Raw genomic sequence first — 288,358 nt, forward strand, 5'->3', positions numbered from 1 at the left:
ATTTTTCAGATGTGTTTTCAGAGAGTGGTGTCCAGGAGCTGCCCCTCACCGGGAGTACGATTGCCCTATTAATCTTATCCCAGGCGCCAAGCTGCCTAAATCTCATTTATACAATCTCTCCCAACCTGAAAGGGTCGCTATGCGTACGTATATCTCTGAGAGCCTGAGAAAGGGACACATCCGACCCTCGAAGTCCCCTGTTGCCGCTGTTTTTTTTTTTTGTTAAGAAAAAAGATGGTTCTTTAAGACCATGTCTGGATTTCAGGGAGCTGAACACTATCACAATTCATGACCCTTATCCGCTTCCTCTGATCCCGGACCTGTTTAACCAGATTGTTGGGGCTAAGTTTTTTCTAAGTTAGATTTGAGAGGGACATACAACCTGGTTAGGGTCATGGAAGGGGATGAATGGAAGACGGCCTTCAATACTCCTGAGGGCCATTTTGAGAATTTGGTTATGCCCTTTGGTTTGATGAATGCTCCAGCCGTCTTCCAACATTTTGTGAACAGCATTTTTTATCATGTAATGGGGAAATTTGTACTAGTGTATCTAGATGACATTTAGATTTTTTTCTCCTGATTTCAAAACTCATAAGGACCACCTACGTCAGGTCTTGCTCATTCTGCGGGAGAATAAATTGTACGCTAAACTGGAAAAACGTGTGTTTGCGGTTCCATAAAATTAAATTTCTTGGTTTTCTTCTCTCCGCTTCTGGTTTTCGCATGGACCCTGAGAAGGTCCGCGGTGTGCTTGATTGGGAGCTTCCTGAAAATCAGAAGGCGCTTTTTGGGTTTTGCCAATTATTACAGGAAGTTCATTTTGAATTATTCCTCTGTTGTTAAGCCACTCACTGATATGACTAAAAAGGGGGTAGATTTTTCCTCTTGATCGGTAGATGCGCGTAAGGCCTTTTCTAGTATCAAAGAGAGTTTTGTTTCTGCTCCCATGTTGGTACAACCTGATGTCTCTCTACCTTTCATTGTTGAGATGGACGCTTCTTAGGTGGGTGTGGGTGCGGGTGCGGTCTTGTCTCAGGGTCCCTCTCCTGCCAAATGGCGACCGTGTGCCTTTTTCTCAAAGAAACTCTCCTTCGCAGAGAGAAATTACGATGTGGGAGATAGGGAGTTGTTGGCCATCAAATTAGCTTTTGAGGAATGGCGCCATTGGCTAGAGACAGGCCAGATGGTCTTTATTCTTTTCTAGGTTTAATTTTGTTGTCACGTTCCGCACTGGGGTTAGAAATGTGAAGGCCGATGCCCTGTCACGTTGTTTTCCGGGAGGGGGGAACTTTGAAGACTCGGGTCTCATTTTGGCTGAAGGGGTGGTCGTCTCTGCTCTTTACCCTGATTTGGAGGCAGAGGTTCAGGCAGCCCAGGCAGAGGCTCCTGATCTTTGTCCTCCTGGGAGGTTGTTTGTGCCTCTTGCTTTACGACACAAGGTTTTTAAGGAGCATCACGATACTGTCCTTGCTGGGCACCCGGGAGCAGAGCCACTGTGGATCTCATTGCTCAGAGATTCTGGTGGCCGGCTCTTCGTAAGACGGTTGAGGGTTTTGTGGCAGCCTGCGAGACCTGCGCTCGTGCCAAGGTCCCTCATTCACGGCCATCGGGTCCTCTCCTCCCGCTACCCATTCCTTCCCGTCCTTGGACACATCTGTCCATGGACTTCATTACGGACCTGCCTCGTTCCTCGGGGAAGACTGTGATTTTGGTAGTAGTAGACCATTTTAGCAAAATGACACATTTTATTCCTTTTCCTGGGTTACCCAATGCTAAAACGCTGGCGCAGGCGTTTGTTGATCACATTGTCAAACTGCATGGCATTCCTTTAGACATAGTTTCGGATAGGGGCACACAGTTTTTTTTTCCAGATTCTGAAAGGCCTTCTATTCTCGCTTGGGGGTTCGGTTGTCGTTCTCTTCTGCTTTTCACCCGCAGTCGAATGGCCAGACATAGCGCGTCAATCAGAATCTGGAGACATATCTGCACTGTTTTGTGACTGAGAATCAGGAGGATTGGTGTTCTTTTTTGTCCCTTGCCGAGTTTGCTTTAAATAACCGTCGCCAGGAGTCCTCGGATAAGTCACCATATTTTGGTGCATATGGGTTTCATCCGCAGTTTGGGACATTCTCTGGAGAGGGGTCTTCTGATTTACCTGATGAGGAGAGATTTTCCTCGTCTTTGTCATTTATTTGGTAAAAGATTCAGGGTAATCTGAAGAGGATGAGTAAGAGATATAAGCGTGTAGCGGATAAGAGACGTGTGCCTGGTCCGGACCTGAATGTGGGTGATCTGGTGTGGTTGTCTACTAAGAATATCAAATTGAAGGTTCCCTCCTGGAAGTTGGGTCCTAAGTTTATTGGGCCTTACAAGATTCTGTCCGTCATCAATCCCGTTGCCTTTCGTCTTGATCTTCCTCAGACTTGGAAGATCCATAATGTTTTTCACAAATCCCTGTTAAAACCTTATGTCCAACCCACTGTACCCTCCTCTTTGCCTCTTCCTCCTATTGTGGTTGATGGTAATCTTGAATTTCAGGTCTCTAGGATTGTGGATTCTCGCATTATCCGCGGTTCTCTCCAGTACCTCGTTCATTGGGAGGGTTATGGTCCTGAGGAGAGGATGTGGGTCCCAGTGGCGGACATTAAGGACACTCGTCTCATCAGGGCTTTCCATAGGTCTCATCCTGAGAAGGTGGGCTCTGAGTGTCCGGAGTCCACTCGTAGAAGGAGGGGTACTGTCACCGCCAGATCTCTGAGAAGCTCTGACAGACGTTCTTCAGTACCTCTTGCTTGAGGTTCTTTTGTTTTGGTTTAGTTTTGTCATCTCGTTTCCCTCTCTCAGCTGTCATCTAGTTGCACTGATTGCATCCCTTTATATCCCCTCCCATACTGCATCACTTTGCGGTTTATACAACTTCCTGGATTGTGCTCACTGCTAGATGCTGCAACTGCTGGTTCCTCAGATAAGTCTGTTCCTTTATTTGTGTTTTCCTGTTGGCTTGATCCTAGGTGACCCTGACTCCCTCCGTATTAAGTGTAGGGAGCCGGTGGTCGTGTCCCCTCACTATTATAGGGTTTTCAGGTGTCACACAGCCTAGGTACGAGGGCATGCAATTATCTATCATAAAGATCTTTCCATGGGCTGAGCAGTCAGGGAGAGCTCTAGGGCTTTTATAGGGCTCACCCTTATGTTCCTTAGTTTGGGATCAAGTCAGTTGGATCTTTATTTGTGTCTTCTAGTTTTCTGCAACACCATCCATGACAGGTAGTCAGATTTCCGTGCCAAATTTTCTTGAAAGTCAATTTTTTATGTTTTAAGAAGGAAGGTTACAGCCTACCCACGAGGTCCACACTCTGGACTGTCGGCTGGGATGGACGGCTGTCTTTTTCAAGGACCATAAAGTTGCCCCTGACCTCTGAGAAGGCTCCTCTCAGTCTAAAACAGTATCGGCTAGGTTTCCATAGGCTTCTTGGTCACTAATATCACAGCATTTTCCACATGTGGGCCAACTATTTCACACAAACTTTCCACAGGAAAAACATCCCCATCTTCGTATTACAGACCATTCATGGTCTTCAAATGTCCTACGTTGAGCACCTGCAAATCAATGGACTCCAGTGCTCTGGAAATAGGAGTCATGACGGAGGAGAAGCCTGCTCTATGGGTGGTGGAGTCCAGGAGCGGACCGGGAAGTTAAAGTGGCCCTGGGAAAAAAAAAAAAAACTAAAAGTGACCACCCCATGTTATAGATGGGCCCAAAATAACAGTGCAACACAAGTAGGCAGGGACAACAGAGTTATGCCAAATTCACACGTCAGTGATTTCCGACCCAAAACCAGGAGGGGCTCTAAACACAGAACAAGGGCAGATCTTTCCCTTATACCTCATCTCTGTGGAGGCTCTAATCCTGGTTTTGGCTCACGAATCACTGACGTGTGAATAAGGCATTAGGACCCGCACCTACAAGGAGAACGGAGACGGGGAGAGCTGTGGCTGGGCGTCCACCACCGGACGCAGCTCCCCGCCTCTCCCATTGAAGTGAATAGGAGCGCACAGCGCATGCGCGCCCACCGCTACCATTCATTTCTATGGGGCTGGCGGAAATAGCAGAACCAGCGCTCGGCTATTTTCAGTGGCTCCATAGAAATGAATGGAGGGCGGCTGCGCATGCGCAGTGTACCCTCCTCCACTTTCTCCGCTCCGTTCTACTTGTTCTCCTAGCGATATGCCCCCATTGTCTAAGATGGGATAACCCCTTTAATGCTGAGCGCATCAGCTCTGTTATGTACCCATCCATTGGGTGACCCCCAAACATTTACAGTTCTACCATCATTCTTTAAAATCATCCCCCCTTAAAATGTAATCTATTGTAAAGTTTCTTATGGTGAAAGGGCATGACACGATGTGAGTGACTGTGGCCGGCCTGGACCACTTCACTGAACTTTCCCTCCTGGGATTCCTTCCACATTGTTCTCCTCATCCTCTAATCGTGTCATTTCCCCTCGCGCATGTCAGCGCTCCTCCGCCGTCTCACTCCGACTCCTTCCTCTTTCTCCACCCCTACTGGCCACACCCCCCGGGCTTGTCCCCGCCCCTCGTGCCCTGCCAGCCTAATCGTGGAATCCCTGTCAATCCGCACCGAGAACCTTCATGTAACGGCCCCTCCTATTGGCCGCCCGCTGGCCATGTAACCAATCAGGAGGCGGCTACCATGGTGGAAGGAATAAATACAAGATGGCTCCTCATATAAAGCCAGGCATCTGGCTTCTTCCCTGCCACGATAAAATAACGTCTTTAATTCGGTTTAACCGGCCGAGCCGCTTCCGCTGTGGCCCCGAGGGGTGACTAGCGCCCTAGTGACGAGGGTTAGGAGCATTAAAGACGGCTGGGTGTGGCCCGTTGAAGAGGTGGGCGGCCATGCACTAGAGGCATCGGCTGTCCCGGAGGCTGAGCCTGCACTCTAGGCCCCGGCTGTGTCCCGGCCCAGGTGCGGCCTAGTTCGGCTGGCGGCGCTGAGGAGCGGGTGTCTCTGTGCGGAGAAGCGTCTCTCCAGTTCGTCATGGCCGTGTCCAGGTTGGTATTCCCCCGGCCCGGGCAGGCCACGCTGGTCTCCACACAATGCCGTATACAGGGGGGTCTGCTGTATGTGGGGACCCCCTCATTACAGACCTCCGGGAAGGATCAGACCTTCACTTGTCCTTTCCTCTCAGGTTTATACAGAACATTCGATGGTGTCTATTACTTTTCTGTATCTGGGAAAGCTGGGTGATCGCCACCATAGCCCCCTACTACAGAGTGATGTCACCCAGCTTTCCTATAGTCCTGAAAGTACCAGTCACATCAGTAAGATCCAGGTTGTATAGCTGTCAGGTCTCTGGGAAAGCTGGGTGACCCCCATCACAGCCTCCCTCCTACAAAGTAATGTCACTGAAAGGAGCTGTCACATCAATAAGATCCTGGTTTCATTCATTTCCTGATCTCTGGGAAAGCTGGGTGACGGCCTCTAGACTAGATCAGTTTTGTCACTTGAGCAAATGGCATTTATCATGTAGAGGAAGTTAATGCCAGGCACTTACTAATGTATTGTGATTGTCCATATAGCTTCCTTTGGCTGGATAGATTTCTCCATCACATTATACACTGCTCGTGTCCATGGTTATGACCACCCTGTAATCCATCAGTGGTGGACGTGCTTGCACACTATAGGGAAAAAGAAAAACTCTGGCCTATGTGAACTCCCTGGATTCCGGCCGCCAGATCTTTTTCCTATAGTGTGCAGGCACGACCACTGGATTGCTAGGTGGTCTGTAACCATGGAAACGAGCAGTGTATAATGTGATGGGAAAAATTAATCCAGCCAGCAAAGGTGGCAATATGGACAATCGCAATATATTTGTAGGTGCCTTGTATTAAACTTTCTCTACATGGTAAATGCCATTTGCTGAAGCAAGACAACCCCTTTAAGGCGCCATGCATGTGGCTGCCTCCATGTTTTGGTTCTTCCTATCTGTTCTGCCTTTGTCTCACTCCAATCAATAGGAAGGACTTGCCATCCGCAATACAGACCAGGATAAGAAATGTTATATAATCTGCGGAACAGCCACACGGATCCGTCAAAAATACGCAATACCCAGTCCCCATAGCTCTGTGTGCTTTTATTTTGTATAAAAACCGATTTGATACATATGCAAATTAACCTGAGATGAGTCCTGTACGTGAGATGAGTCAGGGACAGGACTCGTCTCAGGTTAATTTGGATATGTATCAATTCATTTTTTTTTCCACAATGGAAGCACACAGAGCTATGGAGACTGGATATTGCGGATGTGCTAGCGGCCATCTAGCAACCCATGTCCTCAGCTCTATACACAAAATCTCGGTGACAGGTTCCCTTTAAGAACAAGTCAAGGACTTTGAGGCTAGGTCTACACGACGACATTTGTCGTCGTGCAACAATTTTTATCGTGATAGTCTATGGCAGGCATGGCCAACCTGTGGCTCTCCAGCTGTTGTAAAACTACAACTCCCACCATGCCCTGCTGTAGGCTGATGGCTATAGGCAGTCTGGGCATGCTGGGAGTTGTAGTTTTGCAACAGCTGGAGAGCATCAGGCTGGCCATCCCTGGTCTATGGTGTCACTGCGAGATGCTGTGACTGCGAAGTGACGCCATAGACCAGTGGTGGCGAACCTATGGCACTGGTGCCAGAGGCAGCAGTCAGAGCCCTCTCTGTGGGCACCCGCACCCTGGAAAAAGTCTATGGTGTTCCAATATGCCATTCATCAGCGCAGGGTGCACTATGAACAGTGCAGGCAGCGCACTGAATGCCGGCAGGCCATTATAGCTAAATGATTAAGTACATGGAAGATATACTATATTGGATAGTAGTATTCAGGTTAAATTGCCACGTTGGCACTTTGCGATAAAGTTGTGGGATTTTGGTTACACTTTTGGCACCGGTCTGTAAAAGGTTCACCGTCACTGCCATAGACTATCATTATGAAAATTGTCGTGTGACAAAATGTTGCGGTGTAGTTGTGCCCTATCTGTTGCGCAACTTATTGTCGTGGTGTAGCCCTAGCCTAAAGGGGATGTGTCACTTTAGTAAGTGGCATTTATAATGTAGAGAAAGTTAATACAAGGCACTTACTAATGTATTGTGATTGTCCATATTGCCTCCTTTGCTGGCTGGATTACATTTTTCATCACATTATACTCGTTACCATGGTTACAGACTGCCCTCAAATCAATAAGTGGTGGTCGTGCTTGCAGGGTGTATTTTTATAATGAGCAGTAAACTCTCAATGGGGAGGAGACGCAGTCTTCTGCTGTGGGCGTTATCCAATCAGAGCGGACCGCTCACAGCCAGGGAGGAGACGCCCACAGCAGAAGACTGCGTCTCCTCCCCATTGAGAGTTTACTGCTCATTATAATACAGAGGACGAACGGGGGGCTTTTGAAAAAATAAAATTGGTGGGGGCCGCCCTACAAGTAATACCTTAATTATCCTATGTCAAAACGGATGAAAGGTCCTCTTTAAGCCACGTTCTTATCAGTAAGATAAGGATGGACCTTTTAATGAGTGTTTATAAGGCTCAGAGATAAGGAGCCGGAAATGCTGCTTTTAGAGCATCTCGGCTCTGTATAGAAAAAAGACGCCATATTTTTAATAAAGACCAATTTAAAGTATTATTTTTAGCTTGAGAGGTACAATGTGATGGCAAAACAAATTGCCCCAAATTGCCCCCAAAGATGTACATAGCCTTTAAAGGGGTATTCCCATCTCTAGCATTGGTAGCATATCGCTTGGATATGCCACCAATGACCGGTGGGACCCGCAGTTATTTCTAGAAGGGGATCCCTAAAGTGAGCGAGGTTCCACCGTGCAAGAGCGGCCATCCTCCATTCATTTCTATGGAGTGCCAAATAGCCATATGAGTGTGGCCAGATTGGAAAGGGGGGTGCACTGGATCGGTGCACTCTCCGTTAACTTCTATCGTGGTATGCCACCAATGTGTGAGATGGACCAACCCCTTTAAGGGTATGTCCGAATATAAAAAAAACGCATCAAAGCCCTTTACATTACAGCTCAGTGACAAAGGCTGTGACCAAAATTGCATGAATTATATGCATCTTTATTCTGTGGATTTCACTCTCCATCGCCAAGGGTAGACCCTGCAGTGCAGATCTGCAGCCTAAATGGACATGTCACAAATTACAAGCCCACACCGCTGATTTTCTTTTTTCCCATAGCTCGTGGGCGAGATCTCGTCTACTTTGCTGACAATGTGGATTTGCTGCATGAAAACCCTTGACGGCAATTCCGCGCCGTTATCTGCCACGTGTGAACCCGCTCTTAGGGTGCCCGTTCATGGTGCAGCGGAGCCGCTATAACCATTTACCCCTATTTTCCACAAGTAAAAGTGACTCTCATAGTTTATATGTGCTGCACCTGCAAAACCCTGGCAGTTAGTGGCAATCCGCCTGTAAGTAGCGGATCAGCAGCGCTGTGGACAGGCGTCCTGACTCGTGATTTGGAGATGTCTTATAAAGGAGCGTTCTGGAAAAGAATACTTGATATAAAGTAAAAAAAGTGTGCCTAATCACCTGATAACACTGCAGCCGCTCTGGGGGTCCTAGGTGACTCTTCTTGATTCTGTAGCAGTCATGTGTCGTCCTCGTACCCTCACTTTGTCAGACCACAGAAGGCCCCTCTGGTGTCCATCTATGAGATGTTTATGCTGCGTCTTCTCCTCTGTTGAAATGCGTACAGAAGATCTGCAGGGGGGCTGCGATGAATGCTGCGGGAACTTGTCCTCCTCCAGGCCTGCGATGCTCCATCGATGTCATGATCGTCACCCTGTCTATGAGATCATCTAGGGCAGTGATGTCGAACCTTTTAGAGGCCGAGTGCCCAAACTGCAACCCAAAACCCACTTATTTATTGTAAAGTGCCAACACGGCAATTTTAACCTGACTACCATAGTTCTATATAGTATATATTCCATGTACTTTATCATTTAGCTATTAAAGCCTGCCTACATTCAGTGCGCTGCCTGCGCTGTTCATAGTGCGCCCTGCGCATATTGGCATATTGGTACACCATAGACATTTTTCACAGTGCAGGTGCCCACAGAGAGGGCTCTGAGTGCCGCCTCTGGCACCCGTGCCATAGGTTCGCCATCACTGATCTAAGGGATGTCTCTGCTGCTCGAGTCTCCTCTGCCCCTTAATTGACAGGACCAGAAATTTCACCCAGTTAACCCTGTGCCTTATGTCAGCGGTACACCCCAATGTGTAGCGGCAAACGCGCCGTACACATCTGTGCTGCTCGGGTAGCAGCAGAGCCTCTGGTCCTGCGGCGCTACTCGGTGCAGGCATGAGATCTCTGGCCCTGTAAGTCACTGGGAAAAACGGAGTCTCTCCAACAGCAGCACCTGCCCTTCGCTGCTCAAGCAGGCTGATTCGCTCCTATAAAACTGTTTAAACTGGCCGTAGACATGGCTTGTCCCAAAACGGCTCTCATCCTAGAGCCCTCCCCCAATGATATTTCCATTCGGCTGTGTGAGATGAGCATGTTTATATCTGTAAAGAATACGTTTCTGCAAGCTGTCTCGGGTCATTCTGATCTCCAGAAGAAGGCGAACCTGTGTGATCCAGTCCTCACTCCTGAGACACTGCTCTCGTGTCTGTGGCCAGGTCATCACTACATCTGAATGGTCTGGGATGGCTGCAGTGCATCATGTCTCACTGGGATATGAGGAGCTTATATGGTGGGATCTGCCCGCAGAGCTGGTGTGGCCGTTGTGTATCATATGGAGGAAGGACACTGGTGACAAGTGATCACTAGGTACCATAGGCAGGATCACAGACTCGTGCATCTCCTCCTCAGGGTTTTGCCTTTGAGCTATTTGCTCCTGCCTTCATCACTGACCTGCCATGTCCAGCATCACTTCATTGCTGCAGCAGATCATTGCAGTCTAGGTGATGCATTGTTCAGAATGATGTCCCCATCAGCTGGATGCAGTGTCATTGCAGAGAAATGACAGGAATGGACATGGGAACCTAAGGCCCCTTTCACACGAGCGAGTTTTCCGCGCGGGTGCAATGTGTGACGTGAACGCATAGCACCCGCACTCAATCCTAAGCCATTCATTTCAATAGGTCTGTGCAAATGAGCTTTTTTTTTTTTTTTCTTTTTTCTTTTTTCCATAATGTGTGCTCTATATTCTGTGGTTTTCACGCAGCCCTGAACAGCTGAATGCAATCGCAGACAAAACTGACTGAACTTGCGTGAGTTTCACTGAACTCATCCGGACCTAATTCATATCGTGAGGCCTTAGGGTAAATTCACACGTTGCTTGCTAGAAGATCCACCAGCAGAAATGAGGCTGGTCTTTGGGTTTCTTCTGCAGTGGTGCAGTCTGAAGGTCTACGGATCCACACGTGCATTAGCCCTCGTCATTAAGTAAGGCCTTATGCACATGACTGTAGGCGGCGTGTGCCCGTATTGAAGTTCGCAAACAGCAGGTCCGCAATATTCAGGCACCAACCGTGCGGACCCTTTCACTTGTGATAGAGGTGCACTACTTTTTTGCGGTACAGATCAGTCACAATTCAAGTGAATGGGTCCGCGTCTACAGATGACTTGCGCACGGGCAGGGCTGCCACACGGTTGTCTGCACGAGCCTTAATAAGGGTCGATTCACACGTCCGTAGTGTATTGCGGATCCGCAATACACCCGTCTGGCACCCACATAGAACTGCCTATTCTTGTCCCATGTTCTATAATTTTTTTTTTTTCCCCGGAAGATCGGGGCCATGCTCCGGAATTGCGGATGCGGACAGCATACTGTGTGCTGTCTGCATCCATTCCTGCCCCATGGAGACTGGATGGGTCTGCACCCGTTCCACAATTGGCGGAACGGATGCAGACCCATTCTACGGATGTGTGAATGGACCTTAGGCTGATCCTCAGCTTTTACTGTTGTGGTATTTGGATTGTATGATTTCTTGCAGTGGTTTTTCTGTTGGTGATCTTTGATTTCCGTTGATTAAGACGATTGTCTTCTTGGCAAATGCTGGTTGTATGTATGCCTTTATGGAGGCTGGAGGGAAATGGGTGACCTGTCAGAAGATGTGTTCAGTGAGGGTCTCTGATTTCTTTGGGTATAGTCTGTGCGTCTGCCTGGTCCTCTCTAGTGGAGGTAATGCCATGCTTCAGTATAATGGATGTCCTTGGCTGAGCGTGGTGCTGCAGTCTGCTGATTTCACTATTAGGACACTTCTATTACTGTCTGTCTTTTATACATAATTTATTGGTATGTAGAATTTTTCTTTTTTCCGGGTGCTGACGTTGGGTGTAATCCTCTGCTGGGCTGCCGCTGTGATAAACCTCAGAATTAGGCCAAGTGCTCAGTACAGTTACCTAATAAAAGCCCAATAGCAATGTCTTACTCTACCTTCCCACAACTTTCAATCCAAAAAGTATACTGTGTACTCGCCTGTGCCATCTATCCAAACACCCGGTCAGCCGCCATTTGTTAGGGAGTGCAGTTGAACGCATGGCCACTGCCTCCATTCTATGCATGGACACAGGGTTAGTAAACCACTATTCTCTAAAGGGTAATTCTAGTTGTTTGAAGCTATCCCCTATCCACAGGAGGAGATAACTTTGAGGTGGGGGTCCTACCTTTGCGATCCCCCACTGATCATGAGAATGGCTCTGTAGTTCCCATAGAAATAAATGGAGCAGCTGCATGCGTGCCTGACCGGCTTCTCTGGTCATTTCAGGGGAGGCTGCAAGGAGCACAGGGCCCCCGGTATTTGCTATCGGTGGGGTTCCTAGAGGTAGGACCCCCACCAATCTAATAGTTTTCCCCTATTCTGTGAATAGGGGTTAACTTCAAAGAAGCTGAATACCCCTTTTCTTTAATTCCTGGATGCCCAGCAGCCTCTGACTGCGGAGCACCCAATAATTGGTATACTGTGCATTGCAACTTCCTAGGAATGGCTATGCTTGGCAGATTTTCCAGAAGCAGCAAAATCTGCAGCAGTCTCCGCACACAGGGTGGGAATGCTGCAGGTTTATCTCCACAGATTTTGTTTGTGGCAAATTTGCTGCATTTTACAGTCTCAGAAATGTAGATGAGACGTCTTATCCACACATACAAAACTTGCAGCTTAAAATGTACATTTATGCAGCGACTATCACCTTTTGCACTGCAGAGGGTAAATCCAAGGCAAATCTGCACCCGTGTGGATGTACCCTAAGGGCGTATGTCACCTGTTTCTGAAGTTTAAGCAATCAGGGTTTTGAAGCAAGCCATCTCGGTTCAAGAGGAAAAATTCACCTTAAGGCATCTTGCACACGACCATGTGGCCTCTGAGACATAGTCTGTGAGCGGGCCATATGTCCTGGGGCTATTGTCCAGCACTATGAGTGAGGGACAATAGCCCCGTAGGCGGGCTGACGTGCACAGCATCATTGTAATCTATGATGCTGTGTACTCCTGTGCGCACAATCGATGCCGCCCCGGGACATATGGTCCGCTCAGGACCGTATGTCTGAGGGCATATGGTCGTGTGCAAGAGACCTAAGGCTTATTTCACATGAGCCATACGGAAGAAGTGCTCATGCAGATGGCCGTATGCTGTCTGCAAAAAATGTGGATCCGTGTATTTTGGGGATTAGCTGCTGACCCATTCACTTCTATGTGGCCCTTTTCTTCCATTCTACAGCTCAGCAAAACAAATGAAACATGTCCTATTATACTTGTCAGTGAAAATCAGGACATGGCCCCATTGAAGTCTATAGTTCCACAAAAAACGGAATACTGAACTAAAAGGAATCCCCATTTTTACGGACAGCATACGGCCATCTGAGCCCTAAGTCAGGGACTGTTCCTGAATGCAGCGATGATCCATGATAAACGACATCTGTACATACACATTGAAATTAATGGGCCAGAGTTCAGTCCAGATGCTGTCCTTTAGCAACACTCACTGTAGCCTGACGGAAAACTCGCTCGTGTGAAAGAGGCCTAACTGGGGAATGACCAGAACACTAAGGCTACTTTCACACTAGCGGCACGGACCTCCGGCAGTTTGTTCCGTCGGGTGAACAGCGTGTTGGATCCGTCCTGCCGCTAGTGAACGTGTGCCCCCGGACTGCTGCTCTGTCCCCATTGACTATAAGGGGCGGAGGCACTGCGAGAAGCTGCCGGAATAAATGTCGGACATGTCGTAGTTTTATTCCGGCAGCCACTCGCTGTGCCTGCACCGGAACTCCACCCCCTTTATAGTCAATGGGGAAGGAGCGGCAGTCCGGGGGCACACGGTCACTAGTGGCAGGACAGATCAGACAGGCTGCTCACCCGACGGAACAGCCTGCCGAAGGTCCATGCCGCTAGTGTGAAGGTAGCCTTAGGCTGCTTTCACACTAGCGTTCGGGTGTCCGCTCGTGAGCTCCGTTTGAAGGGGCTCACGAGCGGACCCGAACGCAGCCGTCCAGCCCTGATGCAGTCTGAATGGAGCGGATCCGCTCAGACTGCATCAGTCTGGCGGCGTTCAGCCTCCGCTCCGCTCGCCTCCGCACGGACAGGCGGACAGCTGAACGCTGCTTGCAGCGTTCGGGTGTCCGCCTGGCCGTGCGGAGGCGTGCGGATCCGTCCAGACTTACAATGTAAGTCAATGGGGACGGATCCGTTTGAAGATGCCACAATGTGGCTCAATCTTCAAGCGGATCCGTCCCCCATTGACTTTACATTGAAAGTCTGGACGGATCCGTCCCAGGCTATTTTCACACTTAGCTTTTTTTTGCTAATATAATGCAGACGGATCCGTTCTGAACGGAGCCTCCGTCTGCATTATTATGAGCGGATCCGTTCAGAACGGATCCGCCCGAACGCTAGTGTGAAAGTAGCCTTACCTGGTTCTCTCCATCTTTTTAGCTGCAGATCTGCTAAGTCCCAGTCTCCACTTCTGCCATCCAATATGGCTGCAGTAGCCCAAGACACTTCCTACTTCTCCAGCCCTGCTTTTGGATTGGCGAGCTCTGTTCATGTGATCAGTGCCGGCCAATCCAAAGGCAGCAGGAAGTGTTTTGGACTACTAAATGCACAGTAATCCTCACGCAGTCTGAGAAGCAGTGCAGCCATCTTGGATTTGGATTAACCCCCCCTTCCCCTTGAACCTCAGGGTTGCTTAAATGCCAAGTCACTATTTTTAGTAATTGGAGCAACTTTTAGCTGTGGTAGGACTATGAAAAGAACCTGCAGAAGGAATTGGTGATCAGCAAGGAGGGGTTGAGCCTTCCCTGGTTAGCACAGCGCTGGAGGGCACGGCTGCTATTCCTGATGCTTTACAGCAAACACGATTGTTGGTTGAACCAGTACATGCCTGTCTTCTGCGCACGGATCAAGTGCGACACAAACTAATGACCCTAAGGGTTTGTTTTCTCTTCTAAACACTGTTGATAAATGGCAGTGTTGACCATATTACTATAGGGTGGTGTCACAGCTGTTGATGAAAGTGAATCTGGCAGGAAGCAGAAGTCCTTCCTTTATTTCTCATTCGCTTCCAGCCCACATCTGGCTTTGGCTCAAAAAACGGCATCAGAATCTTGTGTGACACCAGCCTTATGAGTGGTTTCCAGATGAAGGCCTCATGCACACAGCAGTTTGTCTGAAAAATACAGTTAACATTTGTGAGCTTTCTGCATTTTTCTTCTATCAATAGAAAGGACTATTCTTGTACTGGGTGTCAGCCCCCCGCAGACCTGATATTGGCCACCTTTCCATAGGATAGGTTATCAATATCATAATCTTGGAAAATCTGTTTAAGGTGCTATTAAATATCAGTCATTGTATAGATCCTAAAAATGCTGCTAAATAAACCTGATCTGGTGAAGTTTGACATTTATTCTTTATAGTATGGCACCACCTGGTGTTCAAAGTTTATTGCAATGTTCATGTCCTCATAAGGACTGGTGGACACGAAGGATACCTTTGTACTGCATCTTCTATATGCAAATTTGCAGTGCTGTGTGTGTGTGTGTGTGTGTGTGTGTGGGCTCTTTCACACCTGCGTTCTTTTCTTCTGGCATAGAGTTCCGTCGTCGGGGCTCTATGCCGGAAGAATCCTGATCAGTTTTATCCTAATGCATTCTGAATGGAGAGAAATCCGATCAGGATGTCTTCAGTTCAGGACCGGAACGTTTTTTGGCCAGAGAAAATGCCGCAGCATGCTGCGCTTTTTGCTCCGGCCAAAAATCCTGAACACTTGCCGCAAGGCCGGATCCAGAAATTTCTGAATAGCGTCCTGGCAGCCATGGTAAAGTGTAGTGGGGAGTGGGGGAGCAGTATACTTACCGCCCGTGCGGCTCCCGGGGCGCTTCAGAGTGACGTCAGGGCGCCCCACGCGCATGGATGACGTGATCGCATGGACACGTCATCCATGCGCATGGGGCGCTCTGACATCATTCTGGAGCGCCCCGGGAGCCGCACGGATGGTAAGTATACTGCTCCCCCACTACTACTATGGCAACCAGGACTTTAATAGCGTCCTGGCTGCCATAGTAAAACTGAACGCATTTTGAAGATGGATCCGTCTTCAAATGCTTTCAGTTCACTTGTTATATATAGATATAGATAGATAGATATAGATATATATATATATTACACACCAAAAGTTTGGACACACCTTCTCATTTAAAGAGTTTTCTTTATTTGCATGACTATGAAAATTGTAAATTCACACTGAAGGCATCAAAACTATGAATTAACACATGTGGAATTATATACATAGCAAAAAAGTGTAAATCAACTGAAAATATGTCATATTCTAGGTTCTTCAAAGTAGCCACCTTTTGCTTTGATTACTGCTTTGCACACTCTTGGCATTCTCTTGATGAGCTTCAAGAGGTAGTCACCTGAAATGGTTTTCACTTCACAGGTGTGCCCTGTCAGGTTTAATAAGTGGGATTTCTTGCATTATAAATGGGGTTGGGACCATCAGTTACGTTGTGGAGAAGTCAGGTGGATACACAGCTGATAGTCCTACTGAATAGACTATTAGAATTTGTATTATGGCAAGAAAAAAAGAAGTTAAGAAAAACGAGTGGCCATCATTACTTTAAGAAATGAAGGTCAGTCAGTCCGAAAAATTGGAAAAAATTTGAGTGTCCCCAAGTGCAGTCTCAAAAACCATCAAGCGCTACAAAGAAACTGGCTCACATGCGGACCGCCCCAGGAAAGGAAGACCAAGAGTCACCTCTGCTGCGGAGGATAAGTTCATCCGAGTCACCAGCCTCAGAAATCACAGGTTAACAGCAGCTCAGATTAGAGACCAGGTCAATGCCACACAGAGTTCTAGCAGCAGACACATCTCTAGAACAACTGTTAAGAGGAGACTGTGTGAATCAGGCCTTCATGGTAGAATATCTGCTAGGAAACCACTGCCAAGGAGAGGCAACAAGCAGAAGAGACTTGTTTGGGCTAAAGAACACAAGGAATGGACATTAGACCAGTGGAAATCTGTGCTTTGGTCTGAGTCCAAATTTGAGATCTTTGGTTCCAACCACCGTGTCTTTGTGCGACGCAGAAAAGGTGAACGGATGGACTCTACATGCCTGGTTCCCACCGTGAAGCATGGAGGAGGAGTTGTGATGGTGTGGGGGTGCTTTTCTGGTGACACTGTTGGGGATTTATTCAAAATTGAAGGCATACTGAACCAGCATGGCTACCACAGCATCTTGCAGCGGCATGCTATTCCATCCGGTTTCGTTTAGTTGGACCATCATTTATTTTTCAACAGGACAATGACCCCAAACACACCTCCAGGCTATGTAAGGGCTATTTGACCATGAAAGAGAGTGATGGGGTGCTACGCCAGATTACCTGGCCTCCACAGTCACCAGACCTGAACCCAATCGAGATGGTTTGGGGTGACCAAGACCACAGAGGGAAGGCAAAAGGGCCAACAAGTGCTAAGCATCTCTGGGAACTCCTTCAAGACTGTTGGAAGACCATTTCAGGTGACTACCTCTTGAAGCTCATCAAGAGAATGCCAAGTGTGTGCAAAGCAGTAATCAAAGCAAAAGGTGGCTACTTTGAAGAACCTAGAATATGACATATTTTCAGTTGTTTCACACTTTTTTGTTATGTATATAATTCCATATGTGTTAATTCCTAGTTTTGATGCCTTCAGTGTGAATCTACAAGGCAAACAGAGAGATATATATATATATATATATATATATATATATATATATATATATATATATATATATATATAATTTTATCTCGACACAATTCTACCATTTTTGGCTCTATACACAACCACAATGGATTTGAAATGCAACTAACAAGATTTGCTTTACCTGCAGACTGTCAGCTTTAATTTAAGGGTATTTACATCCAAATCCGGTGAACGGTGTAGGAATTACAACAGTTTGCATATGTACCTCCCACTTGTTAAGGGACCAAAAGTAATGGGACAATTGGCTTCTCAGCTATTCCATGGCCAGGTGTGTGTTATTCCATCATTATCCCAATTACAATGAGCAGATAAAAGGTCCAGAGTTCATTTCAAGTGTGCTATTTGCATTTGGAATCTGTTGCTGTCAACTCTCAAGATGAGGTCCAAAGAGCTGTCACTATCAGTGAAGCGAGCCATCATTAGGCTGAAAAACACAACAAACCCATCAGAGAGATGGCAAAAACATTAGGCGTGGCGAAAACAACTGTTTGGAGCATTCTTAAAAAGAAGGAACGCATCGGTGAGCTCGGCAACACCAAAAGACCCGGAAGACCACGGAAAACAACTGTGGTGGATGACCAAAGAATTCTTTCCCTGGTGAGGAAAACGCACTTCACAACAGTTGGCCAGATCAAGAACACTCTCTCCAGGATGTAGGTGTATGTGTGTCAAAGTCAACACTCAAGAGAAGACTTCACCAGAGTAAATACAGAGGGTTCACCACAAGATGTTAACCATTGGTGAGCCTCAAAAACAGGAAGGCCAGATTAGGAGTTTGCCAAACGACATCTAAAAAAGCCTTCACAGTTCTGGAACAACATCCTATGGACAGATGAGACCAAGATCAACTTGTACCAGAGTGATGGGAAGAGAAGAGTATGGAGAAGGAAAGGAACTGCTCATGATCCTAAGCATACGACATCATCAGTGAAGCATGGTGGTAGGGTCATGGCGTGGGCATGTATGGCTGTCAATGGAACTGGTTCTCTTGTATTTATTGATGATGTGACTGCTGACAAAAGCAGCAGGATGAATTCTGAAGTGTTTCGGGCAATATTATCTGCTCATATTCAGAAAAATGCTTCAGAACTCATTGGACGGCGCTTCACAGTGCAGATGGACAATGACCCAAAGCATACTGCAAAAGCAACCAAAGAGTTTTTTTAAGGGAAAGCGGAATGTTATGCAATGGTTAAGTCAATTGCCGGACCTGAATCCGATTTGAGCATGCATTTCACTTGCTGAAGACAAAACTGAAGGGAAAATGCCCCAAGAACAAGCAGGAACTGAAGACAGTTGCAGTAGAGGCCTGGCAGAGCATCACCAGGGATGAAACCCAGCGTCTGGGGATGTCTATGCGTTCCAGACTTCAGGCTGTAATTGACTGCAAAGGATTTGCAACGAAGTATTAAAAAGTGAAAGTTTGATTTATGATTATTATTCTGTCCCATTACTTTTGGTCCCTTAACAAGTGGGAGGCACATATGCAAACTGTTGTAATTCCTACACCGTTCACCTGATTTGAATGTAAATACCCTCAAATTAAAGCTGACAGTCTGCAGTTACAACACATCTTGTTAGTTTCAAATCCATTGTAGTGGTGTATAGAGCCATAAATGTTAGAATTGTGACGATGTCCCAATATTTGTGTGTGTGTGTATATATGTATATATGTGTGTGTGTGTGTATGTATGTATGTATGTATGTATATATATATATATATATATATATATATATATATATATACACACTGCATCCCCTCAGTAATCGGCAGTGTACATTATGTAACACGAGGCTCAATACCATTGTCTTTACCTACTTCGGGTATTTGGTCGGGTGAAGTCGCGCCCGGAGCAGGTAAAATCCACAGCAGATTACAGCACCTGACAACTGAGGCTACTTTCACACTTGCGTTCGGGGCTCCGCTTGTGAGTTCCGTTTGAAGGCTCACGCAAGCGGCCCCGAACGGATCCGCACGGCCCCAATGCATTCTGAGTGGATGCGGATCCGCTCAGAATGCATCAGTCTGGCACCGTTTGTCCTCCGCTCAGCAGGCGGACACCTGAACGCTGCTTGCAGCGTTCGGGTGTCCGCCTGGCCGTGCGGAGGCAAACGGATCTGTCCAGACTTACAATGTAAGTCAATGGGGACGGATCCGTTTGAAGTTGGCACAGTATGGCTCAATTTTCAAACGGATCCGTCCCCCATTGACTTTCAATGTAAAGTCAAAACTGATCCGTTTGCACCATCATAAACAAAAAAAACGAGAATTTTATTTTATTTTTTTCATGGTAATGCAAACGGATCCGTTCTGAACTGATCTAAGCATTTGCATTATAAGTGCGGATCCGTCTGTGCAGATACCAGACGGATCCGCTCTGAACGCAAGTGTGAAAGTAGCCTGAGTGAGAATCTACAAATCCCATGCTGTGGACATGTAATGCATGAAGCAAGCATTGTGTGTTTTCACCATGGATTTCACCACTTTAAAGGGGTCATCTAACCCCTGAAATGCCCGGTCACCTTATAAAGTTTATACTTACTCCGCTCCCTGTCACCCACCTCGCTTCCCATGGCAGCCGCTTCATCCCTGCACGTTTTGATCCGTGCGACGGGGAGATGCAGCAGCGGTTGTGTGGGCATCAGAAATGATGTGGGTGCTGGGGAGTGAGGTCAGTATAACCTATATGAGGTGCCTGGATATTTTAGGGGTTGGAAAGCCCCTTTATTTGTAGCAAGGGAGAAATCTGTAGCTTGTAGACTAGTGGTGTGAACTTCCCCAAAACCACATAGCGTAATGGAAAAACTGCAGCGTAATACAGTGCTGGCATAGTGAAGGAGATAATTTTACAAATCTCATCTAGATGTAGTGGAAAATTTTAAATCCCATATGGTTTTTCACTGAGGTTTCACTCTTTTGTGCGAGAGGTGAAGTCCGTTGATTCTACCCTTAGAGGAAACATGACCAATGTGTTCTGGCTATGGTTGGGGGCTGATGATATTTTCATATCCTCCTCTACATTGCTTATCATTGGTGTGCGCTGACATCTAAGGGCTGTATTACACTTAATGATTTTGCAGGAGATTTGTCGGGAGGGAAGCGTTCTTTCCTGGCAATCGCCTGGAGGAGACTGCTGCTATTACATTCAGAGATCTCCTCCACAGTAGGGAAAGGAGCAATCACTAATGCCATCACTCTTCTCTATACTGACATGCTTAAAAATCTGAATTGCCTGTTAAATGAGCATTTGCTTGTTCATTTGGTAACCAGCGGCAGTATTACACTGCCAGATCATCGCTAATCTGTCTAACATTTGGCCAGTGTAATGCGTGAGAACTTGAGCTCCTTCTCCCTTGCTAAGGGCTGTTTCACACGAGCGAGTCCATTGCGGGAATCACACTCCGTGTGCGAGTGTGATCCTCCGCTCTGGACTTGCAGGAGCGCACGGCATTATCATGATTTATAATGCTATGTGTCTCTGCATGACCTTTTTTCCACAGAATCATAGTGACCTAAAGCTGTCAGTATGATTCTGTAGAAATAAAGTCAAGCAGGGGCACATAGCATTATAAATCGTGATAATGCCGTGCGCTCCTGCAAGTCCAGAGCGGAGGATTACACAGAGCGGGGCGCTCGCAGCCAGGGAGAAGATAACCGCGCCCAGGAGAGCTTCAAGTCCACGCCTAGTATAACCAAGTCACCTCTTTAGCATATGAGGCGCCAAAAGATACGGGGACCACAGCGGACGAACGGGGGTTCTTTTTAGAATTATTTTTTTATTTTTATTTGCCAAGACATCAGTGGGGGCTGCACTATAAGGTGGTGTAATAGATTATAGATATCTAAGTGAAAGGTCCTTTTTTAAATAAGAACCAAATCTCCACAGTGTGCTCTTAAAGGGGCCATCAGAATCCCAGCACACCTGCAGATCAGCTGTTCCAGGAATCCACCTTGCTCACCAAGCAAAGCGCCAGACATGTTATAGTGGCTGTGCTTGGTATTACACCTTCGCCTCATTCACTTGAGCTGCAAATAGGCCATGTGACCGATGTAGTGACATCACATGACCTAGGAACAGGGCTAAATGCTCACGGAGCACTGGCTTCTAACAGCTGATCAATGAGGGTCCCGTATGTCGGACCCCGCTGACCTATCCTGAGATCATCAATATTTCCAGGATACATCCCCTATAAGAAAGCTAGACCTTTTTCCAGCAGTATCCTGTATTACAGGTTGCAGTTTCACAGGCCAGTGTTACCGTGTTGCTTGAAGCAGTCGTTATGCACGATAGGATAAGTTCCCTTTTATGTTCCTGGGAGGACATTTTCCGTGGAACATGAGCGCTCACGTCATGCAGAACCGGATTCCTGGCTGCCGGGTGTTTGTTCATGCCTGATGGGTAAACGTGTGCACGGTTTATGCTCCCACCTCTCGCTTTTGAAGGGTTCTTTGCCCCCTGGGAATATCTGGTATTGTGTACATGAAAAGGAAAAATCATCCCGGGCCCTGTGCCATTGTATTGTCTGATTACTCGTGCTAGACAGTAGTTTATATGTCATCAATATCAGATTGATAGGCTGACCCCTGGCCCTCCCAGCAGGTGCCGAAAAAAAGTGGATGGATCCGGAAGCAGAAGGCTTTATCCACTGTGTAGTGTTTGTGCCAGGGTCCTGCACCTCGGCTCTTGGTGACGTGAACGGCAAACGAGCTGGAGTACGCTGGCATGGCCTCTGCACAACAGACGGAGTCTTCTGCTTCTGGCCCTGTCCACTGATATATTTCTGGGGCATGTTGGGTGTCTGTCACCCTCCCCAGCAATCTCCTGTATTGATGACCTGTAATCGAGTATTCTACCTTTTTTATATAATTTTTATTTTTTTAACGATCGAGTACTCTAATAATTCATTTTTTCTTAATAGACTGTTTTCCTTTACGAAAACTCCTCCTCCTCCCCCCCCCCCCCCCCGTGCCTCCAGCTTCACTCCCCCACTGCCATCAGATGCCATGTCCCCCCTGTAGTTTACCCCGCTGCTCTCCAGTAGTCACAGCAGTAATACCATAGTGTTGGCATTCAGGGGCCTTAGAGAGCCTAGTACTGCTGCCACCCAGCTTTCCCAGGCACAGATCTCTATGGGCAGCAGGCTTACTACCTGTGTCTATAGCGGAGTGTGTCCTGGCCAATATATAAAATATAGGAAAAAGATCTGGATCGCACATCCTCAATACTATGCTTTTATCTAACTGCTTCTCAGCATAATTTACATCGCTTCTCAGCGCAATATATCGTATACCTACCTCTATGCTGAACACTGTACATGAGGCATTAGTATACAATTTGATCAAAAAGCATAGGCCCACTCACCGCGACAAGGTTGCCTCCTTGAATGGGACCCTAAACTAAATTTGGCGCAGCACTGCACGGTGACCACCAACGCAGCAGCATCGCCCCAGCAGGCAAAAAGCATAGGCCCACTCACCGCGACAAGGTTGCCTCCTTGAATGGGACCCTAAACTAAATTTGGCGCAGCACTGCACGGTGACCACCAACGCAGCAGCATCGCCCCAGCAGGCAAAAAGCATAGGCCCACTCACCGCGACAAGGTTGCCTCCTTGAATGGGACCCTAAACTAAATTTGGCGCAGCACTGCACGGTGACCACCAACGCAGCAGCATCGCCCCAGCAGGCAGCAGGACCCAGAAGCCAAACGGCACCCCGCTGTCTGGCAAAGCCATCTTGGTACCGGGCCCCACCAACCCATCAGGACAACACAAAAGCAAAATATGGCCGCCGTGCAGTACTGCACCATGTGAACAGGTGTGGAACCAGCCCCATCACATCCTCTCAGGAACTCCAACTGAGAGGTAGGAATTTTTACCTTTTATGCAGACTCCTGCTAATTAAAAGCACCATGTCTCTGATCAAACTGTATACTAATGCCTCCTAATAGTGGATAGCATAAGGTTATATTTATTAATCATAGTGCTGTAAAGCCATGTTTTATCATGCTGGAAATTTAAACAGTTGTTATATCAAAAGCATAGTGATGAGGATGTGCAATTTAGATTCTCTCTCACATATTGAATACAATGTATCCTGGCCAATGCCTCCTGGTGCTCCCCGGCCTCCAGCAGCTCGGTGATAACCCGATGCTTCCAGCTCTTCCCGGGCACACACTGCCAGCTGCCTGAGCTGCACACAGGTTCGGCGGGCCAGCTGCTCCATTTGCCAGGGGGACATGGGGCGGCTGCCTCATGTCCCCCTGGCACAGCCAGCAGCAGTGTGCCCGCACAGCACAGTGACGGGGTCTGGCAGGAAGTTTGTATTATCTTTACCATTGCCAAAACTGATCAGTCTTGAACACCTTTGACAGTCAATGGGGGGCGGATCCGTTTTGCATTGTATCAGTAAAAACTGATCCGTCCCCATTGACTTACATTGTGTGTTAGGACAGATCCGTTTGCCTCCGCATCGTCAGTTGGACACAAACGCTGCAAGCAGCGTTTTGGTGTCCGCCTCCAGAGCGGAATGGATGCGGAAAGGAGGCAAACTGATGCATTCTGAGCGGATCCTTATCCATTCAGAATGCCCTAATGCATTCTGAATGGATAAGGATCTGCTCAGAATGCATCAGTTTGCCTCCTTTCCGCTCTAATGCAAAACTGATCAGTTTTGGACCGCTTGTGAGAGCCCTGAACGGATCTCGCAAACTGAAACCAAAACAGCAGTGTGAAAGTAGCCTAAATTGGGATCACTGGTGGCCATCCAGTAGCCAGCCATATGGACACCTTCCCCCCTCTCCTGAAATGACCTGTATTATTCTGTCCTGACCATAGCTTTCTTTTATTTACCATAGTGCCAGCATCACTGATGCCGTTTTTCCTTTTGTCTTTTAGATTAGACCGCCTCTTTATATTGCTGGACACAGGGACAACCCCAGTAACGAGAAAAGCGGCAGCGCAGCAGCTTGGAGAAGTGGTCAAACTGCATCCACATGAACTCAACAACCTGTTAAATAAGGTGGCAGTTTATTTTTCTGATTCTTGCTCGGTAACATGGTTGTAAGTGCACATTCCTGTCCTTTTATCTTATATCTACATTGCTCCATTTCAGGTCCTGATCTACCTGCGCAGTACTAACTGGGATACACGTATAGCAGCTGGTCAAGCTATTGAAGCTATTGTAAAAAATATTCCAGACTGGAGCCCAACAGCTCGAATAAAAAAAGGTAATGGTTAAGTTTTTCCTAAAGAGTTGTCCCATGAAAAATATTCCAGTTTTCAAACCAGCACCTGGATCTGAATACTTTTGTAATGGCATGTAATTAAAAATGTTGTATAGCCACTGAGTTATTCAATAAAATCTATTTGTATAGTGCCACTTAATTCCTTATTTTTTTGACCAGCTCATTATGAAGGCCGCACATGCTCAGTTTCATCCTTTAACTGCCCCCTGACCTGTGATAGGAAGAGCATGGACATGCCCCCTGAGCTGTGATGGGGAGAGCTGAGACACACCCCCTGAGCTGCAGTAGAAAAGACACTCCCCTTGAGCTGTCGGCTTGATATAAATCTTTTTTTGAATCAAATATTTTTATTGATTTTATAGCATTTTATAGTCAAACCCACCCTCCCCAACCCAATCTTGCAGCCATTGCAATAAACATTATAATATAGAGTTCAAGGGTCCTTTCTTCACGTCTTCCTGTCGATCACAAAACATCCATGAAAGCAGAAATAAGTCCTTCACTGGGCTCCCCCCACCTCACCATCACAACATACAATGCCCACACACACGCTCAATACATCCTTCCATAGTAGTACTATGCAGGATGCCATCACTCTAAAGTTCCCTATTTTCAAAAATTCTCAAAAATCTACTCTCCTACTATACTTAGGATATTAGACTAAGACCTCATAATGATCTATCCAGGCTTGATATAAATCTAGCAGAGCAATGACTGGGGAGATCTCTGGATCCATGTGAGGTACAGGGCTGGTTCTAGCTTTTAGAAAGAGATTGCCATGTACTATATGATGTCTGATCTCAGCCAGACCCTGATTTCTACTGAGTTTGTGCCATATGTGCAGTTTGCACGTCAGCGGATCTATACCAATGGGGCTTATTGCAAATCTAAATCCATAGCAAATAAATTACATGTCACTTATTTACTGTGAATTGAAAAATGCATGGGAAGTTTCCATTGCTGAGGACAAGGTTGCAAAAACCCCTTTCACATGCATTGTACGCTGATCATCATCAGATTTAACCTGAAATCCAGCTTAAAGGGGTTGTACAGGCAGTATATATCGATGGCCTATCCTCAGGATAGGTCATCAATATATAATCTGCGGGAGTCTGACACCTGGCACCCCAGCCAACCAGTTGTTAGAAGAGGAGGTGGAGCTTCATGTGAGCGCAGCTTCCTCTTCATTACATTACATGTCGTCTCCCTTGCAGCGCAGTGTAATCCCAAGTACTCTGTCCTGTCAAGGATATAAAGAAAAAGGCTTTATATAAGAGGGGATCAAAGAAAAAAAAATTCAAATGATTATTGATCCTTGAGGTGGACATATATAACACCTCAAAAAGAGTTTGATCGGTTATTTAATTATATTGTGCAATCGGTAAAACAAGGTACAAGCATATATGCAAAAATATAAATGATTTATTATACAATAATTTAAAATACAATCAAAGTTAATCAATGTGAAACTCACTAGATGGCACCAACACAAATACCAGCGTATACACAGTACCTCTCAGACAGAAGAATATAATACATTCCATCTCGACCACAATTTTTACATATAAAAACTTAATAACATTAATAAAAGATATGAATCCTTGCTCTGCACAAACTATGACAAATCTCGGATAATGGGGGTAGCAATATAAATTATCAAGCCTGGTATTGACTATGGAATGAAATTATCTCAATCAGAGTTACCTCCTGAAATCAATATTTAGGTCTTTTATTGAGTAATATGCATCTTGGGCTACTTTCACACTGCCGTTTGGTGAGGATCCGTCATGGATCTGCACAGACGGATCCGCACCGATAATACAAGCGTATGCATCAGTTCAGAACGGATCCATTTGTATTATCTTTAACATAGGCAAGACGGATCAGTCTTGAACACCATTGAAAGTCAATGGAGGACAGATCCGTTTTCTATTGTGCCATATTGTCAGTGACAGCCATATTGTCACTGAAAACGGATCCGTCCCCATTGACTTACATTGTGTGTCAAAACGGATTTGTTTAGCTCTGTTTCATCAGACTGACACCAAAGCGAAATGAAGGCGGAACGGAGCCAAACTGAGCCTGCTCACCCCTTTTTAAATCTGACCTGTTTGAGAGTTTTTTTTTGTCATGGATGTGCCTTATTTTAAGAAACAGCTGTTAACATGTAATACATCTTTTTATATAATTTTCTTTTTTTAATCCATTTTTAGAGGCCGGGTCTGAGTGTTCAAATGATGAGTCGTCTTCGTCGGACAGGCTGAGCTTTGAAAGATTTGATATATCAAAGTTGCTAAAACATGGCGCTTCACTCCTTGGCTCTGCTGGTGTTGAGTTTGAAGTGCAAGAAGACAAATCGGGTGTGTCTTTTGTATTGCAAGTTCATTGCTTTATTTCATGTAGTAGAAAAGATGATGGGTAAATGACGGGATAATTGAGTTACATCATGTTGCAAGGAACCGTAACACCACACTACAGCATGTATAAAAGGAGTAAACATAGGTGTAAGAGGATGTCCACGTTATAGTAGCATCTGGCAGGGGACTTTCACACAGTAGCATGATGAATGGTGTTCTGAGGTGTTTACCTGACATGATGAAATTCACATAAACACGTAGTAGCTGAATCCCTTTGGGAGGTGCAGCGAGCAGCTGTCTCTTCCCTATACCTTACCAGATAGCTGTAGCCTATCCCTTTCCCTGCGCTCTTTAGAAAATTGCACAAGATCGCTAGTAAATCAGGATAGCTGTTTAACGTTTTTACCCTTACATTACTGTAGTTGAGGAAATGAAATGTGATGCTTCACAGAAACCTTAAAGAGACTCCCATATTAAAGGGCATCTGTCAGCAGGTTTGTACCTATGACACCGGCTGACCTGTTACATGTGCACTTGGCAGCTGAAGACTTCTGTGTTGATCCCATGTTCATATGTGCACACATTGCTGAGAAAAATTATGCTCAAATGAGCCTCTGGTGCAACGGTGGTGTTGTAGTTACACCTAGAGGCTCGGCTCATTTGCCTTTCCCTCTGCAACTTGACAGGGCCAGGCATGATCACATTGACACTGCATGACCCTGTCAAAGTGGAGAGGGGGTAGCAGTTGCAGGAAGAACAGAGCCTGTAGGTTGCATCGTCCCCATGTCATAATGTGATGAATCGTGGTACTAAATATACAGTGCTTCTACGAGGAGTCATATTAGGGCAATTTACCCTAAGCCTGCATTCAAATGACCATAATGCGAAGGTTAGTTGACACTGATGCACCAAAGTCTTCTGTGCCCGACAAGATGATAAATTAGTAACCAGTACTTCTTTTCTTTTCTTTTAGGAGATGTGGACCCTAAGGAAAGGATAGCTCGGCAGAGGAAACTGTTACAGAGAAAACTGGGACTTGACATGGGAGCTGCTATTGGCATGAATACCGAAGAGCTATTTAATGATGAAGACTTGGACTACTTACCAACCAACACACTTGTAAATAAACCTGTAGGTGAAAGTTCTTGTCTCTGACACATTCATAGACCTTTTTCACTTTCTAAAATGTTTAATTTGGTTGATCACGGTATATTGTATTTTCTGTTATTCAGACTCTTCAAGCAGCAGAGTTTATTGACACAGAATTTCTTCCTGGAATGAGTAACAGGCAAAAAAACAAAGCAAAGCGAATGGCAAAGCTGATTGCTAAGCAGAGATCCCGGGATGTGAACGACACAAATGAAAAGAGGTGCTTGATATAGTCCTTTTACGCCATGTAGTAATTTTTCGAGTTCATCCCTCATGACAGCACAACAGAAAACTTTAACCTCCTTAGCGGTAATCCAGTGTGTGGCTCTGGGACACTTGACTCTGCAAGCAGCGGTAACCCCGAGCCACACTCGGGACCACCATGAGTTAATTTGAACGGCACAGGGATGGATGCAGACAGCACACAGTGTGCTATCCGCATTTCCGGAGCCCGGCGCTAACTTCCGGCCGCAGCTCCAGAAGTTTGTACCGCTCCGGGTACAAAATTAATGAAGATATTGTACCGCCAGGGAGGTTTAGTTAATGGTGCTGTCTAAATCTATTTTCCAGTTCTTCCCTTATGACAGCACCCTCACATTCTTCTGTAGTGCTGTCATAAGGGACTCCTTGGAAATCAAATCACCGGTAAGTCTAACTCCTAATTTCTCCCAGATTTGACTATTTTGTCCAGTTCAGTAAAATGTTAAAACATTCTTGGTAACAGGAGAATCTTTACATTTACCAATGTCTCCTGTTAACATCAGGTTCCTAACCATTTCAGTTTCTACAACACCTTTTATCATTTGCACTGTTTTAGCAGTGACAGTACAGATGGGGAGCCAGAGGAAAAACGAAGGAAAGTGACAAACGTGGTTATCCCTCAGCCAGCTACAGAGTGCAAGGTGTTGATTGATAACATCCCGGACAACTCCTCTTTGTTTGATGAGGTATGATGCTTTACTTGTTGTGTGAAAAGCTGTCCTGTATACTGTGTGTATCTTAATCTGGCACTGGTTTAGTTATCACAAGAAGACATGGTTTACAGTTATGCTCCAATAGGATGGTTATGCTGTGGATTTTCAGTCCATAAAATCCACAGCTTATTGCAGTACCTGGAAAGTGGGTTGAATTTTGCCAAACCTTATCCAAACGCTGCGTAAAAAAATAAAAATCTGTATGGATTTTAAATCTTCAGCATGTGAATTTGTTTTGGATTATCACCACAGATTCAGCCTTTGCAATGCATAGGTTAAAATCTGCAAAGAAAACATGCATATTTTGCAGCGGAATCCATAGTCTAATGCGCTACTGACTTTTTTTTTTTTTTTTTTTTTTTTTTTTCCCACATTCCCCACAGCAATTTGTCACATTTAGGCCTCATGCACACGACCGTTGTTGTTCCGTTCCGCAAAATGGGGTTCCGTTGATCCGTTTCCGTGTGTCTTCCTTTATTTTTGGAGGATCTCCAGACATGAAGGAAAGTAAAAAAAAAAAAAAAAAAGTCTAAGTCAAGTTTGCCATGCAAATGATAGGAAAAAAAACAGACGCGGATGACAATCTTGTAAGTCAATGGGTCCGCAGAAAATCCTGAAAAACGGAACAACGGACACGGAATAAAACGGTCGTCTGCATAAGGCCTTACATGTACATTTTTTTTTCTCATGGCTTTTTGATGCAGGTTTTGAAGCCTTACGATAAGAAAATGAAATATGCAGAAAACAAATAAAAAATCTTTATTTTGTAATCCTTTGTTTGAATATTTAAACTTTTTTTTTTTTTTTTTTTTTATGTAATGTGGGAAAGTTACATAAAAAATAGCACCAAAAATTGAACAAATGATGTTGTATTAATTTTAATTCCATGTATTTGTTTGGGTGGTGCCATCATTTTGTGACATTGCCTACCCCTGGTCTAACAACCTCCGGCACGCCAGCTGTTGTGAAACTACAACTCCCAGCATGCATACTTCCGCTACTCTTAGATCTCTCATAGAAATGAATGGAGCATGCTGGGAACTGTAGTTTCACAACAGCTTGCCGAAGGTTGCTGACCCCTGTGTTAGACTATTGCTAATACTTACATTATCCCCCTCCCCCTATAACTGTAAGTAAGTTGTTATAACAGGCCAGGTGACCATGGTAGCCTATGCTGAGCATGGAACTGGAACAAACCTGCATTATAATTTTCTGCAGTCTTCCTTTACATCCTTTTAATTTCCCCAAACTGACTCTTGTTTCGTGCAGTCAAAATGTATGGCTGTTTCGGGGCAGTGTTGCCATTTTTTTGCTTTTTAATGTGTTTCTTTTAAGCAACGGCAGTAGCTAAGTGAGTGCACTTCCTGTGTATATTCTATATGTGTATATTCTGTTTTCTTTCTTCTGCTCTCAGTAGGAAGCTTTACATTTGCGATTTTATTGCTATTTTCAAAGGGGTTTTATACTTCTGACCTGTCCTCAGGACAACGCCACTGAACAGCTGCTTGAAGAGGCTACGGTCTTGTCGCATTTTACCCTAGGCCAGTGGCGTCATGTTAATCGGTGGCCCTCAATCAACATTCAAGTGAATAGCTTTGCTTAGCATCGCAGCTCGGGACCACTCTCCAGTGGATGGTGCTGTGCTTGGGAAGCTGCAAGGAGGCAACAGCGCTCATCGGAACAACGCGGCCTCTTCAAACAGCTGATCTGTGGGGTTTCTTAGAGTTGTACTCCCACTGATTAGATACTGATGACCTGTCCTGATAGGATGGGTTCTCAGTATAAAACACTCGGAAACCTTTTTTAAAGGGAGATACTCCTTGCAGCCTGTGGACGGAGTTCCTATTTAAGGCCGAATGCACACGGCCGTGTTCTGCGGCCCGTGGTATGCCGGACTAGATTCCTGTTCAGAGCAGGAGCGCACGGCGTCATTGGTCGCTATGATGCTGTGCGCTTCATGCCGCCGCTGCTGTACAGTAATGCACTCGTATAGTGTATTACTGTACAGCAACGGCTCATGAAGCGCACGGCGTCATAGCAACCAATGACGCCGTGCGCTCCTGCTCTGAACAGGAATCCAGCCCGGCATACCGCGGAACATGGCAGAGTGCATTCGGCCCAAGCTTGTGACACTTCATTGAGAGTGGGAATGCTGCACCTCATGTCTGTATGTTATGATTTTTACTGTTCTCCTTTTCTTTCCTTAGACAAATGAGTGGCCTCTGGAGAGCTTTTGCGATGAGCTTTGTAATGAACTGTTTAATCCATCTTGGGAGGTGAGTCCAAGTTCATATGGGCATATTGGAAACCAATTTAGTAGTAGATTTTTATTTTTTTTAATGGATGGCTTTTACTGCTAGTTGAACACTTATTTATTTTTTTTCTCTTTAGGTCCGTCATGGGGCAGGCATTGGTCTCAGGGAAATACTCAAAGCCCATGTTAGAAATGGTGGCAAGATGGCGCACAGTACATGTGACGAGGTAAAGCTGCCTGTTAAATGGAGGATTAGAAATCTGTAATTGAAGGGGTTCTGCAGTTTGTTTAAACTGATGATCTATCCTCTGGATAGATCTTCAGCATTTGATCAGTGAGGGTCCGACCCCCGCTGATCAGCTGTTTGAGAAGCCAGCAGCGCCGCGGCCTTCTCACTGTTTACCGCTAGCTCAGTGACGTCACGACTAGTATCAACTTGCCAATAGAGCTTGGCCCCGCCCAGGCAAGTTGATACTAGTCGTGACGTCACTGGGCCAGTGGTAAACAGTGAGAAGGCCGCGGCACTGCTGGAGTGCCACTTCCTTCTCAAACAGCTGATTGGTGGGGGTCGGACCCCCACTGATCAGATGCTGATCAGTGGGGGTCCGATCACAGAGGATCATCAGTTTAAACAAACTGCACTACCCCCTTTAAAATTGCATACTGTAAAGCGTTATAGGAGTGTGTTGGCGTAAGACTTTTTGCTGTTTTCACCCTGTAAAAACCGAAGTGCTGAAATTTGCTTGTGGATGGGGCTTTGAAAACTCCATATATGAGCTATGCTGTTAGTAGTGTTAGATTTTTCACAAGGATATTACATAACGGGATCTTTATGGTGTATGACTTCTTGCTACCCCTACTAAACATGAGTGAGGTGTCCCTTCAGTTTATTCACAGCATAGCGGCACTTCTGTGAACTGCGACACCACACAGTTCAAGTAGATTTCTGTTTTGGACATGTGCTGAAATGCGCATTTACATTTGTTAATATGAATGCACCTAGGTTTTATGGTAAATTGCACCAAACTGTTGTGCGGTTTTGGCTCTTCTAGGTTTAGAAAAATTATCTTGGCCTAGTCTGATAAGGGGCCTGACTCTTGGAAAAAGGTTGTGGTCTATGATGCACAATTTTTGGCATAAAAGGAGATTTTTGTGAAACTCACCTGTAAAATCTTTTTCTCGTCTTTTCCATTGGGGGACACAGACCATGGGTATAGCTTAGAGGTATTAGTAGGAGGGACACTATGCAAATGAAAGAGCTCCTCCTCCTCGGGCTATACCCCCAGACTCCACCAGGAGGAACTCAGGCGTTGCACAAGCAGTAGGAGAAGGAGCAAGAAAAAATCATGGAAACCATCGGACCAAGCCATAAGGTCCAACCAGAAACAGAAAAACTGAACTAAAGACCCCTCCTGCAACAGGAATAATGGGTGGGAGCTGTGTCCCCCAATGGAAAAGACGAGAAAAAGATTTTACAGGTGAGTTTCACAAAAATCTCCTTTTCTCGTGCTTTTTTCCATTGGGGGACACAGACCATGGGACGTCCAAAAGCAGTCCATGGGGTGGGAAAAAATACCAGCACCGCCAGGAGGAACGCCCCAACGGTCAAACAGGAACCACAGCCTGCAAAACCCTGCGGCCAAAGCCGCATCAGCCGAAGCCAGTGAATGCAACTGACAAAAATTTGCAAAGGTATGCAAGGACGACCAGGTGGCCGCCGTACACAGCTGAGACGCAGAGGCACGACTGCGTCTTGCCCAGGAAGCCCCCTCCGCCCCAATGGAGAGAACGGCAATTCTAGCCGGGGGAACTCCACCACAAGCGTGACAAGCCGCGGAAATAGCCAAGCAGATCCAGAGCGCCAAGAACGGCGGACGGAAGCAGTAGCCGCGAGACACCTCCAGGACCCGTACAACATCCAGGGAATGCAGAGTGCATTCCTTGGGGTTAGCCGGAGAAGGACAAAAGGAAGGCAGGACAAGATCCTCATCAAGGCGGAAGGCAGAGACCACCCTGGGCAAAAAGAAGGGGACTGGACGGAGCACAACTTAATCCTGGTGGAAAACCAGAAAGGCTCCTGACAGGAAAGAGCGGCCAGCTCCGACACCAGTCTGACTTAAAAGCTCGTGATGGGACGTGAACTCACAGCCACTGCATAATAGCCCAGAACTTTAATCACTACGCTATGTAGCTGTATCAGAAGCTATGGTCACAAGGAAGTCCAGATGAGAACAGTCAGAGACCCTCCTCAAAGGCTCGAAGGGGGCCGACTGCAGAGCGCGCAGAACCAAATTGAGATCCCAAGGAGACAAAGGGGGAACATACGGGGAACCGAATGCGCCACCCCCGAAGAAAGGTCACCACCGGACCCTTAAGAGCAAGGGACCTCTGACGGCCCGCGCCGAAACCTGACCTTACAGGGAACTAAGCGACAGTCCCTGCACAAGCCCAGACTGAAGAAAAGACAGTACCATCAAGATGGAAAACCGAAGGGGAGGGAACCCCGAACCCTCAAAAAAGGATAGGAAAAATCCCTCATGGACCGGGAACATGGTAGTCTCCGACTGCCTGGACGGAAAAAGGGGGAACTCCTGACCAGTGGAAGGAGGAGAATCCCCTTGGAGAATAAAGGTGTCTCGGACAGTCACCACTAAGTCAGCCACCCTGGTGGAGAGCTTAGGCGAGGGGTCCCGCTCCATGACCTAATCAGAGCCGGAAATTCTCCTTCAGACTTGCGCTCCCTAAGGGAGGGGAGAGTCGCCCGAACGCGCCTCTAGACGAGGGGGGGGGGGAGAGAGCCAGAGCCATCCGAGGAGGGATGCTGCTGCTCACGCTCCCTGTTAGTAGTCGGGCGTCTTCTGTGGAAAACCACTTAGAGAGGTGGTTGGCGTCACAGGATTTGAAAATGCCCTATAGTCCAAAAAGGACCTGGCTCGTCCGAGCCGGATAATTCTCCTTCGGATTACTCTCCCTAGGGAGGGGGAAGAGCAGTCCGCAAGCGCCACCGGCGAGGTGAGGGGGGTGGAGAGACGGAGACATCCGAGGTGGGATGCTGCCGCTCACGCTGCCTCTTCGTAGTCAGTCACCCACTGTGGGGACCACTGAGAGAGATGGAGTCGTTAGCGCCACAGGATTAAAGGACATGGTTGCCTTGGCGACTAAGACCAATTTAGCGGCCGCGCTGGACATGGCAGATGCCCAAGCGGGGACCGCAGGCCCCCAGGGACGTGGAGGAGGGGTGGAGGAGGGGGGTAAGGCAGGGATGCAGGTAATACTTATCTGCTCCTGCAGAACTTCTCCTGCAGAACTTCTCCCTCGACTCCAGGACCAGCAGGGATGCACCTCATCAGGCTTCTGACTCCTTGTCCAGGAGTGCAGTGTTCTGGTGGAGGGTGGCAGCAGGAGACCCAGTAGCTGGTGGGATACCGGAGCTGCAGGTCGAGCCCGGATCCACTTGTCTTCTTTGGGGGGCAATGGAGGCAGCCAGGCAGCGTCCAAGGACGGCAGCGGGCATTCCACGGGGGACCAGGAAGGCGCCATGCCGACCTGTGTCCCCATCTAGAATAATATAAACAATTTTTGAAGGCTGAAAGGGGCTTTGAACTCAGAAAGCCTGGACATGGGGCAGCAGCAGCAGTACCACTGAGCTACCAGCTTGCCTGGCACAAAACGGAGTAGAGTGATGAGGAGCTGCACGGCCATGAGCAAACAGAGTCTCCGGTGTAAGGAGAGTCAGAGCGGCATGCCGAGGCTCCGCCTCCCCGAACGCGTCATTATGGCGCGAAAAATAAGCGCGCGCGCGAAAATATGCGCGAAAATAAGCGCACGCGCGAAAATAAGCGCACGCGCGAAAATAAGCGCACGCGCGCGGAAATAAGCGCGCGCGGGATTTAAACAAACACCACGTGGAGGAGCGGCCTGCCGGCGGGCGCTGAGGGAGCGCAGCAGCCAAGGCCCGACGAGAGAAGCGCTGAAGCCCACAGTTTAAGGGGGAAGAGATGCCAGTACTCCAGTGCCAAAATGAAGAAAGTGCCCCATCAGGATCCTTCTTCAAGTTCACCCAGGTAGCCACAGACAAATAGACACAGAGGGAGGGGGAGGGATTGGGCAACACTTATCTGCTCAGCATGCTCCCTCGATGTCCAGACCAGCAGGGATGCGCCTCTTCAGACTTCTGACTCCAATCCAGGAGAACAGTGCTCTGGAGGAGGGTAGGCAGCAGGCGTCCCAGCAGCTGGTGGCACTCCACGGGGGACCAGGAAGGCGCCATGCCGACCTGTGTCCCCATCTAGAATAAAAATAACAAAAAGGAGTAGAATCAGAGAGTGTCAACCTCCTTCACCAGACACTAAGCAAAGACTGAGTTCCTCCTGGTGGAGTCTGGGGGTATAGCCCGAGGAGGAGGAGCTCTTTCATTTGCATAGTGTCCCTCCTACTAATACCTCTAAGCTATACCCATGGTCGGTGTCCCCCAATGGAAAAAAGCACGAGAAAATATCGTATCAACCTAAGGCTACTTTCATACTCGCGTTTGGTGCGGATCCGTCTTGTATCTGCACAGACGGATTCACACCAATAATGCAAACGCTTGTATCCGTTCATAACGGATCCGTTTGCATTATTCATAAAAAAAAAACTAAAAAAAACTAAGTCCAAACGGATCCGTCTTGACTTACATTGAAAGTCAATGGGGGACGGATCAGTTTTCAGTTGCACCATATTGTCGGTGAAAAACGGATCCGTCCCCATTGACTTAAATTGTAAGTCTAGACGGATCAATTTAGCTCTGCATCGTCAGACGGTCACCAAAACGCTGCAAGCTGCGTGTTTAGTGACCGTCTAAAAAACGCAACTGAGACCAAACGCAGACAAATTGATGCATTCTGAACGGATCCTTATCCAGTCAGAATGTATTGGGGCTGAACTGATCCCTTTTGGGACTCTTGTGAGAGCCCTGAACGGATCTCCCAAGCGGACCCAGAAACGCCAGTGTGAAAATGGCCTAAGGGAACTAATGGTTTATATGAAGTTATGCACAAGTATCCAGCCTTGCTCCAAAAATGTATCCTCCAACCTGAGCCACTGTGATAAATTTGCTGCATGTCTAGAAAGCTTGTGTAATTGTACGCCATCTATGCAGTTAGTAATTCGGCGCATTGACTGCCATTATCCAAATGTGTACTAAAGCTTTAATTCTGATATACATGTTGGTGAGTTTAATGTTGTGACTTTTTTTTTTTTCCAAATGGTGAGTCACTGGTGGATGTTTGCAACTGTATACATTACAAACAAACCTCAACCTTGTACTGATTAAATGCAAACCACTCTTTTCCAGAATATTTAGTATTTCTTTCTGGTTCTCCTGTAGATGGAGCAGCAGCATCAAGAGTGGCTTGAAGATCTTGCTATTCGTCTTCTGTGTGTATTTGCTTTAGACAGATTTGGCGATTTTGTTTCTGATGAGGTAATCTGGTTACAAATAACTTGCTTGCAAACTGTTCTTAAATGAAATTGGTAGTGTGTGCGCTTAAAGGGGCTGTTTCACTTCAGCAAATAACATTTATCACGTAGGTAAAGTTAATACAAAACACTTCCTAATGTATTGTGATTGCTCAATCCAACAGCGGTGGTCGTGCTTGCACACTACAGGAAAAAGTGCCCACCTTGCTGGTAGCCGCCGCATCCTCCTTTTAAAAAAAACGCCCCCTCCTGTTGTTTTTATCAGGGCCAGCGAGCGCTCTCCTCCTCCGGCTGGCCCTGTCTGCAATTCAAATCCCGCGCCTGCACCTTACGGGTCTTCATTTGGCGCAGGCGCTCTGAGAGAAGGACACCCGCTTCCTCAGTGCGCCTGCGCCTATGACTTCTCTTTCGGGTTTAGAAATGACGTCATCGGCACAGGTGCACTGAGGGAATGCTGAAGAAGCGAGCGTCCGGCTCTCAGAGCGCCTGCGCCGAATGAAGACGCGTAAGGTGCAGGCGCGGGATTTGAATTGCAATCGGGGCCAGCCGGAGGAAGAGAGCGCTCGTGGGCCCTGTCAATCAACTGGAGGAGGGAGCGTTTTTTAAAAGGAGGATGTGGCTGCTACCAGCAAGTAGACTCCCTACTTGCTGGTAGTGGTCATTTGCATATTTTAAAAACTCTCTATTTTTAATAAAACAAAGCCACAGAACAAGGTAGAGCCCTATATAGGGAATAGTCGTACAATAAGGATTTTAATATGCCCAAAAATGAAAAATGAGTTTTGGGGGGTGACAGAAGCCCTTGAATCCTTACATTGGTGGCAGTGGATCCACTGTGCCGGCTGATGAGCACACGATGTGCGGCGAGAGTGGCGTGTGCCATGTTCTCTAAAAGATACTAAGCTGCACAGTAGCAAATCCCAATATCATATCGATTTGGGTATTGAAAGTTCGATACCTGGTGCAACCCTGTCTTGTACTATTTTTAACCAGTCTTCTTCTTCATACCTTAATGACCTTTTTTGTTAATCTGTGGGACAATCCGGGAATCTGTGAACAATGTCGCCTATGTAACTAATGTTAGAGGTATTCCCATCTCGGACAATGGGGTCATAGCTGGTAAACCCAGCTGAAAACAAAGCTGGCAAAGTGGTGGCTGGCAGGAGTCGGCAACGTCCAGCCCTCCAGCTGTTGTGAAACTACATCTCCCAGCATGCCCCTTTTGCTTCTATGGGAGTTCCAAGAACAGCCAAGCAAGTGTGCATGCTGGAAGTTGTAGTTTCACCACAGTTGGTGATCCCTGTTCTAAAGAGTCCAAGCCTGCCTCTTCAGAGAACCCAGTGCCTCCCCTGTGCACTTCTAACACCCTGCACCATTAAGACTCCCTCTGTTGGGGACGTTGCCTTTGTACTGTGGTGCGCAGGCCCAGGCAGTCAGCCTTACTGTATGGGGGGTGGCGGCATTGCTGAGGTCGCAGGGAGTTGAGAGCAATCCTTATCCCTTCTAAAATTTCAGTTTTTATCTTTTAGGTAGTTGCACCAGTACGGGAAACATGTGCTCAGACTCTGGGAGTAGTCCTGAAACACATGAATGAAAATGGAGTTCACAATACAGTCAAAATCCTCCTGCGCCTATTAACCCAGGAACAGTGGGAAGTTAGACATGGAGGACTGCTGGGAATAAAGTATGCCCTAGCTATTCGTCAGGTAATGTCCACCTGTTTGCAGTGATCTCCATCTCTGTGTCTTGTTAGAATGGGTATCTGGCTTTGTGCCTTGTGTTTTCACTCTACCTTTCAATAACCTGGTATATTTTATTATTTTTGTTCCTTTGCAGGATTTAATAAAAACTTTATTACCTAAAGCACTACCAGCAATAATTGAAGGTCTTCAAGACCTTGATGATGATGTGCGAGCTGTGGCTGCAGCATCTTTAGTGCCTGTTGTCGATAGTCTAGTGAAGATACAATTCAAGCAGGTAATGTGTGTGTTTGGTCGCCCCCCCCCATTTAACTTCTCCATCGTTACATTTAGCTGTAAAATATGTACCAGTATGTTGCCTGGATAAATTGGGTCATGGAATTTCAAATGTCAAAGTATGTTTAATGTGGTTTACTGGAGTTTAGAGGTCGCTGATGGGGCCGATCCAGTGCTCACGCCTTGTCGCTGGTACGAGAACACGAGAGCTAGACTAGATATGACCTGCCTATTGGTGCTCCAAATGGGTAATTTACATTGGTATAAAAATTAATGTATCTTGACAACTGTTAACCCAATATAGAAAAGAAATATATTGTTTTGCTCAGCATGTTTTACCGTACCAGGCAATATGCCTCGTTTAACCCCTTAGTGACTAATGACTTGATGTGTACGTCATGATGTGGTGTTAGTTACCGCATCATGACGTGCACAAAGTGCCACTGCAAGTACACTTGATGTGACACCGGCATCTAAACGGGTGCTACGGACCCAACGGCTATGAAAACTGGCCAAGAAAGCAGAAACAGTATCTGGGAAGTGCAGAAGTAGGGAGAAGTAGAAGAGGCTTCCCCTGTTCAGTAGAGAACTAGTGTAAGTGGTGACAACAAGGACAGAACGACTGCGGTACCCGGTGGGGGAAGCAGTGCAGATAACTCGGAGGCAAACTGGATAAGTGCATACCCAAACTTCCACAAGGAGGGAACGCTGATGCTGTCACCGTAGCAGATGGTAGAGGCAATGCATGACATGTGAAGGGAACCAGGCGCTAAACTAGCGCCACAGAAATCGGTAGGTTATACCAGGTACAGAAAACTGCACTAGTACCACATGGCTTGGTACGGGCTTTTGACCAGCACCGTAAGGAATAAGTGAACCTATCAGCCACCGCCTCAGGAACACCATACATGGCATGCCTGGTAAATGTTTTGCAGAAAACATTCGCACAAAATGCCAGTGTCGATACCCCACATGGAGGAAAGGGATGCGGCAAGCACCTCCGGTGCTGTGTCCTGTAAGCCAGAACCAGTGACTGTGGCATTTGAAAGAAGAGCCCAAAAACTCAACCTGGGAAGGGATCACACAGTAGTAGCCACGGAACAGGAGTAGCCCAAAAATCTACGGCCAGTGCGAAGACTGCCTCGTGGGGAGGGGGGCCATACCAGCACCCATGGCCTCTCCAGAGGGGAGACTCAACCTGAAAATGAGGTAGCAGTAGCCAACATGAACTATTGGTAGTGCAATACTCCACCGGGGAAGGAAGAAAACTGGCAACCCATGCACACGTTCCACCTACTGAAGGAGTGTGGACGCCGAGTGTGCTAAGGAAAAGCAACAAAATTAGAATGCTCCGCATGGAACGAGGGGTCTATAGAAAGAGGGGTGCCATGGCCAAATTTGAAAAGCTCTGGACACCTTGGATTGATGCCCCTGGGCTGGCGTCCAGGGAATTTCAGAGATGGCGTCTGGGATTAGTGTGAGGGCATTATCGATCATTGTACATATTTGGCTCGGTGATTGGCGATTTCTCACTGAAGACATGGAATGCTTCTACGATATGTGATGTAATGTGGGGAGGTTATGGCCAATAACAAATGTATATTCCAACTCCAATTATAAGATCACAAATTGTCTCAAGATTTTTTGGGATTGTTGTAGGGATGGGGCTTGTGCCTGTGTAATTTTCTCGCCCATTTTCCTTGGGGGACACAGACCTTGGGTATAGCTCGGCTCCCTAGGAGGCGTGACACTAAGTAAAACTGTTAAGCCCCTCCTCCATCAGCTATACCCTCAGCCTGGAGATAGAGGCTACCAGTTTTAGCTTAGTGTCCAAGGAGGCAAGACACTCCCTGCTACTGCAGGGCTGTTTTCTCCTTGTTATTTTTACTTTTTCTTCTAATTTTGTTATTTTATTTTTTCCTAGGGATACCAGAGACGCATTAGACCTCTCTGCTCTCCCGGGGTTGAGCTGCGCCAGTGCCAACTTATCTGCACTGCTGCCTCCCCCACAGAAGCAATAGGAGGATCTGGGCAGCAATGGCTCCCCTACATCCCGCCAGCTAGGGGGTCGCCCGCACGCCAAGCCCCTCTTCCAGCTTCCTGCCACTGCGGTGCCAGTGGCTGAAGGGGCGACCCTGCTGGAAAGGACTGAGGGTGAAGACGTCGGACGGTGAGATGGCTATTCCAGCCCATACCCCGTCCCTATCTGCAGCATCTACCCCTCTGGGTAAGGGGGGCACCCGTGGTCGCTCATTCTGAGCGCTCATCTGCAGGACAATGCAGCACAGCAGCATCCTCAGCACCCCCACGCCGTTCCCCCCCACGCTGCTATCTTTCTCCCCCCCTCCCCCTCATTCGGGGCTGACTCCATTTTTCTCTTCTCTCTCTCCCCCTTCCCGCCGAGAACGGGGGGCGGGGCTTAGCGGTCCCGGAAGGGGGCGGGGCTTACGCGCGCGTCATTTTGGGGGCGGAGCTACGTTCTCCTTCACAGGAGACATTTCAAGAGCTGGAGGGGGCGGAGCTTGTTCCCCGTGCTTTCTGCTGAGGTTTCCCGCGCTTCCTCACTCCTGACAGGAAGCTGGGACACGGTGGGGGACTCTAACCTCCTGTGTACATCGCTCGGCTTCTGTGGGCGCTCTCTGCTGCTCTCTGCTGCTCACTGCTGTTCACTGCTTCTCTGCTGCTGCTGATCTGGGCCATCTCCTGACGTTCTTCTGAGGCACTGGTAGGACAGTTAACCCTCTCCTAACCCTCCTGGTCATAGCTGCTATAACCCTTTGTGGTCTCTATATTAGAGTACAACCACACTTCAGCATGTCAGATCCCACAGGTGCCCCCAAACCCTGGTACCATGCCTGTACCGCCTGTAAGGAACTTTTTCCGCGTGGGCAATCTGAGCCGCATTGCCTTGCATGTCAGGCCCCGGTGCAGGGCCCGCTTCCCGCTGCGCCCCCCGGTGCCTCTGAACCCCCTGACTGGGCTAGGTCTCTGTCTCAGGCGGTGGAAAGCCTTACACACGTAGTGGGCCGTCTCGTGGATAGACCGCCTCTCCCGCAGGCTGCCACAATCCCTGTCGCACCCGCTGGGACTACCGTTTCTGCCGCCCCCACTGGTTCCCTGCCTCCCAGCGAATCTTCCAGGGCCCGGCATACTCAGAAACGTTCAAGGGTTGAGCGCACATCTTCTCCAGATGCTTCGCTCTCTCCGCCATGCGTGCGAGCTCAGTCAAGTCTATCCTCTCAAAGGGATACGCTTTCTGAGGGAGGACTGGCGGATTCGGACGTGGACATGGACTCAGAGCTTCCGTCCAAATTGGCGTCCGCGGTGGGGCATCTTGTCACTAGCATCCGTGATACCTTTCAGCTACACGATGACCCCCCCAGCTCTGAACAGGCCGGCGTGTCCTTTCTCCGCCCCAAACAGGCCTCCAAGGTTTTTCCCATACACGCTGATTTTTCTTCTGTGGTATCCAAGGCTTGGACTCTGCCTAACGTCCGCTTTATTACACCCAAAAAGCTGGACATTTGTTATCCCTTTCCAGCGGATTCTGTGACCACGTGGACATCCCCGCCTAAGGTTGATCCTCCCGTGGCTCGCCTGTCCAAAAGCACTACTATTCCTGTACAGGACGGATCTTCCCTCCAGTCTGTTGAGGACCGTCGTACGGAATCCCTCTCCAAGGCCATATTTACTGCCTCTGGTTCGGCCCTTAGACCGGTCTTTGCCTCCGCCTGGGTTGGCAAAGCGGTCTCTGAATGGGGTTTGCAACTGGAACGGGAGTTAGGGTCGGACGTCCCTGTTCAGGACCTCCGTTCCTTAGCCCAACTAATTGTTCAGGCCGGAAAATTCGTCTGTGAGGCCTCCCTTGATGCGGGTGCCCTCATTGCCCGTTCCTCTGCCCTGGCAGTTTCTGTCAGGAGGGAACTCTGGCTGAAGGTTTGGGTGGCGGACGCCGCTTCCAAACGCTCTTTGGCCGGCCTACCATTCACGGGTTCCCGCCTGTTCGGAACCCGTCTGGACGAACTTATATCAGAGGCCACGGGTGGGAAGAGTACTCACCTCCCCCAGTCCAGGCCAATGGGCGCCCCCCGTGGTCGCGCTGGTTCGTCCCATTTTCGGTCCTTTCGCAAGCCCACCGGGTCTAGACCCGCGGCCAGTTCTTCTTCCTCTGGCCCAGCCCAGGATAGACGCAAGAAGCCGTTTTTTCGGACGCAACCTACCTGGCGCAAGTCCCAGCCTGCACGGGCTCCCACAGGCCAGCAGCCCTCTGCCTGAAGGTGCGCCCCCACCTTCTCCTATTCAGGAACGTATGGCGGGCCCACATCTCAGACGCATGGGCGCTCGAGATTGTATCTTGCGGATACAAAATCGAATTTGCGTCCATTCCGCCAGACCGTTTCTTCCGATCCTGTCCTCCGCGAGATCCCGTACGAGTGGCCGCCTTCTTCGCGGCCATTCACTCTCTAATGGACAAGGGTGTCGTCGCCCCCGTGCCTCCGACGGAAAGGTTCAGGGGGTTCTACTCGAACCTCTTTGTGGTTCCCAAGAAGGAAGGCTCAGTGCGTCCGATCTTGGACCTAAAACGCCTGAACCGTTTTCTCCGACTGCAGAGATTCCGGATGGAGTCTCTCAGGTCCGCAGTGGCCTCCCTGGAAAGAGGGGATTTCATGGCCTCAATTGACATTCAGGATGCATACCTCCACGTTCCGGTTGCTCCATGTCATCACCGCTTCCTGCGCTTCGCGGTGGGGGACGATCACTTCCAATTCGTCGCCCTTCCCTTTGGTCTGGCGACGGCTCCTCGAGTGTTCACCAAGGTCCTGGCCCCTGTCTTGGCCCTTCTACGTTCAAGAAGTGTTTTTCTTCTCCCATACTTGGACGACATCCTGGTCAAGGCACCCTCCTTCTCTCAGACATCCCGCAGTGTGGAACTCACTCTGGAGACCCTGACGCGGTTCGGTTGGATTATCAACCACCCCAAATCTTCCCTTACCCCCTCCAGACGGCTGATCTTCCTGGGGATGCTCCTGGATACAGAGTTGGCGGAGGTCCGCCTTCCGTCGGACAAGCGTCTGGCCCTTCGCGGGTCGGTTCGCAGTCTCCTCCGTCATCACCGCCCTTTCCTCAGATCCAGCATGCGGTTGTTGGGAAAGATGGTTGCCTGTTTCGAAGCGGTGCCGTTCGCACAATTCCGATCCCGCACCTTTCAGAGGGCAATTCTGTCGGCCTGGGACAAATCACCGAGGAGTCTGGACAGGACCTTTCTTCTGCCTCCCCTGGCTCGGGCTTCCCTCGGCTGGTGGTTGCATATCCCTCTAAGGGGGAAGTCCTTCCGTCCACTGAACTGGCTGGTGATTACCACAGATGCCAGCTTACGGGGGTGGGGGGGGGGTTTTCCCTCCCTGGTCCGTCCAGGGCGTTTGGTCTCTATCGGAGTCCAGACTTCCAATCAATATTCTGGAACTGAGGGCGATTCTTCTGTCCCTCAGACACTGGACCCATCTGCTGAGGGGCCACCCTGTTCGGATCCAATCGGACAATGCCACGGCTGTGGCATACATAAACCATCAGGGAGGCACTCGCAGCGATGCAAGAGGTGACCCTCATTCTCCTCTGGGCGGAGACGCACGTGCCGGCCTTATCTGCGATTTACATCCCGGGGGTGGACAACTGGGCGGCGGATTTCCTCAGCCGGTCCACCATCGACCCGGGAGAATGGTCCCTGCACCCAGAGGTGTTCGAAGCCCTTTGTCTTCGCTGGGGTCGCCCCGACGTGGACCTCATGGCCTCCAAATTCAACCACAAGGTCCCCCTATACCTGGCCAGGGCACGGGACCCGAAGGCATACGGCGCCGACGCGCTCGTCCTTCCGTGGCGCGAATTCTCCCTTCTGTACGTCTTTCCTCCTTTTCCCCTCCTGCCACGGGTTCTTCGGAGGATCGCGGCAGAGGGCGTCCCCGCGATTCTAATCGCCCCGGATTGGCCCCGCCGGTCTTGGTACGCCGACCTAATGTTGCTGTTGGCAGACGCACCGTGGCCACTGCCCTCCAGGGAAGACCTTCTCTCTCAGGGACCGATCTTCCACGAGCATTTAGGCTCGCTACGTTTGACGGCGTGGCTATTGAGACCGCCGTCTTAACGCGACGGGGTTTCTCCGCGGACGTAGTCCGCACCATGATCCGGGCTCGTAAGCCCGTATCCTCTAGGATCTACTATCGGGTTTGGAGGTCCTATCTGGGGTTCTGTGAGTCCCGGAGCATCCTACCTCTCCGGTTTTCTCTTCCCACAATCCTGTCCTTCCTCCAGTCGGGTCTGGACCTGGGGCTGTGCCTCAGTTCTCTGAAGGGTCAGATTTCGGCGCTGTCTATTCTTCTCCAGCGTCCCCTGGCCCCTCTAGGGCCAATTAAGACCTTTTTACAAGGGGTGGCTCACTCTGTTCCGCCGTACCGCCCTCCAGTTCCTTCCTGGGACCTGAATGTGGTGCTCTCGGCGCTCCAATCAGCCCCCTTCGAGCCTTTACGGGAGGTCTCCCTTCGCCTTCTGTCCTGCAAGGTCATCTTTCTTGTGGCCGTCACGTCTCTCCGACGGGTGTCGGAGTTAGCGGCTCTTTCTTGCTCCGAACCTTTCCTGATCTTCCACCAGGATAAGGTTGTGCTTCGGCCTGTCCCGACTTTCCTGCCAAAGGTGGTCTCCGCCTTTCACATCAATGAGGACATCGTCCTTCCGTCGCTCTGTCCCTCTCCTTCCCACCCCAGAGAACGGGAACTGCACCGTCTGGATGTGGTCAGGGCGTTGAGGATTTACTTGGAGGTCACCGGGTCCTTTCGGCGCACGGACTCCCTGTTTGTGGTTCCGGAGGGTTCGCGCAAAGGGTTGGCGGTCTCCAAGGTGGCTATTGCCCGTTTCATTAAGCTGGCGGTGTCTGAGGCTTATCGAGCCAAGGGCAGACCTCCGCCTTTCGGCGTCACTGCTCATTCCACCAGAGCAGTCGGAGCTTCCTGGGCGCAGAGGCATCGGGCCTCGGCTGAACAGTTGTGCAAAGCAGCCACTTGGTCCTCTCTGCACACTTTCACAAAGTTCTATAGGGTGCATACGCATGCATCAGCGGATGCTGCTTTGGGCCGCCTGGTTTTGCAGGCAGCGGTTTCCTGATGCTCTGGTGGTGTTCCGCCTTGGGTTTGTGGTCCCTCCCTTCTTGGACTGCTCTTGAACGTCCCAAGGTCTGTGTCCCCCAAGGAAAATGGGCGAGAAAAGGAGATTTTTGTATAACTTACCAGTTAAATCTCTTTCTCGCTCTTCCTTGGGGGACACAGCACCCACCCTTCTGTGTTTGGTTACAGGGTTATGGTCTGGCGCCCCGTTGGGTTGCTGGCTGGTTGTTTCCGTTATTGGTTGTTATCCTTTCACTACTTGGACACGCAACTGGTAGCCTCTATCTCCAGGCTGAGGGTATAGCTGATGGAGGAGGGGCTTAACAGTTTTACTTAGTGTCACGCCTCCTAGGGAGCTGAGCTATACCCAAGGTCTGTGTCCCCCAAGGAAGAGCGAGAAAGAGATTTAACTGGTAAGTTATACAAAAATCTCCTTTTTATGCGATTGTACTGGTGTAACCAAATGTTGGAGCTATGGAAGATGGAGGGCATCACAATGATGGTTTGTGGGGGTTGGGGCCTTACGTTTGTATTATAAAATGCTAATTAAAAATTACTTAATTTAAAAAAAAAGTGCTCCGCATGGGGACTCGAGGCACAAGGAGAGGCATGTCATGGGTCAACACCTGGAAAGACAGAGGCTGCTACGTAGGTGCCTGACCCCAATCTGTACAATAGCTACCTGATGAAAAGGATGGTGTGAAGTAGTCACAGTATCCCATGGTAGTACCGAAATACCACCTATGACGGGGGTGGTAAGGCAATTGTCTGTCTGTGTCTAGCAAGGAGACCACCCTTGGAACGGGTTGGAATGCAACAAGGGGATAATGCGATAGGGTGGAAGATTCCAGAGGTAGTGGGAAAGAGGGGAGCCTGACAAAATGTACAGTAGGGCTGAAATGATTACTTGATGGAATCGAGTAATTCGACACAAAAAAATCCTCGCTTGCTATTACTCCCACTCTGTGGTCTCCCGCTGGCCCGCAATATTCACCTTTCCAGCAGGGGGCCTCCAGACACTCCACAGGACATCCATGGTCCCACACTGCACTGACCTCCTGACGTGTTGTGTGACGTCAGATGCAGAGCGGGACAATGGAGTGTCGGCGGCACCCCTGCTGGAAAGGTAAGTTGGTGCGACTAAGGCTGGATGCTGGAGCACACAGCGTCATAGCAACCAATGACTCTGTGCACTCTGGGTGGTCAGGGGGGGGGGGAGCTGAAGCACTTGGGCTGATCACAGGGGGGGGGGGGGGGGGCAATGGGTGTTGGGGACTGATGGCAGAGGTCTGAGTTTTTATAAAGGAAAAGTCTATTAATTCATTTTTTTTTTTTCTTATTAGAATACTTGATTTAATCGTAAAAAACAATTAATAAAATACTTTCTAAAATAATCGTTTACTGCAGCCCTAAAGTACAGTGTCCACTGGTAGAACAAGTACCACTGGTTGTGGAACTACCCTGCCAATGGAAGCAGGGTAATTCTACAGGATCTTACAGTATGCAAGAGTGGTACCCATCTCCACCTAAGAATGACGGACAATGTAACAGGATAAACCAGTTTCCGGTGGTAGTGGAGTTACTCCGCTGACGGAAAAAGGGAAACCTGACAGATGTACAGGGTCCACTGGTAGTGCAGGCACTACTGGTTGTGCAACTGCTCCGTCAATAGGAGGGTAATGCAACAGGATCTACAGTATGCGATTGTGATGCCCCTAGACCACCTACAGAAGGTGGAAATCAAACCGGACAGAAGATAACCAGGATTAGTGCAATTGCTCTGCCTGGTCTCCGGTGGAGAGTAATGCTACAGTCTGAATAGGATCCAGTGGTAGCACAATTACTCCATGGAATGAGGATGATGTCACAATGTACAGTACCCAGTGGAAGTGTAAATACACCCACTATGGAAGGAGGGCAATGCTATCAGGAATATGATTCAGTAGTAGTGCCAATACTCCGCCTATGGAAGGGAGGGTAATGGTACAGGACATACAGTATCCAGTGGTATTGCTAGTACTCTGCCTATAAAAAAGTAATGACGACCGGCTGTACAGTATCCAATGGTGAAGTAAATACTCCACCTATGGAAAGAGACCTTGCTACCAGATGTATAGGGTCCCATGTGCAAATACCCTGCCTATGAAAAAAGAGCAATGATACAGAATGGATAGGATTCAGTGGTAGCGCAAATACTCCGCCTAGGAAGGAGGATAATTCTACAGGATGTTTCATTTTTTCCAAAGATGTGATTTTCATATGACTCTGCTTATGCCCCAAGTCTCAGTGATGTAAAAGATATATATATGCCAAATTTCAAGAAGATTGGATAATATTTAGGGGTTGTACACACTGATCACTTTTATTACTACGCTCACTACTGTACCTAGGAGGTTGGTCTAAAAACTACTTCAGTTTCAGGATCCCGGGGGCTCTGCATGCACTTAAAATTGTCCTTCACTAAACAGTTGAATATTCCTCAACGAGAATTGAAAGGAATGAAATGTGTTGCACACTTTGTCAGCCTCATATGTTTGCTTTTTGCGTGAGGCAGTTGAGGGCTCCAAAGAATGATTTGGATATGCTACAGCTTGTGAGCATTTGCCCAGATGCAGGTGTAAAAAAAAAGTGCTCTCACAGTTGCTAAGATGCCTTTGGTATCTGTCAAACAAACGTAGGATTGGCTCTTTTGGACGAACGTATTACTCAGGCTTTTAAGGAAAATAACAAAAAATTTAGAAACCAAAACTGCAAAGAAAAAGGAAATAAAACAATTAAAGGGTAAAAACCTAGTTTTTGAAGGAAAAGACCTGAGACATTTCGTTACTAATAACAGACGTTCTTTGAATTGTTTGGGATCCACGACGTGACAGAATACTGCAGCGATTCTCTAAGAAGCCATGTGAACTCTCTTAAGGTGGTCAACGATGCCACAGAAAGAGGAATTGCTCTGATAAAAAAAGTTTAACGAATCGGTCAGGGACGAACATCAAAAACAATTCTTGTTGCGGGTAGTCGAGCATCACAGAAAAGTCGTCACCAAGCTAACAAAAGAAGAGATTGCATCGTTCAAAGTTGATTAATATAACACGTTTTGCCTATCATACTACCTATTAATCTTAGTGTCTAGTTTTAATATTTTAAGTTTGATTTCTAGTTTTCCCAATAAAAGTAATTAACATTGAAAAATCATATTTTTTGCCTACTTTTACAAAACTGATCAAAGTGTGCAACCTCTAAATATTATCCAATCTTCTTGGAATTTGGCATATAATATCTTTTTACATCACTGAGACTCAGGGCGTAAGCAAAGTCTGAAAAAAAAAAAAAATTAACAAAAAATAAAAATGTCATTACAAAATGAAACACCCTGTACAATATCCAGTGGTAGTGCAAGTATTTCATCTAAGAAAAGAGGGTAATACTACAAGCTGTATAGTATCCAGTGAAGTGGAATTACTCTGCCTTAGGAAGGTGGGCAATGTAATTACTCCGCCTATGAAGGAGATTAATGTTACATGCTGTAGAGTATACCGTGGTACAATTACTCTGCCTATGAAAGGAGGCCAATGTGACAGGCTGTACAGTATCCAGTGATAGTGCAAGTACTTCAACTATGGAAGGGGGTAATGCTACAGGATTTACAGTATCCTAGTCGTAAATAGCTAGCGGTAGGGCAAGCACGTCGCCTATCCATTGCGCCACTGGCTCCACTGTAGCTGTAGAGGACACAGAGTAAGCCTGAACGTGGCGCACCCACAAGCACTAAGATGAGCTGGAAACACACTGCTATAGGGCGATGGGAACTAAGCCCAAAATAGGAGTGGAGCTCCAACGGTTAATAGCTATGGGAATTACATGCAGCCCCAACCCTTTTAGGAGTGACAGGTAATTTTATTTTTCCCCCCAGTCACAGAAGCACTGGTAGCAAGGTAATTTTGCATATTAAAAGCACGTTTTAAACAAAATCTACAGGACCAAAATGATTAATTAGATTATGTAGGCATAAATCGCAGTGTAGGGATTATAAGTAAACAAAAAAAAAAAATGTTTAGGTTAGGGGAAGAGCTCAGTGGGACAAGGATATGGGCGCGAAAGTTTCTCGCTCTGAGGGTACAGTCCCCGCCCCTGAAACCCTCTGGTAGAACGCAGCATAGTAGGCCGCAGAGGCGGGCCTCACGTACAGGTGGAGCCGACCGGGAGAGCTTCTGGCTGAGAGAGCAGCACATGGAGGGAGTGTTAGGGGGATCTTGCCCCACCCCCTAAACAAAGGAGTCCGGGAACATGTGTACTGACGCCCAGTCAGAGAAAGCGGTGGCCGCCCAAGGAGGCGTGCGAGTGCTGGAGGAAGATGACTGGGTTGGGGACCGGAGCCAGGCCGGTGAGAGGCCAAGGTTTTTAGGGAAAAAACATTTTACTGTGTTCACTTTAGAGAACTCGGGAGAAGGGGACCAGCAGAAGGCTAACCCCTAGAACCCAGTACAGGAAGGAGGGGAGCAGGGGGGGGGGGGGGGGGGTCAGGGGTCCAGCAGGGAAAGGTAGGGAATACTTACCTAAACTGTTTCTGCCCACCCTGATTCCAGCAGTGTCGCCTTCCTCAATGTGCTGCCCCTTGGGGATGGCAGCTACACTGGTAACAGGGGGGACTTCTGGAAGTAGCACCAAGGTGACACTGTAGCTGGCGGGAAACTGAGTATTTGAGACCCACTGTTCCTCGTTGACTTCCAGAGGTGGGGAACGTGAAGCGGGCTTGGGGACCTACTGGTCTCCCTCCTCAAGTGTGGGAACTGGTGGCTAGAGCCCATCTGTAGCCCAAAGCTGAAAACATACAAAAGAAAAGATCTTTGGCAGACCTGCAGGAAAACATATCTGCCTCCTACGGACACAAAGCTAAAACTGATTAGCTCAGTGTCTGCAGGAGGGGTATAGCTGAGAGGAGATCACACTTTTTTTGCTTAGTGTCGCCTCCTAGTGGCAGCAGCTATAACCATGGTCTTCTGTGTCCCCCAATGATGCAAGCGAGAAATAAAAAATGGTTGTGACTATGGAGACACTAAAACATTTTTCTTTTGTTTCAAAAATGCTATTGTGTAAAACATAAATAAGTATACATATTAGGTATTGCCACGTCCATAACGACCTGCTCTATAAAAATGTCAATGACCTAAACTGTGCCAGAATTACGAATTTTTTGGTCATCTTGCCCCAAAAAGTTTAATAATTGATCAAAAAAATCATATGTACCCAAAAATGGTACCAATAAAAATGTCAACTCTTCCTGGAAAAAACAAGCCCCTGCACAAGACTATCGGCAGAAAAAAAATAAAAATATGGTGTTCAGAAAATGGAGACACAAATATTTTTGAAAAAATTAATTTATTTTATGTAAAACTGAAACAAAGTAAGACTTATTGATATCATCTCATCCGTAACAACCTGATCTATAAAAATAGCAGATGATCTACCCTGTCAGATGAACGTTGTAATAAACAAAACAAAAAATAATGGTGTCAAATCCTTTCTTTGGTTACCTTTCCTCACAAAAAACATAATAGAGCAATTAAAAATCATATGTACCCCAAAATAGTACCAATAAAGCTGTCGCCTTATCCCATAGTTTCCAAAATGGGGTCACTTTCTGACTTTCTACTGTAGGGTGCATCTGGGGGGCTTCTAAAAACCAGTCCAGCAAAATCTGCCTTACAAAAACCATACGCCCTGCCATGTGCCCCTCGGGTTACGACCACATGGCAGGGTGTTTTCTGTAAACCTCAATAAATATTGAGTTTTGTTTGGCTGTTAACCCTCGATTTGTGTTAAAGAAGAAAAAGTATTAAAATGGAAAATCTGCCAAAAAAGTGAAATTTAAGGTCCTTAAGGGGTTAATAGGGTTGATTGTGCTGACAGATGCTCTTTTTAAAAGGTGAATGTGTGTCAGTATAGTTTGCTGCATGTGTGTAGGTCGAGAGATAGATATAATATGTTTAATATTTTAACCCTTTCTATCTTAGGTTCCCTTCATTCTTGGCACTTTATGGGATACACTTTTGGAGTTAAATGACTTAACAGCGTCTACCAATAGTATCATGACCCTCCTTTCTTCTCTCTTAACATATCCTCAGGTTCAGCAGTGCAAGTAAGTGTGTGGCAGATTTTCATGAGACAAAGTTGCGTTTTTTACACTTGAATATTTAGGATTGCTTTGAACTCCTTTGAGAACACGTTGCCTTTGCATTTAAATTGAATTATTATTTCTTTTATACTTCTGAATTGTATCGGTATGGTTTTTGACCCATAGTCAGTGGGTTGAGATTAATAACCCATGGAAAGTGCAGTGTCTAGGAATCCATGATTTGCTTATCTGATGCGATTTCCGTAACGCACTGGTGGCAGTGGAACAGAGGGCTGAGAGGAGGGGAGCGTACTTGCCTCGCCACGCTCCTGTTCTTTCTGCGCTGGACCACCAATGTTGTCTTGTTACATTAGAAGACCACTATGTCACCCACTTTTCATTGGAGGGTCTTGCGTATGTACATATTGAGGTTTTCGGGAGTGTATGCTGTTAGTGGGCAGGGTGTAAAGTAATTTAGGTGATACATTATTAGGATGGGTGGCGCAGGCACTAGAATACAGGGCTAGACGAAGAGGAGGTGGAAGTGCACAGAGATGGGCGTTGGAATAGCAGTGCTCCAAGACTTTCTGGCCTGCCCCCTTGGTGCTCGAAAGATCTCATTTGCATAAATGAATGCTGCTATGTGGAAACCGAACGTATTTTAATCAACCTTACAAGGCGATATCCCTGGTTTAATAGGGTTGATCATGCTGAGGGAGGCTCTTTAAATCCTTAGCTTTTTCGAACACTAAAATATTTTGTCCCCACAGTATTCAACAATCACTTACTATATTGGTGACACGGGTATGGCCTTTCCTGCATCATACTATATCATCTGTTCGAAGAGCGGCCCTGGAGACATTATACACTTTGTTATCCACACAGGATCAGGTTGGTAACTACTAGTTTATTAAACTTTTTCCATCATAAAGGGTTTGGCCAATTTGTAATGTAATTTTATCAGAATGTTCTGTACAGTCATGTACGACCCATTCAAGTATACTTTACAGTATATGGTCTCCCACCTGCCCAGGTGTCCATGGCCCGCGACATAGCGATGATGGCGGCTTCTGGGTATCTTTTAATTTGTGCAGGTGCGTAAAACCAATGGACGTGCAAGATGCAGGGGATTTTGCTACTTGTTTTTGGACGTGCCTATTTGCAGTTCAGCGCCTGTACCCTGGAGCAGCCAGAGGAAGTGGTCGCTGCCATTTTGCATACCATGGACATGGAGGGTGATGGGAAAGTGAATTTTTTTTATTTTTATCTATGGCAGTGGGACAGCTTGGGGACAACATAGTTATGTATTCTTGAATGGAGCATATGGAACCGTATATGGCATTTTAACAAATTGGATTATAAATTGGCCAACCCTTTTAAAGGCCATTTGTCAGTGTATTTGTAGCTATGAAACTGTGTTGTGTGTGGATTCCATATTCTGTGCCTTCTGCTGCCGAGCTCACATGCAACAGGTCAGCCATTTTAATAGGTGCACATCTGCCGACAGGTGCACTTTAAGTTCTACTGCTGTTAAAAACTCATATGACATGCAAAGAATTAAGATTGTTTCTCTGTTCCAGAACTGTTCAGGTTGGCTGACTCCCATCTTGCAGGACATGCTGCGGCATATATTTCAGATCTGTATTTTGGAGAGTAACCGGGAAATTCTTGACCTTATCCACAAGGTAGGATCTCCTTGATATGACCCTGCCCCCACCCCACCCCCATTCCAGCCGCCTTGTACTGCAGTATGCTGTTTTTGTTCCCCAGGTTTGGCAGGAGCTAATACACAAAGCCTCTGTGCAATATGTTGTGGCTGCAGCGTGCCCCTGGATGGGAGCTTGGCTCTGTTTAATGATGCAGCCTGCTCACCTGCCTATTGATTTGAACATGCTGATATTGGTGAAGCCCAAATCAAACGTGAGTTGTTGCTTGTCCTATCTTCGTAGAAGTAATCTTTATAAAGGCATAGTTTCATCTCTACACAAGTGAATATTGCTTGCACATTTGGTTTAAAGCAATCACCTGCCATTGAGCTTTTACTTTAGTGCTTTAATAATAAATATTCTTTCCATGGGTCTGTACATATAAAAAAAAGGGAAGCATATACATAATACAGACACTTGCAATAGTCATGAACAAGGCAAGTTACAAACTGATGCAGAAGAGAGGGCCCTGCCCGTGAGGGCTTACAATCTACAAGGCATGGACGAAGGACACAGTAGGTGAGGGTAAAGCTGGGTATGACTGTATAGCAGCAGGGTCACTGGTTGTAGGCTTGTCTGAAGAGGTGGGTTTTTGGGTTTCTTTTAAAGGATTCCACTGTAGGCGAGTCTGATATGTTGTGGTAGAGAACTCCAGAGTGTGGGGGATGCACAGGAGAAATCTTGGAGGCGATTCTGGGAAGAGGTGATAAGAGGAGAGAAGGAGGTCTTGTGGTGGGGATGTATCTGAAAAGTAGCTCAGGTGTATGGAGGGGACAAGCTGTGGATAGCCTTATATGTATTTGCATTTTAAGCTGAATTCACTGGGTAACGGAGAGCTAGTGAAGGGATTGGCACAGGAGTAACAGGGAGAGGTGTATTAGTTGGCAAGAGTGCTAGATGGAAGGCCACACAGGAGGATGTTACCGTAGTATGATGAGATATTTTTGATTTGGAGGCGGCAGGTGGTGAAAAGGTCTTGGATGTGCGGTTTCACACCTTTAGGACCCAGGACCGGAATGTTCATCCTAAATGGCCGGTACTTTGCGCCCCAGGACGAGCATTCTCGTCCGGCGGTCCTTTCTCCCCTCCATGTGCGGTCCGGCAATCGGCAGCATGTATCTGGCGGTTACTGACAGCTGGATCCCTGCTGCATCCACCAGCATCGCTGATAACACAGATGCCGGTGGATAAACCCCTCCTCATATGCCTCTGTCAGCGCTGACTGTGGCAAATGGGAGATTTGCGCTCCCTCTGCTTAGCCATCGGGTCGCTGCGGTGGCGGTGACCTGATGGTTGCCATGGCAGCCCCAAGCTATTCCAAGGCCTTCGAGCCCGGCATGTACGGAGGCCTATGAGGCCCAGCTCCCCCAGGCTGGGTCAGTCCAAGGTGTTGAGAATGGATAGCCTCTGATTTATCCAAGTTTTAGAAAGTGAGAGGCGGAGGAGGAGATAGAAGATGGGCATTGTGGGGTTCTGGATGGTAAGGTGGTGTCTGGACCAGAGAGGGTAAATTGTGTAGTCGGCATAAAAGTGATACTGAAAGCCATGGGACTCTGAGCTGTCCCAGGCTGAAGGTGTAGTGATTTATTTTTGGCTTTGGCAGGTCGTTGGTGACTTTGGGAAGGGCAGTTTGTTGAGTGGAGGGGTCTGAAGCCGGATTGCAGGGAGAGGCGAGAGGACGGTTCAGAGTGGACTTCACCTGTACTGCTAATTATCAATGTTATGACTCCCACAACCCGCAGAGATCACATGTAGTAGCAGGTGCATTACTGTTTTCCTTGCCTCCATGAATATGTAATGGGGTATATTCACGCACAGCAGATTTGTTGCATAAGTTTTCTGCAACTGAAATTCCGTTCTATTCCTCTGAATGAGATTGCTTTAGCAGCAAGCACATGGTTTCTGTATTCTCAATTTAAATGAATGAAACAGTCAAATGTCTGCAAAAAACCTGCCTCATGTGAATTAACCCTTTTAGCCACCTGCACAAGGGCTTTCTTGCAGAAATTCCACATGGATTTCTGTGCGTTTCCACACCAAAAGCCACGTGTTACTTGACGTTTTTGGTATGAATTTGCTGTTTTGCCACAGATCTCTCTTGCTTGAATAGGGTGAAATCTGCACAAAAGAACAGCTAAATTGATATGCTGTCGATTTGACAATTCACATGGCAGGTCAATAGGCACACACAATGTAAACGCGAGTACATGAGTTTGTGAAATCTTGTATACTTTGCTGGTACTGTATTACAGGAAATACCCGAGTAATGTGTGCAGGTAGCTTTACACATGATCATGCCATGTTCTCTGCAGCACTTCTCCACTGTCGCTAATAGGGGATTACACATATTTTAAAGAATATAATTAATGCACACAAACCATCAGATGCATGATGCTACTTTTAATTTTGTTAATATTTGAAGAAAAATAGATACAACATTTAATTTACTTTGATCTAGGAAAAAGCTGGGAAACTCCGTCAAGGCCAGAGCCAAACAAGAGAGGTTGCACAGGAATATATTGCTGGCTCGGACAGTGTGACCGAAGACTCTGCCACCAGGGATTACCTGGTGACCCGCACCCGTTTGGCTGCTTCTAAGTCAGTATAGTGCTTATAAATTTCCGCCCTCAGACTTGAATTGGGCAATATTACAAATTGTGCTTTGTTTGCTGCTAATCTTACTTGACTGAACGCATCTTCGACCCTTCAATAGAGGTGCAAAGGAGGTGTCTGCTTGACGCCATCAAAGTCTTTTTATTCAGAGCTTAAAAGCAAATTGATTTCTTTAGTTGTATTAAAGGGGTTATCCCATAAATTTTATTGATGACCTATCCTCTGGATAGGTCATCAATATGAGATTGGTGGGTCCGACACCCGATACCCTAGCCGATCAGCTGTTAGAGGCCGATGCTCCGTAAGCTCCCTGTAACAGCTGATTGTGCCCCCCAACACACAATGTGAGAATGACCTACCCTGAGCATCACCTTGCCTATAAGACTGCTCACGCCGTTTAAGGCGCTCTCCATAAGGAGATGTAGTAACCTCCAAATCCTGACCTAGGCCTCTCCCCCAGTTAACCCAGTACTCTCTCCTCTGAAACCCAGTACTCTCACCCTGAAACAGCTGTCTGCAGATGAGGTGCTGGCTTATTTATTATCCAAGTCATGACTCAAGGCCTCTTAAAAGGTCGAACATTGACTTATAGGATAGCTGCCTTACATCTGGTAGCATTAATGACAGAGCTTAAGAGCTCATTTGCATTCTTTCAATATGGAGAAATCTTTGAAGGGAATCTCGCTAAATACCTCTGCATAAAACCACAGCCAACATTTGATGCAAACGCTGAATTGCAGCCAGGCATGATTACATCATCACTGCCTGGCCATTTCAGTCAAAGGGGTGGGGGCGTGGCCTGTAGGAAAGTGAGCAGGATCTCTGGGTGCAACAGCAATGGTTGCACCCAGGGACTGGTTTTCATATAAAAATCGTTTTCTCTACAGTGCAGCCACTGATCAAGATGGGTGCAACACCATTAAATTCAGCTGACAAGGGCACATCTCCCATGTCAACTGGCTTTATTAAACTGTTTTTAGTGACAGATTCCTTTTTTAACCACTCCAGGACCGCCGTACGCAGGATTGCGTCCTGCCGGCGGCCCTGCTCTTCTGGCATATACGCGTCCTCCCGCGAGAGCCGAGATTTCCTGTGAACGCGCGCGCACACAGGCGCGCGCGCTCAAAGGAACGGAAGGTAAGCGAGTGGATCTCCAGCATGCCAACGGCGATCGCTCGCTGGCAGGCTGGAGATCTGATTTTTTTAACCCCTAACAGGTATATTAGACGCTGTTTTGATAACAGCGTCTAATATACCTGCTACCTGGTCCTCTGGTGGTCCCTTTTGTTAGGATCGACCACCAGAGGACACAGGTAGGTCAGTAAAGTCGCACCAAACACTACACTACCCCCCCCCCCCCCCCCCCCCCCGGTCACTTATTAACCCTTTATGAACCCCTGATCACCCCATATAAACTCCCTGATCACCCCCCCCCCCCCCTGTCATTGATCACCCCCCCCTGTCATTGATCACCCCCCCCTGTCATTGATCACCCCCCCCTGTCATTGATCACCCCCCCTGTCATTGATCACCCCCCCTGTCAGGCTCCGTTCAGACGTCCGTATGATTTTTACGGATCCACGGATACATGGATCGGATCCGCAAAACACATGCGGACGTCTGAATGGAGCCTTACAGGGGGGTGATCAATGACAGGCGGGTGATCACGCATATACACTCCCTGATCACCCCCCTGTCATTGATCACCCCCCTGTCATTGATCACCCCCCTGTAAGGCTCCATTCAGACGTCCGCATGTGTTTTGCGGATCCGATCCATGGATCCGTAAAAATCATACGGACGTCTGAATGGAGCCTTACAGGGGGTGATCAATGACAGGGGGGTGATCACCCATATACACTCCCTGATCACCCCCGGTCATTGATCACCCCCCTGTAAGGCTCCATTCAGACGTCCGCATGATTTTTACGGATCCATGGATACATGGATCGGATCCGCAAAACACATGCGGACGTCTGAATGGAGCCTTACAGGGGGGTGATCAATGACAGGCGGGTGATCACCCATATACACTCCTTGATCACCCCCCTGTAAGGCTCCATTCAGACGTCCGCATGTGTTTTGCGGATCCGATCCATGGATCCGTAAAAATCATACGGACGTCTGAATGGAGCCTGACAGGGGGGTGATCAATGACAGGGGGGTGATCAGGGAGTCTATATGGGTGATTACCCCCCTGTCATGGATTACCCCCCTGTCATGGATTACCCCCCTGTCATGGATTACCCCCCTGTCATGGATTACCCCCCTGTCATTGATCAACCCCCCCCCCCCCCCCCTTTTTGGCCCAAGTTAGCGGAAATTTTTTGTTTGTTTTTTGTTTTTTCTTACAAAGTCTCAATTCCACTAACTTGTGTCAAAAATAAAATCTCACATGAACTCACCATACCCCTCACGGAATCCAAATGCGTAAACATTTTTTGACATTTATATTCCAGACTTCTTCTCACGCTTTAGGGCCCCTAAAAAGCCAGGGCATTATAAATACCCCACATGTGACCCCATTTCGGAAAGAAGACACCCCAAGGTATTCCGTGAGGGGCATATTGAGTCCATGAAAGATTGAAATTTTTGTCCTAAGTTAGCGGAAAGTGAGTGTTTGTGAGAAAAAAACTAAAAAAAATCAATTTCCGCTAACTTATGCAAAAAAAAAAAAAAATTTCTATGAACTCGCCAGGCCCCTCATTGAATACCTTGGGGTGTCTTCTTTCCAAAGTGGGGTCACATGTGGGGTATTTATACTGCCCTGGCTTTTTAGGGGCCCGAAAGTGTGAGAAGAAGTCTGGGATCCAAATGTCTAAAAATGCCCTCCTAAAAGGAATTTGGGCACCTTTGCGCATCTAGGCTGCAAAAAAGTGTGACACATCTGGTATTGCTGTACTCAGGAGAAGTTGGGGAATGTGTTTTGGGGTGTCATTTTACATATACCCATGCTGGGTGAGAAAAATATCTTGGTCAAATGCCAACTTTGTATAAAAAAATTGGAAAAGTTGTCATTTGCCAAGATATTTCTCTCACCCAGCATGGGTATATGTAAAATGACACCCCAAAACACATTGCCCAACTTCTCCTGAGTACGGCGATACCAGATGTGACACTTTTTTGCAGCCAAGGTGGGCAAAGGGGCACATATTCCAAAGAGCACCTTTCGGATTTCACAGGCCATTTTTTACACATTTTGATTGCAAAGTACTTCTTAGGCTCCTTTCACACTAGCGTTCGCTGGTCCGCTCGTGAGCTCCGTTTGAAGGAGCTCACGAGCGGACCCGAACGCAGCCGTTCAGCCCTGATGCAGTCTGAATGGAGCGGATCCGCTCAGACTGCATCAGTCTGGCGGCGTTCAGCCTCCGCTCCGCACGGACAGGCGGACAGCTGAACGCTGCTTGCAGCGTTCGGGTGTCCGCCTGGCCGTGCGGATCCGTCCAGACTTACAATGTAAGTCAATGGGGACGGATCCGTTTGAAGATGCCACAATGTGGCTCAATCTTCAAGCGGATCCGTCCCCCATTGACTTTACATTGAAAGTCTGGACGGATCCGTACGAGGCTATTTTCACACTTAGCTGTTATATGCTAAAAATAATGCAGACGGATCCGTTCTGAACGGAGCCTCCGTCTGCATTATTATGAGTGGATCCGTTCAGAACTGATCCGCCCGAACGCTAGTGTGAAAGTAGCCTTACACATTTGGGCCCCTAAATTGCCAGGGCAGTATAACTACGCCACAAGTGACCCCATTTTGGAAAGAAGACACCCCAAGGTATTCCGTGAGGGGCACGGAGAGTTCCTAGAATTTTTTATTTTTTGTCACAAGTTAGCGGAAAATGATGATTTTTCTTTTTTTTTCCTTACAAAGTCTCATATTCCACTAACTTGCGACAAAAAATAAAAAATTCTAGGAACTCGCCATGCCCTTTACGGAATACCTTGGGGTGTCTTTCCAAAATGGGGTCACTTGTTGGGTAGTTATACTGCCCTGGCAATTTAGGGGCCCAAATGTGTGAGAAGAACTTTGCAATCAAAATGTGTAAAAAATGACCGGTGAAATCCGAAAGGTGCACTTTGGAATATGTGCCCCTTTGCCCACCTTGGCTGCAAAAAAGTGTCACACATCTGGTATCGCCGTACTCAGGAGAAGTTGGGGAATGTGTTTTGGGGTGTCATTTTACATATACCCATGCTGGGTGAGAGAAATATCTTGGTCAAATGCCAACTTTGTATAAAAAAAATTGGAAAAGTTGTCTTTTGCCAAGATATTTCTCTCACCCAGCATGGGTATATGTAAAATGACACCCCAAAACACATTCCCCAACTTCTCCTGAGTACAGCAATACCAGATGTGTCACACTTTTTTGCAGCCAAGGTGGGCAAAGGGTGGGCACATATTCCAAAGTGCACCTTTCGGATTTCACCGGTCATTTTTTACACATTTTGATTGCAAAGTACTTCTCACACATTTGGGCCCCTAAATTGCCAGGGCAGTATAAGTACCCCACAAGTGACCCCATTTTGGAAAGAAGACACCCCAAGGTATTCCGTGAGGGGCATGGCGAGTTCCTAGAATTTTTTATTTTTTGTCGCAAGTTAGTGGAATATGAGACTTTGTAAGAAAAAAATAAAAATAAAAAATCATCATCATTTTCCGCTAACTTGTGACAAAAAATAAAAAGTTCTATGAACTCACTATGCCCATCAGCGAATACCTTAGGGTGTCTACTTTCCGAAATGGGGTCATTTGTGGGGTTTTTCTACTGTTTGGGCATTGTAGAACCTCAGGAATCATGACAGGTGCTCAGAAAGTCAGAGCTGCTTCAAAAAATTGGATTTTTTGTACTCACCGTAAAATCCTTTTCTCGTAGTAGGCATTGGGGGACACAGCACCATGGGTATATGTCCAACTACCACTAGGAGGCACTAGACACAAAAAGTGTTGGCTCCTCCCAGGTGGGCTATACCCTCTCCACAGGCACGAGGCTATTCAGTTTGTACCAAAAGCAGTAGGAGAGAGAAGAAAAGCAAGGAACCAACAACTCCCGTACCGGGAAAGATCAAGAGACCAGCCCGGAGAAGCGGAAGAAAAAACATAGGGTGGGATCTGTGTCCCCCAATGCCTACTACGAGAAAAGGATTTTACGGTGAGTACAAAAAATCCAATTTTCTCGTGCATGGCATTGGGGGACACAGCACCATGGGACGTCCCAAAGCAGTTCCTGAGGGAGGGAAAAGAGACGCGCCACCGATTGGGCATACAGGTGCAGGAGAACCATGTGACCCAACGGGAAAAAAACATGAGATGGGCAAGAGGTTCCATAACAAGGAAGAAACCTCAGAAGAAGCAGGGAAGACTGCCAGCACCCCAGGACAAATGACTGGAAGAAAATCCCAAATGCAAGAAGGTGGCAAAAGGAAACAGAGCGCAGCCAAGGGCTGGAGAAAAAATTAGGACAGCACCGCGTGGTGAAACTACCCAACGCTCTACATTGTCTCAGACCCAAAAAACCTGTGGCCATCCCCTGAAAGGCCAGGGGAGAAAAGAAACAGGGAAGCACTGAAAACCAAACGAGTGGGGGAAGCCATAGCAAGGCTCACATGTGAAGGGAGGGGACTCCCCTCACCGCAAGGCCAGGAAAGAAGCTAAGCGCCCCATGTAAAGGTGAAAACCCAAGGCTGCTAGAGGAAACCGCCAACCCTGGAGAAGGAGGGGGTTGTAGGTAAAAAACCAGGAAAAGAACGATAGCTCCTGCGTCCCCAAAAACAGGAGACGAGGCACAAGCCTCCGAAAACAAGATATCACCGTGAAGCGCAAGACCAGAGGAAACTCTGGGCATGTAAAGTATCATGGAAAAAATAAGCCAGATACAGGCCAGGCAACCTCGGCAGGACACACTGGACTGAGAGACATGGGAGTAGAAGGAGAGCACTCCAAAAAACCTAAAGAGGAAAGGTCCTACAACAGGAGGAGGTCCCTCCCGAAGGAGACCATACGGTGGAACTGCAAACCGCAGCACTAAACCACTCAATACCAGGTACTAGACGTGGGAGGATGGAAAAAGAGACACAAATCCCAAGAGGACCTCAAATGAACAGGGACAGGGACTCCAGAAAGGAGTACCCAGTATGGGCTCACAAGGAACCAGGAGCTGAACCACCAGAAGACAACGCAAGCCAGAATATCCAGGAAAGGCGAAAAGAAACCACCATAGGGGAAGGGGCATTGGCCATGGACAACTAGCCGTACCAAGAATATTGACCAGCAAACCTTAAACATTGCCCCAGAGAGGGCAAGTACAGCAGCTCGGGATGTACCACAAAACGACAGACATCCATATGCATAAGGAATGCAGAAGTCGCCATGAAAAAACCGGGGTAGCCTACATAGAAATGTAGAAACCAGCTGCGACCGGCATACAGAAAACTTCCAGGGGGGAGAAAGTACCAGACAGGTGCAGACGACGGCAAGGTCCAAGAGGACTGCCCCTCCGCCATGTAGCACAACTAAGCAGAAAATACAAGGGAATACCGAAAACACCTGGACCCAGAAGGAACTACGGGGCCCTGTCCGATACCAGAGCAATCAGCTGAAAATTCAGACAGGTGTGTGTGGCGCTCAGAGGTCCTGTCCTTGACCCATCAGGGAGGACGTCCAGCAATGATAAAAGCCGTGGACCCAGAAGGATTCCGTGTGGCGGACATCCAGCGATGACAGAAAACCGCAGCCGCGGCCGATGCCACCAGCTACGTGTCCAAACAAGGTAGAAGATCCAGTGGAGATCCTTGTATTTCACCAGGAATGGACCGCTCAGCAATTAGGAAACAACGCGAGTACTCCCCTATAACATGGGGTAACGCGGAGCACAGCATACTGTAGTACCGTAAAGAGAAGGCAAGAGCAACTACAGCACAAAGGCCAACAACCACCTGGCCACGGAGTAGGGAGCGTGGTTGAATGAGGACCACCCGCCGGATCAGACAGATCAGTCATATACTGGAGCTACCAGAAGTAGCAGTAGACCGACAAGGTGGGGGTTGGGCTGGCCCACACCTGCCAGACATGGTAACCATGCACACGCTGAACGAAGGGGGCCTGGTGCAGACAGTGCCTTGAGAGGTACAAGGAGACCAATGAGCGCGACAGTAAAGGAGTGGCAGATGTATGGAAGAACCAAATGGATGGAACCAACAACCGCAGCACAGATTAGAACCCGTGGGCAGAAAACACCCAGTGATACAGAAACTGTCTGAGCTACAGACCGCACCACAGGGCCCAGCGCTTGGGGTACTACAAACACACGCCTAAAATATGGGTAAAGTGGCTGCATGTTGCCAACTAAGGAGAGTGGAAACATAGCCACAGCATCTGGGAATGAGACAGCATACGGAGGGTACAGGTACACAACCTGTAAAGTAGAAATATGGCTGTGTTAGAGGAACTACATTTAAGATCGAAGCAATGTGGCCGCATGGTGCACCCTAGACCCAGAGAGGTGCAACAGCAACCGCGTTAACAATGGAACCCAGTAGGGCCGCACGGTACCACAAACAACAAGACAGGTGCACACCACAATCAGGTAGGTGCAATGGCAACAGAAACAGGGCCGCATAGTACACCCTAGAAGCCAGACAGGTCGAACGGCTGCAGCATCGGAGACGGTTCAGGGACTCTACCCATGAAGGGAGTAAGATGGCCGTTTGGTGCACACTATGATGAGGTAGGTGCAATGGCCACGGCAATTGGAGGAGGCCTCAATATCTCGTCCTGTAAGGAGAGAAAATGCCACATGGAACACCATAAAGCCGGACAGTAGGAACGGCTACCGCATCCGGAGATGGCTCAGGTACTCCACCTGTTAAGGGATCAAGGCGGCAGGGAACAGACAGGTAACTGAACCGGACAGGGGCAATTCTACAGCAATTGAAAGTGGCCTCTATATTCCGCCTGTAGGGAGAAAAGTTGCCGCATGGAACACAACAGAGCCCGCCAGAGGTATCGGCTACAGCACCGGCGATGGCGTAGGTACTCTACCTGTGAAGGGAGCAAATTGGCTGGGAACAGACAGGCGCAATTGCAGCGGCAATTAAAGGCAGCCTGTATATCTCGCCAGGAAGGGAGAAATAGTGTTGCATGGAACACCATAGCGCCAGCCAGGAGAATCGGCTACAGCATCAGGAGATGGTGTAGGTACTCCACCTATGACAGGAGCAAAGTGGCTGGGAACAGACAGGTGCAATTGCAACGGCAATTGAAGCGGCCTGTATCTCTCACCCGGAAGGGAGAAATAGTGCTGTATGGAACACCATAGAGCCAGCCAGGAGTAATGGCTTCTGTAGGTACACTACCTAAGAAAAGGGGCAAGGTGGCTGTACAATCGCTCTGAACTCACCAACCTACAGGAGGCGATAGCCGAGCTAACCGCTTGCCCAGAACAGGAACTCCCTGTAATGAGGTAGAGTGGTGAACACCAACACCAGGATGGGGACCCCACGGAAACACTCTCAAATGTGTAGAGGATAGCCCCTGGTATAGGGGAACCAGGAAGGCTTGTTAGGGACAGCCTATGGCAGTGGTGCAGGAACCCCCCTGTTAAGGAGAAGGCGTACGTATCAGACACCGGGTAGGTGACTCAGTACGCTAAACACGGGGACGGCTGCCTTACCTGTGCGGTCAGGGGAGCACCATCCGAAAATCCACTAGAGGGGATACCAACCCTGTTTAGGTAGGAGAGGTTCCTCCGTGTACGTAGTCTTGACCTCCCAGAGGGCTTCTATATGGAGGAAGACCGCCTGATGCTCTGTTCCGAGGGAATCGGTGCAGAGGTGTCCCCAGAGGCAACGGATGGGGTGACAGGAAGGATTCGTCACCAGCCTCAGGCCTGTCCTGGGGGGGATCCGAGGATGCCGAGGAGGGGTGGGACCCCGTTGAGACCACCCGAGGGTGTACTGTGAGCTACCCCTCGCCGAACCCGGGTGCAGGTACCCCTAACTGAGCATGCCCCATCTGCAGGGAGGACCCTGGGAGGGCAGAGGTGGCCGCAATTTGAGTTGGTAGCGTTCCAGCGATACTGCTAGGGAGAGTCGGCCAAGGTTCCCATGGCATTGACACGGAGGGACCCATTCATGGGGAACCTACACAAAAAGATTGTTCAGAGAAAACAATGGGATCTGGGAAGAGGTACTGCACACCAGCAGGGACAGGCTGGCTACATGGCAGCCATTGTAGACAGCGGACGCACGTGAAAACACGTGGCGACTGAGCATCTCTTCTCCCAACAGCTCCTCGAAAAGCAGCCAGCAGAGGCTGTCCATCCTGACCCGGACGCAGTGTTCCCCCAAAGAGGTGCAGCAGCTGTTCCCCAAAAAAGAGGTGGTCAGTAGGGCTGCAGGGGACATGAAGCAATCGAGGGGTTAACCACCCCCTCCAACAGAAAAAACACGTTAGCCCAGGAAAGGGTGAGGAGATGGCTCCTCCCGAGGGCCGGGCGGGGCTCAGAAAAGCCCGGGAAGCAAGGGGGAGGGGCCGGGAAGATTGCGGCCTAGCAGGCCCAAAAGCCGAGGCCTCGATTTATGAGGCGGCCGGGAATGGAGCAAGGGGGGCGGGGCGAACCGCGGCCGAAAGAGGGCCCACCGGACCATAAAAATAGGTGAGTAGGGTAGGGGGGGAGAAGCGACACCTGGGGATAGGCAGATCAGGGCAAACGGAGCACCTGGGAGCCGGGGACAGGCCATAGAAGATGAGGCCTAGTCCCGGCAGAAGCCGGAGACTAAAGTAGCGGGGAAGCCAGGGAGAGACTGTGTGGCCAGGGAGGAGAGAAAAGACCAACCGAGGGGGAAAAGAAGGGAGGAAAAACCATGAATATAACCCCCCCAGGAGGGGGGGGGGGGGGGGTTTGGCTAGGAGGAAAGAAGAGGCTCCCCAGGACCCCCAGCTAAGGTGGATCCCATCCCCCTGGCCACAGAAGGGAACCTAACCCTGGGGCAGGGACACAGGGACAGGGGAGTATACTCACCATCCGATGTCTTCGGGCGCAGCACGGTCACCCCTTCGGCAGACTCAACACGGGAACCGTGGGAATGCCGGCAAGCCACTGCGGATGCAGTCCGTGGGGACTGGGTGACCGGCGATGGTACCGAAGTACGCGCCCGCAGGGGGGGGCAACTAAAGTGGAACACGATGGAGCCCCAGCCTGCAGCAGGTATAACGGTGGAAAAAACCGACCTGCGGAAGAGAGAAAAAAAGAAAAGAATAAAAATAAACAGCAGAACCTGCAAAAAAACTGAATAGCCTCGTGCCTGTGGAGAGGGTATAGCCCACCTGGGAGGAGCCAACACTTTTTGTGTCTAGTGCCTCCTAGTGGTAGTTGGACATATACCCATGGTGCTGTGTCCCCCAATGCCATGCACGAGAAAGCGGAAATTCACATTTTTGTACCATAGTTTGTAAACGCTATAACTTTTACCCAAACCATATATAACCAACATTTTTTTTTTAATCAAAGACATGTAGAACTATAAATTTAGCGAAAAATTTATATATGGATGTCGTTTTTTTTTGCAAAATTTTACAGCTGAAAGTGAAAAATGTCATTTATTTGCAAAAAAATCATTACATTTTGATTAACAAAAAAAGTAAAAATGTCAGCAGCAATAAAATACCACCCAATGAAAGCTCCATTAGTGAGAAGAAAAGGAGGTAAAATTCATTTGGGTGGTAAGTTGCATGACCGAGCGATAAACGGTGAAAGGAGTCTAGTGCTGAAGTGTAAAAAGTGCTCTGGTCATGAAGGGGGTTTCAGCTAGCGGGGCTCAAGTGGTTAAAGTTGTCGCTTTATATCAGTGTTGTGTGATTTAGTATTTGTATATCGTATATTTTAAATATTTAAACCCTGGGTCGGTGACTGACAGCATTGACTAGTTTAGTTCAGCTGTGCTCCTTGTCAATAAGCTGCTTTTTCGATCTCCTTTCTTCCAGGCTGCTGGGATCATTATGCTGTTGTATTTGTGATCCCTGTGTCAATACCGCGTCTCAGGAAATAAAGCCTGCTGAATCATTGGCACAGTTGCTCCTTTTTCATCTGAACTCCAAGTCAGCCTTACAAAGGATCAGTGTGGCCCTTGTTATCTGCGAGTGGGCTGCTTTCCAAAAGGTAATTAGGTAAATTTGTTAAACTAATTGCGATGTAAAAGACCTCCCATGGTGGTTTGCAGTGTAAAATGTACAAGTCAGACCATTTTAAAGAGAATTTGTCATCATTTTTTTTTGCTCTCCTGACTTAAAGGGGTTATCCAGGGATTGATACAATGGTCATTATCACATGAGACGGGGGTCTGAGTTCCTGCATCCCTGCCGATCCCCTGTGGTGAATGCAGCAGACACCCCACAGCTTTCAAAGCACACTGCCGTACATTGTATAGTGACTGTCTTGGTATTGCATCTCACCCCCATTCACTTCAATGGAGCAGAGCTGCAAATAGGCCATGTGACTGATGAACAGTGACATCACATGGAAGAGGGAGGGGGGGGGGGGGATAGGCTGCTGCTTTTTTGGGGACTGTGGAGTGTCTCTACTCCCCTCTACACACACACCTCCACAACTTTTTGCAGTACCTTCGGGCTCTTTTGTAGGCGGCAGACATTTCTGACCAGTCTGCAATAAACACAAGCCCCCGGCTTCTGCGACCTACTAGGCCTCTCCCCCCTGGCTGTTGGGTGAAGAGGGCAGAGCCTGGCTTTCTGACCTGGCCCAGTCTTTCTGCCCTGGTTCTCCATCAGCACTTGCCACTTGTACAGCTTGCTCCTGTAGCATAATCTTTCCTGAGATAGCTGGCATACTCATCTCACCAGAGTCTGGAGAGGGGTTCAGGGGCTTCTCTTCCAGCCTTGTCCTTGGAGACTTTGCAGAGGGCACTTCTCCCTTTCTGTGACGGAGTCACTAAGCCACTGCAGCGCATTTTCCTTACTAGACCTGATTTGACACCACATTGTTCCAGGACACTATCCAGGCTTCTCTCCGCTCCTATTTCCCCCTTAGGATCGCTCCGGGCACAGTCTGTATCTGAGTCTATCTACAGATACCTCTCCCTCCAGAACGTTTGCATAGACTATCGTTTTTTTTTTTTTTTCCTGGGATAGTTGTGTCTTAGTGCTTAGGATGCTTTTCCTTTATCCATTTTCAGGGATGGCCTTACTTGACAGTCCAGCTATTCTCCTACAGCGGCCTGCACAGATATTCCTCTCCTGTCTATTCAGAATTCTCCACCTTTCGTTGGAATTCCCCTGAAAGATCCCCAATTCTGTCCCTCGGTCTTAAACTGAGTAATTCCTGAGGTGTAGGTTTTCTTATGACCCAAATATCTGTCTAGATCCAGGCGCTTAGGTCACAATGTTAGCCTTCCCTCTTTTAAAGGGAATGTGGGTTTATTAGGTCGGAGTTTTCCCTGGTCTTCAATTTCCAAGTGGAGCATCCTCCTCTTTCCCTGAACTTGAGGCTCGCAGTTTATTCCTGTCATGGCAGTTGAGCCTCACCTGCACATCTTCCGTTTGTATGCAGGATCCTTCGGTTGCATCAGTCTTTCTTCGATGCATTTGTGTGCCTTTTGGACTGCAACTAAGGGTCCATTCACACGTCCTGTTTTTTTTTCATCCTGAAAAACGGTCCGTTTTTTGCGGATCCGTTGTTCCTGAAAATGTTTCCGTATGTCATCCGTTTTTTGCGGATCCGCAAAAAACGGGAACATGTATACATTTCAATAATCAAATAAAGTTGTTTGGATTTCTTTGAAAAAAAATTTAAAAAAAAAAAATAAATATTGTTATGTGTTTCCAGGAACGGAATCCGCAAAAAACGGATGACATACGGAATGACATCCGAATGTCATCCGTTTTTTGCGGATCCATTGACTTTGTATTGTACCAGGATCCGATTTTTCAGGACAAGAATAGGACATGTTTTATATTTAAACGGACATGCGGAACGGAACAACGGAAACGGACAGCACACATTGTGCTGTCCGATTTTTTCCAGGACCCATTGAAAATGAATGGGTCCAGATCTGGTCCTGATCTGTTCCTGAAAAAACGGAACAGATCAGGAAAGAAAAAACGGACGTGTGAATGGACCCTTACTCAGTCTCTCTGCTGTACTCTGGAGGCTGTTGGCCAGTCAAGGCAGTGCTCTGCTCTGGTTCTCCTTGGACATGTGTACTCATATTTGTTTTAGTGCGCACATTACTGTTAAAGGCGCTCTTCCCGCAGTCCACCAGGGTACCGCTGGTTCTGCAGTCCTGTGGAGGTGCCATCTGTGAGCTCCTACCTCTGTTGGTACACTTGGCAACTAATTCCTCCTGGATTCTCCTTCTGCTTGTGTACAGACTGATTAGCGCAGTGTCTGCGGAAGGGGTATAGCTTGTGGGAGGAGCTAACACTTTTTTTTTTTTTTTTTCTTTTCTTATTGTCGCCTCCTAGTGGCATCAGCTATATCCACGGTCACCTGTCCCACAAATCCCCCCCCCCCAAAAAATAAATAAATCTTTAATGAAGTGATTTTACAGATGAGCTACAAAAAATTCAAATATATATATATATATTTTTTTTCAAGCCCATGACAGAGTTGCAAGTTCTGTTACTACATTTCAGACCCTGACAAATATCAATGCTACCTTTTGACTGCTGTGACCCTTGTTTGATGGATTAATAGTAATGTGTGTGTGTGTGTGTGTGTGTGTATATCTCTAGCATCTCTAGCATCTCTATCTCCTCTATCATCTCTATCTCCTCTATCATCTCTATCTCCTCTATCATCTCTATCTCCTCTATCATCTCTATCTCCTCTATCATCTCTATCTCCTCTATCATCTCTATCTCCTCTATCATCTCTATCTCCTCTATCATCTCTATCTCCTCTATCATCTCTATCTCCGCTGCAGAACATGTTTCATAGAAGGCCAGAAGCCAGTAGCCTATTTCTAAGGGTAGTTTCACACATCTGGTGTGAAACTCCGGCACGTTGTTCTGGCAGACAAATGGAGAATCGTTTGGACACAAACCGCGGTTTCTGCTTGTCTGCCGGAACAGCGTATGGATCTCCCCCGACCCGATTATTCTTAATGGGTCCGGGAGGCATTTGTTTTATAGGGTAGCGCCAGATCCAGAGGATTCTGGCAGGCTGTTCTCTTCCGTAATTCACAGCAGAGATGTGAAAGACTAAGAAGATTGGCTACCTGGTTGTTAGCCTGGTGCACCATGTAAAGGGGGGGGGAGGGGGGGGGGAAATGTTGTGTCCCATTTAATTATAAATTATATGTAATTTTTTTTTTCTTTTTCCAAATAGGAGTGCAAAACAGTTGCCCTTGCGGTCCAGCCACGACTGCTTGCTGTTTTGTCTGAACAATTGTATTACGATGAAATAGCGATTCCTTTCACCCGGATGCAAAATGATTGCAAGCAGCTGATTTCCACGCTTGCAGAAGCAAACATAGATATTCGGAGCAAAGTAAACTGCAGTGTATTTACAATAGACCAAGCTAATGAACTGGTGAGTATGTTTGGGGTGGGGGAGGTATGCCAAAAAAAATTAAGTCTTTATTGGGCCAGGTTCAAGTCACCATTTATTTTTCCATTCTTGTTATCGATCAGAAAAATCCTGTATTTTAAGCATCCCTTATGCACATTTGGGGTCCATTTTTAGCGTCCGGATCTCTGATGGAAATGGCAAAAACGAAAGCGACATGTGCATAACAGATTCTTGAAATACAGGCTCCAGGGGTAGGCAACTTGTTTTGGTAACTGCTCATTACCTTGGATAGGTGAAGGTTTGAGGTGAATACCAACGATAAATGTAATCGTATCAAACTTAGTCCATATTCACCTCTACGGTTTGAACAAAGGAGCTTTATCCACAGCCACAGCCTTATCCCCATTCACTATAATGGGATCCGGTGTTTATCTGGCCACTTTCTGGCATATAGGCCTGATTTCGGCTGGACAAAAAAACGCTCCATGTAGTGTTTTTTTTTGTCTTTTGTCCTGCCGAAAGCTGGCAGATATGTCTGGTACAGTGACCGGAGCAGAGTGCTGAAGTAAAGAACGCAGATGTAAACACAGCCTTAATAAGAAAACCAGGGCAGACCCCTAAAATCCCAGACCATTCTGATTAGAAATGCTGCTCCCTCCAATAAAAGCCTGGCAGCTGGTCTGCTTGGTCCTGATTCAAGCCCTGGGTCACCAATTTCGGCCATGATTACTATTTGCTTAGTTTCTCAACCGGTATAAGTTTTTTTATTTTTCCCGACATGGTTATCCAGGATTATAAACAATGACTTCCTTCCAAAAACAATGTCGCACTTTGTCAGGTTGTGTTGTAGTATTGCAGTTTGGCCGCATACACTTCAATATAGCTGAGCTGCAATAGCACACACAACACATGGACTGGTGTGGTGCTGTTTTTGGAAGAAAGCACCTGTGTTCTTCTTTTTGGCCCCTGTAATAATCATTACTTGTGTTTTGTTTGTGTTCTGTTCCGCTAAGACAATAAATTGGTATATTTTTGGTGCCTCCTTAGGTAACTACAGTGTTCAGTGAAGCGACAGCACCTCTGAGGGCCATTGCTAACATTTACCAGCAGCTAGATGGAAAAAGGCAACAAGTGCAGATGACTGTGTTGGAAACCAACCAGGAATGGCAAGTCCTTCAGATGAGGGTTCACACCTTTGCTGCCTGTGCAATAGTCAACCTCATGCAGCTCCCAGAAAAACTTAATCCCATAATCAAGCCGTTAATGGAAGCTGTGAAAAAAGAAGAGAATGCGGTGGTGCAGAACTACGCAGCCTTGTGTCTGGCTAAACTGCTTCAGCAGTGTATCTCAAGGACTCCTTGTCCAAATCCTAAAATTCTTAAAAATCTTTGTAGTTCGGTGTGTGTGGATTCCAGCATCACGCCTTCTGTGATCTGCCCAGCCCCAGCCCTGAACAACACAGACCATCTGAAAGGTATATTTAATTGAAATGAGACTTCATAATATTCAGGTCTAATATTGAGTAACTCATAATAGCAGAGATGTTAGAGTCTGATATAGTCACATCTAGTACAGATTTGGTGGTGTACCTGTTGCAGTGACTGTCTGTCTGTTTAGAGCTCTGCTTACAGAATGCAGGCTGCCTGTTTTCTGCTCATGTTAGCATGGAGGTGGCAGACATATCCAGTTCACTGCAGCCTTTTCATACTTGCTCCTTCATTTAAAGAGATTGACTCCAATAATATACTAGGGAATTGTGTTGAAAAGGATCTTCAACTTGACCAGTAATAAAAGGCATAGTTAAAGCACCAATATGCCTTTTTATGACAGTCACTAAGGAGCTTTAGGCTACTTTCACACTGCCGTTTCAGGGTTCTCACAAGCGGCCCAAAACGTTTCAGGGTTCTCACAAGCAGACTCCCATTGGTGCCCTGGGATCTTATTAGATGTGTTTGCACAAGCCTAGTAAAGGCCTCAGGCCTGCCTCTAGTGTCCCAGTAGGCCGTGCCTCTCTGGCTCAGCCTGCTGGTGAATGTCAATATAGCACTGACATTAAAATAAATTGCTCTATAGGAATAGTTCAATGTATTTTAAGTGATCAAAAAACACCTTTTATAATCCCCTTGCGGGACTATTAAACAGTAAAAAAAAAAGTTAAAATGTATACATAAATTCCAAGAAATACAAATTTTTTTTTTTTTTTTTTTTTTTTCTTCTTTAAAAAAGCTTTTCAATGGGGGAAAAAATAGCAAAAATAAAATCTCCACATATTTGGCATTGCTGTGTCCATAATGACCCCTGCTACGCAAGTATCATGTAATCGCAATCGGCATTAAAAAAAGCCAGAATTGCTGTTTTGCTTATTAGCTATAAAAAGCGTTATGTATCCGTAAATGATACCAATGAAAACCTACACAAATTACAGGCTTTTTTTAAAACATTTTTTATTGTGCAAAATTATTAAAACATCAGATTGACGGGGTCTGACTCCCGCCTCCTGCACCGATCAGCTGTTTGAAGAGAAAGCAGTGCTCATAGAAGCGCAGCCTTCTCGCCGTTTACCTGCTCTCTGCAGCAGTGATCAAGTGTAATTAAACCTAAGCCATCCAATTCACTTCAGTGGGACGGCTCCTTCCTGTTATAGTGAATACTATGGAGCCGTCCTATAGAAGTGAATGGGGCGGCTTAGGTGTAATTACACCTGCTCATTGCTGCGGTTGCGACAGCGCGCAGGTAAGGCTACTTTCACACTGCAGTTTCTGGGTCCGCCTGTGAGATCCATTTCAAGGCTCTCACAAGCGGCCCAAAACGGATCAGTTCAGCTCCAATGCATTCTGAATGGATAAGGATCCGTTCAGAATGCATCAGTTTGCCTCCGTTCAGCCTCCATTCCGTTCAGCCTCCATTTTGCTCTGGCTCCGTCTGACGAAACTGAGCCAAACGGATCCGTCCTGACTTGCAATGTAAGTCAATGGGGACGGATTTGTTTTTACTGACACAATATGGTGCATCTAAAAACGGATCCGCCTCCATTGAGTTTCAATGCAAGTCAAAACGGATCCATTTGTATTATCATGCATTATTTTTTTTGTTCATGGTAATGCAAACGGATCCGTTCTGAACGGATACAAGCGTTTTCATTATAGGTGCGGATCCGGCTGTGCAGATACTAGATGGATCCGCACCTAAACGCAGGTGTGAAAGTAGCCTAAACAGTGAAGAGAAGGCAGCGCTGGTACAAGCATGCTTTCTCTTCAAACAGCTGATCAGCAGGAGTCAGACCACCGGCGCTCTGATATTGATGATCTGTCCTGAGGATAGGTCATCCATATAAATAAAGCGGTCAACCCCTTTAATAAGTTGTATGGTCACTCTAAACTGTAGAGCAGGGGTGTACAGGCCTTGGATAACCTCTTTAAGAATGTTTGCAGCCACTGAGTGAGAGATCTTGAACCTGTTAGGGAAGGATTGTAAATAAGTGTATAATAGAAATGCAAACTCCCAGTACAATGGATTTACATTACTTGCATGAAGGTGGGAGATCTGGGGAGGTGTCTTTATAGGTATACAGTTTGTGTAATAAGAGACTTTTTCTAATATAGGGTCAAATTCTGAAAAAGATGGAGCCTGTCACACGGTCACAAAGCACCGAGGAATAATTACCCTGTACAGACATCAGCAAGCTGCTTTTGCAGTTACTAGCAGACGTGGCCCAACTCCGAAAGCTACAAAGACCCAAGTGGCGGACTTGCCCACAGGAAGCGGAGCGCACACGTCCACGGAGTGCGATGAGGTATTTATAACCTTTCATGTTGTGTTAGCGTCTCCACTTCAGAGTTCCAGGAACAGTACAGAAGATGACATGCCCGGTGACTGTCGTTTAGTACAGAACCAATTTAACCCCTTCCCATTATAAATGTATGGCATTGGCAGATGAGGACTAAAAGGTTGGCTGCTTTGTAGGGGCTCTGTTATAAAGTGTGTGGGGCAGGACAATATATAATGCTCACTATTAAGTATCTTTATCACAAGTTCTGCACTTCAGTCTGAAAGACGACCCTTCTCCTCCCCTCCAGCCCGCTCTCCTTCTGCAGGTTCTCATGCTGTCATAAGACACTCTAGCTCACACTGCATGCTGGATCAGTCAGTGGGCAGAAGGCTTTCCTTGAAGGAGTTTTTGAAGGAAAACATTTATAAAAAAAAAAAAAACTGTTGTAGAGGCTTGAAAAGGAACCATTCTGATGTAAATTTTTGCCTCAAAGTAAGGGTCCATTCACACGTCTGTAAGCGTTTTGCGGTCTAGTAAAATGTAAAACCTTTGTGGTAAACCAGTTTTTTTTTTTTTTTTTTTTTTTTTTTTTCTAGTTCTTTGTAATTGCCTCCCTTCCCAGTGGGTGTGCAGTACATGTGTAATGGTTGCATCAGGTAATACATAGGCTCCAGTCCCCTAATTCTCGACTCTCCTGACACGTTGTTATAGCTGATAATTGTACGTTGGATGTTTTCCACTTATGAAGCTTGTATACCGGAGACGTACAAACCATACATCCCCCCCCCCCCCCCCCCCCCCAAGAGCCCTGAGAATTCAAGTGTTAAATAATCCTACTGATAAAACCTTGTGGCCAAATTTGTGTTTGCTGCTGTCTTGTCCTTTGCAGAACATGTAGGAGGACTTTTGGTGCACAACATTTATGTATTTAGAAGTGTCCTGTAAGGGTAGGTTCACACCTCTGCCGGAGTTCACCAGATCCGGCCTAGACAGATACCACTGTTCACTGCTGGACTCCATTGCCTATAATAGGATCCAGAGGGGATCTGCTCACTTTCCAGCACAACGGCCGGCTTTCAGACAAACAAAAACCATTACTTGCACCGTTTTTGTTCAGCTGAAACCCAGCACTTATGCCAGAGGGCGATCTGATCCTATTATAGTCAACAGGGTCTGGCGGTAAATGCCATTATCTGGTTAGGCCGGATCCAGTAACCAGTCTACCAGAACAGCTTGCTGGATGAGTTAAACCTAGCTGTGTACCTACCCTAAGAAAAGCATTGCCCAACACTAATATAATCCCTGATGCACTACTTAGGGTTAGGCTTTATGCACACGACAGTTGTTTTTTTGCGTCTGCAAATTGTGCGTCAGCTAAGAAAAAACGGATACGGCATCTGTGTGGGTGTTTTTTTTTTTTTTTTTTTTTTTTTTTTTTTTTGAGGATCCGTTTTTTTTCAACAGATCCCTTGTAATGCCTATCCTTGTCCGCAAATGTGAAAAAAGTGGGACATGCACAATTTTTTTTTTGCTGAAGGGAACAACTGACGCGGAACACAAACGGATGAACTATCAGCATTTTTTTGCTGACCCATTGAAATGAATGGGTCCCCATCCTATCCACAAAAAAAACGGAACTGAGGCCAAGAAAAACAACTGTCGTGTGCATGAGGCCTTAGTTTGTCTTGTCTTATGTCCCATTTATATACTTACCTGTATATACTTTACCTGTGAATCTGTATATAGTGTTTTCATTGTACTTTTGATCCTATAGAGAAACCTATAGTAATTTGCTAATAGTACAGATAGTTGAGGAAGTCTGTCTATACATGTACAGTTATGGAGTGGGCTCAGTAGCTGAACCCACACCACCCGATGTCGGTTGTTTTGTCTGCTAAAATGGTCAGTATCACAGCAGACTACTGCCTAAGGGCTCATTCACACGACCGTATGATTGGGTCTGCATCTGTGCATTTCAATGGGGCTGCAAAATACAGCACAGCACGTCGTCCATACATTCATCTCTGCAATGTCATTTAAAAAGACTGCATACAAGACTATTCTTGTCAAATATGCGGTTTTACACAGCTCCATTTACACAGTGAGGGGAAAAAATCAAGAAATCCAATTTTTTTGTTTTAGTCTTTGAAGGAATGACTAGAAGACGCACCGGACTTTAAGACACTTGGGATACAGAGGAGGAAAATAAAAATAGACCTCAGATCAGACCCCAAGCTCCATTAGACAAAAAAATAAGGCATTGAATGCATTTCCTCTATCAGAAATTCTGCAGCAAATCTGCCGCTTGTGGATACATGCTTAATTCCCTAGAAATGAAGTTGAGCTTGGAGTACTAGGATCCTTCTTGCAGGCCCTTTCTTTCAAGGACCATTTAAAAGGATATTCTCTTCTCAGGACTACCTATCTTATGAATAGTCCAGGGTTGTGGGCACTACTACGCGGTTTCCGTAGCTTCCATTCACTTCTATGGGAGTTACAGAAACAGAAGCACAGCCCACTGGGTTTCTGTATCTCCGGTCTCCCTGGCCACAGCATGAGATGGGCATTATTGACCACGAATGGCTGAGATGGGAATACACCTTTAAAAGTCTCTGTACAATATCAGTCGTGCAGTATGTGGCTTATTGATGAAATGGGTATATACCTTATTTTTTATTTTCTTTATTAACCCCGTCTAATTTTTTTTCTTTTTGCCTAGAATCATAAGAATTACTTAATCCAGAGAAGAGGTGCAGAATATACTCTTGCTACCATTGCAAAACACTTTGGAAGTAATTTAGTCACAGGCCTGCCATATCTCTGGGAATCAATGGTCGGACCGCTAAGAAACAACATTAACGTTGACAGTTTTGGTAAGTGTCCAGTATTTAGCTGTATACACTGATCTGTCATAACATTAAAGGGGTTCTGTACCTCTTTATTACTAATGAGCTATCCTTTGGATAGATCAGCATTTGAACAGCAGGGGTCCGACAACTAGGACCTCTGCCGATCAGCTGTTTTAAGAAAGCAGCAGTGCTCGCAGTAGTGCCATGGCCTTCTGGTAGGTTGGTGACGTCACGACTATTACTGGCCTGAGCATGGCTCAACCCCATTGAAGTGACCGGAGCTGAGCCGCGTGCAGGCCAGTCATACTGGCCACTAGACCTGTCGGAAACCGAGAACTGTCTGTCAATCCCTGCCGATCAGATGCTGCTAATCCTTTTAAAGGGATCCATCTGTTATAAAAAGGTACAGAACCCCTTTAAAACCACCTGCCTAATATTGTGTAGGTCTTGCCACCAAAACATCTAATCCTCTGAGACATGGACTCCACAAGGCCTATCTCTGAAAGCCATAGGTTCTGTAGTATCTGACACCAAGATATTAGCAACAGATCCTTTAAGTTACAAGGTGGGACTTATCCCAGACATGTTCAAGTGGATTGAGATTTGGGAAATTTGGAGGCCAAACAATCGCCTTGAACGGTCATGGTCTTCAAACCATTCCTGAAGTGTGGCAGGGCGCATTATCCTGCAGTAAGTGGCCATTGCCATGAAGGGCAGGATAGTTGGTCTGTACCTTTTTAGGCTACTTTCACACTAGCGTTCGGGCGGATCCGTTCTGAACGGATCCGCTCATAATAATGCAGACGGAGGCTCCGTTCAGAACGGATCCGTCTGCATTAAAATGGCAAAAAAAAAGCTAAGTGTGAAAATAGCCTCGGACGGATCCGTCCAGACTTTCAATGTAAAGTCAGTGGGGACGGATCCGCTTGAAGATTGAGCCACATTGTGGCATCTTCAAACGGATCCGTCCCCATTGACTTACATTGTAAGTCTGGACGGATCCGCACGCCTCCGCACGGCCAGGCGGACACCCGAACGCTGCAAGCAGCGTTCAGCTGTCCGCCTGTCCGTGCGGAGGCGAGCGGAGCGGAGGCTGAACGCCGCCAGACTGATGCAGTCTGAGCGGATCCGCTCCATTCAGACTGCATCAGGGCTGGACGGCTGCGTTCGGGTCCGCTCGTGAGCCCCTTCAAACGGAGCTCACGAGCGGACCAGCGAACGCTAGTGTGAAAGGAGCCTTAGGTAGGTGATATGTCAAAGTAACAACCACCTGAATTCCTTGACCTTTTGGTTTAGCAGCATATTGCCTAGTGCTTCTCACTGCCTCTGCCACCGTTTTGTCTAGTGCACCCTGGTGTCCTCTTGCCCAGGGAAGCAACGCACATGCACCCATCCAGCCGCATGATGTAGAAGGAATTGTGGTTCATCAGACCAGGTCACATTCTTCCTGTTTGGATGCTCGCATGCCTATTGTAGGCTCCTTAGGAAGTGGACAGGGGTCAACATGGCCACTCTGACTGCTGCGTCCCATACACTGCAAGCGGGCGATGTACTTTGTGTGCTGCAAAAGTTAATGCTGGCTGTGATAGAACATGGTCACAGTACTGTTGGATCCAACCAGATGGGCCAGCTTTTTCTCCCCGCATTCATCCGTGCTCCTTGGTGCCCATGTCTGTTTTGGAGGTGTTCTGACACTATCTAGAAATCAGAATGTGTCCCTTATCAGTCTGGGAAATCTTTGTTTGCCCATTTATCCTGCTTTACATTCTGCCGAATGTTACCCCTTGACCCCATTGTCGTGGAATAATATTCACATCACTTGCCAGTGGGGAGATATATATTTTTTATATTATATGCATTTATTTATATTTATTTTAATATATAGATATGATGTGTGAGTAGGTCAATTGCGGTTGTCTTTTTTTTGTTTTGTTTGTTTTATAAAGTACTTTCCTGTTCCTGAACTTGGCACGGTAAAAGAAAAGGTGTTTATGTTGTAGATGGCAAGCTTCTCTTGGAAAAAGGAGACGAGAACGCCCAGGAACTTGTCTACAGCCTTCAAGTGTTTGAGGTCACCACCTCTTCCATGGATCCCAGTCTTCACCCCCTGGTAAGTCATGATTTTACAGTAAGACATAAAACCAGTCAGAGGTGGATGTTTGTACTATAAATGCAGAGGATAACACTTGCATAACAAGTCCCAAGAGGGGAAGTTTTAATTTGAGCGCACACAGCCCCATTAAAGGTTTTCAGGCAAATTTCTTAGCAGCCAAAGTACAAAAAAAGGTGGTGCTTATGTAATGGCCTCTCATCGTGCCTGCACACACACAATACATGTGTAACGTGGCTGCAGTAAAAGATGGGACTTCACCTTCTATTGATCCACACATTGTCAGATAGTAGAAGCCACTCAGTTGTGTTCGTGTCGTCCAGGATTAGAACGACTCTGAAAATTGTGCTTTTCTTATAGAAAACATGGCTGCTGCAACCATTTTTACTCTAATGTATATGTAATGAAAAGTGAAGTGACTTTTTTCAATAATGTTTACTTTGAAGAGCAGCTGTCCCTCTCCTGACCTGACATGTCTTAGTAACTGCTTCCATTTCCCATGTACTAACAGTTCTGGGGCATGTATTCTTATGACTGCTGTGCCATTCCTCTGATTCCTGCTAAGCTTATAAATGAATTGCCAGCAGTTTGCAGTGAAGGTCCAGATGGGTATTAACAGTTGGGGGTGGTGTCTGAACTGTGACTCTGGCAACACTGATTGGATAAAGCAGCGACACCCATCTGGACCTTTATTGCCCACTGCTAGAATTGATGAAGACTTCCAGTAGAAATAATAGTGGAATGACACTGCATGAAGTCATAAGGATAGATGATCCGGTATTTATATAGGAGGTTGGGAGAGGGATTTGAAGTCCTCAGCAAAAAAATAAACACATTTTGGGCCTTCAACTCCGAAACGATCTTCATACTGAGACGCCAAACGATGTATTATGTGATCCTGCACATACATTTTATGCTAAGAGGTATTCGGTCCGTTGCCGAGAAGTAGTGGACAGAAGAGTATGACTGAAGATTGGACTCAATCATTTGTGTTATCTCTTAAAGGGGTTCTCCGGGAATTAAGATAATGAAAATACTTTATTATAAACATATTCCCAAATACCTTTCATTAGCAATAATTTCTCGTTTTGTCTAGGGAGCAATCATAACAAAAAATAAAAAGGCCACCGTCCTATTAGTGCACACAAAATCTGTTCTAATCGCACAGGAGGACAAGTTACTTTACAAAACTGAGGTGAAGAGCTGCCTCATCCTCCTCTCTGCTCTCCTGGACAGGGATTATGATCCTGAATACAGTTTAATATGAAATTCATGAGGATACATGAAGTACAGAAAGGACGGACAGGACAGACTGGTAATGTGGGGCTGTGGTAATGGAGACTGCATACAACTGCTGCTTATTAGCCACATCCCCACCCTCCTCTCTGACCACAGGGATTCAGCTGAAGGTCATAATACTGTATTCAGGATCACAATCCCTGACAAGTAGAGCAGAGTGGAGGACGAGGCACCTCTTTAGCTCAGTGCTCTGAAGTAACTTGTCTTTGTGTGATTAGGACACGTTTTGTGTGTACTAATTGGATGGCGGCCATTTTATTGCCTATGATTGTACCCCAGACAGAACGAGCCATTCTAAGTAATGAAAGGTATTTGGGATTTATTTCTAATAAAGTAATTACATATTTCCATTTTCTTAATTCCTGGAGAACCCCTTTAACATGGGTGCTTGTAGACTTGCATTGGAGCTGTAGATGGAAAATATTGTTCTGTTTAAAAAAAAAAAAAAAAAAAATCCTACGTGAAGGACTTTTTGTCCGGTATTTTTAATGCAGTCTGTGACGGAGGCCACGAACAGAGCCTCCAAAGCAGATGTGAACTCGTTCTTACTAAGTTACCGCAATTTCCTTTTTTAAATGTGTTGGTACAGCCTTCAGACAATTTAAAGGGCAATGTTTAATCTTGCCAGTTATAGAGTCTCTGCAGTGACATCAAGTCAAGTGAGACTAATCCCAGTAATGGAGCAGGTCTCAGTATTGGGGTCCATTCACACATCCGTGAATGTGTCCGCACCTGTTCCACAATTCTGCGGAACGGGTGCGGACCCATTCTCTATGGGACAGGAATGGATGCGGACAGCACACAGCAATTATGGACAAGAATAGGCTATTCTATGGGGGTGCCACCCGGGTGTATTGCGGATCCGCAATACACTATGGATGTGTGAATGGACCCTTAGGCCTCTTGCACACACACTTTTTTTTTTTTTTTTTTCATTTACATTCCGTTTTTTGTGTTCTGTGTAAGGAACCATTAATTTCAATGGATCCGCAGAAAAAAACGGAAAGTACTTTGTATGCCTTCCATTTTCGTTCCGGGATAGAACATGTCCTATTGTCCTCATGATGGACAAGGATAGTACTGTTCTAGCCGCAAAAAACGGAATGCACACGGATGCGATCCGTTTTTTTGCAGATCGCAAAATACTGAAAAAGCCATACAGTTTTATACAAGAGGTCTTAGGTGGATGTAAAGAGGCCTATGAGAAAGTAGTCATCCCTCTCCTTACAACATCTGGTAGCAGTGATGTGGCCAGCAGGGGGAGCCCTTGTAGCCTGTATTACAGTGGAATGCAATGTATATTTAAGTGTGTTTTTGTGTTTCCAGCTGCTTCAACATCTTCTGCATCTATTCATGTGTCTGCAACATCCTTTCACATCAGTGAGGCATATGGCCTCTCGTTGTGTAGGAGTGATGAGCCGCATCGTTACCATGGAAACCATGAATGGCTTCTTGGAGAAAGTTTTGCCGTGGCTTGGTGCGATTGATGACAACACGAAACAGGAGGGGGCCATTGAGGCGCTAGCTTGTATCCTTCCCTTCAGTCGTTCTATTTCACTTGTGTGGAAAATGTCATTTCTGCTGCACTTTGACTCGTTCTAGTGATCGGTGGGGGTCTCGGCACTTTCCCCACCACCACCAATCAACACTTTTTCTATGTCCTTGTGACATATTAAGTTTCCAAAAAGTGTAGCTGCTCTTTAAAAACCTGGAATATTTTTTTTTAATACTAATGTGCACTAACATGCAGTGTAATGTGTACACAAACAAGACCGCATACAGCAATGTTGTACCAAAATTGACTCCTAGAATCCGAAGGGCAGAAAAGAATCTATCGAGTCAGGGCCAAAATTGGTCCAGGGGGAAAGGCTGGTTTGGTACAATATTTAATGGGTGATAACAGGCTTTACCTCCTGCTTTGTGTGATCGGTGTCCTCTAGGATTATCAGTTTACTGTGAAATTCCGGGTTCTTGCATTGACAACGTGGCCTTTCCTGTAAGTTGAGATTCACTGTAATGCTTCTGTTTTCATTGGATGAGCTTTGCTTTCGCCTGTATAGTGGGGAAGTCATTTCATGGATTGCTCCTTAACACTTGAAACACCAGGTGTGATGGAGCAGCTGGAAGTCGGTATTATCCCATACATCGTTCTTCTTGTGGTGCCTGTTCTGGGAAGAATGAGTGACCAGACAGACAGTGTTCGCTTCATGGCAACGCAGTGCTTTGCAACGCTCATCAGGCTAATGCCTTTGGAAGTAAGTGGAACACACCTAGACTCTGGTGGAGTCCAGTACCAGACACTGCGACATGGATGCTGCCATATTGGATATAGCAGTGAACGCCTGGAAAACTCCAAGAGGCTGACATTTGGCAGCTTTAGCAACTTGACTGTAAAGTTAAAGGGGTTCTCCGGGCTCCTGATGGCCTATCCTGCGTTCGCTGTCTCCTCATACAGCTGATCGTGGTGGTGCCTCATGTCTGACCCCTGCCAATCTGATATTGATGACTTATCCTGAGGATAGTAGAAATAGCAGTTGTAGAGCAGCACGCACAGGCACAGATGACCCCACCGGAATGCATTAGTCGAACCGCGACCGCAGATCCTCAGCAGTCCGCTGAACACTAAATGAAGAGGTGACTGCAGCATCTCCAGTGAATTCTTTATTGGACGGACTTCACAGAAAGTGTACCATAAAAACAGACAGCAACGTTTCGGCTGCATCATAGCCAACAAAGGCTTGACAAAGGCTATGATGTAGCCGAAACGTTGCGGTCTGTTTTTATGGTACACTTTCTGTGAAGTCCGTCCAATAAAGAATTCACTGGAGATGCTGCCGTTACCTTTCTTCATTTATTATCCTGAGGATAGGTCATCAGTATTAAAAGCCTAGACTGCCCCTTTAAGTCTGGCATCCTGAAATTCCTGATCAGTCAGTCAGGAGACAGGTTCAACTTCTGCGAGCCAGCAGTATGTCTGTCTGGTTGAACATGCATTGATCCTGAAGGTGCCAGCCTCTGTTCCCATCCACCAGCAGTTACAAGGCTGGCGTTACATATATTATGTATTGTTTCTGTAAGTACTTGTGCTTCACTCGCTTTTCTTGTAAATGTTGGATTGTTATCCCAAGGTTTATGTCTTTCTCTTAAGTTGCCATTACTCTTGGATCACCTTGGTTTTCATTTCTAGGCTGGAATCTCAGATCCTCCCAATATGTCAGAGGAGCTAATTAAACTAAAAGCCAGGGAGCGCAGCTTCTTGGAACAGCTGCTAGACGGAACGAAATTGGAAAATTATACAATTCCTGTTCCAATAAAAGCTGAACTGAGGAAATATCAGCAGGTAATAAGCCAAACACTTTTAATCTGCCTGAGGGGTGCCACCCACCTAAATGTATGGTTTATTAAGCACCCTGGCATGCTTCTGTTGGGTTTCTTGCACACCTGGTAGCGTTTCACATCCTTTTCCTATCTTTATGGTGCTATTACAGTAAAAACACTAGAATAGCAGCTGATTTGGTCAATTTCTTTTTGTTTCCTGCAGGATGGTGTAAATTGGCTAGCCTTCCTGAACAAATACAAACTGCACGGGATCCTGTGTGATGATATGGGCCTGGGGAAGACGTTGCAGTCCATATGTATTCTTGCAGGGGACCATTGCCTTAGGTAAAAATACATTTTAAAAATCTTCTCCTATTATAACTTAATTTGCTGTGGCTGTGTGGTTTTAATTCTTGCTCCATACAATACAGATCTCGGGAGTATAGCAGGAGTAAGTCTGCAGACTGTATACCGCTCCCTTCACTGGTCGTATGTCCTCCAACCTTAACTGGGCACTGGGTGGATGAAGTAGGAAAGTTCTGCTCTAAAGAGTATCTCAACCCATTGCATTACACAGGCCCTCCGACAGAGCGAGCCAGGCAAGTAATTGTACACTTTTTCAAGGTAGCAGAAAAGACTATACTAACCTGTCTAGTATTTGTACCATGTAGGCCAGTGATGGCGAACCTTTTACCGTCAGAGTGCCCAAACTGCAACATAAACCCACTTATTTATCGCAAAGTGCCAACATCTTCCATGTACTTTATCATTTCTCTATATTAGCCTGCCTACATTCAGTGCGCTGCCTGTGCTGTTCATGGTGCGCCCTGCGCTGATGACTGACAGGAGAAGTCTAAAGCATATTGGCACAACATAGACGTTTTCCAGGGTGTGGGTGCCCACAGAGAGGGGTCTGAGTGCTGCCTCTGGCACCCGTGCCATAGGTTCGCCATCCCTGTCTCATCACCTCTGCTCTGTATATACCGTACCCCCTCCCTGTCCCATCACCTCTGCTCTGTCTATACCCTCCCTGTCCCATCACCTCTGCTCTGTCTATACCCTCCCTGTCCCATCACCTCTGATCTGTCTATACCCTCCCTGTCCCATCACCTCTGCTCTGTCTATACCGTACACCCTCCCAGTCCCATCACCTCCGCTCTGTCTATACCGTACACCCTCCCAGTCCAATCACCTCCGCTCTGTACATACCGTACACCCTCACTGCCTCATCACCTCTGCTTTGTCTATACCCTATACCAGTGATGGTGAACCTTTTAGAGATCGAGTGTCCAAACTACAACTCAAAACCCACTTATTTATCACAAAGTGCCAACACGGCAATTTAACCTGAATACTACAGTCCAATACAGTATATCTTCCATGTACTTTATCATTTATTATAATAGCCTGCCTACATTCAATGTGTCACCCTTGCCATTCATAGTGTGCCCTGCACTGATGAATGGCAGGAAAAATCTAAAGCATTTTGGTACACCATAGACTTTTTCCAGAGTGCGGGTGCCCACAGAGAGGGCTCTGAGTGCCGCCTCTGGCACCCGTGCCATAGGTTCGCCACCACTGATGTAGGCTGTCTCAAGATGCCAGATTTATCACAATGGCTCCTACTGGATGATACATTTGGTGCATCTTTTGGACGCTCTTGTCCAATGCTACACCACCTATAGATTGGCTTCTTTTTATTATGATTTTGGCTTGTTTTCTCATTGATTAAGGTGCAAAAAGTGTCTGAAACACACAATAAATTCCGGCTCCACCCAGACTCTATTCACATTTCTGCCAGGTTTCCATTGTTTTTGCTAGGAAGAATAGCCTAATTTTCCTATTCTTTCCAGTAAGGGGATAAAAAGAAAGCGGGCATCATCGCCTTAAATGGAAGGGAGTTCTTGGTGTATTTTGATGCTCAATATCAGATCATGGCTGCTGTAAAACAATGAAGCCAATGTAAAAAGCCTTAGGGCTCTCTCACACGAGCGGATGCCGTGCGGGTAATCTGCTGTGTGAAAGAGGCACAGGGCATTAGCAATCATGTAATCATATTAATGCCCCGTGTTTCTGCTGTCCAGAACGGGGCTTGGCAGTCTTTCACGCAACAGATTACCCACACGGCATCCGCTTGTGTGAAAGGGCCCTTCAGGTCCCTGTAGACAGGACAATTCAGCAGGAGATTGTCAGGAAGGAACCGTTCCTTTCCCACAATTGCCTGCTCGTCGGTGAAGGCCACTGCATTTGATATATAGATACATATACATATGTGTATGTGTGTGTGTGTGTGTATATATATATATATATATATATATATATATGTGTGTATATGCCATCGCTCGTCCCCATACGCACTGGTTGTTTGCCGGCAGCAGAGCATGTTTAGACAGCACGATCTGCTGCTGACAATGATTTAGGTGCCTACATAAACAGTTGCCTGACAAATTAATGTTTTGCCTATTCATCATGTAATCAGTGGCACCTTTCCAATGCCAGATAATCGCCAACTAGCATTCCTATGAACACTCATTAGCGATTTTCTTTAGGAATCTCGGCCCATGTAAAGGGCCCTTTTTATACAGCTCCCATGTAACCAAATAGCTCTGTATGCAGTAAGCTCCCCCTAGTGGCGACGGGCTTTATGGGATTTTATTGGTCAAAATGTTGAAATGTGAAGATAATCTGTGATTTTGGAGCACTGATAAGAGCTCAGGCCTCTAGAAATATGTGAAATGGAACATAATTCTGCTTTTGGTACCAAATGAATATGCTGTTAAATTTGGGACTACTTTACAATCGTGGCGCCGAGTGGTGGGATGAATGGCTTGGTGTAAGCTACCTAAAATACCTAGTAATCTTTCCAATTTTACAGGTTACAGCACCAAGTGAAGAGACACAATCTGATTGTAGCTTCTTACGATGTTGTTAGGAATGATATTGACTTCTTCAGGTACGTTTTCTCAATTGTTAATCCCCTGTACTGGTGGTTCTGCTGCTTCATTTCTAGCGGTTACATTTCTTGCCATTTTCTTGTTATAATTGTGCTCCATTCATTTTCTGATTGAAATTACTTGAATTCTGCTGAAGTATGATGTATCTAGACTGTTATGAATTTAGATTTCCTGACCCTATTGTCAGTGCAGTATGAGCATAGTACTAATGGAATTGTCTATTCTCATGCGTCATCTTTTCTGTACGATAGAAGTGTGGTTGTGACATCTAAATACATATAATATAATATTATAGCCTCAACTCTATATAATGCTTTATTTCAGGAACATGAAGTTTAATTACTGCATACTGGATGAAGGTCATGTCATTAAGAATGGGAAGACCAAATTGTCAAAAGCGGTGAAGCAGATAACAGCAAATTATCGTATTATTCTGTCTGGGACACCAATTCAGGTTTGTGTGAAGTCTAAGGAAGGCTACCTACTTGGGGTGCAAATTTGTTTGCAGAAAATTCAAATAAAATCCCACCAAAACCACATAAAACAAACCTAAATCATCACTGTATATTGTAGTTTTTGTGCAGATTTACTGTTGTGTTTTCAACCCCATTGATGTTTATGGAGAAAACCACTCTATATAAGATTGACAGGCTGTGGAAATCTGAATTCACGCAGCAGGTCAGTTCCCCATGGAGGAAAAAAAAGCAAAGTGTACATAAAATTTCTCATTCGCGTTGCTGGTACTGTAATACTAAAATCTGCACCGAGAACATTTGTAATCCGCAATGTGTGCAGGTAGCCTAAAGGTTGGACAATAAACTTGGTGGCCAAATGTTCATTCAGACCAGTTATTACAGCCATTCCCCCTCCACATTGCATGCTGAGCTTAGTGTGCGCGTGTTCAGTAGGGAGAGAGAAATTGACTACTGTAAGACGCCTCTGGTAGCAGATTATTGCTCCCGAGAGCAAAGGATCGGCATGTGGAGATCCAAGATGCTAATCACCTCCAACATCCTGACATGACACCTTTATACACACTATCGATTGGTGTTTCTGCAAGCTTTCTTGGCGCACATTTAGTTTGACAATTTTCAGCGACCTTGACATAGAACTACTTCTTGCTATCGTTCACACTGTTGCTTTTTTTTTTTCCCCTCCCAGAACAACGTTTTGGAGCTCTGGTCATTGTTTGACTTCCTCATGCCTGGCTTTTTAGGCACCGAACGCCAGTTTGCGGCAAGATATGGGAAACCTATTTTAGCAAGTAGAGATGCTCGAAGTTCTTCTCGTGAACAGGAGGCTGGTAAGAAATGCACCCACTTAGTTTTGTGAAACTTCAGTTTAGGCCTCATGTACACGACCGTATCTGTTTTGCAGTTCGCAAAACCTAGATCCTGGCCATGTGCATGCCACAAATTTTTATTTTTTTTCAAACTCCTACAAATGTCCTAACGGACATGAATAAGACATTATTTTTTGTGTGGTCACGTAACGGGCATGCAGATGCATCTATTGTGGCCCCATTGAATTGAATCTGCAAAAAAATAAAAATGCAGATCGGATGTGGACTGAACATAGTTGTGTGCATGAGCACTTCATCTGTTTTATCTCCCCACTTTGTATCTACAGGAGTTCTTGCAATGGAGGCATTACACCGGCAAGTGCTGCCATTTTTGCTCCGCAGGATGAAGGAGGATGTATTGCAGGATCTTCCTCCAAAGATTATTCAAGATTACTACTGTTCCTTGAGTCCTTTGCAGGTAAATAAAAAAAAAATTGCATCGCAAGCATTTTTATAAGATTTTGTGGAAATGTTAATCTTCTCAGAACTAATGACCCGTTTGAGCCTTTTTTGGGTTTTTTTTTTCACATGGGGTGGGTGTCTTTTTTTCTCCCCCAGTCTTAAAGGGTCTCAGATGGAAATGGCTCAAACAGATGCCAAATATGCAACAGGATTTTTAATTTAAAAAAAAATAAATAAATAATTCTGTCCTTTTCACAGAAAAGAATGGAATATGAAACTGATATGAACTTTCTCAGTTTCTTCCTGGAAAATATATTTTAATTTATATAACTTCATAACACAATGAATAACCTTATTTGCCGATACCAGAATACACTTTATAACATCTTAAAATTGGGTTTCTGTTTCTCAGGTTCAGTTATATGAAGATTTTGCAAAGTCTCGTGCAAAGACTGATGTCGATGAAACAGTCTCATCGTCATCACTAACAGAGGAGAGTGAAAAGCCAAAGCTCAAAGCCACAGGACATGTCTTTCAGGTAATTAGGTGCCAATTTTCCTGCTACACATTGTAGATTTTGAAGAACTTGTGGAGGCCGCATGCTTGCTCTGTATGTCCTGGAGTTACTATATCCTATAATCTTGTCTCTTTAGGCACTGCAATATTTGCGGAAGCTATGCAACCACCCTGCGTTGGTTTTAACCACTCAGCATCCAGAACACAAGAAGGTCTCAGATCAGCTAGCAACTCAGAACTCAACTCTACGGGATATTCATCATGCCCCCAAACTGTCTGCATTAAAGCAAGTATGTATTTCTGAAAAAGATCAGCAGTCACTTTGATTTTCAGTTTATTGCCATACTGTTTTTCGGCTAAGCAGCCTTATACAAACAAGCTGCTTGATTTATCGGCATCAATAAGTGACTGCTGGTCCACTTCTACTTGGATGTATGGGACTGCAACCCAGGATATGACTGATTATTTCTACAAATTGGATTTCTGAAAAGATATGGTAGTGAGGACGTAGAACTAATCGTATGTATTTGCAGAACAGACTTGCGGATGCAAACGGCACACAGATGACCTCTTTTCTCGCCCAGATTCATTGGGGGACACAGAAACCGTGGGTATAGCTATGTCCTTTAGGAGGCGTTGACACTAGGCAGAAGTTCTAAATGTATTATAATAGCGATGCCGCGCTCTGGAGCTTAGTTAGAAATTAGTACTGTGAGCGGGGGTGGGGTTGTGCGATATGCTACCCACCGTAATGCACACAGGTTAGTAACAGTATAGCTATCTCCTATACAGACAGTGTACCTGTATGTACATTAGTTGATTCCTGCTGGACGCAGATGTGTCGCTGAAGTCCGGGATCGCTGGTGCCAGGGTCCGGGATGTAAGTCTGTATGTAGTCCGCTTTAGTGGCGTGCTGCCTCGCGCCCCGGCCGGCAGCGTGATGCTGCAGCAGGTAGGAGTATAGCAGTTTTTGCGCTCACTAGGAGCAGCGAGTGACGTCACTTCAGTAGTCACCAGTGACTACAGGTGCCAAAATTACCTCCAACGTGTTTCAAACAGACGCTGTTTTTCATCAACACATAAAAAATAAGTCCATTCGGGTCCTGCCCCCTCAGGCCTCATCGCCGCAGGACTGCCCTATCGGTGTCAGACTGGGCCCGTGTCCTAGCACAGGACAGAGAAGGACCTCTCAGTTCCCAATCCACCCTCCAGGGTTGCTTGATTGGTATTCTCCACCTGTGCAATCCACTGGTGGATCTCTGGACCTTTCCAATCTCCCTCCGGGGTCGTTTGGTTGATAAAGCACCGCCTGCCCAATCCGGTGAGTGAACCTCTAGAAGTTCCCATTCCACCCCTGGGTAGTTTGGTTGATAACTCCCACCGGCGAGCCTGCGACTGCCATGGGCAAGATTCCTGAGAGTTAAGACTGCACACAGCGGGCCAGAGCAGGACATATTCCTCCTCCTGTCACCTCCACACCCCTACACTTCCTGTCACGCTCAGACGCACCCTCCCTCCCTGGAGAGGTTCGGTCCAAATGGGGGATCAATGGTTTGGTCTCTGCCGTGATTCCGGTGCGATTTTCCAAGATGGAGTCCGAGGTAGACAGCAGTACTTGTCGTATGCATTTCCCTCTTCCTTAGGCGGAGTATTTGCACTACTACTGGATGCAGTACTTACCTTGGATATTACCTCCCTCCATTGGGGTCTAACCGCACTAGAACGGTTTCAGTGCCTGCAGTAGGCCCCCCCCCCCCTTTTGTAGGTGGTAGAACTGCATTCCCACTGGGGACTACTTACTGTATGCATTAGCCTTTTCCATAAGTGGCGCTATTGCATTAGCCCTGGTTCAGTGTTTACTGTATGTCTTACCACCTTACTTAGGTGGGGTATTGATATGGGACTCTCCATATGCCTTGCCCTTTCCATAAGAGGCGTATTCTCTCTATTTGGATTCAGTTCCTGCTAGAATAGATGCATTAATGCATTGCCACCCTTTATGGTGGAGTATTTGCACTACCACTGAGTGCAGTGCTTGCCGTAGCCATTATCCCCTTTTATTGGTGGGATAATTGCCCCTTCCACAAGTGATCCACTACCATAGGGAACATCTTGGATGCTGCACTTAAACTACATCACGGCTAGAGATGCCTTAGCGTCTTCTACAAGTGGAGCGTAGTGAGTATCGATACACGCTGGTGCCCTGTACTCTTCTAATGGTATTTTGGTGCCACCAGTGGATACTGTGACTGTTTCCACATTGCGTCCTTTTCCTTCGGTGCAGGTTTGGGGCATGAATATGACAACCTCTCTTGAGGGAGTTGCCCAGCGTCACTCATGTGTCCTAGCGTCCCTCCATCTCCATGGTCCTCCACTGTTTCAATATGTGTCTTCAACAATATGTAGTGCGTACACCATGGCACATAATATTGTGATTACGTTCCAGCAAGTCGAGTGTTACACTGACTCTATATTCTCTATCCACCATTCCTGATGTGGGAAGAGGTTGTGCTGGCTCTCTGGTTTAGCTTTTTCAGCGTGTTCTCCGCTGGTGCGGATTTTACGCCGGTACTAGTCGCTCCTGTGGGGCATTCCCGTCCCTGAGGCTGGCTTTTGCGGTTGTTCCTGTTCAATGCCCTTCCCAGGTGGAGTGTTTAAGGTTAGCTCTCCTTTCCTGGGGCAGTATGGTACCATGTCTTCTACCGGATTCCTCTACTCTGCCCCTCAGTTTGTGCTGGCGGGGCACGCTGCGGCTCCTACAGTACAAGGTTCCTGGAGTAGCCATTACATACTGGCTCCTCCTGCACGGCTCCTTCGCCGGGTGACTGATTCTTCTAACGTCTAATTCGGTGGCGTATGCTGCATGGCCTCCTCCTTAGGCGGAGTATGGCACCGCAACTATCGTCCGGTGGCTACTTCTGTCGTGCCAGTCTCAGATGGGGAATGGGCTTCGCCCCTGCTCCTCTTTTGCTTCTCTGGCTCAGGGTTCACGGCCACTCCGCAAGCCTTGGTAGCTCCGACGTTACTACTTCCCCCTCATCTACGTTGATGCAGGGTATTGGTTCTGTGGTTTTTTTTTCTTTCCAGTCTCGTTCCCGACCGACTGTTGGGTTGTCGTTTTCCATATCGCTCCTATTACAGGTGAATCCTACCCGTTGGTCCTGGGTGTACTACCCGTATCTACAACTACCTCTCAAGACTTGACTAATGACTGCCATGTCAGTCCGATGGTAGTCATGCCTTTTCACTGCACATTCCGTGGCTAGACTAAGACTCACCACGCCAGGCGGAGCGGGGGTGCTGTCATGACTCGCCACCGTTGCTGGAGTTTCGTTCCTGGAACAGAACACCCCTTCTATTCTTCTTCCTCTTCGAAGCAGGAGTTTTTTCTCTTATCTTGGTCTGGTCGACATTTCCGGTCGCTGACAGAACTCCTCACCACCGGTGATTCTAATATCATCTCTACTTCTACCTATCTAATTTATTGATTCCTTGGCTTGCGGTTGGACATGCCTCATTCAGGCGTTTTTTTTTGTTTTTTTTTCTCGTTAGTTTATCAGCCGGCTTCTCAGTCTCCCCACAAGCCTCTTCTGCTCTGGGGACATCGGTGGACCAATTACAGTTTCCGTGGAGCGCTTCCCTTTAGCAGGGGTGGATCCTGCGGTCCTGGGTTTTTGGTCTGGCCATTAGTTCCTTGCTGGATCAGGTTCGGCGCTGTGAATCCTTTTCCAGTGTCCTGACTCACCTGGGGCCCATATTAACCTTCCTTCAGGGAACGGCACATATGGTTCCTCCCTACCGTCCGCCTTGGCATCTGAACTTAGTCCTTTCAACGCTCCGGACTTCTCCCCTTGAACCATTGCGGGATATGTCACTCCGACTCCTGTCCTGGAAGGTAGTTTTTTTTCTTGTGGCTATCACATCCATCAGATTGTTGTCCGGGTTGGGGCGCTCTCTTGCAGAGAACCTTCCTGGTTCTTCACAGGGATAAGCGGTTCTCCGGCCTGTTCCTTTTTTTTCTCCCGAAGGTGGTCTCCGATTTCCATTTCAATGAAGAAATTGTCCTTCCATCACTGTGTCCCTCCCCTTCACACCCTAGGGAAACTGAGTTACACCATTTGACGTTGTCAGGGCTCTAAAGATTTATTTGCAAGCCTCCAGTTCCTTCCGGCATATGGACTCCCTTTTTTGTCATCCTGGAGGGTTTTTGCAAGGGATTGGCGGCCTCCAGGGTGGTAATTGCACGTCTGCAATTGCTGAAGCATACTGCATCCAGGGCAGGGTTCTGCCCTTCGGTGTCACGGCTCACTCCACCACCAGAGCAGTGGTTGCTCTTGGGCTCGGAGGATTCAAGGTTCGGCCGCAAGGTGTGCAAGGTGGCTACTGTCCTCCTTACACACATTCACAAAAGTTTCTTAGTTGCCTGCAGGGGCGCTTGCTCCATGGGTCTGTGGTTTTTCCCTCCCTGTGGACTGCTTTTGGACGTCCCACGGTTTCTGTGTCCCCCAATGAATATAGGCGAGAACTAAATTTTTGTAAAACTTACAAGTAAAATCTTTCTCGCTTTTCATTGGGGGACACAACACCCACCCAGTATTGTTGTTCGGCCACAACTGTTGCTGGTTAGAACCTAGTTGGGTTCTTGGCATGTTATTTCGTTGGCTTGCTTCTCCTACTGCACACAAACTGAAGCTCTCTCTCCAGGCTGGAGGGGGTATAGCTTCCAGGGGAGGAGCTAACAGCTTTTACTAGTGTCCATGCCTCCTAGAGGACATAGCTATACCCACGGTCTGTGTCCCCCCCCCCCCCCCCCCCCCCCAATGAAGAGCGAGAAAGAGATTTTACTGATAAGTTATACAAAAATCTCATTTGTTGTCCTCATCTTTGTCAGTTCCACAAATTTATAGAACATGTTCTGATCTGCAAAATGAGGTCCACGGACACTTTGAAGTCAATAAGCTGGCAAAAAATTCACGGATGATATCTGTACGGATACAGTTTTCAGACTGCAATATACATCTAGTCATGTGCATAAGGCCTTAGGCCTCTTTCACACTTGCGTTGTCCGGATCCGGCGTGTACTCCACTTGCCGGAGGTACACGCCGGATCCGGAAAAACACAAGTGTACTGAAAGCATTTGAAGACTGATCTGTCTTCAAAATGCTTTCAGTGTTACTATGGCAGTCAGGACGCTATTAAAGTCCTGGTTGCCATAGTAGTAAGGGGGAGCGGTATACTTACAGTCCGCGCGGCTCCCGGGGCGCTCCAGAATGACGTCAGAGCGCCCCATGCGCATGGATGACGTGCCATGCGAACACGTCATCCATGCGCCTGGGGCGCCCCGGGAGCCACACGTACGGTAAGTATGCTGCTCCCCCGCTCCCCACTACACTTTACCATGGCTGCCAGGACTTTAGCGTCCCGACAGCCATGGTAACCATTCAGAAAAAGCTAAACGTCTGCGCCGAAATGACATTTAGCTTAAGGCCTGATCCGGATCAATGCCTTTCAATGGGCATTAATTCCGGATCCGGCCTTGCGGCAAGTCTTCAGGATTTTTGGCCGGAGCAAAAAGTGCAGAATGCTGCGGTATTTTCTCCGGCCAAAAAACGTTCCGTTCCGGAACTGAAGACATCCTGAACGGATTTCACTCCATTCAGAATGCATTAGGATAATCCTGATCAGGATTCTTCCGGCATAGAGCCCCGACGACGGAACTCTATGCCGGAAGACAAGAATGCAGGTGTGAAAGAGCCCTTAGTGTAACAGTGAACCTCCTTGTCCTGGGATCTTTAAATTGTGTGTTTCTTCCCCCCCTTTTTCTGCAGTTGCTGTTGGACTGTGGTCTTGGTAATGCCAGCACTCCGGAGAGTGGCACTGAGGCAGTTGTAGGCCAGCACAGAGTGTTGATCTTCTGTCAGCTGAAGAGCATGCTGGATATTGTGGAGCATGACCTTCTAAAGCCTCATTTGCCATCTGTTACATATTTACGACTGGATGGTAGTATACCTGCAGGTCAAAGACATTCCATTGTTTCCAGGTAAGTTACAGGACCAGGTTGGATATCACAACTGCTTTTGGAATATAGTTAAATAATTTGTGAAACTTTTAGTCTGAATTTCTTCATTGTTTATATTATGACAAATGGTCATTGGCAATTTTTTAAAATTTCTTCTTAGATTTAATAATGACCCCTCTATAGATGTCTTGCTGCTCACTACCCATGTGGGTGGCTTGGGTCTCAACCTGACTGGCGCAGACACTGTAGTGTTTGTTGAACATGACTGGAATCCAATGAGAGATCTTCAGGCCATGGACAGAGCGCATCGTATTGGACAGGTAAGATCATAATGCCCTGGTTATTTGTCTGTAGTTTAGAATAGCCCTGTATTCTGAATTTCCTGGGTGCAGAGCTGTCAAGGGAAGAATCCGATCACTGATCAGGTAATTGTATAATGGCTTAGATGTCATGATTGCTAATGAGCTCGTTGTCTAAGTGGTTAAACAGCCAGGATCAATGTTCTCTCCAATCTTGGTTATCAGCGGCGGCTGTCTGCTGTTGACCACAGCCAACATCTGATGTGTATGGAGCAGGCTTAGATACCTAGCCTATGTCCTACTGTGTCTTGCAACCAATGACTTGTGTCTCATTGGTTATAAAGGGGTTAAATCTAAGATTTAGAGCAGATCATTGCGTCCCATCACCAGGTACATTTCTTGGTCTCTGTTTGCACTGGCATCAGTTGCTTTTTGATGTAACAAATGGAAACTTGACCCTAATAAAAGTTGGGGCCCATTCACTTAACTGTATTTTTCTGTCCGCATCAGTTCTGCAATTTTGTGGATTGGATGCGGACTAATTTCAATGGGGCTTCAAAAGATCCGGACACCACACAGTGTGCTGTCCGCATCCGCACGTCCGTTCCACGGCCTCAAAAAAGATAGAACATCTCTTATTCTTGTCTGTTTTTGCAGACAAGAATAGGCGTTTCTCTCATAGGGAAGGACACTCTGATCTGCAGAACGCACACGGCCAGTATCTGTTTTGTGGTCTGCAATAACAGATATGGTCATGCGAATGAGCCCTTAATGGGGTGGAAATGGATATTTCAGATGTATCCTCAATTATTAGTCTCTGATTCTCTAAATACAGACTTCAGTGTGAACAGAGCTTGACTCCATGTATATAGTGGTTGAGTATGCAAACAAAACATTGTTAAAGTAGTTTACGGGTCAGATTTTTACGGTTAGTCTACCAGACATCTGATACATTTGCATCCATGTGCTGTAATTTCTTATTCCACTTTGTTTCAGAAACGTGTAGTAAACGTGTATCGGCTTATTACAAGGGGAACTCTGGAGGAGAAGATTATGGGGCTGCAGAAATTCAAAATGAGTATTGCAAATACTGTCATTAGCCAGGAAAATGCCAGCTTACAGAGTATGGGCACCGACCAGCTCCTGGACCTGTTTACACTTGACAAGGTGAGCAAAGATCATTGCACTCTTATTTGCTGCAGACCTCTGACCACCCCGGCAAGCATCCATGTAGAGTTAGGCCATTAAATTTCAGACGGGTAAGGTGTTTAGAGTTTTAATTTTCTAGAAGTTTTTGCTGCCTTAAGATTAGTTATGTATTATCCCTTTTACTACTTAGGGTGGAAAGGGTGAAAAGATGGAAACATCAGAAACTGGCGGGAAGAGCTCCATGAAGGTGATCCTGGATAACCTAGGAGAACTGTGGAATCAGGAGCAGTACGATACGGAGTTCAGTCTTGACAACTTCATGCATTCTCTGAAGTAAAGCCACCAATGCGACTGCTGCTCCATTGATTTTGTGTTGCTGATATTCAGCAAGGACTGGGATGGTACAATGGGCATTGGCGGTGTTTTACCCGGCTGCTTCGTTTTGAGAAGGAATCTGCAGAGACTAGAAATGGGAGAGAATGTGTCAGTTTGAATTATGCAGTCTTAAAAGATGCAACCAAGAGGCTTGAGTCTGACCCTATATTGGTGCATTACAGCTGTGGACGTCAGCATGTAATATGCTCATATATTTTGTATGGAGAAGTTTTTTTATTTGACCTTTGACTCCCACAGTCGTCGCTAGATTATTACCCTCCTTACAGAGCCCCGTGTGAGGTCTTCATAAAATGGCTATGGTGCACTCAGTAGATCTATGGCAGTGAACACAAGCCACATTTTAAACATGGAGTTTTATGCCCTCGGCTGCTGGCATGAATGTGGCTTTATAGGCTTTTGTTTTAAGGTTGTACATTTTAATGAAATTTATCATATACTCTGCGGTTCTTTTTTTTTTTTTTTTTTTTTTTTTTTGGGAATAAGAGTCTGAATTCGGTGAGAACTTTTGGTTTTCTGGAGTTTCTCTAGAGCTATGCACATGTTCTGATCACATCTAGGAGAATAGAAGAGGCCGACGTACGTACTTGTCCTGTTTTAGTAGATCTGTCCCTTGCATATAAAAAAATATATATATTTTTTCTCTGTGTAAGGAGGATTCTTACCCTGTGTATATGTAGTTTATGTTGTATACAGCTGATAATGCTCATCCTTTAATATTATTCATACGGTGAGTGACTGGATTAGTGTTTGCTGAGAGAGTGGCTTGTCATGCATCTAGAGAGAGAATTACCTCCCCTATGTAATATATAGAGAAAAGCGAGAACGCAAACCTAATGGAAATGGAGTTCTGTCACAAGTTTTATCCGTGGCGTGCTGTAATATCATTCCATGTAAACTGAGAATAAAAACTAACTTGTCTTTATTTTCATCTAGTTAGCAGTCTTCATATGATGTTTTTTTGCTTTTTCTACTGTTTGCTTATACACACTTAAAGGCCCCTTGCAGACAAGCGTTCCTCCCGCAGCTCCCAGCACTGCCGTGTTATCCAGTACATTCCAGAACTGTAAGTTTTATAGCATCATAAATCAATATAATGCTATGTGAATCCCGTCAGTGCTGGGAGGTCAGTCCGGGTGCTGCGATGCGAACTCGCTGCGGGAGAAACTCTCGTCTGCAAGGAGCCTAAGGCTAATAATCTGTGGGGGGGGTCTCGATCCTTTATCTGATTGATCCAGCATGTGTGCTGCCACTCCATTTATTCTCCATGGGGCTAACGGAGACTGCTGAGCCACTGTACTCTCTTCCGGCAGTCCAGTAGATAGTAGTAACTGGCAGGAGCTTATTCAACCACTGGGCACACAGCCTTTCTGCAGCCATTTACTCTTCTGTGCTTGGTATGCTGTCAAGAGGCGCAGCACTTGTCCAAGCAACACATCCTCTTCAAACAGTTAATTGGCTGTGTTGCTACTTTAGATGCTGACTTAGCTTGAGGATGACATCGATTTATTTAAAGGGCTTGTGCAGTGATTTATATTGATGACCTATCCTGAGGATAGGTCATCATTATCTGATCGGGGCTCTGATACCTGGGACCACCTCTACCTTTCAGCTGTTAGAGGGGGTTTCCCGATCAGTTACACTGCACTTCATATCGGAAGTGCAGTGTAATGACAAGTACTCGCTACATTCTCTTGATTGAGTGTAATGTAGAGGAAACGGCTCTCGCATGGAGCCCCACCTTGTCTTCAAACAGCTGATCGGCAGGGATGTCTGACCCCCGCCAATCAGGTATAGATGACTTATCCTGGCAATGGATCATCAATATAAATTACTGCACAACCCGTTTAACTACTCAAAGCCCCTTAAAAAACACTGCTACATGCGTGGACTGGTAGAGTTCTGCAGTACAGTCATAAAGAAATAAACTTTAAAAAAAATCCCTACACCACTTTCTTTTTCTGGCGCCTGTACAGTCAGCCCATTAGGTTATTTTTCTTTTCAGAAGCCTCATGGTTGGCTATAAGGGGATGTCTGGTTTTATAATCTTGAAGTCCTATCCTCAGGCTAGGTCATCAGTTTCAGATTGGTGGAGGTCTGACTCCTGGCATCCCTGCCGATCAGCTGTTTGCTTGCACAAGCGCTGCGGCCCCATTTATTCAGTCCTTTTCAATGTTTACCTGGGGTGTTACAAAAGCAGCGCTCCAAGGATTCAGCCCTGCTCCCTGGTGCTCCATCTCACTCATTTGCATATGAATAAAAATGCAGCTATCTCTGCAGTTTAATAGACAAAAAAGGGTATAGTTTTTGATCGGCATGATCTACCCCATCAGGCAGTATGCCTGGTTTACTAGGTTTCATCATGCGGACAAAGGGCCTTTAATTATCCAGAACAGCATTTATACAGTGCTTTGCCCGATCAAGAGGAGGTGTGCATCTGCACACTTCTCTCAACACGCCAGACAGAGTTGTGTGATCAGTGCAGGCAGGAGAGGAGGAGGATCTATCATGAAGAGGACTGTGATGAAACACAGGCCTCTCGGTCCTGAAGGTCACCAAGTTGCAATGAAGAGTTGAAAGCTGAGGACCTGTGTTAGGAGTGGGGGCGCAAGACCAGAAAGACTATATACTGTAGTTGTAAGTGTACTGTACAGAAATATATATATATATTGGGCGTGCAGCGGAGCTTGAATTTCTGTGCTGCATGACTGTGCATACTTCTGAGAAGTGTTGAGCAAAGCATTCGAAGTGAAATTTGGCCCAAAGTTTAGGGAAACTTCGGTTCAAAACAAATCCAAATTTCCTCGCGCTTAGTGTTAACAAATTGGGTTTTCCTAAAATGGGAGCTGCACGTGTTACAAAGTAAAAAGGCCGGGGAAAACAAGATCACCCATAATGCCATTTAGCCAGCCAATCCCCTGTGATGTCACAGCCCTATAAAACCCTCATCCCATGTGGTGTTCGCCATTGTCCTGAGAACTGAGCAGAGGGAGAGATGTGACAAGTACTCATGCGCTAGGGACAGGGTTGCTGAAAACCATTAATAGAAGACTGTTGGAGAGGGAGAGTGTGAGGAGTCTGTAGGGAGAGTGCAAGGAGACCTAGTCTGCGGCACTTCTATTTACTTAGTTTATGGCTCCAGAAGGATATTGATACTTTGGAGAGAGTTCAGAGATACATGGATTGCAGGATAAAACTTACCAGGAAAGATTAAAGGACCTTTAACATGTATAGCTTGAAAGAAAGACGAGACAGAGGGGATATGATAGAAACTTTTAAATACATAAAGGGAATCAACAAGGTAAAAGAGGAGAGCATATTTAAAAGAAGAAAAACTGCTACAAGAGGACATCGTTTTAAATTAGAGGGGCAAAGGTTTAAAAGTAATATCAGGAAGTATTACTTTACTGAGAGAGTAGTGGATGCATGGAATAGCCTTCCTGCAGAAGTGGCAGCTGCAAATACAGTGAAGGAGTTTAAGCATGCATGGGATAGGCATAAGGCCATCCTTCATATAAGATAGGGCCAGGGGCTATCCATAGCATTCAGTATATTGGGCAGACTAGATGGGCCAAATGGTTCTTATCTGCCGACACATTCTGTGTTTCTATGATGCAGGAATAATATATGTAATTCAATACCAATAAGATGGAAGCCTTTATTACTCAACTGCCAGTGTGCCAACCAATACCACCCAGCCATCCAGTGTGTCTTCATGATGACCCCCTTTATTTATTTATTTATTTATTTATTTATTTATTTTTTGGTTCCGGACTTTACTTCTTCCAAATCATCCCTCAAAGGCTCCATGTCCTAGAAAAGTCATCAGGATGCAGAGAGGATGAGCTGGATGTTCCTGGGTATGCCAGAGCTGATTATTTTCTGTGTTTACTATCAAATAACCTGCAGGAGATTGCAGGCAAGAACAGCAATAATATCTCTAACCAGCCAAACCCCATACCGGTGACCTTCACGCCTCTACTTTACTAAACCACATTTTGCCTTATGTTTGGGTGGTCATACAGGTAAGGTGTGTTTCTCGCCCAGTTTCCTTGGGGGACACAGAAGACCTTGGGTATAGCTCATCTCCATAGGAGGCGTGACACTAAGTAAGAACTGTTAGCCCCTCCTCCACAGCTATACCCTCAGCCTGGAGAGAGAGACTGTCAGTTTTTAGCTTAGTGTCCAAGGAGGCAAGACACTCCCTGCTCTGCAGGGCTGTTTTCTCCTTGTTTTAATTTTAGATTTTTACTTTTTTCTTTTCTTTTTGTTCCAGAACATCAGGGACAACAGAGACGCACTAGACCTCTCTGTTTCTCCCGGGGTCGAGCTGCGCCAGTGCCGGTCATCCGCACTGCTGCCTCCCCCACAGAAGGCAAGGTGGATCAGGGCAGCCCAGCTCCCCTACATCCCGCCAGCGCAAGGGTCGCCCGCACGCCAAGTCCCTCTTCCAGCGTCCTGCCACTACGGTGCCAGTAGCTGAAGGGGCGACCCTGCTGGAACGGACCGAGGGTGAAGACGGCTGTGGTGAGAGATTGGCTTCTCCAGCCCTACGTCCCCCCCCCCACCCCGGTCTCCTGCGTGCCTGACCCCCATACTGACAGGGCCTCTGGACCCTTTTGTCCCTGCTAGTCCTAGGCTGGCCCCTGGCTGCCACAGGGCGACATTCTGCTCCCTCTCCTCCCCTCCATAGGACATTGGCACCCTTCTCCCTGACAAGAAGAATGCCTGGGGAGCTGCAGAGGTTCGCACCTAGCTGCCCCTGACGTAGGGGTTATGCAGGCCTCCCACCCTCACAGACCCGGTCTCAGGGTCCCCCTCCCTCTTACCGGCCACTGCTTCAGGGCCAGAGGGCCCGCGCCTTGCTGCCCCTGACCCATCACGGGCACCGGTCCAAGGGCAAGGTGGTTGTGGCTGCCGGCCATATGGAGCGCTGTTCTAGGCCAAGGGCCCGCTCCAGGGGTGAAATGGCTGCCGGGTCATCGCTTCCGACAGCGGGTGGGCACCGCGGCCTACAAATGAGCGCTATGCCTCAACAGCCCCCGGCCGACCGTCGGAACATTCCGGTCGGCCGGGCGCCGCAAAATGTTGTTCCCCTCCTGGGCGACACTTCGCGGCAGCGATCCCACTCTATCCGGGTCCCCAGCTCTTCCGGCCCGCGGGGTGGGCACCCGCGGCCGGTATGTGCCGCTCCGTAGGCCCGGCCGGTACTTTAAATACTGTGCGGCCCCGGTCAGCCGGGCGCCGCTAAAAATTTAGACCCCGGCTTCACGGCCTGCTAGGCCGCAAAATTCGGGCCTCTGTTGGAGGGGGCTGGAACTTCTCCGGGCGCGAATCTTCCCGCCTGGAGGTTCCCCCGCCCCCAGAGGATCGCAGTGCCGCCCCCAGGCCGGATCCCTGTTAACCCCTTGGGTACAGGCCGGCTTCCGATGGGCCTGTGTGGCTTTCTGCCTCAGTGAGGCTGGGTTATAATAAATAAATAAAAAAAAAAAAAAAAAAAAAAGAAATTAAATTATTTATTAATATGACTTGTGGGCTGCGCAGGACACTGCAGCCTCATCTCAGAGTGCTGCCTGTATACATGCCCCCTTTCCATAGGTGGCATGGTGTCGCGCTCCCCGGCTGCGGCGCTACCAGGGTCATTTCCCCTTCTAGGCGGTTTTTTTTGCCCTCTCCGCGCTACGGCGCTGGTCAGTGCATGCGGCCTTTTCTGTAGGGTGCCTGCCATGTGCAGGACCCCCCTCCTGGCGGGATACTGCACTCTCCTTAACTGCGGGTTGGCCTTGTGCATGATCGCCCTTTCATTGGCGGCCTACTGCAGTTTCTCCGGATACGGTGCTGGCCATGTGCACGACCACCTTCCATAGGTGGAACACGGCAATTCGTTGCCGGCCATGTGCGTGACCCCTTCCATAGGCGGAACGCTACACTCTCACTGGATTCGTTGCCGATCATGTGCATGACCCCCTTCTTAGGCGGAATATTGCACTCTCATCGGATTCGGTGCTGGCCATGTGCACGACCCCCTTCCTTAGGCGGAACGCCGCACTGTCTCTGGATTCGCTGCCTGCCATAGGCATGACTCCCTTCTGTGGACGGCATTCGGCACTCTCACTGGATTCACTGCCAGCCATGTGCATGACCACCTTCCATAGGCGGTATGATGCACTCTCATTGGATTCACTGCCGGCCTTGGGCATGCCTCCTTCCCTGGTGGCGGCATACATACACTCCCTCGGTCGGTGGTTGTTCTCTCGCCGGTACGTTGTTGGCCAGGTGCATGAACCCTATGCATGGCGGGGTGCTTGCACTCTCTCTGGATCCGCTGCCGGCCATATGCATGACCCCTCTTCCGTGGGCGGTGTACGCACTCTCACTGGATTCGCTGCCGGCCATGGGCATGCCTCCTTTAGGTGACATACGCACATTTTCACCGGCTGCTCGCACTCTCCCTGAATGCGATGCTGGCCATGTGCATGGCCCCCCCCCACCCTTCGTGTTCTGGGCGGCATACTACACTCTCACCGGATACATTGCTGGCCTTGAGCATGGCCTTCTAACATGGGTGGAACGCTTGTGTTCCCATTGGATGCGGTGCTGGCCTTGTGCGTGACCACCCCTCATTCCATGGGCGGAATTTTGCACGCTCACGGGATTCAAGGCTGTCCTTGTATGTGCTGTGCTGGACTTGCTCATGTTCCCCCTTCATTGGTGGAGTAGTTGCACTCTCACAAAATTTCGGTGTTGGGTGAATTGTTGCACACTCACTTAATGCTAGGATAGCCCTGTGCATGACCCCCCTTTCACTAGGTGGACCTCCTGCGTTCCTGCTGGATACTGTGTGGCCATGTGCATGGCGCCCTTCTGGGCGAAGTAGGGTATGCCCTACTTCTCTGACGTAGTTACGACCTTGGGCATCACCCCCTTTTTGGGGCGGGCCCTTGCACTCTTGCTGACTGCAGTTTGCCAGGTACATGTCCCCCCCTTTCGAGGAGGTCAGTTTGCGTTCTATCGCATACCTTACTAGTCTTGTGCATAACTCCTTTTCAGTTGCACTTCCGTAGATACTGTGGGACTCTGTGGCTGGCCTTCTTCGCTGAGTGATATTTTTGCAGTGAGCGGACGTTCTTGTGCGTTGTTTGGGCCGTGTATGCCTTCTCGTCCCGTAGGTGGGTTAGCCTTCTCACTGCTTACGGGGCTACTCGTACGTATGCCTCCTTTCCCCCTGCGACATACTTTTTCTCTTGGGAGACGGTGTTTGCAGCAAGCCTTGCACTATTCTCTAAGGAGATCATTCTGTCCACCTGTGTGAGCCTAAGGTGTTGTCCAATAAGCAACAGATGAATACCTTATATTTAAGTAGACGGGCTCTGCTGCTCGCTACTGCACCGAGCTGGGTGGTACTCACTCATTTCGTTGGCCCTTCCGCCCGGGGAGTGTTCGTGGTTCCTAGATACGTACCCATTCGTCCTTCCGCGGCATTGTTTCCCTGCGCTAGTGGTCACATGGTCGAGTAGTGCTGTCTGCAGCGCCCTTCGCATTTTATGTTGGCTCTGGCAGGACTACGGTCCCCTCGCCTAGTACCTTTTCCTCCTCTTCGGGTGCAGTGTGGTATGATTCTTTCCGGTTGGCGCCCTCGGTGCTTCAGTCTGATCTGCTACCAGGTTCGGGCTGCTCTTCTTGGGAAGGTCACCCAACTTCTCTTGGGTGCTCGCCTACCCAGGTCCGGAGGACCTCCGCCTTGAGTTCTTCAGGGTATTCAAGGCGGTGGACCGGGTGTCTCAGTGTAGCGGTGTGCTGCTTTTGAGCTGTTCTATGGCTTCTCTGTTGCCCACTCCTATGCCGGCCTCTGTCTCGACCGCCTTTTCTCGCCGGTCGGTTTGGCTCCCACTCGGTACAGATCACTCCGATGTGGCTTCTGTTCCGGCCGCGCTTCAGAGGCTGTTCCTTCACTGCCCTTCCCTCGGGGGAGAGCGTGGTTGTTCATGTGGATGGTACTGGTGTTCCCTTTGAGTCCCCCTTGTCCACACTGGTTGTACTAGCTGTGTACCTAGTTACCGGGTCTACGGCGTTCTGTCCTCCCGCTGGGTGCAGATTGCGTTTTTTTTTTTTTTTGTTTTCAATTCTAGGCAATGTTTCTGCTATGGACTTACCTTCTCGGTAGCTTGGGAGGACTGCCTTTTGCCAAGATTGTCTTCAGATCTCCCACACCGGGACTGTAGTCCGTCTTCCTGTGGTGACTGCATCGGCTTGGGTTTTAGCCTGTCTTGTCCTGGCATCTGGCGGTTGCTGGACGGACCCTTCGGTTCCTGTCCGTTTGTCCTTCTGCTCCCCCACTCAGGGTGGATCCGGGACAACTTGCTCGGGGGCCGGCGGGACCAGTTCTACCGACCGTTCTACCCGTGTTACTGGTCTGCGCCTGATCATTGGGTTTTCACCCTCTTGCCCAGGCGACTCTAGTGGGCTCGCTAGTGTTCGCTCCTGGCCAGTGTTTCGTCCAGGATCTGTTGGAGGACTTAGGTTTTTACCTGGGGTTCTGTGGGAAGCTGGGCGTTCCCCCGCTCTTCCTTTCTCTCTCCATGGTTCTGTTTTTCTCCAGTCCGGCCTGGAACTGGGACTGGGACTCTGTCGCTTGAAGTATCAGGTGTCAGCGCTGCCCTTCTTCTTTCAGCGTTCCCCGGCCCTCTGGGCCTGTCTGGACCTTCTTCCGTGGAGCGGCTCTTGGGTTCCTTTGTGCTGCCCTCCGGTACCGCCCTGGGACCTACATACTGGGCTCTTGGCGCTCCAATCTTTCGCTTGGAGCCGTTACAGTGGTTCTCTCTACTCCTTCTGTCCTGTACGGTTGTGTTTCTGTAGCCATCGTGTCTCTGGCGGGTGCCTGAGTGGCGGCCCTTCTTGTTCCGAGCCTTTTGTCTTTCCCCAGGACAGGGCTGTTCTCCATTCCGTCTCTTCCTTCCTTCTGAAGGTGGTGTTTGTCTTTCATTTCGTCGAGGCAGTCGTCCTCCCCTTCCCACCCCCGGGAACGGACACTTCACCGGTTTGGACGTTGTTTGGACCTTGCAGTTTTTTACTTGGAGATCTCCGACTCTTGTCTACGTTCGGCCTCTTGGGTTCCAGGAGGTCCGCGCGAAGGGTTGACGGCATCCAGGGTGGCTTTCCTCCTCTTTCTCAGAGTGGCTATTGCTGTGGTTGCCGCACCAAGGGCAGGGTTCTGCTTTTGGTGTCACCGTTCATTTCACCAGAGCTGTCGGTTCCTCCTGGGTCAGAGGCATTAGGCTTCGGCCATGCATTTGTGCAAGGCGGTCACTTCTTCCTTGCACACCTTACCAGGTTCTACAGGGTGCGTACTCGGGCTTCAGCGTCTGCTGCCTTGGGCCGCCTGGTCTGCAGGCGGCGGTTTCTTGATGCCTTCGGGTGCTTCGCCTTGGTGCTGTGGTCCCTCCCCTCTTGGACTGCTATTGAACGTCCCAAGGTCTTCTGTGTCCCCCAAGGAAACTGGGCGAGAAAACGAGATTTTTGTATAACTTACCAGTAAAATCTCTTTCTCGCTCTTTCCTTGGGGGACACAGCACCCACCCATTCTTTGTTCTTCTCTGCACGGTTTCCGGGTTTGTTTTACCCGTTGGGTAGTTGGCTTGTTGGTTCCACTTTTGGACTTTGCCTTGTTTTCACTACTTGGACACGCAACTGACAGTCTCTCTCTCCAGGCTGAGGGTATAGCTGTGGAGGAGGGGCTAACAGTTCTTACTTAGTGTCACGCCTCCTAGGGAGATGAGCTATACCCAAGGTCTTCTGTGTCCCCCAAGGAAAGAGCGAGAAAGAGATTTTACTGGTAAGTTATACAAAAATCTCGTTTTTTTTTTTTTTTTTTTTTTTTTTTCCCCCCTCTCTGCTGCAGTATTAAAAGGTAAATAAACACCAATAAATGACTCACAAAAGTGAGTACCTGTGCCAAACCTGCACGCAAAGTCAAACACCAAAGAAGAGAAAAGGCTAGCACAAATGAATAAATATAAGCTTTATTGAAGTCTCAACACGAGACAGAATATAATAAAATACAAGTAAAAGACAATACTGTGGTGGGTATAGAACACACAGGAGAAAATAATGGCACAACTAGTATATAAGCATATAAATATCCAGGCTAGTGAAATAATGTAGATGGCATAATATATAAATAACTGATATCAAAAAAATGAGGCCAGGCCCCGGCTAACAAAACAGGATGGAGATCCAAGACAGTACAAAGAGTATAAAGTGCAAACATACATAGTACATGGATAACAACTACTGAGCTAACCACAACGGAGCCATGACATAAGTACCTGAGTGGTGAACCGGATACCCCAACGCACGTTTCGCGTAAAGCTTATGTCATGGCGGGGCGTGGCCAACTGCCGTCATGGACGGTCGCATCTGAGAGCAGCTCCGTCTCCCACCAGTAATCCTGAGCCATCCTGCACATTCCGGCTGTAGATATCACCCCCAGCAAGGAAGTTTGGATCTACTATCGAGATTGATTGCGTGCCATGAGCCCCAGCAAAGCACAGATGGCGGCGGAGCGGCTTAAGGAGTTTGCCAGGCAGGACTCCCAACATGGCGCTGCGGCCTCCTCACCATCCCGCACAGCCAGCACGCGGAGTCAGTCCTCACAGCAGCTCCCGTCTGACACAGAGGCCGCACCAGAGCTAACCCTGCAAACCTCCCACCAGCAATTGATGGCGGCTATCACAGGTTGCCAGGTCTCCCTGACAGGGAAGATAGAGGAGGTCAGGGTGGATTTGGGCCTACTACGGCATGACGTGCAGCAGCTACGGGAGAGGGTTAAACTCACTGAAACCAGAGTGTCTGACCTGGAAGATATGACCACTCCATTACCAGCGAGGATAGCCGCCGTGGAGGCCTCCCTGGAACTTTACCGCCAGAAGTGCGATGACCTGGAGAATCGCGCGCGTCGCAATAATGTGCGTATTATCGGCATGCCGGAACGGGCGGAAGGGAATGATCCAGCGATTTTCCTGGAAGGATGGTTCAAGGAGATATTCCCGAACGCTGCCTTCTCCACTGCATACGCCGTTGAACGGGCGCACCGTGTCCCGGCCAGGCCGCTACCACCGGGGGCCCCGCCAAGGCCTTTACTTGCCCGCATGTTAAATTGGCGCGACAGGGATCTCATCCTAGCACAAGCCAGAGTCGCACAGGCCATTACGCTGGGCTCGGCGAACATATCCTTATACCCGGATGTAACGGATCTCCTTGCACCCCGACTGAGTACCTCCGTTTACGGATGCGCCTAGCGTTTTCCTGAGGCTTCCAAGCACTTTGGCAGACACCACAATCACCGAACCAGCATATAAATCCTCTCCCAGCAATGAATGCTATAGGCAGTTGAATAGGAACCATACAAATAGGTTTTCACTCCTAGCAGTCAAACTGGGACAGCATGCAATAAATCCTCCCCCAAGAATGAGACGACACTTCACCTTGAGGGTACAAACAGGAACTCCCTTTATTTTAACACGAGCATTGATTTATACACATCTTCCAACAAGGTACCACCCACAGCCAATCATATGTATCTACAGTATTTAAGCCTTCCCAGCAATTGTACACAAAATCCCCTTCCCTCTGTCTGTAACGCAATAAACAAAACACAATGAGCATTGTCTGAGATGTAATTACCAACACAATAGCATTGTCTCAGACGCAATCCACAAAATACAATTATCAAACGTAATGGACTAACTTGAACCCTGGCATACACATATACAATGTAACTGAACACATAATAACATGCATAGTATTTAAGACAGCCTGAATGCAATCTGCTACACAGTCTTAAAGGGGCATTGTTCCTAAAAGTCAGACATGTCCCCGGATGGCCATTAAAGGGCCAGTAGCAGCAATATAAAATAGCACATGCCCAAATATTGCATTCAAACGTACCAAATCACCAGGGGCCATAGTCAGCAGGTAGGAGGCGGGTAGCCAGGCCTCTCCAATGCCCAGTGGCGAGGCGGGTTCCGCCACACCGGACTTCTCCGCTGACCTGCAGAAGAGGAGAGCCACCTTCGTCTCCATTAAACGACGACTTCGCGAGATGAATCTGAAGTATTCCATGGCATACCCTGCGCGTCTGAGGATCGTCGACGGCGAAAAATCTCTATTTTTCTCTACACCTGCCGAGGCGGAGGACTGGCTTTCGGGAAGACCTCGCCGCTCTCCTAACTGATTTGGGGACAGGATGAAGCTTTGCCACCATCAACAGGGACTCAGTTCAGGTTATGCTGAATGTGTGACGTGACTATCCCATGATTTTACCTCTACATTTTGCCTGGGTCCTCGGTTGGTAAAGTATTACCTTGCTGTGTCTGGACTCAGAGCCGTTAAGGGTTAATTGCATTCCTGCATATATGATGTTGGTTCGATAGTGCTTATTCGGTCGGTACTCTCTGTTATGAATGGTGGGGTTCGCTGCTCTACCTGCACTGGGTTTCCATCCCTATACACCAATGTACGGGGCCACTAGCTACAAAGGGCATGTTTATGTTTTACTAGTTCACCCACTGTTTGGGTGGTTAAAAGTATGCCTTATGTTAATCGCTTTATTTGAAATGTACAGTCACTCTCTGCATATGATGATCCACATCCATCTCCTCTGCCATAGTGTTCCCCAGTGTCTAGGGTCTTATCCTCCTTCAATTTCTGGTGCTCACTATGGCAGACATTAGAATAATGTCTTGGAACGTCAGAGGGCTGGGCGGGCCCAGGAAACGCATGGCTGTGTTTTCTCATATCCGAAGCCATGCTCCCCATATCCTGGGGTTGCAGGAAACGCACCTCACTGCTGAAACAGGGGGGAGGGTAAGGAAGCCCTGGGCTCAATGGGTGGAAAATGCGTATGGAACCTCATACTCTAGAGGAGTATCATTGCTGATTCATCGAGCAGTCAGATGGGAACCGCACCATACTAGTATTGACCCAGAAGGGAAGTTTGTTTTTGTCTACGCTCATATAAATGGTATGCCATATGTGATTATGAATATGTACAACCCTCCTCCAGCCAGTCTAGCACTGCTTCAGGCAGCGGCAGGATTTGCAGCTCAGTTCCCCACTGCTGGGATTCTCGGCATGGGAGACCTTAATATGATCCTGGATGACTCGCAGGACAGATTTCGCAACCCGTATGCTAGTCACCCCGGACGGCCCCCACACAGAACTGCTCTGGCGCGCCTCTTGTCTGAGCTGGGATGGCTGGACATATGGAGAGAGAGATATCCAGACAGGATAGAGTTCTCTTGCTTCACACCCTCTAGGGGAGCTCTCTCTAGGATTGACTACCTCCTGGGCACCCCTGGCACCTTTATGGCAACACGAGAGATCCGTTATGGGCTTCAAGGCCCGTCTGACCATGCACCTGTAGTGGCCTCACTTGTTGACCCTTATGTGGCAACCCGAACACCCAAGCAACGTATACACCCATTTTGGCTATCTCTGATATCTCTAAATGACAGGGTGCCTGATCAGCTCCACACCTTCTTAATGGCTCATCCGGCTGATTCTGACCTGGCCTTATTATGGGATACCCTGAAGGCCTTTCTGCGTGGCTGTCTGAAATCCTCCATTTCATATGTTAAGAAGTCCACTCGCCGTAAGGAGGAGGAGTTGGGCATCCAGTGCAGAAATGCTGAATGTGCGTTTGTATCGGATCCTACCGAGGAGAATAGGAGGGATTGGTTGCTGAAAGGCAGGAATTATATGAACCACCTGCAGGAGAAGGGTGACCACAAGATGCTTTTCTTGCAGCAACAGACCTTTGAGCAAGGGAGTAGGGTGGGCAAGGTGCTTGCGCAGATAGTAAGAAGGAATAATATGTCCCCACCAATACTTCGTATTGCGAACAAGGATGGGATTGTGGTGTCGGACCCGGGGCGTATCCTAGATCGTTTCAGGGAATATTACCAGGACCTTTATTGCTCCCGGGCTGAGTATTCTCCCCAAGCATTAGAAACTTCTCTGCAAGAAGTAGATCACCCACAGCTGTCCGAGCCGGATAGGGAACTATTAGATGGTGAGATCACACTGGAAGAAGTGAGCGAGGCAATTGCAGGGTTAAATCTGGGAAAAGCCCCCGGGCCGGACGGGATACCATTGGAGGTATACTCCAAATATGTGGAGATTTTGGCACCACGGCTCCTACGCATGTACAAGGCGTCTCTGAGCAGTGGGGTCCTTCCGGAGACATTGTACGAGGCTTCCATTGTAGTCTTATTAAAACCTGATAAGGAACCTATAGAGTGTGGGTCATACCGGCCCATTTCACGGTTAAATCTAGACTACAAGATCCTTACAAAAATATTTGCGAATAGAATGAACAGAGTCATATCTACTTTCATACACGACGACCAATCAGGCTTTATTCCAGGTAGAAACCAAAAAACAAAAAAAAAATTTAGTGGCAGTTTTGGAGGAGCTGCTCAACCCCTGACACAGTGGCGTGTCCTCAATTAGGGGGAGCAACCCGACCGCATGTGGACCACGGTAATCGACTAACCCCAGCAAAATATGCATACAATGGAGGACGTCGACGCGGTCCACATGCACCACAAGAGCAAACTACACAGAATGTAGCAATCATATGAAACACAGAGAAAGAATGCACCAAACAGATATAACACTGACTATACTGGCAAGACACAAATGAAGGTATTAAAAGCTGAGACTTTCGCCAATATATACCAGTGATGGATATATCGGAGCCCATCATGCACCACGTCATGGCTCTCAGCATGGCAAGGGGTCCTAACCGCTGCTCTAACTATGGTGTGAACACGGTCTGGGGGTGATGTAGTTCAGCTCGCAGCAAAGCTTCCCACAAACGCCCAGCATGAATGCTGCGGTTGTGCGATGTGAATGAAGCCAGGCTGCAAGCCACACCCACACCAGACCATGTGATGGAGGTTACCAGGTGCAAAGGAGTGTTTAAATGCCAGGTAAAGGCAGACACACTCAAATCTAGCAAAGCAGAAACCAAAAAACAAAAAAAAATTTTAGTGGCAGTTTTGGAGGAGCTGCTCAACCCCTGACACAGTGGCGTGTCCTCAATTAGGGGGAGCAACCCGACCGCATGTGGACCGCGGTAATCGACTAACCCCAGCAAAATATGCATACAATGGAGGACGTCGACGCGGTCCACATTGTAGGAGAATAGGAGGTCGACGGTCCACGTCGACGTCCTCCAAATTGATCTTCGGTGTCGGGCTCGCTCCTACAGATTCATAAATTGGCGCACCAGGTATGGGGAGCTGCAAAGTTGCAGCAATATAAGGACCTACCAGAGGATATACCATTGTGGAACAACCTGATGTTTCCGCACCTGATGCAGAGTGAATGGGAGGTGATTTGGAGAGGATACGGGGTGTGCTGTTTGAAAGATCTATATGAAAAGGGTATACTGTTCTCCTTCTCACAGCTGCAGACCAAAGTGGGTGTTTTGAGGTCACACTTTTTCAGATATCTGCAATTGAGACATGCCCTCCAAGCTCAGTTGAAGGATCTGAATAGGCCGGTGTCGGTTTATCCCCTGATAGGGGTCTTCAGGACCCAAGGCCCGAAGGGATTGATATCCGCCATTTATACACACCTACTTGGCCTCAAAATTTCAGCTTCTCCATTAGGTGCGGAATGTAAATGGAGAGGAAATATACCTAATTTGACGGATGAGGAATGGGGAGAGGCTCTGGAGGCTCCGGTGGCTGTATCCCCATCTCTCAATAACAGATTGACACAACTCTTCATTTTAAATAGATGTTATTTAACCCCAACCAGGCTTTTTAAAATGGGTAGGAGGCAGAACACGGAGTGCCATAGGTGCTCACTGGCAAATGCGGACTTCTGGCATCTAATATGGGAGTGTAGTCACATTCAACTGTTTTGGAAAGGAGTGGTGGATGTGGTCTCGTCCCTGATTCCGGGCTCACTAATTGTTTGTCCTAAATCTTGCCTTCTGGGTATAGTAGAAGATGAGTCACGATCACGTTACACTCTTACCCTCATTAGGGAAACCCTATTTTTGGCCAGGAAAGCCATTGCGGTTAGATGGATGGCGGACAGACCTCCTACGGTTGGACAATGGAAGACCTTGGTCAATAACATTATTCCCTTCGAGAGGATTATGTACTCTCGCAGGGGTTGCCCTCAAAAATTCGAGAAAATATGGGGTCCATGGTGTGCTTCCCATCTGACTGCTACGACGGCCCATCTGCATTCGATGGATTGAGGGTGTTCCCGCCTGAATGGGAGTTATCAGGCTCTGTTGTAAAGTTTCACTTGCATGCCGTAAATCATCATATGACCTGTAATGCATGGCCTAATGACGTCAGACAAGTGATGTATCGTGGATACTGAATACTGTTTATTGCTCTTTGTAATGACAAGAATTACATGCTATGGCAATATTCTCTATGCAACACTGTACGACTCTTTTCAATGTAAGAATCCTTGAATGTACTGTTACATAACTTGCTTATCATTTTCCAATAAAGCGAGTTAAAAAAAAAAAAAGCTTATGTCATGGCTCCATTATGGTTAGCTCAGTAGTTGACATCCATGTACTATGTATGTTTGCACTTTATACTCTTTGTACTGTCTTGGATCTCCATCCTGTTTTGTTAGCCGGGGCCTGGCCTCATTTTTTTGATATCCGTTATTTATATATTATGCCATCTACATTATTTCACTAGCCTGGATATTTATATGTACAGGTCCTTCTCAAAAAAATTAGCATATTGTGATAGTTTATTATTTTCTCTAATGTACTGATAAACATTAGACTTTCATATATTTTAGATTCATTACACACAACTGAAGTAGTTCAAGCCTTTTATTGTTTTAATATTGATGATTTTGGCATACAGCTCATGAAAACCCAAATTTCCTATCTAAAAAAATTAGCATATCATGAAAAGGTTCTCTAAACGAGCTATTAACCTAATCATCTGAATCAACTAATTAACTCTAAACACCTGCAAAAGATTCCTGAGGCTTTTAAAAACTCCCAGCCTGGTTCATTACTCAAAACCGCAATCATGGGTAAGACTGCCAACCTGACTGCTGTCCAGAAGGCCATCATTGACACCCTCAAGCAAGAGGGTAAGACACAGAAAGACATTTCTGAACGAATAGGCTGTTCCCAGAGTGCTGTATCAAGGCACCTCAGTGGGAAGTCTGTGGGAAGGAAAAAGTGTGGCAGAAAACGCTGCACAACGAGAAGTGGTGACCGGACCCTGAGGAAGATTGTGGAGAAGGACCGATTCCAGACCTTGGGGGACCTGCGGAAGCAGTGGACTGAGTCTGGAGTAGAAACATCCAGAGCCACCGTGTACAGGCGTGTGCAGGAAATGGGCTACAGGTGCCGCGTTCCCCAGGTCAAGTCACTTTTGAACCAGAAACAGCGGCAGAAGCGCCTGACCTGGGCTACAGAGAAGCAGCACTGGACTGTTGCATGTCATTCGGAAATCAAGGTGCCAGAGTCTGGAGGAAGACTGGGGAGAGGGAAATGCCAAAATGCCTGAAGTCCAGTGTCAAGTACCCACAGTCAGTGATGGTCTGGGGTGCCATGTCAGCTGCTGGTGTTGGTCCACTGTGTTTTATCAAGGGCAGGGTCAATGCAGCTAGCTATCAGGAGATTTTGGAGCACTTCATGCTTCCATCTGCTGAAAAGCTTTATGGAGATGAAGATTCCATTTTTCAGCACGACCTGGCACCTGCTCACAGTGCCAAAACCACTGGTAAATGGTTTACTGACCATGGTATTACTGTGCTCAATTGGCCTGCCAACTCTCCTGACCTGAACCCCATAGAGAATCTGTGGGATATTGGGAAGAGAAAGTTGAGAGACGCAAGACCCAACACTCTGGATGAGCTTAAGGCCGCTATCGAAGCATCCTGGGCCTCCATAACACCTCAGCAGTGCCACAGGCTGATTGCCTCCATGCCACGCCGCATTGAAGCAGTCATTTCTGCAAAAGGATTCCCGACCAAGTATTGAGTGCAGAACTGAACATAATTATTTGAAGGTTGACTTTTTTTGTATTAAAAAGCACTTTTCTTTTATTGGTCGGATGAAATATGCTAATTTTTTGAGATAGGAATTTGGGGTTTTCATGAGCTGTATGCCAAAATCATCAATATTAAAACAATAAAAGGCTTGAACTACTTCAGTTGTGTGTAATGAATCTAAAATATATGAAAGTCTAATGTTTATCAGTACATTACAGAAAATAATGAACTTTATCACAATATGCAATTTTTTTTAGAAGGACCTATATATGCTTATATACTAGTTGTGCCATTATTTTCTCCTGTGTGTTCTATACCCACCACAGTATTGTCTTTTACTTGCATATTATTATATTCTGTCTCGTGTTGAGACTTCAATAAAGCTTATATTTATTCATTTGTGCTAGTATTAAAAGGTGTAAAAGACTTTGTATATTACATGCATGAAATGTATCAAAATCAGTGACTCTTGAGGACTGGTTAGGCTACTTTCACACCTGCGTTCGATCGGATCCGTTCTGAACGGATCCGCTCATATTAATGCAGATGGTGGCTCCGTTCAGAACGGATCCGTCTGCATTAGAACTTAGGCTGCTTTCAGACTTAGAAAATTTTGCTGAGCGGATCCGTTCCGACTTTACATTGAAAGTCAATGGGGGACGGATCCGCTTGAAGATTGAGCCATATGGTGTCATCTTCAAGCGGATCCGTCCCCATTGACTTCCATTATAAGTCTGGACGGATCCGCCCGCCTCCGCACGGCCAGGCGGACACCCGAACGCTGCTTGCAGCGTTCAGGTGTCCGCTCACTGAGCGGAGGCTGAGCGCTGGCAGGCGGATGCATTCTCAGTGGATCCGCCTCCACTGAGAATGCATTAGGGCCAAACGGCTGCGTTCAGGGCCGCTCGTGAGCCCCTTCAAACAGGGCCGCTCGTGAGCCTAATCTGTGAGGATGGCAAAGAATATCAAAATGTACCTCAAGGAGGCGCTGTAAGGCACATGGTGCAGAATACGTGTGGTTTGTCTATGCAGATTATCATGTGGGAAAAACTGCGGCATAATACATGTACTAGCACAGGATGAGATTTCACAAATATTGTGTACAGCATGTCAATTGATTGTTATTTCTGGTGCAAATTTAACCCATTTCAAAGGAAAGGTGAGACCTGCTGCAAAACTGTACTGAACAGACAAGTAAAACATTTTCTGAGAGTAAGGGCTCGTGTACAAAAAACGGATTTTCTTTCAGTGTCTTTTTTTTTTTTTATATCAACACTTCATGAACGTGTACTGGAAACCTAGAGCGGATGTCCAGGATTAGTGGGGAGGAGGTGGTAACATGGCAGCTTATTTCTCCTAGAAACCGCCCTGCGCCTGGCCATAGATAAGCTGCAGTGCCAGCACTATCTCCATGGGAAAGACAACAGTCTGCAGAATATATTAAAATGGAACACCATGACTTCTGTCTAACTGGGTAACAGATGAAAGGGTTTGTTGGCAGTCTAACCAGTGGAGACACGAAAAGGTCTGCACCTGAGCTTTAGAAACAATTGGAGGGAAAAAATAAAATAAAAATATATATACACATTCAAAAAAATAAAGGGAACAGTTAAACACAATGTAACTCCAAGTCAATCGCACTTCTGTGAAATCAACCTGTCTGGTTATGAAGCAACACTGATTATGAATCCATTTCTCCTGCTGTTTTGCAAATTGAACAGAAAACCGGTACAAAGGACAGGCAATTAGCGAGACCCTGTAAAGGAGTGGTTCTGCCGTTATTCTTTTTGGCTGTTTTGGCCACTTTTGCATTTTGTCATTACTCTCACCCCTCGAGGTAGTATGAGGCAGTGTCTCGGGTAGTGCAGCTCATCCAGGATGGCACATGAATGCGATCTGTGCCAAGAACGTTGGCTGTGTCTGTCAGCAGTGTCCAGAGCATGGAGCAGATACCAGGAGACATGGAAGGGGCCGTAGGAGGGCAACAACCCAGGACCACTACCTACTACTTTGTGCAAGGAGGAGCAGTGCCAGAGCCCTGAAAAATGACCTCCATTTGGAGGCCCCACACATGACTGAGCCTCATTTCTTTGACTTGAGGCATTTCCACTGAAGTTGGATCAGCCTGAAATTAGATTTTGAGTATAATTCCAAATCCAGACCTCCATGGGATATTAATTTTGTTCTACGTTGATCATTTTAATGTTTTGTTACACATTCCACTATGTAATGAATAAAGATTTGCAACTGGAATGTTTCATTCATTCAGATCTAGGATGCAGTTTTTTAGTGTTCCCTTAATTTTTTTTTTTGAGCAGTGTATATATTAGGGCTGGGGTAAGATGGAAACATTTCCCTTAAAGGGGGGGGGGGTCTGACACCCGGGACCCCCCACTGATCAGCTGTTTGAAGTGAATAGGGCCAAGCGTGATACCAAGCACAGCCACTATACAATGTACGGCGCTGTGCTCTGTAATCTGCAAGAAGGGCACGACACTCACAGGAGGATAGGTCATCAATATCAAAATCTTGGAAAAGTTCTTTAAAGGGGTTATCCAAGAGTATAAAGTGCCCCCCCCCCCCATGCGCCAGGCCCCCCACATGGAATATACTTACCCCGCTCATCCCCGTCTGCCATTGGCTACTCCCCCCCTTTTTAAAACTGTCCACTGTTCCTGCTGTGACCACGTCCTGAGGAAGTCCATTCCACAGATTCAGTTCTTACATTAAAGAAGCTTTGACACTTCTGGAGACTGAACTTTTTCCTCTCCAGTCGGAGGCAGTGCCCCCTTGTCTTTTGAGGGCATTTTACATGGAACAGCTTTTCACAGTATTTTTTCTATGGCCCATTTATATATTTGTATAGGTTAATCATGTCGCCCCTTAGATGTCTCTTCTCAAGACTAAATAAATTCAATTATTTTAAAGGGTTTCTGTCACCGGAATTAACCCTATTGAACTAGCTGACATTAGCGATGTGCTAATGTCAGCTGAACCTAACTAGTCTATTCCTACTTTTCTCGCTCGTTATCATTGGGGGACACAGGACCGTGGGTATAGCTTGCTGCTAACTAACATTTTACATCCATATGGGCCCTACCCCCCTCAGTCCACATCACCGCGGAACCACTCTGACTGTGCGGTACCAGACTGGGCCTGTGCCCTATTCCGAACACAGGAGGACCTCTCATAGTTTCCCAATCCGCCCTCCACGGCTGTTTGGTTGATAACTCTCCACCTGCGCAATACAGTGAAGGACCCCTGAAGTGTTTTCCAATCCGCCCTCTGGGGCCGTTTTGTTGATAATCCTCCACCTGCGCAATCCAATGGAGGACCTCTGACAGTTCCCAATCCACCCTCCGGGGTCGTTTGGTTGTTAATGAACCGCCTGCGCAATCCAGTGGATGGACTTCTAGAAGTTCTTATTCCACCCTCTGGGTAGTTTGGTTGATAAGTCCCCACCTGCGCAGTCTGCAAATCTGGGGGGGGGGTCACTGATTCAGACTCTGATATGAATCCGAAGCAATCTTCCAAGATTGCGTCTACGGTAGCCAGCAGTACTTGTCGTATGCACTACTACAGGATACAGTACTTGCATTATACATTGTCCCCTGCCATAGGTGGACTAAGTAGAATAACACTGGTTTCAGTGTCGGACGTATGCATTCCCCCTTCTATAGGTGGCGGAATTGCATCTCCACTGGGTTCAGTACCTGCCGTATGCATTAGCCCCCTTCCATTGGTGGTGCGATGACATTATCACTGGTTACAATGTGTGCAGTATGCATTACCCCCTTACTTAGGTGCAGAAATTGCACCCCCCACAGGGTACAGGACTCTCCATATAGACTAGTTCCCGCCATAGGCATTAACCCCCCTACGGCGGAGTAATTGCACTACCACTGGCTTAAGTGTTTGCCATATGCATTACCACCTTCCATTGGTAGGGTAATTGCACTACCATTGGATACGGTCCTGACTGTCGCGCTATCCCCTTCCATAGGCGGAGTATTGCACTTTCATCAGTCGCTTTGCCATCACCGTGCTTCCTGTTGCATTACCCCCTTCCACAAGTGATCCGCTCACGGGGGGATAACTAAGCATCTTGGGATGCTGCAATTCAACAAGCTTCTTTCACAAGCGGGACGTGGCAACTGTCGGTACCCGCGGGTGCCTGGTTCTCTTCATCTAGTGGTATATATGTGCCGCCAGTGGATACATTAGCTATTTCCTCATTGTATCCTTTTCTTTTCGGTGCTGGTTTGGGGCATGATTATGACATCATCTGTCTTCTCTAGGGGGTTACTAGCTCCCCCCCCCCCCGCTGGTTTAGCTACTACAGTGTGTTCTCCTCCACAGGTGCAGCTTTTACTCTAGTGCTAGAGTTCAAAGTCGCTGCAGTGGGGCATCCTCTTCAGGTAGGGGTTCTACCCTGGCGCTAGCTTTGGCAGTTGCTCCTGTTAAGCGCCCTTCCCAGGTAGTTTAAGGTTAGCTCTAATTAACTGGGGCAGTATGGTACCATGGCTTCTACAGGATACCCTCAGGCCTCCCCCTCAGTTTTGCGCTGACAGGGAAGGCGGTGGCTACTACTGTGGGAGTGGTATTTGCATTACCACTACATACTATGGTTCTTACTGCACAGCTCCTTCCTCAGGTGATGGATTCTAATAGCACTGTATTCGGTGGCCTCTGTGGTGTGGCGCTAGCAATACAGTTGTGGCTCCCCTTGCATGGCTTCCTCCTCAGGCAGTTTTTGCACAGCCACTAAATCCTTGGCTACATCTGTATAGCGCCAGTCTCAGATGGGGAATGGGCTTTAGACCTAACATCTTTTTTTTTTTTTTTTTTTCTCCTTCTGTGTTTTTTCTTCTCTGGCTCAGGGTTCACAGCTACACCGCAAGCCTTGGTAGCTCCCACGTTATTACCTTCCCCTCATCTGCATTTGCACAGGGTATTTGTTTTGTGGCCTTCTATTTCCAGACATGTTCTGGATCCTTCTACATGGAATCCTTCCCATTTATCTTGGGTGTGCTAACTGTATCTACACTTACCTCTCTTAAGACATGACTGCGTCATGTCAGTCCTATGGTGGTCATACTTTTTCACTGCCCATTCCGTGGGTAGAAGACTCCCCACGCTAGATAGAGCGGGGTTGCTGTCACATCTTGCCACCGCTGATAGACGTTTCTTTCCTGGAACTGAACACCCTTTCTATTTCTTCTTCCTCCTTGAGCTGAACGGTTGCCACTCTGGTTGGTACCGCTCTGGAATCCCATCACTATTTTATTTTTATGTGATGTGTTTCTCGGGTACGGTTGGGGCGTTGGATGTCGTCATCGCACTCTACCCGGCAAGAGTATTTCTATCATCTTGGTCCGGATTATTTTTCACCGTCAGGCAGTGTTGGCACTGTCAATATATGGTTCTCACATCGGCTTTACTTCTACCCAATGCGGTTGAGGGTGCCTGATTCAGGCGTTTTTCTCTGTGGTTTATCAACCAGCTTCTCCCGCTAGAAGTCTCACCACAAGCCTCTACAGGCATCGGTCTACCAATTTACCGCTTCCTAGGGAGCGTTTCTCTTTAGCAGAGGAGGAGAGGAGGATCTTGCGGTCCTGGAATTTTGGTTCTGCTTCCAGGGATAGGGCCAGGTACCTGGTTTCGTCAAAACGACCTGTAGGTCGTCTGGTGGCTTTTCAGTTAGGAACATGACCTCTCTCTCTGTGACATCTTCTCTCTCCCCCCCCCCCCCATTTCTTTCTGGGAAGGTGGCAGGCTCATCCACCCGACGAATTTCGGAGTTGGTAGCGCCTTTCTTGTACGTACATTTATTTATTTTTCTTGTCATGCACCCACATAAGGCAGTGCTCCACCCAATACCTTTTTTTTTGCTGAAGCAATGGGATTCGGGCTCGGAGGTTTGCTTGTCCATGATTAGCTCTGTCCGCCGTATGGACTCTTGCCTACTTATTCCTGGAGGTCCTTGTAAAGGCTTGGCGGCCTCTAAGGGGACTTTCCAGGTGGATCTGTTTGACAGTTGCTGAGGCATTTCACTCCTGGGGCAAGGCACCGCCCAGCGTAGTTACAGTACACCCGACCAGCATTCGGGGCTTCTTGGGTTTATCTCCACCATGCATCAGCGTCACAGTTGTACAAGGCAGCGACTTTGTCCTCCACCAAGTTTTACCAGGTGCACTCTTTTGCATCGGTGGATGCTGCCTTGGCCTCAGTCTTGAAGATGGCAGTGTCCTGCGCTTCCGTGAGGGCGTTTTTCCATAGGTCTGGGCTCTTCCCTCCCCGTGGACTGCTTTGGGACATCCCACGGTCCTGTGTTCCCCAATGCTAACGAGCGATAAAACTAGATTTTTGTGAACTCACCTGTAAAATCTCTTTCTCGCTGAGTTTTCATTGGGGGACACAGGACCCACCCAATATGGCTATTTCCTTTTGCCGCTAATGTTTAGCAATGGGTTAGCCAGGTGTGTCCTTGGTTTGGTTCAGACCACTGGCGTTTGTTTTTTTTTTTTTTTTTTTTTTTTTTTCGTTCTACTCCTACTGATTTGGCACAAACTGATATGCTCTCTCCTGGCTGGAGGGGGTATAGCCTGCAGGGGAGGCGTTAACAGTTCTAGCCTAGTGTTGCCTCCTTGTGGCAGCAACAAGCGCTACCCACGGTCCTGTGTCCCCCCCCAATGAAAACTCAGCGAGAAAGATTTTACAGACGAGTTCACAAAAATATAATTTTTCTGGAGTAACGGGGTATAGATTTAAAAAAAAAAAAAAGTGTATATTATGCTAATTAGCCTCTAGGAGCAGGGGGGAGTTGCCCCTGCTCCTAGAGGCTCAGTTCTTCCACCTCTGGCCACACCCTGCTACACTAGATTGACAGGGCCAGGCAGCGTTCACCTCCAACTGCCGGCCCTGTGCGCTGGGTAAATCTCACACCGTTCAGTATTCGGCACAGGAGCAGTGAGGCAGCCGGCTAGCGCCCTTCACTGCCTGTGCCGAATACTGAACGGGATGGCGCAGGCGCAAGATTTACACAGGGGCATAGATAAAATTAGGAATAGGCTATTTAGGTTCAGCTGACATTTGCACATCGCTAATGTCAGCTAGTTTAATAGGGTTAATTCTGGTGACAGAAACCCTTTTTCATAACTAAGATCCCATGCCCCTTATCAGTTAAGTCGCTCTCCTCTGTACTTTTACCAGCTGCAGAGTGTCCTTTTTAATGGACTGGTGCAGAACTGAACTGCACATTTCAGATGAGGCCGCACCAACGCTTTGTAAAGTGGTAATATTACATCCCTGCCCCGCGAGTCCATGCCCGATTTGATGCACAACAATATCCTGGTGGCCTTACAAGCAGTTGATTGACATTGTATGCTGTTATTCAAGCTATAATCTACAAGGACACCCAAAGTGACTCCCCCAGGGTTGCATTCCCTAGGACATATGAAGCACAGATTATTACTAGAGATGAGCAAATTCCCGCTGATGAAATTCGTTGACACTTCATTTATTGGTAAAAGGTGAATTGCGTTATGGATTCCATTACCACGGACCATAACGCAATTCTATGACGGAATGCCTTTAGAGGCATTCCGTTATTCATTCCGTCATAATAGAAGTCTATGGGCTGCAAAACAGAGGACTCCCCTGCATAACAGAAACAGGACGGATAGGTTTTGCAGCCCATAGACTTCTAATATGACAAAATGCCTCTAAAGGCATTCAGTCATATAATTGCATTATGGTCCGTGGTAACAGAATGCATAACGCAATTCACCTTTTACCAACAAAGTGTGAAAGAATTTTAAAATATACATCTCTAATTATTACTACCAATACATTTACATTTATCCACATTGAATCTCATTTGCCAAGTTGATGCCCAATCATTTAGAGTGTTCAAGTCAGCTTGTAGTTTATGGACATCTTCCGTAGACTGTACAGTCGTGGCCAAAAGTTTTGAGAATTACACAAATATTAGTTTTCACAAAGTTTGCTGCTAAACTGCTTTTAGATCTTTGTTTCAGTTGTTTCTGTGATGTAGTGAAATATAATTACACGCACTTCATACGTTTCAAAGGCTTTTAAATCGACAATTACATGACATTTATGCAAAAAGTCAGTATTTGCAGTGTTGGGCCTTCTTTTTCAGGACCTCTGCAATTCGACTGGGCATGCTCTCAATCAACTTCTGGGCCAATTCCTGACTGATAGCAACCCATTCTTTCATAATCACTTCTTGGAGTTTGACAGAATTAGTGGGTTTTTGTTTGTCCACCTGCCTCTTGAGGATTGACCACAAGTTCTCAATGGGATTAAGATCGAGGGAGTTTCCAGGCCATGGACCCAAAATCTCAATGTTTTGGTCCCCGAGCCACTTCACTTTTGCCTTATGGCACGGTGCTCTGACGTGCTGGAAAATGCATTGTTCTTCCAACAACAGTTTGGTGAAGAAGTTGCTGTTGGAGGGTGTTTTGGTGCCATTCTTTATTCATGGCTGTGTTTTTGGGCAAAATTGTGAGTGAGCCCACTCCCTTGGATGAGAAGCAACCCCACACATGAATGGTCTCAAGATGCTTTACTGTTGGCATGACACAGGACTGATGGTAGCGCTCACCTTTTCTTCTCCGGAGAATATGACTTTGCCCCAGTCCTCAGCAGTCCATTGACCATATTTTCTGCAGAGGATCAATCTGTCACTGATGTTTTTTTTGGAGAGAAGTGGCTTCTTTGCTGCCCTTCTCGACACCAGGCCATCTTCCAAAAGTCTTCGCCTCACTGTGCGTGCAGATGCGCTCACACCTGCCTGCTGCCATTCCTGAGCAAGCTCTGCACTGGTGGCACTCCGATCCCGCAGCTGAATCCTCTTTAGGAGATGATCCTGGCGCTTACTGGACTTTCTTGGACGCCCTGAAGCCTTCTTAACAAGAATTGAACCTCTTTCCTTGAAGTTCTTGATGATCCTATAAATTGTTGATTGAGGTGCAATCTTAGTAGCCACAATATCCTTGCCTGTGAAGCCAATTTTTATGCAACGCAATGATGGCTGCACACGTTTTTTTTGCAGGTCACCATGGTTAACAATGGAAGAAAAAATGATTTCAAGCATCACCCTCCTTTTAACAGGTCAAGTCTGCCATTTTAACCCAATCAGCCTAACATCATGATCTCCAGCCTTGTGCTCGTCAACATTCTCACCTGAGTTGACAAGACGATTACTGAAATGATCTCAGCAGGTCCTTTAATTACCGCAATGAAATTCAGTGGAAAGGTTTTTTGGGGATTAAGTTAATTTTCATGGCAAAGAAGTACTATGCAATTCATGTGATCACTCTTTATAACATTCTGGAGTATATGCAAATTGCTATTATAAAAACTTAAGCAGCAACTTTTCCAATATTTATGTAATTCTCAAAACTTTTGGCCACAACTGTACCGTACTACACAGCTTAGTGTCATCTGCAAAAATAGAAATTGTGCATTTAATCCAGTACTCGATATCATTAATAAATAGATTAAATAATAGAGGACCCAGCACTGAACCTTCGGGTACACCTGGGACCATTCTGAATAGGAATCATTGACCACAACTCTCTGGACACGGTCCTTTAGCCAGTTTTTTCAATCCAATTACAAACTATACTTTCCTAGACTATAGGTCTATAATTACCTGTGAAGCACCTAGATCCGGTTTTGAATATGGGCACCACATTTGCCTTGACCCAATCACTTGGCACTGTACCAGTACCTAGAGAATCTTAAATTATAAACAGGGGCACAGCAATGACTGAACTGAGCTCTTTAAGCACTCTTGGGTGTAATCCAGCTGGACTCTGAGCAATAACTTGGCTATGTCCAGCAGTTATTTAGAGAATGAATGGCACAGTAGTGACATTAGCGACCTGGCGCTTTATTTATACATGGGCACAGGACCCCTATTCACCTGAGATTCAGGGGGTCCCAGGGGTGCGATTTATTTGCTGAGGCTAGGGGATAAGTTGCCACCTTGGCATAAAACGTTTAAAGGGAATCTGTTGCTACATACCTGCATATCAATCCAAATGAACTGTTAATTAATCCTTTATCAAGTCCCCTTACGTTAATTTTAGGCATAAAAAAGTTGCATGTTTCTGTGCGACTCTGTAAACGCCTATGCACCTAAATTTAGTCACACATGTTTTTACACAGTCTTTGCCAAGACCAGCATAAATGACCCCAATGCCTCCAGAGACAATGGAAATCTTGCTGCATGTAAATAATTTGTAAACAATTTCTTAAGGCCGGAATCCCTCTTTAAAGGAGGTTTCACACTAACAATATTTGTCTTCAGAATATGGGATGAATGTCTTCTCACTGGGTCCCTCTGCGACCATAAGAATGGAAGTCCCAGAGTGCCCCATGAGACTGGAGTGTTAGTATGCATGTGTGACCATTGCGCCATTTTCATGGGGCAATCCAGGACCCTCAAAGATTAGACATTTAAGCCCCACCCTGGGGATAAATATTGTTAGTGACCCTTTAAGTGTTAATCATGCAAATCTCAGAATTCAGCCTTCCTAATATGTGCGCTTCTAGATTTTATAAAATATATTTGATAGAAGAGGTTAATAAACTATCTACCCATCTAAATGACAAATAAGGGGCATTTTGAATTAATTCCCAGATCAGATTTGAGAAGAGAGAAAAAATTCTAAGCACGTGCCCACAATTTATTTATTTCAAAACATATAATGAAAAGGAAATTCTGCTCAACAATAAAATATTTTTTTTCTGCTTCACTTTTTTTTTTTATTGCCCAATTGTTCATTACATTGTTTCAATCACTTTACATAACCGACCATTTTCATCACTGCCACACCATTGTAAACCACATCAGCAAGTTAATACATAAAGCTTGCTTTTCAAAAAAATTAGTCACTTTAGTAACAATATTACAAAGGTTTTTGTAGCGTCAAAAAGAACTGAAATGAAAAAAAAAAAAACTTTAAAGATTAGCATAATAAAATTAATTTATTCCAAGTAAAAATACAAAATAATATTAATGACATTGACCAGATCTGAAAGTACCTCCGAGGAACAAACAGTTATTAATGGTTGAAGAAAGCACTCTAAGGAAATACAAAATAAAAAATGAAAAATATGTAAATATGTTTTAATTTTTTTTCTTAGCAAAAAATCTTTCTAAAAATAACAATGAAAATTTTGTCTTCGTACAAAGGCTACATTACTATTGAAAAAATACCGGCATGAAGAAAAAAGTACATATTTGACAGTAGAAAATGATCTCACGGAATCCACAATGTTTGCAATGAAAATAAATCTGCAATAAAGACTTATGCCTTTTTTTCCATTTTCTTTTTTTACACTTTTTATATAAACAGTACAAACAGTATTGCACATAACAACAAATAAGTCTGCCTTCAAAATAGTGACTACTTCAAGTCTAACACCAAGAAAAGGCAACCAACTGAACTGATACATCCAACAATTTAGTCAAGTTGCAAGTCAAAACACGTTTAAAAAATATTCATTTCTTTTATTTGCCTAAAGGACCCTGCTAAACCACTCAGTTGTAAGAGGGTCATGCAAAAAAAAATAAAAAAAAAAAAAGGCGGATTCCTCTTACAGCAAATACATTAATGTGAAATATTGAAATCTACTGGGGCAAACAGATTTACAAATTGGGGATAAGAGGGTGGGGAAAAATATATAATTTAAACAAAATCTTAAAAAAAAATACAAATAGAAGAACTCTTTCACAATTCTGGTCAGTCACATATAATCAACACTTGATTATAAACATACAAATGAAGGGAAACTATGTTTTCCACTTTTAAGCAAGTTTTTTGAGCATTAATATAACATGGTTATAGACAATGCTGTGCACCTCAGAACTTCAAGGGTATGTCTACCACTTGCAACCAAATGCACCTAAAATAGAAAAATGAAGAAACTTTGCAAATAACCTTTATTTCATAAAATCAGCTACTGTTTTGTGTCAACAGATTCTGTGCAGACCAATGTTTCTCCGTGGCAACAGACTACAAACAAACCCTGTGTAGTCTGATCCTGCAGTCAAGCTTCCTTCCATTTGTCGCCTATGTCTTGGTAATATACTGAAAATTAGCAAGCAGTAGGAAGTCAGATGAAAAGTAGTAGGACTGCAGAATCCGACTATGCAGTGCCCAATGGAGACACACAGGTCTGCACTGGAGCTGTAGGAACAAAATAGTAGATATTATTATTTTTTAAATCAAGAAAGTTGCAAAGTTGTTTCATGCTTTATTGTAGATGGATCTACAAAAAAAGGGGGTTGCGAAGGTAGACATATCCTTCTAAATCTATTCATCACGATTTCAAGGGCGTTGAAACTTCTACAACATTATTATAATTAGGTAGAATTTTATGTTATTATATAAAGTTACAAATCTCTAAATCTTTAACTGACACAAAAAAAGCAAATAAGCATGAAAACAAATAAAAATAGCAATATGAAATCATTTTTTCTAAAATAAAAAAACCTTAAATTAATATATATATTTCTGAATAAACTTACTTAGAAAATATTTCTTTCCTATATTCAAAATTTGAGGTATTGCAAAAGATCATGTCAAAAGATTCTCTTAAAAAAAAAAAAAAATAGAAGCAGACTGTGAAAAATTGCCCAGATACAAATAGTGCATAACAAAATACATTTTACAGATGACAAAAAAGGTAAAGAGACAAAATAGCCTTTTTTTCTTTTTCTTTTTTAAACAAAGTCACCATAGCCTCAATTAGCTTTAAAAGGATATGTAAATATGAATTATAGGGGGGCGCATTACTATGCAAGCCCGGCATATTTATTAGAATATAACAATCAAAAGCAAAAAAGAAAAAATATATATATATAAAAAAATATTCTCTTTCCTCATCTAACATTCGCAACTGAACATATAAACAAATATATGAAAAAAAATAAAATAAATAATTTTAAACCCGTAAAGGATTTTATGAGATGCACAAAATCATCTCCGGGTCAAGATAGTTAATGATGCTCTCTGTGCATAGACATGACATCTTTTGCAGACAACTGTAAGTGTGAATGTTTGGAATTGGGGGAGGAGGGGCGTGAATACTTTCTTTACTATCTGCAGAACATACCAGCCTTGTGCTAAGTAAAATGCCCATAGCAGGACTCAAATCTTCAAGCTTCACAGGATATCTCTAGGATAACGGTTCGGTTTGTCGGCATGAGAAAAACGAAACATTACCCATATATATATATTTTCAAAGCGGACATTTCTTTTAGCATCACTTGTGCTCAGCGTGTAAGCCCCACAGATAATATTCTCAACTTTTTTGGGGGGGGTGTAGTGTATGAAAAATTGTAATAATTAGGCCTCATGCGCACAATCGTATTTAATTTGCGGTCCACAAACCTCTGAGCTGTGTGCATGCTGCATCATAGAAATACCTATTCTTGTCTGGAAGAATAGGACATGTTCTATAATTTCCAGAAAAGGCCACACGGACAGGCCACGAGTGTGACGTCCGTGTGCTGCCTGCATTGTTTGTGGCCTGATAGAAATGAATGGGTACTGAAAATCTGGTTGTGCGCATGAGGCCTTTGTGTGTAAAACCTGGTTTATAATAGCTAGAAAAAAAAATATATATAAAAACTATTTTTAAAAAATCATAAAAAACAAAAAGCGACAAAGATATAAAAAGAGGGATTTGTAACTAAGAACTAACAAGCTGTCAGGTATACACAGAGGCTTTAAGTTACATCTGATCACAGTACATGACATAAATCACTTACTACATAAAAAAAATTGCACAATATAACAAGAGCACCGCATTTTTTTTTTTCATTTTTTACTTACATCCTACATTTAGTTTTTATTAGCGGTAGTTAATTTAAAAAAAATAATAATCTGTAATTACCGGTAACTGACCCCATTTACTTAGATGCATTCTAGATAAAGAGACATGCCTTCCTCCAGTCGTTATTTTGCTAATTATTATTTCTGAAGCATTACTTGTCGAATAAGTAGATGCTACATTTATTGTGTGTGTTGTGGTCAGGTTGTATATGATGTGCTATAGTAATGCATGCAGTAATCTGAATGATCAAACATGCATCAAGAGGGAAAAAAAATAAAAGAAATCAAACCGACCTTCCTCGGAAGTTCTTTATATCAATTTCCAGCAGCTCGTTTAACTTCATTGTAATTATACGTTACATTAATTATATAGGTTTTTGTCTTTTTTAGGTTTTAAATCACAGATACCCTAGCCTGAATAGAGTATTCTGGTATTGTCAATACCATTTTTAATAGCAGCAAAAGCTATTGCAGCATACATTTACATAACACTAAAAAGGTCTACCTTCCAAACCCAACCTGTCCAATAAAAAAAAAATAATAATTGAAAAAAAAATTGAAATAAAAAAAAAAAAAAAAAGGGAAAAGAAATCTGATTTACGGTATAGAAGATATCGTTTTGCTTATTACAAAAGACAAGGTTTTTAAATATCAAGCACTAGACGTTAGAAGTTCATAGGATCTGTTAGCATTGCACAGGTTATGGCGCAAGACTGATGTTGCTGTGGGATTCTTTTCTTTGCCGTTTTATTTCTTTGCTACATTTTTCCAAGTGTGACTTATGAGACCTTTGGTAAGACATCTTCTACAGGTGAGGAGAATATAAGCTGTAAATCAGATACTTAAGTGCATGCTCCAGTTTCTAAGAGAAAATCTTCACCGCACCCACAACAACCCGGAAGGGAGAGGAACCTGTACCGGCCTAATGAGATGTCTCTACTGACAACGTGTCTGTGAAGGAAATTAAAGTACCAACCAGATGATGTTTTTGTTTTTTTTCCATATATATAGTAATATATATATAGTTATAAATCAAAGTGCAAAATCGAGAACAGTTACACTCTGCAGGTTTGCATTATACTGGACACTACGTTCAGTAAGGTGGCTGTAAATAATAACATTTATAAAACAGAAGAACATAAGGAGCAATTTCTTCCACAGATCAAGGGGCCCCTCGATGGTTTCCATGGCCCTCGATCTCCTGTGTGTTGACATGTGCAATGCTCAGCTCCAACGAAAGGGAACATGGCGTGGCCGGTCGCCTCCCTCTTTCACCAGTGGTTTGTGGAACTCCCGGCCAGCGCGGGAATGGATGCTGGCCCAGCAGTACTCGCAATAATACTGCAGGCAGGTGACATTGGCGCAGAAGAAGGGCGCGAACTTCCCACCACAGCGTGTGCCCTGGCATTCATCGCACATCTGATCATCCAGCACATATGGCTTCACTTCCACCTAGAAAAATCAGAGAATGGAATTACGCTATGTGGAGAAAAGTAATAAGAAGAACACTTTATAATAGAGGCCATGTGGGAAAAGGATCACAGTATTGCAGGACTAGGCTCCTCCATTACATCAAATTTACAGTGTTTTTGAGGCTAAGAATAGTGTATTCTGTAGCTGGAGACATGAAAAACCCAATTAATTAGATTTCAACAGAATCAATTTAGATCCATTATGCTAGTCATGGATACGTTAAGAATATTAAGCATAGCCTTAGTGTGAACAGGTCTCCACAACAACAGTTTTAGATAATTTATTTTTAAACAGGAATTTTTATTTGAGCGGCTTTCCATAGATTTCTATTTTACAATAAATAAATAGAAATCCATGTAGCATAGACATAGGGTACGTTCACACTTGCGTTATTCTTTTCCGGCACCGAGTTCCGTCCTAGGGGCTCAATACCGGAAAAGATCTGATCAGTTTTATCCTAACGTTTATCCTAACGTTTTTTTGTTACAGAACTCCAAGGTTCCCTGGTTAGAAGTAGAGTTAATGGGGTTTTCCCCGAAATATTTTTACTGAAAACCTATGTTCTGGATAGATCAGTATCTGATCAGTGGTGCTTTGACACCCAGGACCCCTGCTGATCAGCTCCTAGAAAAGGCACTTGCGCTCGCAGTAGGCCTTCTCACAAGTTCACATAACATTGAAGTGAATGGGGTTGAGACGCAATATCAAGCACAGCTACTATCAAACGGACGGCGCTGTGCTTGGTGAGCAGACTGCGGTGCTTACAGGACGCCGGTGTCTTCTCAAACAGCCGATCAGATACTGATGACCTGCTTCAACATTTTCATATCTAGAGCAAAAATAATAATTAGGGTAGAGTCACATTTCATTCTGATCCACCAAAAGAACAGAACAAACCCCCAAAATAAACAAATCCTTTATTCTGAGCTCATTTTGCATCCGTTTCAGCCATTTCTTTTTTCCCCACTGTGAAATTCACATCCTTCTTACTCAACCATAAATACAATTTTGACCATCTTTTTCTAGCTTTCGCTTTGACCAATGTGTCATATAATTCGTGCTGTGATAATTTTAACCAGCCCAAATCCTGCCGTGTTTTAAAAGCGCGTTGTACCTGCAAATACCATTAAAAAAAAAACACTCATTGTCCGGCTTAAATCCTGCTTTCATCTCTGTGAAAGGCTTAAAAATATTACTCAAACCGCTGTGTAACCGATAATATACCATGTTTCTTCCAAAAATCACTAAACTGATGAACCAGCAGCATATCTATCATTCCCCCACAAAGGGGTAAATGAAAGGGAGCCTTGAGTACCCAATTCCATCCTAACTTTATCCCACACTCTGCAATATTAGATGGCAATTTTTTTTATTTTTTTTTAAATTTGTCATCTTCACTCCACCTTTATCCCATAGTTAATATAGTAAAAGGGCATCTGTCAGCAGATTTGTACCTATGACACTGGCTGACCTGTTACATGTGCACTTGGCAGCTAAAGGCATCCGTGTTGGTCCCATGTTCGTATGTGCCCACATTGCTGAGATAAATTAGGTTTTAAAATATGCAAATAAGCCTCTAGGAGCAACGGGGGCGTTGCCATTACACCTAGAGGCTCTGCACTTCGACTGACAGGGCCAGGCAGGCGTAATCATGTTTTCTTAGCCAATTCTAGGTTTTTTTTTTTTTTTTTTCCCCCCCTCACCCCAAATCAGTTCTCTTAAAATACGGTCAATTACCATAAAGATCTTCAAAGGCGTCCATACAGGACTATTCTGTAATAAATATAGACACTGGGGGAGAATTATCATCTTACAAGTTTTTATTCTTTCCTTAATCTTATAAATCCAGGGAGCTATATTCAATTCCAAATAATCTCCAGGATCCCTCATGATATAAACACCAAGATATTTCAGTTTATCAACTTGGTATTCCCATTACTCCCTTACCCCCTACTGTTGTTGAATCGGGGCTCAATCCAGATTTCTTCCAATTTTATTTTCTTCCCGCAAATTTCCCATGGCGTGTATAACACTAATAATCTTAGGAATTGTTTGAGCTATTTGACGCATAAACAAAATTCGATTTTTAAACTTGAAAACTATTTTAAAACAGGAATCTGAAGTCAGCTTCAGTACCAGCTGAAGCCTTCTTCACTTAAGAGGATGACCATTTTTTGTGTAATAACAGTGCCGTGAAAAAGTATTCATACCCGAGGAACTTTTCCACTTCTTTTCACATTACACCTACAAACTTAAAGGGTTTTTTTCTGGGGATTTTATGTGATAGACCAGGGATGGGCAAACTGCGGCTCTCCAGCTGTTGTAAAACTACAACTCCCAGTATTCCCAGTCTGACTACAGCTATCAGCCTACAGCAGGGCATGATGGGATTTGTAGTTTTAAAACAGCTGGAGAGCCGCAGTTTGCCCATCACTGTGATAGACCAACACAAAGTAGCAAGTATATGTGAAGTGAAATAAAAATGATACATGGTTTTCAATATTTTTAATAAATAAAAATCTGAAGAGTGTGGTGTGCATTTGTATTCAGCCGCCCAGAGGCAATACTTTGTAGGACCACCTTTTGCTGCTATTACAGCTGCAAGTCTTTTAGGGCATGTCCCTACCAGCTTTGCACATCCAGGAGGGTGAAATGTTTGCCCATTCTTCTTTGCAAAATGGCTCAAGCTCAGTCAGATTGGATGGAGGGCGTCTGTGAACAGCAATTTTCAAGTCTTGCTACAGATTCTAAATGGGATTTAGGTCTGGACCTTGACTGGGCCATTCTAACACATGAATATGTTTTGACCTAAACCATTCCATTATAGCAATAGCTGTATGTTTAGGGTTGTTGTCCTGCTGGAAGGTGAACCTCCGTATCTCCCAAAGTAAAGGCGCTTATGCTGTGATCCTTGTCCTTCAAACAGGCTCACATCTCTACAGAGCCCAAGATATGAATGGTTAAGCCCTTAAGGATTGGGCCCTTTTTCATTTCTAGAACCTGGGATCTTCTGATCAGTTGTCTCATATATGATAATAGAGAACTATTATAGTCTATGGGAGTCTGATGCTCTGCCAGCTGATCTGTGCCTTGTGCACAGCTTTGCAGGCAGTTTATCATGACAGGCCTGGAATCTTTAAGCAGGCCCAGGGTTGACATGTTAACAAATTGAAGACTTGCAAATTCACTGTGGAGGCTCTGATCAGAAGGCAGAGGAAGCCCCCTCCCTCTACCTAACTCTACAGATGCCGCAATCACTACTGAACACAGCACCTGAAGAGTCAAAAGCCGAGTTTCAGCGTCATCGCAGATCCCGGTCTTTGTGGACAGGTGCCTGCTGCATTATACAGCCGGCACCCGCCATGTATAGAGCGTGCTCAGCAAAGCCACCTGCTCCATACATTGCCTCAGCCACAATGATGCATGTTCAATATCTTGCTATGTTGCTTCCCATATGTATATTTCAAAATACTACTCACTTTTATGCATATTGTGGGTGTTTATTTTCTGTTTTATATTTAAGTTTGTAAAACCTTCAATAAAAACCAGGTTCAAAAAAAGTCTAGGCTGTACACGTGTGACCACTCTCCAGTGAAAGAATAGGAGAAACGCCCAAGTTTAACAGCTCAGAAGCGGCATATATAGGATAAATGTATGATCAGACACGAGCATCGCTTTAATCTTATGTAGGGATGTGTTTTTTCATAAAGAAATCAGATCCCGCTTTCATTTTCTTCCCGCTATATCACTGACAAACATCCGCAAAGAGGGTGGGCCTATTTATCTACTTCATGCTTCATCAATACAGTAAGAGACTAGTCCTGCTAATAGCTAAAGTATAAAAAATAATAAAACAGTCACCCATGGAGGACGGGGTTAAAAGGGGCCGTCTGGTTGGACTTGAATCGAGTGATGTTGGCAGTATCAGAGCTAATGATCTGGCGGCGCAATGCTCCAGTTCTTTTGGGAAAGGAAACGGCAAGTGAGCCGCGCGACTCCTCAATACAGACTCTTAATTCTGAGGCGTGTGCTGCTGTGGTTGATATTTTAGGCAGATTAGCAACCACAATAAAATGTGCGAGCTTAAGACTTGGACGCGAGGAGCTGTAGGAAAAATAACATTCATTTCTGCACAAGTGATTTGCAAGTAACCGGGAGATGGAAAAGAAGATGTTGTGCTGAATAGAATAACACTGCCACACGCTCCTAAACTCAAGGCCATTAGAGGTCATCTGGCCTCAAAGCTTTAGATTATACTTTAGAATACATTTTAGGAGGTTCCCTTTTAATGAACCCTTAAAGGGATTTTCCAAGCTCCTGATATTGAAGACTTATCCTCAGGATAGGTCATCAATATCCGATCATTGGGGGCCCAACACCCTACACCCCCTTCCTTAATTAGCTGTTCCCTGCAGCCTCCAACCCTGGAATTAGCACCATCAACGGAACAGGAAGTACAGCGCTGTTCAAAATGTAGTGGCCAAGCTGGGGTACTGCAGCTAAGCTCCCATTCACTTCAATACCCGGCCACAACACTCTGAACGGAGCTGTTCTTCCTGGTCCATTAAAGAGCAGTTCTGGCCCCGGAGGCTGCAGAAAAAAGATGATCAGTAAGGGTTCGACATCCCACACCCTCATCTCCTGGGGGTAGGTTATTAATATCAGGAGCCTGAAAAACTCAAGTATTCACTAAATACCTTAGCCTTAGGTACACCCACCTACCATGCACCAATTCTGTAAAAATAGTTGTGGCGGAGGAGCCATTTGGCCTGGTGCAACTGCAAACCTCTGCACCCCCTACACCTTGGTCCAAATTTAACAATGTTGTCTATTGAGGAACCCACACAGTCTCTCACTGGCAAGGCTGGGCAAGTTGTAATCACCTCCACAGTATGAGGACGCAGCAGCTGTCTCTCATTCACATACAAAATCATTGTTCCTGAGCAGCAGGGTACTGTTTAGAGCGCACAATCTGCTGCTCGGGAACAATGGTTGTGGTGTCCACACCTCAGATAATTTCACTCGTTGGTATACAGCGCCTTTACATGGGCCGATAGTCGGAGATATGCTTTACAGCAGCCACGTGGCCTTAGGAACTTGTAGTCTGGAGAGGACTCACTGAGTGTTGTGTTATGGAGACAAATAAATTACCAAAAATTCTTGAAAATCTTGATGTAAAGAAAAGATCATTTTCACTTTGAAGTGATTTCAGAAATATAATAGAAGGTTCGCTGGTGCTAAATAGTAAAATAATGATCTAATATTCTAAAGGCTGTATTAGATTAAACGATCTTGAAGGTGATTGTCGGGAGGGAAGCATTCCTTCCCGGCAATCGCCTGCTCGCTAGTGGAGCAGACTGCTATTACATACAGCGATCACTAATGCCATCGCTCGTCCCCATACTGAATCATTGTTTGCCGGCAGCAGATCGTGATTAGACGCCATGATCTGCTGCAGGCAAACAATGACTTAAAATCTGTTGAAAGATTCCAATTGCATTTGCTGGTTCATCAGGTAATCGGCGGTAGTATTACACTGCCAGATCATCGCTAGCGAACGTTCCTGCAAATGCTCGTTAATGACAAAATGGCATACCACTGGCCAGCGTAATACAGCCTTGACCTTCTCCACACCACTCTTTGTTTGGTTCCGCGATGGTGAGCCACTGTGGTCACATGGCATGCCGTCACTATAAAAGTCACATGACGACACAGGTTTCCAAACAATGAGTGGTGGTAGACCAGAGTAGAATTGTTAGAAAGTTTCATTCAATAGCAATCTCTTCTCTTTCTCTTCTAGGTAAGTGACCTGCGCCTCATCCAAGCAGCATGTTAACGGGGTCATCCAGGAAATGATGGGATAGGTCATCATTATCAGTCCCAGCACTCCTGCCGATCATATGTTACATGGAGCTGCTGTGCTGCCTGAGGAGGTGGTGATGGCGAGTTCACTAAAAGAGTTCAGGAGGGGCCTGGATGTATTTCTGGAGTGTAATAATATTACAGGCTATAGCTACTAGAGAGGGGTCGTTGATCCAGGGAGTTATTCTGATGTTTTGCCTGATTGGAGTCGGGAAGGAATTTTTTGCCTTCCTCTGGATCAACTTGCAGGATAACAGGCCGAACTAGATGGAGAGCTTTCTTTTAAACTATGTTACTACGTTAGTCTTACCCGCTTGTCAATATCATTGTGCTGCAGCTGAACGAATCGAGCACTGATGGCTGCTATGTAGCTCTGCTGATTTGAGAATGCCACCCGCCCGGCACCTTTTGGGTATTTCAATTCAGGATCGGTATCAATTCCAGCATAGCACACGCCACCATAAAGACGATCCATGATCATAGCCAGTTCAACTAGGGAAAAGATACAAGACGACAAATAAATTACAGCTTAAATTCTGAATATACCAAGGACTAACAAGAATGCCACAATAGATTTCAATGACCAAGTATGAAACAACAACAGTGACATCTAGAGGACAGGAGGTGGCACTGCGCCTAAACTTTTATTATAGATTACCTGTGTCCAACCTTCTTAGGCTACTTCCACACTTGCGGCAGAGAGATTCGGCAAGCAGTTCCGTCGCTGGAACTGCCTGCCGGATCAGGCAAAATGTATGCTAACTGATGGCATTAGTAAGACTGATCAGGATCCTGATCAGTCTTAAAAATGCCTGATCAGTCGAAAAAATGCATTGAAATGCCGGATCCGTCTTTCCGGTGTCATCCAGCAAAACGGATCCGGCATTTATTTTTTTTCACCTTTTTTTCAGTCTGCGCATGTGCAGAACGGAAGGACGGATCCGGCATTCCGGTACTAATACATTCCTATGGGAAAAAATGGCGGATCCGGCATTCAGGCAAGTCTTCAGTTTTTTTCGCCGGAGATAAAACCGTAGCATGCTGCGGTTTTCTCTTTTGCCTGATCAGTCAAAATGACTGAACTGAAGACATCCTGATGCAAACTGAACGGATTACTCTCCATTCAGAATGCATGGGGATATGCCTGATCAGTTCTTTTCCGGTATAGAGCCCCTGTGACGGAACTCAGTGCCGGAAAAGAAAAACACTAAATGTGAAACCCTTAGCATGTAGAAAAAAAAACTTCCAAATATGCATTCTGAAGTTCAATTTTATTGATTCAGGGTCTTTAGTTTTTGTGTTGTTTTTTAACTTTGAAGAGGCTGTTGAACATTAAAAATATAAACTTCACCCCCTTCCCAGAAACAGCACCAACTGGACCCATAGGCTGTGAATGGTATTGCAGCTAAACTCCGTTCATTTAAAGGAGACTGCGCTGCAATAGCAGACACAGCTCATGGTTTGGCGCGGCGCTGTTCCTGGATTAGAAAATAAGAGAAGTCAGTAAGATAAGTCTAAGAACGGTGACATACAGCCATTAAACAGAAGAAATAAAATATTGCAATTTTTTTTTTTTTTACTTTCCAACTAGTAAATGCTATAGATCAGTGACCAGCAATCTGTTGATCTACAGCTGAGACTACAAGCCCCAGCATGCCAGGATCACTACTACAGGATTGCTAATACACAACTGTCTAGCAGAAATTCATTGATGCTTCCATCCAAGCGGCGGCGTTCCACTCAACGCTCATGCAGACAAGGAAGCTTGCCACTTGCCCTTTCCAAATTCTGGATTTTTATTGCTACGGCAATAATGACTGAAAAGAGTTCGCACTGCCTGCCAATGTTAAATGAAGCAGGATATGAAAGCAGTTTTATAGCTAAAAAGCACTTTTGTTGATTTTTAGATTTAGCCGCGGAAAAAACACAAGTCTTTATTATGCCCAAGAGGCCTTTAATTCCTAATACGCTAAAATCTGCTCTACGTAGCCCAGCGAGGGGAGGCTGCGCTTGGACATATGGGCAGAGAGTTGGCCAAAGTAGTTACATAAAATATTTTTATATCAAACACACTAAGGGCCCCTTGATGGGCGTTCTCTTCTATAATGACAGAAACTGGCAACCTAGTCCACAGGCAACACAGAACTAAATACAGGAGTAAAGCTGCCCATACACATTAAATAGCTGTCGGCAGAACGATCATTTGGCTGACAGCCCTCTCTCCCGACTCCCCCATACACGTTCGGCTCGGCTGAACGTGTATATGTATTCTATGGGGAGAAAGCCGCTGCTAGACACTTCTGATGGCTTCTTATCAACTGGGAGAACAAAAGGATCCAGGAAAAAAAATGAAATATTCGTTTCCCCTGATCTTTGTCTTAGACCCCATCTGTCGGAGGAGAGTTGGGAGCTCCCCACATACATTAATGTGTCGGCTGACTCCGCATGGCCAGCTTAAGAGCTAGAAGACTCCTTACCAGCTCGCAAAGGTCGTGGAACACCTCCAACAAATATGGTTTTTCTTGGATCCAACGGTTGAGAGCCATCCATTACAAAGTCGCTGTCACTGAGATTCCAGGGTCTAATCTGGACCTGCATGGAAAAAGTACGTTATAAGCTATAATTACAAAGTCAGATCTGAAACAAGCAACGTCCTAGACCTTCACTAAGGACACATTGAGAGAAAAGCAACAGCCATTCGTGTGCTCTAATATAAGGGATGAGTCACGGCCGACTGCTGTGATGGCACTTTCTGCATAGAGATGTCACATCACTTGACCGATGCACCCGAGTAAAAGTGGTCATTTAGGGACTGTTCCTCCAATGGGCAACGTTTCCCCTTCTGAGAAAGCACTAAATTGTTGTATGAATGACTCTCTACTGAGCGTGCTTTTCCAACTGCCCCACTAACTACATAATCCTAAAACATGAGAGTGCATTCACATGACCTTAAATGTTTTGCGGTCTGCAAATTGCAGATCCGCAAAACACGGATACCGGCCATGTGCGTTCCGCAAATTGCAGACCGCAGATGGCCAGCGCTATATAGAGAATGCCTAAGCTTGTCCGCAGTTGCGGACAAGAATAGGACATGCTCTATCCTTTTTGCGGGGCCACGGAACGGAACAACGGATGCGGACAGCACACACATTGAAATTAATGGATTCGCACCCGTTCCGCAAATTTGCAGAACGAATGCGGATCCATTTATACGGTCGTGTGAATGCACCCTAAGAGGTACGACCCAAATGCAAAATGGTTGTTGGGTGGATCTCCTTTGCAGTTTATGAATCTGTTGGACGTACATGGCCCGCTGTCACGCTGTGCTTTTAGTTGTGAAATTTCTCATTCTCGGCCACATTTTCTTATCTGTCTTACATCTGATGAACTGGTCAAGTACATTATATATATATTTTTTAAAACATTTTGTTCAGGTCTACCTTGTTGTAGGATTGTGATATTTGATGAAGAAACCATAGCTTATTATTGCTCTTCCATTTAGCGGTACATCCATTATTAGGGTATTTATTATATACACGTATACCTGCAAGGCTGGAATTGTCCATAATATATACGGTACTATCTGAAGATGTCAGTACTGCCTCTACCCCAGAAACAAGGAAGTAGCAAGGGGTCTTCTGAGTGTAAACTGGCAGTGATACAGCCCAATATAGTTTTAATTAGTTCAATGGTCCTTTCATACAATTATTATATAATACTAGTAATCACATATGAGAGAGTAAAAAATGTGTGCACTCTAAATGCCCAATGTGAAAAAAATAAAAATAATTATGACTTAGAGGTTGCAAGTCCTTCCACAATTCATGATGAAAAATACTATGTTCACTGATCCCCTTCTGATCCTGGTTCCTCGGCCATTATTTTCTTTTCTGGTCCTTCCCAATACACAGGAAATGATATACGACGGCTCAGCCAATCAATGGCCGCGGTGGTGACCCATCTAAGCTAGAGATTAGCCCAGTGGTCATTTACTGTGTTTCGAGAGGGACTAGGACACTGCTCCTGTGAGGTGATGGAACAGTGCCGTAAAAAATTTTTTATTTTATACCATGTGGTTTTTTTGTTTTTAAAACTCTAAAGATGTGTAGACAATCAAAATTTTGTAAAGAAGGGTTCCCCAACATCCATCACAGGTCAACCACAAGCCTGGTTTATTTTTACCAATGGATTTAAAAAACTGAAAGCAGAACTCTTCATGGGCAGCAGGATCAGAACTTAAAGGGTTTCTGTCGGCAGGAAAATGGTTATTAACCTGGCTGACATTAGCGATGTACTAATATCAGCTGAACATAACTATATTAGTGCCATCTCACTGCCGCCGTTATGGAGAAGAAAAATAACGTTTATAATATGCAAATGAGCCTCTAGGAGCAGTGGAGGGGGGGGGGGGGGGGGGCGTTGTTCCTGCTCCTAGAGGCTTCGTTCTCCCACCTCTGGCCACGCCCTGCTACACTAGATTGACAGGGCCAAGCAGCGCTGCTCTCCTCCTGCCGGCCCTGTCTGCCGCGGGAATCTCGCGCCTGCGCCATCCTGTTCAGTATTAGGCACAGGCGAATTGAGTGAATGATGCTCGCCGGCTGACAGCTTCACTCACTGCGCCTGCGCAGAATACTGAATGGCGCGAGATTTCCACGACAGACAGGGCCGGCAAGAGGAGACCAGCGCTGCCTGGCCCTGTCAATCTAGTGTAGCAGGGCGTGGCCAGAGGTGGGAGAACGGAGCCTCTAGGAGCAGGAACAACGCCCCCCTGCACCTAAAGGCTCATTTGCATATTATAAAAGTTCATTTTTCTCAATAACGGCAGCACGCAGTGAGATGGCGCTAATGTAGTAATGTTAAGCTGATATTAGTACATCGCTAATGTCAGCCAGGTCAATTACCTGATTTTCCTGCTGACAGAAACCCTTTAAGAACAATGGAACAGATGGGGCGAGATGAAATACACGTTCCTTACAGGTTTGTCCTTGATGGTGGGACTGGAGACACACAGGTAAAGCTTGCCATCCTCCTCCAAACAGGCGTCTATCAGAGCCTGCACAGAACTTTCCTCTTGAAAGAGCAGGAAGGCATAACCTAAAGAGCAAAAACATCCACGTCAGGCATGATCGGCACAACCACGCTGCACGAATAATACAACAATCCAATTCTCCAGTACATAAGTATTAGCACTGATGACCTCTGAAGAACAAATCCTTAAAGTTGCATATGAAATTCCTCCTTCACACCACGGAAAACGCTTAAAAAAAAAAAAGAAATGAGACCCTTTTATTACTTCCGCCTGGACATACAGACCTGCAGCGGCACTTGAGAAAAGGTACAGATTTTTTTTTAGGTAAAGCCTTGAAGAGCTTTTGATTTTTAAGCTTCCATATAAGAGCCACCGCGCCATGCCCTTTATAAAGATGGTAATAGGCTGATCCGAACAAGAACGGGAATAATTTTATGGAGAAAGAACAACCACTACCAACCAATGGCTGTCTATATAGCAGTAAACAGTCAACAAATTTATCAGCTTGCTTTAAAATTATTGCTAGCATAGACAACAATCATAAGAGACTATATATAAAAGTGAGTATATTAAAGACAAACACTTTACGGGACACAAATCAAATTTCGATACCAGTCGGTATGTACAACCATTATATATAGATTTCACACTTGTAGTGAGCATGCAGGTCCGGAGAGCCACCCAGCAGGGGCTCAGTACATGTAAAGACGCATACACATGGGTTGGACTGTTGCAGAAAATAGCACTTTACCCAGTGAGAATACACGGTAACATGGAGAAACGTTGCACCTTCACGGCATGGCGATACGAATCTTGTCAGAGGAACGCACCCCCCCCACATACACAGCATGATGATATGTATCTTCATGGAAGAAACCTCCCCACCTTCTGAAAATAATATGTACCTCTATGAAGGAAACCCGTCCACCACCTTCACAGCGAGATATGTATCCTCATGGAAGAACCTCTCACCTCCTCAGCATAATGTACCTTCAAGGAGGAAACCTCCCTACCTTCACACGAGATATGCATCTACATGGAAGATAATAATATGGAGCGCCCACCTTCTTAGCATGATAAAATGCATCCTCATGGAAGAACCCCCTTCTAAAAAAAACATTTCCTGCAAAAGGTTTTCTAATGGGGAGGGGGAATCTGTCACCAGAAAGACCTCTTTAGTAATAAAGAGCATCTGTAAGATTTCCACACCATTGTGCTTCAGTGGGTGCTACTGTACCCCCTGAATGGTACCCCAAACACCTGTACAGAAAGAGACTTAAAACAACCTGTTTATACAAAGTGGCACAACTGTTTTCAGGGCAAGTTGATTTTTATTTTAAAATGACAGGATTTATTTACTGTGGTTTTTCCAGGAAATGTCTCTTTAATTAAAATGCAATGGTTGACTTGACACATTTTTGCTGCACCACATCCAGTACCTATAAAAGTTCCATCTATAACAGATCCATCAACAGCAGTTTGTTGCCAATCTCTAGGCAACAGACTTTCTGCACCACTCCCAGGATATACATATAAAAATGTCCCTCTATAAATGCGATGTAAAAAAGAGAAGAGATCCATCAACAGCAGTTTGTGGATGATCTCCAGTTAACAAAAGACTTTCTGCACCACTCCCAGTAAATATAAAAGTTCCCTATATACAGTACGGTATATATGTGATGTAATAAAGTAAGAACAGATCCACCAACAGAAGTTTACCTCCAATCTCCTTGCACAAAGTAAAATTAAGTGAAAACGGAAATAGTAATGATACTAGATTTTATAGCTGCTGTTTGAATATAGCCAATATGTATGAAAAGGGGGAGCAACCCTTGAAATATGCCCATTGATTTAATTTTCCATTAAGCCAGGCAAGTGGTATCATACGCCGGTATCCACTATGAACATGTCAGCTTTCTAGTATATTAAGACTAAGCAAGTGTAAAAAAATAAAATAAAAATTATTGTGATACAAAATCTAAAATAACATAAAATCTGGCAACTGAGGAATTGGATCTCTCATAGTTGGTTTAGAACAGATCCATTTCTCCAGCCAGGAAGAACGCAACTCGTCAGGAGCTGACATGATCCAAAATCAACCTTGAGTGCAATGATATCAGAATGCCAAGGGTCACGGATGATGAGGCGCGCTCTCTCACACTCAACGTCTAAGGCTTGCAGGCTTAATGAGCCAAATGAATGGACATTAAAATGCCATTTGTGGACCCGCGCGGCCAGGTGTCCTTCATTTAGGACCGAATTGTTCTGGTCGTACATTAAAGCGTGAAAATGACAAGAACATCTTAACACAGAGAAAGGGAACATTCAGGCCAACAAATGCACTAAAATGCTAGACTGAAAGCAGTCTCGAAACTGAACATATTTCAGATCGGGCTATAAAAAGGGCAAAATAAAAACAATGTCCTATGACTAAACACACGGACAATAAAGAAAGAAAATGGCGCCTCAACGGGAAAAATCTGCGCTCTGTCTCATACTTTTATTGAAACCAACGGAGCAGAACCCGACATGTGAAAAATGTGCAACAAAAGAGAACTGCTTGAGGGAAGAAGAAGATCACCAGCCCCAGCCCTACGAGGATGGTCACAACCACATTTAACATTGAAATCCTTCCGTGTAGAAAACTGCCAATTTACTCAAGACAATAGACAGAAAACCAGTCACAGGGAACATTAAACAGGCTCCTACGAGGTACGCCTTCAGATGTTACATAAGGAGATCCTTGGACGGGTTTATCTATAGACTGCGCAGGTAAAGTAAAGATCCTGTTAAAATCCGCAGTGGAAGACTTTTTAAGAGCTGGAGGAAGAGTTAAAGGTGTCTTATCGCCTTAGGGCTCATGGACACAACGGATTTTCTTTTCATGTCCGTTCCTTATTTTGTGGACCGTATACAGAACCATTCATTTCAATGGGTCCACAAAAAAAAAGAGAACATGTCTTATTATTGTCCGCATTACGGACAAGGATAGGACTGTTCTATTAGGGGCCAGCTGTTCCGTTCAGCAAAATACGGAATGCACATTCGTATTTTTTTGCGGATCAATTTTTTTTTCGGACCACAAAATACATACGGTCGTGTGCACAAGGCCTTAAAGGAACACTAAAACATGAAAAAATATACACAAAAAATATTCCAGCATTTCCTCCCTTAATCTCCTCCTTTCCTATTTTTTTCAGATAATTATTACTTCTATTAAAGTTTAAACTAGGAAATATATAAAAGAACTCCTCTCTGTGTCCTAGGAGATCGCCATTCGCTCCCTCCTCCTCACCGCCCTGCTTTATCCAGTCCTTAGCAGGACTCAAAAGTCCCACCCACGTGGCTAGATCCTGACCTCTGGATGGTTTCTGGCAGATGGAGCAGATCTATTTGTATCGGGATCATGTAGAAAGAGCTACGATACATTTCTTAGTTTAATAAAGGGGTGGGCCCATCATTACTGTGTGTCCACTGACGATCAACTGCTCCAACGGTCACAACAAGGGGGAGGGGCCCCCGAGACCTCATGCAAATGGAGCAGTAGTGGCAACTGCTTACCGCCTTTCTATTCCCTTCCATGGGATTGCCTAGTACAGTGCTCAGCAATCTGTCAGTCTAACAGAAGTAAATGGAGCAGTGGTCACGCATGAACGATACCACTAAATATACATAAGGGGATCTGGGACTTCCCACTCTCGTTATCAATGGGGACCCCAGCGGCGATCATAGATTTATTAACCATCTTCTGGGTAGGTATTAAATGTTGTTTGTGGGACAAGCCCTTTAAACAGTGCAGCATGGGTTTAAAGGGGTAGTATCACATTTCAAAAAGGAAGCATGACTACTTTCTTCTATCTAGAAACAGTGCCGCTCTATGGCCTGTAGGTGGTATTACATCTCAGCTCGGGGGTGGGACTGTATCTAGATCTCATACAACTCCTCTGAACCAGAGGTATACAGTTAACCGTTTAAGGATATGTCCACCTGCACAATCAATTTAGTTTTTTTTACTGTCCCAATGCCTCTAAACCGCAGAGTAAGGCTACATGCACACGAACGTTGCTCGTTTCTGTGTCCGTTCCATTTTTTTTGCGGATAGGATGCGGACCCATTCATTTCAATGTGTGTTGTCCGCATCAGTATGTCTGTTCCGTAGCCCTGCAAAAAAAATAGAACATGTCCTATGCTTGTCCGTTTTAGGCATTGTTACAATGGATCCGCTTAAAAAAAAAAAATAAAGACAACACTGATGGCATTTTGCGGAACGCAAAACACATATGATCGTGTAATTAAAAAAATTCTTAGTGCCGGCCCGATTTGAAAAACGTTGAGACAAAAGATATGGATTTCAGGGAGCGGGTTTGGAGCAAACCTATGTCTGCTCATAGGAGGTGTAAATTTCTATTTTTTTTCCCTCTTTTTATAATTTTTGTTGAATTTTACATTATAAAGAATAAATCAATAATTCAATAAGGAAACGATAAAGTGATAAGTATTTAAGAGACTAAGAAATACTAACAGAAGAAACCATGGACATCTATCACAAGATACGATTAGAATCAGGCCCCATTCACACAACTGTAGTGTCGCTGTGCCCATGTTGCGGAGCGCAAACCACAGGTGTGAAAAACACAGGCACCGGCCATGTGAACTCCGCATTGCAGTGCGGACCCATTGACTTCAATGGGTCCAGGATCCATAAGATGCGGTGAAAGACTGGACAAGTCCTACCTTTTGTGGCGTGGAGGAAAGAACCCAGAAGTCTACGGAAACACATGGAAGCCCTTCTGTGGGCTTCCCGGTCTGTGCCGCAAAAGATAGAACACGTCCTATCTTTCGCCACATCTTGCGGACCCATTGAAGCCAATGGGTCCGCACTGTGATGCGGAGTGCACGCGGCCAGCGCCCGTATTCTGCATTCTGTAGCACGACGCTACAGTCGTGTGAATGGAGAATCGAGCGTAGCGCTCCAATGTGTAAATCATGACGTAATAATGTGCATAAAAGCATACAGGAGATGGAAGATGACTTTTTTTCTAGAGTGACCTCTCCTGAGGATAGGTCATGAATCTGAAAATTCTGGAGAACTCCTTTAACGAGGTTTCTGAGGTATCAGATCAGAACACCTGCAGATTACAGCAGCGATTGGACAAGGTCGTGCCTTAACGAGGTACAATATCGGCCCAGATCGACCTCCATACTAGACCCATGTGACGTACAGACACGTGCAGGAGGCCTTACATTTTTCGGAGATAATCCTGACCCTCGATTTTTTTTCACTGGCTAAACAAAATAGGAAAGCCCACTGGTCTCGGGGGTTGATGCGGATATGCCAAAATAATATGTAAACCGTCAGTTACCCATCATGCTCTGCTCCTCCAGCACTATAAACAGGAAACAGAAGTAGAAATAGAAAAAAAAGATATCTGGCAGCGCCTCTCATTTTACACAGTGCAGCTGTCAAAACAGAGTTTGGACTCCACACGTATATATCTGAACGCATGAATGGAGACTTTCATAGCATCGGGGAAACACTCCAGTCCTATTTTTTTTAAATTTCAGGAAAACACTTGATTTTTCACCTTCCTTTCGGCGTGCAGCAGTGAGGCTTGTCGGCGAGTATTCCAGTAATGGCCCCCGCTGCCTGCTGACTCTCTCCTCACTGTTTAACCAACAACAAATTAGTGGGATTGAAAAGAGAAGTCGCACGCCAACAGCGATCTATGGTGGGCGCAGGCTGTACGCCTGCCTTACAGCTGTAAAGAACGCGAATGGATCTCCTAGCAGAGGTCTTCATTGATCCGGGGCAGTGCGACACGTCTATCCGCTCACTCAGAGCTCCTGTTCGTTTTACAGATCATAAATGGAGAGCTACTGACCAACCTAACTGAGAATGGGGTTGTAAGTTCCTAGAAGCCACAATGGTGTACAACGGAAGCCATTTTCTCCCACACGACCGTATTTGTCATCCGCATCCAATCTGCGGATAGAACATGTCCTATTCTTGTGGACAAGAATAGGAATTTGTAACATAGAATGGAACCTGTGAAAGGGGAAGATGCGGGATGCATGCAGCCTGTGTAGATGAGACCTAAATTATATGTATGTGAAACAATCAGAAGTATACATGTATACGGGCAGACATAGAGCTTTTGTGCTTGAGTATCTAACCCTTATACATGCAGCTGTCGCTATTAACTGCGCCATTTGAGGGGTGTTCCGATGCAAACATAAACCTCTTCTCCAGGCTGCACAAAAAAATTAAAAATAATTTAAAAAAAACTTACCTTGTCCATCCCATCCCAGGATACTCACTGCTTTCCACTTTCTGATGCTGTCTCAACACAGCAGGAAATGGACGCAAATGTGGCTCAGCCAATCACTGGCTACAGCGATGACCTGCCTAAGCCAGGGATTGGTCGAGCATCAATTCCAGCCATTTCCTGCAGTGTCAAGAAGCAGGAAGTGAAATGTAACCAGGAAGTAAGATCAGTTTTTATTTTTTTTTCCTTCACCATTTGTGGCTGGAATACCCCTTTAAGTGTTCGGAGTTTGGAGTCATCTCCAATCCCGGCCATATAACACAGCTGGCTTCCTCGAACATACTCCCCGTACATTTGTGACATACACGCATGTCACAAGTCATTAAGGGTTAAAGCTTCGGGCTTCTTGATTCTAATCAAAGCAAGAAAATGCAGTTTTCTCTGAAGATGGCAAAAGACCTCCCCTCCTTTTTGCATAACCTGCCTGAAACATGCAGGAAGAGTCACAGCACCTTCTCAAAATACCAGTGATCGGTCCAGAATATATATGTACAGAAACAGTCCCTGGATTCGGATATCTAGAGGAGAATTTGCTCGTACAAAACATGAAGGATAATGTCATACAATACCCAATCCAGGAAACGGTAAAGTGCAGAGATCTCATCATGGGGGAGGGACCACTGCATTCAAAGCGTATCCGTCAGCTGTTTTGACTATGCTAAACTGCTGACAGCACTAGGTATGGGCGGAGGAAAGCAGTAAAGATACAGTGCATTCAGAAAGCCTACAGATCCTTATACTTTTTTCTATATATTATTATGTTGCTGCCTTGTACTAAAAATAAAATTAATTCTTGAAGTTTCCCCAATCAGTCTGTACTTTATGCCCCATAATGAGAAAGTGAAGATGGAATTATAGAAATTTTTGCAATTTAATAAAAAGGAAAGACTAATTTCTGAACCTTTGCTTTGACACTTGAAAAAATTCCCATTTCTCTTGATCATCTTTGAGATATTTCTACACCTTGATTGATGTTAAGATTGATGATTTGGAAAGTCACAACCCTGTCTATATAAGGCCTCACAGCTGAAAATGCATATCAGAGCAAAAACCAAGTCATGAGGAGGAAAGAACTGCCTGTAGAGCTTAGAGACACGATTGTGTGGAGGCCTCTTCCTAGAGCTGGCCGCCCCACCAAACTAATCGGGGAAGAAGGGCATTGGTAAGACAGGTGACCAAGAACCCAATGGTCACTCTGGCTGAGCGCTAAAGAACCTGTGTGCAGATTAGAGAAACTTTCAGAAGGTCACCCATCACTGCAGCACTCCTCCAATCTGGGCTTAATGGGAAAGCCCACCTTTTTGGCCTCCATTCTAAGAATCATGTGTGTAGGAAACCAGTCACTTCACCTGCTCAATACCATCCCTACAGTGAAGCATGGGGGTGGCAGCATCATGCTATGGGGGTCTTTTTTGGCAGCTGGGCAGCAAGACTTGACAGTGCTGAGGGAATGTGGAGGCTGAAAACCAGATCCAGAGTGCTCTGGACCTCTGAATGTGCTGAAGATTCACCTTCCAACAACAAGACAATGACCGTAGCACACAGCCAAGATAACACGGGAGTGGCTTAGGGATAACTCTGTGAAGTTCCTTGAGTGGCTGAGCCAGAGGCCTGAAAATGGCTGTCCATCAACAGTCCCTATGCAACCTGACAGAGCTTGAGAAGATCTGCAAAGAAGATTGGCAAAATATTCCCATATCCAGGCATGCACACCCAAGAAGACTGGAGGCTGCAATATCCTGAGTAAAGGGTCTGAATACTTATGTCAATGCAAGATTTGAGTTTTTACTTTTCAATAAATTAACAAAAATATTGAACATTCTGCTTTCACTTTCCCACTATGGGGTATTGGGTGCAGAATGATGGGGGGCGGGGGGAACTTGTATAGTACCTTGTGTTGTATGCATTGTAACCTTTAAGCTTATTATTAGGAGCAGTGTGAACATGAAGTTTTATTCTTCCAGATTCTGCTCTTTAAATGCACTGGACGCGGAGCTTCACTGTGAAGCTCACTCTGCATTGAGCTGCAGAGGATATGCTGCAGATTTTCGTGGAATTGTGTGCAGAAAATCTGCAGTATTTTACAGTACCAGCAAAGTGAATTATATTTTACAATGTGGAAAAATATCTGCGGCAGAGGCCTGCAGTGCGGATTTGAAATCTACATTACGTCAATTTATGCTCCCCATTTTCACTGCAGATTTCATCCTTTGCAATGCAAAAAGTAAATAAATCTGCATCAAAACAGCAGGATTTCCACAACGAAATCCACAAAAAATAAATAAATCATAATTTGGTGCATTTTTCCTGTTGTGGATTTCCTGCAGACACACTGCAGATTATCTTCTGCAAAAACCAGCACCATTACAGTCACTTGTGAACGTACCCCTAAAGGAGTATTCTGGTCTTAGCAAATAAAGGTGATGATTTTTTTTGTATTATGAAAAGTTCTACAACTTTAAGTAATTTCTGTGCCACTAAGGTGTAGTTTTCACAATCTTTATTTGCTGCCAGATGCTTTGCTTGTTATATTTCCCTGTAAATTCCTATTTAATGGCAGCAAGCAGAGATATAAAAAAAAAAAGAAGCAATAATGCAATGCTAACCCCATTCAGGATTGTTAGATTGTACAATAAAATAAATCTTGTAACAATTTCTTAAAGGCTATGTTTTTTTAATCCTCTGTATTGCACCTCTTCAAACTCCTGGAATTATATTAATAAATTGACAACCAGTAGCTACCATTCTAATTGTCAAAAGGGTGTGTCCCTACACACTTTTAGGGTCCATTCACATGTCGGCATTAATGAGTCTGCATTCTTTCTGCAATTTTGCGGAACGGGTGCGGACCCATTCATTTAAAAAAAAGATAGAGCATGTCCTATTCTTGTCCGCAGCCACGGACAAAAATACGCATTTCTATAATAGTGCTGGCCATGTGTGGTCTTCAAAATGCGGAACGCACATGGAACGCACATGGTGTGTTTTGCAGATCCGCAATTTGCGGAACACAAAACACTTATGGACGTGTGAATGGACCCCAACACTGTCAGCACTGACTGAACAATGTCGGTGTTCGGGACACATCCGCAACTGTAAATTTGGAAGAGCTATAACCGAGGAATAGCACAATACAGAGTTCCAAAATAAATAAATAAATAAATAAATAAATGATATACATATCATTTACTAAATCTGACAAGTAAGGGGAAGTGATAGATCCTAAAGGGACCTGTCACCGCTCCTGACATTCGAAATATTTTTTTGCCCCGAATAAAAAACCTCTAGGTAAGAAATCATTAAACATTTAGTCCTCATGGTAAAGCATTTAGCGGTAACGTACTGCAGTCTTTTTGGCCCAGTAAAAAAAAAAAGTTTCCAAGTCTGAAGAGAGAAAGTTCAACAATTTTGTCCAGTAATACAGCAGGAATGTGCGGAGCATTCCAGAACGTCATTACTAGCAGTCTTCTGGTGAAGCATTTTCCTTAAGAGATTATAAAACCCTGTGATGTGAGCCAAAAAGTAAGGTACTCAGGAGTAGCCTGCACGGCGATGGTCATTTTACCAGGGGATGATAATGCAGAGAATTTACAGACGTCTGAGCCTCTGCGGTTTAGTTCTGGTTTAAAAAAAATAAAATAAAAAAATAAAAGAATCAGTCATGTTCATTTACTAAAGGCCCCTTCACATGGAATTACTTTTTAAATTGGTGGTTTTCCGAAGACCAGATGGACATTCCCTCTGGGCACTGATGACTGATTTCGAGCAATGGCCTTTACAAGAAGTGCGTATTTACAACTGCCTCATTTTTACTGACGCTGGTCAATAATAAAAAATAATAAAAATCAGTGAATATTCAGAAACAAGCAAATCAAGTCTTAAAAGGGGTTTTCCTGGATGATTATGTTTTTTATCAGACCTGCTCATGTAGGTGCTTCTCTCTTGTACATCTTCTCTACATTTTTCTTTTTTTTCTTCTTTTTCTTTTCAATTAGGTCTCTACTGACTCGTTTTCACTATGTAAACTAATTCCTCTGGTTTCTTTCCATCTTTCCACTTCCTGTTGCTGTATCCAACCAAACCCATGATGCACTTCTCTTTTCAATTCCACACCCACAGCACTGCCCCCAACACCACCCAGCTACTTTATAGCTCCTCCCACCCAGTTACAAAGACTCTCCCCCATCACCGCCCCACCCATGGACATAAGATCATAGGAAACAGGAAATGGCTGCTTGGACATGATCATTTGACCACAGCCCAGGACGGAAGATAAGAGCCATAAAGATTTTAAAAAAAATACATTACAAAATGACAGCTACCTTCATGATTATTTTAAAGGATGTTGATGCAAACTGAAAAACTCCTTCAAGGCCTTATACATTCTGATACTGGCAACCCCAGCCTACTCTCCCCCAACAGATGATGTTGAGCAAATGAAAAATCAGGCAAGTTGAATTTTACCGCCCGATCCTTTCTTTGTGGCTGAAGATGAGAAGCCACCAGAGATGTCTAACAGGGGCTTTGTCCTCTGTTGCCACTGAAAACATGTACTCTATACGGGGTAGGAAAAGCTATTGAAGGTGTATGTGCACCTTTAAAGAGTCCCTCTAAGCGCAATACAGGTGACAAGGCAATCGCATGGTGCACAGGTCCTGTTCCAATTGAAATTATCAGTGCTCTGCACTCATGGGGTGTTGTTGCGTCTCTCCATGCCTGATGTCAGATCTGACAGGAAGCATGCCCGGAGAGACACTAACAGAGCAGATCCTTGCATGTTCTCCAGCCTTAGCTCCCAGCATATGAACAAGCAAAATGGTAGCCACCAACCAAACAGTGTTAGGAGGTCACGGACCACGATGAGAAGCAGGTACTTTCCATGCAGTAAAATCCTGTGCATAAAGCACTCAGAGTGTCTCAGCCTGCTGGGCTACTTTCCTGCAGAGATATGAGACAATGAGGAGGTCTTATGCTCCTCATACAGGTCAAGGACCTCCTTTACAGACCAAACGTTGTCTACCCCTATGTAGATAAAGGGTGCAGTGCCAGCATTACCAGAAGAGTCCCCTCCGTGCAATATTTTTATAAATCCAGTCTGCAGACAACAGGAAACATTAGAATATCTGCCAGAAACACGTGTGGAATTCTGTGGGCAGAATATCTTATCCTGCGTTAATATAAATTAACATGAACGCAGCCTATAAAGGAGGTAAGCGTAAGGCCAACTATTCTGAACCAAAGGCCGGTTCCAGCCAAATGCATTTAACGCTTATCCATCAGCAAGTTATAAAAAATCTGGAAAATTCCACAATAAAAACAACTGGATAAAAAAAAATATATATATATATATATATAATTTGGGCTGCTATATTGGTGACCCTCACTGATCTGCTGGGACCACAGTTGATCACAACTCCTAGCTCCTAATGGCTAAAAGATGGTAGTGTAAAGAGTGATGGTCGAGCGTTCCCCTGCTGCTCCATCCATGGCAATGATTGAAACAGAGGTAACTGTTGTGTCTGATGGGGTAGGGAGGGACTGGGGTGGAGGACCGGTAGGGATTTAATCCCCATTGATGCAGATTTTATCAACTCTCTCTAAATAGGAGGCCGGGAACAGCATCTGTAAAACAGATGCTAAAATGCGCCAGCCTTACAAAAGTCAGTGGTTGACCTGACATTTGTGCATACAGCATCGGACCTCCACATATAACACCTTCAAGAATTAACAGGAAATACTGTGGAGATATGGTCAGAAGAAGGAAGCAATATGGGAAGGACATGAATTAGTCCTTTACCATTCATACAGGCTCTACTATATTGATGACCTATCCTCAGAATAGGTAATCAAAATCAGATCGGCCAGGGGTCCAACACCCGGCACCCCCGCCGATCAGCTGTATGAGAAGAGCCTGCACGAGCCGCCTTCCTTCTCTCTTCCTGCTCACCACTGCTTTGCCATACACAGCAGCAGGAAGAGAGACAGGAGACGGCACGTGCACACTGCGCGCACCCTCTCCTCATACAACTGACCGGCGGTGTCTGACCCCTGGCCGATCTGATATTGATGACCTATCCTGAGGATGGTGTTTGCTCTTCAACCAGATACAGCGCCACACTTGTCCATGTGCTGTCTGGTATTGCAGCTCAGCCCAACTATGTGAGATTTAGGACCACCTTTATCACCTATTTGATTTATAAGCTGAGGACAATGCCGGACTACGGTGTTGAGATAATGGACAAAGCAGCAACTAAAGGATGTCCACAATCCAAACTATTACAGACAGAAGGTCCCAAACCAGAGTCTAGCCAACGATATTACTCTACAGGCGTAAAATGCTTCTGACAAACCCAATGACTATTACCTTTGGGTGGAAAGTAAGATTTACTTTCTGCTTTATGAGGCCAATCTACCACCAAAGGGCCAAACCTCCGAAAGCTTGCAGTGATCTCATCTGAAAAAGAGCAACATAATACAATATAAGACGCATACATCTAAATACAATATACTTAACAAAGGGTTAAAATTATCTATCACCTATCCCCAGCATAGGCGATAAATAGCAGATCTCAGTAAGTCTAGGGATGCCCTAGAAGAGCCCAGGAATGAAGTGTCCCCTCTCGGAGCTGATGCAGACATCAGTGCCATAGAAGTGAAGGAGCCTCGGACCATCATGCACTGCTGCTCCATTCAGAGAGGGAACTCTGAAACCCTTTATTCTAAGGAAAGTGTGGGACGTTCCAGCAGTCATACCCACCAAGACCTGTCATTTATCACCTGCAGATAGGCTTGAGCGAAACTACCTTCGGACCATAGACCGCATTAAAACTATTGGCTCCGTGGATCCAAAGTTCTTCTCGCCTGAAGTCGCGCTACACTTCAGTATATTCCTACTGTATTTATATCTGCGCATTTAAAAACAATTTAAAATCGCAATCCGAAGTACCAAGCCCAGTTCGGACTGCTATTTTTCAATACACAGATAAGAATATAGTAGAAATTCATCGAAGTATTTGAACGAATGGACAAAACGCCACCCCACAGCACCAAATAAATACCACCGTGCAGAACAAAATCTCCTCCCCAGCAGTATCAAATACTACAGTGCAACATAAAATACCTCCCAAAAGCACAAAATGTCCATCATTATTGACCCCTGACAAACCCTCCCCCACTGGCAACAGTATTTCCCCCTGACAGCGGTATTGTACTCTGACATACCCTCCCCCATTGGCAATAGCACTGTCCCCTGACAACCATTCCCACATTGGCAGCAGCACTGTCCCCTGACCACCACTGCGCAGACTGAAAGCAGCATTGTACCATTACAACCCCTCCTCTTCTGGCAGCAGATTTATCCCCATATGTCTCACCTCTCTTAGGGGACGCAGAACAGGGACACAGACTGGAGTTGGAGTGAGAGTGCTTCTCCCATAGTTCTATATACTATCAGGGGCTAACAGACGCTTCCTGTCATCACAGGTCCTGCACCTTCAACCCCCTAACTTCAGAACCACATCACTGTCAGTGCAATTTGTTTACTCTTAAAAGGTTCAAGACCTGTGATGACATCACCACAGGTCCTTCAGCTTTCAAAGCCTACGAACTGCACTAATGATGCAGGGTTGGCTTAATTTGTGCAATTATTGTAAGGGCCCTAACAGTTGGGCAACTGGGAATCTGCCCACTAGGGCAGATTGCCAGTCTGGGCCTGGGTATTGTTTTGACAGCTTTTATATTCTGCCGGAATACCCCTTTAAGTTACTGTTTCCACTTTAAAATGACGGGACGTTTTTAACACATTTCCGAATTACTTTTATTGGTACTGCTGTATAGTCTACACATGAAAGGATTGTATTAGACACTGTACTTGTACCTTCATCAATATCTGGAGGCAATCCGCCCACAAACACCTTACGAGAGTAGCGCTCTACCCGTTCGCCGTTCTGACAGTGTGTAGGAGAACTTAAGCCGGATGACAAGGACTGATCAGTGTGACTATCGCTAAGGAATCCATCTTCAAAGGGGAAAAGAGAAGATCGACCTAAAAAGGGGTAGAAGCTGTAATTACCAGTCGAGAAATAAACTATAAACCTCTATATTAAAAAAATAATAATCGACACAGAATGAACTAAAAAAGCATTAAAAAGGCAAAGACAACAAACAGCCCAACAGAAATAACTTAGTATAATGTAGCACATAATAATACAGGTCGAAGCAAATTTTCCACTGACACGTTGGAAGCTAATATTTGTATATGTATCACACTCTGATGTCAGAACCTCACAATAATAAAGATAAGCGGCGCTACGCAGACATAACTTATCTCTTCCTGCAGAAGAAGTCTGCAGCAGATCGCTCTGGTAGGAAGAAATTCTTTCATCTGTGTCAACCATTGACCTGCATGCAGTGCTCTTTAAAAGGTGTTATGCCATGATTGATGTAAATAACAATCACTTTCTAACAAAGCTAGAACCAGCCCTGTACCTCACATGGATCCAGAGATCTCCACGTTCATTGCTCCAGGGTGGGGGTGTCCTTTCTGCTGTAGCTCTTTCCCTGCAACAGCCACAGCTTCCAACCAAAAATATGACTTGTTGCAGTTGTGGATTGAAACTGAGCGCGAGTGACCACCTCGGTGAGGTGGACAAGGAATAGGGAAAAGAACAAACAGCAGGTGGCGCTATACAGATAGATTTAAATAAATCAGTGGCTATTATAAATGTTTAATTACATACAATTACAAAAGTATTAAGATCCAGGTGCTGGTTTAAAACAAAGTAGATTGGCACAACCCCTTTAAAGAGGATCAAAACCTTGGGTGAAACCATGATCGCGCAGCAGCGCTTCTCAGGGCGGTTTGCCAAGTCAATATCCATCTGCTTGGCTTCTGCAGTGTGCAGAATGCGGATTCTCTATACTCCATATGCTAGGAACGCCGAACAGAGCCGATGAATCCAGTCAGTGTAGAGCGAGAATCACTGCTGTTTGATGGTAGGTTCACCAAAGATTTAGGTCTCTTTTGAGAAGAGGTTCTTCAGCAGCTGCAGAGCTTTTTAATGAACAATACAGAGTTGTTTTTTTCAGTCAACGAGGGGCAGAAATATCCCACCTTAATCTTCAAAAAGAGCTTCTGCTGGAGCTCTAAGTCACCTGCAGTCTTAAAATTCCTTGGTGATATTTAATATTCTTCTAGTTTACTGTACATTCATGTCACAGGGACAGATAAATTTTTTTAGATCGATGGGGGTCTGAGCGCTGAGACCCCCACGATCTCTAAAATGAGGAGGCAGAAGCGTTCACTTAGTGCTTGCTCTCTCCTCGCTGCGCGAGACGGGCCCATAGACTTTCTATCGAGTTCGTCTCGCTTTCTGTCCTGCAGTGAGGATAAGCGAGCGCTTCTCTCCCCTCGTTCAAGAGATCATGGGGCCTCAGCCCTAAGACCCCCATCAATCTAAACTTTTGGTATGTTGCTATAAAATATCAAAAGTTTCATGAAACTTTTGTAATTCTTTCACAGGTGTAGGATTTGACAGATTCCAGCGTGGATTCTGCACTGCAATCCATATCAAGTCCAATGACAAACTGCATCTCTTGCATGGGATTGGGGTTATGCATCCACGAACACACGCAACCGAAGAGTTTAAGGTGGCTTTTTACACCCACAGAAATAAGTCGCACGAGAGTCATCTCTGCATATTCCGCACGGGAAAAGCCGAGGATTGGCGCCACTGAATGACAATGGGACTAATGCTGCACATCAAGAAGCACATCTCAGACTTAATGGGGTTCTCTGGGATTTTGATATTGATGGCCTAGCCTCAGGGTAGGTCATCAATATCATATCTGCGGGGGTCTGACTTCTGACACCCCCAATGATCATCTGTTCAAAAGGGGCTGTGGTGCTCCGTGAGCGCTTAGCCCTTTTCCATGGACAGTGACGTCATGTTCATTGGTCACATGGCCTAGGTGCAGTATAGTCCAAGTCAAGTGAATGGGGCTGAGCTGCAATACCATGCACAGGTGCTTTCCAATGTATGGCGCTGCATTTGGTATGCTGTAGGGAGACCACATCACTCAGGCTGCAGCCTCTTCAAACATCTGATCGGCAGGAGTGCTGAGTGTCGGACCCCCGCCAATCTGAAATCTATGACCTATTCTGAGGATAGGCCACTGTGTGCCTCATAATGCTCCATGGGGAAAAAGTTGCAAATTAACTCATACCACCCAATTCTGGCTGTTTGAGCTTCTTACCCTTCTCAGCACAGAGCAGGGTGCTGGATGAGATGCCTCAGATACAGCTCGATATTGGGGGGGTTGTTTATTTCCACTTCCTGCAAATGATTATGGGGCAGCAGTCTTGCCCGAGTTGCTGTTGACAGCAATTGAGAGAGACGCTTTACAGTACCCCTACGGACCACAGGAGCTCCTCTACAGAGGACATTGTGCAAGGAGTTGGAGGAGACAAGCTGTGACCAACACGTACTGAGAACGGTGGATTTTTATTTTATTTTTTTACCTATATATAGGTATTATTGGTCATTGTAATCCTGCCTGCGAAGATAGTGATATGACTGCTGAGAGGGGATCTCTACAGAACAGGATAGCTCAGCTACCAGAGTAAACACTGCAAGATTTCAGTTTTTATTATTTTTTTATCGTTATCGTGCCGTGAAGAGTAAATCCCACATTTTTGCAGGGCAATCTGATGTCTAAGGCCGCTTTCACAATTGCGTTGGAAGCTGCGTTAGGGGATTCCCTCACTGAATTCGTTAAAAAGAGAGGAGAGAATAGTCCTGCATGTAGGAATTTATTTTCTCCGCTACAAAAATGTTATCTTTAATGGAAACCTAACGGATAGTCAAGAAGGTCAGTTAGGCTCAGTTTGCTTCAGTTATGTGCCAAATCCGGCACTTCCGTTATTTTTGTTCTCCTGCTCCTATAATTGGGGATAAGAATGGAAATACACAGCGCACATGTGAAAGTAGCCTTATTTATAATCTGCCATTAATAAATTCTTATTTTATTATTTTATTGTGTTATCAATTGTTACAGCAAATATTCTGCACTTCTAATGAGGCATAACATTCTGCAAAAGATGACCGTTACCATTTGTGGGTGTGTACACAGTCTGACACTATCCAATCAGTGCTTCCAGTGTCAGACTGAGCAAGGACACACGCCCAACTGGTAAGACCCATCTGGACCTTCATTGCAGACTGCTAGAAATTCTTTCATAACTTCTAACTGGAATAATAAAGGAATGGCACAACATAGTCATAAAAACAGATGTTCCAACATTGCTATTACATGGGGAATATAAGGGAAAAAAAATATAATAATAATAATAATAAATAATAATACCATATACAACATAGCGCATGTTGATTTTACTGGATACCTGTGGAATAGGGCAGCAGACCATGCAATTTCATACAACAGAAAAAAATAAATAAATTAAGATATTCCAGCCCAATGAAGGCCAAAACAACTTTTTTGTCCTTGGTTGGGTGAATAGGGGACCTTTCGTTATGTTTGGCCTTTCCGGTGCAAAAGTTGTGTGAATGTAGCCTTATCCCACACAAACTTCAAGAGAATTTGTCACCAACCTAACCTACCCCAAACTAATATAACCAGTATCTAGGCGTCAAGATCCCGATTGAGAATATAGATCATCAGATCGTCACAGCAGTTTGGGGGGTGACCATGGTGACAGCTTCTTCATAAAACCCCAACAAAGACACATAATGATAATTAATACCAGAAAAATGGAAATACCGGAGATGTGCATTGATGAAGATTTATCTATTACTATTTTTCCTTAATCAATACTTAGAGTATTCTGTTTTCGATAAATAACGCTTACTCATAGTATAATGAACACTTACCTTTTATGTTAACTCCCCATGGTTTTCAAGTTCTGCACCTGCAGAACCCAAGGGTAGGTTCACAGCTCTATTTAACTGCTCCGGCAGAGAACATCCTGTCAGGGCTCACCGTATCTGGCGTAGCTGGATACTGCCGTTCACCACTGGACCCTATTGACTTTAATGGGATCCGGACAGTTTATGGCATTAGTGTCGGGTTTCTGCAGGACAAAAATCTTTGCATGCACTGGTTTACGGTCAACCAAACCCGGCACTCATGCTGAAAAACTGGCTGGATCCCATTACAGTCAATGGGGTTTGGAGTGTCCACCTTGGACAGATCTAGTGAAATCCGGCAGGATGTTCTCAGTTGGAACAACTTGCCGAATCCGTTAAACTGAGGTGTAAATCTACCCTTGAAGGGGTTATACCACAAAGAGTATTACTATGCAATAAATAATGCTTATGAGCTACTGCCCTCACACAAACAGGGAAGAAAGCCCAAATATGTGAGCAAAACACGGTTTTAAATTTGTGGAACAACCCCCTTTAATGGTTAAAAAAAAAAAAAAAAAAAAAAAAAAAAAAAAAAAAAATCGGTCTTGGTCATGTAATGGACACACGGGCACATGGCTCATTGCAGGACACATATCTAAGGTGGGTCTTAATGAGCTGTGTCCACCACATGACCAGGTCAGAGCTGTATCCAATGGAAGTATAAAAAAACCACAAAAAAAAACACACACACACACACACACACACACTGAAGGTTTCATTCAATGATGGCAAGCAAAGAACTTGAAATTACAGCGCAACCGATAAAGAGTACTGCACAACTTTACATTATACAATAAATCAGCTCCGTTTGCTGGAACTGGAATACCCCTTTAAAGCGGTTTTCTCATCTCAGACAATGGAGGCATATCGCTAGGATCTGCCCCCATTGTCTTATAGATGCGGGTCCCACCGCTGAGACCAGCGCCTATATCAAGAACAGAGCCCCGAAAATGAAGGAGAGCGCACTGCGCAAGCGCAGCCGCCCGCCATTCATTCATTTCTATGGGGCCGCCGAAAATAGCCGCACGCTGGCTCAGCTATTGCCATCTGCCCCATAGAGATGAATGGGAGCATGGGCCGCACATACTTCTATGGGATAGGCGGGGATTAGAGCTTGGTGGTGGACAGACCCCAGGAAATCTAGGGTCCTCCAGCCACAGCGCTCCCCGCTCCGTTCTCAATATAGGTGCGGGTTCAGCGGTGGGACCTGACCCTACCAGACAATGGGGACATATCTAAGATGGGAATACCCCTTTAAGATGTGGATTGCCATAACTGCTTATTAAAAAAAGAAAAAAAAAAAAAAAAAAAAAAAAAGAGTTAAATAATTACAGACATTCTGAGCAAGGTGTAAAATGATTCCCATAAGTTTCAAGCACAAATATAATATTAAAAATGTCATTTGAATTATCAGAGAATTTACCAAATCACATTTTATAGCATCAAAAGAATTAGATGTGAGGGGGAGGAGAAATGAAATCACAAATGGTTACAAGTTGATTAATGAGCGTTGATTTTTTTTTTCCCCAAGATTTTGCCAAGCAAAACACCCAAAATAAGCGTCCGTGTATTTACCTCGTCTCCGACCATAGCTCCTGGCTGCATGGAAACAGAGGAGAAGTTGGGAAGGTTAACACACACATGAGATACACATGGAGATCCTTGTCCTGGATGCTAGAGGGCTGAGATATTACAGGGTAGTACACTGGAGCAGATGCCTGTGGTACTCGTCTGCTACGGACCAATGTAGCAGCAAAAGCAAGCGTACATTTTTTAAAAAAGGCATCCCCTTGATTTCTAAATTACATTACATTACAAAATGTTAAAAAATTACAGCTACCTTCATAAATGATTATTTTAAAGGGACCATATTCTCATAGCTGCAGTTTTTTTCCTACACCATTAATATTGGGGTACACAGAAGAGGGGCCCCTTAAAACAAAGATAAAAATTAGGCAGGAACTTGTTGAGCTTCTAACCACCCACAACACAAGATCCTGGTGCCATTGCCCAAATACTCAGCACCGTCTTATCAGCATATGTGAAGACCACAACAATCTCACCACAATGTGTGGGCACCACCAAAGCACTAAGTGTATGACCCTCATTTTAAGGGAATATGCCAAGTTAATTATCTATGTCCTATCCACCATAGAAGACCAATGTACTCGCGTACTCTCTCTGCTAGTCCCACAGAGAATGAAGGGACAGGAAGCAGTCAGGAGCAACCTGCCGCTCCTTTCATTCAAAAGGGGGCGTCACCGTGCAGAGAACAGGCCAAGGAGTCGGCCCCTAATGATCATCATTTTATAGCATATTGTAGCAATATTTTAGAATACTGTAAGAAAGACTTACCACAGTCTTTCAAAGTGGTGCCACCACTGGGGTCTCCACGATTCCAGTGCTGGGTCTCTGACCCTTATCTTACCCTACTTGACCTAGGCTTATATCTGTCAGAGGAGCACCACGATTACCCTATTGAGGGTTACCCCAGTGGATAAATAAAAAAACTCACCTATCTGGGTATACCAATTCCCCTATGCAGCCTAGTGACTGCCCAGCTTCGTCAATAGAGGTGGTGGTGGTGGGAGACCCCAGTGTCAGACCCGTTCGTCCCTACGCGTTTCACTGGCCGTCGCCAGATCATCAGGTGACCCTCAATCCAGGCTGAGTCCAAGTAGTAAGCGCATCAGATGTACAGTGCAGGATTTGGAAGCTGGCACCAGACATAGGTTCGCCTGGTGCCACTAGCAGAAGTCCATGATTCCAGTGCTCAGTATGTGACCCTTATCTTACCCTACTTGACCTGGGCTTATATATAGGGTGATCGTGGTGCTCCTCTGACAGGTATAAACCAGGTCAAGTAGGGTAAGATGAGGGACAGAGACCCAGCACTGGAATCAAGGAGACCCCAAAGGTGGCACCACTTTGAAAGACTGTGGGAAGACTGTTCCTCTTTTACTGAGCACTGGTAATTTAGGGACATTCGTGCAGCACATATTCTTGTTTATTATTGTACTTATGGGCTATTACTTTATATCTAGTGTTGATTAAAAGTTAAGCTTTAACCAGGTCACCCATTTTGTTGGTAATACACTGTACCCATATTCCTTGACGCTCTAGGAGAAGAAACCCATTAGGCAATGACTGAAAAAAAAAAAAAAAAACGTAAAAACCTTCTGCTTCATTTAGAGAGTGCTCATACATCTCCACAATTCAACATCCTCAACAAGTCCAGAGGGAAAAAAAAAAAATTGTAAAGAAATCTTTTTGAGCAGCTTTTATAAAAAGATGACACGTTATAAAACGATATAATGAGAACAAAAATGGAGCTGTCCTATGGGCTTGGAGTTATAAAAGGAAAAAAAAAATAGCCGTAGCTAAGGCTTATCACAATAAAGCAGCCGACAGCAAAAAAAAAAATTGTGAAAATGCAGAACGCTGAATTATTACGATAACACTTCAAAGGCCTGACGAACACGCTTACAACCAACCGGAAAAAAAACAGCTTTTCAGCCCACAAATTAAATGCTCTATAACTGTGCTTTAAAAAGGAAAAATAAAATAAAAAATACCGTACATTCGGTATTTAATAGCTAAGAAAAATCTCAAAACTCTATTCTTTGAAATCTTAGGATTTAAGAATATAGTAAAATAAATTCAAAGTGGGTCAACCTGTGGTGCCATGGGTTTTAGGACCTCTAGGTCATAAGCAAAGACTTATGCAAGGACCTTGCATGGCGGGACAAACACTTTAGTGTTCCTCAGTATAGTCTTGGAGGCACAGGATATATCGGTATGGGCCCAATTCCCTAGATATATACCATCTAGTCATTAATGTGTCCCCCCAGGCATACTCTCCTGCCCAATCCGACATACGGTTTAGAGAGATGCAACTGCACGCTGGGTGGAACAGTTGCCGAATCAACTGAATGGCACCCAGCAAATATTGTGCATGGCTCCTAATAATTAGACCAGGGCACATGCATAAAACTCACTGGGCGTCATAAGGTTCTCTCAGCAAATGTACCGCCCACCGTGCAGCAGAGTTTCTCCAAATGTCAGATTAGGTGTAAGAGCAAGCGTGGAGCACACTTTAAATCTCTGCTCTTGCTGAGCTCAGAGGATTGATGCCATTCTCAGTATACAAACTTATAAAGTGACTTACAACTATCTCTGTATACACGGAATGCTATAAAAAATGTCCCCCATGGACAATTGAAATCAGAAAAAGCAGAAATATAAAATTACACGTTTTATTGAATCTGTTCCCAAAAAACTATATAGCAATCTGCTCAGCTCCTCCTGTTCTATAAACTTCTGCATGTAGATTGCATTGTATTTCATGGTGGCAGCTTCTTCTTAAGGCCTGCTTCCACACAATGATTACTACAAGTGCTGGCAATGGTCTGAAAATCATGGCATGGAATTCTATGGGATTTACATCAACCTGTCCATTAGGTGTGGAGTGTCACTGCGATAGATCCGAAGTGGATTCACTTGAACACTTGTTGAACTAATGCGCTGTACATAGACCTGTCTCGGCACAGCATTAAAATGTATTGCCTCCGTTGAGGCAAAATCCATTTAGCCCGAAGTCGCACAAAACTTCAGTGAATGAATTCGGTATTCAGTTCTACATCTTGAAAAACATTTCAAATGATCAATCCAAAGTCTGGTTTGGTACAGAGATACCATCCGGTACCAAACCAGATTTCGGATTCCAAAGGGATCTGGACTCCGCTGCAGGGACACCACCGACTGCTATCTCTCGCCCTAATCTCTGTTCAAGTGACTGCCAATCCAAGGCGGTCAAAAGACACCATTGCGGGGCACCAAGGGATCATGCAACAACAGTAGTTGGCGACAGGCTGAGGTCAGGGCAGGCAGAGTATATGAAATTCAATAAAAAAAAGGCAGAGGTCGGGGTGGGCAGCTCAGGGTGAGAACAGAGAACAGGTGGAGGTCAGGTACATGGAACAGGCAAAAGACATGACACACATTGGAAAGAAACTAGCAAACTAGAACCTATTGCTCAGGCACCTTCTCAATAGTGGAAGGTGCCTGAAGTACCCTAGGGCAACCAGCTATTGGCTGAGCAAGATTAGGGTGCACTTGCTGGCTCCTTAAAAACCAGAGGAAGCACCTGAGTGAGCCCTACCGCAGAGAGAGGCAACGATCTCACCAGCAGGAGAAGAGCGGCGTTAGGCATGAACCACCACCATAACGAGCCCTATCTTCAAAAAACTGTAAAAGTTAACACCAAGTACCTAGCCACCTGGCAACCTTAGAGAACCTAAGAGCACTCTCCAGTATGTCAATACCTTTATTTAAAATGGGTTGTCCATACATATTATATATATTTTTTTTTTAACCTAACCACAGAAAGTGCCACCTTTGTTCAAGTGTCTGGTGCCGCGCTTATCCCCATCCAGATGAATAGGGCTAAGCTGTTGTCCTTTGCCTTCTTCTAATATCTTTAACTTGTTCGTCATTCAACATACACTGGGTCACCTGCTCAAAGGGTACTCCGGCCCCTCTACCCACCGATCTGACATAAAACATGCAGAAAATGCTGTCACTTGTCAAGTTGAACTGTCAAGAGAACCGTCCAGCATCCATACAGTTTTATGTAGTAGGACATGTACATGAAACTTGCTGAGCGTGGGAGAGCTGCCCCCAACCAGACTGCTGCAGCATCTCTTCACACCCAATGTCAGATCGGGAGCAAAAGAGGGACCGAACAACCCCTTTAACTTTTATAATTACCCCCCTTTTTTGTGGGGGGGTGGGGCACGACTAAAATGTGGTGAACAATATACAATGGAATAAATACAGGTAGGAAGGTTATACTTTCAGCAATCCTAAACACAAAAAAAAACAAAAAAAAAAAAACACACATCCTCTGACAATGTACTTATAGAAAGCTACAATGTGGGGAACAATTAGGCAAAGAGCAGGAAAAAAATAAAAATAAAACACAGGAACTTACTGTTAAGTGCCATTATGTTATCTGTTGCTGGGTGATGGAAATTAATCCCCATTCGAGCTTCGAGAGAAAAAAAGAGGAAATATATTAGTTCTGTAGGGTACAGTACACATTCAGACACAGAAAAGTCACTGCCAGTTAAGAAAAAATTTAAAATTCGGAAGCATTTATTCTAGAGATTTTATCAAAAACTGTCAGGGTATGGGTCAAAGGCCGATCTCACACAGATCCAGTCATATTATAGGGAACCCTATAGTTCAGAAATAAATTCAGAAGCGGATGTGTATATAGCACCAACACATACCACAGGGCTGTACAGGGTTTATCAGAGATGGGGGGGGCAGGGGACTGATGGGAAGGAAGACACACACGCTCAGTGGGGCCAGTATCATAGGAAGCCAACTAATCTAGGAGTAGGTTGTTTGTTTTGCAGTATGGAGTAGCTGGAGGAGAATAAAGTAGCCGTGCTAACCACGGAGGCATGGTGCGGCCCCCTACAGATTCTGTCCAGTACCCCAGAGGAAGGTCCAGGTATGACACCAATACTGGCTTTAGGGTATACAGAAAACCAGATATCCTTCATGTTAAGCCTGACTCAATAAGGTCACCCTTGTTTGAAAAGCAACTTTGAGTGGAATGTCCCCTCCATAGGCTTGTTTTAGAGAAATCTGCAATTTCATATCTTCAGTGCACCAGGGTGGGGGAAAAGGTCCCTCAAACGAGAAAGCCAGCCATCCTCACCACCTTCCTGCCTGACCCTGTAATCCCGTGCATGCACCAGTGAATTTTTAATTGGCACATGCACAGTTCAGGTCTCTGCATTGAGGAAAGCAGACTGATATGTACTGCGCAAGTGCCAACTGAATATTCACCAGAGCATGAGCAGGATTACAGGGCCAGGCAGGAAGATGGTGAGGATGTCTGGCCCTGTCACTCAAGGGGAGGGAATAGCCGAGTAGGTCTACTGTCACACTCATGTTTTGGTTTCTGTTTGTGAGATCCGTTCAAGGCCCTCACAAGCGGTCCAAAATGGATCAGTTTGCATTCTAATGCATTCTGAATGGAAAAGGATCCGCTCAGAATGCATCAGTTTGCATCAGTTCAGTCTCTATTCCGCTTTGGAGACGGACACCAAACGGATCTGTCCTGAAACACAATGCAAGTCAATGAGGACGGATCTGTTTTCACTGACACAATAGAAAATGGATCCGTCCTCCATTGACTTTCAATGGTGTTCAAGACGGATCTGTCTTGGTTATGTTAAAGATAATACAAACTGATCCGTTCTGAACGGATGCAGACTGTTGTATTATCTGTCCATGACAGATCCGCACAAAACGAGTGTGTGAAAGTAGCCTTAGGAAGGCGGTGGTCAAGCAGTGCTCCATGGGTCTAGGCCTGCCCCTCAGTCCTCTGGAGTCAACTGCAGATTCCGCTAAAGTAGGACCACAGGGGGGTTGTTGTACTCGGCATAATCAGCTGTAACAGGCAGCATGCCTAGTTTATGAGGATTGCCCATTGGTGATCGAGTGACAGAGAGCAGCTCCATGAGTCACCATGGCTGTAGGAAATAGATGTTACACAACTAAAAAGGTTACCTGGGACTACAAGATGTATCCTTAGGACAGGCCATTGATTTAAGACTCTCACCACCCCCATCGATCAGCTGACTGAAGAGGCCACTATGCTCCCACAAGCACCGGGACCCACTCATTGTGTAGAAGGCCCAGTTCTGTACTTTTAGAAGAGTCTGTGCCCGTACTGAAGCCCAGTCCCATTCTGAGGAACCAAGCGGCTCTTCCTGCTAATACCAGATGCCACAACCGCTTAAATCAGCTGGTCGAAGGTGGCGCCGAAAGTCGGATTTCCCATTGATCTTCAACCGATAGCTTATAGTAAGGCTTAGGTCAGGAATATTCGAGTCCTGAAAAACTAATCCCCGGACATACCCCCTTGATATTAACATCGAAGCATTTTATGCACTGTATCACGCAGGGCAAGGGCTTTTTTGTTTATGTTTTTACACTGCTAGGCGGAGGCTTCCGCCCAGTAGTGTATTTGGTGATGTCACCTTTATTTTCTGTCCTTAAGGCCCCATTTACACAACTGCATCCGATCAGCATATTTCACTGATCAGATGTGGTCCTGTTGATTTCAATGTGGCTACAAAAGATGCAAACGGCACACGGTATGTCCGTTCCGAAGCCCCGCAATAATGATTTACGGACAAGAATAGGTATTTCTAACATAAGGTGGACTGTGCGGGAGCGCGAACTGGATACGGTCGTGTGAATGGCCCTAAGACTGAAGGCAGGAGCGGTCTGGCACAGAAACCGTTCAGGATTAAAAAAAAAAAAAAGTAGGGTGACAACTCAAGGATGGAGACTAAATCTAGAATATATTTGGTTGCTTTCCTCGAAAAACAGATCTAACATGTCACTACACTTTATCTGGTTACAAAAATAGACGGGTGGTGTGACATCTGGAGATTTTAGTCTCTGTGCGGGTCCCTGTGCCAGGTGCAGCCTGTGTGACATTTGTCACCTGTTCCTGACCCGCTATTTATACACATTTCTTTTTCAGCTGCAGGACTGGTTGTCAGGAGATAAAAGAAGCAGGTTTCAGTAGAGACTCTACAAGGTACTGACTAGACAAAGATATATGTTATTAGAGAGCAGGTACTCAAGGAATCCAGCTTATCATGGCTATAACACTGTTCATGGTATAGGTAGTCATTGTCTATAGGAAGCCCTCATACTGATGGGTCGGTGCTACTCTACAGACATCCACTCACGTCTGTTAGCCTGAGGTATAAAAGAGTGACAAGAAGACTATTCATACCATGTATAAATAATGTACAACGGCCATGAATTATTGAGTAACAGATCCTTCCCTTCAAGCTGTAGATAGAATGCGAATGTCACTTGTTAAGAGGTTGTCTAAAATTAGGATAAGGGCACAGACAGGAAGGTAATGGTCTAAAAACAACAAATTTAGCATTATTAGGCTACTTTCACACTTACATTGTTAATTCCGGTATTGAGATCCGGCAGAGGATCTCCATACCGGAATTAAACAGATCCGTTTTGATTTTGTACATCAGGATGTATCAGTTTTGTTAGGATGCGGTTGTGCGAAATCAAAACGGGGGGGGGGGGGGGGGGGGGGAGTTTGGGGGCAGAACGCATGTCACTAAAGTTTAGTGTCCGGTCACAAAACGGAATTCTGCCAGAACGTAAGACGTCCTGATGCATCCTGAACGGATCTCTTTCCATTCAGAATGCATGAGGACCAAAATGGAAACATTTTGTTTCCGGTATTGAGATCCTGTGTCGGATCTAAATGCAGGAAAACAATAATGCAAGTGTGAAAGTAGCCTTACCTGTTTAATCACCTGCTACTCCAGCGCTACCGATCTGGCCCTTCCCGCCTCTCTGACATCACTTTCCTGCAGCCAATCAATAGCCTCAGCAGAGTACCTCTGAGGCCAATGATTGGCTGCAGCGGTCACGTTTTCCATGTAAAACAGCCCTGTAAACATAAAAATGATGGGAGGACCAGAAATGCTGAAGCGGTGGGTGATTCGACAGGCATGTAATGCGTAGATTGTTGTTTTATCCCATGTCCCTGCCTGTGCCCCAATTTCTCCGTAATTCAAATAACCCCTTTAAAGCGAACCTGTTAGATGATTTCTGTTGCCCTACATATGTTTATAGGATTTGAAGCAGAACGTCCGAGTAAGAAGCAGGGTAAATCCTGTCAGGACTCCAAGGGCAAGACAGCGAGTCCTGATTAATTCATCCACACATAGTGCTCGGCAGCCTTCCTAGTGATACAGGAACAGCTGTCAATTTATTGTGTGTGGGCGGGGTCCGCAGGACTCTCACCGTCTCTCCTAGGAGTCCTGGCAGGATTTACCCAAAACTGCTGCTCCAAATCATATAAACCTAAATATCGCAAAGCTGATCTTCACTCCATCTATCATAAATGGTCTGTTATCGGATAGAACCACAGAAATTAACTGAACCAGAAAAAACATCAAAAAGGTCAAATGTCTATTAAGACCTTTGATTTAACAAGTCAAGCGACACCAGCGCCTTAATTTTAAATATCTAAACGACCTTTAGTTTATATGTAGACAAATTGATAGAATTAAGAGTTTAGCTTGAAAATTGGGCCATGTTCAGACATGAAGGCAGAGTAGAGTCCGTAAAAAATATGCATTACTGGTGGAAGGTCAGTGGATTCTATCAGGATGAGTTTGAGTTTCTTTACGCTTCTGTTTTCAGTCTATTTTTTCAATAAGAGAAGAGGATTGGACACTGCCATGCTAAACCTCTATAGCGCTATCCCTCCCATGGGACCCCATACACAGGGGAACGCTCCAAAATGAAATCCCTTCCCGTCAATACTGATTGAAAAACCAGCCTGAGTGATTGAGAAACCAGTAACTGGCAGCCCTCGCTGTAACTTCAGTCCCCCGCTCGTATAAGACCTGCCAGGCAACTATTAATATTTCTGTCCTGCCCTGAACTACGATCATCTTTACGAGCCGGGCCGGCATATACTATCAACCTCTATGTATCATTGCTACAAAGCGGCCACATTTCTGACATAAATGGCCAATAGTAATAAACTTAGATGGAACTTTAACCATATTTATTGGAATACAATTTCTGAAATTCTAGAAATATTTAAAAATCCTGGAAGCAAACACATACTTAATAACTAAGAAATCTATTGTAAGATATTTATATATATCCTGGAAATGGGATGGGAAGAAAAGAATCATGTAAAAACGTGGAGCTGCTATACTCCGTGCTTGCCTTAAAGGGGATTTCTCTGAATAAATTATGTCCACATCCTGCCTCCACTATGGAAAGCATCATCATAACCTGCCGTCCACAGATCTGGTTCGCGGGTAGTTTATTTCCTATCCTGCATGATCACCTGCTCTTGCTGCCAATGACTGGTGTCCACAAGAGACACATCACCACTGAAGCCAGTTATTGGCTGCAATAGAGCAGGTGATCAGGACCATGCAAGGAACGAATCAAACAGGCCGTGGACCAGAAGATGGAGCAGGCATGCAGGACTAGAGCGGCAGGGAGTAGGCAAGTACCAGTTTTTCCACAGCAGTGGCAGGGTTTGAGATCCTGAGAAAAGTTTCTTATTCCTGGACAACCCCTTTAATGCTGTCTTCCTGTTTTGTCTACCAGTTCTGAGATGACCGCAGGCATGCTTAGTAGTGAACTTCCTCCTCTGGGTCTTTAGAGGGTGAACTTACTTCTGAGCATGTGCAGAACAGTTTCAGGCTTTGTGACTAAGGGCCCTGGAACAACATGTATAAGGACAGAAAAGAACACAGGAGAGATGAGAACTGGTTATCTATCACCATTAGAAAACCCTGCATATAACGGTTTATAGTATAAGGACAGGACAGAACACAGGATAGGTGAGAATCGATTATCACCACTAGAACACGCTGCTTGTCACTGTTTATAGTACAAGGACAGAACAGAACACAGGAGAGGTGAGAACTGATTATCACCACTAGAACACGCTGCTTGTCACTGTTTATAGTATAAGGACAGAACAGAACACAGGAGAGGTGAGAACTGATTATCTATCACCACTAGAACACGCTGCTTGTCACTGTTTATAGTATAAGGACAGAACAGAACACAGGAGAGGTGAGAACTGATTGTCTATCACCACTAGAACAACCTGCTTATCAAAGTTTTTGATAAATAAGGACCGTAGATTGATAGAACATAAAATATATTTATGAATAACATTTTTATACTTTTCTAAATGTATTTGAAAGTTAATAATTAAAATTACACAACAGTTTTTTTTTTTTTAAGCTGAACATTTCTACCAACCCCCGACTCCACAACCCTGGCTTTTGTGCCGGACACGGCACAGGTTACATAACATTTCGAGACAATTACTGCGTATGCTCAAAAGGGAACTTACCTTTTAGAGGTTCATGATCAGTCCTAATCATATCCATTAGTGAATTCTCCAAAGAGTGCAAGTTAAAAGAATCATAGGGCCTGTTCCGGTCCTAGAAGATACATTGAACAAAATGAATAAATAAAAAAAAGTAAAAGAAAAACCAACTATTTCTTAAACTCTTTTTCATATTTCTATAACGTGCAGGTTACAGGTAATATAGGAATGATCACTTGACAAGAGAACTGGAAAGAACATACAACTGGTTTTATGTTATTCTACATATTTCAAACCTGCACTTGGATCTGAATACTTTCATAATTGCATGTAATTAAACATTTATTATGGCTACTGGGTTTTCACTGAAATCTATCTGAATGGCACCACCTGCTGTTTGTAGCTTTTTTTAAGCAATATTTTTGGAGGCGTCATTTTCTTCAAAACTTATTTTTCCTATAAAGAGGTCTATTGGAAAAGGTTTTCTCCTCAGCTATTGCAGTGACCTTTAAGAAAGCGCAGCTACCGTTTCATCTTCATCACTCAGTAAAGTTCAGCCCCTTCTTAAGGCGTGATCTTCGCCCATTCACCGCAGGAACCAGCCAATGGCCGGTAAACAGATCAGCTACTAATTACACCTATGACACGGCTGCCGACCTTTCAACAAATGTGAAAACGTCATTGGGAGCAGATGGGCACTAAAACCTGGTCGCACGTGGAAGAGAACGTACCGCAAACAATATCGCTTTAAAAGGGATAATAAACAAGCAAATTGGAGCGAGAATATTGATTCTTCATGCTAAATACGGATTTGTAGCATTAGTAGCATTTACTAAATCTATTAGGAATACCGAATATGTCTTTGAACACAAGCCGGGACTCAATGCAGTAAGATCAGATCAAATAGATAGTATAATAGAATCCGTTTATGAAGACCACCATTAGGCTCTCTTCACATTACATCTGTGACCTACATTCAGTATATATGCTGGGAAAAGTAGTACCCATAGGATCCATTTACCAATACTTTAAGAGCTTAAATACGAGCCCCAGTATGTGTGGGCATATTTTATTTTTCGCCTACACAATAGCACAGTACAACAGTAGCACACCCCGGCAGAGGCACACGTTGAAAAATCCTCATGGAAAAACACCTCCGAGAGAAGACTCAAACATAATGTGAACAGAGCCTAAGGCCTGCTTCATGCCTGTGCATTTTGATCAGTATTTATAGGCAAAACCTGGAAGATACAAAAATTTTCCATCATCGTTTTTGTCTGTTTGCATGTTCTAGATTTGGCTTACAAATACTGATGCAAAATAAGCCTGTGTGACGGTGGTCTTAAACGTTTAGTCTACGGCCACACGTGGCGTAAATGCTGCAGATTCTCCGCATATGGTTATCCGGGCTCGTCACCATTGCCCTTTACAAATGTCGGCTGGAGCACTGGACCAGCACCAAACTGAACGGCGCTGGAGAAATGGGCGAGTATATCATAGGGGTCATTTATGAAGCTATACACCCATACTAAGCATATTTCAGGCGCAGAATGCAGCGCAATTGTTAGTTGCGCTGCAATCTGCAACATTTCCCTGCTCAGGCCAGGTCTAAAAAAGTGGGTGGGACAGGGGCCGGGCTGGCAGACCCCTCTCATTTACCATTTTCTACGCTTGTTTCAGGCATAGAAAAAGGTCTAAGTGTAAGACAGCTCAAAAGTGGTCCTACATTTAGAAGCGGTGGATCCGCCGAAGAGGCTCTACCGCCAGCACAGGAGTTTATTGAGACTGGCATTTTAGATTTTAAGACTTAGGGCGGGTATTAGCTCTCCTTGGGGAGAGAGTACAATAATCGGTGTGAGGAGACTTATAGGCCATACACACTCCTCTGGAATTCTGGGAAGGGATGCAAATGAGCTCTTAACAAGCTCTGCCTCTGATGCCACCAGATGTAAGGCAGCGATCCTATAAGTCAATGTTCCACCCTTTAACTAGGCCTTAAGACATGACTGATATTAAATAAGTCAGCATCTCATCTGCAGACAGCTGTTTTGAGGTGACAGCTCCTCATCAGCGCAGAGCAGGGAGCACTGGCTTAACTGGGTGAGAGGCCCAAGTCAGGATTTGGGGGGCACTCTCTCTCCTTGGGGAGAGAGCGCCTTACATCTGGTGGCATTAGAGGCAGAGCTTTTTAAGAGGTCATTTGCATCCCTTTCTTCCCTTTATATTTTAAAAGGCATTGTAGTGGCTGTCTGGGTTTTTTAAGGGGTTGTCGCATTAAAAATATTCTGCAGTTTTTAAACCAGCACCTGACTCTGAATACTTTTGTAATTGCATGTAATACAAATATATTTAGCATAGCCAGTGAGCCATACAACAAAATAATCTTTATAGCATCACCTGCTGTTTGTACTTTTTCTTCTTTGTTCACCTCGCTGAGCCTCTAGGAGCAACGGGGGCGTTACCATTACACCTAGAGGCTCTGCTCTCTCTGCAACTGCTGTGTCCTCTGCACTTTGATTGACAGGGCCAGTTGTGATGACGCTTTCACTGCCTGGCCCTGTCAAAGTGCAGAGGGCGCGGCAGCTGCAGAGAGAGCAGAGCCTCTAGGTGTAATGGGAACGCCCCCGTTGCTCCTAGAGGCTCATTTGCATATATTAAAACATAATTTTTCTCAGCAATGAGGGCACATATGAACATGGAGCCAACAAAGGTGCCTTCAGCTGCCAAGTGCACATGTAACAGGTCAGCCAATGTCGTAGGTACAAACCTGCTGACAGATGCCCTCTAAATTACAGCTGTATGTCCATAACAGAAGACTATTATATAGGATGCCATGTCCATGGGGCCATTCTGTAATCCAGAGACAAGTCCAATACACCAGAGAGTAAATAGATCCAACAGAAAATCGCGGCTCAGAGACTAAGCAGCACCAGGGACTCAAAATTCACCAGTGTTTTTTACTATGTGCAGCAGCCATGTTCTAGAAATGTTCTTGCCCCCGTCTGAGCGCTCCACCACACAATCTATGAATCTAAAGTCTAATCAAATAACACATTGAGGTCGGAAAAACAAGGTCGTCCTTCAGAATAGCAATCACGTCTCAGAACACTGTGTCCTACCGGCTGTCCGTCAGAAGACGATCCGCGTCTCCGCAGTCAGGCTCAGGGCTAAATCAACACATCACACATTTCAGTCACATCCACCATCTTCAACCTTTCAATCCAGCACGGGTCAATAAACTATTATCATTTCAGTGAATCGAAGGAAAAGCCATCTGAAGGCGCAATCCCTGGGCCCGAGATGGTGATGCTTGGATGGAACGATCGGCCACCGCTAAACAAACCGCCATGTAAGAAGGCCTGCTGACAGAGTTCATTAAACAGGATGGCGCCTCCAGGGTCTATCATCTTCGTCTCGGAGTAAATAATGCTCTAAAATTGCTACTTTGTCATCCAAGATTAAAAATCTATTGAAAAAAAAAAACAAAAAAAACATACCAAACTGTATGAGACGAGAAGATTGCCATGGGGGCAGCGGCAGCCTATTTCTCCTGAATAAGCCATAGATTCTTGGCGGAGCGTGCGTGTTCATTTCAATGGGTGAGAGAGTAATAAGTCGCCGTTAGAGGGAGCGTATTTCTTGCGGTAACAAGTTACAGTAAAAAACAAGCAAAAAGTCGAAAGCCTGAGAATGTGACTTTCTTCACCCCACAAGATGTGGTCTATTGCAGACCCTCTCTGTAAGAGAAGGGCCCCCACAAACCCTCCAGGTCAGATGGCTCCTGCAAGAGAGTCAAGGACTACTGGCCATTAGGGCTGCACGATATAGGAATTTTGTGCGATTGCGATTAGGGCCCTAAAAATTGCGATAACAATATGCGATGCAATATTTTAAAGGGAATTGTGCTAGAGGTCTATTTGCTTGGATTTTCCCATATGAGCCGCTGACGTGGCTGGGTATGACTAAGTTGTGGGGGATCTGTGGAGGACGCCCTGTTTTGTGGGGGGGGATCTGTGGAGGACGCCCTGTTGTGGGGGGATCTGTGGAGGACGCCCTGTTATGTGGGGGATCTGTGGAGGACGCCCTGTTATAGGGGATGTGTGCTATGACACATAGGGCCATGATGGGGGCCAGCATAAGACACACATATAGTATCTTATGCTGGTCCCCCTCATGGCCCTATGTGTCCCCTCATGTGTCCTAAACCGCGCACGTAACTGGCTTTGTGTGTGAAGTATTTTACTACTGTGTGAAACAAATCTCTCTCCTATTGATAAAATGGCCGGCCTCTGTACTCACTGTCACTATGAATGCACTGCAGCAAGCTGGCTGGCCGGCCGGCGCGTGACTGACGTCACTTAGTAACGCTCCTGCAGTGGGAGGAGCTTACTAAGTGACGTCAGTCATGCGCCGGCCGGCCAGCTCGCTGCCGTTCGCTGCAGTGCATTCATCGTGACAGTGAGTACAGAGGCCGGACCGGTTATCAATAGGAGAGAGATTGTTTCACACAGTAGTAAAATACTTTACACACAAAGCCAGTTATGTGCGCGGGGGCCCTTCATACATAATCGCGGCATTTTCGGATCGGCCAAATCGCCATATCGCATTTGGCGATTATCGCGATTCTATTATTTTTTTCAATATATCGTGCAGCCCTACTGGCCATTCTTAGACGAAGCTGAGAAGGAGCCCGTCTTGCTCTGACTTCCACCCGAGCTGCGTCCCCAGGTGTTGGCCAAGACCCTCAATCAAGGTCTGGTTTCTCCCCGAAGGAAGAAGCCCAGGGGTTTGCATGAGGAACCAGCTGGCCACCCCCACCCCCCCCACCCCCAATCCTAGACCTCAGGGGGTAGCCAGTTAAGGCGCCACTGAAAAGGTGACAAGGTGTGCCATTACTGCCCGGAATTATAAAAATTCCTCATCTTGCCAAGCCATGAAGCCCGGGCGAAGAGTTGAGTGCACTTAAAATGAAGTGAAGTGTGTGCAAATGTGCCATCGCTCAGTGGGCCCCTACCCTGAGACGGTTCAGGCACCCCAGGGTTACCACTCCTGAGGCACTTCTGCATCTCTGGCTTTCAAACATCCCAGATCAAGGCTTCAGTTCCAGAGGCCCGAAGTCACCTACAGTAGGCAATCTTTCAGCCACCGGCTTACACCTCTGAGTGTTTGTCTGCTCCATCTCCGTGACCCAGAGGAAAAAACTAAAAAAAAAAAAAAAAACTGTCCATTTCTATTGAACGGAACGATTGTAGTAGTCGGTCAGTCAACATCTTATGTAAGGTGTAATCCCATGATTAATGTAAAAAATGTAAATCTATTTTTAACAAAGCTAGGACCAGCCCTGTACCTCACATGGATCCAGAGATCTCCTCATTTATTGCTCCAATTGTTCTGCTAGATGTATTCCAAGCTGGCTTCTCATGGGTGTGTCCTTTCTGCTGCAGCTAGTGGCAGTTAAGGGACGGAACTGAGCATGTGCTTCCATCAGTGAGCAGGACAGAGAAATAAAAATAAAAAAAGGAAAACAGCAGGTGGCGCTGTACAGATAGATTTCAGTGAATTACTCAGTAGAAATAATACATTTTTAATTTCATGCAAATTACAAAGTATTCAGATCCAGGTGCTGCTCTGAAAACTGTAGAATATTATTTGTGGGACAACCCCTTTAAGGTTTTGCCGATACCTCATTTATTTATACTTCCCGTGCATATGAAGAACCTATTGCCCAAACCAGTGACTCTCCCACCATTCATACATCATGTAACCAATAAAAACAAATCTTCACATTCATGGACCAGTAATCGGTGCCTGTATGTGAGCACTACACTATATCGCCATATGGCAATACAGTCAGATCATCCGAGCCATGTGTATGAGGGGGTCTATTCCGATCCTATATTATAACGAGGCTTACAACACTCAGATTCACCGGCCAGGCTTCATGTTAAATATGGGAAGTGAGAAGTCAAGCTGTTCTGCCGGTGAAGATCGGCTGCTATAAATGGAAATCAGGCCGTTTCAGATTCCTTTAGGAGACTCCTAGGTCAGGGCCAGACAAGGCGGCCATTAACAAGATCTCAGAGACCAAGTTTTGAAATGAGTAATCCTTATGGTTAATATCTCTATTTTTGACACTAGTGACCTCACGTGCTTTCTATCCTCATCAGCGTGGCTCAGTGGTTAGCTCTGGTGCCTTCCAATCCAACCAATGACAACATCTGCATGACAAGTTCTCCCTGGGTTTCCTCAGGCACTCCGGTGTCCCTCCATAAATTAAAGGAAATATTGATAACCTATCCTCAAGATAGGGCATCAATATCAGATTGGTGGGGGTCCGACACCTAGGACCCCCGTCAGTGTGGAGAGCGCCGTGGCCTCCTCCTAAGCCATGTGACGTCACCATACATCGGTCACATAGCCTACCTGCAGCTCAGCCCCTATTTAAGTTAATAGGGCTAAGCTGCAATACCAAGCACGGCCACTATACCATGTACAGCGCTGTGCTTGGTTGGCTGCTGGGAGTCCGCAGAGCTCCAGTAAGCACGGCAGAGCCTTAAACCAGCTGATTGACGGGGGTGAACAGGCTGGATCTGCCAGAAAAGCTTCCTGAATCTTCAGAATGCTACTGTGAAACGCAGCCCAAGACCATTTACGTCCGATCCACAGATATGATTGGAGGAAGGGGGGCCCCCTCTGGGACCCTCAACAAACACAACAGGGGCCCATGCTCCCATGTAAGCACGAGTGCTTCCGCTCCATTCAGCTCTATGGGGGACAGGTGAGAGCCTGCGTTTGGCTACCTCCGGCAGTCCCATAGACATGAATAGAGCAGTGGATACCTCCGTTCCTGTCGTCAGGGTCCCCGGAGGTCATAACTCCACTAGACAGACACTATTCCCTTAGTTTGTGGATAGGGGATAAGTTGTCTTAATGGGACTACCGCTTTAAAGGCCAAGTGCGATATGGAAAATGATCAACTTCATCTACATAGCAATTGAAGCCTTAATACTATCACAAATGCCGATGTATGCAGTGGTCGCCTTACACCTTCGGTCAAATGCAATAATCCAACTGTCCAGTTCTGGACACAATCCGAAGGCAATGCCAATATTACTGCCAGTCCTACATCCATGTGTCTGGGGTGTAGTAAGACTTAAGTGTCCATTAGAAGCAATCTGATGTGTAAAGACAGTTACGAAATTGTACTTGAGAAGGCCGACTCTTCCACTTGAAAGGCAGCACTACTGCAAGGAGAAAGCTTTTGAAAAGCTTTTAAGTCGTCGTGTAGAAGAAAGATCAAAAGTATTACTGGCATTAGCCAAGTGCTTGGAAAAATACTAAGAAATACTTGCTACATACGAGCTTGCAACCTGAAAAAAAGGTGAGCAGGAGGAGAAACGTGGGAAGTATATACAAGTGCATGTTGGCAGACCACACGACTGCTACGGGGCCCAAGGCAAGCAACTACAGTGGACGGCGCTGTGTAGGTTCTGAGCCTTTGTTTGGTACAAAGCTACTGCAAGACACTTGACCAGCGGAGCGGCTGGAAGTCAGACTCGGATATCGTTTACCTATCTTAAAGGGATTGTCTCACTTCAGCACATGGCATTTATCATGTAGAGAAAGTAATACAAGCCTCTTACTAATGTATTGTGATTGTCCATATTGCCTCCTTTGCTGGCTGGATCCATTTTTCCATCACATTATACACTACTTGTATCCAGGAGTTAGGACCACCCTGCAATTCAGCAGCAGTGGACGTGCTTGCATGCGATGGGCTTCAACCACTTTATCTGACCTTTATGTCGGTAAAAGTGGCGCTTCATAAATACGGGGCTCATATTTCTCAATGTATTTACACCGGCATTGATAAATCCTCTGCCTCACATCCATTAGAACGCAGGCTGCCTTCAGCCACCACTAGCAGGAGAAATGTACCATTAATTATCTCTTTGCACCGAACTAACTAAGCGGTGGCTGCTTGATAATGTAGTGTGTTCAAGTGAGGAAGAGAAGAAGTTCAATGCCGGGGAATGTTTTCGTGGCATTCTCTGGGCCCACTCATCCATGTGGAAGGCACTCTCCACCAATATGTATATGAATCCATCCTTGCAGATCTCAAGTACACCCATACATGCTGATTGTCTTCCTTGGGGCGGATGGGATCTTCCAACAAGACTATGCGACATGTCATATGGCTAGAAATGTCCAACGTTGGTTGGAAGAGCCTGATCAAGACTTCCAAATACTACCCCGGCTCCCGAATTCCTCAGACTTGAACCCAATGGAGTATCTGTGGGACCACCTCAATCGCCATGTTTGCTCTATGGATATCCTCCCCCACCCCCACGTACCCTCCAGCAACTGTAGGATGCACTGCAGTCAGCATGGCTCCAGATACCTGGGACAACCTACCAGGACCTTACAGAGTCACTCCCAGCCCATCTAACTGCTGTCCGTGCTTAAAGGGGGTTGTCCAAGTTGAGGGCTTAACCCAGATGTAAGCTCCCCTTCACCACTCCTTTACCATGTATGGGTGGAGCATCAGAGCATTTTCTTGCATCGAGCAGGGCAAAGTCTGTTTGTGGTGAGCCGGCGACGTCCCGGGCTTCACATCAGTATGGCAGGTGGAAACTTCCACCTAGCAGGAAGCCTAGTGATGTCACCAGCACAAATGGGTGGTGTATAGCGCTGTTCTGATGGGTACATGGTAAAGGAGTGAAGGGGAGCTTATATCCGGGTTCAGCCCTGAACCAGGACAACCCCTTTAATAAACCCCAATTACAAAAAATTTCTGCCAACAATAAATCTTAGTTAAAAAATTAAAAAGTCCTTAAAAAGTGTCCACAGCCTTTAAAACTAAAAACACTTTAAAAAAAAAAAGAAAGGGAGAAGTTTAATATATGGAAACAACTTTTAAAATCGATATATCTATGTAAATAAGTTACCAAAATAAAAAAAATATATAACTTAATAAATCGGGCAGAAAGTTTGTATCGGTAAAATAAAAAAGTTATATAAAAAAAGTATTTTCATTGATGTCCAGGAGAAAAAAAAAGTGAAGCACTCATGTAAGCTGCGGGAAGGCTGACAACCACTCCACAATGATGCTTTCCAAAAAGAAGCAGACAAAAATTCTGCTGTATTTTGTGTCAAAAGCGTTATGATTACTTAATAGAAATGAAAGGCTAGGTTCTGTAAATTCTACAGAAAGCACAAGGCATAAAAGCTGAAAAGCTTTCTCTGCCGACACAAAAGATTTCAGCTGAAAGGGTTTACTCACCCCGACACAATGAGAACAGATAAATAGTGCTCCTCCCGAAACGAGGGCTATAATTACGGTATGTTCGTCAATATAGTAACACAATAAAAAAAAAAAAAAAAAAAGCGCTGGGAACCTGGCCATGCACAATTCACCTGAAGATATGGGCTCCGAACAAAACAAACAGATCTACCCTTTATTGGGTCACATGAGGACTTCTGTGCCCAATCAGCCATTGCAACAAGCAATTTGTAGAACAAACTTTTTTTTTCCCTGGTTATTAAACCATGTTTAATACTTTTGATGCTTGTAAACCGTGGGATCCGCAAGCAGATTGCTGCTAACTACCAGGTAGCACCTGCCTTTATGAAGTTAAAGTGCGAAACAGCTATGGGCGGTAATCCTGCGGGCGGACCGCACAGTGTACCCCAATTAGCCCCCTTACATACACCCACAACTACGGTAATTCCACAATGCTGTTAGAAATTGTCAACTGTGCCAGTTCCCAATGGAGCTGATAATCTAATTTTCCTTACTCTGACATACTGGGACCAATTTCATAGAAAGCCAATTCACCCATTAGTATATTTTTGGACTGTGGCTGGAGATCGGAGCACCTAGAACAGTGTCCTTCAACTCCAGTCCTCAGGGCCCACCTGCCGGTCAGGATTTGAGAATATCCCACAGAATGATTATATCACTAATTATATCACCTGCTCAATACTAAGGAATACATGACCGGCAGGTGGGCCTGAGGACTAGAGTCCTAGAAGAAGCCAACACAAAACAGCGAGAACATACAAAGCCCAAGCAGATACTGTCATTGATCTTTTTCAAACCCAGTGCTCCAAGGCCTGAACCCCTGTCCTCATCATGATCATTCTCCCCATAAAGAGTGGGTGTTTGTCGACAGGACGTCCCTGTTTACACAGGAAGATGTACTGCTGAGAAAATACAATTTTAGGTGCCACATGAAAAATGCAAAGAACCAACAAACGTCAGATTACTAGACTGCACAATAACACGAGGCAATTATTGGGAACATAAACGTTCGTCATGAGACTCAACCCATGTAAAATTCCCCTTGTTTATATCCCCTTCTAGGAGAGCAAGTATACAATCAAAAAGGCCACCAATACATCTCCAACAAGAATTTCCACCAAGTCTGAAATCTTCTTACTGACCCAACTATAAGCAGGCATGGGAAGTAGTGCTATATAACTAGGCAATTTTGAAACCCTCCCTGACGAATTGCTGGGACGTGCCACCAGTGTCCAAACGGTGGGAAATCCAGTAATGTGCCAATCATTTTCTCAAGCTTATATAGTGTTATAAAAGAGCAGCACTCCAACGCAGGATAAAATAAAATACAAAAAGTTTATTCACCCATGGTGTAGCGACGTTTCGGGTCCACAATTGAGCCTCTCTCAAGCTTGAGAAAGGCTCAATTGTGGAGTCGAAACGTCGCTACACCATGGGTGAATAAACTTTATGTATTTTATTTTATCCTGCGTTGGAGTGCTGCTCTTTTTTGCACATTATACTTTGGGTAAGCTTTATCCCCTAGAGCGTGCCCCCGGCCTTTTCAAATCTTGATCGGTGCTGCCTCCCATTTTGTCTATATATTATATTATATACATACACTGTATATACATATTATATACCTATCTTTAATGTTTAAGGGTATGATTAAGATATTCAGTGACCCCTTAACAGTGACATCCACAGTACCCAAACCCCTTAAGGACCCTTTTAAACGAGCGGGTGACACGCTGTGGACTTGCAGCGCAGCACCTGGCCTGAACTTCCAGCACTGCCGGGGTCGCATAGCATTATAGCGATTTATGATGCTATGTAACCCTTAGGCCTCTGTCACACAAGCGAGTTTTAAGCACGGGTGCAATGCGTGACGTGAACGCATAGCACCCGCACTGAATCCGGACCCATTCATTTCAATGGGTCTGTGCACATAAGCGTTTATTTTTAACGCATCAGTTCTGCGTTTTTCAAGCAGCCCTGGCCCTATGGAAGTGAATGGGGCTTCAGTGAAAAACACATTGCATCCACTAAGAGATGTTGTTTGTAAACATTCAGTTTTTTATCACGTGCGTGTAAAACGCCTTAAAATCGGATTGCACCCGCGCCCATAAAAACTGAACGCGATCGTAGACAAAACTGAATGAACTTGCTTGCGAAATTGCGCATTTTTCACTGAACGCATCCGCAAGGGGCCATAGACTTCAGTAATGTATTGGATAACCCTGACAGCATTATGACAGTGTTATCCAATACATTCCAGACCTCTAAGGGTCACATAGCATCAGAAATCAATATAATGCTATCCGGAGCCCTCAGTGCTGGAGGTTCAGGCCGGGTGCTGCGCTGCGTGACACCTGCTAGTCTAAAAGGGGCTCAACAGTGACCTCCACAGCGGCCCGTCAACTTAACGACTCGTTCACACGACCGTTGGTGTCCCGTCCCCATATTGCGGCCCGCATTTGTGGATCCGCAATACACGAGCACCGTTCCGTTGTCATTCCGCAACATGGATGCGGACCCAATCATTTCATTGGGTCCGCAAATCCGGAGATGCAGAATAGAAGCACGGAACGGAACACTACGGAAGCACTACGGAGTGCTTTCTGGGGTTCCGTTCCGTGCCTCCGCACCGCAAAAAGTTAGAACATGCTCTATCTTTTTGTGGAACGGAGGGATCGCGGACCCATGTTGTGAATTTGCGGTTACCAACACGGGCACGGGACACCAATGGTCGTGTGAACGAGCTCTAAAGGTGACCTATAGCAGGGAATAAAAATGGATGGGAGCCGAGTGATGCCGGGGGTGGTGCTCAAGCTGATGCGGGCAAGGCAGGGGGGAACTGTTATGTTATTTTAATATTCCTTATGATGTAACATGCTGAATATGTACTCGCATATTTCCTATGTCAATTATTGTCCAATGCCATTCCCATGTCTGTGATGATATGATGATGTCAAATTGTTACTCTTTGGATTGGGAGAAAATAAAAAAAATTATATGAAAAAAAAAAAATGGATGGGTTGTTATTGAAACCTGGTGTAAAACTGTGTGTATGTAAAGACTGAAAGACCTGCGAGCTTTTATTGGCCAATAAGGGTCATGTGACCGTGTGTATAGCAGTTGGGATATGAGTGAAAGACTTAAGGGTCATGTGTAGGTGCCATATACTATATGCATTTTTTGGGAATATCTCAGGAACTGTAATTCCTAGAGGGCCGAGACCCGGTCTAAAACCTTCCCGGACACTTCATGTACCTGTGTGCCACATTGATGCGACAAAAGTCACACAACACATGTTGCTGTGTAGCCCTAGCCTTAAAGGGGCAGTTGCTGTGGAGCTCACTGTTAAAGGGACGGGCACGGTGGAGGTCAAAGTTAAGGGGATTGGCTGCTGTGGAGAGGCCATTTTAAAGGAGGCGGGGTACTGTAGAGATTACTATTATGGGGGATACTGTCGATATCTTTTAACACCACACACAAACATTAAATGAAATAGATGAAATATACCCGTACAGACACACACATACACTACGTATATACACGCACAATATCTGCAGCATTCATACAATGATTCACTGGCATCTGCTAAAAAACAGTCCATTAAATTTGGGTGTTTCCCGTCATAAACTCAAGAACGACAACACCCATAGGTCTGGTCTAAGAGCACAGCAACCACATAAGCCAGACAAGGTCAATGGTGTGGGAAGGCTGCGGGCCCTGTATACAGCTTTGTGGGGTTCTGCTTGGTTAGGATTTTGGGGGTTTTGACGGGCAGAATAAAAGCACTATTCTTGGTGTCAAAAACACCCTACGGTACATTCACAGCGGGCAGATCTGCAGCAGATTTGCGTGCGGTAAATCTGCAGTGTTGTACAGCACCAGCAAAATAGATAAAATTTCAAGATCTGCAGCAGCTTAAGCAGGGTGCTGAACCCCCTCAAAGAGACCAGTCCTGTATGGTGACTTACTGGCAATGCTCCATGAGAAACGAATGTGCCAAGAGACATCTCCCAAGAAATAGAACCATCTCACCAGTGCCCCCTACTGACAGTGGCTCCCTACGAGTCAAGATCTGCAGCATAAATTGACCTGCGGTATTTCAAATCTGCAGTCTGTCGATGTATGCTGCGGATCTCTGCCACAGATTTCACCCTTTGCTATAGAGAAGGTTTTGATTGTAGATAAATCGGCAGCAGACTCTCCAGCTGGATTTTCGGCCTTCTCGCCGTTTCCTCGCAGGTTAAGCTCCGTTCACTTCAATGGGGCTGAGCCGCGCCCAAGACAGTGATACTAGTAGTGACGTCACTGGGCCTGCAGGAAACAGAGAAGGCCCTGGCGCTACTGCCAGTGCCTTCTCAAACAGCTAATCGGTGGGGTTCCAGGGTGTCAGACCTCCGCTGATCAGATGCTGGTGATCTATCCAGAGAACCCCTTTAAAAGGGGTTCTCCAGAAATCAAGAAAATGAAAACACTTAAAACATTACTTTATTAATATATTCCCAAATACCATTCATTAGTTATAAAGGCTCATTTTTTCTGGGGAGCAATTAGGAGAAATAAAATGGCCGCCGTCCTATTAGTAAACACAAAACCTGTCCTAACCACACAAGAGTACAAGTTACTTCACAACACTGAGCTAAAGAGCTGTCTCATCCTACTCTCCTACAAGGATTATAATCCTGAATACATATGATAAAATCTTCAGCTGAATCTCTGTAGAAATGGAGTTCATGAGGAGACATGAAGTACAGAGAGGAAGGACAGTGCAGACTGTTGTAATGGAGACTGCATACAAGTGCTGCTGTTCATCATCCACATCCCCATCTCCTCTTTGTACTTCATGTCTCATCATGAACTCCATTCCTACAGAGATTCAGCTGAAGATCATTTTAAACTGTATTCAGGATCATAATCCCCGTCAAGTAGAGCAGATAGGAAGATGAGGCAGCTCTTTAGGTCAGTGTTGTGAAGTAATTTGCCCTCTTGTGTGATTAGGACAGGTTTTGCGGGTACCAATAGCAAGGCGGCCATTTTATTTCTTCTAATAATTGCTCCCTAGACAATACAAGCCATTATAACTAATGAAAGGTATTTGGGAATATATTTATAATAAAGTAATATTTAAGTATTTGCATTTTCTAAATTCCCGGAGAACTCCTTTAAGTGCAAATAAAGTCTTTGTAATGTATTTATTCCCGTTAGCTTTTACAGCTGTTGGCCCATTGTAAGTGCTCCGCTATTTCTGTATAGCGTTAGCGCCCTGTAGCTATTTGTGGTGTCAGCTTCTTGCCGGTTCTCACTGGCCACCTACATCTGCTTCTTTGCACCTCTTGCGTGCAGCCTCACACTTTCTAGTACAGTGTAATATTTCACATGGGAAGCATGAACACTTAGAGGGAACGTGTCATCAGAAAGATCTATTGTTTAAATCATGTGTTTAGGTTTAACATGTTTTTAAATAATTTGTTATGTTATTTTTCATTTTCCATGTCAATATCTACCGTATATTTAAAGGGGTATTCCAGTTACCATAAATATAACTTACGGCATGTTTTAGACTAATTCACCAATAATTACCCAATATTATGTAAATTTTCCAAATTTACCGTTCAGTAGTTATAAAAAGTAGCTTTCTTCCTCTACTACCCTCTGTTTCCTCATAAATTACCATGACATCGACCTGTACTTCTCAACCTGTCAGGTCGAGCACGCTCAGTGTGCTGCTTTCAATTCTCTAGCTAAATTTCTTGTGAAACAAAGGGCGTGTTAGGGTACTTCCACACTAGCGTTTTTGTTTTCCGGTGTTGAGTTCCATCTCAGGGGCTCAATACCGAAAAAAAGATCAGTTTTATCCTTATGCATTCTGAATGGAGAGCAATCCGTTCAGGATGCATCAGTTCAGTTCCTCTTACGTTTTTTTTGGACGGAGAAAATACCGCAGCATGCTGCAGTTCTCTCTCCAGATCCGGCATTAATTTACATTGAAATGAATTAGACCTGGATCCGGCATTAAAGGGACACTGACAGGGCCAATAAGCATATTGAGGCATATATATGGCAGTACAGGTCTTATAATGGGTATTACAATCATCTAAGTATCCCCCCTGTCCACATTATACAAACAGTAAACTTTAAGTTTTATAACCTGCTCCAACGGTCTGCAATCTGCCCAAGGGGCGGCGTTTCACTTCTCTTGCGCCCAGCCAGCCTCCCCAACTGCCGATTTGAAGCGCCGCCCAGCTCATGAATATTCAGTTTGCTGGGCGGCTTCTGCGGTCCCCGCTCTGAAGCGCTTCGCTTAACAGTGCGCGGCGCATGCGCCGGATCTTGTGAAGTCCGGTACAGTAAGCGCCGCCCAGCTCATCAATATTCACTTCGCTGGGCGGCGCTTACTGTCCCCGACTTCAGAAGATCCGGCGCATGCGCAGGGCACTGTTCAGCGCAGCGCTTCAGAGCGGGGACCGCAGAAGCCGCCCAGCAAACTGAATATTCATGAGCTGGGCGGCGCTTCAAATCGGCAGTTGGGGAGGCTGGCTGGGCGCAAGAGAAGTGAAACGCCGCCCCTTGGGCAGATTGAAGACCGTTGGAGCAGGTTATAAAACTTAAAGTTTACTGTATGTATAATGTGGACAGGGGGGATACTTATATGATTGTAATACCCATTATAAGACCTGTAGTGACATATATAGACCTCAATATGCTTATTGGCCCTGTCAGTGTCCCTTTAAGTGTTCCGGCAAAACGGATACGGCATGTGCAGACCTTTAAAAATGCAAAATAAAAAATACAATTTATACCGGACCGTTTTTTTTTTCCCGGATGACATCGGAGAGACGGATCTGGTATTGCAATGCATTTGTCAGACGGATCTGCATTTTGATCAGTCTGACAAATGCCATCAGTTTGCATCCGGATTGCCAGATCCGGCAGGCAGTTCCGGCGACGGAACTGCCTGTCGGAATCCTCTGTCGCAAGTGTGAAGTACCCTTAATGTGCTGGTGATTACTTAGTAGGGGGGCGTGACCGGATAAGCCATCACTATCTGTTCTGCAGGGCTTCGCCACACACATCCCAACCCTGCAGTAACCAGCTCTGTCCACTGCACAAGGGATGGCGCCGTACCGTTCCGATGTCGGAGCTACTGCAGAACAGCTGATTAGTGGAGTGCCGAGTATCGGACCCTGCCGATCAGATAGCGATGGCCTATCCCGAGGACAGGCTACAGCTTGGAAAGTGAATGTTGATGTGCAATTAATATTGGCAGCAATTTACTTAACATTATGTGTAATGTAGTCTTTAGGGGGAATAATCATAGTAATCGATTCTTCACCGCTCTCATTCAAATGATAAATTAACAGATGTTTTCATAAAAATACACTATTTTTTGGCATCCGCAGCTGAATGAGCCGCTTCGCTCTATGCTCCATCCAAAAAGACTTTTCTAGAAATGCATTCACAAATGCACAGCCATTAAAAAATAGGAATTAGAGACAAAAAATAATAATCTGCATCATCCGCATCAAACAGCATTCACGTTCCATTCCTGGCTCTTGCCGTCTTCTACAAATTTAGGCTTTGTTTGCCAGAAAAAAAATATATCTTCTAACCTCATTTATTTATACGTCTGGTGCCAAGATTTGCAGGAACATGGCTGCGCTTTAAATATTCTAAGCAGTGTGTGTATGACCTACTTGCTAGCGCGCAGAGATTGTCAGCTAGACTAAACATCTCGCTGTAGTGCTACAGTACAACAATGACAAGACGCAAGGAGGAAAAACAACCCAAAAAATGATACCGCAAAAAAATCCGATAAAAACGCCGGCAGCGCAAAGGTGCGCCTGATCCGACCAACAAGTTACTTAATATTTCTTCATTATCTAGGTTTTCATGGTAATGCTAAGGGTCATGATTAGGAATAAGCTAATCGATTTGTCTCATTGGAAAGGCTTCTTCACCCATGAGGGGCACCAAAGCTCAAATTTGGCTTAGAGAGCAATGACTGCGCAAGCGCTACTACCTGGAAGTGTAGTGGAGCACGCGCAGTTGCTTCATCCGAAGACTTCTTTACCTACGAGTGGCTGTCCCCTTACAGGTGAAGAAGTCTGTGGATGGCACAGATGCAGAAGACGCGCATGCTGTACTACACTTCCAGGTAGTGGCGCGTGCACCGTCACTGCTCCTGAAGCCGAATTGGATCTTCGCCACCAGTGTTGATACTCGGAGCAGCGCTGCAGGATACAGATTATCATGGCCAGGTAAGATGTCCATCCCTGTCAATCAATAGGCAGGTGGGAGCTTCTTCACCTGTGGGGAGAGCCCCCCATAAATGAAGATGAATTGCTTTACTCATCCCTAGTCACTCCCTAATAGTCCTCTCCAGCTGTTGTGATACTACAACTCCCAGGTTGTCCTGCTGCTGGGAGCTGTAGTCAGGGGACGGCTACACAGCGATGCGTCGCCCAACAATTTTTTGTAAGGATAGCCAACGCCGTGGCCACATGCTGCGATGCGACCACCGCAAAAACTCCATCCAAGCCGGATTTTTTTGGGCGATAGTCACATTGCGACACCAAACGTTGAGCGAGTTCTCAGAGACACGTCGCTGTACCCTACGTGTCGTCCTGAAGTCGTAGCCTCAGGCAACAGCTGGTTAAAGATGACTAATTTATGCCGGAATTTCAGTTGAAGCGCCATGCTCATACCCATTGCATAGATTTTTGACCACAACCTTCAATATCAACCAACTTCCTGTTTCCAAACTTCCAAAACCACAGGACGAAGGACACAACAAAAAGTTCTCTGTTTTGTAATGGCGTACCTGCAGATAAAAATGTAATTGTCGCCCCCTTTCCTCTAAGCCACACCTCCTTGTCGACTGAGGCACACATGTATAATAAATGTGGTGCAGGCCGTGTGGGACAATTTTGGGACACAAAAAGAAATGGGTAGAGCCAGCCCTGCATTTTCCTCTGCCGATCTTCATGACGGGTGGCCACCTAGATCCACCACTGAGCCACTAAAGGTGGCTGCACGCCAAGTATGACACCACAGCAGCCAAAAACGTCTACATCTCATTTATTAAAACCGGCGTTTTAGACGCTGGTCTTAACGCCCTGCGCTGGCAGTGGATCTGCCAAGGAAGAGGCGGATCCACTGCCACTTCTAAAGCTATGCCAGCTCCCTTGCAGGCGTAGATTTAGAGCCTTTTTCTACATCAAAAAAAAGCGTAGAAAAAAAATGATTGAGTCCCCTTTTCCCGCCCCCACCCTTGTAGACCTGGCGAGACCGGGGAAAAGTCGCAGATTGCATATTTTTTCCGTGCAGATTTAGAAGTCCGCAGAACGCTAATTGCTTCTGTGGAATTTTCTGTGCGAATTTTACCATCTGCAATGCAAACCGAAATGGTTTGCAAACCCACAACCGTGTACAGTTAGCCTAAAATTTGGCATTTCCCCAACGGTGTATTCGGACAACCGTATTTCTGGGCCCGCACCCATTCCACAATTTGTGGACCCAATGATTTCTTTTTTTTAAATTAACTTTATTAATTTTCTTTTTTAAAACATATAATCTTTCATCACATCAATAACATAATGCAACATATTCCATATTACTACTATAACAAATATTATTAATTATCAACCAAACGCCCACCCAATGATTTCAATGGCGCCACAAAAGATGCTGTCTGTTTCACGGCCCCGCAAAAAATAAAGAGTATATCCTATTCTTGTCCGCAATCGTGGACAAGAAAAGGCATTTCTATAAAGGGCTAGCTATGAGAGTCCAGCAAAATGTGGACGCGCTCGGGCGGTATCCGTGTTTTGCGGATCTGCAATTTGCGGACCGCAAAACACTTATGGTCGTCTGAATGTAGCCTAAGAAATAACAATTCTGGATGATCTTGTCCTAATAGCAAGGAGCATTTTTTTCAGAACTCTGAACTGTGCTGTTGCTCTGTTATTCCTCCTGTAAATGTGTGACTAGATTGGGTGTTAACGTTCCCTTTGTCAGTGCCCCCCAGTGCTGCTGCTATGAGAGGGACAGCTGAAGGGGGCACTGACAAAAGGGAACGTTAACACCCAATCTAGTCACACATTTACAGGAGGAATAACAGAGCAACAGCACAGTTCAGAGTTCTGAAAAAATGCTCCTTGCTATTTCTAGGAGAATAGAAGTATTTACTAGAACAGACATGACAGGAGAGGCGAAAGGAAACGGAATAAGGACATGGCCATGATCCAGTGAAAGGGGCGGCGCACACAGGTTTGAAGAGGATGGGAGTTATCGCATAAATGGATAATAAGCATATCCATATGTTCATCTGTGCCTATGTGACCCAAATAAAAAAAAAAACATAAAAAAACAAAACACTAATTTGGTATGACAAAGCGCACTCCTTCCAAAGAAATAATGTTCCTGGCATCCCAGGCATTCCAGTTTATGAACAGGTCACTCATCAGAGGGAAGGGCAGGTCCACGCTAACCTGACCCAGAATTCAGAACATCTACCCTCCTCCTCCAGGGGCCACGAGGCTCACAAAGTGCATCCATCCAGATCCTTCACATAGCACCCATAGATACTAAACACCCTTTAGGACAAAGCTGCATCAGGCCCCACTGCCATATTGGCACATGGCCATCAGTGTGGTGGCAGCGGGTTATTTAAAAAAAAAAAAAAAAAAAAAAAAAAAAAAAAAAACATAGTTGCCATCGTTCAAAACAAACACAGTGCCACACCTGTCTACAGGTGGTGTGCGGTACTGCTGCCCACGACCATTGAAGTTAAAGGGCATCTGTCAGCAGATTTGTACCTGTGACACTGGCTGACCTGTTACATGTGCACTTGGCAGCTGAAGACGTCTGTGTTGGCCCCATGTTCATATGTGTCTGCATTGCTGAGAAATATGATGTTTTAAAATATGCAAATGAACCTCTAAGAGCAATGGGGGCGTTGTCATTACACCTAGAGCTTCAGCTCTCTCTGCAAATGCTGCTCTCTCTCCACTTTGACAGGGCCAGGCATTATGACGTTTTCACTGTCTGGCCCTGTCTTTCAAAGTGGAGAGGGCGTGGCAGTGCAACAGAAACGCCCCCGTTGCTCCTAGAGGCTTATTTGCATATATTAATACATCATGTCTCTCAGCAATGCGGGCACATATGAACATGGGACCAACACAGATGCCTTCAGCTTCCAAGCGCACATGTAACAGGTCAGCCAGTGTCATAGGTACAAATCTGCTGACAGATGCCCTTTAATGATGTTGAGCTGCAATACCATGGGCAGCCATGTTTTTTTAAATCCTGCACAACCCCTTTAAACCCAGTCTTCTCTTATACATGTTCTAATTAAATTTTTTATGCGGAACGGTCGGACATACAGAAACGGAATGCACATGGAGTAACTAACATTTTTTTGTGGACCTAATGAAATTAATGGTTTTGCATACGGTCCGCAAAAAAAAAAAGAATGGAATGGACACGGAAAGAAAATAAGTTCGTGTGTATGAGGCCTTACCCTGAGCTTCTGGATTTTGACTTTAGCCCTATTGTCTGGTCCAGTGTCAAACCTCTGGTCCTGGTTCATCCCCTTTAGGCCTCATGCACACGACTATCAGTTTTGTGGTTCGCAAACCAAGAACACCAGCTGCGTGCGTCTCGCACTTTTCCGTTCTGCACGATTGTAAAAGTGCCAAACACAAAACAGACAAGAATAGGACATGTTCTATCTTTTGTGTGGGACGGCAGAACAGTCATATGCATTTTTTGCAGTTGTACTGAAATGAACGGGTCTGCATCCAATCCTGTGCATGAGGCCTTAACGTGAATGTTCACTTCATAACACTGTCATTGTTAGGCTACATGCACACGACCATGTTTTGCGGATCAGTTTTTTTTTGCGGATCCATTGTAATAATGCCTATCCTTGACCGCAAACTACAAAAAAAAAAATAGGACATGCACTATTTTTTTTGCGGAGCAACGGAACGGACATACTGATGCGGACAGCACACGGTGTGCTGTCCACGTTTTTTGCGGACCCATTGAAATGAATGGGTCCGCATCCTATCCGCAAAAAAAAAACAAAAAACGGAACAGACACGGAAACAAGATACGGTTGTGTGCATGAGGCCTAAAGCACCAAAATTCACAGCAGATAAATTTTATATGCTTTTAAAGCAGCCGGAACTCAGTTTTTCTGAAACAGGGCTACAAATCCCCTGAATAGACCTGTAATTAAAATGACAAAACAATGCGAGGCTGCCGCAGTCACTAGGGGGAGCTCAGGAGCTTACAGCAAACTGCCTATGTATCGAGCTCAATAATATACAAGTATACGACAAGCTCCTCAGTTCCCTCTAGTGGCCACTATAGGCACACAATTTTATTATTAAAGGGGTTTTCCAGGCTCCTGATATTGACGGCCTGTCCTCAGGGTAGGTCAATGTCCGACAGCATTTGGAGTTATGCATCAGCAAAAGAACAAGTTCAGTAAAAAAGAAAAATGATACCCGTTTACATTATATATGGGTCAAAAAGTGCTCAGGGATGGACATTTTTGGGTAAATGCACACTGTGCGGATGATGCATGGTTTGCCCACATGGATGTTCGTGCGGAAAAACTATGGCATAAGACAGTGCAGTGTATGAGATTTGAGAAACCTCACGTACATTTAGTTTTTTTTCTTCTGTGCAGAAATTGACCCGCTGTGTGGATTTTGTAAAATCCAAGGGATGTCAACTGTTTGCTCAATTCCGCACCTTATGTAAAGTGTTTTTTCCTCCACAGACTCCAATGGGGTTGTTAACAGAAAACTGCAACAAAATCGGCATAATAAATAAAAAATAAAATAAAATTATGCACCCAAAATGAGCACCAACGCCACGATAAATAGCGTGGATTTATTTGCATTTTTTTGTGCAGTTTTGGCGCAGATTTCTTGAAAATATTCACAACAGCAAAGATTTTAAGAAAATTTCTGTATAAATTGCTACCTTGTCCGTGGAGCCAACATCTGTATAACATCATATAATTTAATGTCCTTGTGGCTTCACGTATGGCAGATAATAAGCAGCAGTGGCGGTACATACGTATTCATAGACAGTACTATGCACACGTTTTAGGCAGGTGTGGAAAAAATGCAAAAGTAATTATTTTTATTTATTTTTTAAAAGACAGGCGTTATTCTGGAGCAGGACTACGACCCCAAACATACAACCGTACAATCTTACTTTGCAGCATTTTTCCTAAAACTTTTGCATAGTACTTTATGTACCCAATAAACAGAAAACTTCGGGAAACCCTCCGTCCACAGATACGCCTGGCACATGTACTCACCGCATCGTATTCACAAACTGATTAATGCAAAAGAAGCAAACCTCACACAACGGTGACCTCGGGCCACAACGGAAAAAAATATAATAAAACATGTCTATAGAGTCTCTAGATTATCGGGGCAAATATTTAAGCTGGCAGCAATATATTTGCTGTATTTCCAGCTCCAGTCCTCTGCACTGCTCCTGTTTACATCTGGTTGGGCAATGCCATGGTCACATGCACCACTCCAGCCAATGACTGGCTTCAGCGCTGACCTGCTTGTGGCCACATCACCACTGAAGCCAGTCATTGGCTGCAGTGGTGCATGCAACAATGGCAATGGCCAGCCACATGTAAACAGCGTAGGGACAGGAAGACGGAAACAGCAGGGGAAGTGCAAGGGACAAGAGCGGCGTGGAGTAGGTAAGTATAAGTCTTCTATTTAAGGGGCAGGCACTTGATATAAAATTACTGCAAAACCCCTTTGAAGGGGTTTTCCAAGATTTTGATACTGATGACCTATCCTCAGGATAGGTTATCAGTATCTGATCAGTGGGGGTCCGGCAGCTGGGACCCCCGCCGATCAACTGTTTGAGAAGCTCCTGTGAGCGTCGCGGCCTTCTCTCTGCTTACCAAGCACAGCCGCTATACAACGTACAGCGGCTGGTTATTGCGCTCAGCCCCATTTAGTTAGGGTACTTTCACACTTGCGTTTTTCTTTTCCGGCATAGAATTCCGTCACAGGGGCTCTATACCGGAAAAGAACTGATCAGTTATATCCCCATGGACTCTGAATGGAGAGTAATCCGTTCAGGATGTCTTTAGTTCAGTCATTTTGACTGATCAGGCAAAAGATAAAACTGCAGCATGCTACGGTTTTCTCTCCAGCGAAAAAAACTGAAGACTTGCCTGAACGCCGGATCCGGCATTTTTTCCCATAGGAATGTATTAGCGCTGTGATCCGGCATTCAGAATACCGGTATGCCGTCCGGCATGCGCATATCGGTAAAAATGTGAAAAAATGTACAAGACGGATCCGTCGGTCCGCATGACAAGCGGAGAGACGGATCCGTCCTTGCAATGCATTTGTGAGACGGATCCAGATCCATCTCGCAAATGCTTTCAGTCAGCGGCAGATCGGCAGATCCATCGGACAGTTCCAACGATGGAACTGCCCGCCGGATCACACTGCCGCAAGTGTGAAAGGTGTGAGAAGGCCGCAGCGCTCACAGGAGCACCGATGCCTTCTTAAACAGCTGATCGGCGGGGGTCCTGGGTGCCGGACCCTCACAATCAGATGCTGATGACCGAACTAGAAGATAGGTGACAAGCATGCAAGTCTCGGAAAACCCCTTTAAAGAAATATGACATTTATGTAAGCGGCTTAAGGCTTCTTTCACGGACCGCTCATGTATCCATTGACTAATGTGCGTCATCACATATCAGTGGTTTACCAGGGACTACGGGTCTGGAAGCATGCGCTATTTTGTCCGATTCTGAACCCCTCAGGCACATTATAGCCAACAGGTTCGTGAAAACCATGGACAATACAGATGGCGTCCACGTTTTGGTCCATGATTTTCACTGGTAGGAGATGCTCTGGAAACTACTGTCAATGTAGTGATTGGATCCTAAGAGGACAAAGCAGGGAAATATCCGAAACTCAGTTTTGGCATTAAATATACGGCTCTGATACTGAACAGTATTACAGCCGTCTGTACAGATCCTTGCCTGACCATCCACGTGCTAGTCCTGAGGACAGCCATCCCATCGTCCTCCCTTCGAAGGCTACTTTCACATCTGCGCTTTTGCTGTCCGGTTTTGAGATCCGGCATGGGATTTCAAAACCGCAGCACAACGCTTCAGTTTTGTCCCCAATCATTGTCAATGGGGAGAAAACGGAACAAACCGGAACAGAGTGCAGCAGAATTTGTTGCATTCCCATTCCAGACAAAACCTCTGCAAGCAGTGTATGGGAAACTGAACATGCCGGATACGTTTTTTTTTCAGACAAAAAAATAATAAAAAAAAAAACACGGATCTGGCGCCCATTGACTTACATTGGTTTTAGTGCTGGATCCAGTTTCTTCCATTTTCGATATAATACAACCGGATTCGTTCTAAACGGATGCAGCCGGTTGTCATATTAGAACAGAAGTGTTTTGCTGCGGTTTCCAGACCCTGTGACGGTCCTCAAAACCGGACAGCAAAATTGCAGATGTGAAAGTGGCCTAAATGAAATGTTGCTGGCGGATATCAGCATGTGCCGTAAGAGCTATTCTATAATGAGCGGCACGCCGGATCACCATGAGCGCGTGGAGATCACGCAGAGTCACCCACCGGCGCCGATACCTGTTGCTAGGCAGCAGCCTGAACGTATTCAGATGCAGCCTAGGAAGCACAGCACTGGCAAAAATAATTCATTAGGCAGCCTTTCTGAATAATTACAGATTACTATTTGACCGACGTATTGTAAAAAACACAAATACACATTGCATCTCCTCAAAACAGAAGCAAAAATCATCATTTCCCCTCTCCATAGGAAGCACAAATCTACAGAACACGTACAGCAGGCGTACAGGACACGGCAGAGTCTGCTGCGCTCTCTGGGAGGGCACGGCTATGGAACATTAACTTTCCGGTAAATATGTTCCTATGACACAGGTGGCGGTAGATGGAAAATACAGAGACACGGGGTCAAGGAGGATCAGCACGTGCCTATAACTGAACACTATACGTAACCGAGCAGACCACAGGGAGCCATGTAGAAGGTAATTAAAGGGGTATTCCAGTAGGTAAGAGTTATCCCCTATCCCAGGGATCAGCTGTTCTGAAACTACAACTCCCAGAGTGCTCCAGTTACTTCTATGGGAGTTAGAAGAACAGCCAAACATGTTTGCATGCTGGGAGTTGTGGTTTCATAGCAGCTGGAGTGCCGAAGGTTGCTGATCCCTGTCCTATCCGGTCATTTCAGTGGAGAAGCAGGGGGTACGGGGCCCCCATACTCATGATAGGTAGGGGGTACGGGGCCCCCCATACTCATGATGGGTAGGGGGTACGGGACCTCCCCAACGATCTGATAGTTATCCCCTATCCTGTGGATAAGTGATACATTTTACCTACCATAGCCCTTTAAAAAGGGACACTTCCATTAAAAAGGTATTTTCACAGAAAACAACATTTTTCTCTCTCTCATTTCGGCAGTGGTATGTGCTTCTGTAGCAGTCCACACAAATAATAAACCCTCTTAAGGAGATGGTTAATCCATTGTCTGTTTACTGCTGCCGTTAGGAAAAGAGGTTATCCGAAGGGTAATCCTCCTGATCACGGTAGATGTAGAATTGGGATAACCGTATGACAGGTCTATTGTCAGAAGAGCACCGAGACGATTATAGTATAAAGTGTGATGCTGTAATGGAGTCACTACAGGAGGGGCTCTCTTAGGTCTCAGTGAACTGTCTGACAAAGCTAAAAAGGCCCCTTTAGGGTCCATTCACACGTCCGCATCCTTTCCGCAATTTTGCGGAACAGGTGCAGACCCATTCATTTTTAAATGGGGCCGAAATGTGCTGTCCACATCCGCATTTGCGGATCCGCACTTCTGGATCTGCAATTGCAGACAAGAAAAGGCAATGTGCGGTAGGGCTGTCGAATATAATCGATGCAGCGATGCATCGCGATTCGACCCCCGGCGATTCTGCATCGATGCGGTTGCTTTAAATAATCGATGCATGTTAATGACGTTAGCGACGCGTCCGCCGTGCAGCCGAGTCGGAAAAAAGTTTTTGGGCGCCTTCTTTCCCGCCTCCCGCTGACGTGTCAGAGGGGGTGGCCACAACATTGAGTGAGCCGGGTCTGACTGAGTGAGGAGGAGCCGGAGGCGTGGTTTCCGCACATCTCCGGCTCCCAGTCAGACACTCAGAAGCAGGCGGCAGTGCGGACGTGCGGTGGCTGGCGGCGAGGTGAGTTATCTACCTCCAAAGCGCCTGCCACCTACACAGCATATACACCTACCGCCTGCCACCTACACAGCTCATATTGCCGCTTCTCATACCTTTGCCGCCCGCGCCATGTTTCTTCTTTATTTTTCCGGTTGTGTATCTTCTTATTCTTCCCCTCCGTCTACAGTGGACGGAACTTTAGGTTCCGGGTCTATGAAAGGCGGTCAAACAGCGGCCCCTAGTGGCCAGTCTGGGAATGTCTACATTTATCTCACACTATTCAGGAGATTGCTCCCAGCAGGAGGTGATCCACACTGACAACTCTCAGCTAAGGGCAGGGATCTGAAACTGCTGGGGTGTCAGATTTACTGACAGTTACTGATCCTGCACCATCAGAGCCCCTTCACACGTGTATCAGTCCCTACTGAGAGGATGGTGATTGTGGATACACAGGATCTATCAACCTGAAACCTCCAGGACTAAGGCTACTTTCACACTAGCGCTTGATCGGATCCGTTCTGAACGGATCCGATCATATTAATGCAGACGGAGGCTCCGTTCAGTACGGTTCCGTCTGCATTAATAACTTAGAAAATTTTCTAAGTGCGCAAGATGCCTGAGCGGATCCGTCCAGACTTTCAATGTAAAGTCAATGGGGGACGGATCCGCTTGAAGATTGAGCCATATGGTGACATCTTCAAGCGGATCCGTTCCCATTGACTTACATTGTAAGTCTGGACGGATCCGCTCGCCTCCGCACGGCCAGGCGGACACCCGAACGCTGCAAGCAGCGTTCAGCTGTCCGCCTGTCCGTGCGGAGGCGAGCGGAGCGGAGGCTGAACGCCGCCAGACTGATGCAGTCTGAGCGGATCCGCTCCATTCAGACTGCATCAGGGCTGGACGGAGGCGTTCGGGTCCGCTCGTGAGCCCCTTCAAACGGAGCTCACGAACGGACCGACGAACGCTAGTGTGAAACTAGCCTAATACTGATGGTCTCTCAGGTTCTTTCACACTTGCGTTTTTCTTTTCCGGCGCTGAGTTCCGTCCTAGGAGCTCAATACCGGAAAAGAACTGACCAGTTTTATCCTAATGCATTCTGAATGGAGAGCAATCCGTTCAGGAGGCATCAGTTCAGTCCCTCTTATGTTTTTTGACCGGAGAGAATACCGCAGCATGCTGCAGTTTTCTCTCCGGCCAAAAATCCTGAACACTTGCCGGATCCAGCTTTAAACTTATATTGAAATGTATTAGTGCCAGATCCGGCATTAAAATTGCTGCATTGACGGATCCGTTCTTCCGATCTGCGCAGACCTTTAAATCTGTGAAAAAAATAAACACCGGATCCGTTTTTCCAGATGACACCGGAGAGACAGATACGGTATTTCAATGCATTTGTCAGACGGATCCGCCTGACAATAGATACAAATAAATATTTTTGTGCAATTTCTGACTGATTGAATTAATTTTTTGATGTAAAATTGAAAAACAAGGGGACTTGGGTAATAATCTTGATGCATCGTGATGCATCGCCGAATCGCATCGAATCGTGAGACGAGTGAAGATGCGCAGCCCTAATGTGCGGTCTGCAAAATGTGGCACGCACATTGCCGGTGTCTGTGTTTTGCGGATCCGCAATTTGTGGATCCGCAAGACACATACGGACGTGTGAATGGACCCCAACTCTGCTCGATGTTCGGGCAAATTATCATTAAAAAGCGATTGTACGAATACTTGTTAGCGTCAATCTTCCAGTGTAGAGGGGCCACAAGTTAGCTGTAGATTTTTGCAATTTGTAATTTGGGGGACGTGAATCTGCACGTACACAGCACTAACATAAGGCTAGACTGGCGTTATTGCCTAAAGTATGCAAGCACGACCACCACTGATGGATTGCAGGGTGGTCATAACCCCTGGAAACGAGCAGTGTATAATATGATAGAAAAATTAATCCAGCCAGCGAAGGAAGCAATATGGACAATCACAATACCTTACTAAGTGCCTGACTTTGTCTACAAGATACATGACGCTTGCTGAAGTGAGACAACCTCTCAAAAAAAAAAAAATAATAATAATACAGAAGACCTCCACCCCTTAGTTGCCCTTAGGGTGGGTTCATATTTTTTTTTCCCCAAGGCGTTTTGCTGATAAGGGCACGTTCAAACAGAGGATTCTGCCTTCAACAAAATCCACCGTGTAGCCAATGGCAGAAACTGCTGCGCTTTCCGCTGTGGGTTTTCAGGCGGACCCGCTCATGTTTCAGCGCCATTGAATAGAGCTAAATCGCGAGCAGGCCGTCACTACGGCTTTGTGAGGGGTCAGTGTGGTAACAGCGCCATAAATGGACCTGGCGTGGTCTTGAAAACCATGCAGTAAATATCCTTGGCTTACATGTACTGCAGCGTGGCCTCTAATGGAGAACAATGTAGATTCGGCACGGTTTTCGGCACTGAATCCGCAATGAAACCCATACCTAAAATCTGGGAAGCACTGCGGTTAGCGTTCAGCTCCTTGGCAGCGTTACCACAGGGGAAAATAAATATTACCGTACATGTTGCCCAGTGAAATCAATCGGATGTTCACTGACCACATGGATGGCGATCCAGAGCGATAGAAAACCCTCTATTAACTCCGAATTCCCAAAGAACGGATTTCAAAATGGGCTTCATGATCCAGACAATGCTTCGATTGAATATATGCACGGTATTTATAGTGGAAATTTTAGCCCAGAGACTGCAGAAGAACAAGATCTTGTCTACCTGAACCCATCAACAGGTGGGCTAGCTGCGGCTCACATCATCATGGCGGCTAATCATCATGTGCCGTCCCTTCATGTGTTATAGCCCCCGGCTATCTAATCACAATGGCCAGATGTTACCCTGGAGTGAATGCAACCCAAAAAACAGCATGGGCTTTATCATTACAAATCAGAGGAGTTAGACCTGGTATGCCCGTAGCGCAGAAGGCAGAGTATTAGGGAGAGATTCTCCGCTAGACAATGGGGAGGGGGGGGGGGGGTGATTTATCATGACTCCTTATGCCAGTTTCTGGTGTAAAAAAGTTGCAAGACCCTGCACTGGGGAGTGGCATTAGCAGGGTGGAGGCATCAGCCGCGGCCAATTCACTAACATTTGAGCCACTTTCCTGGTGTAAAGGACTTCTGAAATCTACGCCGGTTGGAGTAGGTATCTATGTAGGAGCAAGGACCGGAGGAGGATGCACCTAATTAATGGCAAGACCTGCAAAATGTTATCTTCCAGTTAAAACCAGATCCACATAAATATTTTTATTTTCCGATTGCAGATTTTTTATTCTTTTATTTTTTATTTTTTCCTAAACATGATTATGGGGGCGGCCATCTTGCCTGAGCCGTTCTTAACAGCATTTAGTAAGCATTAAGAAAATTGCTTTACGGCAGCCCCATGGGCCATAGACACAATGGTCAGGAGGGGACCTCATTGATGGGAGAGTCTTCTAGGCATGCTGTGTGACCTATCATTACAGGCAGTATTAGAGTGACAGATAAGCAGATAACTGCAGTAAAGTGATCTGTACAGTCCAAGAAGTGACCAGTGCAAAAACTTATGGTTTATGGTTTTTGTTTAAATAGAGATAGACATAGAAAATTAAAAATACACCACCAAAAATTCTTTAAAAATATGTTAAACGTAATAATGCGATTTAAACAAAAAGGTCATTTTCTGAAGACACATTCCCTTTAAGCACATCCTATGGAAGCTCAGGGGATATCAAAGTCAGGCGTAAAACGCCAGCTTTTGATAAATGATCCCAATATCTCCATAAGAATCCAGCAACTGAAGCATGCCACAATTTTAAAATTGGAGACATATAGAGGTACAGAAGCGCCCCACGAACTGCCATTCTTTATATCACCAAGTCTGACACCGTGACAATAGGGCACCCACTACATCCAGGGCACAGAATGCATCTCCATCTTTATAGACATTCTTCACTGTAAGAGCAGCAAGACGTCCTGCCGCAGGATGACACGATTTCTGATGGAAGCGTACGGGCTCAGCACAAGACTATGGATGCCATGTTGCGGATCCATACTGTACTTGGACCTATAGAGCCATCATACAGACGTGTGCATGTGCCCTAAGGGTACTTTCACACTAGCTTTTTTGTTTTCCGGTATTGAATTCCGTCCTAGGGGCTCTATATACCGGAAAAGAACTCATCAGTTTTATCCTAATGCATTCTGAATGGAGAGCAATCCGTTCAGGATGCATCAGTTTAGTCCCTCTTACGTTTTTTGGCCGGAGAAAATACCGCAGCATGCTGTAGTTTTCTCTCCGGCCAAAAATCCTAAACACTTGCTATTGAAATGCATTAATGCCGGATTGCATTAATGCCGGCACCAAGTGTTCCGGCAAAACGGATCCGTTCTTTCAGTCCGTGCATGCGCAGACCATTAAATCTGTGAAAAATAAATAAATACCGGATCCGTTTTTCCGGATGACAACCGTAAAGACTGATCCGGTATTGCAATGCATTTGTGAGACGGATCTGGAGTTAGTTTTGCAACAGCTGGAGGGCCGCAGGTTGGGCAACACTGACGTAGAGGAAATTAATCCGAGGCACTTACTAATTTATCCATATTACTTCCTTTGCTGCCTGGATTCATTTTTCAACTTTTCGCTTGTTTCCATGGTTACGACGACCCTGCAATCCATCAGCGGTGGTCGTGCTTGCACACTATAGATAAAAAGCATCAGCCTAGGTGAGCTCCCACGATCCCAGTCACCAGAGAGGCCGGAACTTTTTTCCTATAGCGTGCAAGCACGTCCACCACTGCTGGACTGTAGGGTGGCCGTAACCATGGAAACAAGCAGTGTATAACATGATGGAAAAAAGAATCCAGCCAGCGAAGGAAGCAATATGGACAATCACAGTACATTAGGAAGTGCCTTGTATTAACTTTCTGTACATGATAAATGCCATTTGCTGAAGTGAGACACCCGCTTTAATACGTACCAGAGGTGAACCGCCCAGACATACTTACCGTCCCCGTGTGACACTTTTACAGCTTTCCCCACAAAGGATTCCCTTTTTATATAAGTAATAAAATACAGGGAATGGATTAGTGAAATGTCTCGCTGCTTCTGAAGAGACGGCCCTGTTCTCTCCTGGTTTGCCATCTGACACCAAAGCACAATTTCTTTAATTTTAAAGGCCATGCACCTGCTGGCGGCCGAAATCTTCATCACTGGGAACATTTACACAGAGCAAATATCAAACGCAGTTTGTAACTGAAAATCAAGACTGGCTTCTAAAGAGCAGAAAAAGTGCTGTCCGAAAGCCCGGACTAAGGCCTCATGCACACGACCGTATGGCTTTTTCAGTGTTTTGCAGGCCGCAAAAAACGGATTAGCAAAAAATACAGATGACATCCGTGTGCATTCCGTTTTTTGCGGAATAGAACATCTGGCCCCCAACAGAACAGTCCTATCCTTGTCCGTTATGCGGACAAAAATAGGACATGTTCTCTCTTTAAACGGAATGCATACGGAGTACATTCCGACCCATTGAAATGAATGGTTCCATTATACGGACCGTATATAGAACACAAAAAAAAAGAACGGTAACCAGGGGGGGACGGGGGGGGGGGGGGGGGACACGTCGTGTGTATGAGGCCTAATAGTAATGTAAGGGGCAGAACCGAAACTCCTGGCAAGAGAAAAAATAAAATAAATAAATTCGCCACATCATTGGTAAAAAACACTGGATTTCCGAGAATTACACCTGGAAGAGGTCCGTCAGTTCAGAGCGCTGGAGGTGTGAACACACTACGGACAAACGCGTACTGTAGTTTGTGACCACCCGAATACTTACACCGGGCACCAACACAGCATGGCAGACAAGGGATACTGTTAAAAGATAACAGTGGCCTCCCAGCACCCCCAGACATGGGTGCACCACCAATGAGGCCAGGTGAGGCGATCAGGTAGGGGCAAGAGGCGGGCAGCGGAAGGGCCATGGGCAATGGGCAGCGGAAGGGCCATGGGCAATGAGCGCTTTCATTGTGGTAAAGGGGTTAGGTTAAGAAATTAACATGGGGGGGGGGGCACACACCCAGTGAACAGACAATTATTCCCTCCCGATACCCATCTGCCCGTCAGTGGAGGGGGAAGAGCTACATTCACATGCAGCAATCAGCTCCACTGTATCCCTAAGTTCACACCTGAGCGTTTTACAGCGCGTTCAAACGCGCTGTAAAACGCTCAACACATGAAAACCAATGCTTCCCTATGGGAATGGTTCTCACCTGGGCGTTTTACAGCGCGTACGATCGCGCTGTAAAACACCCGACGCATAATCAAGTACTTGAGCTTCTTTGGGGCGTTTTGACGCGCGTTTGTGGCCATAGGACACAGCAGTCAATGACACAAACGCGCGTCAAACGCGCGTTTACTATTACAAAAAACGCACATAAAAACACGCGACAAAAACGCGCGTTTGAGAAACGCTCAGGTGTGAAAGCAGGGTATGAGGGCGAGCGATGGCTGCTGCCAATTCATGGTTTCTGGGCAGCAGATCCCTGTTCAGAGCAAAATCTGCTGCCAAGAAACAATGACTGCAATGAACAGTGCCGTGGTTGGCAAGGACGGGTTCTCAATCATCACCGTTTCGTTTTCCGTTCTTCTGATCCATCAGAAGTCCTTTTCCTCCAGTCAAAAAGAACAGACCTCAGATGGAAATGGCTAAAACGGTTTTCTGTTCTTCTGATGGATCAGAGCGGAAAACGAAACGGTGATGTGAATCTGGCCTAAGCTGTGAGGAGGCGGCGGCGGCGCTCAGAGCCACGCGTTCCGATTCTAGCCGTCTAATCTAAATGGATGTCTTATTTTGTGGAGATTCCCTCCATAGGAAGAAGAAATTAAATAAAAATTCCCGATAAGATGATTTTCCAATCCAATTCATACACTCAAGAGGAGGAGACAACAGGGAATAAATGGGAAACTGTTTAGTTCCAGTCCTTCGTCAGGAGGTTTATGAACAGCGGTGCCCAGTCCAGGCAGTGCGCCAATCCTCCTCCACTGCAGCGAATGCCCCATTAAGACTACGGGTGCAGGTGTTTGAATAATGCCGGGTCAGATCTGGCGGTGTTTTCCCGACACTTTTCTAATGCGCTTTTTCATACCAGAGACACTGGGGCTTGGCAAATATGGCGCTGGGCCTGAACGGCATATTTTCTTATTGTATTTATCATTTTAAAATAAAAATAAAATTTAAAAAATTAATAAATCTGCGTCGGAGGCTCCATTACGGTTCCTGCACATGGGTGTGGCTTTCTAAACAGAATTTCCACATGGATCATCGTGTGGATTTCTCTGCGTTTCCGCACCAAAATATGTATATATTGCTCGCAGATTTTGAGGCGATTTTGCCCCAATCTCAGATTTCTGTGGGTGAAGTGTAGGTGAGCTTTGCCAAATCTAATTCAATCTGCTGGTACTGTATTATGTCGTATTATAATATGCTGCGGTTTTTCTGCACAAATTTTCCTTTGGAAAAAACGCGTCTAATCCGGCAGCCTTAGGCCACCTGCACACGTTGCGGTATACGTGCGTTTTTTCCATGCGAAAAAAAAAACAAAAACACTGCGTATTACAGTACCAGCAAAGTGTATGAGATTACACTAATCTCATGTCCACGTTGTGTTTTTCTTCTGTGCAGAAATTGACCTGCCACACGGATTTCAAATTTAATAGCACGTCGACTAAGTTTGCGGTTTTAGCTGCGGTTTTCACCCTTTTCAAAAGGAAGGAAGGGCGAGATCCGCGGCGAAACCGCATCTAATCCGCAATTAAACATTGTGGTTTTGCTGCAGAAACGCACGTATATCCACACGGGAATTCGTGCGGCTTTAGACTAGGTCTACACGACGAAAACAAGTCGCATGACAGATAGGGCACAACTACACTGCGACATTTTGTCGCACGACAATTTTTATAATGGTAGTCTATGGTGTCGCACTGCGACAGTTGCAGAAAAATCCATCTTGAATAGACTACCATTATAAAAACTGTCGCGTGACATATGTCGTCGCGTAGACCTAGCCTTAGGCCTCATGCACACGACCGTTGTGTGCATCCGTGGCCGTTGTGCCGTTTTCCGTTTTTTTTTCACTGACCCATTGACTTTCAATGGGTCCGTGGAAAAATCGGAAAATGCACCGTTTGGCAGCCGCATCCGTGATCAGTGTTTCCTGGCCGTGAAAAAAATAGGACCTGTCCTATTTTTTTCACGGCCAACGGTTCACGGACCCATTCAAGTCAATGGGTCCGTGAAAAATCACAGATGCACACAAGATTGTCACCCGTGTCCGTGATCCGTGTCCGTGATCCGTGTCCGTTTTTTCCTATCATTTCAATGGCAAACTTGACTTAGATTTTTTTTTCATTTTTCATGTCCGTGGATCCTCCAAAAATCAAGGAAGACCCACGGACGAAAAAAAGGTCACGGATCACGGACCTACGTACCCCGTTTTTGCGTACCTTAAAAAAAAACGGTCGTGTGCATGAGGCCTTAATGTGCGTTTCTGTGAGCAGGTGGCCTTAGGGACCTCCGTCGCAGATCCCGTCAAAAAACACTGGGACAATGCAAAAATTCTAACCCAAGCCCGATGGACCCCATTATAGTAAATGGGTGCATATGGCGCCATTCAGTTCCGTTATTTCTGCTGTTCTGGTCCTATAACAAAGCAGAACAATGGAAACGACAACGCTGGCGTGAATATACGTCCCGATATTTATTTATTTTTTCTGCTTGCATTGAAAAATCACCACGTGGGGTGATGCTGCCGCCTCGATGAGATGCAAGTAAATATTATGCGGACATGTGGCTTTATCACAAATTGGCGCGGTTTTTAAATGCTTGTTAACGGGCTCATGCTTTTCCAGTCACCTGGAAAAAAATGCGGACATTAACAAGTGTACGTTAACTGTGCCGATTATTTTCTGTAAAGCCACATACTGGCGCAATTTGCGCTCCGCTGCATGCGGTCGCACCCCTATGTCTAAGCATATACATCAATTGTGAACTTATTTCCTTCCAATCCAGCTGCAAATGGATTCCAGGATTTCCAGTGTGCGTAACAGACACCTGCAGGGGAAGGAAAAGTACACGGGCCACGTAGGTCGACTGAGCAGATTAACTGAAATGTCAAGACGACCGCGCTCTAGTGAATGGCATTTCAGCACTGCCCTTATCCGACAGCTGTTACAAGGCTGCACAAACAAGGTCCGGGCAACTGTGGAACGCCGGGGGTCTGAAGCGACACAATTTTACGCTACATTTTGTACGAGTGACACATTGAAAACCTCTTTAAATGACCCCCGATGTGTCCCTGCTGCTGCTGCGTACACCATGGCGTATTAATAGGGCAATGATTAAACTGCTTAATATGCTGCGAGCGGTGCACACGGCGTCCGCAGAAACAGGTTCCAACCTACTGAGCGTGGAAAATCTCTCCGCTGAAGTCCGTCCTGCACAATGCAGCAACTTGCCTTCCTACAGCCGACGGAACACACTGGACGACCCCCCCCCCCCCATCAGATAGACTCCAATAAAATCCCAAAACCACATATTAGAAAGCATATCTGTAAATGGGGGGGGGGGGGGGGGGGGGGATTTAAAATTTCGGGTGAAGTCGTCACAAGGAATAAAACCAGGGGCAAAAATATTCGATGGTGATCTGGAGGGCAGATCCTGATCTGGACATATGATGCGTCAGGAGTCACGGGCAGCTTAAATGACGGACGCCGCGGTGGACCCCATCATTGTCTCATTTATGGTTTTCTGCTCCAATGAAGGGACTGAAAACTGGAAATGACACTGTTCTCACGAACGCTACCTTACAAAAATTGGGCAGGGTGACGCACACTTACGGTATTACACACCGGGTGCACTGCCACACAAAAAAATAACAAAAAACGGTGCGCCAGTTATTAGAAATCTAGTGCGGACAAGGCCGAGAGCCAATTACCGACCTCCGTAAAAGGAAAATAAAAAAAATAAAAATGATATATTATATATCTGGAAGTCGGAGGAGAAGCGGCCAGGCTGCAGCTATTCACTGACATGCGGCATATGCCATATTGGCCGTCCTTAGTACATAGTCTAGACATGCAGAAGGTTTAACCCCGTCATTGCTAGTAAAGGTTTCCCGATACTTACGTCCCCCCCACCCAGTTATAAAGGCAACACATCACACAGAACAGAGATTAGCAGACGTGCCAAGACGGGCGGGTACCCACCTGCAAGGGCAAAAGGGTATTGCCGTTATCCGTCCTGAAAGCGTTGTCCTCCACCCAGGATTTGGGAGCCAGAGGTGAAGCGCGAGGAAATTTGGGGGGTGCAATCACATTACTGGAGAAAGGTTTTTTCAATGGGGAGATCGGATTGAGCGGTGAGGGCACCCCGACTCCGACCCCTACTCCTACCCCCACCGCCCTGCGGGGGTCTCTGCCCGGCTGCAGACCTCCCCAGGGATTGGAGGGGTTATTCCACGCTGCATTCTGCTGGTTATTCCAGCTGGAAGGAGACAGCGAAGAGGAGGACGAGGTGGAGGGCTTGTTGGTCAGGATGGCCTGGTGGCTGTAAGCGGTCCTCTGGTTGTAGGGGGGGTGGTTGTTGGGGCTGACAGGGGACCTTCTCTGCTGCTGATGAGTCTGATGAGCCAGCCCCAGCTGAGGGGAGTAGGTGCCCCCAAATACAGGGCTGACGTGGTGGTGGTGAGGGAAGTTCTGGAACAGCATGGTCCCGTTGACAGGGGTAATTCCTTGGAAAAAGCTGTCATCCACAGCATTGCCAGAGCCTCCGGTGGACCAGGTGCTTCCGAAGGATGGGGACAGGGAAGGGCCAGTGGGGGGCTCCTGCTGACCAGGCTGGGGGAAGCTCAGACCAGGTAAGATGGGGGACTCCATCTGCATCTTCTCCTTCAGAGTTGGGGTGCTGCTGCTGTTCTCAGGGCTGGGGGGCTCTGCACAACAGGGGGCTTCTGAGCTGCTGGGGTCCTGCTGCTGCCTCTGCTGAGGGTGGCTTCTGTCCATCAGTAAGTCATCCTGCATGGCTTGTGCGGCTGAAACAGGGGAGAGAGAAAGGCAGAGGAGGTTAGGACTGAGTCAGCGGGCACCAGAGCACTGCGAGCAGCTGCGTGTGCCCTGCAGCGGGGGCCAAGGAGCCGCATCACCGCTCCGCCACGTCTCTGCGCCCCAGCACCGGAACTCTGCGCCCGGGCGGCGCTCGGCTTCTGGTTCCTGTTATCTGCAGGCGCCTCCTCCGGCCGGCCCCGAGCGGCAGACGTCAGTGCACACTGCTGCGTCCTTCAGCAAGGTGACCGGCACTGCGGCTCCTCCGCCCCCGCCAGAGGCGCCCCGATAATCGCCTCCGTCATAGAGCTGCGCCCCGATAATCACCCCATCATAGAGCTGCGCCCCGATAATAACCCCCGTCATAGAGCTGCACCCCGATAATCGCCCCCATCATAGAGCTGCGCCCCGATAATCACCCCCGTCATAGAGCTGCGCCCCGATAATCACCTCCGTCATAGAGCTGCGCCCCGATAATCACCCATCATACAGCTGCACCCCGATAATCGCCCCCATCATAGACCTGCACCCCGATAATCACCCCCATCATAGACCTTCACCCCGATAATCGCCACCCATCATAGAGCTGCGCCCCGATGATAACCCCACCAGCGAGCTGCGCCCCAATAATGACCCCACCAGAGAGAGAGGCACCCCAATAATCACCCCACCAGAAAGAGAGGCACCACGATAATCACCCCATCATAGAGCTGCGCCCCGATAATCGCCCCCGTCATAGAGCTGCGCCCCGATAATCGCCCCCATCATAGAGCTGCGCCCCGATAATCGCCCCCATCATAGAGCTGTGCCCCGATAATCGCCCCATCATAGAGCTGTGCCCCGATAATCGCCCCATCATAGAGCTGTGCCCCGATAATCACCCCATCATAGAGCTGCACCCCAATAATCACCCCCATCATAGAGCTGCGCCCCGATAATCGCCCCCATCATAGAGCTGCGCCCCGATAATCGCCTCCGTCATAGAGCTGCGCCCCGATAATCGCCTCCGTCATAGAGCTGCGCCCCGATAATCACCCCATCATAGAGCTGCGCCCCGATAATAACCCCCGTCATAGAGCTGCACCCCGATAATCACCCCCATCATAGAGCTGCGCCCCGATAATCACCCCCGTCATAGAGCTGCGCCCCGATAATCACCTCCGTCATAGAGCTGCGCCCCGATAATCACCCATCATACAGCTGCACCCCGATAATCGCCCCCATCATAGACCTGCACCCCGATAATCACCCCCATAGACCTTCACCCCGATAATCGCCACCCATCATAGAGCTGCGCCCCGATGATAACCCCACCAGCGAGCTGCGCCCCAATAATGACCCCACCAGAGAGAGAGGCACCCCAATAATCACCCCACCAGAAAGAGAGGCACCACGATAATCACCCCATCATAGAGCTGCGCCCCGATAATCGCCCCCGTCATAGAGCTGCGCCCCGATAATCGCCCCCATCATAGAGCTGCGCCCCGATAATCGCCCCCATCATAGAGCTGTGCCCCGATAATCGCCCCATCATAGAGCTGTGCCCCGATAATCGCCCCATCATAGAGCTGTGCCCCGATAATCACCCCATCATAGAGCTGCACCCCAATAATCACCCCCATCATAGAGCTGCGCCCCGATAATTGCCCCCATCATAGAGCTGCGCCCCGATAATCGCCCCCATCATAGAGCTGCACCCCAATAATCACCCCCATCATAGAGCTGCGCCCCGATAATCACCCCCATCATAGAGCTGCATCCCGATAATCACCCCCATCATAGAGCTGCACCCCGATAATCACCCCCATCATAGAGCTGCACCCCGATAATGGCCCCCATCATAGAGCTGCGCCCCGATAATCGCCCCCATCATACAGCTGCACCCCGATAATCGCCCCATCATACAGCTGCACCCCAATAATCACCCCCATCATACAGCTGCACCCCGATAATCACCCCCATAATGGCCCCCATCATAGAGCTGCGCCCCGATAATCACCCCTTTCATAGAGCTGCACCCCGATAATCACCCCACCAGAGAGAGAGGCACCCCGATAATCACCCCGAGAGGCACCCCGATAATCACCCCCATCATACAGCTGCACCCCGATAATCACCCCCATCATACAGCTGCACCCCGATAATGACCCCCATCATACAGCTGCACCCCGATAATGACCCCCATCATACAGCTGCACCCCGATAATCACCCCACCAGAGAGGCACCCCGATAATCACCCCACCAGAGAGGCACCCCGAGAATCACCCCACCAGAGAGAGGCACCCCGATAATCACCCCCATCATACAGCTGCACCCGATAATCACCCCATAGAGCTGCACCCCGATAATGGCCCCCATCAGAGAGCTGCACCCCGATAATCACCCCCATTATACAGCTGCACCCCGATAATGACCCCCATCATACAGCTGCACCCCGATAATCACCCCACCAGAGAGGCACCCCGATAATCACCCCCATCATAGAGCTGCACCCCGATAATCACCCCCATCATACAGCTGCACCCGATAATCACCCCATCATAGAGCTGCACCCCGATAATGGCCCCCATCATAGAGCTGCACCCCGATAATTACCCTGATCAGAAAGCTGTACCCCACTATTTATGACTGACAACCTGCACCCACTGTTTATCATGATGAACAAGCTGCACCCCAGTAAAGCTGATTATACATGTGCAACCACTTAGGCCTGATGCACACGACCGTATGTATTTTGCAGTGTGCAAAAACAGATCTGCAAAAAACACAGATGACGTCCGTGTGCATTCTGTATTTTGCGGAACGAAACAGCTGGCCCCTAATAGAACAGTCCTATCCTTGTCCGTAATGAGGACAATAATAGGTCATGTTCTATTTTTTTGTAGAACGGCCATACGGAAACGGAATGCACATGGAGTACCTTCCATTTTTTTTGCGGACCAATTGAAATGAATGGTTCCGCATACGGTCCGCCAAAAAAACGGAACGGACACGGAATGAAAATACGTTCGTGTGCATGAGGCCTTATCCTCATGAACCTGGCGAATGATCCGGTTGTAGCTGCGCCCCCATTTCTATGCTCCTCCTGTTTACCCTTTTCATCAAGTCCAGAACCTATCCCTATGAACAAGGTGTACCCCGAGATTCATCCCGTCAGTAAGGCTACTTTCACACTAGCGTTTATACTGGATCCGGCAGGGCTCAGATAAAACGCTTCCGTTACTGATAATACAACCGTCTGCATCCGTTCTGAACGGATCCGGTTGTATTATCTTTAACATTGCCAAGACGGATCCGTTTTCTATTGTGTCAGAGAAAACAGATCCGCCCCCATTGACTTACATTGTGAGTCGTGACGGATCTGTCTTGGTCCGCACCACATCGCGGACAGAAAAACGCTGCTTGTAGCGTTAATCTGTCCGCGATGGTGACGCAACCAAATGGAACGGAATGCATTCTGGTGCACTCGCCGTTTCGTTCAGTCCCCATTCCATTGATGAATGGGGGACAAAACAGAAGCCCCAACCCCCCCCCCCCCCCCCCCCCCCCCCCCCCCCCCGCTAGTGAGACCCTATGACGGATCTTAATAGTGGAAAGGGAAAACACAAGTGTGAAAGCAGCCTGCGGTGCACCCCACTATTTATGTTGATCATGGCGACGAGCCACACTTCTTATCGCTGTGACCCCCGAGAATAACACTCTTGATACATGCAGACATTCACCCACAATTCCTCATGTTAGGGCCCTTATATTCCCCCCCCAGCGCACCCCACTATACAGCCTCCCATCAGTGTGCCCTACTACTGACCCGCAATTTAATCATGCACTCCACTTTTCAAAGTCTTGTTAAAACTGCTTGGCTCACTATTTATCCTGACCATACGGATGCCCCCCACTTTCCGGGCGTCATTATTTGTCTAGATCCGGAACACGTCCCCCCTCATACTATTCATCTGCGTCCCCCCTATTCCCTGGGGCGGCAGTAATCTGAGGGGATCTTTATTTCTGAGATGGATGTGTCAGCCGGTCGCACGCGGATCTGCGCCTTTCCTCTACCTAATCCGCAGCAATGATGAACAAGCCGCGGATATTAAAACTCGCATCGCGTTCATTATGTCATGCGGATGTTTTCCTGCAGCATGTGACTGCGGTATAAAATTCCCAGCATTAGGCCTCTTTCACATGAGCGAGTTTTCCGTCCGGATGCGATGCATAGTGAATGGGGCTTGATGAAAAACGGAAGCATCCAGATGCAATTTTATTATTATTCTTCACACGCGTGAAAAAAAAGCATCAAAAACCTCTTGCATCCGAGTGGAAAAAACTGAAACACTGGACGAAATTGCAGACAAAACTGATTGAACTTACGTGAAAAACCTTCAGTTTTTATCCTGCAAAGATAGAAAAAAGGGAGCGCAAATGGGGGAACAAAAGAAGGGGGGGGGGATTTGGAAAGACTCAAGGGTCCACGGGAAAGAGAAAATAATTGGGGCAGGTACGAGTCAGGAAGGGGGTTGTTAGGGGGAATGGAATAGGGTGCGGGTTGGAGGATAGGGGAAGCTGGGCCGCGACAAATAGTGGATGCACAGAAAAAGACCAGGGGAGCGCCAAACGGTGAAAATAAATAAATGGGACTAATGGAGGCTTAGGCCCCTTTCACACGAGCGAGTATTCCGCGCGGATGCGATGCGTGAGTTGAATGCATTGCACCCGCACTGAATACCGACCCTTTTATTTCTACGGGGCTGTGCACATGAGCGGTGATTTTCACGCATCACTTATGTGTTGCATGAAAATCGCAGGATGCTCTATTTTGTGCGTTTTTCACGTAACGCAGGCCCCATAGAAATGAATGGGGTTGCGTGAAAATCGCAAGCATCCGCAAGCAAGTGCAGATGCGGTGCGATTTTCACGCACGGTTGCTAGGAGACGATCGGGATGGAGACCCGATCATTATTATTTCCCCTTTTTTTGTGGGGCTACGAAAAATAATAGCATTCTGAATACAGAATACATAGTACAATAGTGCTGGAGGGGTTAAAATAAAATAATAAAAAATTATTTAACTCGCCTTAGTCCACTTGATCGCGAAGCCGGCATCTCCTTCTGTCTTCATCTTAGCTGTGTGGAGGAACAGGACCTGTGGTGACGTCACTCCGGTCATCACATTATCCATCACCATGGTAAAAGATCATGTGATGACCGGAGTGACGTCACCACAGGTCCTGTTACTACACGCAGCTAAGATCAAGACAGAAGAAGATGCCGGCTTCGCGATCAAGTGGACTAAGGTGAGTTAAATTATTTTTTTTAACCCCTCCAGTGCTATTTTACTATGCATTCTGTATTCAGAATGCTATTATTTTCCCTTATAACCATGTTATAAGGGAAAATGATACAATCTACAGAACACTGATCCCAAGCCCAAACTTCAGTGAAGAAGTTCGGGTTTGGGTACCAAACATGCGCGATCTTTCTCACGCGAGTGTAAAACGCATTACAATGTTTTGAACTCGCGCGGAAAAATCGCATGTGTTCCCGCAACGCACCCGCACCTTTTCCCGCAACGCCCGTGTGAAAGAGGCCTTACAGGGCCATACTAAAAGTGAAGGTCGCCGTGTGATGTAAAGCCAGTTGATCCGTCAAAACGTGTGCAAACTGATGGCATTTGTCAGACGGATCAGGATTCCGATCCGTATGACAAATGCATTGAAATGCCGGATCCGTCTCTCTGGGGTCATCCGGAAAAACGGATCCGGCATTCATTTTTTTTCTCATTTTTAAAGGTCTGAGCATGCGCAGACTACAATGCCGGATCCGTTTTGCCAGAACACTCGGGGCCGGATCCGGCATTAATACATTCCAATGGAAAATAATGCCGGATCCGGCATTCCAGCAAGTGTTCAGTATTTTTGGCCGGAGAGAAAACTTCAGCCTGCTGCGGTATTTTCTCCGGCCAAAAAACGTAAGCGGGACTGAACTGATGCATCCTGAACGGATTGCTCTCCATTCAGAATGCATTAGGATAAAACTGATCCGTTCTCTTACGGTATTGAGCCCCTAGGACAGAACTCAATACCTAATTTGTTTTTACATTTGAAATAATAAAAACAAGTATAATTACTATAACTATTTAGTAAAATACATTTTTATCCTGAACAGATCTTGACACAATCCATATCGCTCATGTGAAAGAGGTCGTAGAGAGGAAAAGCCAAGATTTAGGGCTCATGCACACGACCGTGGTTTTGGTTCACAGAAATGAGGATCGGATGCGGACCCATTCATCTCGATGGGGCCTCAAAGGATGCAGACGGCACACCCGCATTCGTACGTCCATTTCGTAACGCCACAAAAAAAAAAAAATGGAAGCAGTCTCTCAGCCAGTATTTGTGTTTTGCAGACCAAAAACGGATACAGTTGGAGCCCTTAGGCCTTTTTTTTTTTTTTTTTTTTTTTTTTTTTACAAGAGCGAGTTTTCCATCCGGACGCAATGCGTGTAGAGAACTTATAGTCCCTGGGCTTAAGGCCTCATGCACACGACCGTTGTGTGCATCCGTGGCCGTTGTGCCGTTTTCCGTTTTTTTTCGCGGACCCATTGACTTTCAATGGGTCCGTGGAAAAATCGGAAAATGCACCGTTTTGCAGCCGAGGCCGTGATCCGTGTATCCTGTCCGTCAAAAAAATATGACCTGTCCTATTTTTTTGACGGACAACGGTTCACGGACCCATTCAAATCAATGGGTCCGTGAAAGAACACGGATGCACACAAGATTGGCATCCGTGTCCGTGATCCGTGGCCGTAGGTTGCTTTCATACAGACGGATCCGAAGATCCGTCTGCATAAAAGCTTTTTCTGATCCAAGTTTTCACTTCGTGAAAACTCATTTCCGACAGTATATTCTAACACAAAAGCGTTCCCATGGTGATGGGGACGCTTCTAGTTAGAATACACTGCAAACTTTGTACAAGACTGCCCCCTGCTGCCTGGCACCACCCGATCTCTTACAGGGGGTTATGATAGCACAATTAACCCCTTCAGGTGCGGCACCTAAAGGGGTTAATTGTACTATCATATTCCCCTGTAGCAATAGTACAATAGTAGAAGATTCATACTTACCTGCTTGCTGCTGCGATGTGTGTGACCAGCCGGGAGCTCCTCCTACTGGTAAGTGACAGTTCTTTAGCAATGCGCCGCACAGACTTTTCACTTACCAGTAGGTGGAGCTCCCGGCCGGACACAGACATCGCAGCAGCAAGCAGGTAACTATGAGTCTTCTACTATTGTACTATTGCTAAGTAACCATGGCAACCAGGGCTGCAGTAGCTTCCTGGTTGCCATGGTTACCGATCGGAGCCCCAGCGATTAAACTGGGACTCCGTTCGGAACTCCGCTGCCACCAATGATGGGGGGGGGGATGGTGGGCGCACACTGTGCCACCAACGATTTTTAACTATAGAGGGAGGAAGGGGGGGGCGATGGGGGGCGCACACTGTGCCACCAACGATTTATAACAATAGAGGGAGGGGGGGGGGCCCGATGGTGGGCGCACACTGTGCCACCAACGATATTCAAACTGGGGAGGGGGGGGGGGTCTGCCCCCTGCTGCCTGGCAGCCCTGATCTCTTACAGGGGGATATGATAGTACAATTAACCCCCTCAGGTGCGGCACCTGAGGAGTTAATTGTGCTGATCACGGCCCCCTGTAAGAGATCGGGTGCTGCCAGGCAGCAGGGGGCAGTCATGTACACAGTTTTTCAGTATATTCTAACCTGAAGCGTCCCCATCACCATGGGAACGCCTCTGTGTTAGAATATACTGTCGGAAATGAGTTTCACGATGTAGCTCATATCCGACAGTATATTCTAACGTAGAGGCGTTCCCATGGTGATGGGGACGCTTCAAGTTATGTTCGGGTGTCCGCCTGGCCGTGCGGAGGCAAGCAGATCCGTCCAGACTGTTGTGCTTTTTCATAAGTTTAAACAGTTATACTTACTTATTTTAGTTATAATGGGTATTCATTGCCTTTAAGAGCAATGTTGATTTATATATTCACTGTTTTGTATGGATTTTCATGTAGGCCGAAGTAAGTCCATGAGAAGATTACTGTACTGTTCAAAACTGGTGTTATTGTTACAATATATTATACATTTAGAAAGTTAGAAGATACACCGCACCTGCAGATTCTGAGGCTTTATTGTTTTTCCTATCTGAACATGAATTCCAAAGTGTGAGAATGGTCTAGATGTTCCTCAAAGTATATATTCATGTATCAAAGTTTGTCCCTCAGCCCTGGGACAAGGCCCCAGATGTCAGAGGTGTGAAGTGTTGAAAATATTAGGCATGTATGAGTTAACCCTTAATGGTATGATGCTTATTGCTTATACAACAGTGCCATCTAGATATAAGCGGTTAATACTACATCAGTAGCAAAATTGCATTCTGGGTAGTATTATGACGCCATGCTCCTTATCAATGCACACACCCCTCCAACAATGATTGGTAAGTTCCAAACTCGGAGGGCGTGTTCATCTGATAAGTTTTGGGTTAAGAAACCAGTTACCAGAAAAAAAGAAAAAGGAAAGAAAGAAAAAAAAAGAGAAACAAACATTTGGATTATAGATCTCTGGAAAATCATTTGGATTATCGGGAAAAACTCTTGAGAGCTGGCTGCCCCAAGACTCTGCACATCACTTGACCCTTGGGTAATGTATATTTTGTTTTATGTAGTATTGATCTAAATTAATTGGCTTGATACTTAGCCAGATACCCGCTCATTTGCGGACGTGTAACGTTAGTTGCTACATCCGTATTTTCTCTGATTTCAGTTACGATGCATATAACTGAAAGAAGGGGATAATATTGGAGAAACTCTTTGTTGGGAATCTTTGAATTCCCTAGTTTTATATCAAGCCAATAATTTATAAGTTTTGTTGCAATACTACCATTATCTGAAAGATTGGTCATCATTTTTGGGCGGAGCAAGGGCTCGTATCTGTCATCTTCTTGATTGAGTTTTCCGCATAATCCATTGATTGTATATCTCTCACAAATTTAAAGCTGTATTGCATAATATTCTTGTGTTGGTTGAGTAGTGTTTTGTTGGTATCATATAGTGGTGAATTCTGGGTACTGCACATCATTGTATATTACTGAAATTTATGTTGATTCATTTTGTTTGTATTTTAACCTATTGTATAATAAATCATTTATATTTTTGCATAGACGCTTGTACCCTGTTTTACTGATTGCACAAAATAATCAGGTTCTCGATTGAACTCTTTGAGATGTTTATGTCCATCTAACGGGTCAATATAGTTTGCATAATTTTTCTTTTGACCCGATAATTTTTTCTTTATATTTATATAAAGCATTTGCTTTATATACCCGACAAGACTTATAATGTAAGTCAATGGGGACGGATCCGTTTGAAGATGACACACTGTGGCTCAATTTTCAAACGGATCCGTCCCCCATTGACTTTCAATGTAAAGTCTGGACGGATCCGTCTGAGGCTATTTTCACACTTAGAAATGTTTTAACAATATAATGCAGACGGATCCGCTCTGAACAGAGCCACCGTCTGCATTATGAACACAAGTGTGAAAGTAAAGGGACTCCTGACTTTACATTGAAAGTCAATGGGGACGGATCCGTTTGCAATTGCACCATATTGTGTCAACGTCAAACGGATCCGTCCCCATTGACTTGCATTGTAATTCAGGACGGGTCCGTTTGGCTCCGCACGGCCAGGCGGACGCCAAAACGATTTTTTTTTTATGTCCGTGGATCCTCTAAAAATCAAGGAAGACCCACAGACGAAAAAACGGTCACGGATCACGGACCCCGTTTTTGCGGACCGTGAAAAAAAACTGTCGTGTGCATGAGGCCTAAGGCTACTTTCACACTAGCGTTCGTCGGTCCGCTCGTGAGCTCCGTTTGAAGGGGCTCACGAGCGGACCCGAACGCAGCCGTCCAGCCCTGATGCAGTCTGAATGGAGCGGATCCGCTCAGACTGCATCAGTCTGGCGGCGTTCAGCCTCCGCTCCGCTCGCCTCCGCACGGACAGGCGGATAGCTGAACGCTGCTTGCAGCGTTCAGGGTGTCCGCCTGGCCGTGCGGAGGCGTGCGGATCCGTTCAGACTTACAATGTAAGTCAATGGGAACGGATCCGCTTGAAGATGTCACCAATTGACTCAATCTTCAAGCGGATCCGTCCCCCATTGACTTTACATTGAAAGTCTGAACGGATCCGCGCAGGCTACTTGCGCACTTGCGAATTTTTTTAAAGTTATTAATGCAGACGGATCCGTACTGAACGGAGCCTCCGTCTGCATTAATATGAGCGGATCCGTTCAGAACGGATCCGCCCGAACGCTAGTGTGAAAGTAGCCTAATCCTGACCCATTCATTTCAATGGGTCTCTGCACATGAGCGTTGTTTTTCACGCATCATCTTTCCGTTCAGGAGAAATCGCAGCATGTTCTGTATTGTGTGTGGTTTCTTTCCTCCATAGAAATGAATGGGGCTTATGTGAAAAACAGAAGACACCCAAATGCAATGCGTTTTCACTGAAGGTTGCTGCAGTGTTTTTTCATATGCATGTAAAACGCCTGCAATCCAGACGGAAAAAACACAGACACTGAACGCAATCACAGACAAAACGGATGGAACTTGTGAGCAAAACCTTCCATTTTCCCTGAACAGATTCTGACACAATCCGTATCGTTCATATGAAAGAGGCCTAAGGCTACCTGCACCCTGTGCATATTACACGCGGATTCTATAGTGGAAAAACCGCAGCCTAGGACAGTACCAGTCAAGTGAATGAGAACTGACAAATCTCGTGTACACTTTGCATAATTCTTCCATGCGGTAATTGACCTGCCGTGTGTCAACTGTTTGTGTGATTTTTTTTTTTTTGTGTGAAGATTTCACTCTTTGCAATGGAAAGAGTGAAACTGGGACAAATCCGCAAGGAACACAAGCGGCTTTTGGGGCAGATTTGGCACGGAAATGCAAAGAAATCCATGTGGAAATTGTGTCTAAGGCCTCATGCACACAGCCGTTGTTTTGGTCCGCATCCGAGCCGCAGTTTTGGCGGCTCGGATGCGGACCCATTCACTTCAATGGGGCCGCAAAAGATGCGGACAGCACACGGAGTTCCTCCGTACCGTGGTCTGAAAGAAATAATATAACCTGTCCTATTCTTGTCTGCGCTTTGCGGACAAGAATAGGCAGTTATATTAAAGGCTGTCAGTGCCGTTCTGCAAATTGCGGAACGCACACGGACGCCATCCGTGTTTTGCTGATCCGCAATTTGAAGACCGCAAAACACACAACGGTCGTGTGCATGAGGCCTAACCTGCACCCATGTGCAGGTAGCCTAAACATATGTCCATGCGGGACGGAGGGGCTGCAGATTCTGCATGTGACATATCCACAGCATCTTACAGTACCGGCAATGTGGATGAGATTTAAAGAAATCGCCTTCACATGCAGCGAAAAAAATCATTGGCGTAAAGTTTTAAATCTGCAGGATGTCCGCTCACGATGTGGACAGCGACTGTGGATTTCACCCTTTGGGATTCATAAAGTGAAATCTGCAAGCAAAAATCAGCTACAAAACCACAATGAAATTTCCACAGAAAAATTGCTGTGCGGCTGCACCCCAACATGCAAAATCCATTATGGGGTATCCCAGCGCCTACAGTGTCCATCACATGAGCTAGATCCCTATGAGGCCGTTTTCATACACTCAGGCCTCATTCATATTACTGTGTATTTTACATACGTGGAAAATCTGCCCGTGTTTCATCCGTGAAGAATCCGTGTTTGGTCCGTTTGTCATCCATATTACACAGACACCGTTTAGCTAAAAATTTATTTCCAAAGCATCTCCTACCAATGGTCCTTGTAAGGGCTCATGCAGAAGAGCGCGTGTGCCCGTGCTGCAGATAACGGTCTGCAAAGCACGGGTACCGGCTGAGTGCACGCCGTTTGTGGATACAGACCCATTGACTAGAATGGGTCCGCGATCCGCAAGATATGTTCTGCACCGCAAAAAAATAGAACATGTTCTATTTTTTTGTGGTGCGGAGGCATGGACCAAAATCCCACGGAAGCGCTTCGTAGTGCGGCTTCCGAACCATACCTCTGCTCTGTATCTTGCAGATTACGGACCCATTTAAGTCAATCCGTGATAGGGAGTGCACATGGCCGGTGCCTGTATATATCGGACCCGCTGTTTGTGGCCGTGTGCATGATCCCTAACCTATGACAGTAAATAGATGCCATCCGTGTTGTGTCAGTTATTTTTCACGGACCAAAGTAGTGCATGTCTCCATCATTGTTCCACTGGTGTGTGAAAATTAGGCCTCGTTCACATTTCAGTTTTTTCACAAAAGTGCACTATCCGCATTTTCCACGGACAGCAAACCTACCCATTGATTTTAATAGTGTTTGTTAACACATCATTGGTTTTCCACCAACCATAGGTCAGTGCAAAGATCATGGAGACATATACTACTTTGGTCCGTGGAGTCTATGTATCCGTGAAAAATAACTGACACAACACGGATGCGTTTTCTGTCAGTATTTCATGGACCATTGGTAGAATGGTGGAAGATGCTCTAGAAATTAATTTTCAGCCTAGCCGAGTCTGTGGAAAACGGATGATACATGGAGGGCAGAAAAATGGGCACAAGGATCAAACATGGATTTTTCACATCTTCACCAATGAAACACTGACAGATTTTTCACGGACGTCAAACGGAACCTAAATGTGAACAAGGCCTCAGTGTTTGATCTGTGAAGGCTCATGCACACGAACGTATGTATTTTGCGATCCGCAATACGAAACCTAGACGTTGACCCCTAATAGAACAGTCCTATCCTTGTCCGTAATGCGGACAATAATAGGACATGTTCTATTTTCTTGTGGAACGGAAATCCGGACATACATAAACTGAATGCACACGGAGTAACTTCAGTTTTTTCTGCGGACCCATTGAAATAAATGGTTCTGTATACGGTCCGCAAAAAAAAACGGAACGGACACGGAAAGAAAATATGTTTGTGTGCATTATGCCTGATTGCGAGCCAAAGGCAAGAGTGGAGCCTTCACAGAGATAAGGTATAAGGGCTTGTTCACACGACCGTTGCCCCTCCGTGCCCATGCTGTGAACCACAAATTGCGGTCCGCAATGCACGGGCACCGACCGTGGGCCAGCCGCATGCGGATCGCGGACCCATTCACTTGAATGGGTCCGCGATCCGTCCGTTTTGCAAAAAGATAGAGCAAGTTCTATCTTTTTGCGGTGCGGAGGAACGGAACCCCAGAAAGCACTCCGTAGTGTTTCCGTGGGGTTCCGTTCCGTGCTTCCGTTCCGCACCGCATCTCCGGATTTGCTGACCCATTCAAGTGAATGGGTCAGCATCCGTGATGCGGTATGCACACGGCTAGTGACCTGTAAATTGCAGACCCCCCCGTATGCGGCCCACAATACGGCAACGGTCGTGTGAACGAGCCCTAAGGGAAAGATCTGCACCTGTTCTTTATTTTGGACCCTCACTTGCTTTTGGCTCATTATAACTGATGGAAACCACTGATCAAACACTGACTGTGTGAAGCCTGCCATAGGGCTCATGCACACAACCGCATGTATTTCGAGGTCCGCAAAAAATACGTACGGCGTCCGTGTGCATTCCGTATTTTGCAGAACGGAACAGCCGGCCCCTAATAGAACAGTCCCATCTTTGTCCGTAATGCGGATAATAATAGGACATGTTCTATTATTTTGTGGAACTGAAATGCGGACATACAGAATGCACACGGGATAACTTCTGTGGTTTTTTTTGCGGACCCATTGAAATGAATGGTTCCGCAAACAGCCGCAAAAAAAAAAACTGAACAGACACGGAAAGAAAATACGTTTGTGTGCATGAGGCCTTAGCTGGGGGTCAGTAAGCCCACATAAAAAGACCAATGGTTTAAATGCATAAATGACAAGTTTTACTGAATCTTTTCCCATAAAACTATACATCAATCTGCTCAGCTCCTCCTGCTCTATAACATGCTGCCTGCAGATTGCCCTGCATTTCATGGTTATAGGTTCCCTTTAAAAATGCAGAAGGCCTGATAAGTGGAGAAAGATGCATTTTTCTGTAATAGAATATACTACAAAGTTTCCCTAACTCCCTTCTTAGAAACTTCATGCAGTGACATACTATCACTGATAAGGGACTGAGTATCGAGACCCCCACAATTAGGAAGTAATGCCATATACTTGCAACATGCCATTACTTCCTATAATGGGAAAAAACCTTAATCACTGTATAGTGAAAGCATCTGCTATTTTTTCAACTCCTCCCCATTTTCAAGATCTCTTCTTGCTGTCAGTAAAAAGAATGGGTAAATTCATACCTACTTAGTTTTCTGAGCGTTAGCTATAGCAGCTGATGTATCTCTCAAGCCTATCAGTCCTGATAGTTTATCACAATGTAAAGGCTCATGCTCACAAACATAAGGGCTCCGTGCCCATATTGCGGACTGCAAACAGTGGGTCTGCAATATACAGGCATTGGCTGTGTGCACTCCGTGCTGTGGACCCATTGACTTGAATGGGCCTGCGATCTGAAAGATGTCCTATCTTTTGCAGAGCGGAGGCATGGATCGGAAGCACACAGAAACACTACGAAGCGCTTTCTTGGGCTTTCAGGTACGTGCCTCTGCACTGCAAAAGATAAGACATGACCTATCTTTTGCCTTATCTTGCCAATGGCGGACCCATTCAAGTTAACAGGTCCAAATCCGCAGCACGGAGTGCATACTGTCCTTACGTTCATGGACATGAGCCCTAATCATGTAGTTTTTTTTTTTTTTATAAATATTTCTTTATTATTATTATACATAGCACATTAAAAATACAGTATCTGACCGTCCAACGGGTCGTTACAATGATCATTCAAGTTAACTTTTTACCCATACCACCCCCCCAACCCCCCCCCCCCGCTCCCAAGTGCATCGCTATTTATACAGACAGTACAAAATACTATATATAACAACAGTATATAGCTATATTTATCTTTCCTTTCCCCTTCTCCCACCCTCCCTCTTCCCCTTTACCAATAACCTTTTGTTACCATCGTCTCAAAAATAATCATCTATATATTAAATAGAAATTAGCACTTTTTATTTACAACCATCGGAGAAAGATGAAGAGAAAAGGAAAGGAAAAAACATTCCATTCTTATTCCCTACATACCCAAATATTTTTACTCTCCCATTTCCCACCCCCCACCCTCCTTAGGGGGGGGGGGGGGGAGACGTGTAGTACGAAAAAAAAAAAAAAATTTTTTTTTTTTTTTTATCTATCCAGCCCCTAAAGTAACCAGCTCTTCCATATTTCATCCATAGTTTTTCCTTTTCTACTGTGGCCCTCCATCACCCGTTCATCTTTAATCATGTCCTCTACTGCTTTTCTCCACTGCCGAACTGTTGGAGGGTCAACCCCTACCCATTTCTTGAGTATTAAGAGTCTAGCTTGAAATAGAACCTTACTAAGGACCATACTTATATCTCTATTCAAACCCAGATGTTCGGTTGCCCCCAGAATACACGACATCGGATCCTCTGATATTTGAACCTTCAAAATTCGATATATAGTATCTGTTATTTCTGTCCAATATCTAAACAATCTGGGGCATCTCCAGAAGCAATGCATTAAGTCCGCTCTCTCCCCCCCACATTTTACACAATCGTCCGAGGATCTAACGCCCATTCTTTTTAGTATCCATGGGGACCTATGCAACCTATGAACCAGAAAAAATTGTGAAATCTTGTGTGAACCCCTATTTGAGACTCGAGAATAGTTCTTTAATGCATCATTCCATTTTGCTTCCGTAAAAAATTCCAGTTCATTCTCCCATTTTTTCCTAGCTAATATTGTAACCCGTTTCTTTTTTTCCCCCCCATCAATATCTTATATCTTTTTGCCGTTATTCCTCTTCTTTCACCCAAGTTAGTAAATTTGTGTAATATCTCAGATCTTTCCATCTTATATTTATCCTCTTGCATAACTGACCTCAATGCATTCCTAAGCTGAAAGTATTTATATATGTCCTTATGCGGTATACCGAACTCTCTAACCATTGTATTAAAGTCTTTCAATTTACCCTGTTCGAATATCTGGTTTAAGTATTTTCATCCCATTTTTCTCCCAGTCGATGTACATCTTAATCCCCTGCAGTTCCTTAAGATTAATGTTTTTCCATATAGGTGTGTATTTCAGAAACCCTTTAATCTCTAGTGTTTTTTTAATCTCTACCCATATATATTCCATTAAATTTAAAACTCTATTTCCTGTGTTTTTTCCTAATCATGTAGTTAAGCATAGTGCAGCAACGTGAACAGAAAAACTGAATTCGAGCATTGTTGGATCCATGACATGATGGACATCAATGGCGTCCAATAGACCCAAAGTCAATGTGGTTCTTTCATAGTGGCCATAATGTTACATGCTGCATCAAATGTGATGGAACCTTCAACACAGATCTGGACAGACCCTAACAAAATCCTTGCCTCGACTGGATAAAAGTTGTTGCAACCCTTCAACCAGGGACTGCAATACGAAGCACAAATGCAGATCTTTCAAACAGTGAATCGGCGGGGGTGCCGGGAGTCGGACCACCACCAATCTGATACCGATGACCTGTCCTGAGGATAAGTCATCCATGTTGTTCTCCTGGAGAACCTCTTTAAAGTTGGGCATTCTGATAGCCCACAAAACAATACAGGTAAAGCAAGCATGCGTATTTCATGAGTACAATACAACTTCTACTGTGGTCGATCTTCTGGACGTTGAATGTTGTTCCAGTAGATCTGTGCGTTTCCAAAATTGCCTACCCCGTGTTAGGATTTTCAAACTATGGGTGTAAATTAGGATGTTCCCATTCACTCACAACGGAGATCTCCAAAATGAGGAAAAACGGAAATACAAAGTAAATTATTATAGTGCGTTCACGTATGTCTGCCGATCCCACATAATTTTTCTCTGGTGTGGGTACACTGGAGTGTTTATTTCAATCTGGCGTGACATGGGTATGTTCACACATTGCTTTTTAGCTGCAGATTTCAATGGGTTGCTAGTGCCGAAATCTGTGGCATAAACTGTACACTGGTTTAACGGCGAATTTGCACTGCATTGAATTATGCTTGACAAATAAAAAATAAAAAAGAATGACCGTGTTCATTCTGAGCGTGGTTCCCGCATGGAAAGATTGAATGGGGCCAAATCCATCCAAGAGTCAGCATGGAAATTCTGCTGCGGATTCTGCTGAAAGCTCATTTTCCAACATGCTTGTAGGCCGTGTGAACATAACCTAGAAGGTCTGGCACCGCGCCCAACTTGGGGCTATGGTGCACTGGAAATCCAAGCTGTTGTGTCCAGCTCAGGCATGAGACAACTGTCTGGACATAACTGCTACATGTGGCCCCAGCCTCAGAAAGTTGGAAAACTTGCATTGGAGTGATCATTAATTTCGTCCCATTCAATGAATTTGTAGAAAATATAAATAATCCCATACTCACCTATTTCTCCTGCACCATTCACAGCACCGGTCCTAGTCCATAGGTGACGTCGAGGCACATGGAGGCTGCGGCCTATCTTTGGGCGGCCCTCAGGGGTATGACTGAGGCCAGTTATAAGAAGCAGTGGTCACTTGCTATCAGGGGCGTAGCTAATGGCTCATGGGCCTTGGTGCTAGAGTTCAGCTTGGGGCCCCCCTTCCCTCAGTGCTTTGTGGCCAGAGGCAGGAAGCACAAGGCCTTCGTGCTGCCCGAGGCAAAAATTGAAGCGGCACCCCCTTGAGCCAGAGGTGTAACTTGACCAGCATGCACTTTCAATAATACTGGTGTGTTCTTATGCACCACAAGGGTCTTTGGGCCCCCTCAGGCTCCTGGGCCCGGTAGCGATTGCTACCTCTGCACCCCCTATAGCTACGCCCCTGCTTGCCATATAGCTCAATGTCACTGCCGCAGTATTGTAAGAAGATGGCGCTGGGAACAGCCAGTCAGAATATGGAGAGTTTTTCTTATTTTTATATAATTTCCTGGCATGGGGCAAAGTTTACTATAATGTTCGGGATGACATCTATGACCAGGTGGTCAGTGGTTAATCCGTGAAGGATCTGTGCTTGGTTCATGTGTCATCCGTATTCCACGTACACTGCTAGGCTGAAAAGGGATTTCCTACCCACCCTGATGCCAACGCTGACTTGCTTCTTATTTTACCATCTCCTGATCTCTCTCTTTACCTCTTACATCTGTCTCTTCAAGGAATTTAGGAATCCTCCTGAGCACCGCGGTTTTGAACAGACCCCCTAGGCCTTTTAGCCGCCGCAAACCATGACCATGCAGCTATTTTCTCCTCATTTCTCGGTACGAGATATTGTTGATATATTTTTATGTGTCTTCCTTTTGTGTTTCTGGATCCCCCCTTTTCACTCCCCAACTTGCGGGATGGTAAATTCTGCAGTGACATAGGTGATAACTTTATAGAAACATTCTAGCCAATTTACTGTCTACAAGAGACGTACTTTTCCCAAACTTTAGCACCCCCCCCCCACACCCCCCCAAATTTATTTCTGTATTTTCTAACCTTTTATACCGCTAACTCCCAAATGAAAACATATGTATTGGTAAGGCTGTCCCTTTCACTCACTCACTGTAGAGGACCCTGATCATTACTGGCACAATCCAGAATCCTTCCCCTCCACACCAGACCTTTTACTGTGTCACATACCCCCCGCCCCCTTTTGTTCAACCTTAAGGGGGTGAACACTCGCCAAATAGTGCACCCGGGACAGGGCATCTGCGTTTCCCCGTAACCAGCCTGCTCTGTGCTCCACCGTGAACTTGTAGTTCTGCAACGACAAAAAACATCTGGTGACCCGGGCGTTCATCTCTTTGGCCTGGCTCATCCACTTGAGAGGGGAGTGGTTGATCACCAGGCGGAACTTTCCCCCCAACAGATAGTAGCGAAGAGAATCGAGTGCCAATTTGATGGCCAGGCACTGTCTCTCCACTATACTAAACCTGGTCTTGGTTGGGGTGAGCTTGCGGCTCAGGAAAACAACAGGATGCTCCTCCCCGTTGATCTCCTCAGACAGTACAGCTCCAAGGCCTACTTCGGAGGCATCAGTCTGTACCACAAACTCCCTCTTAAAGTCGGGCGTCACCAAAACCGGTGACCCGCACAGGCCCGACTTCAAAGCGGAAAAAGCCTCTTCCACCGGATCATCCCAGCAAACCATCACTGACTTCTGTCCCTTCAAGAGCCCTGTCAATGGCGCCACTAAAGTAGCAAAGTGGGTAACAAACCTCATGTAATACCCCACCATCCCCAGGAACACTTTATTTGCCTGGTGGTGACCGATGGTGGCCAATTTCGTATCACCTCTATTCTTACTCATCTGGGGTTTGATGACTCCGCACCCAATGACATACCCTAGGTATCGTGTCCCCTCCAACCCTATAGCACATTTTTTTGGGTTAGCAGTTACCCAAGCCCTTCGGAGGGAGTCCACTATGGCCTGTACTTTTGCCTGGTGACTGTCCCAGTCGGTACTATAAACGACAATATCATCGAGGTAAGCCGAAGACAAAGCAGAATGTCCATTAACCGCTGGAATGTGGCTGAAGCGCCATGCAGGCCAAAGGGTAACATTTTATACTGATATAGCTCCTCAGGTATGATAAAGGCAGTTTTCTCTTTGTCAGCCTCAGTTGAGGGTACTTGCCAGTACCCTTTTGTGAGGTCCAAGAGAGAAAAATACCGTGCCTGCCCTAATCTCTCAATTAACTCATCCACCCGGGCATGGGATACGCATCAAATTTAGAGACCTCATTCAGTTTATGGAAATCGTTACAGAACCGTAACGTCCCATCCGGCTTGGGTATCAGAACTATTGGGCTGGCCCACTCACTCTTAGACTCCTCAATAACATCTAGCCGCAGCATCAGCTGCACTTCCTCTGAGATGGCATGTCGCCGAGCCTCGGACTATCGGTACGGCTTTAACCAGACTTTCTCCTGGGGCTCTGTGACAATGTCATGGTGGATTACGGAAGTATGTCCAGAGAGGTCAGATAACACATCTGTGTTCCGACTAACGAACTCCCTGGCCTCCTGAGCATGCTTAGAGGAAAGGCTGTCAGCAATACGTACTGCAGCCACTTCACCTGCAACAGAGGGGCCGGAATCCCTTCACCTAGACAAACCGTCCGTGGGCTGTTCTCAGTACAGGTCTCCCTAGCCTTCAAAGGCTTCAGTAAATTTACATGGTTGACCTGCTCCGGCTTCCGCCAACCTGGCTGGCCTACCTTGTAATTTACGTCACCTACTTTCTCTAGTATCTCGTAGAGCCCCTGCCACCTAGCCAGGAACTTACGGTCCACGGTCAGTACCAGAATCAAGACGCGATCACCTGGATTAAAGTTCTGGACCCAAGCCTATCGATTATAGACACGACTCCAAGCTCGCTGAGATGTCTTATGCTCCTTAACAGGTGGCAACACTGTCTCTATCCATTCTTGCATTTTGGTGACATATTCAATTACACTTTTATGTGGAGTGGGCTGTTGTTCCCACGCCTCCTTGGCTACGTCCAACAGTCCCCAGGGATGTCTGCCATATAGCAGTTCAAGAGGCGAAAACCCGGTAGAGGCATGGGGCACCTCGCGCACTGCGAACATTAGATAGGGCAGAAGGAGGTCCCATTCCCTCCCATCTTTGGACACAGCTCTTTTTAGCATATTTTTTAACGTTTAAATCGCTCCAGCAGACCGTCAGTTTGCGGATGGTAAACGGACATCCGTAACTGTTTTATGAGCAGCAATTTACACAGTTCCCTCATGACCTTCGACATGAAAGGTGTCCCCTGGTCTGTCAGAACCTCTTTACGTATTCTTACTCGGGAAAACATCTACATTAACTTCTTAGCTATGAGTTTGGCAGACGTTGGGGCTGAGGATATCCTGAACGGCAGGCATTGAAACTGGTAATAGTCAATTCTTCCCTTGTATTTGATCACAAATCTTAGATATTGTTGGTGCTGCTGATGTATGGGGATGTGGTAGTAAGCATCCTTTAAGTCTATGGTGCAAAGGAACGCACCTGGAGTTATTAGTGGCATTGTTGATCGCATTGATTTAATTTTGAATTAGTGATATACCACCCATTAGTTCAGGAATTTTAGGTTGATAATTGTCCTGATTGACCAGTCTGTTTTCTTTATGAAAAACAACTTTGAGTAGTGTCCTTTGAATTCTTGTGGGTGAGGCACCTGAATTATCGCCACCAGTTTTTGTACGTCTGCCAGAAGTTGACTCTGCAGAGAATCTGTCTAAAACTCAGTGATCTGAAAAATCTGGGGAGGAGGACAACTGAACTCTATTCTGAATCCCTGGCGGATAGAGTTTAGAATCCATTGGTTTTGTGTGATTTGCCCCCATCTCTGCCATAAGAAATGCAGTCTTCCCCCCACACTGGCCTGGCATAATTGTTTTCCTGTATTTGTATTTGGGTTGAAGAGAAATCCTCTTCCTCCCTTAGGGTAGCTCCATCTACCCTCTAGCCGTTGTGTTTTGGAATTGTCTAAAGGGTTTACAAAAGGGCTAAGGCTTCTTTGATTTTTCCTCTGGAAACCCTTTTTTCTTATATGCCATGCTCTACAGAATAGAATCCAGGACTGTTCCACATGGGTAGGAGCCAGTGAAGGGGATTGCACATAATCTATTCTTGGAAGCTATATTCCCATGCCATGATTTAAGCCGGAGCGCCCGTCTTGCGGTATTTGTTAGTGACCCATTCCTTGCAGTAAACCGGATGGATTCTGCTGAGACATCTGCCATGAAAGTAGTAGCCATCTTTAATAATGGTAGTGACTCCAAAATTTCTTCCCTGGATGTTTTTAGCTTGAGATGATTTTCCAGTTGTTCGAGCCACAGAAACATCGCCCTGGCCACAGGTGTGGCTGCAATATTTGTGTTAATGGACCCAGCCGAAGAGTCCCATGCTTTTTTTAATAAGCCGTATATTTTTCGATCCATCGGATCCTTCAACTGGGATGAATCTTCAAATGGAATTGTGGTTTTCTTTGCCACTTGAATATCGACTTTAGGGATCTCTTCCCATAATTTTGTCTCTTCCAGGTCAAATAGCAGTCTGCTTTTAAATTCCGGTTGAACATATAGTTTCTTTTCTGCTTCCTCCCATTCGTGTTGTATTATTTCTTTTAGATTTGAGTTCACTGGAAAAAGCCTCTTCTTTTTTGCTCTCAGGCCCCTAAACATTTAATCTTGAATGGCTCCTCCTCCTCGATTGCCATCGTCTGCCTTATTGCTGTTAGGAGGGGATCTAAGTCTTCTTCAGAAAAGAAGTATCTTCCTGGTTCATCCGAGAGAGAGGAAGGGGATGTTATTCTTCCATCTCTTCAGAGTAGTATAAGCCATCATCCTCAGAATCAGAGTCCATCTGAACCCTGAGTCGTTTGGAGGGTGGTGGAGAGGGGACTGGAGTAGGGACTTGGTTTAATCCTGCCGCATGGACTTCTTCTCTTATTATAGCTCTTAATTTTGACATAAAGGAAGGTGGTTCCTCTTTAAGAATTTTAGATAAGCAGTCCGGACATAGAGGTTTCTTATACGACTCCAGTAGTTTTGGACATGTCACACATTTTTTAGCTTTCTTTTTTGACCCCCCATGGGACTTGTGTCCTGTCTCTTTCTCAGCCTAAGGTGGAAGAGAGAGAGAGCGCTAGGTTCATATATAACTCTCTATAACTTCGGACAAAACAGGGCAGGGAGTGTAACTTACATGACCCTGGACGGGGGAGTCTGTACCAGCCTCCTGCTTTCCAGACATCTGGACCTCCATGATGCACAACTGAACACTCAGCCATCATCTTTTAAATGGACTTACCCCATTTTGGTCCGTCCCCCTGCCGCAGCGCAACTCCGCCTCCTCTTCCTGGGGGACCCATTCCAAGGAAGAGTCAACCCCCATGCAAGGCCTCCGATTACAGAGGCCTCCATCATGCGATGTGCGCCGCCATCTTCTTCCGGCTCACGCAAACGCGCACCTCCAGTCACGTGGTCCAGAGCTCCCAAAGCAGGAGAAGCGGCATCGGCGTCCCCGATACCACAGCGATTTACATGAGGCTTACATGACCCCGACCGGGGCTTGAAGAAGTTGTCCAGGAATGGTCCCAGACCCCAGGTTTTCGGGGGAGAGCTAGGGGACCCCTTCCCAGAGGGGTACTAGCTTAGACTACTAAAGGCTGAGAGGAGAGGCATAAACCCCCCCAACCCAGCCTCAGCCTTTTCCTAACATATCTTCTTTCTTCATCCCTTAGCAGGTCCCCGTAGGGACAGGAAGAACACTGGAGAGTGGAGGTGGGAGGGGCCTTTTAATCTCTCTCGCTCCCTACAGATACCAATAGGACATCCTCCAGTGGGTGCTGTCATGGAGGGACGTCCTGGAAAGAATTCTTTAGGGGGTTAGGGACAACATATTAAAAGTTAGTGTAAAAGTTTGGTTACTCTTTAAATCTCCCCCCTACCCCATACCAGATTCACTACCATTGGTGCCCTCAAAAGTCTGAAATGTCCAGGCAGCTTTTTGGCACTACATTATAAAAAGATTTCCTCTGCTCTCAAACCTTACTTAGCTAAATGTTTTCGATTCACCAGGAATCCCTTCAAGTGGCCATTTCAATGATTCCCAAACCCGAAAAAGCATCCTCTTGATAAAGCCAATTACCGCAAACTTTTAGCCACTTGCCTCAATACCACTTTATTTTCCTTGACAGTCAAGGATCAAGTGGGCTTTGCCTCAAAAAGACAGGCTCCAGATAATATTAGATGCGTGACCCATCTTATCCATGTCTGCAATGTTAGGGACATGTCGACCACGCTGTTATCCCTGGACATTTATAAAGCCTTTGACACTTTGTCGCGATCCTACTTGTTTTCTGTGTTAAGTTCCTGGGGTTTCCCCTTAGCGTTTATTGCATAGCTTTAAGTGCTTTATGCTAAAGCTTTCATCCGTTATAAGGTCTTTATTCTGAGCTATTTCCTATAAAGCAGGGCTCGCGGCAGTGATGCCCTCTGTCCCCTTTACTGTTTATAATAGCACTAGAACCCCTAGCGATCCGTATTAGTAACAATCCTAACATTAAAGTCGTGGAACTTGAGCCCATAGACCATAAAATGTGTACGTTTGCGGATGACATTCTTATACAGTTATCATCTCCTCATACCTCCCTCCCAAACTTGCTCTTCAATTGTCCAGGTTTGGGGCAATCTCTGGACTATCAATAGTGCGAAATCAAAAGCCTTCAATCTTTTGCTTCCGCCATCAGAGGTTTCACAACTTCGTTCAAAGTTCACTCATCAATAGTCATCTGGAGCCTGGAGTACCTAGGGCAGGGATAAGCAACCTCCGGCACTCTAGCTGTTCTGAAACTCAGAGAATCCTCCTGTCACTTCTGGGGGGGAGAGGACACAAGAACAGCCAAGTACGTGTGCATGACAGGAGTTGGAGTCTCATAGCAGCTGGAATGCCGAAAGTTGCCGATTCCTGACCTAGAGGTTCGCCTAACGGCCTCCTATAATGCAGTCTACTTACATAAGTACTCAATTCTCTAGGTAGCTATGCAAGAGATACAATACAGTAGTATTTCACCAATATCTATTTCTATCCAGGACAGCCCACATGGTGGCGGGCTACCCCCTAACTGCTTCAGGGGTTTCCAATCATTAGGTGACACGCTACATATATTGTGGGCCTGCCCCAGGGAAAAAAAACTTTGCATTAGAGTCTACTGTTCCATCAACTCGGTAGCAGGTTATAATATCAAGAAGGACTTCTAAGAGGCTTTACTTAAAAAGCAAATCCCAAGAGTCCCTCCAAACCCACGAAGACTGATAGACAATTGCGGTGTCCTATTGGGTTTACATCACCTAATTTTCAGGCAGATTTTTAGGGACAAAAGTTCCTACAAATGCTTATTCCTTAAAATCTGCCCATCTAAAGGTGCAGCCGATCACCCGATGAACAAGTAAGGCCTATTGCACACGAACGTGTGCCCTCCGTGGCCATATTGCGGACTGCATTTGCGGATCCGCAATACAAGGGCACAGTTCTGTGTGCATTCCTCATCACGGATGCGGACTCATTCACTTCAATGGGTCCGCAAATCCGGAGATGCGGAACGGAAGCAAGGATTGCAACCCTACGGAAGCACTATGGAGTGCTTCCGTGGGGTTTCGTCCTGCACTTCCGTTTCGCAAAAAGATAGGACATGTTCTATCTTTTTGCAGACCCATTAAATTGAATGGGTCCGCGATCCGCTACGGCTGCCCCACGGTGGGTGTTCGTGCATTGCGGGCCGCAGCATGGCCACGGGGCGCACACGTTCGTGCCTAAAACGCTGATTCATCAGGTGAAACAGTCGTTCCTGCAGGCACCTAAATTATTGCTTCTGGAGAGCAGATCATGCCGTCTAAATTGCGATCTTCTGGCCAGAAACAGTGCAGCTGTGAGGACGAACGCTTCACCCCCACTAAACGAGCAGCCAGTTGTCAGGAAGGAATGCTTTCGTCCCGATAATCGGCTTCTCCAATCTCTGCAGAGAGTGTAAACGTTTTAGAAGTTAATCATATAGAAGTCTAGTCTACGTTTAACAACAAATTAACTTCCCTTATAGCAGACCATTATAACTGGTTCTTGGAGGTCTGGAGCCCTTGGACAGAGTACTCTTTCACAGATCGCCACAGCAGGACCCTGCTCTCTATCCAAGAGTCCATCTAACTTTGCTGATAAACAACTATTCTACACCCACCACCCTGCGAGAGGCCCTTCCCTACCCCCCCAGTTTGTCCAAAGTCTGTCTACCATGTTTATTTTATCACGTTAAAGGGGTTGTCTTATCTGAGACACTGTTGGCATATCACTAGGATATTCCACCTGTGTTAGTTAAGTTCAGGTCCCACCTCTCCCACTTTTATGGGGATTGTGAAAATAACTGAGCAAGAGTGCTCTGCTGTTTTTGGAAGTTCAACAGAAATGACCGTAGAGTGCACTGCGCAAGCGCGCCCACCGTTCCTTTCATTTCCATGGGACTGCCATAGGTAACCAAGCCAGCTGCTCTCCGCTCACTTAGGTGGTCCCATTCTGGAGATTGGTGCACGTCCCAGAGGTGGGACCCACATCTATCTGATGTTGGTGGCATATCCTAGCGATATGCCACCGTCTCAGATGAGACAACCCCTTTAAATGATTTAGGAGCCATATTCTACATTTATTCTGTACCGAAATGTAGTTCAAGAAATCCAGCTCCACTTCGGTAAAGGAAAAATATTTTTTGCTTGCGGTAAAAATCACATCCAGTTACAGTTACAAAGTTGTTGTCTACGCGTTTCGGGCTACTGAAGACAACTCACGCCCTTACTCATGTCATGAGTAAGGGCGTGAATTGTCTTCAGTAGCCCGAAACGCATAGACAACGACTTTGTAACTGTAACTGGAAGTGATTTTACCGCAAGCAAAATGAATTTTTCCTTTACCGAAGTGGAGCTGGATTTCTTGAACTACATTGCAATACGTTACCCGGGCCTGACACGGGTCCTCCGTGCTCACAAGAGAAGGTGGGGCAGGTGAGAGCTGCTGAACTTTCCTTTCTTCTATATTTATTCTGTACCGTACAGTTTATTTACGGTTTCATCAATGCTCACCTATTTTTTGCTCTAATTTAACAAAACAAAAAGCCATAATAAAGATTTTTGTAAAAAAAAGGATCATCTCCTACCAATGTTCCGTGAAACCCACTGACAGAACAGAGACGCCATCCATGTTGTATCAGCTGTTTTTACGGACCCGCAGACTTCAATGGGCGTGTTTGGTCCACATCAAAGACCAAAAAAAAAAGCAAGCACGTTTCATTGGTTTTTCCACTGACCACACAAGAAAATCTGTGGAGAACATGGACAGCACACGTCCGTGATTCGCTGACGTGTAAAAGAGGCCTTAAAAGGGTTTTGGAGACTTTAATACTGAATTGAACGGTGTAGGAATTACAACAGTTTGCATATGTTTGGAACATTCTAAAAAAAGAAGGCATGCACCGGTGAGCTCAGCAACACCAAAAGACCCTGAAGACCCCGGAAAACAACTGTGGTGGATGACCGAATAATTCTTTCCCTGGTGAAGAAAACACCCTTCACAACAGTTGGCCAGATCAAGAACACTCTTCAGGAGGTAGGTGTATGTGTGTCAAAGTCAACAATCAAGAGAAGACTTCACCAGAGTGAATTCTGAGGGTTCACCACAAGATGTAAACCATTGGTGAGCCTCAAAAACAGGAAGGCCAGATTAGAGTTTGTCAAACGACATCTAAAAAAGCCTTCACAGTTCTGGAACAACATCCTATGGACAGATGAGACCAAGATCAACTTGTACCAGAGTGATGGGAAGAGAAGAGTATGGAGAAGGAAAGGAACTGCTCATGATCCTAAGCATACCACCTCATTGGTGAAGCATGGTGGAGGTAGTGTCATGGCGTGGGCATGTATGGCTGCCAATGGAACTGGTTCTCTTGTATTTATTGATGATGTGACTGCTGACAAAAGCAGCAGGATGAATTCTGAAGTGTTTTGGGCAATATTATCTGCTCATATTCAGCCAAATGCTTCAGAACTCATTGGATGGCGCTTCACAGTGCAGATAGACAATGACCCAAAGCATACTGCAAAAGCAACCAAAGAGTTTTTTAAGGGAAAGAAGTGGAATGTTATGCAATGGCCAAGTCAATCGCCGGACCTGAATCCGATTGAGCATGCATTTCACTTGCTGAAGACAAAACTGAAGGGAAAATGCCCCAAGAACAAGCAGGAACTGAAGACAGTTGCAGTAGGCAGAGCATCACCAGGGATGAAACCCAGCGTCTGGTGATGTCTATGCGTTCCAGACTTCAGGCTGTAATTGACTGCAAAGGATTTGCAACCAAGTATTAAAAAGTGAAAGTTTGATTTATGATTATTATTCTGTTCCATTACTTTTGGTCCCTTAACAAGTGGGAGGCACATATGCAAAGTGTTGTAATTCCTACACCGTTCACCTGATTTGGATGTAAATTCCCTCAAATTTAAGCTGACAGTCTGCAGGTAAAGCACATCTTGTTCGTTTTATTTCAAATCCATTGTGGTGGTGTATAGAGCCAAAAATGTAAAAATTGTGTTGCTGTCCCAATATTTATGGACCTGACTGTAAGTCATCAGTATCTGATCGTTGGGGGTCCAACACCTGGGGGCCCCCACCGATCTGCTGTTTTGCTCTTGCAAGTGCCGCAGCGCACCAATCACAGCGCCATACATTGTATAGCGGTTGTGCTTGGTATCACAGCTCAGCCTCATTCACTTCTATGGGGCTTAGCTGCGCCTTGGCCAGTGATGGCTAACCTCCGGCACTCCAGCTGCAGTAAAACTACAACTCCGAAGATGCCTCCCTTGTTTGGCTGTTCTCAGAACTCCATAGAAATGAATGTCGTAGTTTCAGCACAGCTGGAGTGCCGGAGGTTAACCATCACTGGCCTAGGCCATGTGACCGATAAACGTGACGTCCTGTGGCCTAGGCAAAGCTGTAAGTAGGCCGCGGCGCTACTGTGAGCACCGCTGCCTTCTCAAACAGCTAATCAGCAGGGGTCCACGGTGTTGGACACCCACCTTCCAGCGGATAGGTCATCAGTATGTAAGTCTCAGAAAACCCCTTTAACACACCAATTATTTACATATAATAAAATATGTTAAAGAAAAAAGAAGAAGTGAAATTGTTCCCTTGGCAAGGATCAGTATGGGCACCAGCACTACGTGCCCGCGCCACCTCTGCGGATGTGTGTGAATCTGCAGAACGAGGTGTTATTGCTTCGGCTCGGTCCTCTGGGTACGCAGAGAGATACAGCGGCGAGGATGAGCCTGTGTGATCACGGGGCTGCAGCACAGCACTGCAGCACTCCCACTGCTGGCACAGTACACACCGTACCCGGAGGCCCCGCAAGTGCACCATGACAAAGTCCTGCCTGATGAACTCCGACATATTTTTCGAGTTTTGCTATCCATTTAACCTTTGAAATGCCCCTAGCAGATAGGCTGGAGAATGCTTTATCACCCCGTGTGAAATATGTGACAGTGACACATGACATCCAGCAGTGTTTATGCACCGGCATGTACTCGCCGCACCTTTCCAGGGATTAAAGGGAGGGAGGGTTTCGGAGCACGATGTGTTTGTTTGCACCGATGTCATCTCAGCACAGACAGAATACATAAACCGGGAGGAATAGAAACTGCATCTACAAGCGATACAGACCCCGGAAGTACAGACAGTATACGGGCGTCTGACTGGCTATGGCGCTCGCCGCTTCATCGTTTTCACATGCACAGTGGCTACTCCATAGAAAATGGTGTCCCTGACACTACAGAATAGGACTACGCTGGGATTTCACAGGAAATACACGCCAAAATAGTGTGGAAAATGTGTAAAACCCCAATCAGATTTGGTAACCCCCATCACCCACGTGTACGACACTGTAAATCTGTGTCAATTCCACCATATCTGAAAGCGGCGTGCCCCCTCGAGTGCTATAGCACAGCGTTATTCCCCTATAGGCTACCGACACACACAACGGAATACGTGCGTTTTTTCTGCGCGGATTCTCGTGTGGAAAAAGTGCAGCGTAATACAGGACAGAAGTTGCAGATTTGACTAATCTCACGTCCACTTTGCTTTTTATTTCCGAGTGGAAAATGACCTGTTGTGTGGATTTTTAAATCCGCAGGATGTCAATTGCTCGTGCGATCCGCACCTTCTGTACTGCGGCCTCCCCAAAGACTTCAATGGGGGTGTTATCAAAACAGCATTATGCATTAAAAAAAAAAAACGCACCAAAACCGTGAGAAATAATACTGATTTATGTGTGGTTTGTTACGGATTTCATGCAGATTTTTTGCATACAAATCTGCGCTGTGTGGGTACCCTTAGGCCGCCTGCACACGTTGTGGAATACGTGCGTTTTTTTCTGCGAGGACTCCTGTGCAGAAAAAAAACGCAGCGTATTACAGTACCAGCAAAGTGTGTGAGATTTCACAAATCTCATGTGGACTTCTAGATTTCTTTCTGTGCGGAAATTGACCCGCCGTGCAGATTTCTAAATTTGCAGCATGTCAATAGTTTTTTCTGCTTTAGGGCTCATGCACATGACTGCGCAGTGTTTCGCAGGCCGCAAATTGCAAATCCACTAAATACGGATGTCGGCCGCGTGCGTTCCTCAATTTGGAGAATGGAACGGGCCACCCATGATAGAAATGACTATTCTTGTCCGCAAAACGTAAAAAAAAGTTGGGGGCAGGGCCATGGAATGGAGCAACGGATGCGGACAGCAAGCAGAGTGTTGTCCACATCTTTTGCGGCCCCATTGAAGTGAATGCGGACCCAAACAACGGTCGTGTGCATGAGCCCTAAGCTGCGGATTTCACCCTTTTCAATGGAAGGTTGAGCTCTGCGGAAAACCCCACATTTAATCTGTCGCAAAGCTCGTTAAAAAAGGGGAATTGCGACTATTTTACGACTAAAATAGTCGCAAGTCCCTTAGTAAATGTACCCCAATGAATGGATCCTAAGGCCTCATGCACACGACCCATGTGTTTTGCGGTCCGCAAATTGCGGATCTGCAAAACACGGATGGCGTCCGTGTGCATTCCGCAATTTGCGAAACGGCGCAGACAGCCATTAATATAACTGCCTATTAGGACAGGTTATATTTTTTTTGCGGACCACGGAACGCAGCAACGGATGCGGACAGCACACGGAGTGCTGTCCACATCTTTTGCGGCCCCATTGAAGTGAATGGGTCCGCATCCAAGCCGGCTCAAATGCGGACCAAAATAACGGTTGCGTGCATGAGGCCTAAGTAACAAAAACGCTTGTGTGCCCTGCAGATGCAAAAAACACCTCTAAAAACTATGGGGGGAGATTTATCAAGACGGGCGCCTTGTGCACCGGTCTCGAGATCTCTTACTGGCCTCTTCAAAGGTTAGGCGCATCCTCCGGCAGTCCGTGCTCCTGAAGAGAACTCTACGGCCGCTCAGAGCTGCCGTAGATCTCTGCACCAATAGACTGTCGGACGTAAAGATAAGTTTGTCTCTGCAGCTGGCGACGGCCCCTTTCATTTTGGAAAAGCGTTGAGAACAGCGTAAAAAAGGCACTAGTGACTATGGGGGGCATTTACTATACTGAAATACGCCTAAATTAGGCCTAGTTCAGGTGCAGATGGCAGGTTAATTGGTAGTTGCGCCGCTATCTTGCGTCTTTGCCCCGCTCACACCGGGTCTAAAACTGTGGGTGTGGCATGGGCGAGGAAGGGTCGTCTCATTCATCATTCTCTACGCCTGTTTTAGACGTATAAAATGGTCTAAACGTAAGACAGCTGGGAAGCTGTCTTACATTTAGAACTGGCACTGAATGCGCCAAAGTTATGGAGAGGGCGATGCCTCTTCATAACTTTGGCGGGCCCACCGCCAGCTATGGGGCTCTATTAAGACTGGCGTCTATATATTTTTTTTTTTTAAGTTGCAAGCCCATTTGTGGCTTTTTAACGCTACTTTTCGGCCGCAAGGAAATAATAAATCTCCCCCTAGGTGTGAATCCAGCCTGAAGGTCAGTTTTTTTTTTTTTTCCTTCGTCGCGTGAACGATAACCATATCCTTGCATTATTCCTCGCGGTCATTTTGCTCCACTGCATGAGAAGTTCATGGCACAAATTTGTCCGCAACCGGAAACTGCGCCAGTAAAAAGAAATAGGGGGAAGATATTCTTATGGCAAAAAAAAATAAAAAATAAATCAACATTTAAGTTATTTTTAAACACATCCGCAATCGTGGCGCGCCATATATCGTTTCGGAGCTCTTAAAGGGGAACAGACATATAGACATCTACGTTACTAGTAGTTTTGAACAAACTTGTGTTTTAAGTTCAGCGTCTAAAGTTCGGGTTCGGGTTATCGAAGAATCGCGTTATGGATTCTAAATTCCGTTATGGTCCATAGTAGCGGAATCCATAACGCGATTGTTCGATAACCCGAACTTTAGACGCCGAACTTAAAACACAAGTTCGCTCAACACTAGTTACTACTAGAGATGAGCGAACTTCTGTTTTAAGTTCGGCGTCTAAAGTTCGGGGGCGGGTTAGCGGAGAATCCCGATCTGGAACCGGATATGGATTCCGACTTCCGTTGTGGTCCGTGGTAGCGGAATCAATAATGGCCGATTATTGATTCCGCTACCACGGACCACAACGGAAGTCGGAATCCATATCCGGTTCCAGATCGGGATTCTCCGCTAACCCGCCCCCGAACTTTAGACGCCGAACTTAAAACAGAAGTTCGCTCATCTCTAGTTACTACTAATTATGTCAACTGCAGATTTTTGCAGCCATTAAAAGAAAACCTTTGGTAAAGCGTTTTTTCTGCATGTCTCATATGGGATCAGATCCCGTTTCCGAGCGCGTACATTATTCTCGGCGATGATGAAAACGTTATTAATTGGGTTTTTTTACCGCAAGGCAGACGACCGTATGAACCATTGGAACGTTTGGCATTATTTTAGCGCCCTGGCCATTACAATCACCACTGTTGGGATCGTTAATGATCGCCGTCACGCCTGTGGCCAGGATAACTAATCAATTACTAATCAGCCGCTGAATTATCGACCAGAACCAATGTGCCTTTCTCCTCAAGGTCAACCCATCTTTCCTCCACAGGATCTCACACAACCTCTGGCAACTTTGACCCGGTCCACAGCCCCCTGCATGCCCCCATGTACTTATCACATGCAGCCTGCTGCAGATGCTCCTCACTAATCACCCTCCAAATAATGCAGTTTGATTAGTAAATGAATAATGACTGCAGGTGGGGTGCGAGGATCGGATAGGATTACCTTATTTGCGATCACTTGGTAACAGATCGATGATCAATTCCTGGTGTCCTTCTTTCGCTTTGCTTATAAAGCTGGCGAGCGACCCGATCGCCAAGAGCACTTTGACAACTGGGAGCTTAGTGCGCAGGCGCCCGCTCTGGATCACGGGAGATGTAGTTCTTCCGAGCGGAGGCGCATGATAGCTGGGCTGGGAGTGTGTAGTTTTCCAGAACTGCAGTGTCAGTAGCCGTGAGCCTGCCTCCCTCCTGTCAGATGACATACACTGCGCAACCACACAGGCATGCCAAGCCGCCTCCGTCACAGTGCATGCTGCTGTGAGGTCATCAGCGCCCTGCCAGGTCGTCAAGACTGGTGCGGGCGGCAGCCAATCACATCGCTTCTATCATTCTGTAACCTGCACTCGGAAAATGAAAGCTGGATTTCTATTGGTTGCTATAGGCAACCCCTTCCCCTGGGTATTAGGGCTCGTGCACACGACTGTATGTATTTAGTGGTCCGCAAAAAATACGCATTCCGTATCCTGGCCCCTAATAGAACAGTCCGTAATGCGGATAATCTTCAATTTTTTGCAGACATACAGAAACAGAATGCCACGGAGTAACTTCATATTTTTTTTTGCAGACCCATTTAAATGAATTGTTCCGCGTACAGTCCGCAAAATAACGGAATGAAACGGAAAGAAAATACGTTTGTGTGCATGAGCCCTTAGACATGTTGTCCAGTATATAATATTTGCATGTAATTCATTCCCTGTATGTGGTGGGTGAACCTAGAAACATTTTCCATCTTACACGCTGATGTGGCTGAGAAGGCATATTCTTGGCGTAAATTAATGAATTACACGGACTAATGATCCAATCAACTCCTTCGCCATCAAAATGTTTAGATTAGCCCCGCTACATATAGTTAAAGGCACATATCCAGCCGCGCATCAGTTGGGTACCGCGCGCCGGTAATTACACTCATTAGTACCGCACTGTTTAGGCTAGGGCTACACGGAGACATGTGTCGTGCAAGAAAAAAGGGTACAGCTACACGGCGACATTTTATGTGATGTATTTCAATGGTGTCACAATGTGACATGCTGCCACTGCGATGCGACTTTTCACGACTGTCGCATTGCAGTGGCATCATGTCATTGAAATACATTACATCAAATGTTGTGCAACTTTGCGCAGACACATGTCGCCACGTAGCCCTAGTATTAGGACTCATGCACATGAACATATTTTTTTCCATTTCCAACCCATATTTTTACAGGTCCGTAGGCAGAACCATTCATTTCAATAGGGCTTGAAAAAAATGGAAATTACTGTGTGCATTCTGTGTCTGTATATCCGTTCCGCAAAAAAAATTAGAATGTGTCCTATCCTTGTCCGTTTTGCGGACAGGAATTGTTACAATAGATGCTTGGGTTGTTTTATTGTAATAGCACAGGTCCTCTGCAGCAGCGCCACGCCAAGATTCCTCAACCACCACAGAAACCCTTACCCTCTGAAACTGCCAAAAATTTGCGGTAAAACACTGCAGCTTTGAGAAGTGGTGCTAAACAACATGGCACACTACCGCAACATGAAAAGCCAGCCTAAGTCCTCATGCACGCGGCCGTTGTTTGGGTCCGCATCCGAGCCGCCATTTTGGCGGCTCGGATGCGGACCCATTCACTTCAATGGGGCCGCAAAAGATGCGGACAGCACTCCGTGTGCTGTCCGCATCCGTTGTTCCTTTCCGTGGCCCCGCAAAAAATAATATAACATGTCCTATTCTTGTCCTCACCATGCGGACAAGAATAGGCATTTATATTGAAGGCTGTCCGTGCCGTTCGGTAAATTGCGGAACGCGCACGGACGCCGTCCGTGTTTTGCGGATCGCAAAACACACCACAGTTGTGTGCATGAGGCCTAAGGAATAGATCCAAGCAGCTCAAATGTTACCTCCAAATTGCGTTATCTTCTGCATATCTAAGTCTACTTTCACACTCGCGTTTTGGCTTTCAGTTTGTGAGATCCGTTCAGGGCTCTCACAATCGGTCCAAATCGGATCAGTTTGCATTCTAATGCATTCTGAATGGAAAAGGATCCGCTCAGAATGCATCAGTTCAGTCTCTATTACACTTTGGAGACGGACACCAAAACACTGCTTGCAGCGTTTTGTTGTCCGTCTTATGAAACTGAGCCAAACGGATCCGTCCTGACATAATCTGGCACAATAGAAAACGGATCCGTCCTAGCACACAATGTAAGTCAATGGGGACGGATCCGTTTTCAATGACACAATCTGGCACAATAGAAAACGGATCCGTCCTCCATTGACTTTCAATGGTGTTCAAGACGGATCCGTCATGGCTATGTCAAAGATAATACAAACGGATCCGTTCTGAACGGATGCAGGCGGCTGTATTATCTGAACGGATACGTCCATGACGGAGCCACTCAAAACGGGTGTGAAAATAGCCTTATGTGTGTTGAAGGAAGAAATAATTGGCAGATTGGACATATTTCATGCTGACATTCCCAATCCTTTGCTTTCATGGGAGATAAGCTGCTGTCAGAGGTGTCTGTCTAGCAATGACTTGCTCCCCCCTTCCCACTGATAATGCATGCATGTGTGAATGTGTTTGAGGAGGGGTGTCCAGTTTTCACACGGACTGCCAAAGGATGCACCTCGTCATAAATTAAAGGGGTTATCCAAGCCTATAAACTTGAATATACTTACCTGGTTCCCCATGCGCTCCTGGTCCCTGCACCGCCGCTGCAGCTTCTTTCCATGCGCGGATGTAAACATTTGGTGTTGGAGGGGAGCAGCCAATGGCAGACAGTGACGGGGACAAGCCTCCTTAGCATTGCGGGTGACGCTAGGGAGGCTCGTCCTTGTACCCTCCTGTTTTCATCCCCGCAGAAGGGGCAGTACGGGGACCAGGAGCGGCGTGGGAAACGAGGTAAGTATATTCTTTGTGAGGGGTCAGGCCTATGGGGGGGCAGTTTATAGCCTTGGATAACCCCTTTAAGCACAACCTCAGGGGGCGTAGAAAACACCGGTCTTGATCAATCTCCCCCCACAGTTTTTTTTCCTAAATTTTTTAACTTTTAAAAAAACACCATGCATTTCATATATTTTTTTACAAACATCTTTATATTTTGCATGCGCTTTAAAAAAAAAAAAAATTCCAGTGGGAAAAAAAAAGCACCATACCTAGAGCATACTGCATTTTATAAGAAACCGCTACTGACCCAAAAGTCGCACCCAAGTAAAGAAAAGTGGCACAAAAATAGCAGTTTGCATATCTCCATCACAGCTGACATGTGGCTGCAGTTGAAAAACAGCACAGGATAAACCATGCAAAAATTGCAGCGTTTTTTTTTTCTGACGACATACAAATCATTGGCCTCGGTCCACAGTGGCCACGTGGCAGATTACTTATAGCTCTAAATGGATAAGACCTTTTTGTTCGGTGAGCTGACTTGAAATGTTTGTATTTGCAAACCTTTAGACATGGTTCATTGGTCTGCATGACGTATGTTGTGCTAGTGTAGACTGTAAAAACCTTAACCCTTACCTTTGAACGACTAATGACTGAGATATGACTACAACTGAATCAAAGAAAGACACGAAACAATGTATCTAATATATGAAATATGTGAAGATATATACAGTAACTACTGTATATTAAATAATTGCTGTAATAAGAATAGGGTGGGAAGGATTTCAAATTCGTTGCCCCATACCTTGCATATCCATCAGCAGAATACAGACTAAGGGTCCATTCACATATCCGTAGAATGGGTCCGGATCCGTTCCGCAACATTGCGGAACGTATCCGGACCCATTCATTCTCTATGGGGCAGGAAGAGATGCGGACAGCACACAGTGTGCTGTCCGCATCCGCATTTCAGGAGCACGGCCCCAATCTTCCGGTCCGCGGCTCCCGAAAAAAATAGAACATGTTCTATTCTTGTCCGCAATTGCGTACAAGAATAGGCAGTTCTATGGGGGTGCCGGCCGGGTGTATTGCGGATCCACAATTTGCGGATCCGCAATACATTACGGACATGTGAATGGACCCTAAGGCCTCTTTCACACGACCGTATGTATTTAGCGGTCCGCAAAAAGAACATATGACATCGGTGTGCATTCCGTTTTTTGCGGAACGGAACAGCTAGCCCCTAATAGAACAGTACTATCCTTGTCCGTACTGCTGACAATAATAGGACAAGTTCTGTCTTTTAGCAGAGCGGAAATATGGAAATGGAATGCACATGGAGTACCTTCAGTTTTTTTTTTCGCGGACCCATTGAAATGAATGGTTTCTTATACGGATCGCAAATGGAAACCGCAAAAATTGAACGGAAACGGAAAGAAAATATGTTCGTGTGAAAGAGGCCTAAGGGCTCATTCACACGACTGTATCTCTTTTTGCAGACCGCAAATTGCAGATCTGCAAAACATGGATACCGGCCATGTGCTTTCTGTATTTTGCGGAACAGAACATCCTGATAGAAATGCATATCCTTGTCCGCAATTATAGACAAGAATACAACATGTTCTAGCTTTTTTGTGGGGCTATGGAATGGAAGTACAGATGCGGACAGCACACGGTGTTCTGTCTAGAGTTGTTGCAATACCAAATTTTTGATTCGGTTTCGATACCATGAAAAAGTATTGCGATACTCGATACCATTCGATACCACGCGAAAAAAATAAACCAAAAAAGCCACGTGCATTCCGCATTTAAAAAAATGGCGAATCGCACAGTTTTTATTTATTTTTTCTGTTCCGGTGTTCACCACCTAGATTTTTTAAAATATTTTAATAGTTTGGACTTTTCTGACGTGGCGATATGTAATATGTTTATTATTTATATATTTTATATGTGAAATTGGGAAAAGGGGGTGATTTATACTTCATATTTTGGTGGGGGTTTTTTTTACTTTTTTTTTTTTTACACTTTTTATTTAATAACTATTTCCCCCCTTAGGGGCTAGAACCTGGGATCTTTCATCCCTTGTCCTATTCAGCCTGATAGATCTCTATCAGGGTGAATAGGACTTCACACTGTCCCTGCTGCTCTGTGCTTTGTGCACACAGCATCAGGGATGTTACCATGGCAACCAGGGCTTCTGTAGCGTCCTGGCTGCCATGGTAACCGACCAGAGCCCCAGGCTTACACAGCTGGGGCTCCGATCAGAAGCTGCCACTGCACTACCAATGAGGGGGAGGGGAGAGGACCCTGTGCCCACTGCCACCTTTGATTTTAATACTGGGGGGTTGAGAGGGACCGGCGCACTGTGCCACCAATGATTTTAATGGGATGGGGGGTTGAGGGGGGGCATACTGCACCACCAATGATAATTACCCCTTTATACAGGAGGCGGGTACTGGCAGATCAGCGGCAGTTAACCCCTTAGGTGCTGCACCTCATTAGACAGCCTTTAAACAGTCACCAAACAATTATTACTTTCTCTGTGCTTGTCACAAGATATTTTTCCTGGTGATATAAAGTAGACCGCTCGGTAAATAAAGCCCATTGTCCTCTATACTGCTTACTAGGATTGATCTGTATTTGATAAATGTTACAGCTGATCAACGTGTTCTAAAGTGTTTGCTTATACGTGAAGATAACAAGTCCTCCTTGTCCCTGGGTTTAGTCAATACACGGAGACAATGCACAATACCGGAGGTGTATTACAGCCATGCAGTAAGCCTTTGTTCCACTTCGAGATACACTGCCTGTCCAAAAAAAAAGTCGCCACCTGGATTTAACTAAGCAAATCGTTATAAGCCTCCTATTGGATAATTACTGCATGGGCCATTATCTTTCAGCTGGCAACAAGTTATTTAACCCCAACTGGTGCAACGAGTTGCTTCTCATTTCTTAAACAACCATGTCGAAAGGCACATCTCGTGGTCGTGGAAAAGATGTTAGTTTGTTTGAGAAGGGTGAAATCATTGGCAAGCATCAAGCAGAGAAAACATCTAAGGAGATTGCAGAAACTACTAAAATTGGGTTAAGAACTGTCCAACGCATTATTAAAAACTGGAAGAATAGCGGGGACCTATCGTATTCGAGGAAGAAATGTGGCAGGAAAAAAAATCCTGAATGAGCGTGATCGGCAATCACTTAAACGTTTGAAATCAAATCGAAGAAAAACAACAGTAGAACTCAGGGCTATGTTTAATAGTGAAAGTAAGAGCATTTCCACATGCACAATGCGAAGGGAACTTAAGAAATTGGGACTGAACAGCTGTGTAGCCATAAGAAAACCACTAATCAGTGAGGCAAACCAGAAAAAAAGGCTTCAATTTGCTAGGGAGCATAAAGATTGGACTCTTGAGCAATGTAAGAAGGTCATGTGGTCTGATGAGTCCAGATTTACCCTGTTCCTGAGTGATGGGCACATCAGGGTAAGAAGAGAGGCAGATGAAGTGATGCCCCCATCATGCCTAGTGCCTACTGTACAAGCCTGTGGGGGCAGTGCTATGATCTGGGGTTGCTGCAGTTGGTCAGGTCTAGGTTCAGCAACAGTATGTGCTCCAAGAATGAGGCCAGCTGACTACCTGAACATACTGAATGACCAGGTTATTCCATCAATGGATTTTTTCTTCCCTGACGGCACGGGCATATTCCAAGATGACAATGCCAGGATTCAATTGTGAAGGAGTGGTTCAGGGACCATGAGACATCATTTTCACACATGGATTGGCCACCACAGAGTCCAGACCTTAACCCCATTGAGAATCTTTGGGATGTGCTGGAGAAGGCTTTGCGCAGCGGTCAGACTCTACCATCATCAATGCAAGATCTTGGTGAAAAATTAATGCAACACTGGATGGAAATAAATCTTGTGACATTGCAGAAGCTTATCGAAACAATGCCACAGCGAATGTGTGCCGTAATCAAAGCTAAAGGCGGTCCAACTAAATATTTTTAACTTTTTTTGTGGGGATAGGCAGTGTAGTTTGGATTTATGACTTTGGCTGCTAGGTTGAGCAATCCATAGTGGCTGTTAACACGTTCAATTGTCAATCGCCATCGGTACGAAATCTACTTTTCAAATACAGCCCTAACACTACATTTACACGACAGTGAAAACAGCCGTCACACAATCGTTTTCAGAACAAATTGAAGTCAGTGGGGCTATTCACATGTGCGTTTTTTTTAACCCTTTGGCTACCAGAGGTTTTTTTTTCATTTTTGCGTTTTAATTTTTCTTCCCTATTTTCCGTGAGCCATAACTTTTTTATTTTTCTGGTCACATAGCTGTATGAGGGCTTATTTTTTGCAGAACAAGTTGTACTTTCTAATGCCACCATTAATTATGGCATAAAATGTTGTGGGAAGCGGTAACAAAAAATTGGAATTGGAAAACAAATGCAATCCCTCCATTGTTTTACGGGTTTTGTTTCCACATCGTTTTGTTTACGGGAAAACTGACCCAGGCCCTTCATTCTCTGGGTCCGTACGATTACAACGATACCCCATATGTATAAGTTCTTTATGTCTAAATAGTGTAAAAATAAATGTAAACTTTGAGAATTTTTCTTTTTTATATCACCATATTCTGACCCCCATAACTTTTTTATACTTACCATATGTCTACTGAGCTGTTTAGGGTCTAATTTTTTGTGGAACAATCTGTACTTTTAATTTATACAATTTTGGAGTATGCTTGACTTTCTGATCAAATTTTATTACATTTTTTTAGGTAAGAGAAGCAATGAAAAAATTGCAAATCGGCCATTTTGACCCTTTTTTTCGTCACGCCATTCGCCGTATTGGAGTGTTTTTTTCTATTTTAATAGTATAGGCATTTCTGGTCACGGTGATACCCATGATGTTTATATTTATTGTTATTTATGTATTTATTTTTTTATTATACGGAAAGGGGGGTGATTTAAACTTTTATATATTTTTTTTTTTTTTTTTGAATTGTGATCATTATGTGCCTCAAATATGAGCTTATTACATTTTTAATTTTGTTTTGTCAGGAATTTATTATTAGTTTATTTTGCTACTTTTGCTCATTTCTTATCCTGGCCTGCTATCTGGTGTTCAAAATAAGAATTGCAGTTTGAATACTGTTAGCCTACTCTGTAAGGCTTACAGTATTCAGTGCAACTACCTATGCCCGGATTGGACACATGGGGCATAGGTAAGAAGCCCAGAACCGCGAGCTTCTGGGTTTTTACACACTTAGGTGCCGTGATCTCACTTGATTACAGCATCTAAAGCATTTAATTACCGCAATCTGCATTATTGCCGGTCACGGTAATTAGCCGCAGGTCTCTGCTGTATGAAACAGCAGAGATCTGCCAGGCATGACGCCCACTGCACGTGGGAGCGGGCATCATGTTTACACATCGCACCAGCACCGTACATGTACTGCGCTGGTAGCCTAAGGGTTAAAGGCCGTCAAAAAATAGGTCTTCCTATTTTTGGCCATTTTAACATCCACATGGACCCAATTGAAGTCAATTGGACCATTTTTAATGACTGTTAGGACAGGAGCGCAACCGTCTAACAGATTATAAAAACTGATTTACTAGTGGAAAATGGCCTTTTAGGGGTTAAAAAAATTACCGTATTTTTCACTTTATAAGCGACACCTGATGATAAGAATAAGGTTTTAGAGAATTTATTTTTTATCAGACCTCATATGAGATCAGACCTCCAAATCAGGAACTCAGTTTAGACCCCCATATTAGGACTTCACATCAGACCCCCATATCAGGACCTCACATCAGACCCCCAGCAGACCTGAGATCAGACTCCCATCAAACCTCCATGCCAAACCTCCATCAGACCTCAGATCAGACTTCCATACCATACCCCTATCAGACCTCCATCTAAGACCCCCATCAGACCTCAGATCAGACTTCCATGCAGAACCCCATCAGCAGGGGCGTAGCGTGGGGGGGGCCGGAGGGGCCGTTGCCCCGGGCGCCAAATTGCAGGGGGCGCCAGGCATCCGAAATTTCAATGAGGGCTACGGGAGCCTATGGCTCCCGTCCCCTCCGTTATGCCCCATAGGCTTCAGGCCACTAGGCCTGAAGCCTATAAGGCAGTAGAGGCGAGCGACGCAGGACTCGGTCACGATAACCTCACTGTGACCTCCTGCGTCGGGTCTCGCGAGATGACGCGATGACGCGGCGCAGGAAGGCACAGTGAGGCGTTCGTGACCGCCTGCGGCGGGAACAAGCGGGGATGGAGATAGGTAAGTATTTTTTTTAATGTTAACTTACCTAATTGCAGAGGCTCTGGCGGCAGTATGGGGGGTGGGAGAGGAGAGGAGAGGAGAGGAGAGGACTGGAGCAGAAAGGGGCGATTATATTAGCAAAGAGGGGGGCCAGTACATTAATAACAGAGGGGCCATTACATTAATAACAAAGAGGGGGACATTATATTAGCAAAGAGGGGGGCCAGTACATTAATAGCAAAGAGGGGGACATTACATTAGCAAAGAGGGGGCCAGTACATTAATAACAAAGAGGGGGACATTATATTAATAATAAAGAGGGGGGCCAGTACATTAATAATAAAAAGGGGGCCATTATATTAATAATAAAGAGGGGGGCCAGTACATTAATAATAAAAAGGGGGCCATTATATTAATAATAAAGAGGGGGCCAGTACATTAATAATAAAAAGGGGGCCATTATATTAATAATAAAGAGGGGGCCAGTACATTATTAATAAAAAGGGGGCCATTATATTAATAATAAAGAGGGGGCCAGTACATTATTATTATTAATGTAATGACCCCCTCTTCATTATTAATATAATGGCCCCCTCTTTATTATTAATATAATGGCCCCCTCTTCATTATTAATGTAATGGCCCCTCTTTATTATTAATGTATTGGCCCCCTCTTTATTATTAATATAATGGCCCCTCTTTATTATTAATGTAATGGCCCCTCTTTATTATTAATGTAATGACCCCCTCTTTATTATTAATGTAATGGCCCCCTCTTTATTATTAATGTAATGGCCCCTCTTTATTATTAATGTAATGGCCCCCTCTTTATTATTAATGTAATGGCCCCTCTTTATTATTAATGTAATGCCCCCTCTTTATTATTAATGTAATGACCCCCTCTTTATTATTAATATAATGGCCCCCTCTTTATTATTAATATAATGGCCCCCTCTTCATTATTAATGTAATGGCCCCTCTTTATTATTAATGTATTGGCCCCCTCTTTATTATTAATATAATGGCCCCTCTTTATTATTAATGTAATGGCCCCTCTTTATTATTAATGTAATGACCCCCTCTTTATTATTAATGTAATGGCCCCCTCTTTATTATTAATGTAATGGCCCCCTCTTTATTATTAATGTAATGGCCCCCTCTTTATTATTAATGTAATGACCCCCTCTTTATTATTAATGTAATGGCCCCCTCTTTGTTATTAATGTAATGGCCCCCTCTTTATAATTAATGTAATGGCCCCCTCTTTGCTAATATAATGGCCCCCTCTTTGTTATTAAAGAGGGGGCCAGTACATTAATAATAAAGAGGGGGCCATTATAATATACAGGGGGAATGAAAGCTATCTGTCTGGCTCTAGCTCAGTATTGGGGGGCAGCAGGATGACAGTGTTGAAGGAAGGAGAGCATGATAGTAAAGTGAGGAACCTAAATTTTTTTCGGTGAAACTCTGCAGAGACGAGAAGCGGCTGAAAGAAGTTATCATGGTGGTCTTATCTCTGAATGAAGACGTCGAGGAGAGTCTACATCACAGGAGACGTCACTGGATGTAACAGGTATGGTGCGGTATTCTACTGTAATAATAATGTCCATCCACATATCTGTTTCATGGTAGGGTTGGGGGAGAAGATTGAGAATTTGGCCCATACTGCCGCATTCTGGCCCCAGACTTCAGGTCACACTGTACGTGTTCAGAATTCTGGGGCCTCACACCCATCTACTACATTATCTGTACTCAGAGAGTTATCTGAGGTGTAACATAGGACTGCTAGTGATCTACTACAGTATCTGTTAAAAGTGGCGTGCCTGGGGTAGGCGCGGGGGGGCGCAATTTTTGGCTTGCCCCGGGTGCTGGCAACCCACGCTACGCCACTGCCCATCAGACCTCAGATCAGACTTCCATGGCAGACCCCACTCAGACCTAAATAAGTGCTCTTACCTCTTCTGCTTCACCACTCCTCTCCAGGTCCGACGGTCTCGGCAGAAGTCACGCTCTCTTGTCTTCTCCGGGCTGCACTGCACAGTCATCTGACTGTGTGCAGCATCGGATCATAGTGCGCGTATTATGTCCTTATGCTGTATACAGTCAGGACCTGCTGCGCAGTGACCCCAGGGATGAAGACCAGGGAGGGTGAGTATAGGCAGCGCTAACAGCACTTCACTCCCCGTTCCCCACACCTAATGCATACTAGTGAGTGCTTTCATAATGGAAGCGCTCAGTAGTATTCACTTTATAGGACACACAACCTTTTTTCCCCCCACTTTTGGGGGGAAAAGTGCATCTTATAAATCGAAAAATACAGAACCTCATCCACTTGCACACACAGAGGCAGTAGCTCCTTTCTTAATGCTGAAGTACCTGCACTCCCAGTGTGATGACGTCACTATGTTCTCCCAGCATGCTGACTGGAGCGCTTGGTGAGGTCATCACGCTGGGAGCACAGGTCCTTCAGCATCAAGAGAGAGGAGCAACTGCCTCTGTGCATGTAAGTGGATGAGGTAACTTTTTTTTGAAACTAAAAAAACCCTACACATTATAAGGGTCCATTCACACGTCCGTTGTTTCTTTCCTGATCTGTTCCGTTTTTTGCGGAACAGATCTGGTCCAGATCTGTACCCATTCATTTTCAATGGGTCCTGAAAAAAATCGGACAGCACAATGTCAGATTTTTTTTTAGGACCCATTGAAAATGAATGGGTACAGATCTGGTCCAGATCTGTTCTGCAAAAAACGGAACAGATCAGGAAAGAAACAACGGACGTGTGAATGGACCCTTAAAAGGGTTTTCCGAAACTTTACTACTGATGTGATCATCAGTATCTGATTGGTGAGGGTCTTAGTTCTGGGACCCCACTGATCATCTGTTTGAGAAGACACCAGCGCTCGCTCGCAGTAGCGCTACCATCTTCTCTCTGCTCACCAAGCACAGCGCTGTATATTTGACAGCGGCTGTGCTTAGTATCGCAGCTAAGCCCCATTCACTTCAATGGGCTGTGCTGTGCCTAGGCCACGTGACATGAGCATGGCTTAGGGTGAGCTAAGAGCAAGCCACGGACTTATCCAGGTTTATAAACTTGATGATCTATCCTAATGATAGGCCAGGGATATTATATTGGTGGTGTCAATCTCCCAACACTTCTGCCAATCAGCTGTTTGAAAGGACTTTAGTGCCAAGACGATCACCGCAGCGTCTTCATTGTTTAAATTAGGGTTTAAACTGATTCATACTGTGCATGGTGTACTTTTTGTAGAAGATCCCTCTCCGTACAGTATTAAAATGTATGGGCTCCAATGAGCTGAAGTTAGTTATTCGCGAAGTCATGCATGACTTTGTTGAATAACTTTGGTAATTGATTTTTAAACTGGAAAACCACTTTAACACTTGAAACCGAACTCTGCTTCGGTTCCCGCTTATCGAAGTCCATACATTTTAATACTGTACGGAGATGGAGCTCTGTACAGTATTAATCCGAAGTTATGAAGGAAGCAACTTCGGATGTAACATGCGAAGTTCACTTCGCTCATATCTACTTGTAAACTATTTACTGAAAGTTAATGGGGTTTTCCTATCTCAACATTTATGGCGTATCGCTAGGTTATGCCATAAATTTGAAACAGGTGTAGGTGCCACCTCTGGGACCTGACCTGGGCCCCAGAAATGAAGGACGGCACACAGCACATTTGTGGCAACCCTCCATTCACCGCTATAGGACTCCCAAAAATAGCCAATTGATGCCAAAAATAGCCAATCGATGGCTCGACTATTTCCCTTAAGTCCCATGAACTATTTCTGGAAGTCAATAGAGAGATGGCCGCACTTGCGTAGATTGCTGAACATTACCTGTGATAGCATTTCCAAAAATCGCTGAGAGAACACACTCTTGGCTACCTTTAGAAGTCTCATAGCAGTGAGGAGAGAGGCTGTTTACTCTACTTCACTTCTGGGGGATCTCAATTCTAGAGATAAGAGTAGGTCCCAAAGGTGGCACCTGCACCTATCTGACATTTATAGCGTATACTATTTAGGTTAGGTCCAGAAATATTCGGACAGTGACAAGTTTTGGCAATTTAACTGTTTACCAAAACATATTCAAGATAAAGTTATATAATTAATATGAGCTTAAAGTACAGACTCTCCGCTTTAATTTGAGGGTATTCACATCTTAATCAGAGGAAGAGTGTAGGAATTACAGCTCTTTAATATGTAGCTGTCTATTTTTAAAGGGACCATAGGTAATTGGACAACTATCTCAAAAGCTATTTAATGGGCTGCATGAGCTATTCCCTTGTTAATCCTTTATCAGTTAAGCAGGTAAAAGGTCTGGAGTTGATTCCAGGTGTGGCATTTGCATTTGGAAGCTGTTGCTGTGAACCCGCAACATGCGATCAAAGGAGCTCTCAATGGAAATGAAACAGACCATCATTAGGCTGAAAAAAATAAGCAATCCATCAGAGGGATAGCGGAATGTTAGAATTGTCCAAATCAACAGTTTGATATGTTCTGGTAAAAAAAAGAGCGCACTGGTGAGCTCTGGAACTCAAATAGGCCTGGATGTCCATAGATGACAACAGCAGTGGAGGATCGCAGAATCCTTTCCATGGCGAAGAAAAACGCTTTCACAATATCTACCAACATCCACCCAAGTGAAGAACACTCTCCAGGAAGTAGGTGTGTCAATATCTAATTCTACTATAAAGAGAAGACTTCATGAGTGCAAATACAGAGGGTTTACCACAAGGTACAAACCATTAATCAGCCTCAAAAATAGAAAGGCCAGATTAGACTTTGCCCAAAAAACATCTGAAGAAGCCAGCCTAGTTCTGGAACAGCATTCTTTGGACAGATGAAACTAAGATCAAACTGTACCAGAATGATGGGAAGAAGAAAGTATGGAGAAGGCTTGGAACGGCTCATGATCCAAAGCATACCACATCCTCTGTAAAACATGGTGGAGGCAGTGTGATGGCATGGGCATGCATGGCTTCCAATAGCACCGGGTCACTAGTGTTTGTTGATGTGACTGAAGACAGAAGCAGCCAGATGAATTCTGAAGGTACAGGGACATACTTTCTGCTAAGATTTAACTAAATGCAGCAAGGTTAATTGGATGGTGCTTCACAGAACCGATAGTCAATGACCCAAATCATACTGCAAAAGCAACCCAGGAGTTTTTTAAGACAAAGAAGGGGAATATTCTGCAATGGCCGAGTCAATCACCAGATCTGAACTTGCTTAAGACAAAACTTAAGGCAGAAACACCCACAAACAAGCAACAACTGAAGACAGCTGCAGTAAAGGCCTGGCAAAGCATCACAATGGAGGAAATCCAGCGTTTAGTGATGTCCATGGGTTCTAGACTTCAGGCAGCCACTTCTCTACAAAGTATTAAAAATGAACATTTTTTTTTTTTATAGTAATGTTAATTTGCCCATTTACATTTGAGCCCCTGAAATGAAGTGATTTTGTAGAAAAATTGTTGCAATTCCTAAACGTTTCACAGGATATTTTTTTCAACCTCTTGAATTAAACCTGAGAGTCTACACTTCAATAGCATCTCAGTTGTTTCCTTTCTAATCCAATATGGTGGCATTTAGAGCACAGATCATGATGACTGTGTCACTGTCCAAATATTTCTGGACTGTATATGCCATAAATGTGGAGATGGGAAAACCCCATTAAAGTCCATTCAGCCACTAATGATTTGCTAGAACACTGCAGTCAGACTTCTGCATTTGATTGTTAATCATTTCCTATTTATAGGTAAACCCAGAGGATATGCATTAGCTTTGAGCATGTTGGAGCTTGTCTCCTCTACTGATAGCTACTAATTTATCACCATTTTAGTTACTATTATTAGTAGAAAAAAACTGTAAGGAGACCCACCAGGACTTCACCTTTTCTCTGCATGAACAGGAAAACTGAAAAGGACAGCTGCCTAGTAGAAGGCCCAGAGATCTCAGACTGGCCTACTAGGATAATGGTAATAGGGAAGGGCACCCTGAATATTCAACCATGTTTTTAAGTCAATGACCAGTTAAAATGTTCTTTATGTAATGATACCATAGGTAGAGCTCAAGGCATGCTGTATATCGTAAGCGGGCAAATTTTAAATAAAGATATTACATATGGGAGATAACTCCTCCAGATCAATAACTATGGAACCACTGTGCCAACTGACTGGTTTGGCTTTGGGCTAAACCCTAAGGGTGTTATTCTAGTGTTGCCCTGATATAAACCCTTTAACCCCTGTACAGGCATCGGGACTTTACTGTAGGGATGCAACCAGACCACTAACTCTTAAAGGGGTTATCCCATGACTAATGTAAAAAATGAAAATCAGACATCGACTTCCGGTTTCGGCGCTGGTATGTGAGGATGCAGGGACACCAGCTCTTCGCCGCTCATCGCATTGCAGCCCGCTCCGCTACATCCTCATGTATTGAAGGGAGATTACTGCAACAATTACCAGCTCCTGTGAGTGTATGGAGCGTTATTTACTCCGGAGCGGGCAGAAATCTATCTCCTCGGGCCGAGTTACTGACATAAAGGGCCCCCCGCTTTCCAAGATGGCGCCATCTCCACCTTCCACTCCACAGCACAGAGAAAGTGACACGCTGGAAAACAGACAAGTGGACTCGCAGGTGGACCTATTTGATAATGCAGGCGGAAATGTAAATGTACGACAACTAGCCATAGAGCTTCATGAGCATAGGCTATCAGAAGTGGAGCAGCACGTGGCGTGCATGGAGGAGGACTCTGCTGAAGCCACAACCAAACTTCATGATCTGTTCTAGCTAGCTAACCGGCTAAATGACCGGGTTGACGACCTGGAGAATAGGTCTCGCTGAAGCAACTTGAGATTGTTAGGAGTGCCTGAATAAGTGCCGCAGAAAGAGCTCCGCCATTTGTTTGAATATGAACTGCCCCAGGCCTTGGGTCTATCGGATAGGAGGAATGTGGAGAGAGAACACCCCGAAGAACTACCTACAAAGTACAAAGACTATTCAGATAAAGGACTAAGAGCATATAGAGTGTGGCGGGAACCCCTGATCTTGAGAGGAGTCAAAGTGCTACTATTTGCTGACTACTTGGCGGAAGTCACAAGAAAGCGCAGAGCTTTTAGTGTTGTTTGCTCGGTATTGCATAAGAAAGGGATTCGATTTCAACTTGCTTATCCTGCCATATTGAAAATTTGGCAGCAGGATGGATCATTCCAACAGTTTGAAGACCCGAAACAAGCAGAGGCCTATTTACTGCTCCAAGAAGGCAGAGAAAGTGAAGAAGGGACTTCTGAACCGCAGACGACTCCCACTGATATGACATGTAGGCGTCGGGAATGGAGCCGTGTCCCTTCAGGGTCGCCACCCAAGTCTCAGAGGTCGCCAAAAGCACAACGCCCTCTTAGTGGGAAACCCCTTAAAAATGCCAGAGGAAAGTGATATCAAGCTTTCGCCTGCAGCGAAATTGGAGGAGAATATCTATGGGATTCTAGTAAACAGAGACTCTACATTGGAAGGTCACATGGACACTTTTTTAGGTTCAGATTAACCACCTCCCGACCGCCTAACGCGCCGATGCGTCCGGGAGGTGGTTGATTTATTCCTCCTGGACGCATCGGCGCGTCATCTCGCGAGACGCGAGATTTCCTGTGAACGCGCGCACACAGGCGCGCGCGCTCACAGGAACAGAAGGTAAGCGAGTGGATCTCCAGCATGCCAGCGGCGATCGCTCGCTGGCAGGCTGGAGATCCGAATTTTTTAACCCCTAACAGGTATATTAGACGCTGTTTTCATAACAGCGTCTAATATACCTCCTACCTGGTCCTCTGGTGGTCCCTTTTGTTAGGATCGACCACCAGAGGACTCAGGTAGGTCAGTACAGTCCCACCAAACACCACACTACACCCCCCCCCCCCGTCACTTATTAACCCCTTATAAACCCCTGATCACCCCATATAAACTCCCTGATCTCAGACGGCCCCTGGCCATGCTATTTCCTTACTTTATATCATGTTAAGCGCCGAGGAGGCTGAGGGCAGCCAATCTGGAGATTCCTACCCCAAACTCAGGTTTATGCTTGATTGGGAGACGGAATTGGGTGATACATTTACTGGGGATCAATGGAAACGTTCTTTGCTTCTTACGCATAAGATCGCTATATCGTGTAATCTACAAGAACTCAATTATAAAATACTTACCAGATGGTATCGGACTCCGGAGAAATTGCATCGGTTCTACCCCTCGGTTTCTGACCTATGTTGGAGATGTCACAGTGATAGGGGAACCATGACCCATATATGGTGGGGTTGTCCGAGACTTCACCCACTGTGGTTGGATGTCTTCAAACTTTATAATTTTCTATTCCGGGCCTCCGTAGCATTTTCCCCTTCTATCGCTCTGCTATCTATTTTCCCAGGGCGGATTTCGCATGTTAAAAAGGGTTCATTGAGGCTCTTTGTGCTGGCCATGAGGCAGATTATCCCACGCAAGTGGAAGTCAACCGAGAGATTGAAAAGGATCACTTGGGCATCGGCTCTGGATGCGCTGTTTCACATGGAAGAGATGTGCGCCTCTGATCGTAATCAGATTCCGGCGTTTCTCCCGAGTTGGGAGCCATGGTCCAGGTTTAGATCTTCTGTTTCGTTCTCGGTTTGGGTGGCATCTGGGGTGCTCCCTGATTCTCCTCCTTAATAGTACCTAGCTATTCTCTAGTTATGCCCTACGATTTCTCCCCCTCCCCCCTCTCCTTTTGTGTGTCGTCCTGTCTTCCCCCTTTTATGTCAAGATTGTCTAGAAGTATTGGCCTTTACATCATTGTTTGAGGCCTTGTTGAGCCCTTCAGGGCCTCTGTTTCCGCCGACTTAGTCGGCTGATTGTTTGCTTATACCAGTACAGATACATGCGTATGCCTTGTCTTTGATGCTGTACTGCTGTTTACGTCTGCATGTCGCAATGTAACCTTGTACGCGGTTTGTATACTGCAATGTGTGATGTTCTTCTATGAGTACAAAATAAGAATAATAATAAAATCTTATTGAACCATAAACTCCCTGATCACCCCCCTGTCATTGATCACCGCCCTGTCATTGATCACCCCCCTGTCAGGCTCCGTTCAGACGTCCGCATGATTTTTACGGATCCGATCCATGTATCCATGGATCCGTAAAAATCATGCGGACGTCTGAATGGAGCCTTACAGGGGGGTGATCAATGACAGGCGGGTGATCACCCATATACACTCCCTGATCACCCCCTGTCATTGATCACCGCCCTGTCAGGCTCCATTCAGACGTCCGCATGATTTTTACGGATCCGATCCATGTATCCATGGATCCGTAAAAATCATGCGGACGTCTGAATGGAGCCTTACAGGGGGGTGATCACCCATATACACTCCCTGATCACCCCCTGTCATTGATCACCCCCCTGTCAGGCTCCATTCAGACGTCCGCATGATTTTTACGGATCCGATCCATGTATCCATGGATCCGTAAAAATCATGCGGACGTCTGAATGGAGCCTTACAGGGGGGGTGATCAGTGACAGGGGGGTGATCACCCTGATTACCCTGATCACCCCCTGTCATTGATAACCCCCCTGTAAGGCTCCATTCAGACGTCCGCATGCGTTCTGTGGATCCGATCCATGTATCCATGGATCCGTAAAAAATCATGCGGACGTCTGAATGGAGCCTTACAGGGGGGGTGATCAGTGACAGGGGGGTGATCACCCTGATTACCCTGATCACCCCCTGTCATTGATAACCCCCCTGTAAGGCTCCATTCAGACGTCCGCATGCGTTTTGTGGATCCGATCCATGTATCCATGGATCCGTAAAAAATCATGCGGATGTCTGAATGGAGCCTTACAGGGGGGGGTGATCAGTGACAGGGGGTGATCACCCTGATTACCCTGATCACCCCCTGTCATTGATAACCCCCCCTGTAAGGCTCCATTCAGACGTCTGCATGCGTTCTGTGGATCCGATCCATGTATCCATGGATCCGTAAAAATCATGCGGACGTCTGAATGGAGCCTTACAGGGGGGGTGATCAGTGACAGGGGGTGATTACCCTGATCACCCCCTGTCATTGATAACCCCCCTGTAAGGCTCCATTCAGACGTCCGCATGCGTTCTGTGGATCCGATCCATGTATCCATGGATCCGTAAAAAATCATGCGGATGTCTGAATGGAGCCTTACAGGGGGGGTGATCAGTGACAGGGGGGTGATTACCCTGATCACCCCCTGTCATTGATAACCCCCCTGTAAGGCTCCATTCAGACGTCCGCATGCGTTCTGTGGATCCGATCCATGTATCCATGGATCCGTACAAAATCATGCGGATGTCTGAATGGAGCCTGACAGGGGGGGTGATCAATGACAGGGGGTGATCAGGGAGTCTATATGGGTGATCACCCCCCTGTCATTGATCACTCCCCCCCCTGGTAAGGCTCCATTCAGCCATTTTTTTTGGCACAAGTTAGCGGAAATTTTTTGTTTGATTTTGTTTTCGTTTTTTCTTACAAAGTCTCATATTCCACTAACTTGTGTCAAAAAATAAAATCTCACATGGACGCACCATACCCCTCACGGAATCCAAATGCGTAAACATTTTTAGACATTTATATTCCAGACTTCTCACGCTTTAGGGCCCCTAAAAAGCCAGGGCAGTATAAATACCCCACATGTGACCCCATTTCGGAAAGAAGACACCCCAAGGTATTCCGTGAGGGGCATATTGAGTCCATGAAAGATTGAAATTTTTGTCCTAAGTTAGCGGAAAGTGAGACTTTGTGAGAAAAAAAACAAAAAAAATCAATATCCGCTAACTTATGCAAAAAAAATAAAAATTCTAGGAACTCGCCAGGCCCCTCATTGAATACCTCGGGGTGTCTTCTTTCCAAAGTGGGGTCACATGTGGGGTATTTATACTGCCCTGGCTTTTTAGGGGCCCGAAAGTGTGAGAAGAAGTCTGGGATCCAAATGTCTAAAAATGCCCTCCTAAAAGGAATTTGGGCCCCTTTGCGCATCTAGGCTGCAAAAAAGTGTCACACATCTGGTATCGCCGTACTCAGGAGAAGTTGGGCAATGTGTTTTGGGGTGTCATTTTACATATACCCATGCTGGGTGAGAGAAATATCTTGGTCAAATGCCAACTTTGTATAAAAAAAAAGGGAAAAGTTGTCTTTTGCCAAGATATTTCTCTCACCCAGCATGGGTATATGTAAAATGACCCCCCAAAACACATTCCCCAACTTCTCCTGAGTACGGCGATACCAGATGTGTGACACTTTTTTGCAGCCAAGGTGGGCAAAGGGGCACCTTTCAGATTTCGCAGGCCATTTTTTACACATTTTGATTTCAAGGTACTTCTTACACATTTGGGCCCCTAAATTGCCAGGGCAGTATAACTACGCCACAAGTGACCCCATTTTGGAAAGAAGACACCCCAAGGTATTCCGTGGGGGGCACGGCGAGTTCCTAGAATTTTTTATTTTTTGTCACAATTTAGTGGAAAATGATGATTTTTCTTTTTTTTTTCTTTTTTCCTTACAAAGTCTCATATTCCACTAACTTGCGACAAAAAATAAAAAATTCTAGGAACTCGCCATGCCCCTCACGGAATACCTTGGGGTGTCTTCTTTCCAAAATGGGGTCACTTGTGGCGTAGTTATACTGCCCTGGCAATTTAGGGGCCCAAATGTGTGAGAAGAACTTTGCAATCAAAATGTGTAAAAAATGCCCTGCAAAATCCGAAAGGTGCACTTTGGAATATGTGCCCCTTTGCCCACCTTGGCAGCAAAAAAGTGTGACACATCTGGTATCGCCGTACTCAGGAGAAGTTGGGCAATGTGTTTTGGGGTGTCATTTTACATATACCCATGCTGGGTGAGAAAAATATCTTGGTCAAATGCCAACTTTGTATAAAAAAAAAGGGAAAAGTTGTCTTTTGCCAAGATATTTCTCTCACCCAGCATGGGTATATGTAAAATGACCCCCCAAAACACATTCCCCAACTTCTCCTGAGTACGGCGATACCAGATGTGTGACACTTTTTTGCAGCCAAGGTGGGCAAAGGGGCACCTTTCAGGATTTCGCCGGCCATTTTTTACACATTTTGATTTCAAGGTACTTCTTACACATTTGGGCCCCTAAATTGCCAGGGCAGTATAACTACGCCACAAGTGACCCCATTTTGGAAAGAAGACACCCCAAGGTATTCCGTGGGGGGCACGGCGAGTTCCTAGAATTTTTTATTTTTTGTCACAATTTAGCGGAAAATGATGATTTTTCTTTTTTTTTTCTTTTTTCCTTACAAAGTCTCATATTCCACTAACTTGCGACAAAAAATAAAAAATTCTAGGAACTCGCCATGCCCCTCACGGAATACCTTGGGGTGTCTTCTTTCCAAAATGGGGTCACTTGTGGCGTAGTTATACTGCCCTGGCAATTTAGGGGCCCAAATGTGTGAGAAGAACTTTGCAATCAAAATGTGTAAAAAATGCCCTGCAAAATCCGAAAGGTGCACTTTGGAATATGTGCCCCTTTGCCCACCTTGGCAGCAAAAAAGTGTGACACATCTGGTATCGCCGTACTCAGGAGAAGTTGGGCAATGTGTTTTGGGGTGTCATTTTACATATACCCATGCTGGGTGAGAAAAATATCTTGGTCAAATGCCAACTTTGTATAAAAAAATGGGAAAAGTTGTCTTTTGCCAAGATATTTCTCTCACCCAGCATGGGTATATGTAAAATGACACCCCAAATCACATTCCCCAACTTCTCCTGAGTACGGCGATACCACATGTGTGACACTATTTTGCTGCCAAGGTGGGCAAAGGGGCGCATATTCCAAAGTGCACCTTTCGGATTTCACCGGTCATTTCTTACACATTTTGATTGCAAAGTTCTTCTCACACATTTGGGCCCCTAAATTGCCAGGGCAGTATAACTACGCCACAAGTGACCCCATTTTGGAAAGAAGACACCCCAAGGTATTCCGTGAGGGGCATGGCGAGTTCCTAGAATTTTTTATTTTTTGTCGCAAGTTAGTGGAATATGAGACTTTGTAAGAAAAAAAAAAAAAAAAAAAAAATCATCATCATTTTCCGCTAACTTGTGACAAAAAATAAAAAGTTCTATGAACTCACTATGCCCATCAGCGAATACCTTAGGGTGTCTACTTTCCGAAATGGGGTCATTTGTGGGGTTTTTCTACTGTTTGGGCATTGTAGAACCTCAGGAAACATGACAGGTGCTCAGAAAATCAGAGCCGTTTCAAAAAGCGGAAATTCACATTTTTGTACCATAGTTTGTAAATGCTATAACTTTTACCCAAACCATTTTTTTTTTGCCCAAACATTTTTTTTTTATCAAAGACATGTAGAACTATAAATTTAGCGAAAAATTTATATATGGATGTCGTTTTTTTTGCAAAATTTCACAGCTGAAAGTGAAAAATGTCATTTTTTTGCAAAAAAATCGTTACATTTTGATTAATAACAAAAAAAGTAAAAATGTCAGCAGCAATAAAATACCACCAAATGAAAGCTCCATTAGTGAGAAGAAAAGGAGGTAAAATTCATTTGGGTGGTAAGTTGCATGACCGAGCGATAAACGGTGAAAGTAGTGTAGTGCCGAAGTGTAAAAAGTGGCCTGGTCATGAAGGGGGTTTCACCTAGCGGGGCTGAAGTGGTTAAGGAGGTAACATTTGTCGCTTTACTACTGATGCAGTGAGGTTCTGCTGCGAATACCAGAAAAAAGTAAGACATGTCTAGAGATATGTCTAAGTTGGTGTTTTTCCATGTTTTTTTTTAAAGTTTTTGTTTTCTCATGTTTTGGGGTGTCACTGTGGCATGTCATGGGTACGGTTGCAGGGTAGTTGCTGCGCTGGGAGGCAACGCCTTGCTGATAGGCGGCTCTTGTCTAGAGCTATACTTAGTGCAAATGCTAGATTGGGACATGGATCTTCCTGCAGGGGTAAACTATGAGAATTATCTCTTGGAACGTTAAGGGGTTGAGCTCCCCGAGCAAGCGCATGAAAGTCTTAAGACACCTTAAAAGGTTAAAGACAGATGTTGCACTTCTGCAGGAGACCCATCTGATACTGATACTCATACAGCCAGGTCCATAAATATTGGGACATCAACATATACTATCAACTCTATACACCACCACAATGGATTTGAAATTAAGCGAACAAGATGTGCTTTAACTGCAGACTGTCAGCTTTAATTTGAGGGTATTTACATCCAAATCAGGTGAACGGTGCAGGAATTACAACAGTTTGCATATGTGCCTCCCACTTGTGAAGAGACCAAAAGTAATGGGACAGAATAATAATCATAAATCAAACTTTCACTTTTTAATACTTGGTTGCAAATCCTTTGCAGTCAATTGCAGCCTGAAGTCTGGAACGCAAAGACATCACCAGACGCTGGATTTCATCCCTGGTGATGCTCTGCCAGGCCTCTACTGCAACTGTCTTCAGTTCCTGCTTGTTCTTGGGGCATTTTCCCTTCAGTTTTGTCTTCAGCAAGTGAAATGCATGCTCAATCGGATTCAGGTCCGGCGATTGACTTGGCCATTGCATAACATTTCACTTCTTTCCCTTTAAAAACTCTTTGGTTGCTTTTGCAGTATGCTCTGGGTCATTGTCCATCTGCACTGTGAAGCGCCGTCCAATGAGTTCTGAAGCATTTGGCTAAATATAAGCAGATAATATTGCCCGAAACACTTCAGAATTCATCCTGCTGCTTTTGTCAGCAGTCACATTATCAATAAATACAAGAGAACCAGTTCCATTGGCAGCCATACATGCCCACGCCATGAGACTACCACCACCACCATGCTTCACTGATGAGATAGTATGCCTAGGATCATGAGCAGTTCCTTTCCTTCTCCATACTCTTCTCTTCCCATCACTCTGGTACAAGTTTATCTTGGTCTCATCTGTCCATAGGATGTTGTTCCAGAACCTTGAAGGCTTTTTTAGATGTCATTTGGCAAACTCTAATCTGGCCTTCCTGTTTTTGAGGCTCACCAATGGTTTACATCTTGTGGTGAACCCTTTATATTCACTCTGGTGAAGTCTTCTCTTGATTGTTGACTTTGACACAAATACACCTACCTCCTGGAGAGTGTTCTTGATCTGGCCAACTGTTGTGAAGGGTGTTTTCTTCACCAGGGAAAGAATTCTTCGGTCATTCATCACAGTTGTTTTCCGTGGTCTTCCGGGTCTTTTGGTGTTGCTGAGCTCACCCGTGCGTTCCTTCTTTTTAAGAATGTTCCATACAGTTGTTTTGGCCACGCCTAATATTTTTGCTATCTCACTGATGGGTTTGTTGTGTTTTTCAGCCTAATGATGGCTTGCTTCACTGATAGTGACAGCTCTTTGGACCTCATCTTGTCAGTTGACAGCAACAGATTCCAAATGCAAATAGCACACTTGAAATGAATTCTGGGCCTTTTATCTGCTCATTGTAATTGGGATAATGAGGGAATAACACACACCTGGCCACGGAACAGCTGAGAAGCCAATTGTCCCATTACTTTTGTTCCCTTAACAAGTGGGAGGAACATATGCAAACTAATTCCTACACCGTTCACCTGATTTGGATGTAAATACCCTCAAATTAAAGCTGGCAGTCTGCAGGTAAAGCACATCTTGTTAGTTTCATTTCAAATTCATTGTGGTGGTGTATAGAGCCATAAATGTTAGAATTGTGTTGATGTCCCAATATTTATGGACCTGGCTGTATATTGCAGAGGTGGCTGCAAAGGGAGATGCCAACAATATCCACTATTGTGGAACAAATAAAAAAATTGTTGCATGTTGAGCGCTCAGATACAATGCGATCCAAAGATAGACATACAAAGAGGCTTTCCCAGAAATTGAGAAGTTTTATTGCTACATATATATAATGCAGCCTTTCTCTTTGACAGAGTGGAGCAGATGAGGGGGAGACTGGGTAGGTTACTCCTACAGGATATTGATATCAGAAATGGGCAAAGAGATCCCTGAAAAGGATGGCCCTTAGTGGGTAATTGGATGAGCAATTGCACAACTATTCAGATGGGGGGGAATGATCTTGCAATTTATGTCACATGGATCCAGAGATCTCCCAATTCATTGCTCTGATAGATTTATATCAAGCTGACAGGTCAAGGGGAGTGTCTTTTCTGCTGCAGAAAAGGGTGTGTGTCCATGCTCTCCCTATCACAGGTCAGGAGGTGTGTCCATGCTCTCCCTATCACAAGTCAGGAGGTGTGTCCATGCTCTCCTTATCACAAGTCAGGAAGTGTGTCCATGCTCTCCCTATCACAGCTCAGGGTTGAACAGTTGAAGGATGGAACTGGGCATGTGCCGCCATCGCAGTGAGCAGGTCAAAGAAATAAGAAAAAAAAAAACAGCAGGTGACGCTATACAGATACATTTTATTGAATAACTCAATGGCTATGCTAAATTTTTTATTACATGCAAATACAAAAGTATTTAGATCCAGGTGCTGGTGTCACGGAAGGTGTACAGGAAACAAGACAATGCAAAATGAATATATGACTCACTGGATCCAAAATTAAGGAACAAAAGGGAGACCCCTGCATCAGACCTGGCTCTCTCCCTGTCTGCTCAGCCTATGCGAAAATCCCAATGGCGGATGATCGCATATCCACGTACCTCGACTATATACCACCTGAACAACCTGATTGGTTGAACCTCAGCCTGATTACCTCAGGTGAGGAAGTCAGTCCCTCCCTCCTCTCTATAAAAACTTCCTGCAGTGTACTGGAAATTGTCATGAGTAAGGGCTAGGATTATATTGTGCCCGAAACATGTAGACCTGCATTCCTGTACCTGGATTTTATTGTATATTGAATAAAACCTTTCGGATTCCCACGAATACAAGCTGGACCAACCAATCTCTTTTTTTCTTCATATCCATATTTCTCCTATTTCGGGTGAAGGAGCCGGTCCGCGCTATATCAGTGGAATCCTTGGCAGGTGAGAGCTGCTCAAACCCCTGATTTTCACCACCTGAACACCCTACAATAGTGAGGGGACACGACCACCGGCTCCCTACACTAGACACGGAGGGAGTCAGGGTCACCTGGGATCCAGCAAACAGAAAATCACAAATAAATGTACAGCACTAATCATGTAGAAGGCTGGAAAATAGGATCAGCATGCACACACACTCCAGGAAGTTGTATAAGCCGCACACTAATGCATTATGGGGAGGAATTTAAAGGGATGCAATCAGTCCAACTACATGACAGCTGAGAGAGGCTAAAGAGATGAGGAACTGAAATTCAAAACAAAGAAAACTCAAGGAGGAGGTTCTGAAAGGCTTCTGTCAGAGCTTCTCAGCTGTCTGGTTGTGACAGTACCCCTCCCTCTACGAGTGGACTCCGGACACTCAGAGCCCACCTTCTCAGGATGGGACCTATGGAAAGCCCTGATGAGACGAGTGGCCTTAATGTCCGTCACTGGGACCCACATCCTCTCCTCAGGACCATAACCCTCCCAATGAACGAGGTACTGGAGAGAACCGCGGACAAGACGAGAATCCACAATCCTAAAGACCTGAAATTCAAGATTCCCATCAACCATAATCGGAGGAGGAGGCAAAGGAGAGGGTTCAATGGGTTGAACATAAGGTTTCAATAAGGACTTATGAAAAACATTATGGATCTTCCAAGTCTGAGGAAGATCAAGACGGTAGGCAACAGGATTGATGACAGACAGGATTTTGTAAGGCCCAATAAACCTAGGACCCAACTTCCAGGAGGGAACCTTCAATTTGATATTCTTGGTAGACAACCAAACCAGATCACCAACATTCATGTCCGGACCAGGCACACGTCTCTTATCTGCCACACGCTTATATCTCTCACTCATGCTCTTTAGATTATCCTGAATCTTTTGCCAAATAGATGACAAAGATGAGGAGAATCTGTCCTCATCAGGTAAACCAGAAGACCCCTCTCCCGAGAAAATCCCAAACTGCGGATGAAACCCATATGCACCAAAAAATGGTGACTTATCAGAGGACTCCTGACGACGGTTATTTAAAGCAAACTCAGCAAGGGACAAAAAAGAACACCAATCCTCCTGATTCTCCGCCACAAAACAGCGCAGATATGTCTCCAGATTCTGATTGACGCGCTCTGTCTGGCCATTCGACTGCGGGTGGAAAGCAGAAGAGAATGACAACCGAACCCCCAAGCGAGAACAGAAAGCCTTCCAGAATCTGGAAACAAACTGCGTGCCCCTATCAGAGACTATGTCTGAAGGAATACCATGCAATTTGACAATGTGATCAATAAATGCCTGCGCCAGCGTCTTAGCATTGGGCAAACCAGGAAAAGGGATGAAATGCACCATTTTGCTAAAACGGTCCACCACCACCAGAATCACAGTCTTCCCCGAGGAACGAGGCAGGTCCGTTATGAAGTCCATGGACAGATGTGTCCAAGGACGGGAAGGAATGGGTAAGGGAAGGAGAGGACCTGATGGCCGTGAATGAGGGACTTTGGCACGAGCGCAAGTCTCGCAGGCTGCCACAAAACCCTCAACCGACTTACGAAGCGCAGGCCACCAGAATCTCCGAGCGATGAGATCCACTGTGGCTCTTGCCCCCGGGTGCCCAGCAAGGACCGTATTGTGGTGTTCCTTAAAAATCTTGTGTCTTAAAGCGAGAGGCACAAACAACCTCCCAGGAGGACAAAGATCAGGAGCCTCTGACTGGGCTGCCTGCACCTCTGCCTCCAATTCAGGAAAAAGAGCAGAGACCACCACACCTTCAGCCAAAATGGGACCCGGGTCTTCAAAATTCCCACCTCCCGGAAAACAACGTGACAGGGCATCTGCCTTCACATTCTTAACCCCAGGGCGGAACGTGACAACAAAATTAAACCTTGAAAAGAACAAAGACCATCTGGCCTGTCTCGGGTTCAGACGCTTGGCTGACTCCAAGTAGGCCAGATTTTTATGGTCAGTAAACACGGTAATAGGGTGTCTGGCTCCCTCTAGCCAATGGCGCCATTCCTCAAAAGCCAACTTGATGGCCAACAATTCCCTATCTCCCACATCGTAATTTCTCTCTGCGGAGGAGAGTTTCTTAGAGAAAAAGGCACACGGTCGCCATTTGGCAAGAGAGGAACCCTGAGACAAGACCGCACCCACACCCACCTCAGAAGCATCAACCTCAACTATGAAGGGTAGAGAAATATCAGGTTGTACCAAGATGGGAGCGGAAGCAAAACTCTCCTTGATATTAGAAAAGGCCTTACGCGCCTCTACCGACCAGGAAGAAAAATCTACCCCCTTTCTGGTCATATCAGTGAGTGGTTTAACAATAGAGGAATAATTCAAAATAAACTTCCTGTAATAATTGGCAAAGCCCAAAAAACGCATCAGCGCCTTCTGATTCTCAGGAAGCTCCCACTCAAGCACAGCGCGGACCTTCTCGGGGTCCATGCGAAAACCAGAAGCGGAGAGAAGAAACCCCAGAAATTGAATTTCTGGAACCACAAACACACATTTTTCCAGTTTCGCGTATAATTTATTCTCCCGCAGGATGAGCAAGACCTGACGTAAGTGTTCCTTATAAGTTTTGAAATCAGGAGAAAAAATCAAAATGTCATCCAAATACACTAATACAAATTTTCCCATTAAATGATAAAAAATGCTGTTCACGAAATGCTGAAAAACGGCTGGGGCATTCATCAAACCAAAAGGCATAACCAAATTCTCAAAATGGCCCTCAGGGGTATTGAAGGCCGTCTTCCATTCGTCTCCTTCTCTGACCCTGACCAGGTTGTATGCCCCTCTTAGATCTAACTTGGAAAAGACTTTAGCCCCAACAATCTGATTAAATAGGTCCGGGATCAGAGGAAGCGGATAAGGGTCACGAATAGTGATACTGTTCAGCTCCCTGAAATCCAGACAAGGTCTTAAAGAACCATCTTTTTTCTTAACAAAGAAAAAAACAGCGGCTACAGGTGACTTCGAGGGTCGTATGTGTCCTTTTCTCAGACTCTCAGAGATATAAGCACGCATAGCGACCCTTTTAGGTTGGGAGAGGTTGTATAAACGAGATTTAGGCAGCTTGGCGCCTGGGATGAGATTAATAGGGCAATCGTACTCCCTGTGCGGGGGCAAATCCTGAACTCCACTCTCAGAGAAGACATCCGAAAATTCAGAGAGAAAAGATGGTACAGTCTTAGTAGAAACCTCAGAAACAGATGTCGTGAGGCAATTCTCTCTGCAAAAGTCACTCCAACCATTTATTTGCCTCGCTTGCCAATCAATGGTGGGGTTATGTTTAGTGAGCCAGGGTAGCCCCAACACTAGAGGAGTAGGCAATCCGCTAAGGACGAAACATGACACATCCTCAACATGAGCATCACTCACAATTAAACGAATATTGTGAACTATGCCCTTTAATGATTTCTGAGAAAGTGGAGCGGAATCAATAGCAAAAACAGGAATATCCTTTCCCAAAGTGCACACCTGGAAACCATGAGTTATCGCAAAATGATTATCAATGAGATTGACAGTTGCTCCACTATCTACAAAAATCTCACATGTTCTTGCTCTTTAGCGCCACCCTGGCAGGCAGGACAAAACGGGAACTACAAGCAAACGGAAAACCTTCAATTTCCGCCTCAACCCTGCCAATAGTAACAGATGGAACATTTTTAAAAGATTTTTTCCTTTTTGTTTCTTTATTACTCCCAGAAAACTGCCTGAATCTCCTAGAGGGACAAACATTTGCCAAATGATTTATACCTCCACAACAAAAACAAACCTTCCCATGCGGGCTGAATCTTCTATTGTCAGAGGCAATCAACCCCAGCTGCATGGGCTCCTGCTCAGAAGGGGCTGACAGCGACTGAGACCCCTGCGCACAGAATGAGACCGCTGCACTGTCCTGGGATTGAGTATGACAGGAAGGAGAGATCTCCCCTCTCTCTCTAAGACGCCTGTCAATACGAACGGCCGGAGACATAGCACAGTCCAAGGAGATAGGCCTCTCATGAAAGGCAAATGCATCTTTCAATCCCTCTGAAAGACCATGGCAAAATTGACTTCGGAGTGCAGCATCATTCCAACCAGTATCAGCTGCCCATCTCCGAAATTCTGAGCAGTATATCTCTGCGGATTGTTTACCCTGGCATAACAGACGTAGTCTAGACTCAGCCAAAGCAACACGATCCGGATCATCATATATCTGACCCAGGGCTAAAAAGAAATCATCCACTGAACGGAGGGGCCGTGCCCCCACCGGCAGCGATAAGGCCCACGATTGAGCGTTACCCCTGAGCAGCGATATAATGATCCCCACCCTCCGTTCTTCATCACCAGAGGAATGGGGAAGAAGGCGAAAATGGAGTTTGCAAGCCTCTTTGAAATGCACAAAATTCTCACTACCCCCGGAGAACGTATCCGGGAGCGAGATCTTAGGCTCAGAACAAACTCCATGAACGCAAGCTGAACCGGTCACTAGAAACTGAGAAAGAGTCTTACGGAGATCAGCTACCTCCAATGAAAGACCCTGGAAACGTTCAGTCAAAAGTGAAACCGGATCCATGCTTGAGACGGTTTTGGCGGCTTATAATGTCACGGAAGGTGTACAGGAAACAAGACAATGCAAAATGAATATATGACTCACTGGATCCAAAACTAAGGAACAAAAGGGAGACCCCTGCATCAGACCTGGCTCTCTCCCTGTCTGCTCAGCCTATGCAAAAATCCCAATGGTGGATGATCGCATATCCACGTACCTCGACTATATACCACCTGAACACCCTACAATAGTGAGGGGACACGACCACCGGCTCCCTACACTAGACACGGAGGGAGTCAGGGTCACCTGGGATCCAGCAAACAGAAAATCACAAATAAATGTACAGCACTTATCATGTAGAAGGCTGGAAAATAGGATCAGCATGCGCACACACTCCAGGAAGTTGTATAAGCCGCCCACTAATGCATTATGGGGAGGAATTTAAAGGGATGCAATCAGTCCAACTACATGACAGCTGAGAGAGGCTAACGAGATAAGGAACTGAAATTCAAAACAAAGAAAACTCAAGGAGGAGGTTCTGAAAGGCTTCTGTCAGAGCTTCTCAGCTGTCTGGTTGTGACAGCTGGTTTGCAAATTGTAGAATACTTTTCGTGGGACAACCCCTTTAAGGTTAGTCTCATGGCGGCTGACCCACTGGAATCAGTGACTATGGTGCAAGCATCAGAAGCTCTAGGCACAGAAAATGCACCAAAACCACAGGTATAGTCTGAACAGTCATTTATACTGATTATGTGGTTTTTGGCAGAACGTGACTGTAGAAAACTTGGGTGGATGGCTGAGACACAGGAAAAACACACCACAATCACAGAAGCAGTCCGGACAGTCTCTAATACTGAAACTGCAGATAATGCCAACACAGAAGTGAAAACACTAGGAGGGCTTGCATGTGGGGTAGTGATGGATCCAGGAACAAGACAGGTAAGAACCAAGACTGTAGCAAAAATACGCAGACAGACTAGGAGAACCTAAGCACGAACTGAAAGCTGAACTGTGAGGTCAGAAGTACACAGGCAGGATGAGTACATGGCAGGAACACAGATGGGAACACAGACTGGATAACATAAGAGAATCACTGAAGCTGATTATAGGAAACCTTAAAGGGTTTTCCTAGATTCTGGATAGGTCATCAGTATCTGATCAGTGGAGGTCCGACACCTGGGACTCCCACCAATCAGCTGTTTGAGAAAGCAGTGGTGCTCGCAATAGTGCTGGAGCCTTCTCAGGCTAACTAAGCACACTATCGTATGTTGTATAGCGGCTGTGCTTGGTATGGTGCTCAGTCCCATTCACTTTTATGGGGCTGAGCTGCGCCCAGGCCACGTGACCAATGAATATGTCATTACTGGCCTAAGAAAAGCTAAAAGAGGGCCGCGGCGCTACTGTGAACACCGCTGCCTTCTCAAACAGCTGATCAGCAGGGGTCCCGGACCACCACCGATCAGATACTGATGACTTATCCTGAGTCATCAGTTATAAAGTCTTGGAAAACCCCTTTACGTTCAGGCACCGTCTGACTGAAGAGAGTGCCTTATATACCCAGAGACTCTCAGACATTGGCTAGGGAAGGATTTGCACACAGGTGAGTGCATGTGCCCTAAGGGAATAGATGTTGGGGCAATGAAGATAGGAACTTTCAGAGGATGCCGTGAGTAGCAGGGCAGCGGCGGGCACGGACTGCTGACCTAACAACCACTGTATACATAACGCATGACTCACCAGTCTAGTATGTCCATGGCCCATGGTGGCTGTCTTAAAGCATATCTGATTCTGTAAATGATGTTAACAAGGGCTCCGGCAAGATGGCTGCCCCCATAATAGTGTTCAGGAAATAAAAGAATAGAGCTACAATCAGAAAATAAAAACACATTTGAAAAAAAGGATATTTCCTTTCCATACGTCAGAGAGCAGTGGAATAACGTTCCTCTAGAGGCAGACTAACATTGAGCTTGGCCCACCAGTGATAATTGTCATGGGTTCTTCAACATGACTTTTAGTAGCATCTAATATCATATTCCTCTTTCTTCTGCATTTACACGTGTCCCTCCTTACCTTTCCTCTTGGCTTAAGATGAAACAAGATTTTTGCATTGCGTAGTTCTTTTTTCCTTTTAGGTTGGTCTTCTAGTGCCTTTATCTTGGGCCAAGAGGAAAGGTTTAAACCCACGTGCAAAAAAAATCCTGCTATTCATATGCTCAGTCCAATCATGGTTGCTTTTGGGAAAATTACTAAGGTTGTTGCATGTGAGATTTTGGAAGACAATTTATGGCTGATGGATTCATATCCAGTGGAGTACCTTCAATGGAGGTGGACCATGTGGCCCGGTGCTCAACTCCTTTCGTAGTAGCCTGCTTTGTGCTTTTACTGTGTTCCGTCAGGCAGCTCAGCTGACGGCTCCTTATCTCTGGCCTTATAAACACTCATTATATAGTTCAATTCCTATCTTACGAATAAAAATGTGGCTTAAAGGGGTTGTCCAGGTTCAGAGCTGAACCTGGACAGCCCTCCATTTTCACCCAGGCAGCCCCCCTCGCATGAGCATCGGAGCAGTTCATGCTCCGATGCTCTGCTTTGCCCTGCGCTAAATTGCACAGGGCAAAGGCATTTTTCTGAGTTCCGGTGACGTACCGGGCTCTCTATGGGGCTAACAGGAACCCCGGTGACGTCACCGGCACTGATGGGCGGGATTTGGCTCTGCCCTAGCCAGTAAAACGGCTAGGGCAGAGCTAAAGCCCGCCCCTCAGAGCCGGTGACGTCACCGAACACACTGCTGGGCGGAAGTTACTGCCCGGCAGTGTGTTATTGAAAACACAAGAACCCGTGCCCTGCGCGATCTAGCGCAGGGCACTGGAGCGCATCGGAGCATGAGATGCTCCGATGCTAGGCTCAGGGGGGCTGCCGGGGTGAAAATAAGGGTATGTCCGGGTTCAGCTCTGAACCTGGACAACCCCTTTAAATAAGTGTTTTTGAGCGATTAATAATTTAGATATAAGGGTTGTTGGATGACGGCAGAATAGTGAAAGTACGATTCACACAACTAAGCAAAACGTTAATCCTTTATGACAAGGCTGCTGAATATTTTTAATAAAGACAAAGTAAAAAATGATTTAAATCCCCAAATCTGTAAAATTTAATAATGATTTTTTTTTTGCATAGCATTTAATATCATATTGCTCAGCTGAAAACATATAGCTAGCTCTATTAGAGTAGAATTAGATTCTGTTTGTACTGTGTTATAGAAATGGGCATAGCTGGAAAGTCAGTCTGCATAGAATGAAGCAGCTTAGCTTGAGCATTTTTTTGGTATAAAATTAGACAAAAAGGGATAAAAAAAAACAAACGCTTCTGTAGTATAGCTCCTAGGATACAGTCTATGTGAATCATATCATTTCTTTGTTCTCTCAGCAATGCTCTCTGGAAAAGCCAGTGACATTGCAGCTGCCAGGATAGTGCGCAAAGGCAGGCGGCCAGCTCGCACAATGAAAATCTACATAGTGGCCAGCTGCAGAGAGGTAGGAACAAAATTAACTGCGCCCATATCATTTCCTGTAGAGGAAATCAGTACCAGCTGATCCATAGAGCAAAGGTTCATGCTCCAGATGAAATATGGGCTAATAAAAAGCTCGCCTTGCGAAAGTCGGGAGAAAACAGGAGATTGTAATCATATGTACTGTGCATTCTAGTTAATTGCTCGAAGTATGAGCCAATGTCATCTTCTAATCCTTTCAGAAGAGAACAGTAAGCGATGGCACACATTCACTCAAAGAGACAAGGGTCAATGTTTCCCTTTAAGTCCTAGGTGTCTGCTCGCTAGGTGTGATTCCCTGAGCGTCTACGTATCCTTATGGGCACAATGAAATGTATACAGTACAGGGGACAAGTGTTGACCTCTGGGACCCCACAGATCGCAATAATGTGAATCCCGAAACCCCTGAATGAATGGAGAAACGGTTGAGCATGTGCGCTGCTGCTCCATTCATTCTGTAGATCTGTGTTCCTCAATTCCTGTCCTCGGGGCCCACCTGCCAGTCATGATTTCTGGATTTCCTTAGTATTGACCAGGTGATATAATTAGCATCAATGAATCAGGATGTACCACAGATATTTATTTTGTGGGCTATTCTCAAATCATGACCAGTGGGTGGGCCCTGAGAACTGGAGTTGAGGGACACTGGTCTATGGGATTGCTGAGGAAAGCTGAGTGTTGTACTTAGCTATTATAAGTCTACTTTCATACTTGTAGAATTAAACAAGCAAGTGGAAGTAATGTATCAAAATATCAATTTAGTATAAAATATAAAATATGGGGAAAAGACAGGATGGTATACAGTATACAGAAAAGCAAAGGGCCATTCAACACCGTTGCATACACATATCTACCCATGCATCAAATAAACACTGGATAACCACAATTGGGCTGTATAATGTTGATGCAGAAAAATAATGACTGGGTGTCCGTGAGCTATCCCACAACGTCCAGAAGTCATGGGCAACAGGACTGACAGGTATAATAAACAAAATATCACAAGTCAAGTCGATGTCCGAATCTCAGGGTATAGCGAAGGTAAGACGGAAATGTCAAAAGCCCAATATGGATGTGTATAAGTACCATATGGAGGTACCATGCTATACTATACAACAGGACGTACCTGAAGACATAGTGAATGCAAAGGATGCTGGACCCTAAGCGCGAGACCTCGACGCGCGTTTCACCTCAGCGGCTTCGTCAGGAGGTACTAAGTGGTATGTAAGCAGGGTATATATAGTCTGAATGGGGGCGGGAGGATTTTACCTGGATTCTGAGCACGTCGAGATGGCGCAGCGCATGCTTGATCCGCGACCCAGTGGAACGCAGGTGACCCGCAGATACCGGTAGATGAATCCAAGACAGAGAAACAGCAAGATATGCTGCAAATCACATAAACTATATGGCGAATGCAGGTCAGGGGAAGGGGGGAACTATCTATACATCCATATTGGGCCTCGAACAACCACATATATCGCACAATATCCACAGGCCAGCTATAGACATGCCTACATGCACAAATAAAAGTAGTGGCATGTCAATATGGTGCATAATCTGCAGTAATGGCAATACCCAGATAAAAAAGAGATTTCTCAAGAGCAAACAACAAAAACAGTGAAAAAGTGGAGTATAAAACCAAAGCACCATATAAGAAATATGGAAAAGAGGTGCTAAAATAATACATACATAGTGAATGCGTGATCAATATAATAATACATATATAGTAAATACGTGATCGATATAGATCAGAAATATTAAATAGATCATATATTCATAATTTACAATAAGCGTGTCATATAGACATCAAGTGAATATCAATAGAATAAAACTTGATCTGGTATTGAAAGATTACTCCTAACTGAATGGTGAGATGAACTCACTAGTGCTCATAGTGGCAACATGGCCAATGCACCACGTAGGTGGTTGCAGAAGTCATGACGCCGTGACTACATCAAAGGTTACCCAACCTCATAATATCTAGGGCCACAAAAGTATAGGGCGAGAGTGACGGGGGCGGCCCCACCGGCGGCACTGGCCGCCAATGGGGTCGACCCGGACACTCCCAACCCTACACACATAAAAGAACCATAAAAGATGGTCCATATGGGCAACCTCCCCAACAATAAAGGACATCCTAAACTATCAGTACCAGGACTGCCCCCAACCGAATGGGCAAGAGTAACCCCAATCGATAATATGGGGAATATATACATTCAGTACATGTAATTTCCATATGATATACAGGTCCTTCTCAAAAAATTAGCATACTGTGATAAAGTTCATTATTTTCTGTAATGTACTGATAAACATTAGACTTTCATATATCTTAGATTCATTACACACCAACTGAAGTAGTTCAACCCTTTTATTGTTTTAATATTGATGATTTTGGCATACAGCTCATGAAAACACAAAATTCCTATCTCAAAAAATTAGCATATCATGAAAAGGTTCTCTAAACAAGCTATTAACCTAATCATCTGAATCAACTAATTAACTCTAAACACCTGCAAAAGATTCCTGAGGCTTTTAAAAACTCCCAGCCTGGTTCATTACTCAAAACCGCAATCATGGGTAAGACTGGCGACCTGACTGCTGTCCAGAAGGCCATCATTGACACCCTCAAGCAAGAGGGTAAGACACAGAAAGAAATTTCTGAACGAATAGGCTGTTCCCAGAGTGCTGTATCAAGGCACCTCAGTGGGAAGTCTGTGGGAAGGAAAAAGTGTGGCAGAAAACGCTGCACAACGAGAAGAGGTGACCGGACCCTGAGGAAGATTGTGGAGAAGGACCGATTCCAGACCTTGGGGGACCTGCGGAAGCAGTGGACTGAGTCTGGAGTAGAAACATCCAGAGCCACCGTGTACAGGCGTGTGCAGGAAATGGGCTACAGGTGCCGCATTCCCCAGGTCAAGCCACTTTTGAACCAGAAACAGCGGCAGAAGCGCCTGACCTGGGCTACAGAGAAGCAGCACTGGACTGTTGCATGTCATTCGGAAATCAAGGTGCCAGAGTCTGGAGGAAGACTGGGGAGAGGGAAATGCCAAAATGCCTGAAGTCCAGTGTCAAGTACCCATAGTCAGTGATGGTCTGGGGTGCCATGTCAGCTGCTGGTGTTGGTCCACTGTGTTTTATCAAGGGCAGGGTCAATGCAGCTAGCTATCAGGAGATTTTGGAGCACTTCATGCTTCCATCTGCTGAAAAGCTTTATGGAGATGAAGATTTCATTTTTCAGCACGACCTGGCACCTGCTCACAGCGCCAAAACCACTGGTAAATGGTTTACTGACCATGGTATTACTGGGCTCAATTGGCCTGCCAACTCTCCTAACCTGAACCCCATAGAGAATCTGTGGGATATTGGGAAGAGGAAGTTGAGAGACGCAAGACCCAACACTCTGGATGAGCTTAAGGCCGCTATCGAAGCATCCTGGGCCTCCATAACACCTCAGCAGTGCCACAGGCTGATTGCCTCCATGCCACGCCGCATTGAAGCAGTCATTTCTGCAAAAGGATTCACGACCAAGTATTGAGTACATAACTGAACATAATTATTTGAAGGTTGACTTTTTTTGTATTAAAAACACTTTTCTTTTATTGGTCGGATGAAATATGCTAATTTTTTGAGATAGGAAATTTGTGTTTTCATGAGCTGTATGCCAAAATCATCAATATTAAAACAATAAAAGGCTTGAACTACTTCAGTTGGTGTCTAATGAATCTGAAATATATGAAAGTCTAATGTTTATCAGTACATTACAGAAAATAATGAACTTTATCACAATATGCTATATTTTTGAGAAGGACCTGTATATTCTCCCATGTATATGTTGTTTGATGTTCCTTTCAGGCCGTATCCTTCATCCCGACCGTATCTTCCCCTGGTTGGTTGCTGGATCCATCACCACCATATCCCAAAAGTACAAGGATGATTAATCTCAAGAAAAGAAAGAAAAGACAAATTATTATGATAAAGAATACAAAAATGCTCAATATAAAAAGAGAAGAACTATACCCTGCAAATAAATTTCGCGCAATTCTTACAAAAAGGAGGAGAAGCTATTGGACTCATTTAGGCCATACAGGGTGACAGTATCCAGGGTGACTATCCATCTAGTTTCTCTGCGAAGTAAGGCTACTTTGATATTACCGCCCCTAGCTCCTAGGTGGACTCTATCAATGCCTCTCACTGTCAATCCCCGTGGGTCAGACCCATGGAATCTACGGAAATGTCGTGGAACTGCTTGTAGTGTTTCCCAATCCCTCTCAGGTATCTCTGCAGCTGCACGGATCTTGCCAATGTGTTCTAATACCCGGACCTTGAGGGCCCTCGTTGTCATGCCAATGTAAAAAAGATTACATGGGCATGTGACCAGGTATACCACTGCCTCTGTGTTGCAGTTGATGTTATGTACGATCTTAAAATTCTTTTTACCAGAGGAATCACAGAAGGCAGTGGAGCGGACCATGTATTTGCAAGCAGCACATGATCCACAAGAAGATGATCCCCATCTGGGGCCCTTACTACCAAATATGCCTTCTACTTGATTAGGGACATAATGACTCTTGGTCAGGATGTCACGCAAATTGCGTGACCTCCTCCATGTAATCTGGGGGTATGCAGAAAGGCATACTGCCAGATCCCCATTAGTTTGTAGGACCGGCCAGTGCCTACGTAAAATATTTTTTATGAGCCGCCACTTGTTGTTGAATGCGGTAATAAATCTCACCCCAGAGTACCTATTTTCCTTAGTTTTAATTCTACTTACCAGCAAGTAATCTCTTGTTGTTTTTTTAGCTCTCTCATAGCCTTCCTGGATCGTATTAGGTTGGTATCCTCTTTCGAGGAATCGCGGCGTCAAACCAGATGCCTGCTGTTCAAAATGCTCATCATTGGAGCAGATCCTACGAGTTCTTAAAAATTGCCCTGTGGGTATTGCCTGTATGGTTTTCGGATGATGTGCAGAGGAGGCGTGGAGAAGGGCATTGACAGCCGTGGACTTCCTAAAAAGATTAGTAGACAAATATCCATCAGGCCCCTTCGTGATCATGATGTCCAAGAACTCAACATTCGTGAGACTATACTTCCAAGTAAGTTTGATGTTACATTTATTAGTATTCAGACAGGCCAAAAAGTCCTCCAAAGCAGGAACAGTGTCCTGCCACAGGAAAAACACATCGTCTATATACCTCGACCATAGGAGTGCGGCATCGTATCCAGGGGTATTATGAACAATCTCTCTTTCCCACAGCCCCAGGAACAAGTTAGCATATGAGGGGGCGCAAGATGCGCCCATTGCTGTCCCCTGGAGCTGTAGGAAGAGGCGGTCTTTGAAAAGAAAATAATTATGCGTAAGCATAAATTCTAATAACGCCATGATAAACTCGACCGTATTGTTATCATAATCAGTCATGGATGAAAAGGATCTAGATGCCCGCACTCCCTGGTCATGGTATATAGACGTGTATAGTGATTCTATATCACGTGACAAGAACAACGTCCTGATCGACGTGGATCCCATTTAAACGTCTCAGCATGTCTGTAGTGTCTTTCACGAAAGAGGGGAGAATCTCCACACTCTTTTGGAGAAAAAAAGTCAATAAATCTCCCCACATTGGTGCACAAACCCCCAATCCCTGAAACAATCGGGCGTCCGGGGGGATGGGTTTGACTTTTGTGCACCTTAGGGAGCAAATAGAGGGTTGGTTTGACAGGAAAGTCAACTCGCAGGCCGTCCATCATTTTAGGGGTGATGATACCCTGATCACAGGCATCCATCAAGATGTCATCCAACTCTCTTTTATAAAGAGAGGTGGGGTCCCTATCAATTCTCCTATAACATTGTTTGTTATTAAGTTGCCGAAAAACCTCCTTCTCATACATCTGCACCGGCCATATCACGACATTACCCCTCTTATCAGCTGGTTTGATCACAACATCTTTGAATTCCTGCAATTCACGCAGTGCCTGTCTTTGCAAGCGGGTCAAGTTATCTCCCCTGATATATGGGTGCCCAATATTTAAATCTCGTTTGACCAGCTTGACAAAGACATCCACCGCAGGACATAAAGTTTTGGGGGGGAACGTACGTGAGCGCCGGTGCAGATGTATGGGAAATTTACTCGTCCTGGCCTCCACCTGATCTTCTAGGAGGGATTCCAAGTCCCTAACCGCTTGCCTCTCGGCTGGTGACATGAGAGCAGTAGTCTCGTGGCCACGACTAAAATATTTTTTGAAGAGCAACTTCCGGGCAAATAATTCAAGATCTTTGACCACTTCAAAGTAGTCAAATTTGCCAACCGGGGAAAAAGATAGGCTCCTCTGCAGAACCTGCTGCTGTGATGGAGTAAGCTGAATGTCAGAGAGAATAATTACCTTTAGTTCTTTGCTTTCTTCCCTCGGCCATTCCCGGTCCAATATTTTCTCTTTTGTGCTGGAGTGCGCAGGTTGTAACCTGTCCTTTCGGGGTCCGGACCACGTCCGGTGGCCGAGCGCCCGTCTAAAAAAGACGCGCCACATTCTTCTCCGGATATGGAGGATGCTAGTGATTGAGATCGTGAACGTGGGTCGGACCTAATGTTGGTTCTCTGCCACCTAAACACTTTATTTTGCTGATAATCCCCCAGATCCCTCTGAAATTTCTTGATTTTCATGGACTGTATTTCTCTCTCCCACTTAACAAGATCTTCTTCTAGACTTTTGTCAAAACCATCCAGTTCCTCCTTAGTCAGGAGTTGCTGAATACTCTCCTTGTGGCTGTCAATGTCCCTCTCCACGGTCTCCAATGATCTACGGTCCGCTCCAATTAATAATTCAATTAAGGTCTGTGAACACTTCGTGAGGGTCTCCTCCCATTTGCTTATAAACGTGGGATCATCGCCCTCCAAGGTTGGAAATATCTGGACCCGAAGTCCCCGTGGCACAAAATTCCTATTAAGATAATTCTCTAATGCGGCCTTGTTCCACCACAACTTCGTACGTTTTCTAAGTGCCTCTCTGATCTTTTGTTTTAACTCCTTGCTATCACATTTCTCTGTATCCTGTGCCGTGTTTTCACCAAAAACTGTTCCCAATTGTGACACACAATCTTTGTCACGTGATCGAAAATCCATATATGAGGTATTACCTAAGAATATATAGAATACTAATTAACCTACAAAAACCTCTCTGTCAAGCTAGACAGAAACAAATTCCACCTGTACGGCATCCAGTATAGAATTAAACAAGCAAGTGGAAGTAATGTATTAAAATATCAATTTATTATAAAATATAAAATATGGGGAAAAGACAGGATGGTATACAGTATACAGAAAAGCAAAGGGACATTCAACACCGTTGCATACACATATCTACCCATGCATCAAATAAACACTGGATAGTTTAGCAGGTAAAAAAGGGGGCTATAGCTCCGGGACAACCAATTCTGCACGACACTAAATAATAACCACAATTGGGCTGTATAATGTTGATGCAGAAAAATAATGACTGGGTGTCCGTGAGCTATCCCACAACGTCCAGAAGTCATGGGCAACAAAATATCACACGTCAAGTCGATGTCCGAATCTCAGGGTATAGCGATGGTAAGACGGAAATGTCAAAAGCCCAATATGGATGAGTATAAGTACCATATGGAGGTACCATGCTATACTATACACAGGACGTACCTGAAGACATAGTGAATGCAAAGGATGCTGGACCCTAAGCGCCAGACCTCGACGCGCGTTTCACCTCAGCGGCTTTGTCAGGAGGTACTAAGTGGTATGTAAGCAGGGTATATATAGTCTGAATGGGGGTGGGAGGATTTTACCTGGATTCTGAACACCTGCGGTCCACTCCAGCGGGCGCTGAAAACCCCATGATCCACGGAGCCATCTCTCAGCGCGTCCGCATGCGCGGCGCTTACAGACGTCACAGAGCACATCGAGATGGCGAGGGCGCGTGATCCGCAACCCAGTGGAACGCAGGTGACCCGCAGATACCGGTAGATGAATCCAAGACAGAGAAACAGCAAGATATGCTGCAAATCACATAAACTATATGGCAAATGCAGGTCAGGGGAAGGGGGGGAGCTATCTATACATCCATATTGGGCCTCGAACAACCACATATATCGCACAATATCCACAGGCCAGCTATAGACATGCCTACATGCCTACTTGCGTGACATCCTGACCAAGAGTCATTATGTCCCTAACCAAGTAGGCGGCATATTTAGTAGTAAGGGCCCCAGATGGGGATCATCTTCTTGTGGATCATGTGCTGCTTGCAAATACATGGTCCGCTCCACTGCCTTCTGTGATTCCTCTGGTAAAAAGAATTTTAAGATCGTACATAACATCAATTGCAACACAGAGGCAGTGGTATACCTGATCACATGCCCATGTAATTTTTTTTACATTGGCATGACAACGAGGGCCCTCAAGGTCCGGGTATTAGAACACATTGGCAAGATCCGTGCAGCTGCAGAGATACCTGAGAGGGATTGGGAAACACTACAAGCAGTTCCACGACATTTCCGTAGATTCCATGGGTCTGACCCACGGGGATTGATAGTGAGAGGCATTGATAGAGTCCACCTAGGAGCTAGGGGCGGTAATATCAAAGTAGCCTTACTTCGCAGACAAACTAGATGGATAGTCACCCTGGATACTGTCACCCCGTATGGCCTAAATGAGTCCAATAGCTTCTCCTCCTTTTTGTAAGAATTGCGCGAATTTTATTTGCAGGGTATAGTTCTTCTCTTTTTATATTGAGCATTTTTGTATTCTTTATCATAATAATTTGTCTTTTCTTTCTTTTCTTGAGATTAATCATCCTTGTACTTTTGGGATATGGTGGTGATGGATCCAGCAACCAACCAGGGGAAGATACGGTCGGGATGAAGGATACGGCCTGAAAGGAACATCAAACAACATATACATGGGAGAATATATATCATATGGAAATTACATGTACTGAATGTATATATTCCCCATATTATCGATTGGGGTTACTCTTGCCCATTCGGTTGGGGGCAGTCCTGGTACTGATAGTTTAGGATGTCCTTTATTGTTGGGGAGGATGCCCATATGGACCATCTTTTATGGTTCTTTTATGTGTGTAGGGTTGGGAGTGTCCGGGTCGACCCCATTTGGGCCGCCCCCGTCACTCTCGCCCTATACTTTTGTGGCCCTAGATATTATGAGGTTGGGTAACCTTTGATGTAGTCACGGCGTCATGACTTCTGCAACCACCTACGTGGTGCATTGGCCATGTTGCCACTATGAGCACTAGTGAGTTCATCTCACCATTCAGTTAGGAGTAATCTTTCAATACCAGATCAAGTTTTATTTTATTGATATTCACTTGATGTCTATATGTCACGCTTATTGTAAATTATGAATATATGATCTATTTGATATTTCTGATCTATATCGATCACGTATTTACTATATATGTATTATTATATTGATCACGCATTCACTATGTATGTATTATTTTAGCACCTCTTTTCCATATTTCTTATATGGTGCTTTGGTTTTATACTCCACTTTTTCACTGTTTTTGTTGTTTGCTCTTGAGAAATCTCTTTTTTATCTGGGTATTGCCATTACTGCAGATTATGCACCATATTGACATGCCACTACGCGGACTGGCAATGTGATTTTATCCATATTTTCACATGTATGCATTTTATTTTATTTGTGCATGTAGGCATGTCTATAGCTGGCCTGTGGATATTGTGCGATATATGTGGTTGTTCGAGGCCCAATATGGATGTATAGATAGCTCCCCCCCTTCCCCTGACCTGCATTCGCCATATAGTTTATGTGATTTGCAGCATATCTTGCTGTTTCTCTGTCTTGGATTCATCTACCGGTATCTGCGAGTCACCTGCGTTCCACTGGGTCGCGGATCACACATGCGCTGCACGGCGCCATCTCGACGTGCTCTGTGACGTCTGTAAGCGCCGCGCATGCGCGGTGCGCGGACATAGACGTGCTAAGAGATGGCTCCGTGGATCATGGAGTTTTCCGCGCCCGCTGGAGTGGACCGCAGGTGTTCAGAATCCAGGTAAAATCCTCCCACCCCCATTCAGACTATATATACCCTGCTTACATACCACTTAGTACCTCCTGACGAAGCCGCTGAGGTGAAACGCGCGTCGAGGTCTCGCGCTTAGGGTCCAGCATCCTTTGCATTTACTATGTCTTCAGGTACGTCCTGTGTATAGTATAGCATGGTACCTCCATATGGTACTTATACACATCCATATTGGGCTTTTGACATTTCCGTCTTACCATCGCTATACCCTGAGATTCGGACATCGACTTGACTTGTGATATTTTGTTTATTATACCTGTCAGTCCTGTTGCCCATGACTTCTGGACGTTGTGGGATAGCTCACGGACACCCAGTCATTATTTTTCTGCATCAACATTATACAGCCCAATTGTGGTTATTATTTAGTGTCGTGCAGAATTGGTTGTCCCGGAGCTATAGCCCCCTTTTTTACCTGCTAAACTATCCAGTGTTTATTTGATGCATGGGTAGATATGTGTATGCAACGGTGTTCAATGTCCCTTTGCTTTTCTGTATACTGTATACCATCCTGTCTTTTCCCCATATTTTATAATAAATTGATATTTTGATACATTACTTCCACTTGCTTGTTTAATTCTATATTGGATGCCGTACAGGTGGAATTTGTTTCTGTCTAGCTTGACAGAGAGGTTTTTGTAGGTTAATTACTTTCACATTTGTGTCTACATTTTCCGTTATTGAGATCCGGCAGAGGATCTCAATACCGGAGAAAAACGCTTCCATTTTGTCCCCATTCATTGTCAATAGGGACAAAACTGAACTGAACCAAACGGAACGCTCCAAAATGAATTCAGTTTCGTCCGGTTGCATTCCCATACCGGAGAGAAAACTGCTGTAAGCTGCGGTTTTCCATCATGGGATGCGGTGCAAAACAGATCTGGCATGATACACAATTGAAAACGGATCCGTCCTCCATTGACTTTCAGTGGTGTTTATGCCGGATCCGTCATTGCTATGTTAAAGATAATACAACCGGATCCGTTCATAACGGATGCAGATGGTTGTATCATAAGTAACGGAAGCGTTTTTGCTGATCCCTGCCAGATCCAGCAAAAGTCCTTAGGGAATTAATGGAGCAGCTGCACATGTGCTTGACCGATGCTCCACTTATACAAGAGATTCGGGACCCCCGTTCTCGTGATTGCTGGGGATCACAGCAGTCAGACTTCCACTGATCAGATGCTTACCCCTGCGGATACCTTTCTGAAAGGGCCTGAGCTGCACCTAGGCCGAATGACCAATGGTCATGCAGGGGTGTGGAAATCGTATCTCCCGACGCCCGGGACATGCAGTTCTGGGCGCCGGGCAGTTAGTTTGTTCAGTAGCTTAGCCCTGCTGCGGGCAAGTAGCAGGGCTGAGATGGCTTTATTTACCGGAGCAGTGGATCGGCGACGAGCTGGACATGGAGAGGCGTTCCCATGGTGATGGGGACGCTTGAAGTTAAAATATACCATCGGATTGGAGAAAACTCTGATCCAATGGTATATTCTAAACCCGAGGTGTTCCCATGGTGATGGGGACGCAC

The 288,358-nt window shown here is 45.7% G+C and overlaps 2 protein-coding genes across 5 annotated transcripts; one reads left to right on the forward strand and one right to left on the reverse strand.

The window, feature by feature from the left end:
* The first annotated feature begins 4,746 nt into the window (after positions 1-4,746).
* Positions 4,747-98,130, forward strand: BTAF1 (B-TFIID TATA-box binding protein associated factor 1). The gene is made up of 38 exons (XM_044296790.1): positions 4,747-5,076; positions 24,157-24,280; positions 24,374-24,488; positions 26,720-26,866; positions 27,837-27,994; positions 28,096-28,232; positions 28,830-28,959; positions 31,194-31,262; positions 31,378-31,467; positions 36,609-36,704; positions 38,230-38,406; positions 38,537-38,677; positions 51,839-51,963; positions 52,710-52,830; positions 53,520-53,624; positions 53,710-53,859; positions 56,104-56,243; positions 67,245-67,419; positions 70,603-70,806; positions 71,833-72,259; positions 74,388-74,578; positions 77,274-77,427; positions 79,404-79,513; positions 82,139-82,340; positions 82,919-83,067; positions 84,000-84,152; positions 84,354-84,475; positions 84,562-84,729; positions 87,006-87,083; positions 87,409-87,538; positions 88,246-88,387; positions 88,714-88,844; positions 89,241-89,366; positions 89,482-89,634; positions 95,174-95,385; positions 95,525-95,684; positions 96,660-96,830; positions 97,003-98,130. Exons 1-38 carry the CDS (start codon positions 5,063-5,065, stop codon positions 97,147-97,149), a joined length of 5,544 nt encoding a protein of 1,847 aa, XP_044152725.1. The 5' UTR covers positions 4,747-5,062; the 3' UTR covers positions 97,150-98,130.
* Positions 98,131-125,965: 27,835 nt separating this feature from the next.
* CPEB3 (cytoplasmic polyadenylation element binding protein 3) lies at positions 125,966-242,528 on the reverse strand. 4 transcript variants are annotated; one of them, XM_044297334.1, is made up of 10 exons: positions 242,422-242,528; positions 171,725-171,815; positions 165,749-165,805; positions 161,332-161,355; positions 155,709-155,876; positions 154,197-154,286; positions 141,453-141,571; positions 138,955-139,069; positions 136,788-136,969; positions 125,966-130,594 (listed from the first exon to the last, which is right to left on the reverse strand). In XM_044297334.1, exons 2-10 carry the CDS (start codon positions 171,759-171,761, stop codon positions 130,367-130,369), a joined length of 1,020 nt encoding a protein of 339 aa, XP_044153269.1. In that variant the 5' UTR covers positions 171,762-171,815; positions 242,422-242,528; the 3' UTR covers positions 125,966-130,366. The 4 variants fall into 4 exon arrangements, with proteins under 4 accessions (XP_044153269.1, XP_044153266.1, XP_044153268.1 ...); XM_044297331.1 differs by lacking the exon at positions 242,422-242,528 and adding an exon at positions 208,541-209,510; XM_044297333.1 differs by lacking the exons at positions 165,749-165,805; positions 242,422-242,528 and adding an exon at positions 208,541-209,510.
* Positions 242,529-288,358: the final 45,830 nt, after the last annotated feature.

Source organism: Bufo gargarizans, chromosome 6 (assembly GCF_014858855.1).
Source record: "Bufo gargarizans isolate SCDJY-AF-19 chromosome 6, ASM1485885v1, whole genome shotgun sequence".
NCBI lineage: Eukaryota > Metazoa > Chordata > Amphibia > Anura > Bufonidae > Bufo > Bufo gargarizans.

Excerpts from the sequence above, each read along its gene's own strand:
- BTAF1 (XM_044296790.1), top strand. Across the intron at positions 31,468-36,608 it reads CGCACAGTACATGTGACGAG|ATGGAGCAGCAGCATCAAGA; the intron begins GTAAAGCTGCCT and ends GTTCTCCTGTAG. Across the intron at positions 88,845-89,240 it reads GTTCCTTGAGTCCTTTGCAG|GTTCAGTTATATGAAGATTT; the intron begins GTAAATAAAAAA and ends TCTGTTTCTCAG.
- CPEB3 (XM_044297331.1), bottom strand. The coding sequence starts at position 209,353 with ATGCAGGATGACTTACTGATGGACAGAAGCCACCCTCAGCAGAGGCAG. Across the intron at positions 155,877-161,331 it reads GAGCTATGGTCGGAGACGAG|GTCGATCTTCTCTTTTCCCC; the intron begins GTAAATACACGG and ends ACCCCTTTTTAG. Across the intron at positions 154,287-155,708 it reads GCCTCCAGATATTGATGAAG|ATGAGATCACTGCAAGCTTT; the intron begins GTACAAGTACAG and ends GCTCTTTTTCAG.